General features: G+C 46.9%; 2 protein-coding genes across 3 annotated transcripts; one reads left to right on the top strand and one right to left on the bottom strand.

Annotated features, from left to right (window-relative positions):
- Window positions 1-36,791: 36,791 nt before the first annotated feature.
- On the bottom strand, window positions 36,792-172,510 carry LOC142303217 (histidine--tRNA ligase, cytoplasmic-like). Of its 2 annotated transcripts, none has more exons than XM_075344430.1 (14): window positions 172,419-172,510; window positions 170,669-170,858; window positions 166,984-167,073; window positions 157,716-157,835; window positions 113,627-113,722; window positions 109,703-109,822; window positions 103,005-103,112; window positions 97,194-97,292; window positions 66,207-66,300; window positions 62,293-62,420; window positions 61,953-62,201; window positions 58,218-58,322; window positions 50,365-50,511; window positions 36,792-38,789 (listed from the first exon to the last, which is right to left on the bottom strand). In XM_075344430.1, exons 2-14 carry the CDS (start codon window positions 170,780-170,782, stop codon window positions 38,736-38,738), a joined length of 1,524 nt encoding a protein of 507 aa, XP_075200545.1. In that variant the 5' UTR covers window positions 170,783-170,858; window positions 172,419-172,510; the 3' UTR covers window positions 36,792-38,735. The 2 variants fall into 2 exon arrangements, with proteins under 2 accessions (XP_075200545.1, XP_075200544.1); XM_075344429.1 differs by having other exon boundaries at window positions 36,792-36,967.
- A 485-nt stretch (window positions 172,511-172,995) lies between these two features.
- On the top strand, window positions 172,996-270,551 carry ZMAT2 (zinc finger matrin-type 2). The gene is made up of 6 exons (XM_075342251.1): window positions 172,996-173,045; window positions 176,846-176,939; window positions 180,262-180,388; window positions 230,692-230,765; window positions 262,143-262,288; window positions 270,307-270,551. Exons 1-6 carry the CDS (start codon window positions 173,028-173,030, stop codon window positions 270,448-270,450), a joined length of 603 nt encoding a protein of 200 aa, XP_075198366.1. The 5' UTR covers window positions 172,996-173,027; the 3' UTR covers window positions 270,451-270,551.
- The last annotated feature ends 7,550 nt before the right edge of the window (window positions 270,552-278,101 follow it).

The raw sequence follows: 278,101 nt of genomic DNA, 5'->3' as shown, positions 1-278,101 counted from the left end.
TATACCCGGTCCTCCTTATCCTCTATACCTGGTTCTCACCATCCTCTATACCTGGTCCTCCTCATCCTCTATACCTGGTCCTCCTCATCCTCTATACCTGGTTCTCACCATCCTCTATACCCGGTCCTCCTCATCCTCTATACCCGGTCCTCCTCATCCTCTATACCTGGTTCTCACCATCCTCTATACCCGGTCCTCCTTATCCTCTATACCTGGTCCTCCTCATCCTCTATACCTGGTTCTCACCATCCTCTATACCTGGTCCTCCTCATCCTCTATACCTGGTCCTCCTCATCCTCTATACCCGGTCCTCCTCATCCTCTATACCTGGTTCTCCCCATCCTCTATACCTGGTCCTCCTCATCCTCTATACCTGGTTCTCACCATCCTCTATACCCGGTCCTCCTTATCCTCTATACCTGGTTCTCCCCATCCTCTATACCCGGTCCTCCTCATCCTCCATACCTGGTTCTCCCCATCCTCTATACCCGGTCCTCCTCATCCTCTGTACCTGGTTCTCACCATCCTCTATACCCGGTCCTCCTCATCCTCTATACCCGGTCCTCCTCATCCTCTATACCTGGTTCTCACCATCCTCTATACCCGGTCCTCCTTATCCTCTATACCTGGTTCTCACCATCCTCTATACCTGGTCCTCCTCATCCTCTATACCTGGTCCTCCTCATCCTCTATACCTGGTTCTCACCATCCTCTATACCTGGTCCTCCTCATCCTCTATACCTGGTTCTCACCATCCTCTATACCCGGTCCTCCTCATCCTCTATACCTGGTTCTCACCATCCTCTATACTCGGTCCTCCTTATCCTCTATACCTGGTTCTCCTCATCCTCTATACCCGGTCCTCCTCATCCTCCATACCTGGTTCTCCCCATCCTCTATACCCGGTCCTCCTCATCCTCTATACCCGGTCCTCCTCATCCTCTACACCCGGTCCTCCTCATCCTCTATACCTGGTTCTCACCATCCTCTATACCCGGTCCTCCTCATCCTCTATACCCGGTCCTCCTCATCCTCTATACCCGGTCCTCCTCATCCTCTATACCCGGTCCTCCTCATCCTCTCTACCTGGTTCTCCCCATCCTCTATACCCGGTCTTCCTCATCCTCTATACCCGGTCCTTCCTCACCCACCATACCCGGTCCTCCCCATCCTCCATACCTGGTCCTCCCCATCCTCCATACCTGGACCTCTGCATCCTCTATACCCGGCCCTTCCTCATCCTCCATACCCAGTCCTTCCTCATCCTCTATACCCGGTCCGTCCTCATCCTCTATACCCAGTCCTTCCTCATCCTCTATACCCGATACTTGCTCATCTTCTATACCCAGTCTTTCCTCATCCTCTATACTCGGTTCTTCCGCATCCTCTATACCTGGTGCTCAGCATTCTCTATAACCAATCCTCCACATCCTCTATAGTATACTCATAGCTCCACATCCTCTATACCTGTTCCTTAGCATGCTCTATACCCGGTCCTCCTCATTCTGTATGACCAGTCCACCGCAATCTCTATACCCGGTCCTCCTCGTCCTTGATACCCGGTCTTCTTCATCCTCTATGTTCGGTCCTCCACATTCTCTATACCTGGTCCTCCTCACCCTCTATACCCGAACCTGCATATAAAACATTGCTGACACCTACATAAACATCCCACATTTCTCACATCAAGCCAATGAAAATGTGGAGTTGCCTATAGCAACCAGATTAAAAGGGGAGTACCACATTCAAGAAACTTGAAATATATTTGTAAGAAAACAAAGACAGATAGTATTCATTATTCATTCTCCGCCCCAAACCAGCGCCAGTTCCTTGCCTCGGCTTCGGTTTCCCTGGTTTGGCAGAAGGGGTATATCAAATCATTGCTGTAACCTATCAGTTAGCTCAGCTCATATAATAAGCTGTGCTGTGGTGATGGGCGTTGTAGTCATGACCACCGCTGAAGCCAATCACTGAGCTCAGCTCATATAATGTGCTGTGGTGATGAGCGTTGTAGTCATGACATGACCACTGCAGCCAATCATTGAGCTCAGCTCATATAATGTCGTTTGCTGTGCTGATGGGCATTGTAGTCATGACATCACCGCTGCAGCCATTCACTGAGCGCAGCTCACATAATGTGCGGTGCTGTGGTGATGGATGTTGTAGTCATGACATCACTGCTGAAACCAATCACTGAGCTCAGCACATATAATGTGATCTGCTGCGGTGATGGGTCTTGTAGTCATGACATCACATTATATGAGCTGAGTTCAGTGATTGGCTGCAGCAGTGATGTCATGACTACAACGCCCATCCCCGCAGCACATCACTGCTGCAGCCAATCACTGAACTCAGCTGATATAATGTGATCTGCTGCGGGGATGGGCGTTGTAGTCATGACATCACTGCTGCAGCCAATCACTGAACTCAGCTGATATAATGTGATCTGCTGCGGGGATGGGCGTTGTAGTCATGACATCACTGCTGCAGCCAATCACTGAACTCAGCTGATATAATGTGATCTGCTGCGGCGATGGGCGTTGTAGTCATGACATCACTGCTGCAGCCAATCACTGAACTCAGCTGATATAATGTGATCTGCTGCGGGGATGGGCGTTGTAGTCATGACATCACTGCTGCAGCCAATCACTGAACTCAGCTCATATAATGTGATCTGCTGCGGCAATGGGCATTGTAGTCATGACATCACTGCTGCAGCCAATCACTGAACTCAGCTGATATAATGTGATCTGCTGCGGCGATGGGCGTTGTAGTCATGACATCACTGCTGCAGCCAATCACTGAACTCAGCTGATATAATGTGATCTGCTGCGGCGATGGGCGTTGTAGTCATGACATCACTGCTGCAGCCAATCACTGAACTCAGCTGATATAATGTGATCTGCTGCGGGGATGGGCGTTGTAGTCATGACATCACTGCTGCAGCCAATCACTGAGCTCAGCACATATAATGTGATCTGCTGCGGTGATGAGTCTTGTAGTCATGACATCACATTATATGAGCTGAGTTCAGTGATTGGCTGCAGCAGTGATGTCATGACTACAACGTCCATCCCCGCAGCATATTACTGCTGCAGCCAATCAATGAACTCAGCTGATATAATGTGATCTGCTGCGGGGATAGGCGTTGTAGTTCCAGAGTATGGGGGATGCACGGGAGAAATCTTGTACACGATTGTGGGAAGAGGAAATAAGAGAGGAGCAGAGAAGGAGATCTTGTGAGGATCTAAGGTTGCGTGCAACCACTGAACTCAGCTCATATAATGTGATCTGCTGCGGTGATAGGCGTTGTAGTCATGACATCACTGCTGCAGCCAATCACTGAACTCAGCTGATGTAATGTGATCTGCTGCGGGGATAGGCGTTGTAGTCATGACATCACTGCTGCAGCCAATCACTGAACTCAGCTCATATAATGTGATCTGCTGCGGTGATAAGGCGTTGTAGTCATGACATCACTGCTGCAGCCAATCACTGAACTCAGCTCATATAATGTGATCTGCTGCGGTGATAGGCATTGTAGTCATGACATCACTGCTGCAGCCAATCACTGAACTCAGCTGATATAATGTGATCTGCTGCGGGGATAGGCGTTGTAGTCATGACATCACTGCTGCAGCCAATCACTGAACTCAGCTCATATAATGTGATCTGCTGCGGTGATAGGCGTTGTAGTCATGACATCACTGCTGCAGCCAATCACTGAACTCAGCTGATATAATGTGATCTGCTGCGGGGATAGGCGTTGTAGTCATGACATCACTGCTGCAACCAACACACAGATAAGAAAAGCAGTGGATAGTCAGTAGTTGCTCTGGGGAAGCACGCCATCAAAACTAAAAAAAAGTTTTGCGTTGTGGTGACATCTACCTGTAGCAGCAAATCAACACATTCATAAATTATATGTTACAGTTATTCAACCTTAAAGGGATTTTCCACTACTGGGCCACCCCAGCCTAATCATTTCAGGAGCCCCAATAAGATAAACCCGGTGTACGGTCTTCTCCCACATAACCCTCATTCCATAGATGTCAGTGACGCTGTGCATGGCCGTGAAGTGTCATTTTTGTTTTACGTGTGCCACTTTGCTTTCAAGTGCCACCTTTTTTTCACACTATACTAACCAACTTAAATGTATTTTATTGGGTTTTATGTGACACACACTAAGTAGTAAGTGGTATAATAGTGATAAACACCCGCATGCCGCCAATAACTATAATGAATAGTGTAAAACCGTATAAATAGAAGAAAAGCAGCACATGGACTTTACACACCTGTCAGAAAGTGTACAGAAAAATGGAGGCTGACTCCTCCGCTCAATGTTTTGTCTGTCCCTGTAGTCTGATATCCCTAAATAATGTCATGGATGACTAATTCTCCTGAAGTCACCAAATTAGTAAACGGAGTCCACAGGTGTGTAATTTATTGTCATGCTTATGCAAGGGACCTCCTGGCACAGCACAAAGGTTACAACGGTGGATGGAAACCAGGGTAGGAAGGCCCTTACGTTAGGCAGAGGGGATATGGCTCCCCACCTGACAGTATCCTGTGTCTGTACCCTGAGCTCCCTAACGTCCCTAAGGCTGCTTTCACACATCCGGTTTGAGCCGTGCGGCTCAAACCGGCTGTGAAACCCATGCAACGGATGCGGTGAAAACGCCGCATCCTTTGCATAAGGTTTTTACATGCGGCCCGTCCGGTTTTTGCCGCTTGCGGCATGCTACTGAGCATGCGCAGTGGCAAAAACCGCATGCGGCGGCCGGATGCGGTTTTTGCCGCATCCGGCATCCATAGGGATGCATTGAGAAAAGCGCCGCATCGGCTGGATGCGGCGCGATGCGTTTTTTTTGGACGCACAAAAAAACGTGCCAGGCAACGTTCCATCCGGCCGCCGAATTAGCTAAATCTGCCGCATGTGGCAAAAACCGGACCGAACGCAAGGCTATGCGGCACAGTGCGGCACTAATTAAAGTCTATGCAGGAAAAACGCAACCGGCAGCAAAAAAAAACAATTGCGTTTTTCCTGCAAAGTGCCGGATTGTGCCGCAGAGCAAAAACCGGAGGTGTGAAAGCAGCCTAAGCAAGCCCTTCCCCCTTCCACCATCATGTGCCTGGTCCCTCGCTGTCCTTCCACTCACCCTGGCTAGTGCAAAGGCCGGTGAGTGCACTAGACATTACCAGTGATGTAATACTAGATAGGGGCAGGAAGACAGATAGGGGAACATAGACAAAAAGGATATCCACAAACTTCCTCTATTGCAGTCAGCTACCAGGGCTGTTAGCTACAGAACTCCAGCAATAGAACTCTAGCAGGAGATCACCAGCAGCTCCTAGAGACTTACTTCCTCCCTCCACAGTGGCGAGTTCAGAATGCAATCTATAACCAGCATCATGTGATGGATCATGTGACTATTTAAAGAAGATGCGAGTAGTCACAATCGGGCTGCAACTAAAATGAACTAACCAGGAGCTACTAGCAAAGAAAATTTAATTAACCCTTGGTGCACCAAGAGAAAGCAAACACATTTATGATCACAGAGTAATTAAGGTCAATTCCAGAGCTGTCACAAGTCTGTAAAGGATGGGAGACACTCGTGACATTTATTCTCAGTATAACAGCTGTTCTGTGTAGGCCTCAGAGGTTTGAGAACATTGGGGATCATATAGCATCATGAAATCCAAGGAACACATCAGATAGGTCAGAGATAAAATTGTGCAGAAAAGTAAAGCTGGGCTAGGTTATAAAAAAAAAAAGTAGCCCATGCTCTAAACATCTCACAGAGCACTGTTCAATGCATCATTCAAAAATGGAAGGAGTCTGGCACAATTGCAAACCTACCAAGACATTGCTGTATACCTAAACTGACATCCCAAGCCTGGAGAGCACTATTTAGAGAAGTAGCAAGGTCGCCCATGGTCACTCTGGAGAAGAAGGGGGGTGGGGGGATCTGTCCATAGGGGGACTATTTGTTGTATGCTGCACAAATCTGCCTCTTATGGAAGAAAGACTTTTTTGAAAGCAAACTATAAGAGGTCCTGTTTGCCAAATGCAATATATTGACTAACACTGCACATCCCCCTGAATCACACATGGTGGTGGCAGCATCATCCTGTGTGGAGGCTTTTCTTCAGCAGGGACAGGGAAAGTTTGGAAGATCAATGGAGGTAAATACAGGGCAATACTGGAGTAAAACCTGTTAGAGGCTGCAACAGACGTGAGACCGAGGCCTAGGTTAACTTTCCTGCAGGACAATGGCCCTAAACATATTGTCAGAGCTACAATAGAATGGTTTTGATAAAAGCATATTCATGTGTGCGAATGACCCAGTCATTGTCCAGAACTAAATCTTATGGCGGATTTGCAATAAGATTTGAAAATTGTTATTTACATATGCCTCCATCCAACTTAACTGCACTACAGGTATTTTGCAAAGAAGAATATCAGAGTCAGGAAAGCGAGGCCGTGCCCTAAAGCCCCACTGGTATCTTTGCCCAACATTGATGAGCCTTTCAGGAGTGTGGCAGTGGATCAGGTCAGACCGCCGGCCATCCCCAGCAACTTTGGGAAACGCTTCATACTAACGGTAGTAGATTATGTCACCTGGTACAGTACCACGCAGCGGTAGCCTTGTCGTCCATTCAGGCCGACAAGGTGGCTTCCGCTTTGCTGGAGATATTCTCCTGAGTGGATTTTCCACAGAAAATGCTCACTGACAGGGGCACCCAATTCATGTCGCAGCTGATAGAACCCCTATGTAAGCAAATCCGGGTGAAACATCTGGTTGCCAACCAGTACGACGCACAGACTAATGGCCTGTGTGAGCCGTTCAATGGCACCCTAAAGCAGATGCGTAAGATGTTGGTCGAATCCCATGAGCGTGACTGGGATTGGTATTACCAAACCTGTTATTGGCCTATCGGGAGGTTTTACAGGCCTCAACAGGATTCACAACTTTTCAGCTCCTGTACGAAGCGGGGAACCCTGGGTCTTGGGAAAGAGGCTTGGGAAAGGGAATTTTTCAGCCCTGGAGTATCGGTCATTGAGTATGTCGTGCGCTTCCAGGGCAAAATGCAGGCCTTGACGCGGTGCACGACAATATGGCTCAAGGCCAGGCCGATCAGAAGCGTTGGTACGACCAGAATGCTTGTGAGAGGACCTACCAGGTGGGTCAAAAGGTGTAGGTACTGGTCCCCATACCACAAAATATGCTTCAGGCAGCCTGGGAAGGCCCATACCTCATATACCAGCAGCTCAACCCTGCAACGTACCTGGTCACCCCGGACCACACCCGTGGAGGGTGGAAGGCCTTCCACGTGAACATGAAGGCACATCATGAGTTGGCAACTTGTGCACTTCCCGTGTGCAACTTACTTGAAGAGGGAGAGGCGGAGACCCTCCTGGATTTGCTCGTCCAGGTCCAGCAGGGTGAGTCCATCGAGGATGTGGAGAGTGGCCACCTGCTCTTGGAGGACCAACGGTCTCAGCTGTGGGACACCCTCAACCCATTCCTGGAGTTGTTCAACAACTAGCCCGGAAAGACAGAGTCGGCTCTCCATAACGTGGACACAGGGGATCCATCAGCCCTAGGGCCTTTCCCGTAGTCCTTGTCCCAAGGAAGGACCTAACAACTCGGTTTTGCGTGGACTACAGGGGGCTCAACGCTGTCATGATTCCCCTGACCCATGAGGCTCGGGAACGCTCTGTCTTTAGCATCCCGTTTGGACTGTATGAGTCCATGGTAATGCCAATTGGAAATAAGAATGCCCCTGTCATTTTTTAGCGAATGGTCAATACCCTGCTCAAAGGACTTGAAGGACACGCCAACATGTACTTGGATGACTTTGCAGTCTTCAGTCCCATCTGGGAGGATCACCTGGAGCATTTATCACAGGTGATCAGACAAATCCGCCAGGCAGGTCTAACCATTAAGGTGGGGAAGTGGTAGCTGGTCATGAGTGAGGTCCTCTACCTTGTTTAGTAGACAGGGAGTATTACGATCTGGTAACCGTGGACGATCACAAAAAAATCACATTAATCAGGCAAAAAACAAAATCACAAGAATAGTTGGAAACTAAGCTGACTGCAATCCCCTATCTATCAGACAACAGTAGAAGTAGCAGTGGGATGTTCCTAACACACCTAGACACCTCGTCACTGCCTGAGAAACTTGCTACCCCTCAAAGATAGAAATGAGGAATCCTAACTTGCCTCGAAGCAGTCCCCAAAGAAATAGCAAGCCCCCAACATGCAACAACGGTGATGTAAGAAAACACAGTACACAGATAGAAAATATAGATTAGCAAAGGTGAGTCCCAACTTACTAGATACAACAGGACAGGACAGAACTGATTGTGGCCAGCAAAAAACCCTGCAAAAAATACCAAACTGCTAGTAGGAAAAAAATACTAAGACCATTCGGTCTTCCCCCGCTATATCAGGTACTCTTGTGCCAGACACTTTAAATAGAACTGCAGATATAATAGAAAGAAACAAAATCACAGAACAAACAATATTCTAAAGTGCAAATAATCCAAACATGAACAGGGAGCAAGCTCTCTTTCTTGCTGGAGGAGCTGCCCTGCTCACAAAAGCAGAAAAACAGATTCTGACATACATGAAACCAAACACAGAACCAAATGGAATAAGCAGAAACACCTTTAAGTGCATTTTCAGCAATTAAGCACAGAAAAAAGCAAACTTATCTGGAGTAGATTCAGGTACAGAATAAATGGGAGAAACTGAAGGGAAAAGTCACAGCCATCTTCAGAAGCAGCAGAAAAACAGCTACCACCAGTAGCCGCCAGGCGGCAACTGCTCTCCTAAATACATTAGGCTGATCTGCAATAGGACTTCCTGGATTCCCAATTACCTGCAACACCTGTTTGAGTCACAGATTCTGACTCATCTTCATTAGCATTCCTGGCCACCAGAGGGAGCTCCATACCAGCACCCACTCGGATGACATTCACAACAGGGGAGGCTCTGAAGTCAGAGCCCAGGAAAGTGGATGCCATCACATCCTGGCCCACCCCCAGGACCAAAAAGCAGGTGATGTCCTTCTTGGGGGCCGCCGGGTATTAAAGGAGGTTTGTTCCACACTATAGTAGCCTGGCAAAGCCCCTGACGGACCTCACCAACAAGAGGCTGCCCTCTGCACTCGATTGGACAATTGACTGCGATATAGCCTTCCAGGCACTCAAGACCGACCCTATCCAGCTTCACAGTACTACAGGCAGCCAACTTAACACAGCTATTTGTAGTACAAACTGACGCCAGTGACTTTGGCCTCGGTGCTTTACTCAGCCAGGTTGACGCTATGGGCCAGAAACACCCTTTCTTGTACCTGAGCAGAAAGCTGTTGCCGCGGGAGGTAGCCTACTCAAAATGGAAAAGGAATGCCTAGCCATAGTTTGGGCTCTGCAGCCTCTGCAACCCTACCTATACAGGCTCTACTTTATCATGGAGATGGACCACAATCCTCAGCTAGTTACACACCGTTTCTGGGACAAATGGTAGGTTGTTGCACTGGAGCCTTGTACTCCAGCAGCACTACTTAACCATTTGCCAAAAGAAGGGCAGTGACCACGGTAATGCTGGATGAGTTGTCCCAGCAAGACCCTCCTGGAGGTCGTGGATGGGCGCACAGGTGAACACAGGAATGTGCTGCCCCCTAGTGCACTCTAAAGAGGGGAGGTGTGAGGATTAGTATGTGGAATATGACTTTCATATGTCAGTCAGCTGTCACTGCTCATTTATACACCCCCTGCCATGCAGGAAGGAATTCCCCAGATCTTGTCACCAAATGGCCAGGTGACAAATCCAAACAACACTAAGAAAGTCAGAGCAGCCCCCTGCTGTTAAGAGTTTTCAGCCAGGAAGTTTTACAACCAGCTTCAAAACAATAAACCTAGACTTTGAGGCTCCTGTGTAAGAGTGACAATATTAGGGAGCGCTTTGCTCCCACATATAAGACAGGTATATATCCAGCTTCATGACGACAAGACTCACGTCACACAAATTTTCTATTTATAATGCGACCTGCGGATCAGTTCAAAATTAATAACTCACCAAGGGGAGCCCACAGACATCATGTTTCATAACTATGGATATATCAAATCATAACTATAAAAATTATTGTCATACTTTCTATGTGAGACGCTCAGAGGTGGAGATATGGGGAAAACTGCAAATTCATAACTTTCTGGAAACTAAAGGCACAGCTCATGTTCAGCCCAGTTTTAGGTCACAAGGTGGGATGAAACATGGGAGGTACGTTAGTTCACAAAAGTCAGATCGCACATTTTGTGAGTGTTCTTCTCTGAGAGGTCATGTGTGGTACACGTGTGAGTCGTCCCAGGAAAACAGTGTCTCCACAGCGCCTCCCCTGTGCCAACCAACAACAGGCCGATTCATAAGAAACAAGAAAAGGTAACTGATTTATCTGTATCTGCTTGCAGCAATAACTTATCTGTATTTCTGACGTAATATCTGTAAATCCCATTTTGTATATAGTGTGTTACTTATTGTACCCTTAAGGCGATTAAATATATAATTTAATCTTGGGCTAGATCTTTTATCTCGATTCCAGAATCCCATGTCTGTGAGTTCGGCTTAGTTTTACATGCTACCTAGGCTGGTTTCTGGCCCGATATAGTCCTGTTAAAGGACCAGGCCTATCTATATATATAATTGCCTTATTCTTCTGTTTGTCTGTCTGTCTGTCTTGCTCCAAAATTGTGTCCTTACGGTGACACAAAGCTGATTGGCCGCTGGGCTCGCCATGGCCCCGCCCCCCCGCACGGATTGGCTGCTCGCCCAGGCTCCGCCCGCACACGGATTGGCCGGCCGCTCGCCCAGGCTCCGCCCCCCCACGGATTGGCCTCTTGCCCCGGCACCCTGCAAGCATTGGCAACTCGGCCACGCCCCGCCCCCTCACGCAATGCACGCTCGCTCTGGCCCCGCCCCCCGCACGCATTCCCCGAACCGACACGGAGCCACGACTCCCAGGTGAGTACTGTAACCCCGGGAGCCCACATCAGCGTACGCCGCCAACCCAGCCGACACATACCCTCGCATTGCTGGGGTTGCCGTCGTATGCTGGTGTGGGCTCCCGTGCGAGCGGGGGACGGGATACGCTGGTAACCATGGTAGCATAGTTACCAGCGCATCAAGGTCCTGCAGCGGCGGAATATACACACGCACACACACACACACACACACACACACATCAGATCACACTCACTCTCACACACACATCACATCGCATCCACACACTCACAACATCCCGGGATATCACTTGCTTCTCGGCGGCGATACTGTGGAGTGACCTTCCAGGACCTGCCGGAGGATCACATGGCCAGAAGCATGTGGTATCTCCGGATGTTGTGAGTGTGAGCGCGTATGTGCGATATCGTCAGTGTGTGTGTGAGTGTATGCGATCGGATGTGTGTGAGTGTGTTCTGATGTGTGAGTGTGTGTGTGTGTGTGTGAATGTATGCGATCGGATCTGTGAGTGTCGGCAGAGGAGCACGGCGTGCTGGGGGAGGCTGGGAGGAGAGAGGCTGATGCTGGGGGAGGCTGGGAGGAGAGAGGCTGATGCTGGGGTCGGCTGATGCTAGGGTAGGCTGATGCTGGGGGAGGTTGGGAGGGTGTAGGCTGATGCTGGGGTAGGTTGATGCTGGTGTAGGCTGATGCTGGGGGAGGCTGGGAGGAGAGAGGCTGATGCTGGGGGAGGCTGGGAGGGGGAGGCTGATGCTGGGGGAGGCTGGGAGGAGGGAGGCTGGGAGTAGAGAGGCTGATCCTGGGGAAGGCTGGGAGGGGGAGGCTGATGCTGGGGGAGGCTGGGAGGAGAGAGGCTGATGCTGGAGGAGGCAGGGAGGAGAGAGGCTGATGCTGAGGGAGGCTGGGAGGAGAGAGGCTGATGCTGGGGGAGGCTGGGAGGAGAGAGGCTGATGCTGGGGGAGGCTGGGAGGCGAGAGGCTGATGCTGGGGGAGGCTGGGAGGGGGAGGCTGATGCTGGAGGAGGCTGGGAGGGGGAGGCTGATGCTGGGGGAGGCTGGGAGGGGGGAGGCTGAGAGAAGAGAGGCTGATGCTGGGGACAGAGAGGCTGATGCTGGGAGGAGAGAGGCTGATGCTGGGAGGAGAGAGGCTGATGCTGGGGGAGGCTGGGAGGAGAGAGGCTGATGCTGGGGGAGGCTGGGAGGGGGAGGCTGATGCTGGGGGAGGCTGGGAGGAGAGAGGCTGATGCTGGAGGAGGCTGGGAGGAGAGAGGCTGATGCTGAGGGAGGCTGGGAGGCGAGAGGCTGATGCTGGGGGAGGCTGGGAGGGGGAGGCTGATGCTGGGGGAGGCTGGGAGGGGGGAGGCTGAGAGAAGAGAGGCTGATGCTGGGGACAGAGAGTCTGATGCTGGGAGGAGAGAGGCTGATGCTGGGAGGAGAGAGGCTGATGCTGGGAGGAGAGAGGCTGATGCTGGGGGCGGAGAGGCTGATGCTGGTGCAGCATGGGCGATGGAGCATGATGGAGAGTGCGCAGCATGGGTGATGGAGCACGTTTGGGAGTGCGCAGCATGGCGGATGGAGCACGTTTGGGAGTGCGCAGCATGGCGGATGGACCACGTTTGGGAGTGCGCAGCATGGCGGATGGAGCACGTTTGGGAGTGCGCAGCATGGCGGATGGAGCATGTTTGGGAGTGCACAGCATGGCGGATGGAGCACGATGGGGGCTGCGCAGCATGGCGGATGGAGCACGATGGGGGGTGCGCAGCATGGGGGATGGAGCACGATAGGAGGTGCACACCTCCCCCCAACACACACACACACAACACACCACACACACACTGGGAACCACAAACACCGCCCTACACAGACACCCACACACACAGACAACGCTGCACACACACAACACCCAACACACAAACACCGCGGCATACATAAATATACGCACATACCACGCAACACACACACATTGCACAAAACATACCTCCCCCCAAAACACACCACACCCAACACAAACCGCGCAACACACACACAACGCTACAGACACACAGCGCTCCACAAACAACGCAACACACGCAACACACATACAACACCGCTCTCACCCCCCGCCACACCCAGACAACACCCAGAACATGTACAGCCCCTACACAAACACTGGCAACTACACACAACAACATATATATATATATATATATATATATATATATAAAAAAAAGAGGTAAGAGTCCCGGTGCACCACCTACTCCGCGTGTTACTACACGTTCAGCTACTTGAGCCCCGCTGAGCCATGAAGGGGATCATGGTGCAGACTTGCGGTGAAGACCAAGATAAATCCAAAAGAGAAAGAAAGTTGCACTCCAGATGATCACCATATCACTCCGTCTTTACTGCAGGGGAAACATGAGGGTACAAGCAGTGGGGAGGGTGAGACAAGCCATACAACGCCGGACGACGGCGTGCCATTTCGCTAGAACTTAGCTTCCACGGGTCCAGTGCAAACTGCCATGCAGCACCACCCTTTTAACACAAATGGTGCGGGTATTGCATTAGCAGAGTGATTTAAAATGCAAATGCAAGTATACAATTAGTAGCTGCAAAAAGCAGGTGAAGACTTCAAGGGTATTAACATATCACAGTCTAATACACATATCTCTCAAAATACAATAATATACAAAAGGCGGACAAAATCACAATCCCTACAAGAACAGAACAAAATTCTGATGTACAGTACAGCGAGCACAAAAACAGTAGAAATTATTTTAAATTGGTGAAAAAATTTTTTTCAGAGACAATGTATGCAATAATGTTAAAATGCAAAACAGTAGGTATTAATCAACGCCATGATCAGACAGTGCTAGCAAAGCAAGGGTGTCACAGTCAGGATGTCATATAGTCGACATGTCAAAAAAAAAAAAAAAAAAGTTTCTTTAAAGAAAAACTGACAAAGTCAATGACATATTTGGAGAATTCTACAAAAAAACTATATGAACAAGGGCCAGCAAATGACACAGAAGGAGGAAACTTCCTAAACAATCTGTCATTACCCACAATTACGGAGTCGGACAGGGAAATGTTAAATGCCCCAATAAACGAGGAGGAAGTGAGAACAGTTGTGAAAAACCTTAAAAATAACAAGGCCCCAGGCCCCGATGGAATGACGGGGGAATTTTATAAAATACTACAGGAAGATGTTATGCCCACTTTGGTAAAAGTTTTCAACTACACTCTCCAAAATAAAATTCTACTACAGTCTGGCCATATGGCGTATATAAAGGTAATACACAAACAAGGAAAAGACCCCTCGGACCCTTCATCATACAGACCCATATCGCTGATAAATCAAGACATTAAAATAATCTCTAAAATCCTGGCAGACAGGCTAGCATTGATCCTCCCATCGATAGTAGGACCACATCAAGTGGGGTTCGTTAAAAATAGGTTAGCAGTATTCAACATTCGCACAGTGTTGGCGGTACTAGATGGAACAAAAAGACCGGGCCTGATAAAGGGGACCCCTGCGTTATTGGCCTTAGACGCGGAAAAGGCCTTTGACAATGTAAATTGGCATTGGTTAGGGCTAGTATTAGATACATTTGGCATAATGGGTACTTTTCGGAACTATATGGAGGCACTTTACGCTACGCCTGAAGCTAGAATTTCCACAATGGGCTTTCTGTCAAAATCTTTTCAGCTACAGAAGGGGACCAGGCAGGGTGCCCCCTGTCCCCTCTTCTGTTTGACTTGGCCCTTGAACCATTAGCCCAATACTTAATAAAATCAGAAGATTTCTCAGGAATCAAGGTGGGGAATAGTGAGATAAAACTAACCTGCTTTGCAGACGATATGCTTTTTTTTGTCAGACCCAGACAACCATCTGAAGAAGGTAATAGACAAACTGACGTACTTTGGCTCCTTTTCAGGCTACAGGATAAATATCAGTAAAAGTCAGATTCTATATTTGACACCCCTGGGAAATAGGCAAGGTGAGGGAATAGAAGTAGCCATAGCCCCGCACTACATCACTTATTTAGGAATTAAAATAGGCAGAGACTCAATGTCATTATATAGACTTAACTATCCACACCTAATTGAAAAAATAACTAAAGAGCTAGACAGGTGAAAAAATCTTTCCCTGTCCCTGTTTGGCAGAGCACATCTGATAAAGATGATCAGCTTCTCCCGCTTGCTCTATCCTCTACAAACTATTCCCTTACTGCTGAAACACACCGATATCAACAAGTTGCAAAAAGCGTTTGTAAAATTTTTATGGCAGGGAAAGAGACCAAGAGTATCCTACTCAAAGCTGTGTCTACAGAAAAAAGACGGAGGGGTACAAATGCCCATGATTAGATTGTACAACTTAGCGGCACTTGCCAGACATATAAAAGACTGGATCAATGGGACAACCTTCTTTTCTAACGTTCAGCTGGAGAGGGAGCTAACAAGCCCTTTTAACTTGGTAGCGGTATTACATATGAAGCTAGATAAAATACCAACGTACGTGAAACAGAGCTGTTTAATAAAGGACACGGTGGGGGCCTGGAGAGCACTGAGAAAACAGTATAGACTCCCTTATTGTCTTTCAAAATTTACCCCGTTGTGGGAGGATCCAAATTTTATTCAAGGGTCTCAAAACAAATTATTTCAAGGATGGAAGCAGAGGGGGATACGGAGGTTGGGTGATTTACTGAAAACGGAGGAGGGGAGAGTCCTGAGCTGGGCGGAGGTATCGGAAAAATTTAACATGGAAAATCATCATTACCTACAATATTTACAAATAACAACACATTACACATCAGTGGTAAAAGAGGTTGGGAAGGCTGAGAAGAAGGGGAGTTTTGATGTATTGATTGGTCAGGGAGCGGAACATGAATCCCTTTCGATCATATACCAACGATTGAGAGATCAAGTACAGGGCCCCTGGAAAGAGCAAATATTTAAAACCTGGGAGACGGCTCTGGGCGATCCGGACATCTATGATAAAATTCTAAGGGGGTTGGAATCTGTTAAGAAAGTAATGATAAATGAACAATGGAGGGAGATGCAATTTAAGCTAGTACACAACGCAACATACGCCTTTAATATACCACATAGCAGCTCACCAGTGCATTTCTTGGACCATTGCCCTAAATGTGGACTCCATAAAGCAAAACTGTTTCACTGCATATGGGAATGCCCACAGGTGAGGGGGGTATGGGAGGAAGCGGCGGCGTACATATTGAGGATTTGGAAAGTAGTTATACCCGTCACCCCTCAGGCCTGTTTGTTTCACTGTATAGAAGCCCCTACAGAAACTGACAGAGCAAGTGCTCACATTCCAGGTGTAATACACATAGTATTGCTTGTAGTCAAGAAATGCCTACTTAGGAATTGGCTGATAAGACAGACACCGAGAAATACAGAAATAGTTGATACCCTAAAAACAATAATGATGTACGACAAACTGGATTCGGAGAAACATAAGGAGAAGTCCACTAAAAGATTCTTCAAAAAATGGAGAACATTTATTGAGCAAAGCTTCACACAGACGGAAATCACCCAGTTAATTAAAGCATTTGAACACACGTCTTGGTATTGTGTGGAAGACACTGCAGGGACACTAGGGACACTGAAGATGGGGAGCATCCAAAGGACCAACTGAAGGGAACAAATAGGTTAGGTTGTTAAGTTAGAGTAAATTATTGTTAAGATAATTCTATGGAGATGAAATTGTTGTGACAATGAAAAAGAAAATGATGTAACAGATGCATTGTACGATCCGGAGACATTTTATGGAATGTAACAACATGTTCTCTTGTTGATGATATGTGCTTGCTGACATCAAATAAAATATGTTTAAAAAAAAAAAAAAAAAAGAAAAACTGACAAGTCGTTTCTGTCATTCAAACCTAGCGGTACGGGGTTGTGTGAAAGCTGGGTGCCGCGTCAAAGTGTGTGTGTCCTGCTCTGTCTCCCTCCGCATGCCCATGGGTATAGGAGGTATCAGTGTTACATTGCGCCAAATAGATCTTATGTATCCCTTGGGGTGCGGAACGTTGCGTGTTGGCGGAAGTGACTAGGTCATATCGCGTTACCCCAATGTATTAGAGACGTCAGGGTGGGGCTGCGAGGTGCGGTTTCATTACAGATTGACAGGTCCACGACCTATTGGAGGGACATCTGAGTGACCACCCCCTGGCTCGGTTTATGACACTCCTCAATTGAGATGATGTAGAATCCTTCTTTAAGTGAAGCCGTTCAGTGATTCCCCAGCTGGCACTGAAGCTCTGAAGCTGTGAGTCATGTAACCCCGGTGACAGAAACAAGGCCCTTTTTTATATTAACTCTTCTTTATTTAACAAACAATAGGACCCATACGTCTGGCCTAATTAAGAACAGTTCACCCCATACAAGTGGCCAAATGCTGAGTGGTGAAAAAATGTGAAAAAGTTCACGAAGTATGAATGCTTTTTCAAGGCACTGTATAAAAGTATAATTATTATAGGGCCATTTATTCCATGGCATTTTACATGTGACAAAGGGGTATACATAATAAAAACAAGTACAATAATCATGAATTATTCAGGCACAGACAGGTACAGGAGGAGAGAGGATCCTGTCAGTGAAGGCTCACAGTCTACAGGGAATGGGTGAGGATACAGTAGGTGAAGGTAGAGCTGGTCGTGCAGCGGTATAGTACATTAAGAGATATTGCAGGTTGTTGGCTTGTCAAAAGAGGTGGGTTTTCAGGTTCCTTATGAAGGTTTCCTCCTGTAGGTGTTAGCCAAAAACAGTACAAAGATATATTTCTCCTGTAGGTGAGAATCGGATATGTTGGGGTAGAGAGTTCCAGAGTATGGTGGGATGCATGGGAGAAATCTTGTTTGCAATTGTGAGAAGAGGAGATAATAGGGGAGTAGAGAAGGAGATTTTGTGAGTGTTGGAGGTTGCATGCAGGTAAGTACCAGGAGAGTGGGTCACAGATGTACGGAGATGACTGGTTCAAAACCCTAATCATGACATACAAAGCCATGCACAACCTGAGTCTTTAGCTGGGTTTACACACTGCAACATCTCAAACGACATCGCTGTAATGTCACCGGTTTTGTGACGCAATAGCGATGTTGTTTGCGATGTTGCAGTGTGTGAAACCTATCAGCGACCTGGCCCCTGCTGTGAAGTTGCTGGAAGTTGCTGATCACTACAAGTCGTTCAGGACCATTCCTAGGTCCTTTGTTTCCCGCTGTGCAGCATGAGGTTTCAGTGTGTGAATCCTTTTCAGCGACTTTGTTAGCAACTTCCCTTTCAAAAGGCTGCTTATCAACGTCCCCAACAACCAGCTAGGTCGCTCTGCAGGTCCGGATCGCTGGTAAGTTGTTGGCCAGGTTTGCCGGTTTGAACGCTCACCAGATACTTAGCAGAGACTTAGGGAGGTCGCTATTGCGTCACCAAACCGGTGACGTTACAGCGATGTCCTTTGCGATGTTGCAGTGTGTAAACCCAGCTTTTGGGTAATGGGAAACTGGGAAATAGAGGGGGGAGAGGTGGATTAGTCAGGGGGCTGAATTGACAATAGATTGGAGGGGTAGATATGTGAACAGGAGAGGTTACTTTCAGAATACAGTGGGCCCGCAGATCAGGAACGAAATCAGACAATGTCGGGAAACTAGGTTTTTATGCTCAAATTGGAATGAGTAACACAAAATAACTCCCCGAGATCACAAAGAAAGCATAACATACATCAGGCCAGGAAAGACCGGGACTAATGTGCTGCCCTAACGAAATTCTCCAATGTATCTGGAAATATCTGAATAAATTTACCTACAGGCGCTCTGCCTAGTACAAGAGCACAATTACTAATCTATGTGCGCAGTATAGATCACTGGGTGTACGTGTACGGAAGAACGTGTCAATGGGTGAGCACAATGACTTACAAACTTAACTAGAATGGTAACCTCCCCTTCTGCTTACCGCACACAGCAACAGGCTACCTGGGTGCCAAGCTTTAACAGCAACTGCAGTTTTACATGTAAACAAATTCAGTCCTGTCTAAATGGCTGCCAGTTCAACCCATCTAAACTAGTTTGGAAGTATGCACACTTCCCGCCAAAAATATCTGAGTGCAGCTTGAGCTCAGGACGTACGGTTCCACTTGTCCTCTACAGGAATATTTGACCAAAGGGGATATTGGTAGATCCAAATGGGGTATCTGTATCTTCGGTAGTATCAAACGGACTATCTGTATCTTTGGTGGCCGACAACATCCAGAAGGTGTCACCACAGGAACGGGTTCAGCAAGGGATTTCATGCCGGCAACACCCAAGGATGTCTTCTGGAATTTAGCTTTCAGCAGGACACCAAATGCCTACTTTGTCGATGTGACACTAACACCTCTCACACGCGCAGCAGAAAGTCTCTATCAGATACAGTACTCTAGATAAACGGGCTGAGAGCAGTTCACCACATGTCTGCACTCTGTGAGCCTGATCCACACATTGTCCTGTACTTGACCACACAGATTTTGTTTGTCAAGTGTGCAAAGAAAACCCTCTAGTGGATCGTAGGAGACACAGCTTTACACTCTCACACAAAAGTTTAAGAAGGGAGCCCACAGAGCAGGAGGTTACAGTAGTCAAGGTGGGAGATGATGAGGGAATGCACTAGTGTTTTTGCAGAATCTTGATTAAGGAATGTATGGCTCAAGGAAATATTTCTGAGTTGGAGTCTGCAAGAGGTGGAAAGGGATTGGATATGTGGCTTGAAGGAGAGAGCAGAGTCAAGGGTTAGCCTGAAGCAGTGAGCTTGCAGGACTGGAGAAAGTGAGCAGCCATTGACTCTGATGGATAAGTCTGTTGGTGGGGTTTAGTGAGATGGGGAAAGATGATGAATTCTGTTTTATCCACATTAAGTTTTAGAAATCGAGCGAAAAGGATAAAATAGTAGACAGATATTGAGGGATTCTGTTTAGTAAGGAATTGTACCATTGGCGTCCCTACACTGTCCTGTGCCTCTTACCCATATGAGACGTTGGCTCACTCACCCTCATGGCCGCTCATCGGTGGTTGCTACAGTCCCAGTTCCTGCCATTGGCTCCTAGGACCTGCGCACGCTGTAGAGGCCTCCTGGGAGCACATTTAGGGTATGCACACTTTTTCTTAAAGGGCCAGCATACTCTAACCTGGAAGCGGCTCTCAGCATGCGGCTGAGAGGTACTACAGTGTGTCCACCCATATCCTGCCCCCTGCCAGTAACTTGAGAACGGCGGCAGCTATAGATATAGAAGTGGTGTCTAGGTATAGTAAAGTAGCCATGCGCTATGCAATTAAACCACCTATAGCGCCACCTGGTGGAACACAACGGGGTTAGCATTTTTATCTCGAAAACGGAACGAGATAGAGAAAAAAGTGAATTACAAAGTTGTAGGGCATCATCAATTCAATACAAATCAACACCTTTCATACAGAAATGCTATGATATGAAACCCATGACCACTCAAAACATTGAATGCTGGTCATGCATATGGCGCTCATTTAACTTTGATGCTCAAAGTGGCCACCATCAGCTGCAATGCACATCTGGACTCTGGACAGCATACTGCATCTTGCTGCACGTTGTGCAATATGGTAGGTGACACGCTTGCACAAGCATCTGTGATACGTCGTCGTAGGTCCTGCAATGTTGGTGGAGGGGTTGCATACACCTGCTGTTTGATGTGACCTCACAGAAAGAAGTCCAATGGGGTCAGGTCAGGTGAGCGTGGAGGCTACTCCACGCAGCCAGCATACCCAATGACTTGTAGGAAGTTCTCCATGAGGTATCACTTCACGTCCGCAGCCTTGTGAGTTTTACACATTGTAATCACAGCATTTCTGTATGCAAGGTGTCGATTCGTATTGAATTGATGATGCCCTTCAACTTTGTAACACTTTTTTCTGTATCTCGTTCCATTTTTGAACTAAAAAAAGCTAACTCCGTTGTTCTCCACCAGGTGGCGCTATAGGTGGTTTCATTGCGTAGCGCATGGCTACTTTACTATATAGACACCACTTCTATGCCTATAGCTGCCGCCATTCTCAAGTTAATGGCGGTGGACAAGATATGGGTGGACACACCATGTATTTAAGGCACCTTTCCCTTTTGGGAAGTGCCTGGGCAACTTTTAGGGACGCGTTGATCGTTGTCAGGTCCCTTGTGTAGCTGCTACAACCACTATATTGCTGTATGCTGTATCACTAATACCAGTATTTGATATAGCTGCTGCACCTATCTGTACCAGCTTTATCAGCCGTACCCACTGCTGCACCTATCTATACCATCTGTATCTGCTGAATCCGCTACTGCACCTATCAGTACCAGCTGTGCCTGCCATAGCTGCTGCTGCACCTAGTTACACCAGCTGTATCTGCTGCTGCATCTATCCATACTGGCTGTGCCTGCTGCATCAGCCATCCTGGCTGCATGTGCCTTTACAGAGATTGTCAGTATCTATACCCCTGGGGCTAGCTGTTCCAGCACCGAGTCTCCCTAAGTGGCACCTGGTTGCTACCGTCAGCCCAGTCCATCCTCACCATCAGAGGCTCTGGTGAAAACCCAGTGTGCACCTAAGTTATGCCACTTAGGTGTACTGTGTGCTGTGGACCAGAGGGTTTACTCCCCACTTGCACCCTTGAGCATTACAAGGAGATATTGGGTCATGAGAGGTACTGTAGATCAGCATAGAGATGGTACTGAAAGCTGTAGAACTCTATGAGCTGCCCCAGGCTGAAGATGTATATGTAAAAGTGGAGGGGTCCAAAAACGGAGCCTTGGGGGGCACCAACAGTTAGGGGCCACCAACAGTTAGGGGCAAGATGAGAACGTACTGTGAGAGATGGAGACCCTGAATGTCCTGTTGATTAGGTATAAAAGGTCCAAGGAAAGGGCCAAGTCTGTGATACCAAGGGATAGATCTACCTTATGCAAGAGTTTCCCACACACAGCAGGATGTCACAAATCACCTCACAGTATATCCCCACTGTCCCGCCACACAGTTTGATGCCTCCACAGCCCCCATAAAAAGTGGGATGGCCTAATAGTCCTCTCTATTACACAGAACATGCCCCCCCCCCCCACACACACACACACACACGCACACACGATGCCCTTACAGTTCTCTTCCTCAAGTTCTGATTGACAATGAAAAAGCAAAACAATAAATATTTCACTCCTCTTTCCCCAGTACTTTCCCGCTTCATAATAGCACCCCCTTAAACACTGTCCTTCTCCAAAATATCCCCCCAAACTGCCCATGCCCATAATAGTCCCCTGACACTGTTCTATTTGCATAAAGTCCAACTGCCCCTCGCTATACTGTGCCCCTTTTAACAATCCTCCCTCCCCCATATTGTGCCTAAAGGCCACATTACACACAGAGATAAATCTTTGGCAACTGTGGTTGCAGTGAAATTGAGGACAATCAGTGCCAGGTTTGTGGCTGTGTACAAATGGAACAATATGTCCATGATTTCACTGCAACCACAGATCTGCAAAAGATTTATCTCTGCGTGTAAAGTGGCCTTTAGAAGTAACGCTAATCCTCCTCCCTCTCCCACCCGTATAATTAGACATTTAATCTTCGACTTCTCCACTGAGAGCTTGTTGCATCCAGACATCCCAGATGCCTCTGCAGCGCCAGCAGCAGGGTGATGACGTGAGCAGCTTGCTGACCTCATCAGGCTGCTGCACATCAGGGTCGGGAATGAGAGTGCTCCTCTGCTCTGCACTTCTCTGCTGCAGTCTCGGTGGCACAGTATTCAAAAGACGCAAATACATTTGAATATAGGGAAGAGAGAGCGGCGCCTGCCGGACTGGTCTTCGGTCCGCAGCAAATCCTTTGGCAAGCCACATGTGGCACAAGGGCTGTGTGTTGTGCATCCTGGACTAAAACAATTTAGTGCCTCAAGATGGGTGTGAAAAGTGAAAAATCATCAGCTCACAGGTATAAGAGATTTCTCATGTAGTGTGGTGTGGTGCGTGTATTTCTATGCAGCTGACCCGCTCCTGTCCAGAGAGTGTGCGGCCGTGCTGGGTGATATGATGCGAGACTCGAATGAGTCACTCGCAAGTGCGACTCTGGCCTAATAGAGAGTGTTGAAATGGATAACAGAAAATCCAGCAGCCGTAAAAAATATAAGTGAATTAAAACATCACATTTAGTAGAAAAACATTAAAATCTAAGGTAAAATAAAAACATACAAAAGACATTGGGTCTACGTGTTTTGAGTGACAAGGTCTTAACATTGACCAAGATTAAGAGCTTATCGCCCGAAAAGTGTTGACCCCTGGATTTTAATATTTTTCAAATATTTTAATTTATTTAGAATTTTTGCGGCTGCTGGATTCCCCGTTATCTATTTCCAATTAAGATGGGTATCCACTGTAACCCGATCTTCTTACTCTATATGGAAATAAAGGCTGAATGAGCATGTTGATGAGAACAGTGACAATGGAGACATTTTATTCTTATGAGTGTGGAAGCTGTAAGTACTGAATTATACCAGTACTTTAAATGGAATATTTGCTCATTCCATGGGTTAAACAATTCTACTTCTGGAAGTCAATCAGCTGAACATGTTTCCTTTTATATGGAAGAGACAATTCAGTTCATTACTCTGCGGTGTCTCTTATCTGAGCTCATTTGTTACTATAAGTCAGTGTGACTTTTACTGCGGCTTTGACATTTGTTGCTGGGGTTATTTATGTTTTATAACAACAAAGACGTTTTTGGAAGATTAAAGAATCTGTTATCTATGGAATATAAGTTCTTTTAGTCAATAATTCATGAACAGAGTTCTTCCATCACACGGGATGTATTCCTCAATGTTTGGTAAATCTGGACTTATTTCCCTCAGTTCAACCCTCAAGTGTTATTCACAAGACGTAAAGGATGAACAGAATCAGAGGATAAAAGCAGTAAGAATCGCATAGTCCTATGGCAGGTACAATTCCTCATGGTTTCATAGAACAGGAATCATTCCAACAACTTTGCTTTTCAAAGTTAACCTACTTTAATGCTTGCAAAGTCCTAGATTTTTTACTTAGATGAGAGGCATCCACAGTACTCTTAACGTTTTACCTACCTGGTCCCAATTGATCTAGATCAGAGGTCCCCAACCTTTCTGACCTTGAGAACCACATTCAGCTCTGAGATAGGGTTGAGCCACATTCAGCTCTGAGACAGGGTTGAGCCACATTCAGCTCTGAGACAGGGTTGTGAGCCACATTCAGCTCTGAGATAGGTTGGTGAGCCACACTCAGCTCTGAGACCGGGTTTTGAGCCACATTTAGCTCCCACCTCTCACAGTAGTGACACCCAGAGCCTCTATTACCGGTATAATGACATCCAAAGCTTCCTCACAGAAATCACAATGCACTACACTAAAATCCAGGTGTTCCTACCTAATCCTCATTCAGATATGCTCTTCTGAGTGGGGCTTCTCACAAAAGTCATCCTTCTTGAGACCTGCTCTTCAAACCGGTTTGATAGACCTAGTGCTTATGCACAAATCTGGAAGACAGCCGCAAGCCACACATCAAGGGCCCACAAGCCACATCTGGCTCTTGAGCTACAGGTTGGGGACCCCTGATCTAGATGGACATCACATCTTGAATCCTGTAACCATTGTAAGCAGTTGACAGGTAGATTGCTGGATGGTGGGTTCGGGCAATTGAGGTTGCTCAGTGGTATGAATCCTGCAAGGATGTGTTTAATGGGTAACATTTAGTTGTCAAGTCTGTTATTTAGAAGGGTTTTAAGGTCTGGGATTTAGGAGTGATTGTTAAGACTGGATGGGATGGTCACTCTTGTACTCATATTTCTCAACTTTCAAAGAATACAAGGAGGAAACATTTTGGGCAGAGCCTTAACCACTATCCACTCTGATTTACCATTTCATTCTACCTTGCCAACATAAAGAAAATGTTACAAAGTGATGGACGACTCCTTTAAGGCTGCGTTCACACTACTGCTAAGCCCTTCTGTTGTCTTGTTCCATTATAGGAATAGACCTGTGGAAAACTTGCTGGGGAAGGATTCACTATTAGACACACACCAGCAGAAACAGACTGTTTTCGCTGACTATTTATTGTGAGCTCCATCAACTTCCTGCCAACATTCCCATACTATTTTACAGCATAGTCCATCCTCTCTGCCCTCAGGCAGTTTCCTCAGCTTTCCTCTCTGCCCTCAGGCCATCTCTCCAGCACTCCTCTCTGCCCTCAAGTAATCTCCTCAGCATACCCTTCTGCACTCAGGCCGTATTATCACTATTCCTCTGTGACCTCAGGCCATATCTTCAGCATTCCTTTGTTGCCTCAGGCCCTGTGCGCACTAGAAAATGGAATTTTCTTAAGAAAATTCCGGACCCTCTGACAGATTACCGCACCTGCGGTAAAAAGCCACAGCAAACTGCACCCGAAATCCGCATGTGGTTTTACAGCGGTTTGCTGCGGATTTGCTGCAGTATGTCCCTGCATTATTTTGATAGCACAGGGAGATGCTCACCTGTCCCCGCTCCTGCTGTTCGTGGTGCTGAAGTCTCCCGCCATGCGGTGTCCCGTGCGTCTGTTTCCAGCGCTCTACTTCCGGGTCGGTTGTGCAGTGCATAACTGCATATGCATGAGCCGCATGGAAGCAGGAGACCAGTGTCCGGAGGCAGCCTCGCTAAAGAAAGCGAGTATAAGATCAGCGGTGACTTCAGTCAGCTGATGCGCAGTGACAGCTGGAGTCCTCCACCTGTCACTGCAAAGCACATGAGTGAAGTCACCACTGATCCCACGCGGCTCACTTCACTTGCGGCCTGACCCTCACAGTGAGCAGTCGTGGTCTATGGCGCTTGCTGTGAGTGTCAGGTGTAGCAGAGCTGAAAGCGTCGTGGGACATCATGTGGATTACGTCGGACCTGGAGGGCTGTTATTGATGGGGTTAATAAAGTGGTGAAAGAGGGGGATTTTTTGTCTTTTATTTCAAATAAAGGATTTTTGGGGTGTGTGATTATTTACTTTCACTTACAGTTTAGTGATGAGGGGGTGTCTCATAGATGCCTGCCATTACTAAACTAGGACTTTAGTGGCAGCTATGGGCTTCTGCCATTAACTCCTTATTGCCCCGATTGCCACCGCATCAGGGCAATGGGAAGAGCTGGGAAAAGTCCAGGGACTGTCGCATCTAATAGATGCGGCAATTCTGGGCGGCTGCTGGCTGATATTTTTAGGCTGGGGGCTCCCTGAGCTTCTCTGTGCCCTCAGGCAATCTCCTCAGCATTCCTCTTTGTCCTCAGGTAGTCTCCTCTGTGTTTCTCTTTGTCCTCAGGTAGTCTCCTCTGTGTTCCTCTTTGTCCTTGAGTAGTCTCCTCAGTGTTCTCTGCCCTCAAGCAGTCTTCTCAGCACTAATTTCTGGCATATGGCCATTTCTCCAGCGTTTCTGTCTGCCTTAAGGCTATATGTGCACTAGAAAATTCTACACCCTCTAAAAGATTACTGCACTTGCGGCAAAAAAATGCAGCAAACTGCATCCAAAAACCGCGTGCGGTTTGTGTGCGGTTTTGCCGTGAATTTTCCACAGGTTGTTACCTGCGTTTTTTTAACCATTATCTATGGTAAAAACTGCAGGTATGGAAAAGAAGTGACATGCTCATTCACTTTTTGCTGCAGACATTCTGCAGCAAAACCTGTAGGGGAAAAACCGCAGTGTGCACACCTTTTTTTTTACCTCAGGTTTTGCTGGGGAATGCAGCAAAACCACAGCAAATCCGCAGCAAAAACTGCAGCGTGCGCACAGGGCCTAAGACTGTATCCTCACTGCGCCTCTCTGCCCACAGGTCATCTCCTTAGCAATCCCTTCTGCTCTCAGGCCGTATCCTCAGTGTTCCTCTGTGCCCTGAGGCCATATCTTCAGCATTTTACTCTGCCCTCAGGCTGAATCTTAAGGCTATGTGCCCACGGGAGCTTGCACCTGTGGATATATCCGCAGGTACGGCCGCAGGTTTCCCGCAGCTGCTCCCCGGAATCCGCAGCTATTTTTAGCTGTGGTAGTATATCGAAATAGCTGCGGTAAACCTGCGGATCACCTGCAGAAGTCCCTGCCCTATCTCCATAGCAGGTATTTCCTCAGAAAGAATTGACATGCGATTACGTGCGGCTGCGGAACATCCGCAGCATGTTCCGCAGCCGCACGTATCCTCAGCATGGACACAGCACTCCCCATGTCCCATAGGATAACATGGGGAGTGTCTGTACATGCTGAAACCTGCGGATTTATCTCGAAAATCCAGAAAATCCGCAGATAAATCTGCAGGTTTACTCTCCTGTGGGCACATAGCCTTAGTGCTACTCTCTGCCTCCAGACCATATCCTCAGCATTGTTCTCTGCTCTCTTGCCATCGACTCAGCGTTCCTCTATGCCCTCAAGCCATCTCCTCAACACTCCTCACTGCCCTGAGGCCATATCCTCAGTGTTCCTCTCTGCTGTCAGGCCGTATCTTCAGCGTTGCTCTCTTCTTTCCGGCCATATCATCAGGGCTCCTGTTTATTCTCAGACCATCCCCACAGAGTTGCTCTCTGCTTTTAGACTGTCCCTTCAGTGCTCCTTTCTGCCCTTCCACAAAAAGTATATATGTATTGATTTCAAAATATACTGTAAAAATGAAAAATAATAACTATATACCTAGTATATAGAGATGTACTATTACATAGGTCTGTACCTCTATGTATCATCTCTATGTACCGGTACAATGTGCCCATAAAGAAGAACATCAGTTACAGATACAAATCGAAAAACATTCTCTCATCATTGCCAGTGGAGCCTGTGGCTCACAGCTAAGTCTGCTGCCTCCCCTGCAGGAGATTGTGAGCGTGACATCCATAGAAGAAAAGCAGAGAATTACTGTGTATTAGTGATGAGCGAGCATGCTTGTAACTACTCGGTACTCGCACGAGTATCGCTGTACTCGGGCTGCTCGGCGGGGACCGAGTAATCTCGCGATACTCGTGCTGTACTCGTGGTCTTCATTTCTGCATGTTGGCGCTCTTTTGAGAGCCAGCCCTCATGCAGGGATTGGCTGGCAGACCACTGCAATGCCACAGCCCTGTTAGTTGTGGAATTGCAGTGATTGGCCGGCCTGCACAGCGTGACCGAGCCTTTATACCGGCCGGCGCGCTGTGCTCTGCTCACAGCTATCCAGACAGTGAGTGCAGGGAGAGTGTCGCTGATTCAGGGAAAGCTTTGCGGCCCTTTATAGCTTTTTCAGTTGCAGGGCTGCAAACAGTGTGACCAGAAGTCCTTCTCAGGACTATTCTAGTTGTATACAGGCAGGCAGGGTATAGCCAGGTCGGAGTACAGTAGCAGAGTCCTTCTCAGGACTATTGTTGCTATATACAGGCAGGGTATAGCCAGGTCTGAATACAGGCTAGTGACCAGAAGAGTCCTTGTCAGGACTATTGTACCAGTATACAGGCAGGCAGGCAGGCAGGGTATATATAGCCATTCCTAGTGGTGACCGTATACCAGCCTTCATCATATCTGGGGCTGGTGTACACAGTCTAAAACAGTCCAGATAGTGTCTGACTTGTCTGTAATTGTCGCTCCCCAAAAAAACCTGTTAGGTTCTTATTGCGTCCGTGCTTGGTTTTTAAAACCGCACGTGTGTGCCTGTCGGTGGCAGCGTACAGGTGCACTTGTGTGCAATTTCCACAAACTTTGATATAACGCACAAGTAGTGAATATACACGTCAGCACAGCATTGCAAAATGCGCAAGGGCATTGGCAAGGAACAAGGAAGTGGACGTGATGGTGGTGCAGGCAGAGGCCGAGGTCGTGGGCAAGCTCTAATTTCGCCACAACAAAATGCCACATCTAGTCGCTCGCACGTCCTGTCCCAAATTCTTGGGGACCGCAGCAGTACACCGCTCTTGAACCAAGACCAGTGTCAACAGGTTGTTAGTTGGATAGCAGATGATGCTTCCAGTCAGATTGGCACCACCACAAACACTCTGTCTTCCACACGGTCAAGTGTCAGTAGCCGTGATACTGCACCGCACATTTCTGAACCTGATCCGCCTTCCTACCACCAGGCTGAGTACACGTCCTCCTCGGACATTAATGATCCCACACTTGGACACTCGGAAGAGCTGTTCACGTTTCCATTCACACATTCTGGCCTCTCGCCAGCTCATATTGAAGTGGGTCATGAGGAGATCGTCTGTACAGATGGCCAAATATTTGAGCAGCCACGTTCTCACGAAGTTGGCAACGTGTCTCAACAAGTGGTGGACGATGATGAGACACAATTGTCAGGAAGTCAGGAGGAGGAGCAGGGTGCGGAAGAGGAAGACGACGTGGTGGATGATCCAGTAACTGACCCAACCTGGCAGGAGGATATGCAGAGCGAGGACAGCAGTGCACAGGGGGAGGGAGGCGTAGCATCACAACAGGCAGTAAGAAGCAGGGTGGTGGCCCCAGGCAGAAATCAGGCAACCGTTCCCCGGAACAACACGACGACACAAGGTGCCTGTACAAATGTTAGGTCTTCCCGAGTCTGGCAGTTTTTTAAGTTGGATCCAGATGATTCAAAAAAGGCCATTTGCAACACCTGCCGTGCCAGCATCAGCAGGGGTACCAAAACTAGCAGCCTGACCACCACCAGCATGATCAGGCACATGTCAGCCAAGCACCCGACTTTGTGGGAAGTACAACAGAGTCGAGGAGCAGTGCTTGCTGATGTCACTGCTACGTCTTCGCTGGTTGTGCATGCGAGCCAATCCCCTGTCCATGCTGCCTGCGAACAAGCCTCCTCCACTCCTGCACCTACAGTTGCCTATGCAGAAAGAACACCATCATCAAGCACGTCCTTGTCCCAGCGCAGCGTTCAGTTATCCATTCAGTCAACCTTTGAACGCAGGCGCAAATACACTGCCAACACCCCACATGCCACAGTTCTAAATGCTAACATTTCGCGACTGCTTGCGCTGGAAATGTTGCCTTTTAGGCTGGTGGAGACAGAAGCATTCCGTGACCTGATGGCGGCAGCTGTCCCACGTTACTCGGTCCCCAGCCGCCACTATTTCTCCCGGTGTGCCGTCCCCGCGTTGCATAACCACGTGTCACAAAACATCACACGTGCCCTGAACAACGCTGTTTCACCCAAGGTCCACCTAACCACAGACACGTGGACAAGTGCTTGTGGGCAAGGCCGCTACATCTCGTTGACGGCACACTGGGTTAATATTGTGGAAGCTGGGACCCAGTCTGAGCGAGGGACGGAACACGTCCTTCCCACACCAAGGTTTGCAGGCCCTACCTCAGTCAGTGTTTCACCCACACTCTACAGCTCTGGAATGTCATGCTCTTCAGCCTCCTCCTCCTCCTGCGCATCCTCATCCACTGTACCCTCCACACCAGTCACAAGCTGGAAGCACTGCAGCACTGCCTCGGCGAAGCGGCAACAGGCTGTGCTGAAGCTAATCTGCATAGGTGACAAACCCCACAATGCAGAAGAGCTGTGGACAGCTCTGAAACAGCAGGCAGATCACTGGCTCACACCTCTGAACCTAAAGCCAGGAAAGGTCGTGTGTGACAATGGCCGGAACCTGGTGGCGGCTTTGAGGCGAGGCCAGCTGACACATGTTCCATGCGTGGCCCATGTGCTCAACCTCGTGGTTCAGCGGTTTCTAAAGTCATACCCAGAGCTGTCTGATCTGCTGGTAAAAGTTCGCCGCCTGTCTGCACATTTTCGAAAGTCACCTACTGCTTCAGCCGGCCTTGCCGGCTTTCAGCGCAGTTTGCATCTTCCGGCTCACAGACTGGTGTGTGATGTCCCCACGCATTGGAATTCAACTCTGCACATGTTGGTCAGGATATGTGAGCAGAAGAGGGCAGTTGTTGAGTACCTGCATCACCTAAGCCGTCGGGAAATGGTTCAAATTCCACACATAACACCTGAGGAGTGGAGATGGATGTCAGACCTATGTACCATCCTCCAAAACTTTGAGGACTCCACCAAGATGGTGAGTGGTGATGACGCCATTATTAGCGTCACCATACCGCTACTCAGCCTTCTAAAACGGTCTCTGCTGAAAAACAAACATGATGCATTGCAGGCGGAGCGCGATGAGTTGCAGCAAGAAACAGTAGTGGGTGTGGGTGATAACACACAGCCCAGCCTCGTCTCATCACAACGTGCAGTGGAGGACTATGACGAGGAGGAGGATGAAGACATGGAGCAACTCTCCGGCCAAATTGAGGATATGACATGCACACCAGTCATATCCTCGGTTCAGCGTGGCTGGCCAGAGGACAGGGTAGATGAGGAGGAGGAGGAGGAGGAGGAGGAGGACAGCATGTTCAGTCATCTTGTTGGTCAGGCTACTGAAGTCCTGGCTGTTAAGAGTCTGGCGCACATGGCTGACTTTATGGTAAGCTGCCTGTCTCGTGACCCTCGCGTTAAGAACATCTTGGCCGACAATCATTACTGGTTGGTAACACTGTTAGACCCACGCTACAAGGAGAACTTTTTGTCTCTTATTTCCGTGGAGGAGAGGTCAACCAAAATGCAGCAGTTCCGGAAGGCCATAGTCACGGAAGTAGGCAAAGCATTCCCCTCACAAAACGCTAGCGGCATAGGTCATGAATCAGTGGACAACCGAGGCGTACAGCCGAGAGAGGCACAAGTCCAATCCGCCAGAGGTAGGGGAACAGTCTTTAAGATGTGGGACAGTTTTCTCAGCCCCTCACGTACCACAGCCCCTGAGGTGCGGGGTAGTGCCACAAGAAATCCTAAGTTTGCCCAGATGCTGAAGGAGTACCTTGCAGATCGAACAACTGTACTCCGACATTCCTCTGTGCCTTACAATTATTGGGTATCCAAGCTGGACACGTGGCATGAATTGGCTCTCTACGCCTTGGAAGTCCTGGCCTGCCCTGCTGCTAGCGTTTTGTCAGAGCGTGTTTTTAGTGCCGCAGGTGGAATCATTACAGATAAACGCACCCGCCTGTCAACTGAAAATGCTGACAGGCTGACTCTGATCAAGATGAACAAGGGTTGGATTGGGCCAGACTTCACCACACCACCAGCAAATGAGAGCGGAATTTAAAGTTTGCCATGTACCTCCACTCACCCATGGGTACACACTTCTGGACTTTGGATAATCGCTGGACTGCTCCTCCTTCTCCTCATGCGCCACCATGATGACCGTTACAAATTGCAATACTTAGGCCTTTGTTTCAGGTATACCCCCAGTGGTAAATTTTTTCGCCCATTCTTTGCAGAATGGACATTACAACGACAGGAGACCCGCTCCTTTGCAATGGGAACAATGTTTTGAGGCCCTCATGCACGTCTCTATCCAGGGACAACGTGGAGCCTCCCAATTTTTGGCTGCCCTGCCTAAGGGCTATACTATAATACACCCACTTCCTGACAATGGACACTTAATGTTTTGAGGCCCTCATGCACGTCTCTACCCAGGGACAACGTGGAGCCTCCCAATTTTTGGCTGCCCTGCCTAAGGGCTATACTATAATACACCCACTTCCTGACAATGGACACTTAATGTTTTGAGGCCCTCATGCACGTCTCTACCCAGGGACAACGTGGAGCCTCCCAATTTTTGGCTGCCCTGCCTAAGGGCTATACTATAATACACCCACTTCCTGACAATGGACACTTAATGTTTTGAGGCCCTCATGCACGTCTCTACCCAGGGACAACGTGGAGCCTCCCAATTTTTGGCTGCCCTGCCTAAGGGCTATACTACAATAGACCCACTTCCTTCCAATGGGCACTTCAGGTTTACAGGCCCTCATGCACGTCTCTACCCAGGGACAACGTGGAGCCTCCCAATTTTTGGCTGCCCTGCCAAAGGGCTATACTATAATACACCCACTTCCTTCCAATGGGCACTTCAGGTTTACAGGCCCTCATGCACGTCTCTATGCAGGGGCATTGGTGAACCTCACAATTTTGGACTGCCCTGGCAAAGGAAAATACTACAAAGACTCACTTCCTCAAAATGGGCACATTAGACTCAAGAGGCCTTCATGTACGTCTCTTCTCAGGGACATCGGAGTGCCACACAATGTTTTCACGTAAAATCTTTCATGTATTAATCTCAAAAAGTAACATACACCAGCTCTATCTCACTATTGGGTATGTGCCCTTAACATTTCTGCCATGAAAAATCATTTTGGGGTCATTTTGGAAGGTTTTCTGGTGAGTCCGTAAAAATGGCGTGAAACGCGGACAAAATTGTTCACAGCTGTGACTTTTGAGTGATAAATGCTTCAAGGGGTCTTCCCCATGCTGTTGCCATGTCATTTGAGCACTCTTCTGAGACTTTTGTGACATTTTTAGGGTTTCTACATGCTGCCGGTGGTCATTTCACAAAAATACTCGGGTCTCCCATAGGATAACATTGGGCTCGTTGCTCGGGCCGAGTACACGAGTATCTTGGGAGGCTCGGCCCGAGCTTCGAGCACCCGAGCTTTTTAGTACTCGCTCATCACTACTGTGTATATGTAATGTTGTACAGATGCCACTCCTCCCCCAAGGAGGAATGAAATAATCTGAGTAGCATCTGTATCTGCACAGCCAGAAGAGTAGGTGGCATCTGCTGTGCTCTCTGAAGTCAGGACAGTCCATGCAGCAAAGCAACGTGGGGACATTCCTCTGACCTTACAGGACATATCTCCCAATTTGGGACAGTCCTGCTGGATCTCTGAAGGTTGGGAGCCATGCTATAAGAATACTACACTGCAGGTTTTAGACTCGGGCTCCATGTGGTGTTCTAGAGATGATGAAAAATTATGACGTTGCCTGTCTGAGAGGGAGTGGAAAGCCGTGTATCCAGAGATGCTAAAAGGAGAATCCCCTGCTAGTCAACGACTTGCTTATTGTGACCTCAATGGGATGAGCGTCATCATGATACTCTGTGTTTAAAAACTGGATTATGTGAACTGCACCCAATAAGGATGTTGGATGGTTTCTTTTATGCTGCAGAAAAACATGACCTCTGTTGACCTTTATGTGCTGCTAGATAAGAAAGTTTTAGGTTTGCTGTTAATAAAGAGACCTGCAACTTCTAAATCTACATTTTTGCTTACTATTTGTTGCTAACCTTCCATACCAGGTAGGGGATTGTTTTCTGTATGGGTTTTTAGGTTTCCAGATGAGGCGATGACCAAAATGGCTGCAAGAGCAGACTTCTATTAGACCCCTCCTCAAGAGGGTTTATCCGCAACCATCCATAGCCACTCCATTCCATGACGTTACAATCTGCGCTCCTGCTGAGACATGTGAACAATGAGCAGGTACTGTGCACAGCTGATTCTAATGAACAGGACACCTGCACAATACCTGCCGATCGTACCCACTTTCGGCAACCGTGTGGATTGTAATGTTATCGACACTGCCTATTTCTGGTGCAGACGTGACACAGAATAACTTCTTCTTAGTCACGTGAGTGGGTTACAAGATACTTGCCTGAGAGAGGAGCCATGTGTGAACGCAAACCATATAATGAAGAGATACTGGTGCCCTGTCGGGTTAATAAAGGTTCTTTTATTTGCAGTCTTCAGAATTACAGCGATAGTGATACTAAGATTACAATTAATAAAAGGTATCCTTATTGACCCGCTGTGTTTCCACATCCATGGCAGCGCACCAGTATCTCTTCACTATATAGTTTATATTTGATCCTCTCAACTCCTGAAAGGGCATTTAAATTAGTGCTGCTCCAAGTTCCTTAACGAGTGTGTCCCTACCTCACATCACCATTTTGACGAGCCACCATAGCCTCATCTCTTTCTACATATGTGAACACGTGTCAGTTAGTTGAATTCAGGTATATTTAACACAATTTCATAGGCTAGAAAGAAGTTCTTGAGTTTAGCTGCTGTAAATAGTCTAGGACGTCAGCTGAGCTCCTGCCCCAGACGAACGTTGTGTAGTCAAAATGCACGTCAGGGTGGACGCTGTCATCTAGATGTATGGCTCAGTAATTGGTTTACTACTAGAGATGAGCGAACCTAAGGTTCGATGTTCATAACGAACATAGACTTTTCCCAGAGTTTGGGTGCTTTGCATATGCTAACCATTCACGCGAGCATCGCTGTGCTTGGGTACGCTCGGGTGTGACGCCTGCCTGGAGCCACAGACTCAGGATCGGTGAAACAGGTGGATAGAGGCAACCGCCCACAAAGCAGGAACCCGGAACCACCCACAACCCTTTAACCCCAGGAATTTCGAATTACGACAGGGCCCAGGTGATCGCTGCCCGTGGAAGACTGCAGTTCTGAGAAGAGTAGTAACCAGGCAGGGTCAAATCCAGAAGGTAGAACAGGGAATAAAATTGTCAGGTGAGAGAGTGGTCAGATATCAAGCTAAGGGTCAAAATCGGAGCTAGCAGCGGAGTACAGAAACGGCAGGCAGAAGAGTGATCAGGTAATCAACCTAAGGTCAATACACGGGAATACAAACAACAGCAAGGAACCAGAGACTAGCAGGGAACTACAGGACTATATCTGGCACCTGCTAGCAGAAGGGAGAAAGCATAAGAGGGGTGTGGTGCCTTCCCATTGGCCCCAGCTGAAAGGTAGTTACTCCAGCCGGAAGGCACACACCACCACAGTCAACCAGTAGTACTGCAGGTGCTGGTGAAACCCAGCTTAATAGATGAGCGGAGTCTGCGCCCAACAGAGCCACTGACTGCACCCCCGTCCCCAGCGCTGCCCACAGTTGTGACACGGCAGCGTCTGGTGATGGAAGCAGAAGTCAACTCCGGTGGAGACGTGACACTCGGTGCTCAGCCAAGTGCAAGCCGCTTGCAGTGGTTAATCGGCTCGTACTAGGGGTAACAACAGCATGATTGGATGTATTGTTCCCCTTCCCCCCCCCAAAAAAAAACAAAACAAAAACAAAACACCCACCCACAGAAGTGCTCTGGTTATGACTGGCTGTATGTGGGCAGAGACCCGAACTGCCCAATTAGTGACTTCCATTGGGGTTCAGGTCAAATCCTAGCTGAACTTTGTCTAAACTCCGGCCGAACTGAACTTCCACGGGTCTGCTCATCTCTATTTACTACCTATGTACAGTGGCATTTACGATTCAGGGCGCTCCTTTGCGCCGCAAACACATCAGGGCGCTATGTTTGGATATTTTTTAATTTAATGTGAAATAAAGCAAGAAAACTTTATTCTTGGATATGCCCATTTTTTCCTTCTTGACTGTGGCATTTACTATTGTTTTATACTATACTAAAGAACTAAGATTTCTGTCTGCACTTTACACATTATGGCTGTACTACCTTATAATGACCACTAGATGTCATGGCATTTCTTCTGCATGGGACGCTAATCTTGCATCACATCGGAAAATAAAGACAATAAGAGTTTTCTGAATTGGATATTGTCATATTTTACACTTTTTTCTTCTTTAATTTAGAATCACTACTTTGTTGCCATTGACTTTTTTAGTACCAAAAAACCAAAAGAGTCTGGATTCTGCATTTAAGCAAGAAAGAAGAAAGTAGCCTGAATTATTTTTATTATTTAGTTGCCTTGGGTTTTCACTGTAAAAATTGGCCTAAGAAAACTACAATTTTCTTCTACAAAATGTGACAGATCCTTCCTTCTTCAATGCTGAGAGAAGATCACAAACAGACACAGACTGTTCCGAGTACTCGTATATCTGCTCTGTAGAATTCATAGTAAACAATCCAAATAAAAATGATAGATAAAATAGGAAAACAAAAGAAACAATAAGTCTCATAATAAAGAATGTTTATATTCTTAAGGCTTCATTCACACTTGTGTGATACGTCTGTGATCGGACCAGTTTATTCCATAGACTTTCATTGATCCAGATAGACAGCAGTTTTAAAAATGGTTCCGTGTTTCCGGTCTGTGAGACTCCGAGTGCGTAATATTCTCATCCGTGTTCTAGAAGAGACTTTAATGTTACATTTTATGGGTACCATTGAATAAAACATAGGTTCATTATTGTCATTTCTTCACTTTTTGGGAGTAATTTGCTCCTTTTTATATTATGGTTTACTATTTGCTCTTTATTGACTATATATTTTGTTCCCCTTTTTAAGTTCGCTTTCTTGTCTTAAATTTTCCTTGGCCAGATGTTTAGACAAATTCATCAAATTTGGCTTTTACTAAATGTGCCACTTTTTTATGCATCTTATTCCAGTCCCTGCCTGGAGTAAAGTTTCTGCAGGAGTTTTCAATTTGCCATATTTTTCTAAGGCTGGTTTCAGACGTCTGTGTTTCAGGTACGTGTGACATCAGTGTTTAACACAGATGCCACACGTACCCATGTTATTATTTGCTGTTACTCACACGTCCGTGTTTTCACAAGAACCGTGTGACCTCTCATGACCCCGCACGCACACACGCAGACATATCCGTTTTTTCTCCGGCAGCACGGGTGTCACACGGATCGCACACTGATGTGATCTGTGTGACATCAGTGTGACACGTACCGGAGAAAACATGGTTCTTTTTAATAAAACTATTTTCTATGTTTACCTGTCTCCAGCTCTGCTGCCTCCCGCTCCTGAACCCCGCTCACTATACTCACTGAATATTCAGTGCCCTGTGGAGCTGGAAGCCGGAGCAGCGCTGGGGACTTCAGTGCGAGGGACTACATCGCTGGGTGATTATACAGCAGTGTGTGCGTGCGTGTGTGCGTAGTGAAAACCTGGAAGCCGGAGCATCACAGGGACAGCATTGGGGACTCATCACAGTTCCCAATGAACTCTGATGAACCCGTGAAGCTGTAGCGCGGGTGTGACGGGGGTCATCAGGATGTCATTAGAGTTCATTGGGAACTCCGATGACCTCCTGGATGTCACTGTGCTTGTAGAATACTCACCTGTCCCCATGATGCTGTCCTTGGTGGTGCTGTCACCAGCGCTGCTCCTACTTCCAGGTCCTGAGTGCGGTGAATAATCAATGAATTTAATGAGCGGTGGTCAGGAGCGGGAGGCAGCAGAGCCGGAGACTGCAGGTAAATATGGAAAATCTTTTTATTTCACAGACCCGTATTTTCTCCGGTACCTGTCACACATATGCAAACACGGATGTCACATATGTGACACATGTATGACACACATATGACACACGTGACACACATGTGACACACGTGTGAGCATAACCATGTGTGTGACTGGTACCTGATTAAACACGGACGTCTGAAACCGGCCTAATGTGAAGAATTTGTGACTTTCAGTGCCAAAAAAAATCACGAATACTGTCTACTGAGGTACAAAAAAGAGAATTTTACATTTTGTGCCAAATCATGAACCACATGCACCATTTTGAAGAATTTGGAGGAAAAAAAATGACAAGACAGAGAAAAAAAAAAAGAAAAAGAAAAATAGTGAACCGGGGTCATATACTTTGTATTTCAGAGTTCCATCAATGCTTCATCTGTTTTCAGCTTGTTAAGAGTTAGTGGATAAAAATGTTCTACCGGCTTCAGTGAAAAAACTGAAAAGAAAAAATGGAGAAAACCAGGATGAAAAAAAAAAAAAAAAAAAAAATCTATCAGTTATTCTCGGAATGTAACACTAAACCCATCGGTTGTGTTGTGAATGCAGTCTTATGCATGATCTCAATATATAGAGCGATTGCACATGTTGTCTTCATTATTTTATGACAAGGAGTCTCTTTATAAGCATCTTTGGATGAGTTATTGTTATCTAGTCCGTTTCTGGATTTCTTCTACTAAGTGTTCCCTCGCGATATTTACCTGTTAAAAAAAAATAAAAAAAAATGGTTAAAGTACTCAATTAGCAAACATGGTATGCTCACTAAACATGTGCACCGCATCATATTGTTTAAAGGGAACCTGTCACCAGATTTGTCACCTATAAAGGTGCAGCCACCACCAGTGAGCACTTATATACCGCATTCTAGAATACTGTATATAAGAGCCCAGGCCGCTCTGTATAACGTAAAAAACACCTTTTGTTATACTCCCCTGCAGAGTAGTCCGGTCCAATGGGCGTCGCTGGTCTCGGCCCGGCACTCCTCTCTGCTTGCGATCACCATCCTCTTACCTTGCTTTATGTGGATAATGTGCCCTAAGTCATCCACACAATGTCGTCCATGGGGCTCCTGCGCACTTCTCTCTGCCCTGCTGAGGGCAGATCAAAGTACTGTAATGTGCAGGTGCGTGGAAAGGCCCAATACCGTCGGCGCATGCGCACTACAATACTTTGATCTACTCTCAGCAGAGCAGAGAAAAGTGTGAATGCGCAGGAAAGCAATGGGCAACACTGTGTAGATGACGTAGGACATGTCATCCACATGAAGCAGGGAGAGAGGTTGGTCATCGCAAGCAGAGGGGAGGTGCCGGACCGAGACCAGCGCTGTCCATTGGAACGGATCGCCTCGCAGGAGATCCGTAAAAGCTCTTTTTTTTGCAGACCGGCTTGGCTTATATACAATATTCCAGAATGCTGTATTTAACTATACAAAAGCTTACTGGTGGTGGCCACAGTTTATATGGGAAAAAACTGGTGACAGGTTCCCTTTAAACTTGACTGCCCATTGGGAAGCCACACTTAAAGGGGAGGCACCTCGGAATGTTGCAGGGCTCCCTGACTCCGTTTCAAGAATGTTTGCAGTGGCAATAGAAACACTGCTGATGATGGGTATTTAGAATTGCAAAACTTTTATCATTGTTGTACATGAAGAAAATCGAATACTAAAAATCTAAGTGTTTCTATATGGACACTAAATTAAAGGGGTTAACAAGAACCAAATGGCCACTAAAGAAGCCCAACTGCTTAAACATCTGTAAATGTATACAGTATGTAGTGTAAGTGCAGTATTCTATTCCCCATTCGCTCTCTTGCCCGGTTTCCATTGCTGCGGTAATCTGGAAGTCACTTTTACAATTTATGTAGCTGGAGCATCAGATGAGGCCTCAAAGGTAATCTGTCAGCAGGTTTTTGCTGTGTAAACTGAAGACAGCATGCTGCTTGGATTAACACAGATAATTCAGGGATGCCAGTCTTGTCAAAGTCTGATCTGTTCTTTATTTGCTATGTTTGTTTAAGCAGCAGGACTTCTCATTGCTTGGTCAACAATGTCACACGTCGGGCAGTCCGGCACACCGCCTCACCCGATTGACACCTCACTGTTAATGTACAATCTCTATAGAGAGGCTGGTGTGGACGGGAAAAGCTCTCCCATGTCTGCTACATGGCTAAATCTAAAAATTCTGATTGTGTCAGAATGGCTGCGTCCAATAATCTAAGTTATACATCCTTGGATCTAGGATCTCTTTGCCTACAACATGCTGCTCTCAAATGATGTAGCAAAAACCTGCTGACAGATGCTCTTTAAGTAGCAAGAACAGATGTGGTATATTGAAAACTGCTTGAGAGTTAAAAATATACCTAAACTAGGGCAGCATCAAGTGTTAGGAATTAGTGTTCTAGTATAGTGGAATAATAATAATTTATTTAATTGTGCAAATGACTGAAATCATAATTTAGCAGCAATTTTCCAAGATCAACAAAAAATAGGTCAGTAAATGGCATAAAATACCAAAACAACTATTACTTATTATTATTTATTATAGCGCCATTTATTCCATGGCGCTTTACAAGTGAAAGAGGGTATACATACAACAATCATTAACAGTACAAAACAGACTGGTATAGGAGGAGAGAGGACCCTGCCCGCGAGGGCTCACAGTCTAAAGGGAATGGGTTATGGTACAATAGGTGTGGACAGAGCTGGTTGCGCAGTGGTCTACTGGACTGAGGGCTATTGTAGGTTGTAGGCTTGTTGGAAGAGATGGGTTTTGAGGTTCCTCCTGAAGCTTTCCACGGTAGGGGAGAGTCTGATGTGCTGAGGTAGAGCGTTCCAGTGTATGGGGGAGGCACAGGAGAAATCTTGTACGCGATTGTGGGAAGAGGAGATAAGAGAGGAGTAGAGAAGGAGATCTTGTGAGGATCTGAGGTTGCGTGCAGGTAGGTACCGGGAGACTAGGTCACAGATGTAAGGAGGAGACAGGTTGTGGATGGCTTTGTATGTCATGGTTTATGTTTTGAACTGGAGTCGTTGGGAAGCCAGTGAAGGGATTGGCAGAGTGGCGAGGCTGGGGAATAGCGAGGGGAGAGGTGGATTAAGCGGGCTGCAGAGTTTAGGATAGATTGGAGGGGTGCAAGAGTGTTGGAAGGGAGGCCATAGAACAGGAGGTTGCAGTAGTCGAGGCGGAAGATGATGAGGGTATGCACTAATGTTTTTGCCGATTCTTGGTTAAGGAAAGCACGGATCCGGGAGATATTTTTGAGTTGTAGTCTGCATGAGGTGAAGAGGGCTTGGATGTGTGGCTTGAAGGATAGCGCAGAGACGAGGGTTACTCCAAGGCAACGAGCTTGTGAGACTGGGGAGAGTGAGCAACCATCAAGTTTGATGGAAAGGCTTGTTGGAGGAGATGAGTGAGGAGGAGGAAAAACAATGAACTCTGTTTTGTCCATGTTAAGCTTTAGGAATCGCGCAGAAAAGAAGAATGAAATAGCAGACAGACATACTTATCAAACAAATTCCGCTAATTTGGGGCCGCGGCTCCCTGACTATATTTATTTTTATTTTTTTTAACTTTCCTTCCCCTCTAACCATATGACCATTTAATAACTGGCTCCCATTACTGCTGATGTCATATGGATCGTTGGTAATTTGTGGTGATGAAGCACTAGAGGATTTCTGAAGTGAGCAATGTCTGCTTTGTGATCTTATTCCATTTACAGTTTTTAGCCCATGGCTACTGCAGAAAAAGAGAATTTTGTTACTTACCGTAAATTCTTTTTCTTATAGTTCCGACATGGGAGACCCAGACCATGGGTGTATAGCTTCTGCCTCCGGAGGACACACAAAGTACTACACTAAAAGTGTAGCTCCTCCCTCCTAGCATATACACCCCCTGGTAGCCAGTCCTAGCCAGTTTAGTGCAAAAGCTGAAGGAGGACATCCACCCACAAGTAGAGACAGAGCAAAACCCGGAACAACCGGAACCTCTGTCTACAACAACAACAGCCGGTGAAAACACACGGAACAAGAAACCTGCCAACAGGCAATAGGGAGGGTGCTGGGTCTCCCATGTCGGAACTATAAGAAAAAGAATTTACGGTAAGTAACAAAATTCTCTTTTTCTTCATCGTTCCTTATGGGAGACCCAGACCATGGGACGTTCCAAAGCAGTCCATGGGTGGGAATAAACAGAAAAACTGAGAAGTAGGCGAAACGTAACTTCACAAATGGGCGACAGCCGCCTGAAGGATGCGTCTGCCCAAGCTCGCATCTGCCGAAGCATGAGCATGCACTTGGTAGTGCTTCGAAAAGGTATGCAGACTAATCCAAGTGGCAGTCTGACAGACCTGCTGAGCCGCAGCCTGGGCCTGAAAGCCTAAGAGGCACCGACAGCTCTGGTCAAGTGTGCCTTGATCCCCGGCGGGAGAGGCACTTGAGTACACTGGTAGGTATCGGAAATGGCCGACCTAATCCAACGAGCCAGGGTCGGCTTAGATGCCGAGAGGCCCTTACGCTGACCAGTGGTCAGCACAAAAGAGAGGTGCACCGCCTAAGAACAGCGGTGCGAGACACATAGATCCGGAGCGCCCGCACCAGATCCAGAGTATGCAACGCCTTTTCAAAGCGATGAACAGGAGCCGGACAAAAGGAAGGCAGGGAAAATGCCCCGGTTAAGGTGGAAGCAGCAACCACCTTAGGGAGAAAGTCCGGAGTCGGACGGAGAACCACCTTGTCTTGATGAAAAACCAAAAAAGGGGGTGACTCCAAAGAGAGTGCAGCCAAAACAGAGACTCTCTTGAGGGAAATTATGGCCACTAGAAAGACCACTTTCTGTGAAAGACGAAACAAAGAAACCTCCCTAAGAGGCTCAAAGGGGGGGTTTCCGGAAGCCGCGAGGACCGGATTAAGGTCCCAGGGCTCCAAAGGCCGCCGGTAAGGCGGAATGATGTGAGATGCGCCCTGCATGAAGGAGCGCACCTGAGCCAGCCGGGCGATACGCCGCTGGCACAACACTGACAGAGCCGAGACCTGTCCCTTAAGGGAATTGAGGGATAGTCCTAGGTGCAGACCGGACTGTAGAAGGGACAGGAGGGTCGGCAAGGCCAAAAAGGCCAAAGGATACTTCGGAGCTCGAGTCATAGTGGAGATGACTTCAGGAGGAATACGAGAAGTCGTCAAGATCCAGGACTCAAAAGCCACGCCGTCAATCTGAGAGCCGCAGGATTCTGGCGGAAAGACGGACCTCGTGAGAGAAGGTCTGGACAGTCCGGCAGATGCCATGGCACCGCTACGGACAGATGGAGCAGGTCAGGGTACCAAGCTTGCCTGGGCCAGTCTGGAGTATGAGAATTCCATTCTATGTCTGAACTGGGTGCAAAAACCTAAAAAAACATCACTATGGGGAGATAAGGTATGCACACCAGTGACTATGTAAGGGGAATACATGTAATAGCAAAAACTGCTGTGTGAATACTGACATGAAAAATTCAATAGCTATATGTAAGAATGAAATGTGAAAAATGGAACCTGCATTACTGCCATGAATATATGAATAAAGAGAAATTTAGCTACTGAATTGATCAATGCAATAGAGCCCCAACACTACGCCAAAGTATTTCTCTACGTTGGGGTCCCTAGCTTGTGTGTGTCCTCTCATGCAGTTAAAAAAACTTACCGTGTATGGGAAGCTGAGACCCAGGCTATATATACGATGTGGATTGGCAATAGGTGTGTATGGGGAGGGTTCACAAACGAAAAACTACTAACAAATAAGAAATAACGTTTGGAACTCCATTCTATGTCTGAACTGGGTGCAAAAACCTAAAAAAACATCACTATGGGGAGATAAGGTATGCACACCAGTGACTATGTAAGGGGAATACATGTAATAGCAGAAACTGCTGTGTGAATACTGACATGAAAAATTCAATAGCTATATGTAAGAATGAAATGTGAAAAATGGAACCTGCATTACTGCCATGAATATATGAATAAAGAGAAATTTAGCTACTGAATTGATCAATGCAATAGAGCCCCAACACTACGCCAAAGTATTTGGCAATAGGTGTCTATCTCCCCATAGTGATGTTTTTTTAGGTTTTTGCACCCAGTTCAGACATAGAATGGAGTTCCAAACGTTATTTCTTATTTGTTAGTAGTTTTTCGTTTGTGAACCCTCCCCATACACACCTATTGCCAATCCACATCGTATATATAGCCTGGGTCTCAGCTTCCCATACACGGTAAGTTTTTTAACTGCATGAGAGGACACACACAAGCTAGGGACCCCAACGTAGAGAAATACTTTGGCGTAGTGTTGGGGCTCTATTGCATTGATCAATTCAGTAGCTAAATTTCTCTTTATTCATATATTCATGGCAGTAATGCAGGTTCCATTTTTCACATTTCATTCTTACATATAGCTATTGAATTTTTCATGTCAGTATTCACACAGCAGTTTCTGCTATTACATGTATTCCCCTTACATAGTCACTGGTGTGCATACCTTATCTACCCATAGTGGAGTATGAGAATGACCCGACGGCCCTCCTTTCTGATCTTGCGCAGGACTCTGGGCAAGAGCTAAAGGGTGAAACACGTAAGACAGACGAAGCTGGGACCAAACTTGAACCAGTGCGTCTGCCGCAAAAACCTGAGGATCGTGGAGCCACGGTTTGACGGCTGAGATAATCTGCCTCACAGTTTTCCACGTCTGGGATGTGGGCTGCGAATATGGTGGACTAGGAGTCCTTCGTCCACTGAAGAATGCGTTGAGCCTCCAACATTGCCAGGCGGCTGAGTGTCCCGCCCTGGAAGTTGATGTAGGCAAACGCTGTCGCGTTGTCTGACTGGACTCGAATGTGCCTGGCCGCCAACAGATGGTGAAAGGCTTAGAGAGCTAGAAACACAGCTCTGATTTCCAGCACATTGATCCAGAGGGCTGATTCGGACAGAGTCCAAGTGCCCTGCGCTTCATGGTGGAGATATACTGCTCCCCAGCCGGATAGACTAGCATCCTGGTGAGGATCACCCGGGACGGGGCCAGGAAGGAGCGTCCCTGAGACAGAGGGGCCGAAGCCACCACTGAAACGAGCCCCTGGTCTGTGGCGAAGCCACCACCCCGTGGAAGGAGGAAGTCCGCTTGTTCCAACAGCGGAAAATATCCAGCCGCAGAGGACGCAGGTGGAACTGTGCAAGGGAATCGCTTCCATTGACGCCACCATCTGATCCAGCACCTGTATTAGGTGCCTGATGGAATGACGTCGACCGCCAGCGGAGGGACTGCTGTTTGACCAAGGGCAGCTTCACAAGTGCCGACAGAGTCTCGAATTGCGTCCCTGGGTACGTGAACTTCTGGGTCGAAGTCAGAGTGGGCTTGGACAGAATGACAAGCCACCCGAATTGGTTAGAGTGGCGAGAGTGAGCGAGGCACTCCGCTAACAGTCTGCACTGGATGAAGCCCAGACTAGAAGGCCGTCCAGGGCAAAAGGATCACTGCCAACCCCTAGAGGTGCAGGACCGCAATCACAGCTGCCCCGACCTTGAGAATACTCGAGGGGCCGTGGCTAACCCCAAGGGAAAAGCCACGAATTGGACCACTCCAATTGCAAAACGTAGCCAACGCTGGTGTGAAACTGCGATTGGCACATGCAGATAGGCATCTCTGATGTCGATGGATGCTAGGGAATCTCCTTGGGTCATTGATTGATCGCCGAGACTCCATGCGAAAATGCCGCACCTGAACATGCTTGAGAAGCTTGAGATCCAGGTCGGAAGGCACCGCCCTCTTCGGGGACTAGGAATAGATTTAAGCAGAAATCTCAGAACCGTTCCCAGTCGGGAACCGGTACAATTACTCCATTGGCCTGCAAGAATGCCACGGCCTGTGAGAAGGCGGCGGCCTTGGAGCAGCGGGGAGTTGACAGAAAAAATCTGTTTGGCGGGCTGGATAGAATTCTATCCTGTAGCCGTGGGAGATGGTATCCCGCACCCACTGATCGGAGACGTGTTAAAACCATACGTCGCCAAAGTGGGAGAGCCTGCCACCGACCAAGGACGTTACTGGCATGGCCAGATAGCCCGGAGGAGGCTGACTTAGTGGCAGCATCTCCTGCGGTTTCTGAAGACGCGGCTTCGTGCGCCATTTGGGTTTACGATCCTTGGCTGAGCTAGTGGACGAGGCCGAGGGCTTAGAGAACGATCAGATGGAGGAACGAAAAGAACGAAACCTCGACTGATTCCTGCCCTGGACAGGTTTCCTGGTTTAGGTTTGTGGCATGGAAGAACTCTTCCCGCCAAGAGCTTCCTTAATAATTTCATCCAGTTGTTCCCGAATAGTCTGGTCCCAACAAAAGGGAGCCCAGCAAGGAACTTCTTTAGAAGCATCTGCCTTCCACTTCCGAAGCCACAGGAGCCTGCGGATAGCGAGGAAATTAGCCGAGGCCACCGCAGTGCGGTGAGAGTCTCCAGCATGGCAGACATGGCATAGGATGAAAAGACTGAAGTCTGGAAGTTAAGGCAACCATTTCGGGCATAGAGTCCCTGTGAGGGAATGCATCTCCTCTAGAGAAGCAGAGATGGCTTTGAAAGCCCGCACTGCTGCAAAAGCTGAGGAGAACGAGGCTCCTGCCGCCTCCATACAGATTTGGCCAGAAGGACAACCTGGCGGACAGCAAAACCTTAAGTGAGGAGCCATCAGCCACTGATACAACGGTCCGGGCTGAGCCACCTTTGGTGAATGAGCCCACTCCTTGACCACCACTGGTGGAAAGGGAAAATTGTCATCAGAACCACGCTTTGGGAAGCGTTTGTCAGAGCAGACCCTGGGCTTGGTCACAGTGGGCTGAAAACTGGAGTGGTTAAGGAACACACTCCTTGTTCTCTTTAAGGTATACTGATGCCTTTCTGCCAGCGGGGGATGCTCCCCTGATACAGGCGGATGGAGGTCCAGTACAAGTATAATGGACGCAATCAAATCATTAGCATCTGCATCACCTTCGGACAGATCAATGGTACATGAAGTAGCGTCCGAGCCCCTAGTAAAGACATCCTCCTCGTCCAGTGAGTCAGCTCGTGAATCAGAGCTGCGGGACGGGGAAGGACAGGGGACCCTGCGTCTCCATTTTAGGAGGACGGGGTCTGAGACCAGAAGAAGAGTCCTCTGTGAGCTTTGCTGAGCGAGCCGTAGCAGCAGAAGCGCCCTGAGAAGGGGGCTAATGCATGCTCAGCAGAGTCCGGGACAGCTGTCCCCTGGAAAGAGCGGATTCTACCCAAACCGGGGGTTCAGCCACCGGAGCCGGAGCAGCTGGAGGGACCACTGATGAGCCTCCAGGCTGAGGGACCACTGTGTTTATGTGCTCGGTACAGGCCGTACGAGTCTACATGCAGTGCATATTAAGAACAGCCTTGCAGCCTTGCTCTGATGTGAGACATGCTGCAGAAGTGGGGGCTCTGTCCAGAATGACCCCCAGCAGAGTATATAAACAGATAATATAAGCAGCTGCACAACCGGAGGTTGTGGCTTGCCAGACCGTTTAACATACATTTCTGTGCCCTCCAGTCCCCCAGCCCAGGCCCCCATTTGTCACAATGTGGTATCTCTGTGCCTATGCAAACATTGAGAACGCTGAGAAAATGGCGACCGGAGCGAGGAGAGGGGGCGGGGCCTACTCTGAGAGCGGGCAAATGAGGTAGACAGGGGAGGGAATCTTTCCTCAGTGAGGAGTGTCCGTTCCCTGTGCTGAACAGCCGCTGGGCGGAGCCGCACTGTCCCTCTGCATGACTGACATGCAGGGGCAGTGAAAACCGAAACTAGGCCTCAGGCGAAGCCGGGGCCTAGATTTAAACATGCGGCCAGCGTGCAGGCACCATCGGCGCGGTTCTCCAGTGAAAACTGGAGAACCGGCCGGAAATGTTAACACAGTCATAAAACACACTCTCCCCAATAAATAAAGTACAAGGGACCCCTGGAAAGACCACTTTCTGTGGTAAAAACGTCTCAGTACTTAGCTTGTGAGACGCAGGTGCCAGGTCCCTGGGAGGTGAGCGCTCCGTCCGGCAGGATCCTGAAAGGGCTGCGGATGGAGACCGGTCTCCTGCAAAGCAGTGAGAACCGTGATGGCTCCCACTTCAAGCCAGAGCCCCAGGGGATGGTGAAGGAGCGCGGCATGTGAAGGCTCCAGCCTTGGAAAATCAACCTTAACAGCACCGCCGACACAGTGGGGTGAGAAGGGACATGCCGGGAGTCCAGACTGGACCCGCTTTTCTTCCAAATCTTTGAAATCCAAAAAATCAAAAATCAGAGAATGCATGTGTGTGTGTGACCTCCTGAACACAAAGCATTGAAACTGGCTAGGACTGGCTACCAGGGGGTGTATATGCTAGGAGGGAGGAGCTACAAGTTTGAGTGTAGTACTTTGTGTGTCCTCCGGAGGCAGAAGCTATACACCCATGGTCTGGGTCTCCCATAAGGAACGATGAAGAAAACAACAAACACTATAGTGATAGACCATGGGACTACTACGTAGATGTCACGAGCGTGTCACGGCCTGATATGATCTCAGAGAGATCTGGCATCAGAGGGTCACAGCGCATTGTGGACTGCAGATCCACTTTAGTGCCTGCTCGCCATTTACCCTGAGTTGGGGCATACTTAATTCCATCCGGTACTGAAGGAGTTAAGGTTCATTTCTATTCTGCAGTGATCTAACAGGTAATTGTATCTTCAGCTTTAGCCACTCCCTTCTGCTTTAAATATCCGCTCCTCACTCCCGGTTGAAGGAGCTCGTCGCTGAATAGCTGTGGTGTTGCGAAGTTCTTTACTGAAAAAACCTTGGAGTGCTTTTTGTTGTGTATTTCAACACCTGTTTGTCTTATCTACCTCGTGTTTTCTTATTTTAGTGGCTCACTAGCCCTCACTAGTCAAGGTGAGTTTAGGGCCAGCAAGGTGGGAAAGCACCAGTCTATGGACGTTAGGCAGTGCAGGGGTCAGCCTCAGGTGAGTGCTAGGAGGTGACCCGCTCCCCTCTCCCTAGCGCTAAGGGCCGATTATTGTATTGTTTTCCTGGTGTACCCTGTGTGTTGCGTCACTCTCTGGTGGTCCTCCCCTCTCCCATTGTGACATTACCCTGGTGTTCCCGCTATTTTGCGCCGCTCACCGGGAGTTCTCCCATGACCAGGTGTGATACCTGCAGTCACATTGTGACAGTAGATCTTGGAGAAGCCCTGGTTGGGTCCCTTTACCTTCATTACTGGATGATTTCTGATGGATGCCTTCACTGGAGCAACTGCACTGTTAGTGAGCATGGGGTCAAAAATGGTCCAAAAGTACATAAAAAAAAAAAGAAGTGGTGAGGGAAACACACCAGGCTATTGAGTCCTTTGTAGTCTACATTAAAGGGAACCTGTCACCACTTTTTCGGCCTATAAGCTGCGGCCACCACCACCGGGCTCTTATATACAGCATTCTAACATGCTATATATAAGAGCCCACGCCGTTGTGTAAAACAAAAAAAAAACACTTTATAATACTCACCTAACAGTTGCGCTGCGGTGGATTCTAGTCAGATGGGTGTCTCCGTTCTCTGGGGCCGGCGCCGCCTCTTTCAGCTATCTTCGTCCTCCTTCTGAAGCCTGTGTGCATGATGCGTCCTACGTCATACACACTCGCCGGTCACGCGCAGACGCACTACAATGCTTTGATCTGCCCTACTCAGGACCTCAATACCGGCCTGTGTGTATGACGTAGGACGCGTCATGCGCACAGGCTTCAGAAGGAGGAAGACCAAGATGGAAGGAAGGAGGAAGATCAAGATCTCCGGGACCGGCGCCACCCATCCGAATGTTGTGCACCGGAGTGACCTTCTAGGTGAGTATTAAAGTTTTTTTTATGTTCTACAGAGCGGCCTGGGCTCTTATATACAGCATGTTAGAATGCTGTATATAAAAGCCCAATGATGGTGCCTGCAGCTTATAGGCCCCAAAACTGGTGACAGGTTCCCTTTAAGTATTTCTTTCAGAATTTGGTCATGAAATGCAAACTGAAGTACTGTACAAAATCACTGAATATAGCAGATTCTGGCCGTCTCGGATCTGCTGCAAGAATAACCATTATTGTGAATTTCATTCATTACAACGCAGTGAGTGAAATCCGCACCTACATCCATTACAGATTTTGAGGCAGAATCAATGCGTACCTTTTACATCGCTGTATGTGAACACATTCTTAAGTAGCAAATATTCTGATAGACTATATTCCAGGATGCATGTGAAATATTTACCTCCTCTCGCATTGCAACATCTCTCAGCTTCACCACTCCTTCTCTAAGTTCTTGCTCCCCAATAATGGCCACCAGTGGGATGCCGGTCTTCTCGCAGTACTGCAGCTGGGCGAGTAACTTGGGGCTACTCCTGTGAATCATCTCTGCCTATATTGAGAAAATAGACATCACAACAGTGAAGAACCATCATTCGCAGCTCCACATTTATAGCATTATGCGTATAACTAAAGAAGGGAATTTTGTTTACTTACCGTAAATTCCTTTTCTTCTAGCTCCTATTGGGAGACCCAGACAATTGGGTGTATAGCTACTGCCTCCGGAGGCCACACAAAGTATTACACTTTAAAAAGTGTAACCCCTCCCCTCTGCCTATACACCCTCCCGTGCATCACGGGCCCATCAGTTTTGGTGCCAAAGCAGGAAGGAGGAACTTATAAATTGGTCTAAGGTAAATTCAATCCGAAGGATGTTCGGAGAACTGAAACCATGAACCAAAAGAACCCTTCAACATGAACAACATGTGTACACAAAAGAACAACAGCCCGAAGGGAACAGGGGCGGGTGCTGGGTCTCCCAATAGGAGCTAGAAGAAAAGGAATTTACGGTAAGTAAACAAAATTCCCTTCTTCTTTGTCGCTCCATTGGGAGACCCAGACAATTGGGATGTCCAAAAGCAGTCCCTGGGTGGGTAAAAGAATACCTCGATAAAAAGAGCCGAAAAAACGGCCCTCTCTTACAGGTGAGCAACCGCCTACTGAAGGACTCGCCTACCTAGGCTGGCATCTGCCACAGCATAGGCATGAACCTGATAGTGTTTCGTGAAAGTGTGCAGACTCGATCAGGTAGTGCTGACACACCTGCTGAGCCGTAGCCTGGTGACGCAATGCCCAGGATGCCTCTGCGGCTCTGGTAGAATGGGCTTTCAGCTCTAAAGGAATCGGAAGCCCAGAAGAACGGTAGGCTTCAAGGGTCAGTTCCTTGATCCACCGAGCCAAGGTTGACTTGAAAGCCTGCGACCCCTTACGCTGGCCAGTGACCAGGACAAAGAGCGCATCAGAACGGCGCGGGGGCGCAGTGTGCGAAAAGAAGAGCCGGAGTGCTCTCCCGAGATCTAACAAGTGCAATCCTTTTCACAATTGTGAACTGGATGGGAGCCAAAAGAAGGTAAGGAGATATCCTGATTGAGAAGAAAAGGAGGATACCACCTTAAGTAGGAATTCCGGGACCGGACGCAGAACCACTTCATCCTGGCGAAACACCAGGAAGGGGGCTTGCATGACAGCGCTGCTAGCTCAGACACTCTCTGAAGTGATGTGCCTGCCACTAGGAAGACCACCTTCTGCGAAAGGCGTGATAGAGATAACTCTGAGAACGCTAAGAGCCAGGACTCAATGGCCACCCAGTGAGGTTGAAGACCGCAGAATTCAGATGGAAAATGGCCCTTGAGACAGCAAGTCTGGTCGGTCCGGGAGTGCCCACGGTCGACCCACCGTGAGGTGCCACAGATCCAGGTATCACGACCTCCTCGGCCAGTCTGGAGCGACGAGGATGGCGCGGCGGCAGTCGGACCCGATCTTGAGTAACACTCTGGGCAGCAGCGCCAGAGGAGGAAATACATAAGGCAGTCGAAATTGCGACCAGACCTGACCTGATGCGTCCGCCGCCAGCGCTCTGTGCTGGTGGTTGATGTACGCGACCGCCGTGGCGTCGTCCGACTGTATCCGGATCTGCCTGCCGTCCAGCCACCGCTGGAACGACTTTAGGGCTAGCTACACTGCCCTTATCTCCAGAACATTGATCTGAAGGGAGGACTCTGTCAGAGTCCAGGTTCCCTGAGCCCTGTGGTGGAGGAAGACCGCTGTCCACCCTGACAAACTCTCGTCCGTCGTGACCATAGCCCAGGATGGGAGCAGGAAGGACTTTTCTTTCGACCAAGAAGTGGGAAGAAGCCACCACTCAGGAGAGGTTTTGTCTGCCAGTGAAAGAGAGACGTTCCTGTCTAGGGACGTCGACCTCCTGTCCCATTTGTGCCATTGGAGTGGACGCAGATGAAACTGCGCAAGGGGAACTGTCTCCATTGCTGCCACCATCTTCCCTAGGAAGCGCGTGAGGCGCCTCAAGGGGTGAGACTGGGCCCAAAGGAGAAAGTGCACCCCTGTCTGCAGCGAACGCAGTTTGTCCAGCGGAAGCTTCACTATCTCTGAGAGAGAATGAACTCCATCCCGAGGTAAGTCAGTGAATTGGGTCGGTGTCAATTTTTACTTTGGGAAATTGATGATCCACCCGAACCTCTGGAGAGTCTCCAAAACAATGTTCAGGCTGTGTTGACATGCCACCCGGGAGGGTGCCTTGACTTAGGAGATCGTCTAAGTAAGTCATCACCGAGTGTCCCTGAGAGTGTAGGCCCATCGCCACTGATGCCATGACCTTGGTGAAGACCCGTGGGACTGTCGCCAGGCCGAAAGGCAGAGTCACGAGCTGAAAGTGTTCGACCCGGATGGCGAAACACCGGGAGCGTTGATGCTCTGGTGTAATCGGCACATGGAGATAAGCATCCCTGATGTCGATTGATGCTAGGAAGACTCCCTGGGACATCGAAGCGATGACTGAGCGGAGAGATTCCATCCGAAACCGTCTGGTTCTCACGTGTCTGTTGAGCAGAATGAGGCCCGGAAACGGACCGGAATGATCCGTCCTTTTTTGGTACCCCGAACAAGTTGGAGTAAAGACCGCGACCACGTTCTTGAAGCGGAACGGGGATCACAACTCCATCTGCAGAGACGAGTCGGAGGACGAGAGCTGAGCTCTATCCTGTAACCGTGAGACGGAATGTCTCTCACCCATCGGTTTTTCATCCAATTGCACGCCAAACAAACGGTCGCCAGAAAATGGCAAACCGGTTAAGAACTTCTTGGAAGCAGAGTCTGCCTTCCATTCGCGTAGCCACATGGCCCTGCGGACTGCCACCGAATTGGCGGATGCTACCGCTGTACGGCTCGCAGAGTCCAGGACGGCGTTCATGGCGTAGGACGAAAAAGCCGACGCCTGAGAAGTCAAAGACACAACCTGCGGAGCAGAGGTACGTGCGACCGCATTAGTCTCAGACAGACAAGCTGATGATAGCTTGGAGTGCCCACTCGACTGCGAAGGCCGGAGCAAAAGACGCGCCTATGGCTTCATAGATGGATTTCATCATGAGCTCTATTTGCCTGTCAGTGGCATCCTTGAGCGATGAACCATCTGCCACTAATACTACGGATCTAGCCGCCAGTCTGGAGACTGGAGGATCCACCTTGGGACACTGAGCCCAACCCTTAACTACGTCAGGGGGGAAAGGGTAACGTGTGTCATTAAGGCGCTTAGTAAAGCGCTTGTCCGGAAATGCTCTGTGCTTCTGGACAGCATCTCTGAAGTTAGAGTGATCGAAAAACGCACTCCGTTTGGGAAACCTAAACTGGTGTTTCTCCTACTGTGAAGCCGACTCCTCTATAGGTGGAGTTGGGGGAGAAGGACTAGCACCTGGTTGATGGACGTTATAAGGTCATTTACTATGGCGTCCCCTTCAGGTGTATCCAGATTGAGAGCAACGTCAGGATCAGAGCCCTGAGCTGCGACCTCCGCTTCATCCTCCAGAGGGTCCTCATGCTGAGACCCCGAACCGCGTGATGCAGCCGGGGAAGGATCCCAGCAAACCCGCTTAGCCTGTCTGAGGCTGCGGTCCATGTCGGAGTTCTCACCGTGGGATCTGGGTGCCACCCCAGGAGCCCTTTGCTGTACCGACCGAGAGGGGCCTGGGGATGATGAACTCACAGTGCCCTGGCCCTGTGTTACCGGTCTGGACTGCCAAGCTTCTAGTATCTTAGCAGACCATCTGTCCATAGACTGAGCCATGGAATGTGAAGCGACTCAGAGAGTTTCTCAGTCAAAATTGTAAACTCTGTCCCTTCCATCTGTGCAGTGGAAACCGGCGGTACCACCTGAGCCGAGGGTCCCACCAGTGCCGGAAGCTCCGGCTGAGAGTGCCACAGGGGCCTAGCATTGTCACAATGAGGGTAGGTGGAACCTGCAGGTAACATAGCCGCACAAGAGGTACGGGTTGCAAAATAAGCCTGTGCCTTGGCACCCTTGCTTTCTGCGGACGACATGCTGTTGGCTCCTCTTAGAGATATAGCCAAAAGCAAATAATGCTGCCGAATAGAGAAAATGTATACAATATATATATATATATATATATTATATATATATATATACACACTACGGCACCCAAGGGGGTCCAGCACCTGACAACTGGTGTGGCTTACCAACCGCCCCAAGCGGTGGTGTGTCCACCAGATTCCCTGCCTGGGACTCCCAGAGCTGCAGAGCTCATTCTGAAATCCTCCACCGGCAGAAGTGATTATAACAATGGCTGCCAGCGTTCTGAGGGGAGGAGGGAGCCGTGGGAGTGCCTAATAAAGTGCGGGCATCTGGTGCCCCACAGTGCTCAGTGAGGGGGGAGTAGGATACCAAAGCATGCTCCAGCCCTCACTGCCGACGTCCAGTCGGCCGTCCCGCTCTTACCCCTGACTGGCAGGCCCGGGGGCGGGAGTACATGTACTAGGACGCAAAAGCCGGGGACTAAAGTTAAAAGCGCGGCCGGCCAACAGGCGCGGTCGGCGCGGTAGTCCCGGCTCACAAACCACACAGCAGCAGCCGCTGCGGCGTCTGTAACACAGGCGCTGCATGCACCGTCCCTAAGGGGACACAGAGTACCTCATGGATGCAGGGCCCTGTCCCTGATGATATCCAGCCTCCTGTCCGTCAGATTCCCCCAGGGGCTGCGGAGGGAGCCCGGTCCCAGTGACCGGCGACCGGTTAGGATCCCACTTCTCCCAGAACTGCGGAGCCCGTTCTGAAATCCCCCACCGGCAGAAATGATTATAACAATGGCTGCCAGCGTTCTGAGGGGAGGATGGAGCCGTGGGCGTGCCTAATAAAGTGCGGGAAACTGGTGCCCCACAGTGCTCAGTGAGGGGGGAGGAGGATACCAAAGCATGCTCCAGCCCTCACTGCCGACGTCCAGTCGGCCGTCCCGCCCTTACCCCTGACTGGCAGGCCCGGGAGTATTTGGTACTAGGCCGCAAAAGCCGGGGACTAAAGTTAAAAGCGCGGCCGGCAAACAGGCGCGGTCGGCGCGGTAGTCCTGGTCTCACAAACCACACAGGAGCCGCTGCGGCGTCTGTAACACAGGCGCTGCATGTACCGTCCCTAAGGGGACACAGAGTACCTTATGGATGCAGGGCCCTGTCCCTGATGATATCCAGTCTCCTGTCCGTCAGATTCCCCCAGGGGCTGCGGATGGAGCCCGGTCCCAGTGCCTGGATGACCGGTTAGGATCCCACTTCTCCCAGAGCCCCTAAGGGATGGGGAAGGAAAACGGCATGTGGGCTCCAGCCTCTGTACCCGCAATGGGTACCTCAACCTTAACAGCACCGCCGACTCAGTGGGGTGAGAAGGGAGCATGCCGGGGGCCCTGTGGGGGGCCCTCTTTTCTTCAATCCGATACAATCAGCAGCTGCTGCTGACTAAAATGTGGAGCTTGTGTGCATGTGTGCCTCCTTCAACACAAAGCATAAAACTGATGGGCCCGTGATGCACGGGAGGGTGTATAGGCAGAGGGGAGGGGTTACACTTTTTAAAGTGTAATACTTTGTGTGGCCTCCGGAGGCAGTAGCTATACACCCAATTGTCTGGGTCTCCCAATGGAGCGACAAAGAAAAATTAACAGTTATTCAACCCGGGTCATTTTCCGTTTTTTTTTGGGGGGGGGGGTTTCTCTCCCCGTCTTCCAATAGCCGTAACTTTTTTTCATTTTTCTGTCAATCTTGCCATATCAGGGCTTGCTTTTTGTGGGATGAGTTGTACTTTTAAATGAAACCATAAGTTTTACCATTTAGCGTACTGGAAAAAAAATGGGAAAAAAATTGCAATTGCACGATAATTTTTGGGATAGTTTATTCACAGTGTTAACTATATGGTAAAACTGATGAGTGGGTGTCATGCCTCAAGACAGTGCGAGTTCGTAGACAGCAAACATGTATAGGTTTGCTTTTATCTAAAGGGCTAAAAAAAAAAATCAGAACTTTGTACAAAAAAGTGGAGAACTTTTTGTGCCATTTTCCGCGACCCCCTAGAGTTCTCATTTTTCGGGATATGGGGCTCAGTAAAGGCTTATTTTTTGCATCTCGAGCTGAAGGTTTCAATGGTACCATCTCTGCGCAGATGCTACGTTTTGATCACCTGTTATTGCAATTTGGGACGACCAAAAAACGTAATTTTGTCATTTGGATTTTTTTTGCCGCTACGCTGTTTACCTATCAGATTAACCCTTTCACGACCGGCCGATTTTTCGCTTTCCGTTTTTTTTTTTCGCCATTCTTTTTCTGAGAGACGTAACTTTTTTATTTTTCAGTCAATATGGTCATGTGAGGGCTCATTTTTTGCGGAACGAGCTGTACTTTTAAATGAAACCATCAGTTTTACCATATTGTGTACTAGAAAATGGCAAAAAAATTCCAAATGCTGAAAAATTGCAAAAAAAGTGCGATAGCACTATGGTTTTTGAGATATTTTATTCACTGTGTTCACTATATGGTAAAACTGATGTGTGGGTGTGATGCCTCAGGTCAGTGCGAGTTCGTAGACACCAAACATGTATAGGTTTACTTTTATATAAGGGGTTAAAAAAAAATCGGAAGTTTGTCCGAAAAAAGTGGCGCACGTTTTACGCCATATTCCGTGACCCGTAGCGTTCTCATTTTTCGGGATCTTAGGCTCAATGACGGCTTATTTTTTGCGTCTCGAGCTGACGTTTTTAACGGTACCATTTTTGCGCAGATGCTACGTTTTGATCGCCTCTTATTGCATTTTGCGCAAAAGTTGTGGCGACAAAAAAACGTCGTTTTGGCGTTTGGAATTTTTTTGCCGCTACGCCGTTTACTGATCAGATTAATTGATTTTATATTTTGATAGATCGGGCGTTTCTGAACGCGGCGATACCAAATGTGTGTATATTTTTTATTTTTTTAACCCTTTAATTTTCAATGGGGCGAATGGGGGGTGATTTGAACTTTTAGGTTTTTTTGTTTTTTTTTAATTTTTTAAAACTTATTTTTTTACTTTTTTTTTTTATTTTACTAGTCCCCCTAGGGGGCTATTGCGATCAGCATTCCGATCGCTCTGCAGTATCTGCTGATCACAGCTGGAAGGCTGTAAACAGCAGATACGCTGTCTTTCTCTTTTGCTGTGCCCCGGGCACAGCGAAAGTGAAACCAATTCATGTGTAGTACAGGAGTCATCACATGACCCTGTACTACCATGACAACTATCGGGAGTCACGTGATCGCGTCACGTGACTTCCGGTTTCGGCGGTAAGTAAAACTTTACCGCGATTGCGCTTATAATGGCGCTGTCATGTATTGACAGCGCCATATAAGGGGTTAATCGGCACGAGCAGATAACGATTCTGCTCGTGCCTAGCAGGCACACATCTCAGCTGTGAAAATCAGCTGAGATGTGTGCCGATCGCGGCATGCTGCCGCCGGAGGACCGCGGGCAGTAAGATTATGTCATTTAGGACGTAATTTTACGGCCCGCGGTCGTTAAGGGGTTAATTGATTTTATATTTTGATAGATCGGGCATTTCTGAACACGGCAATAGCAAATATGTGTTTTTTTTAACCCTTTAATTTTCAATGGAAAGGATGGGGGAGTGATTTGAACTTTCAGTTTTTATAAAACTTTTTTTTTTTATTTAACTAGTCAGTACGCTTCAATTGTATGTGCACAGCAAACAGGACGCAGGATATACTTACTTTAATACCAGCGCTCCAGAGAGCAGTAATAAGTTTCATCCTCTCTTCTAGGAAATGCGGTTGTGCAGACGCCACCAGCACTTGAGTTTCCGTAGTTCGGATATTCTTTAAAGATTCATACAAAAAAGTTGTAGCATCAGTTGTGCAACTTTTAGAGATTAAAAGGGTTATTCCCATAATCACATTATTTTTCACAAACATAGTAAAAGCATAGTGCGCATGACCCAAACTCCGGGGTCATGCGCACTGAGCTGAAATCCAGCATCGGACAAGATGTCGGCCGAGAGGTGAGTAAGATCGTCCTGCGTATTCATTACCATGATAGCATCCCCATAGGGGCGTACTAACATGCTAATGGGGGCGACTGGCCAGGGAACCAACGCCCAGCGGACTAGGATCCTCGCTCATTAGCATATCATAAAGGATCATTAGAAATACTTTTCCTAAAGATCTCTTTATCTATGCTAGTGTACACAGGGACAGTTAGGCAGGGATTAGCAATATGCACCCAGAACTGCTCGGGGTTCTGGGTGCATATTGGACCTGACAGGTTCCCTTTAAAAGGAGTGTCTCAGCACAAAATGACTGTTGAAACCTATCACAGATGACAAAGCAGTTCTGTGCACCTTGCCACCCTCTTGTTTTTCATCCATCTCTACCTCCTGTAAAACCAAAGCAGTCAATCAAGGAAGAAGAGGTTGGGAATAGATGGCAAACAGGTATGAGAGTAGGTGCACTGAACTACTCTGCCACAAAAAGGATGCACTGTACCGGTCATCATGACATATAAGCTGGTGTAAATGGAGGCGGTCTATAGGATCTGAACCCCAACTATTCTAAAACTGGATGGGGTGCAGTTCCCTATAGAGTAGAAAGAGTGCTCATTATGCTTTACCACTATTTTCTCTGACATACGATAAAGGTTTACTCCCATCTCAACAATAAAGTCATGTCTGAAAGTGTTGGCACACTTGGAATTGTTCCATAAAATGAAGTATTTCTCCCAGAAAATTTTTGCTATTACACTTTTTGTTATACACATTTTATTTCCTTTGTATGTATTGGAACACCACAAAAAAACCCCAGGAAAACAACAGGCAAATTGGACATAATTTCACATAAATTTCCAAAAATGAGCCAGACAAAATTGTTGCCATCCGCCACTTAATATTTAGTTGCACATTCTTTGGAATAAATAACTGCAATTAATCGCTTACTATAACCATCAACAAACTTGCATTTCTGAACTGGAATTTTGGACCATTTGGACCACTCTTCTTTTGAAAACTGCTTAAGGTATGGAATATTTGAAGGAGTCTTCTCCCAAAAGAAATTTTAAGGGGTTCAATAAGATTTAGATCTGCACTCATTGCTGGCTACTTCAGCAATTTTTTTTCCATCCATTTCTGGGTGCTTCTTGAAATGTGTGGAGTCATTGTCCTGCTGAAAGAGCCATGACCTAGGATGGAAACCCAACTTTCTGGCACTGGGCACTACATTGTGACCCAAAACCCTTTGGTAATCTTAACATTTCATGATGGCTTGCACACAGTCAAGGCACCAAGTTCCAGAGGCAGCAAAACAACCCCAAAACATCTTTTGAACCTCCATCATATTTGACTGTAGGTACTGTTCTCTTTTCTTTGTAGGCCTCATTCCATTTTTGGTAAACAGTAGAATGATGTACTTTAACAAAAAGCTTGTTGTTGATCTCATCTGTCCACCAGATGCTTTTCCAGAAGGAATTTTTCTTACTCACATACATTTTAGCAAACTGCAGTCTATCATTTTCATGTTTTAGTGTCAGCAGTGGGGTCCTCATGAGTCTCCTGCCATAGTGTTTCATTTCATTCAAATGTTAACCTATAGATTGCGCTGACATTGATGCCCCCTGAGCCTGCAAGAAATCTTGAATTTCTTTGGAACTTGATTAAGCCTGCTAATCCAGCATCTGCAGTATCCTGCGTTTCAACCTTCCACCAATTTTTCTCAGCCGTACAGGAAAATTAGCTACAGTGCTATGGGTTGTAAATGTCTTGATTATGTTGCGCACATGGGCAAAAGAATATCAAGATCTCTGGAGATGGACTTCTAACCTTGAGATTGTTAATATTTTTTTAACAATTTTGGTTCTCAAGTCCTCAGACAGTTCTCTTCTCCACCTTCTGTTCTCCATGTTTAGTGTGGCACATACAGACTCACAGTGCAGAGATTGAGTTAACTTCTCCCCTTTTTATCTGGTTTCAGGTGTGATTTTCATGTTGCCCAATCCTGTTACTTGCCACAGGTGAGTTTGAATGAGTATTCCATGCTTAAAACAAAGCCGTTTACTCACTATTTTGGAGAGGTGCCAACAATTTCGTGTGGCTCATGAAATTATGTCCAATTTGCCTTTTTTCTGTTTTTTTTTTTTTTTTTTTTGTTCCAATACACAAAGGAAATAAACATGTGTATAACAAAACATGTGCAATTGCAATATTTTTCTGGGAATAATAGTTAATTTTAATAACAACAATAATCTTTATTTATATAGCGCCAACATATTCAGCAGAGCTTTACATATCAGTAATTTTCAGGAACAATTTCAAGGGTGCCAACACTTTCGGCCATGACTATACATGCATCAGCTACAGGCAGACCAATAGTAAATAGAGCTGCAGAATGCAAATTCCAAAACTCCGATAGAAATGAGGGTTACTCTTCCTTCAAGATTCTATCCCAATATGTAGTAGGTGTAATAATAATTAAAAATAATAATATTAGTAAATACCTCCAATTAGAAATTAGTATAGTTTTCATTCGCTATGTCACGTACCTCATGTTCAGGGCATGCAGGACCTTAGGTATCCATAGTAGAATAACCTTTATGGTGCACTTGAAATTATGGGTGCTCAAGAAGGGTTCAAACCCATCATTAGATACCGTGGTGATCACACATGTATATTTGTTTTCTTTTTCTGTATTTGTCTAATTTCAGTGTCTGATGAAGACCCAAATATAAGGGTCGAAACGTTACATTTTTTGGATGACCTGTATAATAAAGTCTTTATAATTATTTTGGCGTGCTAAGGTTTTTCCTGTTTCTTAGGTATCCATAGTTATAATCATGAGCAATTAACTAACCGTGACTATATGCGTGAGCGTAGCCATGGATAGCTAAGGCCCTACAATGCCCTGAACATGAGGGAAGTGAAATAGAAAATCAGAAGAACTATACTATAGTTCTACCTGGAGGTATTTGCTAATATTATTAAAATTACACATTCTACATGTTAGGATAGGATCTTAGAGATGGGGATACCCCTTTAAGTCTTAATTATTTCTAAGGAATTTATGGAAACCACACAACTTGGTCCAATTGGTAATTTTTGTTATCCCCGACCACGTGTGGCCAGTGCATAGACACAGTTATTCCAATATTGGGAGTAGCAGAGATGATAATAACCCAATAATATCCTTCAGAGGAAATAATGGTAAAGCAGAGCAAGCAGCGAGTAAGATTAACATATCTCCTCTCTAAATGCATTAGAGGTGTTGTCCGGGCAGACAGCAGTCATGGCTTATCTATCCGATAGGTCATCAATACCTAAATCGGTGGGACACCGGGTGTTGGACCCCACTGATCTGCATGCCTGGACAACTTGTTTAAGATCAGGATGCTATAGGTGGCTCTGATGGTCATCGGTTTGGCCAACATTCACGCAATCTATTACCTCTTCTGGCATTTCCGCTTACCTCTACTTTCTTCTCTGCTATGGACAGTATTCTCTCAATTCCAATGCTGATCCCCACACATGGTACTTTTCTGCCCTTGGCATCAAACATACCCACTAGGTCATCATAACGCCCCCCTGCAGCTATACTGCCCAAACCAGGTATACTGTCAGGGGTCAAGGTGTCTTTAGGGTCTTCAAGCAGTATGGCTTCATAAATCACCCCTGTATAGTAGTCCAAACCACGAGCCAAGCCCAGATCAAAAGAGACCTAGCAAGAAATTACAATAAACAGTCACTTATCTTATGGCTAAAGTCTCAGATTGGTAACTTTAATCAAAGGGTAACATATATTATCATACCCTGTCTGCCACTCCAAAGATTTCCAAGTAGCGGTGCAGCAGTTTAAGGTCACTCAGCGCTTCCATTGCAATCGTGTTTTGGGAAATCAATGGATCGTTTAATAGTTGTTCTAGTATTGCCAAGCCACCTAAGTAGAAACCAATGTATATTACATTATAGTATCTATACAGTGCTGTGCACATGGAGCATGACCAGTAATGTAGGTATAGAAGAAGCAGACAGCTGGAGAGGATTCCCCGGTGTCTGAGGGAGCCCAAAGGACTTATATGAAAAGATTGATGGTAGGTGAAGGAGCCCAGGTACAGATTTTACATTGGGGTCCATAAAACTATAAAGGACCTTTCAGAGATCAGCAGAAAATTCACTAAATGGTGGAAATGACATCAAATTACAAAAAGCACCTATACACACCTGATAAACCTGCTGACACTCCAGACCAGTGGTGCCAAACCATTCTTACCTTAAGAGCCACATTTAGCTTTGACAGATGGTGACAGATGCCACATCCGGTGACAGAGCCGTCCCGGTACTGACATCTAGTTCCCCCTCATCACCTCTCAGTTTTTGTACTCAAAGCCCCCATAATTAGGATAATGATAACTAAAGCTTTAGCCCAGAAAAAAGACAGAAAAATCTTTTGCTGCCTTACATTATGGGTAGCATACTTGTAACGCTCACGGCTGGTGTAAGGGCATCAAGCAGGGATAGTAGACCGACTAGTCCACAGGGGGGCCCCCAGGATTACCCTTTATTGAGAGGGGCTTAACTAAGTGCCTACCGCGACGTGGATGCCAGGTACCACTCCCAGAGCAGTGACCAGGACTGTGGCAGCTGACCCCCACGGCAGGAGAAGGACGCAGGTATAGCACAAGTGCAGGCAGGTACAGGTGAGATGACTGAGGCAGACAGTCCGGCGGGTACAGACTGTATGGTGGGCACGGCAGGGACAGACAGGGATTGGAAGGAAGGTACGGGTGACTTATACAGGGATAATGGGACCTGCCAACTACCTAGTAGATTGTTATCCAAACTAACTGAGACTGTAGCGCAGGCACCACCCTTAATGGGAAGGTGCCTTAAATACATAGTGCCTCTCAGCTACAGACGGAGAGGCATTTCCTGGAAATAGCACGCCGGCCCTTTGAGATGAGGGCCGGTGCGCGTACGTGCCCTAAGCACACTTCCTGGAGACCTGGGCTGCATGCTCAGGCCCTAGGGGGAGAAGGAAACAGAAGCACACGTGGACGAGTGTGGGGAAGGACGCGACCCAGCTGAGGCAGTAAGTCGGCGTTCTTGCAGGGACACTAGTGCTACAATACTTACATCCAGATGTTCCCACCTTACTCTGATTTGGTATTCTCACTTCAAGTGCTCTCACTACACTATGGCATCTAGCTTCAAACCCCCTCTCACTACCATCCTATCTAGAGCTCACCATGTTTATATCTCCACCCCCATGGCCAGTGTATGTGCATCCAGATCTGGATTCCTTTATGGGGTACATGAAAAGAGTCCCCATTAGGAGACCTGTTCTTCATATCTATAAGCTACACTCTGTACGCAATGCACCAAGCTGGCAGACAGCCGCGAACCACACATTATGGGCCCGCAAGCCACATGTGGTTTCTGAGTTACAGGTTGGGGACTCCTGCTCTTGACCCACTGATCTGTAGCTCCATGACAATCTTGTTTGCACTGTTTCAATGATAATGTCCTTGCCTATTTAGGTGACCACTTCAGCCGAGGACTGTGAAAAAGTATGAATGGTATGAGACTGCTTAGCACAATGACACGTGGAAAACAAGTAAACAGCCGGAGCGACCGGGAATTTATCAGATAGGTATAGGTTATTTTAGGCCATTTCCACCAGTTACGTTAAAGGGAACCGGTCAAGACGGTGTTGGTTACCTACAGATGTAGGGTTAATCTGCAGCTTAGCAGCGCTAGAAAGGTGAACGGCTCAAGGGAGAAAATGAATGGTATTCCTCTTAGGAGCTGCCAGCTTTTAGACATACAGGTGTGCCGGAGCAGTCATCACTCATGGAACTGTGAGTGGCAGCTATAATGCACACTGCTGATCAATTCATTCTTTATGGGACCACCAGAGGTAGCAGAGTGCCGAGACACAGTTATAAGAATGACTGGAAAAGAAGTGCGTATGATTGATCCTCCGTGCACACATTATTCTTCAGAGCCCCAGTTCTTTCTCAAGGACTGGTGGGTTTCCCAGTGTTGGAACCTCAGAGATCAGGAAGTTATCATCTATCCTTTGTTAAGGGGTTAACTTTCAAATTTGAGAACACCCCTTTAATTAGTCTCTGGGTCCGACACCCTGCACAATCAGCTGTTTTCGGTGCTGGTGTTGGCAGCAACTGGAAATGCTCAGTTCCGGAGCTGCCTTGTCAACTGATAATGGTGGTGGATGGGTACCGCACATCCGCCTACTATTTACTTCAATGTGAGCTGTATGTGCAGTACACAGCCATGGCTGCCTTCGGTTGACTGGGCAGCTCCGGAACGGAGCATTTCTGGCCGCCTGCTATTGGTGCCGGTACGAAGAACAAAGTATTGACGGGGTGCGGGGTGTCGTAACCCGGCTGATCAGACATTGATGTCCTATTCTAAGGATAGGCCATCAGTGTTAATGTAGTGGCCAATCACTTTAACCATCTACAGGCGTTATAAAAACAGTTAAAGGGGTTGGACAACCCCTTCTCATTCCCCTTGTTAGAAAGAAGCCTATACTTGCCAATAGTGCGGCCGCGGTTCCACCGATGTCTGAAGTCATATTCCTGGGGCCCACATGGCATTGTTATGACAAGCGAGCCCCGCGACCAATCAGTGCCGGCTTCCTTCACCCCGCCTTCGGACAACTGAGCAGGAAGTACAGCGCTCACATCCAGCTCAAAGACAAACACCGGGCGCTGATTAGTCATAACGATCAAGTATGCCCTGGGAACGCGACTTCAGATATCACTGGAACCGCGGCCGCACCGGAGGGGGAATAGGGTTATTTATTTTTACAGGGGCGAGCAAGAGGAATGAGTAAGGGTTGTCCAAGTAGTAGACATTCCCTTTAACACTAGAACTACTGGACTCGTGACACCTATATAGAAATACATGGTGCAAAGTAGTCAAAATGACTACCTCAGTAATTCTATAGTGTTAATGAAAAAGCAGTCGCACATACTACGCAATGCTTTATTTAACACTAGAAGTCCCAGAGAGGGGTCATTTAACATTTCTACCATTGGAACCCTATGGAGCTTGAAATTCTTGGGACTTCTAGTGTTAAACAGGGAACTTTGGATCCCCCATTTTCAGGATGAGCAGGGTGCGGATTGCCAGGAATTCTACATTCAGAGGACGCTTTGATAACAGGCACACATGGCTTATTTTGTTACTGCCCCTTTAAGTAGAAAACTCCAAAGACAGAAAAAAAAAACTAAAAAGCAAAATATATGAATAACTAATGAGCGTGTATTAGAAAGCGGCTGCATTATTTACAATGCATGTAAGTGAGGGCACACGGCAAGGCGAGGCCATCATAGGGAGATTCACACCAATGAGCCCATCCTTTGTGTGCATTCTGCATTCTGCGTGACTGTGTTTTGCTGGGATATAATGTATTTCCCTGCGACCAGGCTGAAGCATTTCCTTATTGGATCTATAATTTATGTCTGCCTCAATGTGCTGGGACTCCGCATTTTTCTGATGTATTTCCACAGGCATAACTACACTTTAATTAGCTTCCACCAGATAAGATCTTTCTGCCAGCTGGAGACTCAATTATTCTGTGTTGCAGCGTATGCAAAAAAAAAAAGAGGCGCTGAAGATACACAAAATGCCCTTTGCTCTTCGCGGCGTACCATTTATCGCGGGCACCTTTAAGAATAGCCCCCATGCTTCATACCGTTAAGTCTGATGTAGTCGCCCACTCGGTCTACGGTCTCTGGACTCAGAGCCTTCTCCTCAATCATCTCACTCCTGACCTTGTCCCAAGGAATCTGGAATAAATCTGAGATACATAAGTTACTTGTCCTCTCAATTGTAGGTGAAATCCATTCGACGATCAGGTAGGAAATGAATGGGAAGAGTCACCCAAAGCGCGTGACATCAGGCAGATATAAATAGAGGCTTACGGCTCCTGTATCCAGGCACTCGCCGCTTTCTGCAGCTCGGAAAAGTTGCCTGCCTTTTTGTAAATCAAGCCCAGACCTTACGTGCCAGCACAAGGCCAGACGGCTCGGTCATAGACGCATTCATCAAACAGGACAGACCGTTTTGTATCCTCGCATTCGTCCTCTTATGTCCTTAGACCTGTAATGTTATTGGTACTGCGATGATGTCCTTCCTCCTTGTCTTCATTTACGTATCTGATATTGACGTATAAGCCATTAGAGAATGTTTCCACTCAATAAAATTAGCAATGTTACCTGGAAACACGAGACTCTGCTGTACAGACTGAATATTCTTATCAAGGTCTAAGAGTAAAGTAATGGCAGCTCAGAATGAGTCAATAAGTCAATTGGCGCTTGTTTAACTCCTAAAAAGGAATCTGTCAACAGGTTGTAGCCCCAGAATCCAGAGATCTGTAACTTACTTGGCTTTTTGCTGTAGTTTTGATAACATCTGCTGATAAAACAGTGATTTTAACTAGAGAACTAGGAAACCTGTAGCCAGTTGGTCCTAAATATTGATGAGCTCTCTATAACCCCGCTCACACCACTGATTAGCAGTGTAGCGCCACCTTTCCTAGTGCGTTGGCACTCCACAGCGTCCTAGCGCCTTGTCCCTGTTCCCTCCTCTTTGATGCTTGGCCATCGTCTTCTTGTGTGGTCCTCGGCTCGCCCCCCATGTGGTCACCCATGTGTCACGTGGCCCTCTGCGTCCCTTCATTGCAGTCCACGTGTCGTGCGGTCCCCGACTCATCCTCCTGCAAATGCCCACACGTGTGTCGGTCCTCAGCTGCTGCCTGTGCTTGCTGCACGGGGATTCCTGGCCTCCAGCCTAAGTGGTTGCGCGCATGCTTCATGTCCTTTTGAGAGGAAGCATGCGTACCTTGCTAAAGTGTCCCCAGCCTATCACTGACAGGCACCACGAATGTAAGGCTCCTCCCTCCTGATGTGAGGCACCAGAGCAAAGGAATACTCACTGCTGGTGAGGGCGACGAGCCAGAGTAGACCCACTGGGCCACAGGGGAAACCCAGGCTTACCTTTTAGTGGGTGGGGATTGACTAAGGGCCTGCCACGAGGCAAAACATCAGCTGCCACAGTCTTTATTACTGCCCTGGGAGTGGCACCTGGCGTTCTGCCTTGGGACAGGTGCTTAATCAAGCCCCTCCCACTACAGGGTAAGCCAGCGTTTCCCCTGTGGTCCAGTAGGTCCACTCCCGCTTGCCGCCCTCATCAGCGTTAAGCGCTACAGGCAGCTTTCCAAATACACTGTGCATAGGCAGAAAGCTGCCACTCGGTGGTGTGGGGCGGGGCTATACAGAGCTTAGCATTCAGATAACTGGAAGATCTGCAGCAGAAAAAAAGCGATTTTATCTAAACTGCAGCACCCAGTAAAGTAAGTGACATTGCTGGAATAAGGGTCTCCGCCCCAACATCATGTTGCTCTCAGATGGTGTAGCAAAAACCCTGCGGCAAATTCCCTTTAATGATGCAGCCAATTTTAGTTTTTGCAGGATTCTTTTTGTTTTCTCCAAGAGCCATCACTTTTTTTTCCCCATCAAGAAAGCTATATATAAAAAGCAGATTTTTTGTGGGACAAATCTTGATTGACAAGATTCACACATTTATGTTTTAAATATTTTAAAAACGTATTTTTGTTTAAATTTTTTAGTCTCTTTATAGAATTTGAACCTGTGACTTAAAGCACCACTCCAATGTTTTTCTTATTCTACTGCTGGAGTGGTGCTTTAAATCTGAGACCCCTGCCCCGTTTCTTATACTCTCCCTCCAGAGGCTTCACCTTTTTGTCGCTCCAGTTCCACAGCGTCATCTGGTGTCTGTAACTTCCAACTGGCCGGAAATGATAAGTTACGTCATAAGCGCTCAATACAAGTCTATGAGAGCCAGAACGAGGCTCCCATAGACTTACCTTGAGTTGTGGCCTCTGGACCTGCTGACAGGTCACAAATCGCTGGAGCCCAAAGTTAGCTGCGGTGATAGAAGGTGAAGCTGCCGGAGGGCGAGTATGAAACAGAGGTCAGGATTTAAAGCACTACACCCTGTGAAGCCCAGTCTAAAGGCTGCTTTACATGGTACGACCGATTGTGTGATTTCACAATCGATCGTACCTGCCCCCGTCCTTTTTGCGTCACGGGCAAATCGCTGCCCGTGGCGCACAAAGTCGGTAACCCCCGTCACACGTACTTACCTCTCGTGCGACCACGCTGTGGGCGGCGAACGTCCACTTCCTGGAGTGGGAGGGACGTTCGGCGTCACAGCGACGTCAGACGGCCGCCGGCCAATAGAAGCGGAGGGGCGGAGATGAGCAGCATGTAAACATCCCGCCCACCTCCTTCCTTCCACATTATGCCGGCGGCTGACGCGGGAGGCAGGTTCATCGCTCCCGTGGTGTCACACGGAGTGACGTGTGATGCCACGGGAACGATGAACAACCGGCGCCCGATTTCAGAACCGATATTATGGAACCTAGTGACCAGTACACGACTCACGATTTGTGAGTGATACTGCGTCGCTAGGAGGTGTCATACAGGCCGGCATCGCCAGCGATGCCGGATGTGCGTCACAAAAACCGTGACCCCGACGATCTATCGCACGATAGATTGTCTGGTGTAAAGCAGCCTTGAGGCTGGGCTTCACAGGAATACCAAGTTTGTGACGACCGGAGGCTTTTGTATGCCCCTAGCTGCCATAACAACCTATAAGGATACCATAATCACACAAAGCGTTTATTTAATGGATGCCCCCATTGGAATTGCATAATTTAAATGCCAAAACCACTTATTGCCAGTGGCATTTAAAGTGGTTAGACTGCAGCAATTGGAAGGTGCTGGCTGTACGGCACACCCCTGAACCTGCTCCATTCACCCACATCATTATGTAATAGGACGTCATGGGGCAGGAAGGCACATTAGAACACCTTAATGCAAGCTGTATGCAGGCCCATAAAGCATATATATTATCTGTAGTATATCACATTTTCATCAAATGCACCAATGTGGTTTGCTCACCGGCCAATTGCTGTTAAGTTTACATAAGCGCTATGAATAAGCGCTCGTTCTACCAATTATAACCCTGTGTCCGAGGCGCTGCAGTAGCCCTTTGTTCATTCTACCATTTCCCAGCACGATCACTTTTCTGCGCAGAGATACAGCGGCCATTGTGATGAACCAATAGGTCTTGCAGGTGAAACAGCTGATTCCCTGCAAGATAAAGTGATTGTGCAGGAAAACATTACAAAGATCACAGCGGCACAGCACTGTAATAGTTAAAAGCTACAGCAGAACCACTACATGTGAACGCAGTCTTAAAGGGAATCTGTCAGGTGATTATCTAGTACAGTAATAGGGCTTAAGCAGCTCTAATGTGATCAATAAGTTTTATTGCTGAACCCTCTCCTGTTATCTTGTTGTAAGGTATGGAGAATTCAGTAGTAACTAGACAAGCAAATGTAAATAAAAAAAAAAGTGCATGCGCCCTGCTCTCTCCTCTCATCTCTCAGTGCTGGCATCATTGATAGTAAATCTGACCTGAATCTGTACTGCGTCCCCACCTATATTCCGGGGAGAAGGAGAGGAAAGAAACCGCATACAGAACAGGGGCACAGCTACTACAATAATAAGGGTTTATGAAGTAAAGTCTACTTTACACACTGCGATATCGGTCCCGATATCGCTAGTGTGGGTACCCGCCCCCATCTGTTGCACGACACGGGCAAATCGCTGCCCGTGCCGCACAACATCGCCCAGACCCATCACACATACTTACCTGCCCGGCGACGTCGCTGTGACCGGTGAACCGCCTCCTTTCTAAGGGGGCGGTCCGTGCGGCGTCACAGCGACGTCACTGAGCGGCCGCCCAATAGAAGCGGAGGGGCGGAGATGAGCGGGACGTAACATCCCGCCCACCTCCTTCCTTCCTCATAGCGGCCGGGAGGCAGGTAGGGGAGCTTCCTCGTTCCTGCGGCGTCACACATAGCGATGTGTGCTGCCGCAGGAGCGACAAACTACATCGTTACTGCTGCAGTAACGATAATCGAGAATGGACCCCCATTTCACCGATGAGCGATTTTGCACGTTTTTGCAACGATGCAAAATCGCTCATCGGTGTCACACGCAGCAACATCGCTAATGCGGCCGGATGTGCGTCACAAATTCCGTGACCCCAACGACTCCGCATTAGCGATGTCGTAGCGTGTAAAGCCCACTTAAGGCTTTATTCAAAACACACAAGGGTAAAAACATTTAAAAACATGAAGGACAACGCACTCTGAGCAGAGCTGAATCAGGGTATCCATGGTAATGGGAAACAGTAGAAAAAATGTACATACAAAACGTACTTATATATATGGATATACAATTGCACATATGCATACAATCATGCAAAATCCGTAAAATGTCACAATGTGTTCCTATGAGTCTAATACCATGAGGGGTAACATCAATATCCTGTGAAGGAGGGTCAAACATCACCAACACTGTTATATAGGTAATGTGAGTAGATCGCCAATAAACTCAATGCGTTAATGATAATACCATAAAGGGGAGCAGCAATATCCTGTGAAGGAGGGTCAAAACATCACCGACACTGTTATATAGGTAATGCGAGTAGATCACCAATAAACTCAATGCGTTAATGATAATACCATAAAGGGGAGCAGCAATATCCTGTGAAGGAGGGTCAAAACATCACCGACACGGTTATATAGGTAATGCGAGTAGGTCGCCAATAAACTCAAGGCAGTGTAACCGCACCAGTGTACATGAGGCTGAAGATTGAATGTACATGCCATGAGGCAAAGTCCATGGATAACGACGAATTTTTAATGAATCAAGTGTCATAAAAAGGAACGACAATGTCCTATGGCGGTGAGTCAATATATCACTAAGTAACACTATTGACTCACCGCCATAGGACGTTGCCGTTCCTTTTTATGACACTTGATTCATTAAAAATTCGTCGTTATCCATGGACTTTGCCTCATGGCATGTACATTCAATCTTCAGCCTCATGTACACTGGTGCGGTTACACTGCCTTGAGTTTATTGGCGATCTACTCGCATTACTTATATAACAGTGTCGGTGATGTTTTGACCCTCCTTCACAGGATATTGATGTTACCCCTTATGGTATTATCATTAACGCCTTGAGTTTATTGGCGATCTACTCGCATTACCTATATAACAGTGTCGGTGATGTTTTGACCCTCCTTCACAGGATATTGCTGCTCCCCTTTATGGTATTATCATTAACGCCTTGAGTTTATTGGTGATCTACTCGCATTACCTATATAACAGTGTTGGTGATGTTTGACCCTCCTTCACAGGATATTGATGTTACCCCTTATGGTATTATCATTAACGCCTTGAGTTTATTGGCGATCTACTCGCATTACCTATATAACAGTGTCGGTGATGTTTTGACCCTCCTTCACAGGATATTGCTGCTCCCCTTTATGGTATTATCATTAACGCCTTGAGTTTATTGGTGATCTACTCGCATTACCTATATAACAGTGTCGGTGATGTTTTGACCCTCCTTCACAGGATATTGCTGCTCCCCTTTATGGTATTATCATTAACGCCTTGAGTTTATTGGTGATCTACTCGCATTACCTATATAACAGTGTTGGTGATGTTTGACCCTCCTTCACAGGATATTGATGTTACCCCTTATGGTATTAGACTCATAGGAACACATTGTGACATTTTACGGATTTTGCATGATTGTATGCATATGTGCAATTGTATATCCATATATATAAGTACATTTTGTATGTACATTTTTTCTGTTTCCCATTACCATGGGTACCCTGATTCAGCTCTGCTCAGAGTGTGTTGTCCTTCATGGTTTTACCCTTGTGTGTTTTGAATAAAGCCTTGCTTCATAGACCCTTATTATTGTAGTAGGTGTGCCCCTGTTGTGTATGCGGTTTCTTTCCTCTCCTTCTCCCCGGTTTTACTTCATAACGCATAGGGAGCACCGGCTTTGATTATTATTGAGATCAGTGGTGCACTCCAATCTACCGTCCCCTCCCCACCCATATTCCCTCCCACCTCTCAGCAGTGATAGTGAATGCATGTTATAGTAGGTGGGGGAGCAGGACATATGCAAATTGTATTTACATACACTTGACTAGCACAAGACAATGAATTCTCAAGAGTGTACAGCAAGATAACAGGAGAAGCTACAGCAATAAAAGTTACTGATCCTAAAAGGTCTGCTTAAGCCCCATGTAAAGATAACATTAGTATTGTACTAGAAAATCACCTGACAGATTCCCTTTAAAGGGGTTTTTACACTTACAAAGTTCATATCAATCAATAGAGCTTGGAATTATAATAGATTCCTCAACCTGATGTGTTTAAAAATGTTCCTGTGCGGAGATAATCTTATATATGTGCCCCTGCTATGTACTGTGTAACGGCCGTGTCTGACCGTACAGGGACATGGTCTGATCATACCACATCTGCTGGGCAGGGGAGGAAGTAAAAAAAGTATACAGACAATTCACCACGGGATTGCAAATAATTCTTTGAGGTAAAATATTTTTTAAATATAGTCGGGGAAATGTTTAACCTCATAAAAAGAATCAGCTATGATCCCGTACTAGAATGTCTGTATACGTTTTTGAGTCCTCCCTGGCCCAGGAGCTGTGATATGATCAGACCATGTCCCTGTACGGTCAGACACATCCATTACACAGTACACAGCAGTGCACAAATATAATCTCAGTACAGCAACATTTTTTATAAACACATCCAATTGTGAAAATTATTATTTCAAGATCTATTGATTAACATTAACTTTATTTGTGGGAAAACCCCTTAAAAAAAAAAAATAAATCACAGATGGAGATTGCCACCCAGCTGTCCAAAAATATAGCATATACTTGTAGGGTTTATAGCTTTGGCGGTGTAAAGAGAGACAGTGAGACCCAGAGACGGATGGGAGCTGTTACAATCTACTTACGATGCTGCAACATACTTAAAGGGGTATTCCCATCACCAAGATCCTATCCTAATATGCAGTAGATGAAATAATAATACTAAGAATATTAGCAAATACCTCCAATTATAAATGTGGTATAGCTCTCCTGATTCACTATGTCGCGTACCTCATGTGCAGGGCATCGCAGGACCTTAGGTATCCATGGTTACAACCTCACATATAGTCACAGTTAGTTAGTTGCTCGTGCTTATAACCATGGATTCCGAAGGTCCTGCAATGCCCTGCACATGAGGTAAGTGACAGTGAATCAGGAGAATTATACTACATTTTTAATTGGAGATATTTGCTATTATTATTACTACACCTACTACATATTAGGAGAGGATCTTGCAGATAGGAATATACCTTTAAGCATTTTGCAGCATCGTCAGTAGATTATAACAACTCCCATCCGTCTCGGTCTCTCTTTAGACCGCAAAGGGGTCATAGAGTTATTTTACCATTATCCAGTGCAGTTGCAAAATTGGATTGATCTTTTATCTTGTGTTGCACCTGATAACGACGCCCATCGATGTCCTTAACACATTTCTAAATGCACTGCCTGCGGTGACTCCACCCGTCAGCCAAAATCTACAGCGGCCATAAACAACATACCGATGAAACAAAATTTACAGGGTCAACTTGGCCCCATATAAAAATGCATCTCCTACACGATAAAAGCAGATCTGTCACCACATTTGACAATTAAAACTGTATATATTAAATAGATTTCTTAGACTTGATGAGGCTGGAGTACTTATTATGAACAACAATATCAGAACGGGTTCATAATCATTAATGGAAACAGTCAGTGGGATTAACCAATGACCTTAACATTTAGGAAATTGTGTGTTCTCTAATTTTGATCTCCACTGTATATAGTAGACACGTTGGTGAAAGCTCGGGCTGGAGCTAAGTGTTCAAGAGGTAAATAAAACAACAGGATGGATTGCATATATCCAAGTGGCGGTTTATTTTTCTTCTTTCATGCAGGACATATATAATTATACCATGACATCTGCCATGTCGTCTTACTTCAGAGTAATCCACATTTTTATTAATATGTAAAATGAGCTGTTAAAGGGAATCTGTCAACAGTTTTTTGCTACTTCATATTCGAGCAGCAAAATATAGGCAAAGAGATACTGAATCCAACGATGTATCACTTAATTACTGGGTACATAAATCAGAATTTTTAGATTTAGCCATGTAGCAGAGCTGAGAGATCTGTCCCCGCCCACAGCAGGCTCTCTATAGAGATTGTACATTAACAGTGAGGTGTGTCGTACAGCCTGCACCTGACATTGTAGTCTGAGCAATGATAAATCCTGCAGCTTAAACAAACGTAGCACATAAACAATAGATTGGACCGTGATAAAACATGCATCCCTGAATTCTCTGTGTTAACGCTTGCAACATGCTAGCTTCAGCTTACATAGCAAAAACGTGCTGATAGATTGCCTTTAAGATCTATGGGCCGCATGGCCGGCATCATCACCCGGCACACCTGGGCAAGTGCCGGGGCCCACTCGCAGATGGCAAGGTGGAGTACCGCCAATGGCGACAGGCCACGTGGCCACTATGGAGCACATGAGTTAGAGAGGCCGGGTGCCAGCGCCAGGCGAGGGGCTCCCTCCCCCCACTGAGGATCGCACTTTAAATTGTATCGCCACCGCAGATGCCGATACAATTGAAAGCAATGATGATAGAGGGAGCGGCGCACTTCCTCTCTCATTCTCCTGCAGCGTCTGTCTGCGCTCTGCCTCTGACAGCTCAGTACAGAGGAGCGCGATGACGTCATTACTGTGCATGTCTGTGGGCTGAGCTGTCAGAGCGGCAGAACAGTGGACGGGCTGAGGCTGAGGAGACCGGAGCAGCGGGGAACGAGGAGAAGTGAGTATGTATAAATCACGGTGGCCAGACGACTATGGGGCTGCATTAAACGATATGGGGCTGCATATTGCTGCCACATGGGACTGCATAATACTATATGGAGGAATATGAGACTGTATTATATTATGTGGAGCAATCTGGGGTGCATTATATTATATGGCGGAATATTTGGTGCATTATTCTACAGTCAGGGCCAGAAATATTTGGACAGTGACACAAGTTTTGTTATTTTAGCTGTTTACAAATGTTCAGAAATACAATTATATATATAATATGGGCTGAAAGTGCACACTCCCAGCTGCAATATGAGAGTTTTCACATCCAAATCGGAGAAAGGGTTTAGGAATCATAGCTCTGTAATGCATAGCCTCCTCTTTTTCAAGGGACCAAAAGTAATTGGACAAGGGACTCTAAGGGCTGCAATTAACTCTGAAGGCGTCTCCCTCGTTAACCTGTAATCAATGAAGTAGTTAAAAGGTCTGGGGTTGATTACAGGTGTGTGGTTTTGCATTTGGAAGCTGTTGCTGTGACCAGACAACATGCGGTCTAAGGAACTCTCAATTGAGGTGAAGCAGAACATCCTGAGGCTGAAAAAAAAGAAAAAATCCATCAGAGAGATAGCACACATGCTTGGAGTAGCAAAATCAACAGTCTGGTACATTCTGAGAAAAAAAGAATTGACTGGTGAGCTTGGGAACTCAAAAAGGCCTGGGCGTCCACAGATGACAACAGTGGTGGATGATCGCCGCATACTTTCTTTGGTGAAGAAGAACCCGTTCACAACATCAACTGAAGTCCAGAACACTCTCAGTGAAGTAGGTGTATCTGTCTCTAAGTCAACAGTAAAGAGAAGACTCCATGAAAGTAAATACAAAGGGTTCACATCTAGATGCAAACCATTCATCAATTCCAAAAATAGACAGGCCAGAGTTAAATTTGCTGAAAAACACCTCATGAAGCCAGCTCAGTTCTGGAAAAGTTTTCATTGGCAGATGAGACCAAGATCAACCTGTACCAGAATGATGGGAAGAAAAAAGTTTGGAGAAGAAAGGGAACGGCACATGATCCAAGGCACACCACATCCTCTGTAAAACATGGTGGAGGCAACGTGATGGCATGGGCATGCATGGCTTTCAATGGCACTGGGTCACTTGTGTTTATTGATGACATAACAGCAGACAAGAGTAGCCGGATGAATTCTGAAGTGTACCGGGATATACTTTCAGCCCAGATTCAGCCAAAAGTTGATCGGACGGCGCTTCATAGTACAGATGGACAATGACCCCAAGCATACAGCCAAAGCTACCCAGGAGTTCATGAGTGCAAAAAAGTGGAACATTCTGCAATGGCCAAGTCAATCACCAGATCTTAACCCAATTGAGCATGCATTTCACTTGCTCAAATCCAGACTTAAGACGGAAAGACCCACAAACAAGCAAGACCTGAAGGCTGCGGCTGTAAAGGCCTGGCAAAGCATTAAGAAGGAGGAAACCCAGCGTTTGGTGATGTCCATGGGTTCCAGACTTAAGGCAGTGATTGCCTCCAAAGGATTCGCAACAAAATATTGAAAATAAAAATATTTTGTTTGGGTTTGGTTTATTTGTCCAATTACTTTTGACCTTCTAAAATGTGGAGTGTTTGTAAAGAAATGTGTACAATTCCTACAATTTCTATCAGATATTTTTGTTCAAACCTTCAAATTAAACGTTACAATCTGCACTTGAATTCTGTTGTAGAGGTTTCATTTCAAATCCAATGTGGTGGCATGCAGAGCCCAACTCGCGAAAATTGTGTCACTGTCCAAATATTTCTGGACCTAACTGTATATGGAGTACTATCGAAGCTGCAGAATACTATGACGGAATATGCTGGAGCATTATATGGAGTAATATGAGGCTGCATTAAATTTATGTGGAGCAATATGGGTGCATTATGTTATATGGAGGAATGTGGGGGCTGCATACTTCTATACCCCCCAGAGCTGTATATCCCCTCCTCCCCAGTGCTGTATACCCCCCCAGAGCTGTATGTTCCTTCCACCTTAGTGCTGTATACTCCCCCAGAGCTGTATGTCCCCCTCCACCCCAGTGCTGTATACCTCTCAGAGCTGTATCCCCCTCTCCTCAGTAATGTGTATGCCCCCCAGTAATGTGTATGTCCCCAGCCTCTCCGTGATGTATATACAGCAGTGTCAGTCTTCTCTGTGTGTGGCCACATGCCACATGCCCTGGAGGAGCTGGACGGGAGACAAGCGGGGAGGTGAGAAAGGCTGCTGCTGGCTTCCCCACATTAATAATATCTGTAATGTGTCTGTGTGTGTATGATGTGTATCTGTGTATGTCAGTGTATATGACTGTGCATATATTTGTCTGTTTACATTTATTTTTCTGAATTTCTCTTTAAACATGTATATGTACATATGCCTGTATGTCTATGTATCTGTATATGCATGTCTGTGTGTAGATGGGGCCCACTGAGACTCTTTCGCCCGGGGCCCACAAAAACCCGGAGACGGCCCTGATGGGCCAGGCACAGATCTCCCAGAGAATCTGCCTCCACAGCTTATTTTATTAACTGTAAGGGGGCGTTTCCAGTGTGAGACATGTAATGACCGACAGTCTGCTCTTCTATTCTTACACTGGTAAAGCTGCCTTTTATTTTTAATAATCTCTGGTGGCAGATTCTCAGGGAGATCTATGTCCGGCTCATAGCTCTTAACAGCTCATTTGTGTATAAGAAAAACATGGATTTCTCTGGAAATCCTTTTTTTTTTCTGACCTACATGCCCATCCTACTCACAGATTCCCTTTAAATAAAATGAGCTCTTTGAGTCTACATAATGTCATAAAATGCTTATTTTAATATTAGACAGAGAAGCATTCACAAAATGATTATACAGCTAACCCGATATGGATTTTCAAAGGCAATTCACCAGTTTCATCAGGTCTAAAACATCTATTTATTAATATGCCTTGTAAAATGGAGTAACAGATTCATTGTATGTACAGAACGAAAACTTTTAGAGGAAAGAAAAATACAGTATTAAATGAGCAGATGATTAATAATTCTCTATGATACATCCATAACCTCAATTGCTCCATTTACAGGAGGAAGCGATTAAAGTAATAACACTGGTAAGAGAGAAATAGTCATACAGGCACTACCAATAGAGCTTATATATGCCTCTAGACAAATTACACCAATAACACAGCTTTTTTACTGCTAAAGGAGCAGGTTTTGCTGCAGAAACCCCCCAGCAAAAATGCACTGTGTGAACATAGCCTATAGGGGAGTAAAATCTATATATATAATTGCCTTATTCTGTCTATCTGTCTGTCTGTCTGTCTGTCATGCTCCGAAATTGTGTCCTTACGGTGACACAAAGCTGATTGGCCGCTGGGCTCGCCATGGCCCCGCCCCCCCACACGGATTGGCCTCTCGCCCCGGCTCTCTGCAGGCCCCGCCCCCCTCACGCAATGCACGCTCGCTCTGGCCCAACTGACACGGAGCCGCGACTCCCAGGTGAGTACACACACACATCAGATCACACTCACTCTCACACACACCTCACACATCACAACATGCTGGGATATCTCTTGCTTCTACACCGGCTGCGTCAGGATCCCGGCAGCGCCAGACATAACCTTGCGATGCTGGGATCTTGACGGAGGCCGTGAAAGCTGGTAACCATTATACACATCGGGTAACTAAGGTCCCTTAGTTACCCGATGTGTATCATAGTTACCAGTGTACACCGGCTCACACTCACTCTCACACACACCTCACACACACATCACATCGCATCCACACATCAAGGTCCTGCAGCGGCGGAAAATACAGACACATAACAGCACACACACATAACAGCACACACATACACACACACAAATCAGATCACACTCACTCTCACACACACACATCACATCGCATCCACATACTCACAACATCCTGGGATATCGCTTGCTTCTCGGCGGCGGTACTGTGCTGTTAGCTTCCAGGACCTGCGGGAGGATCACATGGCCAGAAGCATGTGATACCTCCGGATGTTGTGAGTATAAGCGCGTATGTGCGATATCGTCAGTGTCTGTGTGTGTGAGTGGATGCGATCGGGTGTGTGTGAGTGGATGCGATCGGGTGTGTGTGAGTGGATGCGATCGGGTGTGTGTGAGTGGATGCGATCGGGTGTGTGTGAGTGGATGCGATCGGGTGTGTGTGAGTGGATGCGATCGGGTGTGTGAGTGTCGGCAGAGGAGCACGGCGTGCTGGAGGAGGCTGGGAGCAGAGAGGCTGATCATGGGGAAGGCTGGGAGGAGAGAGGCTGATGCTGGGGGAGGCTGGGAGGGGGAGGCTGGGACGAGGGAGGCTGATGCTGGTGGAGGCTGATGCTTGGGGAGGCTGATGCTGGGGGAGGCTGGAAGGAGAGAGGCTAATGCTGGTGGAGGCTAATGCTGGTGGAGGCTGATGCTTGGGGAGGCTGATGCTGGGGGAGACTGGGAGGGGAAGGCTAATGCTGAGGGAGGCTGGGAGGAAGGAGGCTGGGAGGAGAGAGGCTGATCCTGGGGAAGGCTGGGAACGGGAGGCTGGAAGGAGAGAGGCTGATGCTGGGGGAGGCTGGAAGGAGAGAGGCTGATGCTGGTGGAGGCTGATGCTTGGGGAGGCTGATGCTGGGGGAGACTGGGAGCGGAAGGCTGATGCTGAGGGAGGCTGGGAGGGGGAGGCTGGGAGGAAGGAGGCTGGGAGGAGAGAGGCTGATCCTGGGGAAGGCTGGGAAGGGGAGGCTTATGCTGGGGGAGGCTGGAAGGAGAGAGGCTGATGCTGGTGGAGGCTGATGCATGGGGAGGCTGATGCTGGGGGAGACTGGGAGCGGAGGGCTGATGCTGAGGGAGGCTGGGAGGGGGAGGCTGGGAGGAAGGAGGCTGGGAGGAAGGAGGCTGATCCTGGGGAAGGCTGGGAAGGGGAGGCTGATGCTGAGGGAAGCTGGAAGGAGAGAGGCTGATGCTGGGGGAGGCTGGAAGGAGAGAGGCTGAGGCTGGGAGGAGAGAGGCTGATGCTGGGGAAGGCTGATGCTGAGGGAGGCTGGGAGGGGAAAGCTGATGCTGGGGAAGGCTGGGAGGACGGAGGCTGGGAGGAGAGAGGCTGATCCTGGGGAAGGCTGGGAGAGGGAGGCTGATGCTGGAGGAGGCTGGAAGGAGAGAGGCTGATGCTGGAGGAGGCTGGAAGGAGAGAGGCTGATGCTGACGGAGGCTGATGCTGGGGGAGGCTGGAAGGAGAGAGGCTGATGCTGGTGGAGGCTGATGCTTGGGGAGGCTGGGAGAGGGAGGCTGACGCTGAGGGAGGCTGGGAGGAGGGAGGCTGGGAGAGGTAGGCTGAGAGAAGAGAGGCTGATGCACACACACACACACACACACGCGCGCACACACACACACGCGCGCACTGCACAACACACCACACACACACACACACTGGGAACCACAAACAGCTGCCCTACACAGACACCCACACACACAGACAACGCTGCACACACACAACACCCAACACACAAACACCGCGGCACACACAAATATACGCACATACCGCACAACACACACATTGCACAAAACATACCTCCCCCCAAAACACACCACACACACACAAACCGCGCAACACACACACACAACGCTACAGACACACAGCGCTCCACAAACAACGCAACACACGCAACACACATACAACACCGCTCTCACCCCCCGCCACACCCAGACAACACCCAGAACATGTACAGCGCCTACACAAACACTTGGTAACTACACACAACAACATCTCTATATATATATGTATATATATATATATATATATATATATATATATATATATATAACAAAAATCATACATGAACTACACAATACGTAAATTCTAGAATACCCGATGCGTAGAATCGGGCCACCTTCTAGTAAATAAATAACGGTTTGTAAACAGTAAACTTGTAATGCCAGACATGACCACCAGATGGCAATCTAACTGCTTGTAAAAATTCATATTTGTTGGTTTGGAGACTATTTCCTATATTTTTTTTTATGCATTATTTATACAGACTCTCCATGTTCTTCAGCCGGCCCTGTAGTGGTCTTATGTCCTCATGTTGTGTATAATGTCTGCACAGACTACTTTAGCAGCCTTAGTCAATCCGAACGGAGGGTTTATTCGTTTCCTAATACAGCCATGTTTATTACGCAGTTTCGAAAAAACTAAAAATAAAAAAATTATTGGAAAGTCAATAAAAGATTATGTTCTATAATATGTTATATTGATAACGCATCAATCATATGTTAAAGGGAATATGTCATCAGATTGTGTTGCTAGATCCTGATTCCAGTTATGTGTCACTTACTGGGCTGCTTAGTGTAGTTTCAGTAAAATCACCGTTTTAACCAGTAGGAGATTGTCACTAGAGGACTAGTTGTCTTGTGTCATGTAGTCCTCCTGCTCTATGTAACTACAGCCCCACCGATTGTACACAATGCATAGGCATAAAACTGATTTGATCAAAACAGCAGCAAGCAGTCCAGTAAGTGACATCGCTAGAATCAGGGTCACTGTCCCAACATCATGCTGATCTTGGATAACATACCAAAAACCTTGATAGATTCTCTTTTAATCCCCAGCTGATGCAACACTGATAATCCAAAAGTTCAAAAATGGTCTTTGTTTATGTGCCAGTAGTTGTGACAGTGGTGTCCCTGCACGATCCTGCCTATCCCCTGCAGCAAGGACACCAACTCACTCACCGCCGCGGCCGGTCTGCCCGCTCCCTTACTTTTGTGGCTCTCCACGTGTGCTCCTGCTGCCTCCTGCTCACAGGGCCTGCGTATGCCACACAGGTATCTCAGGAGTGCGTCACAGCACACGCGCATGTATGCCTTCCCTGTCTTTGAAGGGCATTATAACACAGAAGTGCCTCTCAGCCAATAGGTGAGAGGCACTAGTTATTTAAGGCATCTTCCCACTAGGGGAGGTGCCTGAGCAACATGGTAATTTAGGTTAGTGCTTGTCGATTTGCTAACGATCAGGTCCCAAATCTTCTGTCCCTGTCACCTCTACCCGCTTTTTCATACCCATACCTGCCATACCCTCAGTCTCTGCCGGCACCAGCCACTCTATATGTATCAGCTGTCTCAGCTGATGCTGGTGCATACACATTACAGTACCGTGTTCTGCCGCAGCAAGGCAGAGCGAAATACGCCTGGGTAGGAGAACAATTTGGGGACACTGTGGATGATGGATCTTATAAAGCAAGAAAGAGGATGGTGATTGTGACAAAAGTGAAGGTGCAGAAACAAGACCAGTGATGTCCATCAGACCGCACCATATGGGGGTATAATAAAAGGTATACAGAGGGGATTGGACACTTATATACAGCTTACTAAAAATAGCGTAAACGATAAAAGTGGTAGCCGTACTTTATATTGTAAAAACCTGGTGACGGGTTCACTTTAAACTAATATATAGATGTAGTCAGGGGCAAAATGAAAGCAGTCACAGAGATAGTGACTGCAGCTAGGCCCAGGGGTGCAGGGGGCCCGCTGGCACCAGCCCCTGCTTCAGCTGGATGTGCGTCCGAGGCCGCACATCCAGCTGAAATGCATCGCGGTGCAGAGACTCGTTGGGTCCCTGCACTGCGATACACGCTGCCGGCAAACGGTGGCCAGCTGGCAACTAACACCGGCGTCCCCGTGACTGAGGCAGAGCATGACAATAACGTCATGTGTTGCCATAGCATGGACGCCAAAGAAAGCTGCTGGCCGCTGCGGGCCGGCTATAGCGGAGGATGCCGTGCGACGTGGGAGCTGGGGAGGGAGAGTATAGTCTATACCAGGAGGGGGACAGGAGAGGAACATATATGCCAGGAGGGACACCGAATATACCAGAAGGGGTATAGGACAGGAACATATATACCAGGAGGGGGACACTATATACCAGGAGGGGCCTAGGAGAGGAACATATATACCAGGAGGGAGACAATATATACCAGGAGGGGCCTAGGAGAGGAACATATATACCAGGAGGGAGACAGTATATACCAGGAGGGGCCTAGGAGAGGAACATATATACCAGGAGGGAGACAGTATATACCAGGAGGGGCCTAGGAGAGGAACATATATACCAGGAGGGAGACAGTATATACCAGGAGGGGCCCAGAAGGTCGACAGTATATACAAGGAGGGGCACAGTACATACCAGGATGGGGTACATATACAAGCATGGGGGACATTTACTAGGATGGGGGACATACTTACTAGGAAGGAGCCCAGGATGGTGTCATTACAATATAATAGGAAGAGCAAGTCGTATGTCTTTATAGGATTTAGAACGCTAAATGTATACATACATATACATATTTCTGACCAATATACAGGGATGGGGTGGAACCATGTCCAAATTTTGCACCGGAGCCCATTGAACTCTAGTTATACCACTGAATGTAGTGTTCGCAGCCACACACAAAGCCCATTGTGCCATAGGGCTGGGAGATGAAGCTGATCCAGGGACGAGATGTGGTTCTTCTATGGATCAGTCTGAGGTCTTAATTTTTTTACTCTCTTCTAAGGCCTGGATAAAGATATTGAAACCTCTCCCTTAAATCACACCCTCCTCATAAGGCCCTCACCACTTTTGCATCACTATCGACGGCTCTTGGGTTGACATCTCTACACAGTGCCTGCGGTTCAGGGCGGCATCAATCACCCGACCCATTCCCCTTAACTTTTCTGTATGGGTGACGCCGCCCTGCCCATCACAGCATGATGGGAGTGGTAGTGTCGCAGCAGGATGGAAGTGGTAGTGTCGCAGTAGGATGGGAGTGATAGTGTCGCAGCAGGATGGGAGTGGTAGTGTCGCAGCAGGATGGGAGTGGTAGTGTCGCAGCAGGATGGGAGCGGTAGTGTCGCAGCAGGATGGGAGCGGTAGTGTCGCAGCAGGATGGGAGCGGTAGTGTCGCAGCAGAATGGGAGCGGTAGTGTCGCAGCAGGATGGGAGTGGTAGTGTCGCAGCAGGATGGGAGTGGTAGTGTCGCAGCAGGATGGGAGTGGTAGTGTCGCAGCAGGATGGGAGTGGTAGTGTCGCAGTAGGATGGGAGTGGTAGTGTCGCAGTAGGATGGGAGTGGTAGTGTCGCAGCAGGATCGGAGTGGTAGTGTCGCAGCAGGATCGGAGTGGTAGTGTCGCAGCAGGATGGGAGTGGTAGTGTCGCAGCAGGATGGGAGTGGTAGTGTCGCAGCAGGATGGGAGTGGTAGTGTCGCAGCAGGATGGGAGCGGTAGTGTCACAGCAGGATGGGAGTGCTAGTGTCGCAGCAGGATGGGAGTGGTAGTGTCACAGCAGGATGGGAGTGGTAGTGTCACAGCAGGATGGGAGTGGTAGTGTCGCAGCAGGATGGGAGCGGTAGTGTCGCAGCAGGATGGGAGCGGTAGTGTTGCAGCAGGATGGGAGCGGTAGTGTTGCAGCAGGATGGGAGCGGTAGTGTTGCAGCAGGATGGGAGCGGTAGTGTTGCAGCAGGATGGGAGCGGTAGTGTCGCAGCAGGATGGGAGCGGTAGTGTCGCAGCAGGATGGGAGTGGTAGTGTCGCAGCAGGATGGGAGTGGTAGTGTCGCAGTAGGATGGGAGTGGTAGTGTCGCAGTAGGATGGGAGTGGTAGTGTCGCAGCAGGATCGGAGTGGTAGTGTCGCAGCAGGATCGGAGTGGTAGTGTCGCAGCAGGATGGGAGTGGTAGTGTCGCAGCAGGATGGGAGTGGTAGTGTCGCAGCAGGATGGGAGCGGTAGTGTCACAGCAGGATGGGAGTGCTAGTGTCGCAGCAGGATGGGAGTGGTAGTGTCACAGCAGGATGGGAGTGGTAGTGTCACAGCAGGATGGGAGTGGTAGTGTCGCAGCAGGATGGGAGCGGTAGTGTCGCAGCAGGATGGGAGCGGTAGTGTTGCAGCAGGATGGGAGCGGTAGTGTTGCAGCAGGATGGGAGCGGTAGTGTTGCAGCAGGATGGGAGCGGTAGTGTTGCAGCAGGATGGGAGCGGTAGTGTCGCAGCAGGATGGGAGCGGTAGTGTCGCAGCAGGATGGGAGAGGTAGTGTCGCAGCAGGATGGGAGTGGTAGTGTCACAGCAGGATGGGAGTGGTAGTGTCGCAGCAGGATGGGAGCGGTAGTGTTGCAGCAGGATGGGAGCGGTAGTGTTGCAGCAGGATGGGAGCGGTAGTGTTGCAGCAGGATGGGAGCGGTAGTGTTGCAGCAGGATGGGAGCGGTAGTGTTGCAGCAGGATGGGAGCGGTAGTGTTGCAGCAGGATGGGAGCGGTAGTGTCGCAGCAGGATGGGAGTGGTAGTGTCGCAGCAGGAGACCCACAGCCTGGAGATCTCTGAAGGAGAAGCAGAAAGTTGTGCTATGAGTGATGCACACTTCCCAAAACTCATCTGTAATCCCGGGTTGCTGGGTTATTCATAAAACAGCAGATTCTTATGTCTCACCAGATAATATCACTTTCGGCTCTGCGATTCGGTGGGGCTGGTTCAGCGACCAGAAAAGCTTCTTATGACACTGATGTATCAGCTCACACAAAAACCCAGCAGCGGGTGTTATCTCGCGGGAGATTATATCAAGAGATTGATGAAGACGCTGCTTGGAGTGAGAAGGAAATCGGGGAGAGACTTTGCAGCACAGATCAATGTGTACTTTATCACAATGCGGTGATGGAATATTATGCATCTCTTGCATCATTACAAGCGCGTTCAATCATTACACACTTCAGCCCGGCCGTGCCGGAGATGAATATCTGCCCCACACAACTTCATCTATACCTGGTGGAAGTGACATTAATTTGTGGCATGCCTACTTTATACTGAGTAATAGTTATGCCTTCTAATGATGAATTTCTGATGGCTGTCCTGTTATCGGGAAAGGTCTCCGCAATCACCTGAGATGATTTATTTCGCTCTTCGGTGATACACTTTAGGGTACTGTGTCTGAGTATAAATATGAGGAGATGCGCACGGTACTATTGATTGGCCTCGGGCTTATAAAGGTTTTCTGCATATTCCTGTCCTCCTTCTTCTAAGCCCTCGCCGGCTTCATATTTCATAATTATTCATTTATCAAGGAGGACCACCAGTGAGTGTTAGGCCAGACGCCAAGCAAATGTGTGTATATTTTACTCATCTGTTTTTATTCTCTAGTATAGATTTTTTTATTCTGCTCTCTAAGGCCTCTTTCACACGTCCGTGTCTCCGGTACGTGTGTGGTCCTTTTCCTCACGTACGGGAGACATGGGCACAAGTAGACCCATTAAAATCAATGGGTCTGCGCTCACGTGCGTGTTTCATCATGGACCGTGTGTACGTGTGGAGCATACGTGTGTCCGTGTGCTCCACACGTAGACATGTCCGTTTTTCTCCGGCATCACGGGTGTCACACGGCCCGCATACGGACCACACGGAGGTGTTCCGTGTGACACGCGCCGGAGAAAATACACATATCTGAGAAAATAATAAAAAAAAAAAAAACAAAACCTTTACTCACCTTCTCCAGCCCTGCTGTCTCTGCCGCTGCTGTCACTTGCTTCCGACCGCTACTCATTATGCTCATTGCATATTCACTTCACTGCGGCTGGAAGCAGCAGCAGCGGGGAGTCAGCAGGACCGGAGACCGAAGATCAGCACCACGGACAGCGACGCCAGGGACAGGTGAGTAGAAAGTTCCCGTTCTCCGTATGTTTTCACGGATAACACATGAAGAACACATGTGTGCCATAACCACGGCTCACGGAGGGGCAAAACGCACCTTTGACACGTCCGTGAAAAACGTGCATGGTTTTTCACAGATGTGGGAAAGAGGCCTAAACATGATTATGGAAAACGGCCATGTGGCCTGAGGTTCTACTAAATGCACTCAGAAATATATTCTACTGCAGCTACTACATCAGTTTAGGGAACAGTGATGATTAGTGACTTCTATGGGAATGGTTTCTAGTTATGTGATGTCATGTGTGTAGAGGTCACTGTAGAGGCAGGAGTTGAGCTGTGACCAGCATAGCACACCGCCTTCTCCCACCACCGTAAATAGTGTGACTGTGTGCTCTAATTTAAGATGCTACCCCATATAAGTGAATGGAAGACAGCTTGAAGTCCCATCTACTGCCCCAATGCTACGGCACCTTTAAAGGGGTTGTCCGGCCTTGGGGTACAAGTCTGCAGTCACTCCATGTCACTGCAGACTTGTGAATCTTCACAGTGCCAAACCCGGAGCGGATTCTCAGGTGCTGGCACTCATATAAGCGCAAGTATGTGATTTGCATACTTACAACCACATTCCAACTAGACGTGTCTGTGTATTGAGAGAGGCCACACGTCTAGTTGGCATGTGACTGCATGTATGAAAATCAACAAAGAAGAGATGATCCAGTTTCCAAGTATACAGTGTGTCCACCCATATCCTGTCCACCGCCATTAACTTGAGAACGGCGGCAGCTATAGGAATAGAAGTGGTGTCTAGGTATAGTAAAGTAGCCATGCGCTACGCAATGAAACCACCTATAGCGCCACCTGGTGGAAAAACAACGGAGTTAGCATTTTTATCTCGAAAACGGAACGAGATAGAGAAAAAAATAGGAGTTAAAAAATTGTAGGGCATCATCAATTCAATATGAATTGACACCTTGCATAGAGTCATGGCCAAAAGTTTTGAGAATGCTACAAATATTAATTTTTACAAAGTCTACTGCTTAAGTTTTTCTAATGGCAATTTGCATATACTCCAGAATGTCATAAAGAGTGATCAGCTTAACAGCAATTACTTGCAAAGTCAATATTGGCTAAGAAAATGAACTTTAACCCCCAAAACACATTTCAACATCATTGCATTCCTGCCTTAAAAGGAGCAGCTAACATTGTTTTAGTGATTGTTCCATTAACACAGGTGTGGGTGTTGAGGACAGGGCTGGCGATCGATCAGTCATGATTAAGTAAGAATGACACCACTGGACACTTTAAAAGGAGGCTGGTGCTTGGTATCATTGTTTCTCTTCAGTTAACCATGGTTATCTCTAAAGAAACACGTGCAGCCATCATTGCTCTGCACAAAAATGGCCTAACAGGGAAGAGTATCGCAGCTGCAAAGATTGCACCTCAGTCATCAATCTATCGCATCATCAAGAACTTCAAGGAGAGAGCTTCCATTGTTGCCAAAAAGGCTCCGCCAGAACCGTATCTTAAAACTGTTTCAGCTGCGGGATCGGACTACCAGCAGTGCCGAGCTAGCTCAGCAATGGCAGCAGGCTGGTGTGAGTGCTTCTGCACGCACTGTGAGGCGGAGACTGCTTGAGCAAGGCCTGATTTCAAGGAGGGCAGCAAAGAAGCCACTTCTCTCCAGAAAAAACATCAGGGCCCGACTGATATTCTGCAAAAGGTACAGGGAGTGGACTGCCGAGGACTGGGGTAAAGTCATTTTCTCAGATGAGTCCCCTTTTCGATTGTTTTGGACATCTGGAAAACAGCTTATTAGGAGAAGAAGAGGTGAGCGCTACCACCAGTCTTGTCTCATGCCAACTGTTAAGCATCCTGAAACGATTCATGTGTGGGGTTGCTTCTCAGCCAAGGGAATCGGCTCACTCACAGTCTTGCCTAAAAACACAGCCATGAATAAAGAATGGTACCAGAATGTCCTCCAGGAGCAACTTCTCCCAACTGTCCAAGAGCAGTTTGGCACCCAACAATGCCTTTTCCAGCATGATGGAGCACCTTGCCATAAAGCAAAGGTGATCACTAAATGGCTCATGGAACAAAACAGAGATTTTGGGTCCATGGCCTGGAAACTCCCCAGATCTTAATCCCATTGAGAACTTGTGGGCAATCATCAAGAGACGGGTGGACAAACAAAAACCAACAAATTCTGGCAAAACGCAAGCATTGCTTATGCAAGAATGGACAGCTATCAGTCAGGATTTGATCCAGAAGTTGAGTGAGAGCATGCCAGGGAGAATTGCAGAGGTCCTGAAGAAGAAGGTTCAACACTGCAAATATTGACTTGCTGCATTAACTCATTCTAACTGTCAATAGAACCTTTTGGTCTCATAATATGATTGCAATTATATTTCTGTATGTGATGTAAACATCAGACAAACACAAATAAAAACCAGAGGGCAACAGATCATGTGAAAATATAATTTTGGTGTCATTCTCAAAACTTTTGGCCATGACTGTACAGAAATGCTATGTTAAGAACGTGTAAAACTCACAAGGCTGCGGTCGTGAAGCGATACCTCATGGAGACCTTCCTACAAGTCATTGGGTATGGTGGCTGCGTGCAGTGGACTCCACGCTCACCTGACCTGACCCAATTGGACTTCTTTCTGTGAGGTCACATCAAACAGCAGGTGTATGCGGCCCCTCCACCAACATTGCAGGACGACGACGACGTATTACAGATGCTTGTGCAAGCGTGTCACCTACCATATTGCACAACGTGCAGCAAGATACAGTATGCTGTCCAGAGTCCAGATGTGCATTGCAGCTGACGGTGGCCACTTTGAGCATCAACGGTAAATGAGCGCCATATGCGGGACCAGCATTCAATGTTTTTGGGGAGTCATGGGTTTCATATCATAGCATTTCTGTATGCAAGGTGTCGATTCGTATGATGCTCTACAACTTTGTAATTCACTGTTTTTCTCTATCTCGTTCCGTTTTCGAAATAAAAATGCTAACTCCATTGTTTTCCATCAGGTGGCGCTATAGGTGGTTTCATTGCATAGCGCATGGCTACTTTTCTATACCTAGACACCATATCTATGCCTATAACTGCTGCTATTCTCAAGTTAATGGCGGTGGACAGGATATGGGTGGACACTTTGTATATAAAAACAATGGTTTATACCAAGTATTTAAAATCAGTAATGGCACTTCAAATCAAATGCCACAGTGGCATGTTTAGGAGTGTTGTGTCCAAAAAGGTCTAAGAAAAATCAATGAACAAAACTGATCATTGATTTTTCTTAAAGATCTCTATGGCATTTGATTTGTGTATATACAGTTAGGTCCAGAAATATTTGGACAGTGACACAAGTTTTGTTATTTTAGCTGTTTACAAAAACATGTTCAGAAATACAATTATATATATAATATGGGCTGAAAGTGCACACTCCCAGCTGCAATATGAGAGTTTTCACATCCAAATCGGAGAAAGGGTTTAGGAATCATAGCTCTGTAATGCATAGCCTCCTCTTTTTCAAGGGACCAAAAGTAATTGGACAAGGGACTCTAAGGGCTGCAATTAACTCTGAAGGCGTCTCCCTCATTAACCTGTAATCAATGAAGTAGTTAAAAGGTCTGGGGTTGATTACAGGTGTGTGGTTTTGCATTTGGAAGTTGTTGCTGTGACCAGACAACATGCGGTCTAAGGAACTCTCAATTGAGGTGCAGCAGAACATCCTGAGGCTGAAAAAAAAGAAAAAATCCATCAGAGAGATAGCAGACATGCTTGGAGTAGCAAAATCAACAGTCGGGTACATTCTGAGAAAAAAGGAATTGACTGGTGAGCTTGGCAACTCAAAAAGGCCTGGGCGTCCACGAATGACAACAGTGGTGGATGATCGCCGCATACTTTCTTTGGTGAAGAAGAACCCGTTCACAACATCAACTGAAGTCCAGAACACTCTCAGTGAAGTAGGTGTATCTTTCTCTAAGTCAACAGTAAAGAGAAGACTCCATGAAAGTAAATACAAAGGGTTCACATCTAGATGCAAACCATTCATCAATTCCAAAAATAGACAGGCCAGAGTTAAATTTGCTGAAAAACACCTCATGAAGCCAGCTCAGTTCTGGAAAAGTATTCTATGGACAGATGAGACAAAGATCAACCTGTACCAGAATGATGGGAAGAAAAAAGTTTGGAGAAGAAAGGGAACGGCACATGATCCAAGGCACACCACATCCTCTGTAAAACATGGTGGAGGCAACGTGATGGCATGGGCATGCATGGCTTTCAATGGCACTGGGTCACTTGTGTTTATTGATGACATAACAGCAGACAAGAGTAGCCGGATGAATTCTGAAGTGTACCGGGATATACTTTCAGCCCAGATTCAGCCAAATGCCGCAAAGTTGATCGGACGGCGCTTCATAGTACAGATGGACAATGACCCCAAGCATACAGCCAAAGCTACCCAGGAGTTCATGAGTGCAAAAAAGTGGAACATTCTGCAATGGCCAAGTCAATCACCAGATCTTAACCCAATTGAGCATGCATTTCACTTGCTCAAATCCAGACTTAAGACGGAAAGACCCACAAACAAGCAAGACCTGAAGGCTGCAGCTGTAAAGGCCTGGCAAAGCATTAAGAAGGAGGAAACCCAGCGTTTGGTGATGTCCATGGGTTCCAGACTTAAGGCAGTGATTGCCTCCAAAGGATTCGCAACAAAATATTGAAAATAAAAATATTTTGTTTGGGTTTGGTTTATTTGTCCAATTACTTTTGACCTCCTAAAATGTGGAGTGTTTGTAAAGAAATGTGTACAATTCCTACAATTTCTATCAGATATTTTTGTTCAAACCTTCAAATTAAACGTTACAATCTGCACTTGAATTCTGTTGTAGAGGTTTCATTTCAAATCCAATGTGGTGGCATGCAGAGCCCAACTCGCGAAAATTGTGTCACTGTCCAAATACTTCTGGACCTAACTGTATATATATATATATATATATATATATATATATATATATATATATATATATATATATATATATATATATATATATATATATATATATATATATTTTATAGTGCTGGACAAAAGTATTGGCACCCCTGCAATTCTGTCAGATAATACTCAGTTTCTTCTTGAAAATTATTGCAATCACAAATTCTTTGGTATTATTATCTTCATTTATTTTGCTTGCAATGAAAAAACACAAAAGAGAATGAAACAAATGTCAAATCATTGATCATTTCACAAAAAACTGCAAAAATGGGCCAGACAAAAGTATTGATGACACCCTTAGCCTAATACTTGGTTGCACAACCTTTAGCCAAAATAACTGCGAACCACCGTTCCCGGTAACCATCAATGAGTTTCTTACAATGAGCTACTGGAATTTTAGACCATTTTTCTTTGGCAAACTGCTCCAGGTCCCTGAGATTTGAAGGGGGCCTTCTCCAAACTGCCATTTTGAGATCTCTCCACAGGTGTTCTATGGGGTTCAGGTCTGGACTCATTGCTGGCCACTTTAGTAGTCTCCAGTGCTTTCTATCAAACCCTTTTCTAGTGCTTTTTGAAGTGTGTTTTGGGTCATTGTCCTGCTGGAAGACCCATGACCTCTGAGGGAGACCCAGCTTTCTCACACTGGGCCCTACATTATGCTGCAAAATTTGTTGGTAGTCTTCACACTTCATAATGCCATGCACACGGTCAAGCAGTCCAGTGCCAGAGGCAGCAAAGCAACCCCAAAACATCAGGGAACCTCCGCCATGTTTGACTGTAGGGACAGTGTTCTTTTCTTTGAATGCCTCTTTTTTTTCCTCTAAATTCTATGTTGATGGTTTTTCCAAAAAGCTCTACTTTTGTCTCATCTGACCAGAGAACATTCTTCCAAAACGTTTTAGGCTTTCTCAGGTAAGTTTTGGCAAACTCCAGCCTGGCTTTATTATGTCTTGGGGTAAGAAGTGGGGTCTTCCTGGGTATCGTTTAAATTACAAGGACTTCATACTCAGGTTGAGTTGATATTCCTTTCCTTGTCCTATGTATGCAAATTCCATACTTGCAGTCACACGCCCACCAGATCCTGGTGCCAGCGAATCCTGACAGCATGCACATTGTACCCAACGTACGTACAACCCTAAAATAGGACATTTCACCAATTTTTTTAATGGTGAATTGGACACAATGTAATAGTAGCTGCAGAGAAGAATAAGGGCTGCTTTACATGCTGCGACATAGCTAGCATTTGCTGGCGATGTCGAGCGCGATAGCACCCGCCCCCGTCGTACGGTCGATATGTGGTGATCGCTGCCGTAGCGAACATTATCGCTACGGCAGCGTCACACGCACATACCTGCTCTGCAACATCGCTGCGACTGCCGAACAATCCCTCCCTCACCGCGACGTCACTGCAACGTCACTAGCCACACGGCCGGCCAATAGAAGCGGAGGGGCGGAGATGAGCGGGACGTAACATCCCGCCCACCTCCTTCCTTCCACATTGTCGGCGGCCACAGGTAAGGTGAGGTTCCTCGTTCTTGTGGTGTCACACATAGCGATGTGTGCTGCCGCAGGAACGACGAACAACATCGTACCTGCAGCAGTAACGATAATTGAGAATGGACCCCCATGTCACCGATTAGCGATTTTGAACGCTTTTGCAGCGATTCAAAATCGCTCATAGGTGTCACATGCAACAACATCGCTAACGCGGCCGGATGTGCGTCACAAATTCCGTGACCCCAACGACATCGCTTTAGTGATGTCGTAGCGTGTAAAGCGGCCTTAAGACATTTTCCTTTAATTTCATCTTTCTGTTGCGCAGATATTAGCAATCAAAGTATTTGGCACCTAATAAGTTAACTTTCGTTCAGTCTAAGTAGGTGTTATCAGATATTTTTCACAAGGAGTCTGCACCTTTTCTCCATGTATGATGCGGAGCAATCATAAGCCGGCAGCAGAAAAACAATGGGCCTCGACAATAACTTAGAGAAGATTTTTCACTGTGTGAGTTGTAAAGATACAGCACTGATCTCCTGGTCTAATCTCCTAGCTACAGCACACATCGGGTTAATTAACCCGATGTGTCCTGCAGCTACATGTGCACAGAGCAGGAGCCGGCACTGACAGTGAGAGCGGCGGAGGCTGGTAACAAAGGTAAATATCGGGTAACCAAGGACAGGGCTTCTTGGTTACCCGATGTTTACTGTGGTTACCAGCCTCCGCAGAAGCCGGCTGCCTGCTCACTGCACATTCAGTTGTTGCTGTCTCGCTGTCACACACAGCGATCTGTGCTTCACAGCGGGAGAGCAATAACTAAAAAATGGCCCAGGACATTCAGCAACAACCAGCAACCTCACAGCAGGGGCCAGGTTGTTGCTGGATGTCACACACAGCAACATCACTAGCAACATCGCTGCTACGTCACAAAAGTTGTTCGTTAGCAGCGATGTTGCTAGCGATGTTGCTTAGTGTGACGGGGCCTAAAGGTCCAGTCACACTAAGCAACTTACCAGCGATCCCAACAACGATAGGGATCGCTGGTAAGTTGCTAGGAGGTTGCTGGTGAGATGTCACACTGCGACGCTCCAGCGATCCCACCAGCAACCTGACCTGGCAGGGATCGCTGGAGCGTCGCTACACAAGTTGCTGGTGAGCTCACCAGCAACCAGTGACAAGCCCCCAGCGCCGCGTGGAAGATGCTGCTTGGTAACTAAGGTAAATATCGGGTAACCAACCCGATATTTACCTTGGTTACCACCGCACGGAGCTACACGTGCAGAGAGCAGGGAGCAGCGCACACTGAGCGCTGGCTCCTTGCTCTCCTAGTTACAGCACACATCGGGTTAATTACCAGATGTGTGCTGCAGCTAAATGTGCACAGAGCAGGGAGCAGCGCACAATGCTTAGCGCTGGCTCCTTGCTCTCCTAGTTACAGCACACATCGGGTTAATTAACCCGATGTGTGCTGCAGCTACATGTGCACAGAGCAGGAGCCGGCACTGACAGTGTGAGCGGAGGAGGCTGGTAACAAAGGTAAATATCGGGTAACCAAGGACAGGGCTTCTTGGTTACCCGATGTTTACATTGGTTACCAGCCTCCGCAGAAGCCGGCTCCTGCTGCCTGCACATTTAGTTGTTGCTGTCTCGCTGTCACACACAGCGATCTGTGCTTCACAGCGGGACAGCAACAACTAAAAAATGGCCCAGGACATTCAGCAACAACCAACGACCTCACAGCAGGGGCCAGGTTGTTGCTGGATGTCACACACAGCAACATCGCTAGCAACGTCACAAAAGTTGTTCGTTAGCAGCGATGTTGCTAGCGATGTTGCTTAGTGTGACGGGGCCTTTAACCTCCTGCATGATTAGGTAGTGCTTGAAGATTACAGGACAGATGACTTCCAGATAAGTTCTTCATGGAGAAAGGAGCAGTGCAGCTGACAAGTTCTTCTATCAGCTAACCTCCTCTCATTGCAGAGTCAGCTCTGCTCTACTGCACTTCCGTCCAACACGGTCTGTCTGAAACCTACTCAACGCTATGGTGGGGACAAGTTCTTATTTCTTTTGAGTGTTGCTGCCTTCTTATGATTGGTCAGCATCATACAAAGAGAAGAAGTACACAATTTAAGTGAAAACTATCTGATAACAAATAGTTAAGTCCAAATGGGAGTTGTCAGATAGTTTTCACTGGAAAACTGCACTACCTTAACCTGCAGGAGGTTAAACCAGGAGATCAGTGCGGTATCATTACATTTCACAACTGAAAAATCTTCTCTAAGTTATTGTCGAGAGCACTGTTTTTCTGCTACCCACTTATGATTGGTCCACATCATAGGTAGCGGCGGCGGTACTCACACAACCCGAACGGATGACAGGGGGAAAGTGCAGCACACAGCATACGTTGTGAGCTTCACAAAGATGGAGCAGATCTCTTCACTTTGCACAGGGAACTTGGCCAGGTCACAGCAGGAAGTAGACACAGTGCAGGAGATATTGTCGGAGAGTGACAACTGTTTTCTATGCACAGGGGCTGCCGTATTTGAGGTGTGTTGTTACTCACAGCAAATCCAAGATGGCAGCCCCCAGTGCTTCAGTAAAAGTACAAATAAAAACTAAATAAACAGTGAATTTAATTTTGCATAAAAATACTTACAATTTCATAATTGCTATTATGAATACAAAAATAAAAAAAGCGACACCTTACCTTTAACTAAAGTTAACTCATTAGGTGCCAAATACTTTGATTGTTAATATCATTACAACGGAGAAGCAGGGGGTGGGGGGGGGGAATAATTCAACTCTGCAGTCACTATCACATCATGAAAAATTTGGTAAAAAGTCCAGTTTCAAACAGCTGAGCATTGGGGTGCTGGGGAGGGAGCTCAGCGACCTGCCACAGATGATCCATCCTAAAGGCCGCTTTACATGCTGCGACATCGCTAGCGATGTAGTTAGTGATCGCACCTGCCCCCATCGTGCGTGCGTCACGGCAAATCGCTGCCCGTGGTGAACAATATCGCTAGTACGCGTCACACGCACATACCTTCATAAAGACGTCGCTGTGGCCGACGAACAAACTCTTTTTTAATGGGGCGGTTCGTGCGGCGTCACAGCGACAACACTCAGCCGGCCACCAATAGAAGCGGAGGGTCGGAGAGCAGCCGCATGAACGTCACTTCCACCTCGTTGCCGGAGGACGCAGCAACACTGTTGTTCGTCGTTCCCGGGGTGTCACACGTAGCGATGTGTGCTGCCTCAGGAACAACGAACAACCCGCGTCCAAAATGAGCAACGATATTTGGGAAAGGAACGACGTGTCAACAATCAACGATTTTTGCCGTTTTTCGGATTGTTAGCGGTCGCTCGTAGGTGTCACACGCAACAACGTCGCTAACGACGCCAGATGTGCGTCACGAATTCAGTGATCCCAGCGATATCTCGTTAGCGATGTCGTTCCGTGTAACGGGGCCTTTTGGAAATTATCAATTAAGAAAGTAGCATAAAACCATGTATTGAAAATAGATTAAAAAACATATATATGTTTAACGTATAAACCCAATTAACACTGTAGATCATTATCTAAATGATGGCTAGTATAATCTTTAGTAAACATTTACCTTTCCCAGCTTGTCGATGGAGGTACATACAGTCCTGAATTTGGCGTCCGTAACACCACATGATGTGAGAATCCCATAGAGAAGTCTTCTGTCATTCACCTTGTAGAACCCAGAACATCCATTATAAGTATGGTGGAATAAGTCACGTACAAGCAATAAATCAAAGCAGCTAATCAGCAAATAGATTTTCATTACCCCTATTTCTCAGATTTACACAAAAAAAAGAACACGTCCCCCGATCCAATAATATTTATTATGGGAAGGGCTCATCGGTTAAAGCCTCCATGTACAACCTTGGGAGAAGCTATAGGTCATTGCAATTAGTCAAATCGTAAATCTTAAGCAGTTCAGCGAGCCCCTGAGACATGTTAGCGGAGGTCACTAGTCAGCGGAGGTCATCAGCTCTGTAATATAATGCACTCTGGTTTTCCATTTTTTGGGGGGGCTAAAGTCTCGAATTTGGAGTCTATTTTTACAATGCTAAAGAGGTTTGTTCACTTTCTTCTTAAATTAGGTCCCTACGAGTCCACAGGTCGTGCCGTGTATCACACTCCAGCCTCGTTCGCTTCATGGCAGACTGCAACACCAGTCACAAGTTTTTAAAGAAAGCAGGAGAACGTATAGGAACTTATAGATTTGGGTTTGGCTTCTTATCCCTAGTCACGTGGAAAGGCCCTTTAAGGCTGCTTTCACACCTCCGGTTTTAGCAGAGCTGGCCAATCCGGCTCTAAAACCTATGCAACGGATGCGGCGACAATACCGCATCCTTTGCATACGTTTTTTTACATGCGGCCCGTCCGTTTTTTGCCGCTTGCGGCAGGCTACTGAGCATGCGCAATGGAAAAAAACGCATGCGGCGGCTGGATGCGGTTTTTGCCACAGGACCCTGTATGCGGCGTCTATAGGCATGCATTGCAAATCGCGCCGCATCGGCTGTATGCGGCGCGATGCGGTTTTTTTTTGCCGGACAAAAAAACGTGCCAGGCAACGTTCCATCCAGCCGCTGCATCGGCTAAATCTGCCGCATGTAGCAAAAACCGGACCGAACGCAAGCCCATGCGGCACAATACGGCACTAATGTAAGTCTATGCAAAAAAACCCGCAACTGGCAGCAAAAAAAACGTTTTCGGTTTTTCTGCAGAGCGCCGGATTGTGCCGCACAGGAAAAACCGGATGTGTGAAAGCAGCCTAACCCATTTTTCCTCCACTTGTTCAAAGAACCAAAATTTTATTACCCCTTCACCCCCAGGAAATTTCACATTTTTCGTTTTTTCCTCCCTTTCTTCCAAGAGCCATAATTGTTTTATTTTTCCATCAATATACACGTATGAAGGCTTGATTTTTGCGGGACAAGTTGTACTTTTGAATGACACCATTAATTCTGCCCCATATTGTACTGGAAACTAGAAAAAAAAAATTCCAAGTGCGGTGAAATTGCAAAAAAAAAAAAAAAAGTGCAATTCCATGACTTTTTTGGGATTTTTAATTTACCATGTTCACTATAAGGTAACACGGACCCAGCATTATAATTCTCGAGGTCGGTACGAGTTTGTAGATACCAAATATGTATAGTTTTACTTTTATCTAAGCGGTAAAAAAAAATTCAGAATTTTGAAAAAAGAAAAAAAAAATTGCGCTTTTGGCACCACTTTATGAGCCCAGTAGCGTTGTCATTTTTCAGGATCTGGAGCTCAGTGACGGCTTATTTTTTGTGTATTGCGCTGGAGTGTTTAATGATACAATTTTTGGGTTGATGCCCTGTTATTGCATTTTAATGGAATGAATGTTGCGGTGACAAAAAAACCACCAAACCACCATCATACTGGAGTTTTGATTTTTTTTTTTCTTGCTACGCCCTTTATCAGATTAATTTATTTTATATTTTGATAGAGTGGGCATTTCTAAACTTGGAGATACAAAATATGTTTTATTATTATGTTATTGTTAATGGGGCAAAAGGGGGGTGAGTAAAACTCTTAGTTTTGTGGGGGTTTTTTTCCGAATTTAAAAAAAAAAATATATATATATATATATTTTTTTTTTACACATTTTTATTGATTTTACTAGTCCCTCTATATCTGCACTGTCTGATCGCTTCTCCTCATCAGTGCGATGCTTCAGCATCCCTCTGATCAGCAGAGATGCTGTTGACGCTGTGAGTGCCAGCGCTGTGCCAACATTCACAGGAAAGACGTCATGACAGCGACAGGGGTCAATAGCTGACCCCCTGCTGCCATGCCAACCCATTGGTGCCTTGTGATCATATCACGGGGCCACTGATTGTGGCAGGGAACAGTACGATCCTCTCCACTGCATATTAGATTGCGCTGTAAAACTCTGAAGGGTTAAAAAATGTGCGTGGATCCACCCGCACCTGTTAGATGCATATGTCTGCTGATCAGATAAACAGATGTGTGGGAAAAATGCGGGCTCCCGCAGCAAGCCCACATTAAAGAAACTGACGTGGCCAAGGGAGGACGTATATATACGTCCTTAGTCGTGAACGGGTTAATTTTCAGTCCACATAGCCATTTGAGGGGTTGTTTTTTGCATGACGAGTTGTACTTTTGAATGACACCATTCATTTTATCATCGTGATGCACTGGAAGGTGCGAAAAAAATTCCAAGTGCGTTGAAATTGCAAAAAAAAGTGCAATCACACAATTTTTTTTTTAAATTTACCCCAGTCACTATATGGTAAAACTGATTAGGCAATATGATTCTCCAGGTCAGTGGGAGTACACAGGTACCAAAGATATATAGGTTGTTTTTTTTTTTTTTTTTTAAAGGGTTAAAAAAAAAAAAATTCCGAAATTCATAAGAACATTTTTTTTTTTGCTTGTGTCGCCATAATCCGTGACCCGCAACAGCTTTAATTTTCGGAATATAGGGCTGTGTGAGGTCTTATATTTTGCGGCCTGAGAAGACGTTTTTACTGATAGCATTTTGTTGTAGCTACAAGGTTTCTGATAGTTTCTTATTGCATTTTATTGCAATAAGAGGAAACAAAAAAAAAAATCCCCTAAATTGTCAGGTTTTTTTTTGTGTTTTTTCTCTGTTTAGCGATTGCATTAATTTATTTTAGATTTTTATACATTGGACATTTACAAATGCAGAGATCGCAAATGAGTATTTATTTTATATTGCATTATTTTTAATTGGGCAAAAGGGAGGTGATTTGAACCTGCGTTTTTATTATATTTTTTTAAACTTTTTTTTCTCACTTTTTATTGTATTTAATAATCTCCTTAGGGACTTGAAGATGCGATTGTCTGATCACCTTTGCTATACACAGCAGTGCATCAGCACTGCTATGTATAGCTAAAATCACCACCTCCTATGAATGGCTGGCATGCACAGGGGGATCATAATGACAGACACAGGGGTCATCAGCAGACCCGATTGTAATGACAAACCATCAGCGCCCCACGATCATGTCACAGGCACCCATGGGCAGGAGGAATGATGTGCTCCCTGTGCGTGTTAAATGCAACTATCCGAGAGCGTTATTGTCATTTACCAGGTTAAAAGCCACGGGCAGAGCTGCATTCCAATCGCAGCTGTTAGGGGCACATGATGGCGGATTAAATCAGCCGTTGTGTGCGGGAAATGACGTGAGCTCGGTATGTGAGCACACATCACAGACAGGGACATGACTTTTGATGTAATGTAGGTCAAAAGTCGTGATGGGGTCGATATTGACTTTTAGAATTGCTACATCCAAGAGGCGGCATTTGAGTTCCATCCTCTTCACCTCAGGAAAGGCCATTTGCTTATTGAGATGGATTCATGCTCCTCAAACCATAGTACACAGAAACAAGCAGCAGCACCAGCACACCTAAGCTGTGTAGATGTGAATCCTGCTCTAGGGTGAGGTAAGAGACTTGTTAGAAAGCTTAGCATGATTTTTCCGTGCCTGCCTGTTTTCTCACCCTGCTCCTTGCTCTTTCCCTCTCCATACACTACAATAGGCTGTGCTGGCAGCCCATCTTCTTTTGGAAAGATGGAGTTGATGTGTTTTTGTAGAGTGGATGACAAGTTCAGGAAGCAGGGAGGGGCAGAAGTGGCTCAAAAGTAGAGAAAAAAAAAGTAGCATTTTCTTACAAGATATACAGAAAACTTTTTTGGAAAGTAGAGTTCTCATTTCAGGTTTGAGTCAGACCTCATTTCAGCTTTATACTTGCCTGTAAACACGTATATGACAATAGAATCTATTTAGGAATAGGTTTGGGTGCTTTAAGGTTCTGATTACAAATGAATGCTGAAATTAATGTATACCAAATGATGTTTTTCAGCAGTCAACGGCAGATATATGCAGCTGTACATTTGGTGGTGCTGTTGAAACAGGATATTGCATTTACCCATTTAAAGGGAACCTGTCACCAGATTTGTCCCATATGAGCCACCACAGCTCAGAATACTCTATATAAGAGCCCAGGTCGCTCTGTAGAACATAAAAAAAATCTTATTATACTCACCTGCGGAGCGATCCGGTCTGATGGACGTCGCTGGTCGCAGTCCAGCGCCTCCTCTCTTCTCTACTGTACTGTGCAGGTGTGGGGAAAGTCAAATACCGCCCGAGCATGCGCACTACAATACTTTGCTCTGCCCCCTAGCAGGGCATATAGCAGCGCGCATGCGCAGGAGCACAATGTAGGCGCAGGATGCATCGTCCGCACGGAGCTGGGAAGAAGGACGGTGATTGCAATAAGAGAGGAGGCGTTGGACCGAGACCAACAACGCCCATCAGACTGGACCGCCCCCCGCAGGTGAGTATAATAAAAGAGGTTTGTTACGTTATACAGCGCGATCTGGGCTCTTGTATACAGTATTCTGGAATGCTGTATAGAAGAGCTCACTGGTGGTGCCCACAGCTTAAGGGGACTTTACATGCAGCAACATCACTAGCGATGTTGCTAGCGTTCACACCTACCCCCGTCATTTGTGCGTCACGGGCAAATCGCTGCCCATGGCGGACAAAATCGGTAGTGCGTGTCAAACGTACTTACCTTCCTAACAACATCGCTGTGGCCGGCCAACAACCTCTTTTCTAAGGGGGCGGTTCGTGCGGCGTCACAGTGAAGTCACACAGAAGGCCATCAATAGAAGTGGAGGGGCCGAGAGCAGCCGCATGAACGACACTCCCACCTCGTTGCCGGAGGACGCAGGAACACTGTTGTTCGTCGTTCCCGGGGTGTCACACGTAGCAATGTGTGCTGCCTCAGGAATGACGAACAACCTGCGTTCCAGAAAGTCAACGACATTTTGAAAATAAACGACGTGTCAACGATCAACAATGTGGTATTTTTGATCGTTAGCGGTAGCTTGTACGCGTCACACGTAACGAGGCCGGATGTGCGTCACAAATTACGTGACACCAGCGACATCTCGTTAGCGATGTCGTTGCGTGTAAAGCGGCCTTTATAAGGGAAAAACCTGGTGACAAGTTCCCTTTAAAAAATAGAGACCGGATTGTAAAATTATACTAAAAAAAAATATTTTAGAGCAAAAGATACCTTGTATCCAAAACTAAAAACATCTGTTCTGGCCAAATATGAATCAGTCCCGTGTCCATTAAAAGTCTATTAATGTGACACCGAAGTCGGGAGCATTATCAGAGGTGGTAATAATGGCTCTCGCAGAAGGTGCTGTGTCAGATCGCTCCAAGAAAATTCCATTTATTACCAATTACACATTCCCCAGAAAGAGCAGAGGATGCAAAAATCTACCAGCATGCACCGCACAAAAAACATATGTATTTAGCTCCATTCCATTAAGTGTGATTTTTATTTGTTTCAGATCAGCACTTACCTTAATGAGAAACCCTCCCAGTTCCAGCTCGCTGAGTATCTCATACATAATCTTCAGACACTCGGCGTCAGGGAGCAGAGGGTCGTAGTGTCCAGCAATGTCAAAATCCTGGCATGAATATGCATGGTAGGATCAATAGAGACAGGCCGAGCGATACATGATAGATGGGGTCAGATTTGAAATCTCATACATTTTAAAGTAGGTAGGAGTATTACAAACATGGCTTCTATAATGTCGGGTGCTTAGAAAGTATAATATGTACAAAGATCTATTCCCTTCTAAGGGGCCTATCTGCAGTCTATGGATGAAATCCACGCATGTCACTGACACTATGTATCCATCTTACATGGTTCTATCTGGTAAAGCAACAACCGCCCCATTGCAAGAATATCCATAACAACCTGTCAGTCTCAATGAAATATTAGATTGCCTTCTAATTAGGTTAACAAATGTGCAGAAATCATTCATTTAAAAGGGAATCTGTCAGCAGGTTATTCGCTACTCCATCTGAAAGCCCCTGATTCCAGTGATGTGTCCCTTACTGGGCTGAGTGCTGTAGTACTGAAAAAAATGATGGTTCATCTGCTGCAGATCTTCGTTGAATTCTGAACTCTGTATAACGCCGCTCGCATCAGTGATTGGAACCTTTCTGTGTACACTGTGCATAGGCAGAAACCTGCCAATCAGCGGTGAGAGCGGAGTTATACAGAGCTCATGTATATGTTTGACTATCCGGCAGCAGGTTTACTATTTACTGCTGATAAAACAGTGATTTTATCAAATCTAAAGCAGACAGATTAGTAGGAGACATCTCTGGAGTCAGGGTGTCTGCCCCTATATCATGCTGCTCATAGATTAGCATACAAAAACCTGGTGACAGATTCCCTTTAAAACAGGTCTGTCTCAAGATTTCACAATATAACAAATTATTTATTACATGGATTATTTTAGACCTAATGAGGCTGGTTTATTTGCTTTGAAAATCAGAATGGCTGAGTAATCCCGATTCTTAAGTGGAATTCAGCTATAGGATGAAATGTCTTATGAGTCCAAGTATATTCAGTCCCTGCCCACCCAGCCTGAGTGACAGCTGGAGATTGTACTGAACAGTGTGAGATCTCAGCAGCAGCAGGGAGGAGGGACACTGAGGAGCTGTCACATCAGGCTATGTGACAGGGATTGGAGTGTCAACTTTCAGAAAGGATTATAAAGCCATTGTCACAAAGTAAATACAGTATCCTTATCAGGCCTAGAGGTCTATTTAGTAATGTATACAGTTAGCATTGTGAATCCTACTGACAGATCGGCTATATTTCAGTTACTAAGATAATGCAATCACTTCCTCACAGATCGGTGCTTCCTTCCAGAACATGGCCACTGACGGAAGGACATATCACCAATCTCCCTAAATAGCACCGTACAGGCACATGTATTTGATGCCATACTGTGTACCTGGAGGCTACTAATGGACAGTTTTGGTCTCGTCTTTACACAGGTATTTCAAGAATCAAAAGTTATGGAGCATACGTATCACTGAGGTGCATAGCCTCTGTGATGTGAAATCTGGAGAGAACGCTCCAGCACTAATAGTGCTGAGAGGTTTATTTAAAGAACCCAGATATAGGAACGATTGGAAGAGCTGGGTGGGTCTGGTCATTCCTTATTTCCAATCCAGCTTTGCAGCTCATTTACAAGGCATCCAGGCTGCCTCAGAAGCTGTCTGATTGTATAGATGAAATCGCCTCTTGAACTTGAGTCTGAATGAAGAGGAGAAGACTTGTGATCTTGTGTACACCTGGGTGGTGATGACCTTTTGGGCGAGCCCATACTGCTGGATAGACCGTGTTATTTGTTATTCCATTGGATATATAGAAATCTTCCATTTTGCACCAAGCAACCTTGGCAGTAACTTGAGGTAGGCACAAGGTCACTTTTCCTCCCAAAAATTTGGGAGGACAATGAGGGGTGTGTCTTAAAATCTGAATGAAGCTTACCGGAAGGTGTTGGAGAGGGGTAACAGGTGGCAGGGGCAATGCTGCGGGTTGCAGCGGCTGTGCTGGGACTGCGGGCTTAAAATAATGGCGCCCAGAGTCGGCGAGTGCGCAGATGGAGCTCACGGCTCAAGATCTCATCTGCACATGCACCGCCTCCGGCCTACTGATCTCCCGCAGTGGACATAAGGAAAATGGTGCCCATAGGTGGCGCGTGCGCAGATGATATCTTGGATTATCATTGAGCCAGTAGCTCAATCTGCACATGCGCCCATTTCGTGCACCATTTCTTTGAAGCCCGCACCACTGATAGTTTCACTGCACCATCGCCCTACTCCAGCACCGCCCCTGCCACCTGTGACCCCGCTCCACCACCGCTGTCACCACAACTCCACCACCCAGTAAGACACCACTGTAGTATAAAATGAACCCTTTATTTTCACCTTTTTTCTCTAGATATTTGGGGTGCATCTTAGAAACCAAAAAGTATGATATTTACTTAGAAAATTGGTGACGTGTTCAATACTTATTTCACCCGCAGTATATTATAAATGAATGGAGTGGAGGTTAAGCTTGGCCACCTTCACTGGATTGTTGGGAGTCCAGTTGGTAAGTAATGCTGTACTCTATAACTTTCAATTCTGGAAAATCAACTTTAAGGTGTCAGTCAAAATAAATAAATGTACATGTAATGGTGTACTATAAGGAATCATCAGTATTCTCAACATTCCATCCATTTATCCCCCTTTCCAGTGTATATACAGTGCCTTGCGAAAGTATTCGGCCCCCTTCAATTTTTCAACCTTTTCCCACATTTCAGGCTTCAAACATAAAGATAAAAATGTAATGTTCTGCTGAAGAATCAACAACAAGTGGGACACAATTGTGAAGTTGAACAAAATTTATTGCTTATTTTAAACTTTTGTAAAAAAGAATAAACTGAAAATTGGGGCGTGCAATATTATTCATCCCCTTTACTTTCAGTGCAGCAAACTCACTCCAGAAGTTCATTGAGGATCTCTGAATGATTCAATGTTTTCCTAAATGACTGATGATGATAAATATAAGCCACCTGTGTGTAATCAAGTCTCCATATAAATGCCCCTACTCTGTGATAGTCTCAGTGTTCTGTTTAAAGCACAGAGAGCATCATGAAGACCAAGGAACACAACAGGCAGGTCCGTGATACTGTTGTGAAGAAGTTTAAAGCCGGATTTGGTTGCAAAAAGATTTCCACAACTTTAAACATCCCAAGAAGCACTGTGCAAGCATCATATTGAAATGGAAGGATTATCATACAAATCTACCAAGACCCGGCTGTCCCTCAAAAATTTCCTCTCAAACAAAGAGAAAACTGATCAGAGATGCAGCCAAGAGGCCCATGATCACTCTGGATGAACTGCAGAGATCTACAGCTGAGGTGGGAGAGTCTGTCCATAGGACAACAATCAGTCATTCACTACACAAATCTGGCCTTTATGGAAGAGTGGCAAGAAGAAAGCCATTTCTCAAAGATATCCATAAAAAGTGTCATTTAAAGTTTGCCACAAGCCCCCTGGGAGACACACCAAACATGTGGAAGAAGGTGCTCTGGTCAGATGAAACCAAAATCAAACTATTTGGGCACAATGCCAAAAGATATGTTTGGCGTAAAAACAACACAGCTCATCACCCTGAACACACCATCCCCACTGTCAAACATGGTGGTGGCAGTATCATGGTTTGGGCCTGCTTTTCTTCAGTAGGGACAGGGAAGATGGGTAAAATTGATGGGAAGATGGATGGAGCCAAATACAAGACCATTCTTGTAGAAAACCTGTTGGAGTCTGCAAAAGTCCTGAGACTGGGACGGAGATTTGTCTTTCAACAAGACAATGATCCCAAACATAAAGCAAAATCTACAATGGAATGGTTCACAAATAAATGTATCCAGGTGATAGAATGGCCAAGTCACAGTCCAGACCTGAATCCAATCGAGAATCTGTGGAAAGAGCTGAAAACTGCTGTTCACAAACACTGTCCATCCAACCTCACTCAGCTCCAGCTGAGGAAGAATGGGCAAGAATTTCAGACTCTCGGTGTGCAAAACGGATAGACACATACAACAAGCGACTTGCAGCTGTAATCGCATCAAAAGGTGGCGCTACAAAGTATTAACTTAAAGGGGCTGAATAATATTGCACGCCCCAATTTTCAGTTTATTATTTTTTATAAAAGTTTAAAATAAGCAATAAATTTCGTTCACCTTCACAATTGTGTCCCACTTGTTGTTTATTATTCACCATAACATTAACATGTTTATCTTTATGTTTGAAGCCTGAAATGTTGGAAAAGGTTGAAAAATTAAATGGGGCCGAATACTTTCGCAAGGCACTGTAGTTATCCCATTACATTGCTAATAAGACTATTCTAACAACAAAAATCACTACTATGTTGAGGTACTAATAAGTTATAATGGAATTTAATCTCTTGGTGAACCATGGTTTCAAATTTTCAATTCATAACTCAATAGTCATCATGAAAGCTTTATAATATATCTTATCAGAGAAATCTGCTATTTCATCTCCTGTACTGATCCTGCACGTTCTCATTACTGAGATTGGAAATGATGATATTTGGCGTTTTTAAAATTCTAAATTCTTGTGCACTTTCTCCTGAAATGACAGTTACTGTTCTCCATAGAACTTTATGAGCACCAACTATCATCTCCTATGACTGAAATGGGAAATTCTGCATTCACTAAAGACATATTTTACTTCAGAATTGAGAACTAGAGAATAAATCAGTGCAGGAGGAGAAAGAAGTGCATCTCTATAAGATACAGTATATAAAAAAAGTTAGTACACCCCTCACATTTGTAAATCTTTTATTATATCTTTTCATGGGACAACACTGAAGATATGACACTTTGATACAATGTAAAGTAGTCAGTGTACAGCTTGTATAACAGTGTTAATTTGGTGTCCTCTAAAGCCGGTTTCACAGATCCGGCATTTCGCCGCTTTGCCGGATCCGTCACACTCCAGTACAGTGCAATACAGTACAATGGCATCGTGGCAAGCTCCGGTCACATGCTCCGGTCACATGACAGCATGTGACTGGAGCTTGGCGCGATGCCATTGAACTGTATTGCACTGTACTGGAGTGTGACGGATCCGGCAAATCGGCAAAATGCCGGATGTGTGACACCGGCCTAAATAACTCAACACACAGCCATTAATATCTAAACCGCTGACAACAAAAGAAGTGCCCCCCAAAGTAAAAATGGCCATATTGTGCTTTTTCCCTCCCCGATGCATTGTGACCAACTAGTACTACAAGGTCTCAGGCGTGAATGGGGAGCAAGTGTGGTAAATATGGTGCTATCACTCTCACATTCTCTTATACTGGTCACTGGAAATTCAACATGGCACCTCATGGCAAAGAATTCCCTGAGGATCTGAAAAAATAAATTGTTGTTCTACATAAAGATGGCCTAGACCATAATAAGATTGCCAACACCCTGACACTGAGCTGCAGCACAGTGACCAAGACCATATAGCGGAGATTCCACTCAGAACAGGCCTCACCATTGTCGACCAAATATTGAGTGCATGTGCTCAGGAGGTTGTCTTCTCAAAATAGATGCAAGACTGCTGCCAGCATTGCGGCAGAGGTTAATGGGGTTGGGGGTGCGGTTGTTAGTGTTTAGACCGCACACTGCATGTAACTGGTCTGCATGACTGTCATCTCAGAAGGAAGCCTCTTCTAGAGATGCTGCACAAGTAAGCCTGCAAACAGTTTACTGAAGACAAGCAGGCTTAGGTCATTAATTACTGGAACCATGTTCTGTGATTTGATGAGACCAAGATAAACTTATTAGGTTCAGATTGTGTCAAGTGTGTGTGGTGCCAATCAAATGAGGAGTACAAAGACAAGTGTGTCTTACCTACAGTCAAGCATGGTGGTGGGAGTGTCATGGTTTGGGGCTGCATGAGTGCTGCCAGCTGTGAGGAGCTACAGTTCATTGAGGGAACCATGAATGCCAACATGTACTGTGACATACTGAAGCAGAGCATGAGCCCCTCCCTTCTGAAACTGGGCTCCAGGTCAGTATTCCAACTTGATAATGACCCCAAACACACTTCCAAGAGGACCACTGTCTTGCTAAAGAAACTGAGGGTAAAGGTGCTGGATTGGCCAAGCATGTCTCCAGACCTAAACCCTAATGAGTATCTGTGGGACCTCCTCCAACAGAAGGTGGAGGAGCGCAAGGTCTCTAACATCCACCAGCTCCATGATATCTTCATGGAGGATGGAAAAGCATTCTGGCGGTTCCTGTAAGGTTCTAATGATCTCCATGTCCAAAAACAGTAAGGCAGTGCTTGAAAGTAATGGTGAACACACAAAATATTGACTCTTTCGGCACAATTTGCCCTTTTCCACTTAGGGGTGTACTCACTTTTATTGTCAGCAGTTTAGGCATAAATGGCTGTGTGTTGTGTTATTAGAGGGCACCAAGCTGCACACTGACTACTGTACATTATATCACAGAGTGAGATCTTCAGTGTTGCCCCATGAAAAGATATAAATGTGAGGGGTGTACTCAATTATGTTATATACTGTATATTACACAGTTAAATTATATATTATAAAATATGACAGATACTCATTACTTTTTTATAGTTAAAAATAATGACTGGTGACATATATATGATATATACTTACACATTGATAAAACTCTCTGTAGCGCCCTCTGCCTGGATTGTCCCGTCTATAAACTTTCGAAATCTGGTAGCGTTTTATGTGACTAATTTTATTCATGGCCAAAAATCGTGCAAAAGGAACCTTGTGTGATAGGGTCAAGGCAATGACACGTCTATGGTTACAGCAGGAATCCACCAAAGCAGAGTTATTGGCACTAAATCACATACACACATCGTGGGGGGGGGGGGGCAATGCCATAGCTATGGATGACATGCTGAACATGTAAGGATTCCCCCCACCAATGCGAGCAATACAATAGTAAAGTTATAGGAAGTAATTGCTATGTAACAAATACTCCCAATTCATTTTCCACAATCTCATATGCATTAAAACTAGTGTGGCTTTATCCCTCTAATTGAATGCAACAGATACATATCATACCACAGGTCCTGCAAGAGACAGTGAATCGTTTGTATAATACTTATTCCCCCCCTGTTAGAATTAGCATAAGTATATAAACAATTCACTGTCTATTGCAGGACCTGTGGTGAGGTCATACCCATGTGACCAGAAGGGGCGGGGCCTTAGCCAACAAAGTTGGATACCAGGTCACATGGGTATGACCTCACCACAGGTCCTGCAATACACAGTGAATCGTTTGTATAATACTTATGCTAATTTTAACAGGGGGAGGGGGTAACTATGAATATATTATCTGATCCTCAGCTGCTGTCACTCAACAAGCAGCAAATTTTATAAACTTTACTTTTTTGGGTTTCAAAACCCAAACATCCAAGCTGACCACAACAGGTATGTATAGAATCAGCCTGATAGTGCCAGTATAGCACTGGCTTTAGCTTATATATGAAAATTCTGGTGATTGGTTCCCTTTAAAGGGAGTCTGTCAGCAGGGTTTTGCTATGTAGCCTGAAGACAGCATGCTGCAAGGGTTAACACAGAGAATTCAGGGATGCCCGTCTTGTCACAATCCAATCTGCTGTTTACTAGCCATGTTTGTTTAAGAGAAAAAGGAGCCAGCACGATCTGAAATTGGCATGCATCATATAAAAAGTGAAAATTCACAGATTTATTCCAACTGTACTATAATAAAAAAAAAAAAATAAATGATATTTTTAGCAAATAATTGATCAATTCTTTGAGCCACCCCTGCCAACGTCACGGCAAATCTCAATAGGGGGGTCCTACTCTATATTCTGTATTTCATGTGCCATGCGGCCTCCTAGATAAAGTTAAAAGCAGAACCATAATGGAGCACACATACCTGTAACCTGTATATAGCCGCTATCATGCTGCAAAAAAGGCAATTGTGGATAGAGACCAGCCCAGGTCCCAGCATGTGGAGCAAGCTCTGCACATACCAGGACTATATCAGAACTGACCCTCCCAGTGCCAGACAGCAACCATTGATAAAGGCGGACCAGATCCAAGAATGGTGCTTAATTAGCATTGCCTGTGGAAAGGGGTGAGGTAACTGAATCTGAACAGCTACCAACAGGAGGAATACATTGCAAACCAAAATCAGGCGTGCATGGTATGGTGATGGTCAGTCACCAGAAATTGTAGCATAACTACAGTCATAACAGAGAAAAAGGAGCCAGCACGATCTGAAATTGGCATGCATCATATAAAAAGTGAAAATTCACAGATTTATTCCAACTGTACTATAATAAAAAAATGAGATTTTTAGCAAATAATTGATCAATTTTTTGAGCCACCCCTGCCAACGTCACGGCAAATCTCAATAGGGGGGTCCTAGCTCTACACATACCAGGACTATATCAGAACTGACCCTCCCAGTGCCAGACTGCAACCATTGATAAAGGCGGACCAGATCCAAGAATGGATTATTATCGGTTATATATACAGGTTACAGGTATGTGTGCTCCATTATGGTTCTGCTTTTAACTTTATCTAGGAGGCTGCATGGCACATGAAATACATAATATAGTGTAGGACCCCCCTATTGAGATTTGCCGTGACGTTGGCAGGGGTGGCTCAAAGAATTGATCAATTATTTGCTAAAAATCTCATTTATATTACAGTACAGTTGGAATAAATCTGTGAATTTGCACTTTTTATATGATGCATGCCAATTTCAGATCGTGCTGGCTCCCCTCTCTCCATGTTTGTTTAAGCAGCGGTACCCTTATTGCTCGTACTACAATACTACAATGTCACGTGCTGGGCAGTCAGTCACGCACCCTCCTCTGATTGAAACTCACTGTCAATATACAATCTCTATAGAGAAGCTGGTATTGGCGGGGAAGTTCAGGTCTGCTACATGACTAAAGCTAAAAATTCTGATTGTGTCAGAAGAGCTGCACCCAGTAATCTAAGTGACACATTGTTGGATTTAGGATCTCTTTGCCTACACGATGCTGCTCCCAGATGAGATAGCAAAAACCTGCTGACAGATTCCTTTTAAGAATTTGAACATCTTTGGAGGCAATATAATATTAAATCATATTATATTAAGCAACTAAGTAATATATATATGCATATATATATATAATATATAAATAAAACTTAGTTACTTGTATTTCTGGCTAAAAATATTTTTTGCATTTTGGTTAAATAAAAAATTGCACCATTTGCGCTCTATAGCATCTGCGTTGCCCCGTCTATTGCCGACTGTTGCAGAATGAGTTAACTGAAAATCAGTCAGTGAGCTCCTTCTGAAAGGAGAGTTCATAAGTTTTGTCTTTGTTTTTCAGAACTCCTCAAAGCAGACTTCATGGAAGTTGTGGTTGGAAGTCAACAGGAACTAAGAAGAGGAAAGAAGACTTGGAAGATAATCTCTCCCATCAGAATAAGATCACTGATGGATTCTAAGTTACCTCTTTCTGCAGACAGCAACATCAAGTGCATAATTACATACATTTACATACACAACTTGCCTCCAAAAGGTGTTTATATACTTTAAACGAATCAGTTTATTGATCAGATAACACATTTAATAGACTCTGAATTTGCTTTTATTTATTAGGGTATTGAAACTTTGTGATGGGATATAGGTGGCTTATTGCCAAGATATGCCAACCCTTTTAGGCTCTTGGGAACCTAACCACTAGTGGGGCATGACAAATACAAAGAAAGTGGTGAAAGTAATACTGCACCCCTATCATTGCATCACTTTTAAATGATGCGAAAACCCCTTTAATGGGAATTCTGACAATTTAAACTGAATTGTCTGCCACCTTATGGGTACAGTGGAACCTTGGTTAATGAGGACAATCCATTCTGGGAGTGTGCTTGTAAACCAAGTTACTCGTCTAGCAAAGCAAGATTTCCCATAGGAGATAATTGAAACTCAGACAATTGGTTCCACAATTTGTTCAATGTCCCATCCTGGTCCCCTATTGTGCCATTCCACCCACACACACACACACACACACACACACACACACACACACACACACACACACACAATGTTCACCTTACGCTCCGTTTCATCAGAACCTCCTGGTTTTTGTAGTCCGCAGGTATGTGTATCCGGTAACCATCGCGATGATGCAGGAGCTTCCGCTGTCAGCTTCAACGTCATAGGCAAGAGCCACTTGCCTTTGATTGGTCAGTGCGCTGCCTTTGAGAAGTGCTGACGGCGGAAGCTCCTCCATTGTCGCAATGGTTACCGGATACACATACCTTCAAGAACCAGGAGGCCGCATAGGGAACGGAGGGTAAGGTGAGCATAATATGTGTTTGCGTGTGTTTGTACGGACTGCAAGAGCGGTTCAGAGCGCGGTGAAAGTATGAAACCGGAAGTGTGTGCGGTGAGTATTTGCTCATACAGCAAAGCTTGCTCGTAAACTGAGTTACAAATTTACAGCAAGCTTTGCTCATATAGCAAAATACTCGCACACCAAGTTACTCGTAAACTGAGGTTCCACTTTATTAGAAGCTTATAGCCATCTAAAAGGATACAGTCAGGTCATAGCGCAGGGACAGCTGCTCGCCTCCTTGGTCTTTCAGGTCATAGATAAGTTTGGAGTCTTCTCCGTACTTCCCAACGAGCGTTTCCTGAAACAGAATTGCCAAGACGTTTAATGACAGCCAGAAATCGATCATGAAATCTGCACCAAAAACACATGTAAAAAACGCATCAAACATGCATCACAAACGCACATATTTTATACTGCATTTTCCCTGCCAAGAGATCCAGGAATAATGCAGAAATTTCTGCACCAAATACTCAATGTGTGCACATGCCCTTAAGGGGTATGTGTCATGAAAAAAATTACTAATAAAAATATATGTCAGTGCCCAGTCGTTGCAGAAAACCCCCCACTAAATGTACAGAAAAAAAAGTGTGAAAAAAACCAAAACCTTGTATAATAATTACTAATACACAAAAAAAATTTTTTGTGACACATGCCCTTTAAAGATCACATTAAAGGGAACTTGTCACATGTAAAAACGCTAATAACCTGCGGATATGGAGTTACTCTGCAGGGTAATAGCATTCTGATATAATAGCCCGATGCCTGTACATTGAACTTCACTGCCTGGAGGAAATGAACTTTAATCCTCCCAGCAGTTTCAGACACGGGGCCGATGCAGGCACAGCTTGTGTCACCACTCTGTACATGGAGAGTGGCAGCTGTAACCACACTGACCGCACTGACTGACAGCTGCTCAGCATTAGCACCAGCTGTCAGTCAGTGCGGGGGACAGTTACAGCCACTGCGCTCCACACACGTTGCGGTGACTGAATCGGCGCTACCCCCGTGACTGAAACACTTCTGGGAGGAATAGAGTTAATTTCCTCCAGGCAGTGGGGTTCAATGTGCAGGCACCGGACAGGTTCCAAGTGCTATTACCCTGCAGATTAACCCCATATCTGCAGGTTAATAACGTTTAAACATCTGACAGGTTTCCATTACGCTGCAATACATAAATATCACTCATATCCACTATATGAGCAAAAGTAAAGGGATATGCAGATTATCTGTTCAGAGAGGAAGAGGACTTAAACTAGGGACGACATGACTTAGGATAAAAGGCAAACCAGAATCTCAATTTGCAGACCGTGTTTCGGGGTGTTGACCACTCCTCAGTGCAAAGCAAAAGATCTGGTTTGGCCAATAGGCCTCTGACTGGGATCCTAGGGGTAACGTTTCTCCTTGTGCAGAGTGCATATTTCTAAAGCGCTCACTTAATTCTAGTGTTGTCTTTAATAGGATGGCAGCACTGAAACAATTTAGTTCAAGACATTTCTTCCCTTCTAAATATTCCACTATCACTAATAAGGGATATTATTGAAAAGTGGAAGGAACTGCAGCAACTCAGCCACAAAATGGAGACCATGTAAAGCTACAGAGTGGTGAGAGGTGAGGAGCGTACTGCATATTAATTGCCAAACCTCCTCTAGCATTAATGTCAGCCCAAAAAGTGTGCACAGGGAGCTTCAAGGCAAGGGTATCCATCCATGGCTGAACAGACGCATGCAAGCCTTACGTCACCAAGCACAATACCAGGCGTTGGATGGAATAGTGTAAAGCAGCCAACACTGGACTCTGGAGCAGTGGGACTGTGGAGTGATGGATCACGCTTCTCTAGGTGGCATCTGATAAGACATATCTGGGATTAGTGAACGTCAGGAGAACGTTACTTGCCTGATTATATTGTGCCACCTGTAATGTTTGGGTAGTTGAGGGATTATGCTATGTTCTCCAGGGGTTGACCTAGCCTCCTTAGCTCCAGAAAAGGGAAATGTTAATGCCTCAATCATGTCAAGACATTTTGGACAATAGTTGCATCAAGCTTTGTGGGAAAAGATTGAAGGCCCTTTTTCTGTTCCCTATGACACAAAAAAAGATCTACCAAGGCATAGTTGAAGGAGTTTGGTGAAGAGGAACCTGACTCATCGTACAGAGACCTGATCTCAACCTCATCAAACACCTTCAACAAGAACTAGATGGAGATTGTGAGCCCGACCGTCTCCTCCAACATCGGTGTCTGACCTCACAAATCCTCATCTGGATTCCCACTGACACCTCCAAAATCTTGTAGAAGGCCTTCCCAAAAGAGGAGACCATTATATTTACAATATGGAGATCTACTACATATTATTGCCTGAGGATTTATAACGGGAGAACAGTAAAGCTCTTGCAGTGTAATGTGTAGGAGTCCCGATACTTTTGTAGTGTATGTTCTTGTGCTTGAGGGATATAAAGTGTCTGACGTCCGGGCGTATTTTGGAAAGTGATCATTGAAGAGTGTATAACTCCGGAGACTGTGATTCATTATTTATCAAGCTATCACATTAGGTACGTTGTGATCACGCGGTGCCCTTGGACTCATTCTGGATAATTATGTGTGTAATTTACTGTACTCGGTCTCTGGGGGCTGTGACTGGTGCTTTCGCTTGTAATACATTATTCATTCATCGCTTTTTTTGTTGACTACATGCTGACTTGTTGGCGTGTGCCAGATATTTATGCCTATCATTTTAAGGTTGGCCCAGTAACCCTCCAAAAGTAATTACACGGAAAAAATGTATGTTTAATTGCGCTGTAAACATGAGTGCTCCAGCAGATCTGCCGTCCACCACTTTCCTTGCCAGGCCATAGTTTACATCCGGACACTGCGGTGTAGGGCTCTGTTCACATCGGCATTCAGCAGTTCTATTAACAGAGTTTTCCCAAGATTTCTAAAAACTTCCCCAATGCTTTCACAATAGTCCTGAAAATTATTATTTAAAAAAAAAAATATTATAGTGAAAAACGCTATAGGAACTATTGCATATTTGCTGCATTTTTATAGTATTTTTTTTCATGCATTTTTACACAGGAGTGAATGCTATAGAGATGGCTAATAAAAACCTATTTGGCCTCAGTGTCAATATCAATGTCAAATGCCCCCTAGACGTCCCAGGGGCACACTCATATGGTAACCATTCTCCTGCATCAATTACAGGTGTATTAAACGTTTCATGATTAGGGATGATCGAATACTTCGATGATTCGGCTTCGCGAATATTTTCTGAATACCTCGCCGCTATTCGACTATTCGCAAACTATTCGGGCTTCCCATAGACTTACATTGCTTATCGAATAGCCGAATAGCGGCGAGGTATTCGGAAAATATTCGCGAAACCGAATATTTGAGGTATTCAATTATCCCTATTCATAATGCTTATGTGTGGTTATTAGTGATGGGTGGACCCGGACTGTAAAAGTCCAGATCCGCGTAGTTTCATAGGTACCTGGGTGCCGGACTTGGGATTCTGGGTCTTGATCCAGATCTAGCATTGGGTAAATTAAAGGGAACCTGTCACCAGTTTTGGGGCCTATAAGCTGCGACCACCACCAGTGGGCTCTTATATACAGCATGTTATGATACTGTATATAAGAGCCCAGGCCGCTGTGTAGAACGTAAAAATGACTTTATAATACTTACCTAAATGGTCGGGACGGTGAAGATGGTGTCTCCGTTCTTCGGGTGCGGCGCCTCCTCTTTCGGCCATCTTCGTCATTCTTCTGAAGCCGGAGTACATGACGCAGGACCTCAATGTCGGCGCGTGTGCATGACGTAGGACGCGTCATGCACCCAGGCTTCAGTAAAAGGAGGACAAAGATGCCCGAAAAAGGAGGTGCCGCACCCGGAGAACGGAGACACCCATCTGCACTGTACCGACCGTTTAGGTAAGTATTCTAAAGTCATTTTTACATTCTACACAGCGGCCTGGGCTCTTATATACAGTACTAGAAGGTGGCCCGATTCTACGCATCGGGTATTCTAGAATTTACGTATTGTGTAGTTCATGTATGATTTTTGTTATATATATATATATATATATATATATATATATATATATATATATATATATGTTGTTGTGTGTAGTTACCAAGTGTTTGTGTAGGGGCTGTACATGTTCTGGGTGTTGTCTGGGTGTGGCGGGGGGTGAGAGCGGTGTTGTTTGTGTGTTGCGTTGTTTGTGGAGCGCTGTGTGTCTGTAGCGTTGTGTGTGTGTTGCGCGGTTTGTGTGTGTGTGGTGTGTTTTGGGGGAGGTATGTTTTGAGCAATGTGTGTGTTGTGCGGTATGTGCGTATATTTGTGTGTGCAGCGTTGTCTGTGTGTGGGTGTCTGTGTAGGGCAGTTGTTTGTGGTTCCCAGTGTGTGTGTGTGGTGTGTTGTGCAGTGCGCGCGCGTGTGTGTGTGTGTTGGGGGGAGGTGTGCACTTCCCATCGTGAAGAAAGGAAGAAATTCCAGCAACTTCAGGAGAAAGTAGAATTTTCTTAAAAAACAGTTTCTTTATTGGTAATAAAAATATTAATATTCCATCCAAGCAAGACAAAAATAGAGAGGCAAGACAGAGGAGCTGTTTCCTACGCGTTTCAACCTGAATAGGTCTTAATCATGGAATGCGCAGAGGAAATCTCTAAGACAGTATTTAAAGTCTGTGCACAACAAGAACAGGTTGAATTAATTGGATTTGTTACCACCCAGCCCATTTAGTGTGGAGAGCACAGAGAAGAGAAAAAAAAAAAAAGTGAAAGAATAGAAACTGAGACACTGCACCAAAAAGTCAGCACAACAACAGAAAATAAAGGAAAAAACACCAAAAAATATATATACATAAACTGATTAAAAACAGAAGCAACCAGAGAGATCACATGATAAGAAATATATATATGCCCGGTATAATCTGTAGTGAAGGGGCTCTTTAGAGACAAGAAAGATTTTTTTCTCCTGACAGGGACAAAAGAAGGACGGGAAAAAAAAAAAAAAAAAAAAAACCCATGTTGTGCTGACTTTTTGGTGCAGTGTCTCAGTCTCTATTCTTTCACTTTTTTTTTTTTTTCTCTTCTCTGTGCTCTCCACACTAAATGGGCTGGGTGGTAACAAATCCAATTAATTCAACCTGTTCTTGTTGTGCACAGACTTTAAATACTGTCTTAGAGATTTCCTCTGCGCATTCCATGATTAAGACCTATTCAGGTTGAAACGCGTAGGAAACAGCTCCTCTGTCTTGCCTCTCTATTTTTGTCTTGCTTGGATGGAATATTAATATTTTTATTACCAATAAAGAAACTGTTTTTTAAGAAAATTCTACTTTCTCCTGAAGTTGCTGGAATTTCTTCCTTTCTTCATGTGTTCCCACCCAGGTCAGGGTGTTTCCGTGCACCGGAGGTAAGATTTGGGAGTGAAGAGGGGAGAGCTGAAGTTTCTTCGTTTTTGATATTGCCTTTGACCTTTTCGTGCTCCCCCTATTAACGTTACCTCTAACTGTTTTGGTTATTTAACCTGCTCATTTTCCACTCCTTATGGATCTACCTTTGCACAGGAGAACTAAATTCAATTCCATTTTTAATCCTCGCAATGGCACTACTTCTACAGAGGCTACTGTTAAAGATAATGAGGAGCTTTTCCAGCTACACAGACTTTTGGAAAAACACAAATCCAGAGAAGCCAGGTTATGGTGGGATTCCACATCATTACGCTCATATGTAGACAAGAATATGATACCTCGTGGCCTAAGGATCATTAAGTCTCCGACGTTTGCTACATTCTCTGAAAATTTCCTATCAGATTGGAATACTATTCTTTCTAAATGTTCCATCCAGTTAATGGAGCTTATTATTAAGCATGAGGAACAGGAATTAGAAGCGGTTAAAAAATCTATTTTGGAAACAGAGACTTTGTTGGACAAATTCAAGGACATTTCTGATTTTACCACACTTGATGACAACTTGGACAAACATCTGAATATTTTGGATGATAAAATCGCAGAAAGGAAAAAACGTAAATTTGACAGAGACACCATGGACTACCAGACTGACAAAATTTATACCTGGAGGAATCAACAGCACCAAAGTTCGATTTTAAGATCGCAATATAAAAATAAGAGGTTTTTTCAAAAAAACTACAACAGGAAAGTCAGTTTTGGTGACACCAGTATTTCCTCAGCTACTACGAGTTATTCAGTGGACATTTCTTCTGATTCTTCTTCGGAGGGAGTTGTAACATCCGCTACATCTGATAAAAGGTTTAAAAACAAGAAAAAACATTCTTCAAAAAACGCATCAGGAGAGGAGGTCGCAAACATCGGAAATACCAGATATCCGGACCGCAGGAAACGGAGATATTAACCTGTCCAGTTTGGAACCTCTCAGCCCAGATTCTCTCACAGCACCATTTATCAGTATTATCTAAAGGACTTAGTTTCTGTCCCACGAATAAATTCAATCTCTTCAACACGCTGCTGGACATTAACAAGTTGGCAAGAAATCTGACTTTGAAGTGCCATTTCACCGATAATGAAGATTCACAGGATGATTCCAGTCTTAATCTGGGTTCTGATATGTTTGATTCTAATGTGATTCCCAGGTTTTGTGAGTTGAAAAAACTTTCTGATTTGAGGCAGCTTGAATCAGAATCCAGAAATTATGATTTTCTTCCTGACAGGTTTATCACAAGCAATCCTTCTTTTTATCCTGTTCAGTCCAGACCATCTGTGTTAGATATTTTTCAGGAACACATTGAAGAGGATTTGGTTGCTCTTGACAGAATCACAGGTGTCAGAAACAACAATCTCAACCCCCAAGAGGTTTTGGCTTTACAAGATCTACAATCTAACACTGGTTTAATTATCAGGGAAGCCGATAAGGGGGGAGGGGTTGTTGTTTTGGATGCTCTTTTGTATTTCAAAATGAACCATGCCATTTTGTCTGATGATCATACGTATTTACATTTACAAGGGGACCCAACTAATTTCTTCAAGGTAAAGATGGATAAAATGCTTCAGGCTGGTTTGGAGGGGGGCATTTTTACACAAAAAATTTTTGATTATCTTACAGTGGATCATCCTGTGATTCCTGTGTACCATGCCCTCCCTAAACTACATAAAGGTGTTTTTCCCCCTCCATTTAGGCCCATTATATCCGGCATTGGTTCCCTTGGTGAAAAACTTGGTGCTTGGTTGGATCATTTTTTGCAGCCTTTAGTTAGAGAATTGCCAGGTTTTCTCAGAGACACTAAATCCCTTATCAATAATTTGAATTCTATATCCTGGCAAAGCAACTACATGTGGCTGACATGTGATATTGTCAGTCTTTATCCTTCCATTCCACATCATGTAGCTTCTGATTGTTTGCAGTTGTTTCTCAGAAAACACAGTTCATATCCCATTCACATACAAAATTTCATCATTACTGCAATCAACTTTTTATTAACGCACAATTATTTTTCTTTTGATGAAAAGTTTTTTCTGCAGAAATGTGGCGTTAGCATGGGAGGGAAATTCTCTCCCTCCCTTGCTAATATTGTTGTAGCCATTTTTGAGGAATTTTACATTTTCAATGATGATAATGAATTTTCAGATCATATAGTTTTTTACACACGTTACATAGATGATGTATTAATTATATGGAGAGGGGATGAGGTCACTGCACATTCTTTCATTAACCATCTCAACCAAAATTCTTTTAATCTTAAATTTACATTTCAAACAAATTCCACCAGCATTAATTATCTAGATGTCACTTTGATAGGGAAGGGCAGTGTAGTGGAGATCCTTCCTTACCATAAGGACACGGACTCCAACTCCATTTTAATGGCCAGTTCATGTCATTCTCCGCATGTCATTAAAAATATTCCGCTTGGTGAACTTATCAGGTTAAAGCGCAACTGTTCCTGTCCAGAGGCTCTACAAGTGGAAATGGACTGTGCTGTTACCAAGCTCAAACACAGGGGCTACCCGAAATGGTGTCTAGATCGGGCAAAAATTATAGTTAATGAAATAGATAGATCGGATTTATTTAGAGATAACAATAAAAATAAGAACAATTTTAGTAGGAATAATGGTGTGACGTTTACAACGAATTTTTCTCCCCAATTCCATGATATAGTAAAAATAGTACAAAAACATCTGCCTATTTTACTTAGTGATGATTTATTAAATCGGATTTTCACTAAAAATAAAATTAATTTTGTGGCCAGAAGAGCCCCTAATCTTGCCAATATTCTATCCCCCAGTTTGGTTGTAAGTAAAAAGGACAATGCCATCTCTAAAAATTGGTTATCCTGCACAGGTTTTTTTGGCTGTGGGCACAATTTTTGCATCTCGTGCAAACATGCAAAAAAATGCAAATCATTTACATCTAATTATACAGGACTTTCTTATAACATTAACAGCTTTATAAACTGCAATACCCCAAATGTGGTTTATTTGATTGAGTGTATTTCCTGTCACGTTCAATATGTTGGCTGCACGAGTTGTCCCCTCAAACAAAGAATACGCAGACACATGTCAGACACATTAAATACATCTGCGGTAAATGTGTCTGCTGTTTCCAGACACTTTGCCTCTGTTCACAATAGATGTCTAGACAATCTTGTTTTCACAGGCATTGAAAAAGTTTCCAGACCTAAAAGGGGTGGGGATCTTAGAAGAAAGATTCTTAATAGAGAATCTTTCTGGATCTTCAAATTGGGCACGAGAATGCCGCATGGTCTGAATATGAGGAGAGATCTTGTTATGCAGTATACTTGAATTCCAGAATTATTTGTTCTTTATAGGACATACCTTCTCAGTACCAATAACTATATCATATTATACTGTAGTAATTATTGGATATTTGATGGTTTAAGGTTATTCCTTTAGCATTTGAATTGAAATTTTCACTATATAGCAATTTGGACATTAATAAATGGTTTTTTTTTTTTTTTTTTTTTTTTCCCGTCCTTCTTTTGTCCCTGTCAGGAGAAAAAAATCTTTCTTGTCTCTAAAGAGCCCCTTCACTACAGATTATACCGGGCATATATATATTTCTTATCATGTGATCTCTCTGGTTGCTTCTGTTTTTAATCAGTTTATGTATATATATTTTTTGGTGTTTTTTCCTTTATTTTCTGTTGTTGTGCTGACTTTTTGGTGCAGTGTCTCAGTTTCTATTCTTTCACTTTTTTTTTTTTTTCTCTTCTCTGTGCTCTCCACACTAAATGGGCTGGGTGGTAACAAATCCAATTAATTCAACCTGTTCTTGTTGTGCACAGACTTTAAATACTGTCTTAGAGATTTCCTCTGCGCATTCCATGATTAAGACCTATTCAGGTTGAAACGCGTAGGAAACAGCTCCTCTGTCTTGCCTCTCTATTTTTGTCTTGCTTGGATGGAATATTAATATTTTTATTACCAATAAAGAAACTGTTTTTTAAGAAAATTCTACTTTCTCCTGAAGTTGCTGGAATTTCTTCCTTTCTTCATGTGTTCCCACCCAGGTCAGGGTGTTTCCGTGCACCGGAGGTAAGATTTGGGAGTGAAGAGGGGAGAGCTGAAGTTTCTTCGTTTTTGACACTTCCCATCGTGCTCCATCCCCCATGCAGCGCACTCCCCATCGTGCTCCATCCCCTATGCTGCGCACCCCCCATCGTGCGCCATCTCCCATCCTGCGCACTCGTAAACGTGCTCCATCCGCCATGCAGTGCACTCCCCATCGTGCTCCATCCCCCATGCTGCGCACTCCCAAACGTGCTCCATCCGCCATGCTGCGCACTCCCCATCGTGCTCCATCCCCCATGCTGCGCACTCCCAAACGTGCTCCATCCGCCATGCTGCGCACTCCGAAACGTGCTCCATCCGCCATGCTGCGCACTCCGAAACGTGCTCCATCCGCCATGCTGCGCACTCCCAAACGTGCTCCATCCGCCATACTCCGCACTCCCCATCGTGCTCCATCCGCCATGCAGCGCACTCCCCATCGTGCTCCATCCCCCATGCTGCGCACTCCCAAACGTGCTCCATCCGCCATGCTGCGCACTCCCCATCGTGCTCCATCTCCCATGCTGCGCACTCCCAAACGTGCTCCATCCGCCATACTGCGCACTCTCAAACGTGCTCCATCCGCCATGCTGCGCACTCCCAAACGTGCTCCATCCGCCATGCTGCGCACTCCCCATCGTGCTCCATCCCACATGCTGCGCACTCCCAAACGTGCTCCATCCCCTATGCTGCGCACCCCCCATCGTGCTCCATCTCCCATGCTGCGCACTCCCAAACGTGCTGCATCCGCCATGCCTCTCTCCTCCCAGCATCAGCCTCTCTGTCCCCAGCATCAGCCTCTCTGTCCCCAGCATCAGCCTCTCTGTCCCCAGCATCAGCCTCTCTGTCCCCAGCATCAGCCTCTCTGTCCCCAGCATCAGCCTCTCTGTCCCCAGCATCAGCCTCTCTGTCCCCAGCATCAGCCTCTGCATCCCAGCCTTCCCCAGGATCAGCCTCTCTCATCCCAGCATCAGCCTCTCTCATCCCAGCATCAGCCTCTCTCATCCCAGCATCAGCCTCTCTGTCCCCAGCATCAGCCTCTCTGTCCCCAGCATCAGCCTCTCTGTCCCCAGCATCAGCCTCTCTGTCCCCAGCATCAGCCTCTGTCCCCAGCATCAGCCTCTGTCCCCAGCATCAGCCTCTCTGTCCCCAGCATCAGCCTCTCCATCCCAGCCTTCCCCAGGATCAGCCTCTCTCATCCCAGCATCAGCCTCTCTCATCCCAGCATCAGCCTCTCTGTCCCCAGCATCAGCCTCTCTGTCCCCAGCATCAGCCTCTCTGTCCCCAGCATCAGCCTCTCTGTCCCCAGCATCAGCCTCTCTGTCCCCAGCATCAGCCTCTCTGTCCCCAGCATCAGCCTCTCTGTCCCCAGCATCAGCCTCTCCATCCCAGCCTTCCCCAGGATCAGCCTCTCTCATCCCAGCATCAGCCTCTCTGTCCCCAGCATCAGCCTCTCTGTCCCCAGCATCAGCCTCTCTGTCCCCAGCATCAGCCTCTCTGTCCCCAGCATCAGCCTCTGTCCCCAGCATCAGCCTCTCTGTCCCCAGCATCAGCTTCTCCATCCCAGCCTTCCCCAGGATCAGCCTCTCTCATCCCAGCATCAGCCTCTCTGTCCCCAGCATCAGCCTCTCTGTCCCCAGCATCAGCCTCTCTGTCCCCAGCATCAGCCTCTCTGTCCCCAGCATCAGCCTCCCCATCCCAGCCTTCCCCAGGATCAGCCTCTCTCCTCCCAGCCTCCTCCAGCACGCCATGCTCCTCTGCCGACACTCACAGATCCGATCGCATACACTCACACACACCGACACACACCTGATCGCATACACTCACACACACCGACACACACCCGATCGCATACACTCACACACACCGACACACACCCGATCGCATACACTCACACACACCAACACACACCCAATCGCATACACTCACACACACACACATTGACTATATTGCACATACGCGCTCATACTCACAACATCCGGAGATACCACATGCTTCTGGCCATGTGATCCTCCGGCAGGTCCTGGAAGGTCACAACAGCACAGTATCGAGGCCGAGAAGCAAGCGATATCGCCGGATGCTGTGAGTGTGTGGATGCGATGTGTGTGTGAGGTGTTTGTGAGAGTGAGTGTGATCTGATGTGTGTTTATGTGTATGTGTGTGTGCTGTTATGTGTGTGCGTGTGGATCTTCCGCCGCTGCAGGACCTTGATGTGCTGGTAACTATGCTAGGATGGTTACCAGCGCATCACGTCCCCCACTCGCACGGGAGCCCACACCAGCATACGGCGGCAAGGCCAGCAATGCGAGGGTAAGTGTCGGCTGGGTTGGCGGCGTACGCTGATGTGGGCTCCCGTTGGGGGGGGGGGGGGGGTCGTACAGTACTCACCTGGGAGCCGTGACCGTGTCAGTTCAGGGAATGCGCGGGGGGGGGGGGGGGGCAGAGCTAACGTCCATTGCGTGAGGGGGGCGGGGCGTGGCGTGGCCGAGTTGCCAATGCCTGCAGGGTGCCGGGGCGAGAGGCCAATCTGTGGGGGGGGCGGAGCCTGGGCGAGCGGCTGGCCAATCCGTGTGGGGGCGCAGCCTGGGCGAGCGGCCAATCGGTGTGGGGGGGGCGGGGCCATGGCGAGCCCAGCGGCCAATCAGCTTTGTGTCACCGTAAGGACACAATGTCACCGGAAGGACACAATTTTGAAGCATGACAGACAGACAGACAGACAGAATAAGGCAATTATATATATACTAGAAGGTGGCCCGATTCTACGCATCGGGTATTCTAGAATTTACGTATTGTGTAGTTCATGTATGATTTTTGTTATATATATGTGCGGTATGTGCGTATATTTGTGTGTGCAGCGTTGTCTGTGTGTGGGTGTCTGTGTAGGGCAGTTGTTTGTGGTTTCCAGTGTGTGTGTGTGGTGTGTTGTGCAGTGTGCGCGCGCGCGTGTGTGTGTGTTGGGGGGAGGTGTGCACTCTCCATCGTGCTCCATCCCCTATGCTGCGCACCCCCCATCGTGCTACATCTCCCATCCTGCGCACTCCCAAACGTGCTCCATCCGCCATGCTGCGCACTCCCAAACGTGCTCCATCCGCCATGCTGCGCACTCCCCATCGTGCTCCATTCCCCATGCTGCGCACTCCTCATCGTGCTCCATCCGCCACGCTGCGCACTCCCCATCGTGCTCCATCTCCCATGCTGCGCACTCCTAAACGTGCTCCATCCGCTATGCTGCGCACTCCCAAATGTGCTCCATCCACCATGCTGCGCACTCCCAAACGTGCTCCATCCGCCATACTCCACACTCCCCATCGTGCTCCATGCCCCATGCAGCGCACTCCCCATCGTGCTCTATCCCCTATGCTGCGCACCCCCCATCGTGCTCCATCATCTATGCTGCGCACTCCCAAACGTGCTCCATCCGCCATGCCGCGCACTCCCAAACGTGCTTCATCCGCCATGCTGGGCACTCCTCATCGTGCTCCATCCCCCATGCAGTGCACTCCCTATTGTGCTCCATCCCCTATGCTGCGCACCCCCCATCGTGCTCCATCTCCCATGCTGCGCACTCTCAAACGTGCTCCATCCGCCATGCTGCGCACTCCCAAACGTGGTCCATCCGCCATGCTGCGCACTCCCAAACATGCTCCATCCGCCATACTCCGCACTCGCCATCGTGCTGCATCCGCCATGCTGCGCACTCCCAAACGTGCTCCATCCGCCATGCTGCGCACTCCCAAACGTGCTCCATCCGCCATGCTGCGCACTCCCAAACGTACTGCATCCGCTATGCTGCGCACTCCCAAACGTGCTCCATCCGCCATGCTGCGCATTACCAAACGTGCTCCATCCGCCATGCTGCGCCAGCATCAGCCTCTGTACCCGCATCATCAGCCTCTCTGCCCGCAGCATCAGCTTCTCTCCTCCCAGCATCAGCGTCTCTGTCCCTAGCATCAGGCTCTCTCCTTCCAGCGTCCCTCAGCATCAGCCTCCCTTTCCCAGCCTTCCCAAGGATCAGCCTCTCTCCTCCCAGCCTCCTTCCTCCCAGCCTCCCTCTCCCAGCCTCCCTCAGCATCAGCTTTCCTGTCCCAGTCTCCCCCAGCATCAGCCTCCCCAAGCATCAGCCTCCACCAGCATCAGCCTCTGTTCTTCCAGCCTCCTCCAGCATCAGCTTCCCTAAGCATCAGCCTCCCTCGTCCCAGCCTCCCTCAGCATCAGCCTCTCTCCTTCCAGCCTTCCTCAGCATCAGCCTCCTGTCCCCAGCCTTCCCTAGGATCAGCCTCTCTCCTCCCAGCCTCCTTCTTCCCAGCTTTCCCATCCCAGCCTCCTTCAGCATCAGCATTTCCCTCTTCCCCATGATCAGCCTCTCTGCTCCCAGCCTCCTCCAGCACGCCCTGCTCCTCTGCCGACACTCACACACCCGATCGCATGCACTCACACACACACCCGATCGCATCCACTCACACACACACCCGATCGCATCCACTCACACACACACCCGATCGCATCCACTCACACACACACCCGATCGCATCCACTCACACACACACCCGATCGCATCCACTCACACACACACCCGATCGCATGCACTCACACACACACCCGATCGCATCCACTCACACACACACCCGATCGCATACACTCACACACACACCCGATCGCATCCACTCACACACACACCCGATCGCATCCACTCACACACACACCCGATCGCATCCACTCACACACACACCCGATCGCATCCACTCACACACACGCGATCGCATCCACTCACACACACCCGATCGCATCCACTCACACACACCCGATCGCATCCACTCACACACACCCGATCGCATCCACTCACACACACAGACACTGACGATATGGCACTTACGCGCTCATACTCACAACATCCGGGGATATCACATGCTTCTGGCCATGTGATCCTCCGTCAGGTCCTGGAAGATCACAACAGCACATTTTCGCCGCCGAGAAGCAAGCGATATCCCAGGATGTCGTGAGTATGTGGATGCGATGTGAGGTGTGTGTGAGGTGTGTATGAGAGTGAGTGTGAGTGTGATCTGATGTGTGTGTATGTTTGTGTGTGTGCGTGTGGACCTTCCGGCGCAGCAGGACCTTGATGGGCTTGTAACCATGCGAGCATGGTTACCAACGTATCCACACCACTCCCACCACTGCCGTGGGAGCGGGGGCCGGGGGAGGGGGAGGGAGTACAGTACTCACCTCCGTGACAGCGCTTGTAACCATGCGAGTATCCACACCACCCCTTTGGGAGCGGGGGCCGGGGGGGGGGGGGGTTTGGGGGGGGATAGGGAGTACCGTACTCACCTCCGTGACAGCCGTGTCAGTTAGAGAAATGCGCGGGGGGAGGGAGGGGGTGGGGCCAGAGCTAACGTGCATTGCGTGAGGGGGGCGGGGCGTGGCGTGGCTGAATTGCCAATGCCTGCAGGGTGCCGGGGCGAGAGGCCAATCTGTGGGGGGGGCGGAGCCTGGGCGAGCGGCTGGCCAATCCGTGTGGGGGCGCAGCCTGGGTGAGCGGCCAATCCGTGTGGGGGGGCGGGGCCATGGCGAGCCCAGCGGCCAATCAGCTTTGTGTCACCGTAAGGACACAATTTTGGAGCATGACAGACAGACAGACAGATAGACAGACAGACAGACAGACAGAATAAGGCAATTATATATATAGATAGATGTTACAATACTGTATAGAAGAGCCCAGTGGTGGTGGCCACAGCTTATAGTCATTAAATCTGGTGACAGGTTCCCTTTAAAAAAAAAAATAAATAAAGGTGAAATAAAGAAAATAAGAATGAAGCACTTTATACTCACGGATGCACCGGCATGGCTGTAACTGCTCCTTCATTCTCTTCTTCAGTTCCTGGGCCACTTATTATTGCTCATCTATATGCACTGCTTTCCCCGCCCACTGGTGGTCCTGGCGTCTGTGATTGGTTGCATAACAATCAAAATGACTGCTGGAACACCATTGTAAATGTGAACAGGGTGCTAGCCAAAAAATACATAATCTATATGAAGTGAAAGCTGCACACCAAATTCAGAGTAATATGAACAAGCATAACTGCTTTATGATACATAAAGAATGAAAAATACAACTAGCCATATGAAAAATGGAATTTTTTTTTTTTTTTGTGATATTGCATAACTGGTGAGGATTATTTTGAAAAAAAGAGCTAATTAGCTAATGTATTGATCAATTCATTACTGCCCCATTACCACTTCACGGTAATCTCTTATTTATGGGGTCCCTAACAAAATGTTACCTCTATATGCGGTTAAAACCTGCTTGTGTGCATGGGTACCTAAGCAAATGTTACCTCTATGTGCGGCTGAAACCTGCTGTGTATGGGAAGCAAGGGACCTGGCTATATAGGAAGTTGAATAATCGTGGCTAAAGGGCGGGACTGGGTTCTCAGACAGAAAAAAAACTGCATAACAATCACATTTTTGCTTCCCATACACAGCAGGTTTCAGCCGCACATATAGGTAACATTTGCTTAGGAACCCATGCACACAAGCAGGTTTTAACCGCATATAGAGGTAACATTTTGTTAGGGACCCCATAAATAAGAGATTACCGTGAAGTGGTCATGGGGCAGTAATGAATTGATCAATACATTAGCTAAATATGTCTTCTTTTCAAAATAATCCTTAGCAGTTATGCAATATCACCAAATTTTTTTTTTTCCATTTTTCATATGGCTAGTTGTATTTTTCATTCTTTATGTATCATAAAGCAGTTATGCTTGTTCATAATACTCTGAATTTGGTGTGCAGCTTTCACTTCATATAGATTGTGATTGGTTGCAGTCAGAGGCAATCCCCCATCCTGTGTGACAGCGTCTGACTACAAATAATCACAGGCTCAATCTATGGGTCAGTATAGTGGTATAAAAATAAATAAAATATTTAGCGTAGGGTTCCCCGGTATTATGATACCCAGCACAGGCTGCAGCCCCCAGCCGTGCGCTTATCTTGGATGTGGCTGTTTTGGTGTTTTTTTTTTTTTTTTCTTTCAGTTATTTAAATAAATCATTTAACATAAAAAAAATACTGTAATACTATTGTATGTTCTGAGGATTTCGATAGCGTTAGGGCAATGACCACCAGAGACGAGTTCTTGGTACAAGATGTTTATAACATGTAACCACGGTAGATACACAACGGAACAAACACAGTAGAACACACACACGAAATACCTTCCCGAAACGGAGCGAAGGGGATTCCCGGGGCCACGCACCGGACTCCCCCAGGGAGACCACCAGAGCGAACCCCTATACAGGGACTGTCCGGCAATCACCCCGGAAGGCCTAAATGCGCAGCAGCCAGGACACAAGGGGCAAGTGGTAAAAGTCCAGGAGTGTCCGTACGGAATGTTAGTCCAGAGTGGTTACGAACCAGAAGGAACCGGGCAGACGTGCTGATCAAAGACGGCAGATGGAGTCCGGGCACAGCTTGAAGAAACCGGGTATGATCCAGAGTCGGTCGGTAGTCTTTCAGGAAGATCCAAAAGGCAATCAGGAAGTAGAAGCAGCAAAGCAGGAGCACACAGCAAGCAGTATACTCAGGCACTGGACTGGGCTTAGAGGCGGCCTTTTAAGCAGCTGGACAGGAAGTAGGGCAACAGAACATTAAACTCCATGTTAACTGAGGGCAAGCTCTTTCAAAAGAGAACTGGAAAACCCGGAAACCTGACATTACTCCCCCCCCCAGAAACGGCCTCAGGACGGATCAGGGCCTGGTTTGTCCGGGTACCGTCGATGAAACTGAGCAATCTTCCGGGGTGCCCGAATGTTACCCACCGGTTCCCAGGAATCGTCCTCGGGGGCGTACCCCTGCCAACGTACCAGATACTGAAGCCGACGACGATGGAGCCGGGAGTCAATAATGTCCTCAACCACGAACTGCTCCTCGCCGTCGACCATCACAGGCGGAGGAGGAGGCACGACACGACCATGAAACGTATTAGGAGAAACGGGTTTGAGGAGAGAAACATGAAAGACCGGGTGTACCTTCAGATGGTGTGGTAACCGCAGCCGACAGGCCACAGGGCTCACGATCCCGGTGATCTTAAACGGACCGATGAATTTTTGTCCCAGCTTCTGCGAAGGAACACCCAATCTCAGGTTTTTGGTGGATAACCATACAGAGTCCCCTACCTTATACATGGGTGCCGGTCTCCGGTGAGTGTCAGCCGACCTCTTGTAACGCTCCTGAGCCGTAGCCACAGTGTCCTTTAGAACCTCCAGATTTTGTCGTAGCTCTGTCAATCTGTCCTCCACCGCAGGCACCGAAACCGTAACCGGTGACCTAGGCAAAATAGTCGGATGGTAACCCAAGTTAGCAAAAAAGGGCGTTACCTTAGTGGAACTGCTCTGAGTGTTGTTATACGAGAATTCCGCCAACGGAAGCATCTTCAACCAATCGTCCTGCAGATGGCTGACATAACATCGAAGGTATTGTTCCAGGGTTTGATTAGTCCGTTCGGTTTGCCCATTCGTCTGGGGATGGTATGCAGAAGACAAACAGACATCAATCTGGAGTGCCGTACAAAACCCCTTCCAGAACCTAGACGTGAACTGCACGCCCCGGTCAGAGATGATTTCGTCCGGTACCCCATGCAATCGGAATACGTTCTGGATAACCAAATCCACTGTCTCTGCGGCTGAGGGAAGACCGGTACACGGAATAAAGTGAGCCGCTTTTGTCAACCGATCCACCACCACTAAAATGGTATTGTGACCGCCGGAGACTGGCAACTCCACAATAAAATCCATTGAGATAGACCCCCAAGGGCGAGATGGCACGGGTAACGGTTGGAGGAGTCCCGTAGGAGCCACACGAGGGACCTTGCACCGGGCACAAACCACACATGAGTGGACATAGTCCTTTACATCCTTTAAACAGGTAGGCCACCAGAAAAAACGGCTTAGAAATTCCTGCGTCTTCTGTACCCCCCTATGACCAGCCAACACGGAGTCATGGACCAACTTGAGAACCCGAAGTCTTACGGCCTCCGGGACATAAATGCGTCGTTCTCTCAACCACACACCATTCCGAAGAACAAGAGTTACATCATTCGGAGGGGCAGCAAGAAATACGTCACCATCATAGGCCAGCTTGATGTCCTTCCACAAGTCCTGGTCCTGGATTACTCCAACGAAATTGGCATCTGATAACACGGTCTGAGACGGGGTTCCAGGCACGGAGTCCACGGCATGGATTCGGGACAAGGCATCGGCTTTCCCATTACGTGAACCTGGACGGTATGTAACGATAAAATTGAACTGGTTAAGGAACAAACTCCAACGGGCTTGCCGTGGAGACAGACACCTGGCAGACTTAAGAAATTCCAGATTACGATGATCTGTGAGTACTATCACTTGCTGCGCGGCTCCCTGTAAGTGGTGTCTCCATTCCTTGAAAGCTGAAATAATCGCTAACAATTCCTTGTCCGCAATGTCATAGTTCCTTTCTGCAGGGGACAACCGGCGGGAAAAGAAAGCACACGGATGCAAGAGACTCTTGTCCCCAGTCCTTTGAGAAAGGATGGCCCCTAATGCGTAGTCGGAAGCGTTGACTTCCACGATAAAGGGAAGGGCGGGATTCGGATGTACCAATATTGGCGCTGAGGTAAAACAAACCTTGAGACGATGGAATGCTTCCTGGGCCTGGGCGGACCACACAAACTTCTGTCCTTTCTTGGTCAACAGAGTGATGGGACGAACGATCTCTGAAAAATTACGGATAAAGCGTCGGTAAAAGTTGGCAAAACCGACAAAGCGTTGTACCTCTTTAATGTTTCCCGGTTCCGGCCACTCTAGAATTGCTTGTATCTTGCCAGACTCCATGTTCAGTCCCTGAGGAGAGATGACATAACCTAAGAATTGTATTTGTGAGGAATGGAATTCGCATTTCTCCAGTTTGATGTACAGGTGGTTTTCCCTCAGCCGGGTAAGTACGGTTTTGACGTGCTCCTGGTGTTCCTGTAGGGAATCAGAAAAGATTAAGATATCGTCCAGATAAATCACCATGAATTGATCCATGATATCCCTAAAAATATCATTAACTAGATGTTGGAAAGCCGCGGGAGCGTTACAAAGTCCAAAAGGCATCACTAGGTACTCAAAATGTCCATACCGACATCGGAACGCGGTCTTCCACTCGTCTCCGGGACGTATGCGAAGTAGATTATACGCCCCACGGAGATCCAATTTGGTGAATATTTTTGCCTGTTGGACCCTCTCCAATAGCTCAGGAATCAGCGGTAACGGATACCGGTTCCGGATGGTTATTTTATTCAGTTCCCGGTAGTCAATACAGGGTCTCAGAGTCCCCTCTTTCTTTTTCACGAAAAAGATGGGTGCCCCTGCTGGTGAGGTAGACGGGCGAATAAATCCCTTGGCTAGACTTTCATCAATGTACTCTTTTAATGCTTCTAGCTCAGGTGCCGCCAACGGGTAGACATGACCAAACGGAATCTCCGCCCCTGGGAGTAAGTCTATGGGGCAATCATACGGTCTATGCGGGGGAAGCCGATCGGCTTTTCTCTTGTCGCATATATCAACAAAGTCATTATAAACCGGTGGTAGAACAGGTACCTGTACAGTGCCCTCCGCAGTCGGTGTTACTGGAACCGGAACAGTTGGACTAATGGTCGGACTACTCTGCGGTGGGAAGGATATTTCCTTAGTCTCCCAATCGATGACTGGATTTGTAGACCGTAGCCACGGAATACCTAAAATAATCGGAAAATGAGGAGAAGAAATTATCATGAACACAAGGGTCTCCTGCTGACCTGGCTTCATCACGCATTCTAGCGGTACTGTTTCCCGATCAACTGGTCCAGAGATTAACGGAGATCCGTCTACCGTCTCCATGGTAACCGGTGAGGATCTTTGCTGAGTCCGGATACCGTGTTTCCTGGCAAAAGAGGAGTCCATGAAATTTCCCCCTGCCCCAGAATCTATCATTGCAGAGGTAGGTATTAGCTGTCCCTCCCACCGGATCTGAATGGGGAGCGAGCAATGGGTATATTTCCCTTCTGAGTCCTTCGGTGAGGTGGACATTACAGTCAAGGGAAATACCGCATCCAGGTGTCCACTTGCCTCAGAGATATCGGACTCTGCGTCCGTGTTGTCACACTCTGCCATGGCTGCCAATACCTTATTTGGGCGATTCGGACGTTTCGGGCAGTCAATCAAGAAATGGTCCGATTGACCGCAATAGAAACACAAACGCTCACGGAGCCGGTGTTCACGATGTTCGTTGGTCTCTCGCTTTTGCAGAGAGTCCACTTGCATAGGAACGTCCTCGGCCTCCCGTGGCGTCCTGAGAGCGGGTTCTCTGGAAGGAAACGCAAAGTTGTTTACACGGTTTACAGCTGCCCATTTTTCCTGTCTACGTTCCGTCAAGCGGGTATCAATACGCACACAGTGCTGGAGAAACATTTCAAAATCCCCTGGAGACTCGGAACGAGCTAACTCGTCCTTGATGGTACCGGACAAACCCTTTCTGAAGACAGACAATAATGCATTGTTTCCCCAGTCGGTGTCTACCACTAACCTCTTGAACTCAGTGGCGTATTCAACGACAGAACGCTTTCCCTGACGTAAGGAAAGGAGAGCCGATTCAGCGGTAGCACGGCGATTCGGATCATCAAACATTTGCGCCATTGCGGTCAGAAAGTCATCCAGGTGATTTAAACGGATGTCCCGATTCTCTATCATAGGATTAGCCCAAGCCAGTGCTCGTGAGGTTAATAACATGATTATACATAACACTTTGGACCGGTCAGAACGGTAATAATCAGCATGTACATCAAAAAATAGTATACATTGGTTAACAAATCCACGAAACTGACTACGATCACCATTGAAACGGAATGGGGGTAACCTAGGCATACCGGCAGCTGATACGGACGTAGTGGGGACGGCTTCCTGAGCCTCCACTCTGACTTGCAAATCCTGAATAGCCGGACCCAGTACCTGGTGATCATGGCCCAGCTGTGCCTCCACATCTCTAAGTTTAGTTTGTACAGCCTCCATCTCCTGCTGTAAGGAGTTAATCATGGAAAAAAGCTGATCTACTCGTGTCTCAGTCATTGCCCCAGCGAAATCCTCTTATGGCCTGAGTATAATGTAATACTATTGTATGTTCTGAGGATTTCGATAGCGTTAGGGCAATGACCACCAGAGACGAGTTCTTGGTACAAGATGTTTATAACATGTAACCACGGTAGATACACAACGGAACAAACACAGTAGAACACACACACGAAATACCCTCCCGAAACGGAGCGAAGGGGATTCCCGGGGCCACGCACCGGACTCCCCCAGGGAGACCACCAGAGCGAACCCCTATACAGGGACTGTCCGGCAATCACCCCGGAAGGCCTAAATGCGCAGCAGCCGGGACACAAGGGGCAAGTGGTAAAAGTCCAGGAGTGTCCGTACGGAATGTTAGTCCAGAGTGGTTACGAACCAGAAGGAACCGGGCAGACGTGCTGATCAAAGACGGCAGACGGAGTCCTGGCACAGCTTGAAGAAACCGGGTATGATCCAGAGTCGGTCGGTAGTCTTTCAGGAAGATCCAAAAGGCAATCAGGAAGTAGAAGCAGCAAAGCAGGAGCACACAGCAAGCTGTATACTCAGGCACTGGACTGGGCTTAGAGGCGGCCTTTTAAGCAGCTGGACAGGAAGTAGGGCAACAGAACATTAAACTCCATGTTAACTGAGGGCAAGCTCTTTCAAAAGAGAACTGGAAAACCCGGAAACCTGACAAATACATTTTAAAAAGTGTGCGGTCCCCCCCCCCCAATTTTGATACCCAGCCATGATAAAGCCCAACAGGTGGGGCTGGTAGTCTTAGGCTGGGTAGGCCCATGCTTATTGGGCCACTCCCAGCCTAGAAATAGCAGCCTGCAGCTGCCCAGAATTGTCACATCCATTAGAAGCGACACTTCCGGCAATTTATCTGGTTCTTTCTAATTGCCCTGGTGCTGTGGCAATTGGGGTAATAAGGGGTTAATAACAGCCCACAGCTGTGACTAAGCCCTAGATTAGTAATGGGGAGAGTCTATGAGACCCTATGGGGGGGGCACTTCTGACTGCAACCAATCACAGATGCCAGGATGGCTGGTGGTTGGGGAAAGCAGTGCATATAAATGCGTGATAATGAGCAGCCCAGGAAATGAGGAGAAGCCACGGGAGCAGTGTAGAGCTGTGCAGCAGCCTCAGTAAGTACAGCACGCTTGCTCCTATCCCTTCTACCACCATTGTTAATCGCCGCATTCTGGTCCCCACAGACTCATATGGGGAACGGAATCTGTCCGGAACCGGATTTTAAAAACCAGATCACCGGGATCCTTCGGTCCCAGTTATCTGCGAGTCCGCTCACCACTAATGGTTGTTGATTTTGCACCTCGGTCTGCTCATTTGTTTGCGTTAGCTTAGTTCCCACTTTGTGAAACTCCCATACCTTCATACCTTGGAATAATTATTTACAACCACCCCGTTTACTTTCTTTTGTCATATATATATATATATATATATATATATATATATATATATATATATATATATATATATATATATATATATATATATATATATATATATATATATATATATATATATATATATATATATATATATATATATATATATATATATATATATATGCGCATCACACTACTATCCATTATTTAAATGTTGCTTATACAACCAATGTGATGGTTTGACTCAGACAGCAATGTTTATATTTTGTGCCCTTGGACTGTTTTTTGCATCCAACACATATCCTTATTTTCTCTTTCTAAATGGTTTTCATCTGTATATCCCTTTGAATTGATGTACCAGTAAAAGGGATTTTTACATTACTCATTGGAAAAGAGTCTCTTTATTTCTGTCGGTTCTATAGAGACAGAAAAAAATAGACAGAGAGCGACAGACATAATAAAATTGCATCCTGTGGAGCTTATTTGACAGCTTTTCATGATTAAATGAATGAAAAAAGGTAAAGCAGACAGTATGTATTTTTTCTTGTTAATTACTGGGTTAGTAATGGGGCTGTCTGACATCTCTCCATTACTATCACCAGGGCTTGATGCAAGCTGACACTACACAGCTGACATCAACTACCATTACCGCGTTTGCTACTGCGGCAGAACAATCGGGAAGAGCCGAGGCAAAGTGTCAGACATCTTATCTGATGTGCCACTTCTGGGGTGGCTGTGGGGTGGTATTGTTAGGCTGGGAAGGGCAAAATAACCATGGACCTTCCCAGTCTGATGTCAGCCACCAGGTGTCTGCTTTACCTTTGCTGGTCTTCAAAAAGAATGGGGACCACATGTCATTTATTTAATTAATTAATTAATTTAATCATAAAAAGCTGTCCAATAAGGTCCACATGGTGCAATTTTATTATGTGTTTTAGGAGTTGTACAATTATATATATGTTATGGATGACAAGACAGTCATGTCGTTTCTGACAATAGAAGGTCACAGTGTTTGGCTGTGCAAAATGCTTCCTGACTTTTTATTGTTCCTGCTGTTCATATTCATTGAACTATGAAGCTTTCCTGCTGGGTTTTTATGTCTTCCCCTTTAGGACCCAGGGGAGCTAAACGTCTGTCTAGCTGCTGATTATCAGTATTCCCCTTGTGCTTAAAAGGGAACCTGTCACCACTTTTTTGGTGTATAAGCTGCGGCCACCACCACCGGGGTCTTATATATAGCATTCTAACATGCTGAATATAAGAGCCCAGGCCGCTGTGAGAACATAAAAAACACTTTATAATACTTACCTAACCGTCGTTCGGTTGGCCATATGGGCGTCTCCGTTGTCCGGTGCGGCCTCTTTTGGCCATCTTTGTTCTCCTTCTCTAACCGCGGTGCATGACGTGTCTGACGTCATACACACTCACCGGCATTCAGGTCCTGAGCAGGCGCACTTTGATCTGCCCTGCTGCAGATCAAAGTATTGTAGTATTGGCCTGCGCAGGACCGGCGAGTGTGTATGACTTAGATGCGTCATGCACAAAGGCTTCAGACGAAGGACGAAGATGGCCGAAAGAGGAGGCGCCAGCACTGGACAATGGAGACACCCATATGGCCAACCGCGCGACCGTTAGGTGAGTATTATAAAGTGTTTTTTATGTTCTCACAGCGGCCTGGGCTCTTATATACAGCATGTTAGAATGCCGTATATAAGAACCCGGTGGTGGTGGCCGCAGCTTATACGCCAAAAAAGTGGTGTCAGGTTCCCTTTAAATACTGTCCATCTTCTCTGGACTGGTGCTGGTGATATTATTCAGTTCATTCTCGCTCTGGATGCAAGCAGGTGGCTTGCACACATCTGTGGGATCCTCGCTGAAACTTCGCTGAACTTCTACTGGTGTCATCTGTGGATAAGTAGTTCATGCTTTTTCCCCCCCATGTGTCCTCCTTGTATCTTTCTTTAGTGTTTAGTGAGGTTGACAAAGAGCTCATCCCAACCGTTCCCCATTTAGGGTCCAGCACTAGGAATACCAAGAGGCAGGTATCCGGCTCGGGTGGAACCTATCTAGGATAGTGAGGGACCCCAAGGACCAGCAGTAGGTTTGTTCAGCGGTCAACATCTCCCCCTCTATAGACACAGGGTTTCCCTTCCCTTTTGCTGTTCACTTGGTACTTCCGCGTACCTAGTGTGACAATATACGTTTGTAGGTATCTCTATAGTATTTATCGGTGTCCAAAAAAGCTAGAAAAACGCGTGCAAAAGCGCAATAAGAAATTCATTGAAAACGCGTTTTTGCAGCAAAGAGATGCAGAAATGTCTGCATCTAAATACTCAATGTGTGCACATACCCTTACTCTGTCCTTTGTTCTCCCTCCTATGTGCACAGTAATTCTCCCCCATGTTCTTGACATGAGTATTTGTGCTCTCATCAGCCATCTCCTTGTCGCTACACATTTTGTAGTGGTGGGAGCGATGAACAAAGCGGCTCTCGGCCTTTCACTGCATGCAGTCCGAGTTACAGAAGTTAGTATGCATGTCCGATAGGAGACGAGAGACACAACGCTCAAGCATGCACGGCTCTACTACCTCGGTACTGCCCATAAACTGACATCAGCAGTGACAGATGTATGCTGGGCCCTGACCTTTATCCAACACTTATTTTATGTGGGATATCAACATAGCCGATGTCAGGAGCAGGTGCAGGAAACGGCAGAGGACAGAGACTGGTACCGTATTTTTCCCCTGAAAAATCACTCCAAATTCCTGGCCACTGGGTGTCTCCTTTCTATGTAGTGTTATCCATCAGTAGCAGTAGACACAGAAATGGATTACAAAAAGTGAGGGCGAGTCTTTGTAACTTTGCTCACGCTCTCCTGTCTGTTTAAATGGCATACGGACAGGAGACCATGAGCAAAGATACAAAGACTCACAGAAAGGCAGGTCATTTGATAATAGCAGTAGTTATACATGCTGGCAAAAAGGAGGAGGTTCCATCACCTATAGTGCTGGCAGAGTGCTTATAAGAAACGGGCAATTCAAGTAGAGAGGTCGATAAGTTACAGGGTCACAGTAATAGCAAAATAGTAATGGGACATTTTACACTGCTATGTTCAACAAAAGCAATTTTAACTTGTAGGGATGTGTTGTATAAAATGACGAGTACACCTAAATTTGATGGACAACGCTAAATAAATTAAAGAAGATATTGGTAACAATGTATCACCTATCCACCAGATCAGTGATTAGATTGCTTGGAAAGTATCCGAAGGAGGAGATCTGGACCAATCAGCAGAAGGAGGAACTTTTATCTTCCTTAGAATGAAGCAGTAGTGCAAATGCTCAACTGCATTTCCCTCATTCCCTATTGGGCTACTAATTGCTGCCCTCAGCTTTTTCTGGCAGCCCCATAGAGAATGACTGGGGTGGTGGTCAGGCATGCACTCTATTCTAATATGGGAAAATAAAAAAGTGTCCCATCATGGATAAAATTCACCATTCTGCTGATTACTGTGAGCCCCAGGTGCCAAGTATCCTGTGGATAAATGGTATTCTGGCTATCTGGTGAAATTAAGTTAAAAAGGGTGATCCAAAACCCATAGTGATTTTAATCTTAAATGTCTTAAATACCTAAAAGTCATTAAGTGGCAAAGTCTGCAGTCAAAGCCACAGGCTCTGCCCCCACCATGAAACAAAGCGTCATCAGTGAAGTACTTATCAGGGGCTGGGCTAGCCTCTGCTCTACTGAGCATGAGTCGGTTGTCAATTCTGACATAAGCTCATTAGGAGATCCTTTGTCAGTGTGCAGTATTCTTTCCAATGCACAGTGACAGTGCACTCCCTCACTGGCTGTAAAGAGAAGTGATGAGCCGGCAAGCAAGAGCACTGTCAATGTGCATTGTAAAGCGAGAACGCGGCGCGCAGAAACTAGGTCCATTCCTAAAACAGAGGTCACTACCATGGGTGAGGCTGGTTTATATTTGTGGTGTTTTCTCCTGATAATGCACACTAATTGTGCAGTCTTACTGGCTCATCATATCTCACTAGAGCGAACTGTCACTGTGCATTGAATATAATGTTGCACAGTGACAAGGGAGCTAGTACTGAGAATACGTCAGAATTGACAATCAACCTATGCAGAAACTAGCCAAGCCTGAAACGGATGTTACTGATGACGCTTAGTTTCAGGATGAGGACAAACCCGCAGCCTCTGCCCATGATGACATCTCCATTGAGTATCCCAGCATGCACTGACGATTCTCAAATGAAGTGTTATCAAAATGGAAGTAGGTAAAAAAATAAATAAATCAGTTAGAGAGAATAGTGAAAGAGCAATAGAGACCTTTTAATTAAAGTGTAATATAAAAGAGATCAGATGAATTATTACATTAAATAGACAATGTGATGGGGTCACTCGCTCAGCTTGTTTCTTGACGTAATAACAGCAACACTTTTAGTTAAAAAGTTCAGCATGTTTATTCAGCTACACATAAACCGCTCTCCAGGAACATAACACAAGCCTCTTCCGGCTTCAAAGAACATAAACACGGTATCACAGTCAGTTTCACTTGCGGTACGCCCGCACAGGTTGGGATACAACTTCGTCCTAGAAGCATCCCCATGGAGTTCTCAGCAGCCTCCACACACTGCCCTGATGTAACGTTTGCCCTTGACCACAGACTAAAGATGGCTGTCACGGACAGACTAGGGCTAGCCACCAAGTCGGCAGGACCTCAAGAACCCTGAAACCCTTTAACCCCTATATAGAGATTTGGAATTACACAAGGTCCAGGAGATTGTTGCCTATGGAAGGATGCAATCCAGGAAAGAGTGGTCGTCAGCCAGTGTCCAAACCAGGAGGCACAAAGAGGAACAAACTCGGGAGGCAGGAGTGTAGTCAGGAAATCAGGCAGAGGTCAAAACCAGAGATGGCAGTGAGGTACCAAAAGAGCAGGCAGGAGGGTAGTCAGGAAACAAGCAGAAGTTGCAGGAGAGGACTCTGGTGGGGACATGACACCTCATCAAGACAAACAAAATACTCTCTCTCTCTCTCAGAGGTTCCTTCTAGAGATATAATAACCTCCACACACTGACCATGTGTCAAACAAACAGACACAATGATAACGTATGAGACACACCCATGGGTGGAGATATGTGGAAAGGCAGACACGCCCTATTAAGTCTTGTAAAACTACAGGTACCAAAGCCACCATCTTACAACAGACATTTAGATTTAAAATCAATTTTAGTTTCGTACCACCCCTTTAAGGCTACTGTGATGTATTTCTCTTTTACTGATCAGGAAAGTTTAAGTTCCACTTTAAATAAGATTGCAACCACTGATCATAAGTGACAAGCAAGGTGGAAAGAATATCAGTCACCTGGGACTGTGTGGTGGCCCCTGTACATGCAGAAAGCACTGCCATATCAGTTGTACATAATGCACCATGTATGGCCTACTATAAGGAAATCTCAACTAAGGCCATAACTGTCTCTCCAGCACAACTTCAGTCTGTCCTAGCTGCCGCTTCAGGAGAGAATTTAATGACCCAACACCTTCAAATGGTGATGGCCCAGAGACCACGCAATCAATACTGCCCCCTCCTCGCTGCTGCTCAGACGGTCACTGCATGGTAATGCCTAATCACTTCCATTCCAAAGCTTCCCTGGTTCACGCTATCCATGCTGAATAACAAGTGAATTAATCGCTCGCTGATTCTCTAAACTCTCCCAGCAGGTGCTCGGTCATGGCTAGAAGATAAAATATTTATAAGGAAGTTTAAATAAGCAGAATAATAATGTGAGTATAATGTATTCCATCGAACAAAAATAATAAAAACAACTTATGAAAAATTATTTCAGATTAATTGCAATGCTAATCATTAAAGAGACGCCAACTGCCTAGGTCTTTGCTGCCGCTACCTACAAGAGGTAGCAGCCGATAAATATGTGCACGATGAAAGGTCCCCATACACATTAGATTAAACAGTCACGTTGGTCCATATTACCATGCCTCTGGTGCATGGTAGACATTTACTAAAGCGGGCTTTACACGCTACGACATCGCTAATGCGGAGTCATTGGGGTCACGGAATTCGTGACGCACATCCGGCCGCATTAGCGATGCCGTTGCGTGTGACATCGATTAGCGATTTTGCATCGTTGCAAAACAGTGCAAAATCGCTAATCGGCGACACGGGGGTCCATTCCCAATTATCGTTACTTCAGCAGTAACGAGGTTGTTCGTCGTTCCTGCGGCATCACACATCGCTGCGTGTGACGCCGCAGGAGCGAGGAAGCTCTCCCTACCTGTCTCCCGGCCGCTATGCGGAAGGAAGGAGGTGGGCGGGATGTTACGTCCCGCTCATCTCCGCCCCTCCGCTGCGATTGGGCGGCCGTTCAGTGACGTCGCTGTGACGCCGCACGGACCGCCCCCTTAGAAAGGAGGCGGTTCGCCGGTCACAGCGACGTCGCCGGACAGGTAAGTATGTGTGACGGCTCTGGGCGATGTTGTGCGGCACGGGCAGCGATATGCCCGTGTCGCGCAACAGATGGGGGCGGGTACGCACACTAGCGATATCGGGACCGATATCGCAGTGTGTAAAGTAGCCTTTAGAGTCAGGGCTGAAAGTGTTGGCACCCTAAAAAAATTGTCCCAGAAAATTATTGCAATTCCACATGTTTATTTCCTTTCTTTTTATTGGAACCAGACAGAAAAAAAATACAAAGAAAAAAGAAAAGGCAAATTGGACAGAATTTCATAAAAAATCAAACATGGGCTAGACAAAATTGTTGTCACCTTTCCAAAAGTGTGAGTAAACAATTTTGTTTCAAGGATGTGATGATCATTCAAACTCCCCTGTGGCAAGTAACGGGTGTGGGCAATATGAAAATCACACCTGCAACCAGATAAAAAGGGGAGAAGTTGACTCGGTCTTTGCATTGTGTGTCTGTGTGTGGCACACTAAGCATGGAGAGCAGAAAGAGGAGAAAGATAACTGTTTGAGGACTTGAAAAGCAAAATTGTTGAAAATTATCAAACAATCTCAGATCATAAGTCCATCTCCAGAGATCTTGATGTTTCTTTGAACATGGTGCGCAAAATAATGAAGTAGTTTACAACCCATGCCACTAGCTAATCTCCCTGGACAGCAGAAAAAAAAATTGCTGAAAGGTTTGCAAGATAGTCTGAATGGTGGATAAGCCGCCCCAATCAACTTCCAAAGAAATTTATGCTGTCCTGCAGGCTCAGGGTGCATCAGTGTAGTGTAGAGTGAACTATCCATCCACATTTAAAAGAAATGAAATGCTATGGCAGGAAACAGAGGAGCGCCCGCCATCCCTGACCCAGACGTGCAGTAGTGTGATGAGGTCAGCATGCTGCTGACGTCATCATGCTGCTTCTGGCACCACAGAGTCATATGATACGGCTGGCACTCCATAGAGGAGGCGACAATTCAATGTGTAATTATCAAAAGGAGAAGGATTAGGGTTACTGACAAGCCACAATATGGGGGAGGTGGGATTGTTAAAAAAGGCACAGTATAGCGAGGGACAGTAGGACTTTATGGACAGGAGCAGCGTGAGGGTAATATATATATAGGGGGAATTTGGGTAGGATATTTTAGGAAAAGACTTTTTTTGGGGTGGTGGGGAAATAGTATGGAAAGGCTCAGTGTGGAGGGCGACTTTATTGGGAGGAGTTGTGTGATAGGTGACATTATGGAGAGGTTCAGTGTGGTGGGGGGGAATATTATGGAGATGCTCAGTGTAGGGGGATATTATGGAAAGGTTCAGTGTGGGTGAGGATATTATGAATACACTCAATGTGGGGGGATATTATTGAACAACTCAGTGTGGAGGGACAGTTTGGAGAGATGCAGTGTGGAAGGAGGGAGCTAATATGGAGAGGGTCAGTGTGTGGGAGGATAGTATGAGAGGGGCTGTGTTGGGGAATATTATGGAGAAGGGCAGTGTGTAGGGGAAATTATGGAGAGTGTTATATTATGCAGAGGGGCAGTGTGGCAGGATATTTTGTACAGTAAGTATGGTGAGGGGCAATTATTTTTTCAGGGATGCAGTATGGAAGATACATATTTTTATGGAGCCGTATAATAATAGATTTATTTTTAAGGGCACAGTGTCGGGAAGTGCTGTTGAAAACGAAAAAACTGGAAGTCTGCAGAGACTAGCTCTGGGCATGAAATCTCATCATGGAGTCTTTACTACGAGGAGACAAAAAGGGACGGATACGATTTGAATCAGGCAAGATGTCATCTATAATGTACCTGGATGTAAATGTTTTGTAATACGGACAACGTCTCATCAGTACTGTGGTTCCTTTATGGTTCGCAGTTTGATGATGATGACGACTGATAACAACAACTCCCAGCATCTCATACTGAGCCCCTCCACTACTTCTCAGAACACAATTCTCCATCAGACACCATTGCACCCAAAAGCATCACAAAGATTGGCTGGTGACTGCCTCATGCAGCCGTATCTATCCCCATTTCTTTGAGATGGATGGACTGTTGTTGTAAATAAGCACCTATACCTTGTCACCCCCAGCTCACTCCATTCTAGATTGTAAGCTCTTACGAGCAGGGTTGTCTTTATTTTTGCTTTAATTATTGTATTTTCTTTAACTGTTACTTATGAATGTTTATATACAAACTTCTGAATTGTAAAGTGCTGCGGAATATGTTAGAGATATAGAAATAAAGATTATTATTATATCTCCTTACCATTGTTAAATACATATACGTATAATAATTAATAATTTTATTCATTTATATAGCGCTATTAATTCCACAGCGCTTTACATACATCAGGAACACTGTCCCCATTGGGGCTCACAATCTAAAGTCCCTATCTGTATGTCTTTGGAGTGTGGGAGGAAACCGGAGTACCCGGAGGAAACCCACGCAAACACGGGGAGAACATACAAACTCCTTGCAGATAGTGTCCTTGGTGGGATTTGAACCCAGGACCCCAGCGCTGCAAGGCTGCAGTGCTAACCACTGAGCCACCATGCCGCCCATAGGCGGTATACGGTATAGGCTGGTATAGGGCTGACATTACATTTGATCGCTACACTATGCTTGGTGTTGTATACATGTACTAAAAGTGGTGTTGAATGTACATTCATGTACTAACGATGGTTCTTGTGGCGCATTAATATACTTATGGTGGTTCTGATGCTGTATTCATGTACATATAGTAGATCTGGTGCTGCACTCATGTACCAACAATGGTTCTGGTGCTGCATTCATGTACTGATGGTGGTTCTGATGCTGCATTCATGTACTGATGGTGGTCCTAGTGCTGCATTCATGTACTGATGGTGGTTCTGGTGCTGCATTCATGTACTGATGGTGGTTCTGGATTCATGTACTGATGGTGGTTCTAGTGCTGCATTCATATACTAACTATGGTTCTGGTGCTGCATTCATGTACTTACGATGGTTCTGATGATATACTAATAGTGGTTCTGATTATGTATTCATGTAAAATACCCATTTACATTTTTTCTGGCTCTTGGAATTGATTCAGTATAGCAATGTGGCCCTTAGACCAAAAACTGTTGTGCACCCCAAATCTAAGTATATGGAGGCGATTTGGAGCTCTCTCTTTAAAAATAAATCAATAAAAAAATTGACTTTACCTGCCATAAAGATTTAAGACCGTTTATTGGTTTTCTGGATGGATAAAAATTAATATTCAGCAATCAGCATCTACCCTGGTAGTATATCATAAGGATAACAACAACAACGTTAGGAATTGCTGTCTGGATCCCCAGACAGCGCAAAAGTGAATAAGTGAAGAGAATAAGAGCATACTCAAAATGACTTTACTATACCATAAGATGTTAAAAAGGAACCTGTCACCAGGTTTTCCCAATATAAACTAGGGCCACCACCGTTACCACCTCTTTTACTGTAGTCAACAAACATTTACATAAATTATCCCAAAAAACGGATTTTTGTGTACTCACCGTAAAATCGTTTTCTCTTAGCCATCATTGGGGGACACAGGACCATGGGTGTTATGCTGCCTATCCATAGGAGAACACTAAGTAGATGCAAAAGCATAGCTCCTCCTCTGCAGTATACACCCCCTGGCCGGGCCAGGCAACCTCAGTTTTAGTACACAAGCAGTAGGAGAAAAAAAACAGTAAAAACTTCTCAACAGAGGAACATGAGAAAAGAAGAGTCATAACCAAATAAGGTACTGAGAGAAACAAGGCCCAATAGGGCAACAGGGTGGGTGCTGTGTCCCCCAATGATGGCTAAGAGAAAACAATTTTACGGTGAGTACACAAAAATCCGTTTTTCTCTGATGCCTCATTGGGGGACACAGGAGCATGGGACGTCCTAAAGCAGTCCATGGGTGGGAAACATAAAAGAAGACAACACAACCAAAGGACTAGGAACCAGTCCCAGACAGCCTGGAGCGCCTACTGAGAGACGTGCTCTACTGCCATTTGCAGAATTTTCCTACCCAGATTTGCCTCAGTTGAAACCTGGGTATGGACTCTGTAATGCTTTGAAAACGTATGTAGGCTAGACCAGGTCGCAGCCTTACACACCTGTTCCACTGAAGCCTGATGCAGAATGGCTCACGAAGCGTCAACTGCTCGCGTGGAATGAGCCCGCAGCCCACTAGGAATGGGTTGGAGTTGCAAGCGGTAGACTTCCTGGATCGCAGAGCGAATCCAGCGAGCCAGAGTCGCCTTTGAAGCTGCCTGTCCCTTCTTAGGCCCCTCAGGAATGACGAACAAAGAGTCCGCTTTCCTAAAGGGGGCTGTCCTGGATATGTAATATCTGAGAGCTCTGACGAGGTCTAACGAATGCAGAGACCTTTCCACCCTATGAACCGGGTGTGGACAAAAGGAAGGCAGAACCATGTCCTCATTCAAATGAAACGGGGTAAGAACCTTTGGAAGGAAATCCGGAAGGGGGCGCAGAACCACCTTGTCCTGGTGAAAGATCAGAAAAGGCTCACGACAAGAGAGTGCTGCTAGCTCCGAAACCCGTCTGATGGACGTAATTGCCACCAGCAATGTTACCTTCCAGGACAGAAGAGCAAGGGAGGATTCCTTGAGGGGTTCAAAGGGAGACCTCTGGAGACCGTCCAGAACAAGGTTGAGGTCCCATGGTTCCAGCGGCCGTTTGTACGGGTGAACTAGATGGGAAACAACCTGGATGAAGGTCTTGACTTGCGGTTTTTGAGCCAGGCGGCATTGGTAGAAGATTGAGAGCGCTGAGACCTGCCCTTTAAGGGAGAGCCAACCCCGCTTGCAAGCCAGACTGTAGAAAGTCGAGAATTCTGGGGATGGCCAGAGGCATAGGCTGGACATTCGTTTCCCTGCACCATGAAAGGAAGATTTTTCACTTACGGTGGCAAATGCGGGATGAAGCAGGCTTTCAGGCGCTGATCATGGTGGAAATAACCGCAGGGGAGAATCACGCTCTTGTTAATACCCAGGTCTCAATGGCCATGCTGTCAGCTTCAGGGCTCTGGAGTTCTGATGGGAAATGGGCCCTTGGGTCAGTAAGTCTGGGATGTCTGGAAGGTGCCACGGTGCGTCTGTGAGCATTTGTACTAATTCGGCGTACCAGGCGCGCCTGGGCCAGTCTGGTGCTATCAGTATCACCGGGACTCCCTCTGCCTTGATCTTCCTGATTACCCGCGGCAGCAGGGGTAGAGGTGGAAATATGTAAGGCAGGCGGAATTGGTGCCAGGAGCAGACTAGAGCATCCGCGCCGATGGACTGCGGGTCGCGTGACCTGGCTATGAACGCGGGTACCTTTGCATTCAACCTTGAGGCCATTAGGTCCACGTCTGGTGTGCCCCAGCGAGTGCAGATGTGTAGAAACATCTGGGTGGAGAGACCATTCTCCAGCGGCCAGGCCTTGGCGACTTAGAAAGTCTGCTGCCCAGTTCTCTACCCCCGGTATGTTGTGTACCGCTGATATCACTGATCCCGACGATTCGGCCCAGCTGAGGATCTTGTGGGCCTCGAGATAAGCCGCTTTGCTGTGGGTGCCCCCCTGCCGATTGATATAGGCTACAGATGTCGCATTGTCTGATTGGACTCGAATCTAACGACCCGCTAGCAGAGGGCAGAACGCTCTGAGCGCGAGGAAGATCGCGTGGAGTTCCAGGATGTTTATGGGTAGGAAAGACTCCTGGGGCGTCCAACGTCCTTGAGCAGTGTGGTGCCAGTACACTGCTCCCCAGCCTAGGAGGCTGGCGTCCGTGGTCAGGACCAGCCAGTTCACTGGGAGAAAAGATCTCCCCTTCGATAGGGATGAGGAAGGAAGCCACCAGCGGAGTGCGTACCTGACTGAAGGCGTCAGGTGAAGATGTCTGTCCAGGGAGAAGGGGCTCTTGTCCCAGGCCGCTAGAAGGGCTAGCTGCAGTGGGCGGAGGTGCAGTTGAGCAAAGGGTACTGCTTCCATAGCTGCCACCATCCTGCCGAGCACTTTCATGCTGAATCGAATGGAGCGAGACGGAGGACATAGAAGGCAGCGTACCGATCGTTGAAGAGCGATCGCCTTGTCCTGAGGGAGAAGGATCAAGCCCCGACGGGTGTCCAGGGACATGCCCAGGAAGGTGGATCGTGATGGGATCGGGGATGATTTGTCCAGATTCACTAGCCACCCTAAGCGGGATAGGGTGTCCACAGTGATCTGTACGCTGGTTGAGCAGTCGCGGAAGGAGGGGGCCTTGATGAGGAGGTTGTCCAAGTAAGGGAGAACGACTACTCCCCTGGCGTGAAGGACGCTCATGGCGGCCACCATGACTTTGGTGAAGACCCTTGGTGCGGTGGCAAGGCCGAAGGGTAGAGCTACGAATTGAAAGTGAGAGTCCTGAATTGCGAAGCAGAGGAACTTTTGGTGATCTGGGGTGATGGGTATGTGCAGGTACGCGTCCTTGATGTCTATGGAGGCGAGGAATTCCCCTTCGACCATGGATGCAATAATGGACTTTAGGGACTCCATTCTGAATCTCCGTACGTGCACATGTTTGTTTAGGTGTTTGAGGTCCAGGATGGGTCGAACTGACCCATCCTTTTTGGGGACCACAAATAGGTTGGAATAAAAACCCCCGAACTTCTCGTCATCTGGGACAGGTATTATCACTCCTGCTGTTTGGAGCGAGTGGATTGCTGAGAAAAAAGCTTTGTGTCGTTTTCGAGTCTTTGGGGGGTTTGAGAGAAAAAACAGACTCTGAGGTCGGGATCCGAAATTCTATGTGGTAACCGGAAGACACAAGGTCTCGCACCCATTTGTCGTCTGAGGCGGCAGCCCAGATGTGATGAAAGAGCCGCAGTCGACCTCCTACAATGAGTGTGTCTTCCGGGGCGCCGAAGGAGTCATGAGGGGGGGAAAACGTCATGGCCGAGTCTCCCTAGTCCTGAACTGTTTCGGTCTAGGCTGCCATGACGAAGTGCGTTTCGGGGAGAGCTGAGAAGGTCGGTCCCTGCGTAGTCCGCGGCTGGTGGCGGGGACAGCACGGGATGTCGACCAACCAAATGAGTTCCGAAAGGAGCGGAACGAGGACTGTTGACGTCTGGTGAAGGTGGGGGAGGGAGGTACTCTTTCCTCCCGTGGCGTCAGAAATGAGCTTGTCCAGACGTTCGCCAAACATTCGGTCTGGAAAAAAGGGAAGGCCCGTGAGAGACTTCTTGGAGGCTGAGTCCGCTCGCCATTGTCGGAGCCAGAGAGCTCTACGGATGGCTATGGTATTTGAGGCGGCAAATGCTGCGCAGGTAGCAGCGTCCATGGAGGCCTGCATGAGGTACTCCACTGCAGCAGCAATTTGAGCTGTTACCTCTGTGAAGGTATGAGTGAACTGGGATTCCTCAAGCGAAGTGTTAAGGGATTCTGCCCAGACCGAGATCGCCTTTGCGACCCACACAGCGGCAAAGGAGGGCGAGAGAGAGGACCCCGCAGCCTCAAAAGCAGAGCGGGCGAGGTGCTCCACCTGTCTGTCTGTCGGGTCCTTGATGGAGGAACCATCGGGTAAAGACAGGAGCGTCTTTGTGGTGGGGGAGTCGACCGAGGGCGGATCGTCCCAGCCCTTAGGGGCAGGTGAGGCAAAAGGGTACCGGGACACCATGAGTTTTCGGTTACCGAAGTGCCTGTCAGGCTTCTCCCTTTGCTTTGTGAGGATATCCTGAAACTCTGGGTGATCAGCGAAAACCTTTTGGGGTTTCCTTGCCCTCTTAAAGGAGACCGCATGGTCAGTGGTAGTGGATGGGGGAACCTCCACATGCAGAGTTTGGTTGATTGCTGCTATAAGGGAGTCTATTGCAGTTTGATCATCTGGGGAGGCTGAAACCAAGGAATCCTCTTTGTATAAACAACATTCTCCCTCCTCCAGCTCTTCAGAAACCGTGGAGCGTGTGGGAGAGCCTGCCCTGTGTGCTCCCGAGGGAGAGTCATGGGGGCCATGAGAGAGTGCTGGAGACACCCGGCCGTGTGCTCTTTTCCTGATCCCTGCAACCAGTGAAGCATGTGCCCGGATTACCTCAGAAGGATCCTCATAGGGGTATCCTCAGGCTGCGTTCCGTCCAGGGACCCAGAAGGGTGTGAAGGACAACATTGCATAGCCAGCACCAGGTTCTGTGACAGTTTCTCCATGGATTGGGACAGAAACTGTGCCCATTCCGGTGGGCTGGGAACCCTAGGCTCTGTGCTGACGGTGGCGGCGGTGGTGGCAGGGGGGTCTTAGGGGGCTATAGGGACACAGGACTCACAGAGAGAAGAGGTGTGTTTACATGGTAGCTCAGCGTGGCAGGCAGTGCAGGCTGAATAATAGACTATGTGGGCCTTAGCACCCTTAGTGCCCTTAGAATTCTGCATGTTCCTAATAGGAGTATACCAGGAGGGGGAGCAATGCTCAGCAGAGCTACAAGTGAAACAAGCACCTCACCAGAATCAGCCGATGGCCCTGTCCTCAGGAAGGATTAAGCTCTTCGCACGCTTTCCTGGGGGTGGGGGCTTATCGCGGCCGCGGGGGGGGGGGGGGGGCTTAGCGCTAAAAGAGCGCGAAGATGAAGTCAGTGTGCCCCCCTGCTGTGGGTAGTAAAAAAAACGGCAGGAAGGGAGCTTCTGATAGTTTTCCTCCCTCTCCCTCCAGTCAGCACACAGCTTGTCACTGGTGGTTATCAGCCAGCTTTTCTGCTAGAGCAAATAAACAGAGCAAATAAACAGCGTGAGTCCCTGAGCCCTGGGCTCTCCCCCTGCCACCAGGAAATTATCTGCAGGACTTTCTGGAACAGGAGTGACTTCCCCCCTCCTCCAGCCAGCAAGCTAGAGAAAAGTTAACACTGTGTGTTCAGGATCCTTGGGGCTCTCTTCCTTGCACTCAGCAAGGGACTTTCTCATAATAAATTCTGTAAATGTCCTGGGAGCCTTCCCTGCAGCGTCTTTTCTCCCTTTGTCTGCGAAACCAGTCAGGGGGGATCTCACCTTAAAACACTGCTTCAGTCCAGGCAGTGAAAATAGCAGAGTCAGCTTGCTGTGTCCGGTCACACCGGTGCCATATTCAACTCAGAGCATGCAAAGAGGGGCTGAGGAATTGGGCTATAGGGGCACAGGCCTCTACCCTGGGCTTTGGAAAATCGGTGTCTGTGGAACTCGTCGTCCAGCCCATGATCCAGCGTCGCAGGAGGGGGTACGTGGAGGCGACACTCCACGTTCCCGCCCGTTGATGGTAGTGGGAAATCGGTCCCAAAAGGAAACCGTCGCCCTCAAAAAAATAACAAACCTTGAAAGGAAGTGCCTCCTACAGACACTAAGCTAAAACTGAGGTTGCCTGGCCCGGCCAGGGGGTGTATACTGCAGAGGAGGAGCTATGCTTTTGCATCTACTTAGTGTCCTCCTATGGATAGGCAGCATAACACCCATGGTCCTGTGTCCCCCAATGAGGCGACAGAGAAAATACCTTTTATAATCCCCTCATGTGACGTGCTCTTGTCCCGAATAGTCTTGCTTGTCTTGTACCGTGCCTCCTATAGCCCCACAATCGCTGTTCTCCTTTCCTGCTTCACATGGCTGCAGCGTCCTATATCATCCATACAGCACCTCAATCTTGCTCCTGGGCTCTGCTCTGCAGAGATTTGGGACACTATGATGATTATACAAGATATTTTTTGGGAATTATTCCATAGATGCTTGAATATAAGAACTCTTGCTACAGACATTCCTCATCATTAGTAAGGGAATAAACCTGTCCAAAATGCGAAAATGCGTAGACCGATGGGTTGGTTACAAAATTTTGTTTTCAATCCCATTTTCATTTTAATGCTTGCAATAAAATATATGATATTTTATGGATTCCTTCCTTTGGCAGATGTTTTATTTTTCTTCTCACATTTTTTGGGATAGGCATAGGAGCTTGGGGGCTTATATACATGTTGCTAGACTACTATAAAAGAGGTGGTAAAAGTGGTGGCCTTAGTTTATATTGGGAAAACAAGGTATCAATTTCCCATTTAAGAAAATAGTGTTTCATCGCTTGGCTTTTCAATATTTCTTGAACAAAATTTTTTAGATAAAGATCCCTAGTGAACACACAACATACCGTATTTTTCGGACTATAAGGCGCACATTAAAGCCTATGATTTTCTCAGAAATCGAAAGTGCGCCTTATCGTCCAGCGTGCCTTGTATATGAATACAAGCGACCATTATGCCTCCTGTTAAGAGACATACTTACTCACCTAAACCGGTCGCTCCAGTGCTGGTTGATCAGATGGACTGCGCTGTTCTCCGGGACTGGCGCCTCCTCTTTCGGCCATCTTGCTCCTCTGTCTTCTGAGGCCTGTGTGCATGACGCGTCCACGTCATACACACTCGCCGGCACGGAGGTCCTGGCAGGCCCACTACAATACCGTACTTTGATCTGCCCTGAGTGGGGCAGATCAAAGTGCGCCTGAGCAGGACCTCAGTGCCGACAAGTGTGTATGACGTGGACGCGTATATTAAATTATATCAGAAGAATTTTTATTCGGCTACTATAAAATATTACGCGTTTCGGCTAAAAATCTTAAAAAAAAGATAGCCTTCTTCAGGTAAAATAACATGCCTGTTACCTGAAGAAGGCTATCGTTTTTTAAGATTTTTAGCCGAAATGCGTTGCAATATTTTATGTAATATTTTATAGTAGCCGAATAAAAATTTTTCTGACCTAATACATATGGGGATCAGCGCCACTTTTTTGGATTTGAAGGATTTTTCAAGCACTTCAATTTACTGGTTTCCTGTGGAGGTGATTTCACCGTGTATCAAATCCTAGTGAGCAGCAGATCAGCACAGAGATTGTGGAGATTGATCCTAAAGGGATCTATGGGTTTGACCTAACTTGAAACAAGGTGAGTGCAATTTATGCACATTTCTTAATCATTTTCTATGCTTTTGAACTACTACATTAGAGTGGCGCCGCGTGTGTCCCTTTTTTATTTTAAACCCGTCAAGGTTTACCCTCTTAATCACTGATCTTGGGGAGACCAGCCAGAGTCTCGACACAGAAACTAGCCAGATATCCCTCTGTGTTGAGACTCCTAACAAAGGCTCCACGGACTTTTTTGATTTGCATATTTCCCTGGGGCAACGCACCTAGGATTTCACTGTGTTGAGCGCCCTCGTTGGCTGCCGGCAGTGTTTTCTCTAGCTGGTCTCCCCGAGATCAGTGATTGTTATATACTGTGTAATGGCAGGAGCATGGTCTGATCATACCTCATCTCCTAGGGAAGGGAGGAAGCAAAGTAGTATACAGACAGGACAGCATGGGATCTCAGCCGCTACATCCTGTTAGGTAAAATTTTGTTTGTAAACATAAAGAGGATGTTTTACTGCACAGAAAGCAGCAGCTATGATCTTGTGCTGTAATGATGTGATATGTGCCAACCATGTTCATGCACGATCAGACACAACCATAACACACTTTGTGAGAATCACTGCAGTGAACTGAGATGACCTCATGTGGTCAGCCAAGGTCACTGCAGTGGGTCACACAGTAGTGTGTGAGCTGCAGCATGCAGTGTAAAGTGGTGACAGCATGAATTACCACAGGCCAGTGACTGCGGCTCTAGCGCCAAGTATTGCGAGAGCCCTCTTACGGTACTTGACGTGAGAACCGCAGGCAGTGAACTGAGTTAAACTCATGAGTTCACCAAAGTTCATTGCCGCAGGCTCTCGCGATACCTGGAGAGAAAACTGACCTGCAATAAACTCATGTTGTCACCACTCGTGCTTGCCCGCAGTGGCTCACATACCTCTATGTGATCTCCTGCAGTGACCTGAGCTGACCTCATGAGGTCATCTCAGTTCACTGCAGTGATTCTCACACAGCACAATATGTGAGCCTGCAGTGACTGATCTTCCTCCCAATGAGGAACACTCCGTTCTTCATTGGCTGTGACAGTGAGTCTTGGATCATCGTGGGACACCCTTTTGGATTACGCTAGACCTTGGATTAGGGTTTTTGCAGGAAAATAAATTGGTGAACGAGGGTGTATTTTGTCTTTATTTTCTTTAATCATTTTCTCTTTTTATGTCTTTCAGATTTGCTGTTGGGGAACATTGTGGGACATCGCTATGGATTACGGCAGATTTTTTAAATACACTTTTCTTAAATTGGTGAATGAGTGCTGTAGTCGGGGGGTGTTCAAATAAAATATTTTTCTTTATATTTCTACTAGATTAGTAATGTGGGTGTCTAATAGATGCACACCCATTACTAATACTAGATTATTATGCCAGCTGTCAATTCACAACTGGTATAAACCCCATCTATTACCCCGTTTGCCACCACATCAGGACAACAGTAAGAGCCGAGTACAATGCCACATTTTTCGCATCTAACAGATGTGCCACCTCTGGGGCGACTGCAGGCTGCTATTTTTAGGTTGAAAAGGGTCAAATAATCATGGCCCGTCCCACCCTAAAAAGATCAGCCCTCAGTTGTCTGCGGTCCCTTGGCTGTTTATGAAAATTAGGGGGAACCTCACGTCATTTCCCCACCCCAAAATTATTAACTCTGCTAAATAGCTGTACAAGCTAGATATCTATCAATCTATGTAGCATTTAGCTCATTTTTTGGCTTTGCACATCTTTTACACATAAAAAAAACCAATTTCAGTATCATGCATTTTTTTTTTTCCTTGGGAGAAACAGAGATTGAGAAGGGGCCGTTCGAGTAGTGGACAACGCCTTAAAAGGGAATCTGTCACCAGGTGTTTGCTCCCCCATCTGAGAGCAGCATAACGTAGAGACAGAGACCCCGATTCCAGTGATGTGTCACTTACTGAGCTGTCATTTTGATAAAATCACTGATTTCTCTGCTGCAGATCTAGCAGTTATACAGAGCTCATGAATATGCTGGACTACCTGCAGCACACCAAGTAGTCCTGTAATGATAATCTACTGATTAATCAGTGATTTTATAAAAACCACACTAAGCAGCCCAGTAAGTGAAACATCGCTGGAATCAGGGTCTCTGTCTCTACAGTATATTGCTCTGCAAAAACGGGTGACAGATTCCCTTTAAGTTGCACTTTGTTTCATTCATTTGCAGACCTCATGTATTTCAATTTGCAACATGCTCCATATTTCGCACTTCTTGTGTGTCTGTATCCCTCCCGGTAATACATGCTGGAAACGAGTTCCTGTAAGTGTTACCGTTTGTGCACACCACTGTTGAGTGTTATCCGTTAAACAAAACAGATCACATTCGGAGAAATGTTGTTCAATGGGTCAGTGCATACAAACAATTTCTTTCACTGACCAGTTTGCGAGAAATGGCCACCATTGTCTCTAACGCCCCCACATCCCCCCCTGCTTCTATATGCCCTGATTGTTTTAATAAATGAAGATTCGTATTTGGGAAGTGCGACCTTTTTCCTTCTTTTTTATTGAAGATTTCTTGATGTTTTTTTTTGGAGCTGCTGCACCGTTCTATATGGCCTGGTTTCCTTACTAGCTTTGTGCTGTGCCGCATGTTAGTGAGTTTGCAAGTGGAGCTGGGGGTGTGGAGTTTGGTGCCGGATACCTTTGGTTACATGTGAATAAAAGAAAAAGTATTTTTTTCATCTGTATTCTCTTCTGAATGGCATCTGTTTTAATACTTCAGCAGCTATTAACATTCACAAGACCAAATACAGTTTCCCATGTTATAAAAACGGCAAAGTAGCCATAAACGTCAAAGGTTCTATGGAAGATCAGCATGGGATCTGATTTATTTTGCATGCCTAAAGACTTGAGTAGGCGAGTCTCAAGCAAAATACAGAGAAGACTAGTGGAAAAAAATGTGAAAAATAATACAGTAATCTGAACAGCCCTATTGAATAACATTGGTCACTTAAAGGGAACCTGTCACCAATTTTTTGGCCTATAAGCTGCGGCCACCACCACCGGACTCTTATATACAGCTTGTTAGAATCCTGTATATAAGAGCCCAGGCCGCTGTGAGAACATAAAAAACACTTTATACTACTTACCTAACGGTTGCGCAGTGGGCCTAATGGGTATCTCTGTTGTCCGGTTCCTGGCGCCGCATCTTTTGGCCATCTTTGTTCTCCTTCTCTAGCCGCGGTGCATGAAGCGTCCAACGTCATCCACACTCGCCAGCATTCAGGTCCTGAGCCGGGCAGATCAAAGTATTGTAGTGCGCCTGCGCAGGACCGGCGAGTGTGTATGACGTAGACGCGTCATGCACACAGGCTTCAGAAAGACGACAAAGATGGCCGAAAGGGGAGGCGCCCGCACCGGAGAACGGAGACGCCCATTAGGCCCACCGCGCGACTGTTAGGTAAGTATTATAAAGTGTTTTTTAGGTTATACTCCAGGCCCGGGCTCTTATATACAGCATGTTAGAATGTTGTATATAAGAGCCCAGTGGTGGAGACCGCAGCTTATAGGTAAAAAAAAAAGTGCTGACAGGTTCCCTTTAATATCATGGACAAAAATACAATCTTCTGAACAAAGCTTAACACTGAGAAGGATGGGAATCAGTGTGTCAGCTCTCTGTAATAAGCTGCAGGACAGCCAGCTATGTGAAGGAGTTGTACAGATTTTTCAATAAAAAATATTTTTTTTCTGTTTATCAAGTTGCTTCATTTTGCTTTTAGGATGCGTCAATTATATTTTATTACTTAGATAGTTTTGTTCCTTCTGAATTTTGTAAACAAAAAAAGGAAAAGAAAAAAAAAAGAACTAACCTTCAGCTCAAACACAGGGGTGTCAATGCTCTCTGCTCCATGACGTTTAAAGCAATTCAGTACGACGCTGAACACCTTCTCCCGAATGGCCATTTTCTTAGGATCAATATCATGTGTGCCCTGTAATATCAGTGCAGATTAAATTAAAGATAAAGGCATTACAGATATACAGGACTGTGCAAACGTTTTACGCTGGTGTGGAAAAAATGCTGCAAAGGAAGAATACTTTAAAGCGATTTGTTGTTGTTTTTACAGCTGGAGAGGTGCTTTGAGTCTAAAGTCTCTTCCCTAGTCTCATTCTCAACTTGCAGAGGCCTTTTACCAATGCCGCTCCGGTCAGGTAGACTTACATTGAGTTATGGCCTCCGGCGCGCTCCATGAAACACTGGAGCAGCCGCAGGGCACAAACAGAGGGAAACTGACCGAAGCAGTGTCGATAGAAGAAGCACCTTTCTCCAGCAGAAAATGAAAAAAAAAAAACAAACAAGAAAGGCTGTAGTGATAATTTAAAAAGTATAAGTTTTAATAGTTTACAGTTTGGTCCGGAAATATTTGGGCTGTGACCCAGTCATCGTGATTTGGTTTCTGCATGGTCACTATTACCGTATTATTCAGTTCAGATTGAATCTAATATATAAAGCGGAGTGTGTGTGTGTGTGTATGTATGTCCGCTAAAGGAATCCACACCGTCACATTTACAATCACAAAATTTTGCACAGACACCTCGTGTGACTCAGGGAATGTCAGACTATGTTTTCACAAGAAAATGTAACCCCACGCATTCCAGTTACTCTCCAAAAAATCTGCCTCCATTAAAGTCAATGGAGCTGCGAGCCACAAGTTATTAATAGCAACTGTGAGTGGTTGCTATAGGAACAAAACAAATTGTTAGTATAAGAAGCTTATGTGTGAGGTAATAAGATGTCTGTGGGGAGATGGATAGAGAGACAGAAAGAGAGAGAGACAAACAGACAGGGAAAGAGACTGAGACAGACAGACAGTCAAAGAGACAGGGAAAGAGAATTAAAGAGACAGAGGCATCATAAACGGGGAGAGGAATACGGGTGTAAGCCGTGCTAAAACCACAGAATAGAGAAGATTTAAAATAAATCCCTTTATTTTCATAAGTCTACGCATTTCAGAGATAAACCCATCTCCTTCAGGACAAGGGAAATCATACAACGGTATCAGCCATGCAAGACTTATATATAGAAATCCACATCTGAAACATATGCATTTGACGCGTCATCAGCTCCAGTGACTCATGGCTATGACTCAGTGCCTCGTGGAACAGTGAAACAGTGAATAAAGTTGCAATGGAATAGGAAAAAAGGGAAAAAAAAGGGGGAGGGAAAACAAAAAAAAAAAAAGGGGGGGGGGGAGTAGATGTTTACATATGTGATTTGATGCAATGAAGTTCCTAGAGAATATAAAAAGGTAGATCAGACGTGAAATGTTTGTGTGAACATCATATTGTCTGAAGTGCAAAGTTTGTTTTTTTTATAAGAGTTTTTTAAGAAAGTTTTTTTATAAAAAAAAAAATTAAAAAAGAGAAAGAGGGGGCTCGAACTGAAAAATCATTGTGACCTGATGGGAGTGAAATTGTAGATTAGACCTCTGCCCTATAACTAGAAGCATTGGCAGTGACTGAAGCCTCCAGAGTTTGGGCATATTTCGCATTAAGTGACCAGGGTGAAATATTGTGCAGGTGGAGCAATTATAATTTATAATAAGAGTGAGAGCATATAAAAATTAGAAGGAATTAAAAAGAATAAAACATTTTCGTATGTCAGAGAAAAGGGCTGTTTTTTTATGATGGAGAATCTTAAAAACCCTATACCGGGTAAGACCCTATTTTTGCGCTTTTATTCCACAGTTTCATCACATTCTTAAAGAGACAGAGGCAGACAGGGAAAGAGACAGGGAAAGACAGACAGACAGTCAAAGAGACAGAGGCAGACAGAGACAGACAGACAGGGAAAGAGACAAGGAAAGAGACAGAGACAGACGGGGGAAAGAGACAGATAAACAGAGACTATCCCGGGAAACGCCCGGGTACTACAGCTAGTGTATTATAAAACTGGATTATAAGACGCACCCAAAATTTAGGAAAAAAAAAAAGTGTCTTATAATCTGGTAGCGTCTTACCAGGGAGAGGGTGGCAGCAGTGGTAGGGCGGGCTCACAGGAGGCAGGGGCAGTGGTGGAGCAGGGTGATGCTGCGGGGGCACGGAGGGTGTCCCAGATGCTCCCTGCAGGCACTATAAGGTAAGCAACATCCAGAAACTGTTGGGCTTCAAAGAAATGGCGCCCAGAGTCTGTGCGTGTGCAGATTGATCTATCGGCTCAATGTAAAGCCAAAATTCATCTGCGCACGCGCCACCTCTGGGCACCATTTTCCTTAAGTCCGCTGCTGGGAGATCAATGGGCAAGAGGCGGCGCGTGCGCAAATGAGATCTTGAGTAGAGCGCTCCATCTGCGCATGTGCCATCTCTGGGTGCCATTATTTGCAGCCCACAGCACAGCAGTCCACAGCGCCCGCAGCCCTAACACAGCCACCGCAGCATTGTCCCTGCCTACTGCTACCTCTCTCCACCACCTCCCAGTAAGCCACATTCAGAATATAAGACACACCCTTCATTTTCCTCCCTAATTTTGGGGTGGAAAAGTGCTTCTTATAATCCATATATACGGTATCTATTTAAAATTAAACAGCTGAGATGCAATTGAAGTGTAGGCTTTAAAGGTATTGAACAAAAATATCCTGCAAAACGTTTAGGCGTTGCAACCATTTTTCTACAAAGCCTCCTCATTTCAGGAGCTCAAAAGTAATTGGACAAATTTACTTTACCATAATTAAAATGTTTATTTTTTATACTTTGTAGAGAATCCTTCACAGTACAGATGGACAATGACCCAAAACATACTGAAAAAGTAACCCAGGAGATTTTTTTAAGGCACAAAAGTCCAAATATTTGAAGCACCATCCAATCCACCTTACAGCATTTGGTTGAATCCAAAAAGAAAAGTACAGCCCTGTACACTTCAGAATTCATCCGGCTGCTTCTGTCTTCAGTCACTTTATCAATAAACACTAAGGACCCAGGGTCATTGGAAGCCATGCATGCCCGGTCATCAAGCTGCCTCCACCATGTTTTACAGAAAGTGTGGTATCCATTGGATCATGAGCTGCTCCAAGCTCTCTCCATACTTTTTCTTCCCATCATTCTGGTACAGGTTGATTGTAGTTTCATCTGTCCATAGAATGCTTTTCCTGAACTAGTCTGGCTTCTTTAGACGTTTTTGGCAAAGTTTAATCTGGTTTTCTATTTTGATGCTGATTAATGGTTTGCCCCTTGAGGTGAACCCTCTGTATTTGCGCTTATGAAGTCTTCTCTTTATGGTACACTTAGATACTGAAACACCTACTTCCTGGAGAGTGTTCTGCACTTAGATGGACGATGTCAAGGTTTTTTTCTTCACCATGGAAAATATTTTGCAGTTATTAACCACTGATGTCTTCCACAGATTTCCAGGCCTTTCTAAGTTCCCAAGCTTACAGGTGTGCTTTTTTTCTCTTCAGACTGTACCAAACGGTTGATTTGGCCATTCCTAACATTTCTCTCTATGGTTTTCTTCTTTTTTCAGCCCACTGATGATCCATTTCTCTTCTATTAAGAACTCCTTTGATCACATATGGTAGGTTAAAGGGGGTGTTACACGCAGCGATATCGCTAGCGATTTTGCTGGTGAAAGCACCCGCCCCTGTCGTTTGTGCGTCACGGGCAAAATCGCTGCCCATGGCACACAATATCGTTCGGAGCTGTCACACGGGACTTACCTGCCTAGCGACAATGCTGTTGCCGGCGAACCGCCTCCTTTCTAAAGGGGCGGTTCGTGCGGCGTCACTGAGCGGCCGCCCAATAGAAGCGGAGGGGCGGAGATGAGCGGGACGTAACATCCCGCCCACCTCCTTCCTTCCGCATTGCCGGCGGCCGCAGGTAAGCTGCAGTTCGTCGTTCACGAGGTGTCACACGAAGTGATGTGTGCTGCCTCGGGAACGACGAACAACCTGCGTGCTCAACAATCAACGATTTTTTAAAAAGGAACGACGTGTCAACGATCAACGATAAGGTGAGTATTTTCCATTGTTAACGGTCGTTCGTGCATGTCACACGCAATGACTTCGCTAACGATGCCGGATGTGCTTCACGGAATCCGTGACCAGGGCGATATATCGTTAGATACGTCGCTGCGTGTGACGGGGCCTTTACAGCAACAGCTTCCCAAGGCAAATACTACACCTGGAATCAGCTCCAGACCTTTTACCAGTTTAATTAATGACAGATTGAGGGAATAGCTGATGCAGTCCATTACTGAGCTTTTAAGACAATTGTCAAATTACTTTTGGTCCCTTGAAAAAAAAGCATATTAAAAAGTTGTAATTCTTAAACCACTACTCCAGTTAGGATGTGAATACCCTCAAATTAAGCTGAGAGCCAGCACTTTAAGACTATATTGGTTATAACTATATTGAATGTGTTAAACTACTAAAATGCCAAAACTTGTCACTGTCCAAATATTTCTGGCCCTAAATATTTTTTTTATTAATTAATAAAATGCAATCTGAATGAACAAAAGAAAATTCTAAATCAAAATCAATATCTGGTGTGACCGCCATTGTCCTTCAAAATTGGATCAATTCTTCTAGGCATAATTGCAAATGTTTTGAAGAAAATCTGCAGGGAGGTTGTTCCAAACATCTTGCAGAACTAACCACATATCTTCTGTGATAGAAGGCATGCGTAAATCCTTCTATCACTATGTAATCCTAAAAAGACTCAAAATTGAGAACAGGGATCCTACAGAGCCAAATAATCACGTCCAGGACTTATTGTTCTTCTTTCAGGCCACAGGTCATACACTATAGAGCACTAACAACAAACGAGGTAGTTATACTGCATCAGAAAGGTGTCTCTCGCGTAATCATTTTAAAACAGACTGGGGTTTCATGATGTGCTATTCAAGCTCTTATAAGGAAGCACCAAGAAAAGGGCAATGTTGTCAACTGAATACGCAGTGGTCAGCCAAGGAAAGTTGCAGAAGTTGAAAAACATATCATGCTTACGTCCCTTCAAAATCGGAAGATGTCCGGCAGTGCCATCAGCTCAGAAATGGCAGCAGCCAGAGGGACACAGCTACATAACTCTACTGTTTAACGAAATATGGCCAGATGTCGTCTTAATAGAAGAAATTGTGGTTAAAAAGCCACACCTTCGATATGGATCAAAGCCAGTGACTAAACCATGTACAAAATCATAGGAAGTAGGTTGCACAAAGATATGGGCTGATTTCAAAATGTGAAATATTTGACTGTAACCAAAGGCAGCTTTGCCAAAGGGTTATAGATCGTACAAATGAGTGTCTACGGGATATAGTGAAGCACAGTGGAAGACGTTTGCAAATATCGGGCTACATTTCAGAAACTGGAGTGGGGTATTTGGTCAGGATTAATGGGGTCCTCAATGCCGAGACAAACAAGCAGATATTTATTCAACATGCAATTACATCAAAGAGGCATCTGATTGGCTTCAAATTTCTGCAGCAAGATAACAATCCCAAACAGAAAGGAAATATTATTTAAGGGAATCTGTCAGCAGGTTTTTGCAATCTCATCTGACAGCAGCATAATGTAGGAAAAGAGATCATGAATCCAATGATGTATCACTTAGATGACTGGATGCAGCATTTCTGACACAGTCAGAATTTGTAGATTTAGCCATGTAACAGAGATGAGATATCTGCTCCCACCCACACCAATCTCTCTATAGAGTTTGTACATTGAAAGTGAGGAGTCAATCACAGGAGTGGGCATGCCGGACTGCTCTGTGCAAGCAATGATAAATTATGCTTAAACATAGCAAATAACAACAGAATGGACCTTGAAAAGACAGGCATTGCTGAATTCCCTGGGCTAACCCTTGCAACATGCTGTCTTCAGCTTAGGCTAGGTTAACATTTCCGTTGTTTTGCATCGGTCATATGCGTTGCTTGACGCTTGTGACTGATGTGTTGTACAACGGATGACAAGAATTAGAATTCATTGTCGGACTCCGTTGTAAAAAAGAGAGCGATCAGCTGATCGTTCACAATAGCCGGCCGGCTTTTGAGAGCGAACAGATGATCTCCCGGTGGCCGGCTAATGAGAGCGATCAGCCGATCGCTCACAGCAGCCGGCTGCCGGGTGATCAGCCGATTGCTCACAGCAGCCGGCCGATCAGCCGATGGCTCACAGCAGCCGGCCGATCAGCCGATGGCTCACAGCAGCCGGCCGATCAGCCGATGGCTCACAGCAGCCGGTTGCCGGGTGATCAGCCGATCGCTCACAGCAGCCGGCCAATCAGCCGATGGCTCACAGCAGCCGGCCGCCGGGTGATCAGCCGATCGCTCACAGCAGCCGGCTGCCGGGTGATCAGCTGATCTTTTGGCCGCCAAGAATGTGTGCGGGGGGCGGAGTCGTGCGGGGCCATGGCGCTGAGGACGTCAGTGCCGGGGACTGCATGGCTGGGGACAGGTGAGTGTGTGTGTACACATGCCGAGTGCGGGGTGGGCGGAGCCGAGCGGGGAAGTGTCGGGCTCCCTGCACACGTAGCCAGGGTAAATATCGGGTACCTAAGCAAAGCACTTTCCTTGGTTACCCGATATTTACCTTGGTTACCAGCGTACATCGCTTAGCGCTGACTCCTTGCACACGTAGCCAGGGTAAATATCGGGTAACTAAGCAAAGCGCATTGCTTAGTAACCCGATGTGTACCATGGTTACGTGTGCAGGGAGTCAGAGAGAGCATGCGCAGCGAAATCCTACGGATTGCTCTGCTCAAAAAACGTTACAAGCTGCGTTCGTTCCGCCCGGCGGTCAGTCATTCCACGACTGATCAGTCGGGCGGAGGATGCAACGCAGAATCAGTCACAATCCGCCGCTCATACAAGTCTATGGGAACAACGGAATCCGCCAAACGGATTCCGTTGTTTACCAGAGCCGCGGATTGTGACTGATACAAATTGACGGAAATGTGAACCTAGCCTTACATAGCAAAAACCTGCGGACTGATTCTCTAAGAACGATCTTAAAACTTAAAAGAAAAGGAGTCCTATAAATGATAGCCCTCCACAGAGCCCTAATCTCAACATCATATTGTCTGTCTGGGATTACATGAAGAGATAGAATGACTTGCACAAGCCGACATCCACAGAATATGTGAGGTTAGTTCTCCAAGATGTTTGCTAAGTGCCATCAAAAACCGTGTACATTTTTCCACACCTGCCTTTGCACAGAATCATATATACATGAATACATACATGCACAGTTTGGCCATAACATTAAAAACAAAACGTTAAATATTCTTTAGGCCCTCCTTGTTCCACCAATGATTCTCATTGCTTACAGCAGAGCGGCACTGTGCATTTGAGGCACCCTCCCATTAGGGGAGGTGCCTGCGCAATGCCTTGAATTAGTCAAAGCTGAGAGGCATCTCCTGTAAATAGCGCGCCAGCCCTCTAAGAGGATGGTCCAGTGATCACAACCCCAATATCTCAATTTAAAGACTGCTGCATCCCTCTAAAAATTCACAATTTTTTTTACTTTTCATAATCAGTTCAATTTTTTTTTGGCCCATTTTGCCTGAGAACAAGCTGTGTAATAATTCTGCACACTTTAATAGAAAGTGTTTCTGTAGACTGCACCCTCATTACACAAATACATATCACCAGATCTGCTTCATCCAATGAAGGCCGCAGGTAACTTGACCTCAGGTTACTTTAGTGACCTCACCTGAGAAGGTCACTGAGTTCGTTGAGGTCCCCTGGGAGTCTGGTTATCTCCGGTCACAGGTGGAGTGCCGTGTGAACCTCCAGCTGTGGCCGCAGCTAACCTGAGTGATGTCACCGCTGATCAAGTGGCTCACTCAGTCTCTGTGTGAAGCTCACAGTGGGCAGTCATGTTCTATGATTGCATGCTGTTAGTTTGGATGTAGCAGAGCTAAAATCTTCGTGGGACCTCGTGTGGATTACTTCGGACCTACAGGGGTGTTTTTGGAGTTAATACAGTGTTGAAAGAGTGTGGGGGCTTTTTTGCTCTTTTATTTCAAATGAAGGGATTTTTTCACTGTTTGTGTTTATTTACTTTCACTTACAGATTAGTAATGGGGGGGGTCTCAGACACCTCGCATTACTAATCAAGGGCTTAAGGCAACTGTGAGATGCCATATACCTCTTATTACCCTGATTGCCAGCGAAATTGGGAAGAGCCGGGTAAAGTGCTGGGATTGTCGCAGTTAATGAATGTGGAAATCCTGGGCAACTGCAGGCAGATATTTTTAGGCTGGGGTGGCCCAATAAGCTTGGGTCTCCGCAGCCTGAGAATACCAGCCCCCAACCACCGGCTTTATCATGGCTAGGTATTAAAATTGGGGGGACCACATGCTGCTTTTTTGCTGCATTATTTTGATACACAGCCAAGATAAGCACACGGCTGGTGGCTGCAGGCTGTAGCCGTATGCTTCATCTGTGCTACGTAGCATAATATGGGGGGACCCTATGTCAATTTTTGTACATGTTTATTTTTACTGTACGATCTAGACCTGCAGACTGGGTCTGTAATTGGAAGCGTCAAACATGCTGTCACTCAGCATGAGGGTGTGTCTGACTGCAACCAATCACAGATGGCAGAGGGAGCAGTGAATATGTATGAGGCTAATGAGCAGCCCCAAAAGTGAATGAGAGGCCGTAGGAGCAGTTACAGTGGTGCCGGCGACTCAGTAAGTATAGCGCGCTCACTTTATTATTTTTTTCATTATTTTTGTTTATTTATTCTTTATTACCCGAGTAGCGGACCCGGCACCTGGTACCTTGGAACCCGCGGGGGTTGGACTGTCCGGATCCACCCATCACTATTTTTGACCCATTGAGTAAAAAAAACCAAAAAAAAACGCATGTGTATTTTGAATGCGTTTTTGCGTTTCAGGCTGCGTTTGTGTGATGCAGCGTTCGCACATAGCCTAAGTATTCAAGCGTATACAGCGCGGAGATGGAAAGTCTACATGGTGATGTGCTCACAATAGTCACTTGTTTAAAATTGCGCACACAGTGTAATTGCCCAATATTCTCCACCCACTGACAGGTGACAGTCATGAGACATATCTTGATTTTGATCGATATAGATTGATATAGAGATTCATATATTTCTACAGATATCTTAAAAATATAATTACTTTTGGAGTCTTGAGCACAAAGTTTTTCTTTTGAGCCACAAATGTTGTCGTTACGGTCAGATCCTGGTGTAGAAAGGCCTTTGTGGGGATCTGCAAATACAAACAGTCTTGTTAATCCTTGATGGTGGAAAAGCCATTCATGGATAATAGGGCGCATTCAGACAACAGTATATAATCGGACCGCAATGCTCGGCCTGGCCGTGTGTCTCCAGACCGGAGGGCGACAGCTGCATAGGAATATAGAGGGCTGTGACGCTCGGGTTGGGAGAGCCTCGGCCAGTCCAAGCATTGCGCTCTGATCTTGGATGGATTTATACGGTCGTTTGGATGCACCCCAATGTCAGATTATTGCCTAAATAGTAAAAGTGCATCATTTGCTAAACAATAGAGGGAGCTTCCTATGTAAGAAGCTTATTGAAGAAATTGTAGACACGGTTATTTTTAAAGGGACACACAAAAATGGCAACTATGTGTATGCTTTGATGCACATTGTGATCCGGTGTCTCACATCTAAGAGCAGCGAGATATAGGGACAGAGACCCCAATTCCAGCGATGCATCACTTACTTTACTGGGTGCTGCAGTTTTGATAAAATCACAGTTTCTCTGATGCAGATCTAGCAGAGCTATGAATGCTAAGCTGTATAATCCCGCCCACTCCACTGATTAAAGGGAAGCTGTCACCAGTTTTGGGGCCTATAAGCTGCGGCCACCACCATCGGGCTCTTATATACAGAATCCTAACATGCTGTATATAAGAGCCCAGGCCACTGTGTAGAACATAAAAATCACTTTATAATACTCACTTAACGGTTGCGCTACGGTGGAGTTGGGTCTTATGGGCGCCTCCTCTTTCAGCCATCTTTGTCCTCCTTCTGAAGCCTGTGTGCATGACGTGTGTACGTATTACACACTCGCCGGTCCCGAACAGGCGCACCACAATGCTTTGATCTGCCCTGCTCAGGGCATATCAAACTGCGCCTGCGTAGGACCTCAGTGCCGGCGCGTGTGTATGACATAGGACGCATCATGAACGCCGGCTTCAGAAAAAGGAAGACCAAGATGGCCGAAAGAGGAGGCGCCGGCACCGGAGAACGGAGACGCCCATCTGACTGGTGTGCACCGGAACGACCTTCTAGGTAAGTATTATAAAGTGTTTTTTATGTTCTCACAGCAGCCTGGGCTCTTATATACAGTATGTTAGAATGATGTATATAAGAGCCCACTCGTGGTGGCCGCAGCTCATAGGCCGAAAAACTGGTGACAGGTTCCTTTTAACAGCTCTCTGTGCACACTGTGCATAGGCAGAAGCTGACAATCAAAGGTGGGGGTATTGATGGATACATGACATCAGGACTGTAGTGATTATCTCTTGCTGAGAAACCTGTGAGGAAGCAACCATGTGACATCGCTGGAATCAGGAGCTCTACCCCTACAATATGCTGCTCTTAGAATAGGTGGCAAAAACCTGGAAACAGATGTTCTTTAATACATTTCTACAGTATATTTCCATAAATTGCTCATAGATTGCAAAGAGAACTACTTAGTAGCTAGCGCACTGACTTAGATGATCTGCACTTTATTTCCCTAGAGTAAAAAAGGGGACTTGCTGGTGCCTAACCCCAAAGTGGCGATTTTATTTGCAATCACCATATCTTTGGACGTCCTTTAAGAAAGGTTGAAGAAACCCACAAGACAAATGCATGTAATGGGTACCTGTTATAACAGTTGATTTAAGAATGTACGTCAGGAGACCGCTATTTCTCGGCATTATACGGCGTGGATCCTGCATTTCCCGCTCTACGGGCTCAATCTTGAATTTTCAGTCATCTCTGAGCCGGTGGGATGGAGACTAAACTGCTACGATGTCTCCCATATCCACTCAAGCGATTACTATGCGCTTGTCTCTTTAGCACATCCTTACAAGGAGCAGCTTGGAGGACATTATACAGCAGTACTGAGCAGTGTAGCTGTGAATCCAGCACTTAGGTTAAAAAATGGTAGAAAGCAGCTCTCCTTGCCTCAGGCCACGTTCACACATTCAGTATTTAATCAGTATTTTACCTCAGTATTTGTAGCCAAAACCAGGAGAGGAGCAATCAATGGAAAAGTATAATAGAAACATGTCACCACTTCTGTATTTTTCATCCACTTCTAATTTTGGCTACAAATACTGAGGTAAAAATCTCAAATACTTCAAGTGTGAACGTGTCCTCACACTCAGCTTTTCCCCTGTTCATAGGCTTCAATAGACCGCTCTAATCTAAGATAACAGTCCATTTTTTCTATGGTAGGATACATTTTAGCAGTTTTTTCAGAGTTAAAGGGGCTGTCCACTGCTAGGACAACCTCTTCTGCTTCCACATGTTTTGCACCAGGTAAAATAATAAAGCCTATACTCACTTCCCATATCGGAGACCTTCCAGTGGTGTCACGGCTCGCGGTGCCGGGGTTCACATAAGCCCCGCATCTGATCAGCGCTGGCTTCTCTCCCCACCTTCGGACCATATAAGTTATTCAACAGGAAATGCACACTTCAGCTGCACTTACTTCCTGTTGATTGTTCGTTTGGTCTGAAGGCAGGGAGACAGAAGCCAGTGCTGATTGGATACGGGCCTCGCGTGACATCACAACCTCTCATGAGCCCCGACACCATTGGAACGGCGCCGATACGGGAGGGGACTATAGTCTATTATTTTACCTGGGGAAAATGTGGAATCAGAAGGGGTTGTCCTAGTAGCGGATAGCCCTTTAAAGAGGTTGTCTGCTAGGTGTAAACATTGTTTTTTTTAAAAGGGCCCAGGGTGTTTCAAAAGTAACAATAAAATAATAATCACCTGCGGGACAGGGACTGTGTCACAGGTGTGTCACGGGTAACAGACAGTCCTGTGGTGTCCAACTATAGAAGGTCACAGTGTTTGGCTGTGTAAACTGCGTGTCTGACCTATCATTACTGCTCGGTTTTCATCCTTTTCCGTTTAAGACCCTGGGGCCTTGTTCAGCCTGTCAGCTGAGGTTCATCAGTACTTCTCTTGTCTTTATATAGCTTCACTTCCTATTACTCGGTGCTGGTGTTATTTGATACATCTTTATCAAGTGTTCAGTGCAAGCAGGCGGCTTGCATACATCAGGAGAATCTTGATTGTTGCAGTTCCTCTCCGAATCACTAGAGATAAGTTGTTTGTGGTTTTCCCTTGTTTGTTTTCCCTGTGTGTCCTTTAGTGCCTAGTGGGGTTGACGAAGAGCTCATCCCATCCGCTCCCTACCTAGGGCCCAGATCAGGGTCAGCCTAGGGCCAGGTATCCTGCTCGGTGCATAGGTGCGGAACCTGACTGGGGTGGTGAGGAAACCCAGCGCCCGGTGGTAGACTCAGTTAGGGGGTCACCATCTCCACGTTCCGTAGACACAGGATTCCCATCCCTACCTAGCGTGACAGACTGCTCTTCCATTCTGCTGATCATTGGCAGCCTTGACATTGCATCCGTTCTGGCAGATACACAGTTTCCTCCAGATGAAATATAAAGATTGCAGCTGATCAGTGCATACTGATTGGCTGCAGTGGTCATATAACAATGTGTTTATACCACGGATTTATGCAACTTCTATTGAAACGACAGGCACCGTTTCTGATTTACATTCACAAAAAAATATAAATAAATACAAATTGTAACACGATTGCCGCTTACCTGAGAGTTAGGAATACTGCTCAATGAACAAACTGAAAATTCAAAAACGGACGTACTCCGGGCAGCCACAATCCTCCGGCATGATGCTGAGAAACACTTTATAGCCGCCATCATTTACATTGATGATGAATCATTTATCTTTCAGATCAGGGTGTGTGACCCTTTAATATGTCACAACTTGAGCACAAATCTGGAAATAAAGAAATCACTGTATAAATGGGCAAAAACAATGACAATGTCTGCAACAGAAAGAAAATAATAAAGTCAAACATAAAGTGCACAGCCGCCGAAAACCTGTCGGGGCCCCAGTGTTAGGATCACACTAGTATTAGTTACTGATTTTTTTTTTCCCTTCCAAAAACAGGCAAAAACAGAATTCAATGGAAAGTTTTCCTATTAAATCTATTTGCCAAGCCTTCAAAGTTAAAAACCGAATCTGCTCATTTAATCTGCTTGGCGGTCAATGAGACATCAGCGCTGCAGCCAATCAGTGAGCTCAGCATCACAGAGAGGAGTGATCCACGAATACGAGCACTGATTGGCTGCAACGCTGATGTTGCATCGACCGCCAATCAGTGAGCTCAGCATCACAGAGAGGAGTGATCCACCAATACAGGCACTGATTGGTGGTCAATGCAACATCAGCACTGCAACCAATCAGTGAGCTCAGCATCACAGAGAGGAGTGATCCACTAATACAGGCATTGATTGGCAGTCAATGCAACATCAGCACTGCAACCAATCAGTGAGCTCAGCATCACAGAGAGGAGTGATCCACCAATACGGACACTGATTATTGGCGGTCGATGCAACATCAGCACTGCTAACAGTGAACTTAGCATTATGGGAGAGGAGTGATTCATCTACACCATGGGTCCCCAATTCCAGTCCTCAAGGGCCGCCAACAGTGCAGGTTTTCAGGATTTCCTTAGTATTGCACATGTGATAATTTAATCACCTGCACAGTTGATGATTCCAACACCCATGCAATGCTAAGGAAATCCTGAAAACATGCACTGTTGGCGGCCCTCGAGGACTGGAGTTGGGGAACCCTGATCTACACAAGCGGGCAGACCCATGGAGCACAATGATTGGCTGCAGCGCTGATGTTGCCTTAACTGCCAAACAACAAGCTCAGCATCAGAGAGGAGTGAGCTCATTGATTGGCTGCAGTGCCGTTGACGTGACGTCAGCGCTGCATTCAGTACCTGACACTGTCTACAGTAGCGGAGACTCAGAGCTGGACGACGAGATGAGGACAGTTTATTGCTTTTTTATAACACCGCAACAGTTGAGGAAGATTTTCTAAAAGTGGCCATCCCCTTTAATATCCAACGCGTTTCGAATGCTGGGTTCTTATTCATAGGTAATTGGATAATTACTTGCCGCATAAGCACTATATTGTAGTTATGTATTGCGAGTGCATTTTGTGCTTATGCTGTGATGCAAATCTCAGGTCTAATGATCCAAACCACCTGCATGATCTGGATCTATTAGTCTCGCGGTCGCAGTGGTATTTTTGGAGAACCATGCCGTATTGTTAGCCCGTCCTGATGGGATAGTTCTTATGTCCCCACAAACACCCCAGTGATACATTCTACAGTACCAAATAATAGTGTAATAATGGGAAAAAAATCCACCTGCAGCTCTAATTTCCCCACACTGTTACTACAACCATGCATGCAAGTGCAGATACAGAACGCATGCGCTGTAATCACTCTGCCCTGTGACCACCCTGTGTGCCGCTGACCTGGGAGTCATTGGTGCCCACAGACCAGCTCTGCAGAAGTCCTCAGCTCCTCTCTGCTCCTACAGTGCACATCCCACGTGACTCCGACACCTCCAGAGGTAGTGAGACTGCGACTTGTCTGCCCTTTCTCTCCACTCTATGGTATGTGACGTCATGGAGCAGCGCAGATACGGAAGTGCACTTTTTGTAGTGACGTCATATTCTGCACACAGCACTGTGAATATATTATACCCTCTCAGTGAAGCTATACAGTTACAGTAAATTTTAGAAACTACTACATATACAGATTTTAGAATTTGGCAAATGCCCACAACAAATATGGCGCCTGGTGTCTAACGTGATACCCGAAAGTGTCCCCAATGTTTTTGTTTACTGATATGTTATATCAGTTTTTATTTTCGATATAATATCATGATATAAACATGTCTACTAACAGTTTTATATCGTTTTGAGAAGAATATCAAGAGGCACAGAATCCGCCCCTGGTTATTCTGCTCTGACCAATCACTAGCGGGTGTGGGCGGGGCTGGAGCCGTGGTCATGGTGACTGTAGGAGCTATCATTCCCAGTGACGTCATTCAGCGCGACAGTCGGCTTCTCGGGTGCAAGATGGCGTCAGGAAGTGGGGTGAGTGATGAGTGGAGCGGCGGCGAGTTTGTCGTGTTTGTGGGCGCGGGGTCTCGCTGTGTTTTTCAGGAGGCCGGCTCTGTGTGGAGAGCGCAGATATCAGTTATCTGCCTTCTGTTACCGCAGGCGATCTGAACAATGACTTCCTGCTGGCGTCCTGTGGCTCCACAGCGGCTGTGGGACTACAAGTGCCAGAATGTTCTGCTGAGAAATGATCTGCTCATAAAACTATGAACAAACAGCTGCTTCTCCCACAAGTGACAGGTCCCAGTTACATGGAAGGTCCCAGTTGTCTGACTGGTTCCAGGTGCGTGGCGGGTCCCAGTTGTTTGGTTCCAGGTGCGCGGCGGGTCCCAGTTGTTTGGTTCCAGGTGCGCGGCGGGTCCCAGTTGTCTGACTGGTTCCAGGTGCGCGGCGGGTCCCAGTTGTCTGACTGGTTCCAGGTGCGTGGCGGGTCCCAGTTGTTTGGTTCCAGGTGCGCGGCGGGTCCCAGTTGTTTGGTTCCAGGTGCGCGGCGGGTTCCAGTTGCGCTGCGGGTCCCAGATGTCTGACTGGTTCCAGGTGCGCGGCGGGTCCCAGATGTCTGACTGGTTCCAGGTGCGCGGCGGGTCCCAGTTGTCTGACTGGTTCCAGTTGCGCTGCGGGTCCCAGATGTCTGACTGGTTCCAGGTGCGCGGCGGGTCCCAGATGTCTGACTGGTTCCAGGTGCGCGGCGGGTCCCAGTTGTCTGACTGGTTCCAGGTGCGCGGCGGGTCCCAGTTGTTTGGTTCCAGGTGCGCGGCGGGTTCCAGTTGCGCTGCGGGTCCCAGTTGTCTGACTGGTTCCAGGTGCGCGGCGGGTCCCAGATGTCTGACTGGTTCCAGGTGCGCGGCGGGTCCCAGATGTCTGACTGGTTCCAGGTGCGCGGCGGGTCCCAGATGTCTGACTGGTTCCAGGTGCGCGGCGGGTCCCAGTTGTCTGACTGGTTCCAGGTGCGCGGCGGGTCCCAGATGTCTGACTGGTTCCAGGTGCGCGGCGGGTCCCAGTTGTCTGACTGGTCCCAGGTGCGCGGCGGGTCCCAGTTGTCTGACTGGTCCCAGGTGCGCGGCGGGTCCCAGTTGTCTGACTGGTCCCAGGTGCGCGGCGGGTCCCAGTTGTCTGACTGGTCCCAGGTGCGCGGCGGGTCCCAGTTGTCTGACTGGTTCCAGGTGCGCGGCGGGTCCCAGATGTCTGACTGGTTCCAGGTGCGCGGCGGGTCCCAGTTGTCTGACTGGTCCCAGGTGCGCGGCGGGTCCCAGATGTCTGACTGGTTCCAGGTGCGCGGCGGGTCCCAGATGTCTGACTGGTTCCAGGTGCGCGGCGGGTCCCAGTTGTCTGACTGGTCCCAGGTGCGCGGCGGGTCCCAGTTGTCTGACTGGTCCCAGGTGCGCGGCGGGTCCCAGTTGTCTGACTGGTCCCAGGTGCGCGGCGGGTCCCAGTTGTCTGACTGGTCCCAGGTGCGCGGCGGGTCCCAGTTGTCTGACTGGTCCCAGGTGCGCGGCGGGTCCCAGTTGTCTGACTGGTCCCAGGTGCGTGGCGGGTCCCAGTTGTCTGACTGGTCCCAGGTGCGCGGCGGGTCCCAGTTGTCTGACTGGCCCCAGTTGCGCGGTGGCCCCTGTGTCTTGCTGTTTATAGACAGAGGCTACCGGCCAACTTTGGCTGCTTCGCAGTGAGGCGCTGGCATCTTGGAGCAATGTACGTGTATGGTACAGACTGCGCCCCATACTATACAAACAAGTTGTAAATAATCCATTGCAGTTGTGCTTTTCTTGCTTTTCGGGGGTCGCAGTATAACCCCATTCTCTTGCATTGTGCAGTGGTGCAGCAGAGACACATAGAGCCCTGTGCCCACCTGACTTGTGTGGCAGCCCAAAGCCACAGCAAAACTAAGTGTCTCCTGAAAAAGGGGCGCTGCTGTTTCCAGGCATGTGGACAGCTGTGTAGACTATAACAGGCATGTGTTCTATCCGTGAAAATCATGCCTAGATTATGTATGTGAAAAACTAATGTGTGAATGAGGCTTTATGCAGACTTTCAATTCCACAGTATGTCCATTCTTTATTTTTGGAATTCATCAGGAGTTTCACTCCTGCGATATTCATGATAAAGGGCTCAATGATTGCCCCCAAAGAAAATCCATTTAATGCTTTTACTGTGAAATTTGCAACGTACACTACCAAAAAAATGGACACATCCGCTCATGTAATGGTTTCCTTGTTCTTATTGGAATGTGCACATTATAGATTCAGACTGCAGGCAGCAAAACCATGAAGGGACACAGATTGAAGCAAGGAGTTAGAGAATCTGTCACCAGGTTTTTGTTAACCCATCTGAGAACAGCATGAGGTAGGGGCAGAGAGCCTGATTCCTGCGATGTATCAAAAAGTTTACTGGGTGCAGCAGTTTTGATAAAATCATTATTTTTCTGCTGTAGGTGTAGCAGAGCTTGGATTACTGTAACCCCACCCCCATCACTGATTGGCTGCTTTGTGGTAATCAGGGGTGGGGGCGGGGTTACACCAAGCAGCAGGACTAGGGGGCACGAGACAGCTAGTCATGTACTGATAAACTCCTGCTGATGAAACACTGATTTTATTGAACACATAACCCTGTGAGAGACATCCCAGGAATCGTGGTCTCTGCCTATCCATCACACGTTGCTCAGATTGGCAGTGTCTCTGTTCTTTCAGTGTGTTTACAGCATGAATGGGGTAAAAATCACATGAAAAACACGTGGAGCTCCGATGCAAGGGCCTTATGGGGCCCCTCTGCCACCGCTAGCTTGATCTTAAGAAGGCACTTGATAGAGGAGGCCGTCTGGTAGCTCCATTCTCATGATTTTATTATTTTTTTTTCCACCTATTAAAATATTAGTACTTATATGACAATGGGTGATGCAGTCCTCCTCCATATCTTTCCCTGGGTAGTTTCCTGACTGGAAGAGGGCAAGAAAAGTTGTGCAATTGTCTACCAGTAAAGTAGATGTGTCTGACTGTTTCGCCTTAAAGGAGTCATCGCCCCCCTCCCTTGTAAAATAAAGATATTCACTTCCTATACCGGCAATGCTCCATGTCGGCTCCGTGGCTCGCGAGACATTGTTAGTCCTACAGCCAATGAGCAGCTGTTATTGGGGCGGTGCACCCACACTTCTTCAATTTGCCTGAGGTTCATACTCTGTCATATGAACCTCAGACAAACGAAAGTAGTAAGAGTAAGGCCATGTGCCCATGGGAGAAAGTGACCGGATTTTGCTGTGGAAAACCCGCGGATTTTCTAGATTTTTCCAGATACATCCGCGGGTTTACACAAGTACAGACACTCCCCATGTTATCCTATGGGATTTGGGGAGTGCTGTATCAATGCTGCAGTATTTACGGCTGCGGAAAATGCTGCGGATGTCCCGCAGCCGCACGTAACGGCATGTCAATTATTCCTGCGGAGTTATCTGCGGAATTCCCGCTCCTCCACTATGGAGATACAGGGCGGGAAATCTGCAGCAATGGATAGCTGCGCATTCTGGGGAGTTGCTGCGTGAACCGGTGGAAATACCTGCAGAACAGTCCACAGGTATGTTCTCCCGTGGGCACATGGCCTAATAGTGGCCACTGATTAGCCGCAGGACTCGCACAGCCTTACATTGTCTCGCGAGCCACCAAGCCGAAATGTAACGGCACCGAAGCGGGAGGTGAGAATATGGAGTTTTTTATTTCAAAAGTTGTTATACAGGTAGTGAACAACCCCTTTAATTCTAAAGATGTTAACATATGTATCCTTCTTTTCAGTCCAAGAACACAGATTTCCGTCGAAAGTGGGATAAAGATGAATATGAGAAACTTGCACAGAAGCGAATTACAGAAGAGCGAGAGAAGAAAGATGGTTTGTGATATTCTATCATTACTGTTTGTGTAGTCACTGCGCTTTAAATGGAACCTGTCTCCAGTGTTTCGGCCTATAAGCTGCGCCCACCACCACCGGGCTCTTATATACAGCATTCTAACATGCTGTTTATTAGAGCCTAGGCCGGGGGTGTAACATAATAAACACTTTATAATACTTACCTAACGGTCGTGCTACAATGGAGTTGGGCAATATGGGCGTGTCCGGTGCCGGCGCCGCCTCTTTCGGCCATCTTCGTCCTCCTTCTGAAGCCTGTGTGCATGACGCGTCTACGTCATACACACTCGTCGGTCCCGCGCAGGCGCACTACAATACTTTGATCTGCCCTGCTCAGAGGAGATCAAAGTGCACCTACTCAGGACCTCAATACTGGCCTGTGTGTATGACATAGGACTCAGCATGCACACAGGCCTCTGAAGGAGGAAGACCAAGATGGCCGAAAGAGGAGGCGCCGGCACCGGAGAACGTCTGACTGTTGTGCACTGGAGCAACCTTCTAGGTGAGTATTATAAAGTTTTTTTTATGTTCTACACAGCGGCCTGGGCTCTTATTTACAGGATGTTAGAATGCTGTATATAAGAGCCCACTGGTGGTGGCCGCAGCTTATAGGCCGAAACACTGGTGACCGGTTCCATTTAAGCTTTTCTTGGTGCTGATTGACGGCTGATCCGTATCTGCCAGGATTGTACAGTTTCGACGCCAATGCCACTATTTATTTCTACTCTTCACAATTCCACAGCCCATCAGTCCGTGAGAGGACGGCAGAAAGAGCGCCCCTATTATGAGCTGTGATTTACGTTGCTGTATATGATGGAGGATAGAGACGCTAAACTCCATGATATACCAGTTTGTATAATTTTTGAGCCGAATAGTGCGGCATTCGGGTTACTTGTTACTTTGCGAGCTTTTCTCCATTGACTTGCATTGCACACACTACTTGGAACAAATGCGTGATTATTAGACAGTACTCGTTATGAGTATAGTGAGTATGAATAGTTAGCTACTCGCTCAACTCTAGCACCGAATGGAACGGTTTGGCCACACCAGCAGTGCACAGAGCACCTGTACTTGGTTTGACAGTAAGTTTGAACTAACAGACTCCCTTTTAAAGGGAACCTGTCACCAGTTTTTTGCCCTATAATCTGCGGCCACCACCACTGGGCTCTTATATACAGCATGTTAGAATACTGTATATAAGAGCCCAGGCCGCGGTGTACAACATAAAAAAAACACATTTTATAATACTCACCTAAACCAGTCGCTGCAGTGGATGGGGGTCAAATGGACGTTCTCGTCCACCGGTGGCAGCGCCGCCTCTTTCGGCCATCTTTGTTGCCGCCTCTGTCGTCCTTCTGAATCCGCGCTGCATGACGCGTCCGACGTCATGCACACTCGCTGGCATTCAGGTCCTGAACAGGGCGGAGTATTGTAGTGCGCATGCGCTGGACCGGCGAGTGTGTATGATGTAGACGCGTCATGCACACAGGCTTCAGAAGGAGGACGAAGACTCCCATCTGACTAGAATCCATTGTTAGGTAAGTATTATAAAGTGTTTTTATGTTCTACACAGTGGCGTGGGCTCTTATATACAGCATGTTAGAATGCTGTATATAAGAGCCTGGTGGTGGTGGCTGCAGCTTATAGGCCGAAAAACTGGTGACAGGTTCCCTTTAAGAGTCCTGCTTGAAAAAGTACTTGTATTGTTGTGTAGAAACAGCTGTCATTCATGCGTTAAAGGCAGAGTAAATCTGGACTCTTAAGGGTGCTTTACACCCTGCGACATCGCTACCGATATATCGTCGGGGTCACGGTGTTTGTGACGCACATCCGGCGTCGTTAGCAACATCGTAGCGTGTGACAGCTAGGAGCAACGAGCAACGATCAAAAAAACGGCAAAAATCGTTGATCATTGACACGTCACTCCTTTTACAAATGTCGTTGGTGGGGCATGTCGCTGGTTGTTCCTCGTTCCTGCGGCATCACACATCGCTATGTGTGACACCACAGGAACAACGACCATCTCCTTACCTGCGTCCACCGGCAATGAGGAAGGAAGGAGGTGGGCGGGATGTTAGGTCCCGCTCATCTCTGCCCCTCCTCTGCTATTGGGCAGCCACTTAGTGACGTCGCTGTGACACCGAACGCACCTCCCCCTCGGAGGGATTGTTCGGCGGTCACAGCGACGTCACTGACCAGGTATGTGCATGTGACGCTGTAGTAGCGATAATGTTCGCTACGTCAGCGATCACCACATGTCGCACGTACGACGGGGGCGGGTGCAATCGCTAGCGATGTCGCAGCGTGTAAAGCACCCTTTACTGTTCCTCTTAGGAGTCCTGGCAGGATTTTCCCCAGAAAGCCATATAAATCTATATATCGCACAGCTCGGCTTCTACCCCTCAGATAAGGACACTAAGCTCACCTGACAGGTCTGGCTCATATTAATTTAGTATAATGTCTTTGTAGCTGGGGACATCTGTTCCTATTTTGTGTTTTGAGATGTACACATTCCTGAGCTCTGTAGTGCACCCAGCTCTCGCGGGCTGGTCACATTCACATGTTTATGAAGCTAGTGTGAACATAGCCAGTCATTATAGCACTAGGCTACACAAGGTACAACGCTTCCTTCCATTTATAACATGAAACCATGTCACTGGCAGAGCAGCTTTAAACTGACTTATAGGTATATTTGGGGTCCAGAATCTTTGGTGGCAAGAAAAGGGCTACATCCAAGGTCCTGTACAGCAATGTGCGCACGTTGCGTACTGTCAGTGCAGAAATTTATGCAGCGATTTGAACAGCACACGTGCGCTTCAAATCGCTGCATAAACAGTCCGTAATGAAAAAAAAAAGCCGATTCCATGCGCTCTGAGTGCAGCCCCTCCCATAGACAGAGCAGGGACTGCTGGCAGAGTGCAGGAAAGAAGTGACATGTCACTTCTTAGAACACGCGCTTTGGGCTGCAGTCGAAGCGCTGCATTCTAATACGCCACGTGCGCACGTCTCCTGCATAATCTCCATAGATTGTGCTGGGGACGCAGGACGCATGCAGTTACGCAACGTGTGCACATAGCCTAAGGGTCAATGTAGCCCACAAGTGTGAACAGAGTCTTATATTTTACTACAGGTAACTTTGGAAGTTTCTGCTTGCTATGAGGGCCTTCTTCCGCGTCACTGAAATATTACAAAATGGCACCAAAATTGTAATTGTGGGCACCACATTTGGGCTTCTTTATGGATTTTCGAGGTGGACCGACTGGAATATTTTGTATATAACGACTCACAAATGCGTGTTTTGCAGGCAAACCCCTCCAGCCCCCCATCAAACGAGAGCTGCTCAGGCACAGGGATTACAAGGTGGACCTGGAGTCTAAATTGGGGAAGACCATTGTTATTACAAAGACCACGCCCCAGTCTGAGATGGGAGGGTAAGTGCACTGGACACTTTGTGTACTTATATGTGGTCTCTTGTGAATACATAATGCGATCATAACATGTACATCATATGGCGGCACCTGTGCTACTATTGCATTAGAAGACGTGCAGTGATGAAATAGGGTTTGGGAAAGTAACATATAACAAATGGAGCCTGAGCAGTTGCAGGCGCGTGTTTTAACGCTGAGAGTAGTAGTGAAATATGAATGGTATGGGACAGGGTTGTAGGATCTCGCCCGTATGTAAGTAGATGCTGTGAGACTGTGACCGGGGTTATCTATGACGGCCGGTATGTCTCGCCCCGGTTGTGCTCACTCCATGATAGAAAGTAAATCCACTCTAGGGTTAATGCTGTTTCCCTACAGGCTGAAGGAAGGGTTAAATGGAAACAGGAACAAGGGCAGGTGTGCCGGGTGTGAGGGAGTGAACACAACTCCCTGAGTTCTCTGCTGGAGAAGCACATGTATATAGTTGTGGACTTTTGTTTGGACATTAAAACCGTGTGCTGTGAACCTTAATGCCTGGATCCCGTGTCTTCTGCTGCGCAGCCGACCACGCTACCTCACATATGGTGGAGAATCGGCGGGCATGACAGCCGGTGAGGTGTAGCATCCATCCCTGGTGACCCAGCAGCACATGTCCTGGATTCGAGCGGCTATACTACAGCCCAAACCCGGTGACGCCATGGAGGACATACTAAGGCAGCAGCAACAGACTAATGCACAGCTACAAGAGGCTAATGCACAGCAGCAACAGACCAATGCACACCTGCTCCGGGCGTTGGAACGTCAGCAGCAATCCTTGCAAGCGCAGGACACAAGGCACCAAGAACAGATGGAGCAGGCCAATGCACGTCAGCAGCAATCCTTACAAGCGCAGGAAAAAAGGCACCAAGAACAGATGGTTCTCCTGGCCAAGTCGATCCGTGCCGGACCGGCAGCAACAACCCCGGGACCGGGTGACGACGGCAGCGTCCGGAAAGCGGTGAGACAAGCATTACAAAAGATGACCCCGGGGGATGATGTGGAAGCGTTCCTGGCGGTGTTTGAGCGGGTGGCCGAGCGGGAAAAGCTGCCGACCCCCCAGTGGGCTGAGGTATTGTCGCCCTATCTGACGGGGGAACCCCAAAAAGCGTACCTGGACCTCTGTACCGAGGACGCCATTGACTATGTGACCCTGAAAGCCGAAATACTGGCTCGGTTGGGGGTGAATACCTATGTACGGGCTCAGCGGGTAAATCAGTGGTTCTATGAGGAAGCCAAACCCGTACGCTCCCAGGCCTATGACTTGTTGCATCTTGTAAAAAAAAATGGTTGCAGCCTGACACTCTGAGCCCGGCGCAAATGGTGGAAAGGGTAGTAGTGGATCGTTTTGTGCGCACTTTACCCGTCACCGTTCAACGGTGGGTAGGACAGGGTGACCCGAGTACCCTGGACCAATTAGTGTCCCTGGTAGAGCGGCATGTGGCTACGCAGGACTTGATACGGGACACTGAGACTTTGCGTACCGCCCGTCGGTCCGGCCCCTCCAAGCCTAGGGCCAAGGACCCACCGCTGACACCGGTGCAGGAGTCCCCTACCGTCCCGTCTGAGGCCGCGGCCGCCATTCCTGAGGTCCGGAAGGTTCTGTACCCTAAACGACAACCCGTCAAGGGGGTTTCCGTCTCCATTAGATGTTGGCGGTGCCAGCGGGTGGGACATATGGAAGCCCAGTGTCCACTCACCACGGAGCCCATGGATTGTGGGGTTACCCGGCGGGGTTCAATGTATGCTCAGGTGGTGTATACCGCGGACCTGGTCTCCCCAGAGACGGAGCCCCACTTGTGCCAAATACAGGTGAATGGATGTCCGGTTACAGGATTGTTGGATTCCGGAAGCTTAGTGACCCTTGTGCGATCCACCTTGAGGGCCAAAGTAAAGGCCACAGGACGTACCGTGGGGGTGGTTTGCATACATGGGGACCGCCGAGACTATCCCATGGGGATTGTCACCATTACAGCACCTTGCGGTCAGGTGCAACATGAGGTGGGACTTCTTAACACTCTTCCCTATGACGTGATCCTAGGAAGGGATCTGCCCTATTTTTGGACTTTATGGAAGGGACCCCCTAAGTCTCCTCAGATATTGGTCAGTCCGGGACCTGAGCCCTACAATCCTGAATCCGGGACACCTGCCGTAGGGGTCCCCATGATAGGGACAGAATGTGAACCCGATAGGTCGCCCCTAGAGGTATTGGCAGGAGAGGCTGAGACGGACGAACCCATCCCGGAGTTGGAGGCGTCCCCGGATACGTTTGGGACTGCCCAACTCCAGGACCCTACGTTGATACATGCCCGGAGTCGGGTGACAGTAGTTGACGGGGTGGCACAGCTGCCCGGTGCCCAGGTAAGGTACCCCCATTTCGCTCTTAAGCAGGATTTACTCTACCGGGTAGATGAAATACGGGGCGTGGGGGTAGAGCAGTTGGTGGTGCCCCAGCCGCATCGTCGGTGGGTCCTCGACTTGGCTCATAAACACCTGATGAGTGGCCACCTAGGGGTCAAGAAAACGCAGGAGCGAATATTGCAAAGGTTCTATTGGCCCGGAGTCTTTGGGGAGGTAAAACGGTTCTGCGAAACCTGCCCGGAGTGTCAGCTTACCGCACCCCTGACCCATTTTCGCAGTCCGTTGGTACCGTTAACCATTATAGAAGTCCCTTTTGAACGGATAGGGATGGATCTGGTGGGGCCCCTCGTAAAGTCCGCTCGAGGGCACCAACACATCCTAGTGATCGTTGACTATGCCACCCGGTATCCCGAGGCGATACCTCTCAGACATACTGCAGCAAAGCTTATAGCTCGGGAGTTGTTTGCTGTGTTCTGCCGGGTGGGGTTGCCCAAGGAGATCCTTACGGATCAGGGGACCCCATTCATGTCTAAAGTGACCAAAGAGCTATGCCGGCTACTCCAGATCAAGCAGTTGCGTACGTCTGTGTATCATCCTCAAACGGACGGTTTAGTCGAGCGTTTCAATAAAACCCTGAAAACCATGCTCAAAAGGGTAATTTCAAAAGACGGGAAAGACTGGGATATGATGCTTCCCTATTTGATGTTTGCCATCCGTGAGGTGCCACAGGCATCCACGGGGTTTTCGCCTTTTGAATTATTATACGGGCGACATCCCCGGGGATTGTTGGACCTGGCAAAGGAAACATGGGAGCAAGAGCCCACCCCCCATAAAAGTGTGATTGAACACATTTTGGGTATGCAGAACCTCATAAGCGCGGTCATGCCAATTGTGAAGGAGCATTTACAGGAGGCTCAGGCCGCGCAAAGCGGCCGCTACAATAGACAAGCCACCGTGCGGACCTTTAAACCCGGGGATCGGGTGTTGGTATTAATCCCCACGGCGGAGAGTAAATTCCTGGCTCAGTGGCAAGGCCCCTACGAGATAAAGGAAAGAGTCGGGGTGGTCAACTATAAGGTATTGCAGCCCGGTAGGCGGAAACCTGAACAAATATACCATGTCAACCTATTAAAACCTTGGCAGGAACGGGAAAGCCTGATGGCTGTTTTTTCCCCATCTCCCTCCTCTTCGGGTCGTTCACCTCCGGCTCCAGCGACCTCCGGAGAGGACGAACCGGAAGTAAGGATTGGAGAAGCCCTCACCAAGACTCAGAGGCGAGAGGCCAGACGGTTGGTTCAGTAGAACCCCGATGTCTTCTCCGAGCTGCCCGGTAGGACAAGTCTGATACGACATGATATTGTCACCGAGCCCCACCTGAAGGTACGCCTGAAGTCATACCGGGTACCGGAGGCTCGACGACAAGCCATATCGGAGGAAGTAAAGACAATGTTACGCCTGGGGGTCATCGAAAAATCCCGAAGTGAATGGGCTAGTCCGATTGTCCTAATACCAAAACCCGATGGCTCCTTAAGGTTCTGCAATGACTTTAGGAGATTGAACGAAATATCCAAGTTCGATCTCTACCCCATGCCTAGGGTGGATGAGCTGATTGATAGGCTGGGACAGGCGCGGTATTTTACCACGCTCGACCTGACCAAGGGGTACTGGCAGGTGCCACTGACGGAGTCCGCCAAGGAGAAAACCGCTTTTGTTACGCCAGAGGGTCTCTTCCACTATGTTGTCTTGCCTTTTGGGTTACATGGCGCTCCGGCCACGTTCCAGAGGTTGATGGACTTAGTGCTGGAACCCCACCAGGCGTATGCATCAGCGTACCTTGATGACATCATTATTTACAGCTCCGATTGGCAGACCCACTTGGAACAGGTACAAGCGGTGGTGGACGCGCTTCGAACAGCCGGATTGACAGCCAATCCCAAGAAATGTGCGTTGGGACTCACGGAAGCCCGCTACTTGGGCTACGTGATAGGCCAAGGAGTGATTAAGCCCCAAATTAACAAGGTTGAGGCGATCCAGAAGTGGCCTAGACCCCTGACCACGAAGCAGGTTAGGGCCTTCCTGGGTATTGTGGGGTACTACAGGAGGTTTGTAAAGGATTTTGCGGGACTATCAGCCCCCTTGACGGACCTTCTCAAAGGCAAGAAGTCCGTCATGGTGCGCTGGACTCCGCAGGCCGAGGACTCCTTCCGGGCCCTGAAGGGGGTCCTGTGCGGACAGCCCGTTCTCGTACACCCTGGTTTCCGGAAGGAGTTCATAGTACAGACTGACGCCTCAGAGGTCGGCCTGGGGGCAGTGTTGTCTCAGGTGGTTCAGGGGGAGGAACACCCCGTCACCTTCTTAAGTAGGAAGCTCACCCCTCCCGAGCGGAATTATAGCGTAGTGGAGAAGGAGTGCCTGGCGATCAAGTGGGCCTTGGAGTCCCTACGCTATTACCTGCTGGGACGGCAGTTTCGCTTGGTGACGGATCACTCTCCACTGGTCTGGATGAGGTCCGCCAAGGAACGGAATGCCCGGGTTACCCGGTGGTTCCTTTCTCTGCAGAACTTCCGGTTTACGGTTGAACATCGGGCCGGTGGGTTGCAGGGCAACGCCGATGCCTTGTCCCGCGGCCCGTGTTTGATGGCGGGAGTTCAACCCCGCACGCTTGAACTGAGGGGGGGGGGTATGTGAGACTGTGACCGGGGTTATCTATGACGGCCGGTATGTCTCGCCCCGGTTGTGCTCACTCCATGATAGAAAGTAAATCCACTCTAGGGTTAATGCTGTTTCCCTACAGGCTGAAGGAAGGGTTAAATAGAATCAGGAACAAGGGCAGGTGTGCCGGGTGTGGGGGAGTGAACACAACTCCCTGAGTTCTCTGCTGGAGAAGCACATGTATATTGTTGTGGACTTTTGTTTGGACATAAAAACCGTGTGCTGTGAACCTTAATGCCTGGATCCCGTGTCTTCTGCTGCGCAGCCGACCACGCTACCTCACAATGCCTAAATGATCCGTAGAGAAATAGAGGTGCTTATTCACACTCGACTTTGAAATTCCAACGTCAAAAAGAAAAAGTCATGGAGTTTTAGAAAACACAAGATGGACAGATGCTAATGATGAGAAAATGGAAACAAAACATTCAAAGCCTCTCTATTAAAGGGAACCTGTCAGGTCCCATATACGTTCTAACCTACAAGCAGGGGGATGTGTGACCTAGTAACCCCTTCCTGTCCATCACTGTGTTGTAATATTGTGTAATATGATTGTACAAAAAACGTATTATAACTTATGTGTTCCCTATGTAAATGATCAGAGGGGCTAGTCCCATGGGCGTCACATCACCCCGTGGCCGTTGCATGCTTTCTGTGGAATCACACCTCTGTAGGCGTGATACCATGGATTTACATGAGCGACGTCACCATCAGCTCCTTTTATCCCGCGCATGCGCACTTACCATTCCCGCAGCCTTATCCGGTTACTTGCTTGTCAGCTTCAGACATCCACTGCGCATGCTCAGAAGACTCCTGCGCTTACCGACCATGCGCTGAGCACGTCTGAAGCCCAGAAGCAAGCACCCGGATAACAAGGCTGCGGGAATGGTAAGTGCGCATGCGCGGGATATAAGGAGCTGACGGTGAAGTTTTCCCCTGTACACGTGTTTTCCCCTGTATATTGGTGCCTGCTTATGATTGGTCAACATCATATAGGGGAAGAAGTACACGCCCCTAGAGATCTCTGGTATTGCCCAGTTTAACTATAACATAAAAGTCAATAAATATCTCCTCGCTACGGGTTCCTGTAGCCAATGTGTCTGCTGTAAAGCAGCTCTGGCAAGATGGATGTCTCCATAATCCAAAAATAAAAACATAGAATGAGAAAAAAAAAATTGAATAACAGCAAAATGGAGATAATACTTTGCACGACAACTATCCTGCGTTTTAGGGTATTCTTCTCCAATGCAGACCTATGTGGACTCTATGAATACAAGTGTGCTCCTTTTCTATTGGTAGAAAGGCTTCTGAGATCAGTACAGGTCACGCACAGCATGATTATTATTCAGAGGGAACAAGGGAACTCCTGAGCTGCTGTTTGTTAATCCCAGGAATCACAGCTTGCCTGGCGGTGTCAGCGTGGGAGGACAACAGAAGGGAAGTGCGAGTGTGCTGCACCGGGGATGCCCTGAAAGCTGCCATCTTAAGTTACACAATAGAAATGAGACAACTTAATGTACATGACTCCTTAGAAAAAGCGATGCGGTGGAGGATGCTTCTATTTACACTACTCACAAAAAGTTAGGGATATTTGGCTTTCATGTGAAATTTCTGATCTTAAAATGCCCTCTAACCTTCTCAGGAGGACTGACTTTGACCTTCTGTAATCTTTGGAACGCTCGTGTCCAACTGGTCAATGATTAAGTATTTTTTGCACAACTTTCTGATCAGAAAAAAAAATGTTGAAAAGAACTGAAAAACCTCAGTGGTTGATACCTTTTTAATGGCTAACTGAAAAGATGGTAATAATAGCAAGTTTCGAGACTACGCAGGTCTCTTCATCAGGCGTGGAAAGACACAAAATCTGAAGAGTCACAATGTCCTGTGGTGTATAAATTTGTGACTCTTCAGGTTTTGTGTTATACTGAGCCTGATGAAGAGACCTGAGTAGTCTGGAAAGCTTGCTATTATTATCATCTTTTCAGTCAGCCATTAAAAGGTATCAACCACTGATGGCTCTCAGTTTTTAAAGGGAACCTGTCAGGTCCCATATACGTTCTAAGGCTATGTGCGCACTAGACCGTTTTTCCCGCGGATTTACCCGCGGATTTGCCCCGGAAATTTCTTGAGAAATGTCTGCAATCTTTGTGCAGACATTTCCCATGAAATTCAATGAGAAAAAAAAATAGTTGTGCGCACTGTGCGGATTTTTCTCAAGAAAATTTCTTGAGAAAATTTTCTCGAGAAACTTTCTTGAGAAAATGTGCATGTCCATTAATTTCCGCAGGTACCTGCGGTATTCCGGGGGTATTCCGCAGGTAGCAATGATGTGCGGTATACCACCGGAATAGCCGCGATTTACCTGCGGTAATGCCCATCGCTGCCTGCGGTTTTGCAGGAAGCGATGTCATTATGCCAGGAAGAGGAAGCGGAGCAGAGTAAACACAGACGTCGCACTCCCTGGACGCTGCACAGAAAGCACTTCCGTGCGACCTCCAGGTGCCCGTGCAGTGTGTGTCCTGCTCCGGCCCCGCGGCTGCCTGCACTGCAGGGTGTCAGTGTCTGCCCGCAGTGTCAGCAGCCTGTCACGCGGCAGCGCAGGCAGACACTGACATCCTGCAGTGCTGGGAGCCGCGGGGATGACGATCGCTGCTGTCAGGAGGTGAGATCATTACCTGCTGTGACGATCTCCTGCCTCCTGACGTCACCGCGGTCACTGCTGTCTATGCCCGTCTCGCGAGCGGCCTGAGACTGTCACTAGCGGTGACGTCACGGGCTCTCGCGATAAGTCAGTGACAGCGCTGACGTCAGCAGTACAGGAGATGATCACAGAAGGTAATGATCTCATCTATGCTCCTGATGGCAGCGCTCGTCATCCCCTGCAGTGACCTGAGCTGACCTATTGATGTTAGCTCAGGTCACTGCATTGCTCTCCCAGCCAATGGGGAACATTCTGTTCTTCATTGACTGGGACAGCGACTATGGTATGGATCGCCGTGCCCCCCCCCCCTTATTGGATTACGCTGGACGTGGAATTGATTGTGCTCTTTTCAATAAATTGGTTAAAGAGGGAATGCTTTGGGGAGTGTTTTTTCAAATAAAACTTTTTTTGTTGTCTATTTTTTAATTATTACTGACTGGGTTGGTGATGTCGGGTATGTGATAGACGCCTGACCTCACCAACCCCAGGGCTTGATGCCAGGTGACATTACACATCTGGCATCAACCCCATATATTACCCCGTTTGCCAACGCACCAGGGCGCGGGATGAGCTGGGGCAAAGCGCCAGGATTGGCGCATCTAATGGATGCGCCACTTCTGGGGCGGCTGCGGCCTGCTATTTTTAGGCTGGGGAGTGTCCAATAACAGTGGACCTCCCTAGTCTGAGAATATCAGACCCCAGCTGTCCGCTTTACCTTGGCTGGTGATCCAATATGGGGGGGACCCCACGTTTTTTGTTTTAAATTATTTATATAATTTAAAATAACAGCGTGGGGTGCCCACTGTTTTGGATTATCAGCCAAGGTGAAGCTGCCAGCGGTGGTCTGCAGGCTGCAGCCGTCTGCTTTACCCTAGCTGGCTACAAAAAATGGGGGGACCTCACGTCATTTTTTTTTAATTATTTATTTATTTTATGGCTAAATACAAGGCTAAGCACCCTTTAGGCTACTTTCACACATCCGGCTTGAGCTCTGCGGCTCAATCCGGCTGTGCAAGCTATGCAACGGATGCGGTGAAAACACCGCATCCTTTGCATAAGTTTTTCCTGTGCGGCCAGTCCGGTTTTTGCCGCTTGCGGCATGCTACTGAGCATGCGCAGTGGCAAAAACCGCATGCGGCGGCCGGATGCGGTTATTGCCGCATCGCGCCGCATCCGGCCGCCATAGGCATGCATTGAAAAATGCGCCGCATCGGCCGAATGCGGCGCAATGCGGTTTTTTTTGCCGCACGAAAAAACATGCCAGGCAACGTTCCATCCGGCCGCCGCATCGGCTACATCTGCCGCATGCGGCAAAAACCGGACGGAACGCAAGGCCATGCGGCACAATGCGGCACTAATTAAAGTCTATGCAGGAAAATCGCAACCGGCAGCAAAAAAAACCGGTTGCGATTTTCATGCAAAGTGCCGGATTGTGCCGCATAGCAAAAACCGGAGGTGTGAAAGTAGCCTAAGTGCCACATGAAAGTCACTAAAGGGTGCCAGCTTAGAAAATGCAGGGAGGTGGAACATTATATAGGTTTTTCTCATCTATCTATCTATCTATCTATCTATCTATCCCTCTATTATCCTATCTATCTATCTATCCCTCTATCCCTCTATCCCTCTATCTATCTATCTATCTATCTATCTATCTATCTATCTATCTATCTATCTATCCCTCTATCTATCTATCTATCCATCTATCCCTCTATCTATCTATCCATCTATCCCTCTATCTATCTATCTATCTATTCATCTATCCATCTTTCCCTCTATCCATTATCTGTCTATCGATTATCTTTATTATTTATTGCAGGGACAAACCTGCGGTAAATCCGCGGTAAATCCGCGGCAAATCCGCGGCAAAAACGCATGCGGATTTGGTGCGGATTTTTTCCGCAGGTCCGGAAATCTTTCACTGGCAGAAGTTTCTCAAGAAATTTTCTTGAGAAACTTCACATTTCTAGTGCGCACATAGCCTTACCTACAAGCAGGGTATTGTGTGGCCTAGTAACCCCTTCCTGCCCATCCCTGTGTTGTATACTGTGTAATATGAATGTATAAAAATGTTTTATTACTTACATGTTCCCTATATAAATGATCAGAAGGTCTAGTCCCCTGGGCGTCGCATCGCCCTGTGGGCGTTTACATGGTTTCCGTGATATCGTGCCCCTCTGGGCTGGATACCATGGATTTACATGAGCAATGTCCCAGTCGCTCCTTGAGATCTCGCGCGTGCACACTTACCTTTCCCGCAGCCTTGTTATCCAGGTGCTCGCTTCTCGGCATCAGACGCACACTGCGCATGCTTAGAAGACTCCTGCGGTTCCAACCATGCGCAGTGCGCGTCTGAAGCCGACAAGCAAGCACCCGGATAACAAGGCTGCGGGAATGGTAAGCTTGCACACGCGCAAGATCTCAAGGAGCAACGGTAACGTTACTCATGTAAATCCAGAAAACCATGCAAACGCCCACAGGGCGATGAGACGACCATGGGGCTAGAACCACTGCTCATTTATATAGGGTACATGTAAGTAATAAAACATATTTTTATGCATTCATATTACACAATATTACAACACAAGGATGGGTAGGAAGGGGTTACTGGGCCACACATCTCTCTGCTTCTAGTTTTGAACGCATATGGGACCTGACAGGTTCCCTCTAAACATTTTTTTTTATATCTATTTGCTAACACGGTACAAAAATATATTTTACCTGTTCTCTAACAAGAAGCTTACTGGCAAAATACACAACAGGTGTTTGATCCATGAATCACCCAATAAATTTCAGGGTTTAATTAGAATCAGTATTAAACAGTCCTCCTCATCACGCTGTTCACATTTTAACATCATGAGGCCAAGATGACACCTAACAATTGATCAACAGTATGTAGCTATTGTGAGGCTTCAAGCAGGATGTTCTCAGACAGAAGTGGCCACTCGGCTTATAGTGTCATCAGAAGGTTGCAACAGAGATACAGAGAGACTGGAAGAGTCACAGAAAGACATGGAAGTGGACGTCCTTTGGCCACATTCCCCAACTGATGACCACTTAATTGTGAACAATGCCCTCCAGAATTGGATGATGAATGCCACACAACTGCAGATGCATATAAGGGAGATGAGAGGCACCCAAGTGTCATATTACACCATTCAAAACAATTTACATCAGCATGGTCTGCGTGCTAGATGACTTGCAAAAGGGTACCTGACCACACCATCGGGCACAGGCATCCCATACGCTGGATGAGGGACCATTGGGCCTCAGTGCTGTTCACTGATGAAAGTCGATTCATGTTGAGCAGAAATGATGACCACCAACGATGTTGGAGATGTCAAGGAGAGCGCTGTGCATCAGCCACTATTCTCACCAGACGAGCCTCTGGTGATGGTGGTATTAGTGTGGGCTGGTGTGTCTATTCACTACAGAATGGCCCTACACTTTGTGAATGGTACAGTGACAGCCCCTACTACTGAAATAGCCTCATTAATCTGGTCATTGTGCCTCTGCATGAACAACACAGGCATAATTTCATCTTTATGGACAACAATGCTCCAGATAATTGAGGTTGCATCATTAGGGAATGGCTGCTTGAGACTAGGGTCCCTCAAATGGAGCGGCTTTACGTTCTGCAGACCTGAATCCCATAGAAAACCTATGGATCAGCTGAGTCGCTTTGTGGAGGCCGAAATTCTGTACCCCAGAACCTCAATGACCTGAGAGTCGAATATCAGGAATAGTGGGAGGACATGACAATAACGCCACTTCTGACCAGCAGGAGACGTCACTGTCAGCTGTAACTGATCCCCCAAGGCCACATGACAAGTTGAGACGTTGACATTTTGGGGGTTATACCCACCACTATTGTTGGCTTTTGTTTCAATATATAGTTTGAGATGAAGTAACCACTATTTCATGCTTCTACCTAAATCCCCGACTTTCATGATAAAATATCACTGTAGCATGAACTTTTTACGTCTTACATAAATTTCACCTGGAAGCCAAATATCCCCAATGTTTTGTGAGTAGTGTATTTTTATAACTTATTTATACTCCCTCTATACTTACTAGCTCTGCCAAAGTGTACAGGACAATCTTAGGGAGGAAGGAAGGGTCTTCTGAAGGAGCTGGCATCCTTTTTGAGGGCCCTACATAGGTAGTCATCTCTCTTGTTCTGGCGCTCCTTAGTTCCTGGAGCTTGTAGATTGTGACACTCTGAAATGGTAGAAGGGCAGGAGCAAGGAGAAGTAGGTATCAGAACAAAATGTCTCAATAGGTGACTGTTGCACCAGGTGAGTATTAATCCTCCATATACGCCTAGTGTAAAGAATGGGTGTTAGACTGGCACACGTAAGGCTTGTTATGGGGTGATTCGTGATTTCTGCTGCCTTTCAAGGTCTTAGGCTATGTGCGCACTGGGAAATGGAATTTTCTTGAGAGAATTCCGCATGCTCTCAAAGATTACCGCACCCGCGGTAAAAAAACCACGGGAAACCGCACCCGAAAACCGCATGCGGTTTGCCGCGGTTTTACCGCGGTATTATTCGCGGTATTGCCGCGGTTTTGCCGCGTGAGGGTTGGGATGTGCTTCATTGCATTCAATGCAATAAAGCACATTGAAAAAAAAAAAAAGTCATTTACTTCTGAGATAGTAGATAGATAGATAGATAAAGAGACAGAAGAATAGATAGAGGGATAGATAGATGATAGATAGAGGACAGATCGCTGCATTTCCCACGGTCGGCAGTGAGTTCACATTACCGGCCGTGGGAAATGACCGGTAATTACCTCTGCTGTCTGCTGCATTCAGCCTGTGTCTGTGACAGTCGCGGCTGGATGTCAGCAGTGCAGGACGCCGGAGCCGGACCTGTGGATTATGCCGGAGCTGTGTGGATTACGTCGGAGCTTTGGTGCGGGAGGGGTTAATAAAATGGTGAACGAGGCTTGTTGGTTTTATTTAAAATAAAGGATTTTTCGGTGTCTGTGTTTTTTTTCACTTTACTTATGGGTTGATCATGTCAGCTGTCACATAGACACTGCCATGATCAAGCCTGGGGTTAATGGCGGTGATCCACATCACCTGGACATTATCCCAGCCCCTCTCCCTCCCCAGCCTGAGAATACCGGGCCGCCGCTGTGTGCTTACCTCGGCTGGAAGGTGAATATGCAGCGGAGCCCACGTTCTTTTTTTTCTATATTTCCGTTTTCTTTCTATGTGTGTTCTATGTGTCTGTGTCTATGTGTTCTATGTCTGTGATGTGTGTGTGTCTGTGATGTGTGTGTGTGTGTGTGTGTGTGTGTGTGTGTTTACTCTCTGCTCCGCTTCCTCTTCCTGTAATGACATCACTTCCCTGCAAAACCGCAAGCAAGTGATGTACATTACCGGAGGTACACCGCGAAATACCGCAGGGAATAACGCAGGAAAACGCAGTGAACCGCACAGAATTTGCTGCCTGCGTTATTCCCTGCGGGATTTCACGATTACATTGGAGTCAATGGAGTGACAGCGATGTGCGGAAAAGATGTGACATGCAATGGTTTTTGCTGCGGGAATCCCGCAGCAAAACATGCAGCTGTCAAATTCCGCCCAGTGCGCACAGGATTTTTTTTCTCCATAGGATTTGCTGGTGAATCACTGCAGAGATGTTATGAACATTTTCTGCAGCGAAACATGCAGCAAATCCGTGAAAAATCCGCGGCAAAATCCGGTAAGTGCGCACATAGCCTTAGTGTTACAGGTTGAACCGTAAGATTTTCCCTTTTCTTGAGCGCTCAGTGCCAGGTAGCCTTCATAATGTATCAGCTATCCAGTTACTGTGTTTTCACTTCTTTGTAATCTGCTCTGTGTATTAGGAGGGGACGCTGCCCTGGTATCTCTAAGAAGAGTTCTGCTCTGGGGTTTCTATTTTTTTTAGGGGGAGGGGGTCTGTGGTTTGGTATATAGCAGGGCTGTGGAGTCGGTAAGCCAAACCTTCGACTCCGACTCCTACATATACTGCTTATAGTTAGGTGAAAAATTTATTGTAGTACATGAACATGTGTACGTGAACATCAGACATTTAATAATTTTTATGATACAATAATCAATATATTTGGATAGAACATAAAATATATTTATTGGATCCAACTTTAGAACACAAACTGTAATAAATTGTAAATATGTAATACACTGTAATATACAGTAGATTACATATATATCGTGTGTGTATTTATCTTGTGTGTGTATGTATATATATATATAATAATTATTACATATTTACAATTTATTAGTTTTTTGTGTTCTAGAGTTGTATTCTAATAAGTGTATTTTATGTTCTATCGAAATATCTTGATTATTGTATCATAAAAATAATTAAATGTCTGATGTTCACATTGTACTACAATAAATGTTTCACTTAAATATAAGCAATATACTAAATGTTATTATTTAGTAAAATATTCAGCACATTCTGCATTGGACGCTGTCCCCAATTTATTATATATTTTAGGAGTCAGAGTCGGTGCATTTTATACCGACTCCGACTCCACCAAAATGAGCTCCGACTCCGACTCCACAGCCCTGGTATATAGACTGTATTCATTTTGGGGTGAGCTGTAGGACTGAGTCATGTAACTGCTTCAATACACAAACTAAGCCTTGCTTGGCTGGGCACTAACTAGACCTTGGCATCCCTGACTGTACAGATGGCATACTTCTAATCACCAAAAGTAAATCTCACAATGACCGGTTAGCTCACACCATTGGTAAATGAGATACTCGGGGCTGCCAGACCTCAGGATTGGTCTTCTCAGATGACTTCTGCCTCTGTAGGGTTACGCACTTGGAACTATAAAGCAAATTGATATAGTCACATATTTGTTAAAATCACAGCTCTTAAGTGTGTGATCAGGGATGGAACGATCATGGTCACAAGGGTCGCCATCACGACCGGACCCAGGGGTTCACCCGGCCCAAGGACCTCAGCCAGTGGTGCACCGCCAATGGAGGCCGCCTTTAGGGCCCGGTGCCAGCGCTGGCACCAGCACCCCTGCCGAGGATTGCATTTTCAATTGTATCGCCATCGAAATTTTGCACGGACCCGTTGAACTCTAGTTACGCCACTATGTGTGATCCTTGTAACTTACAGCATGTTTTATTTTGATCCAATTTTTGCAGATAGGAATTGTCAAGTAAAGTGTATAAGAATCTTTAAGACACGGATGCAAATGGAAACCTTCCGATTTGCCTTTGTTTTGCATAAGTTTCTCACAATTTTTTTCTTTGGCGCTCCATTGGGAGACCCAGACAATTGGGTGTATAGCTATGCCTCCGGAGGCCACACAAAGTATTACACTAAAAGTGTAAAGCCCCTCCCCTTCAGCCTATACACCCCCCGTGCTGCCACGGGCACCTCAGTTTTTATGCTTTGTGCGAAGGAGGCAGACATCCACGCATAGCTCCACAGCTTAGTCAGCAGCAGCTGCTGACTATGTCGGCGGTGTTGTTAAGGTTGAGGTATCCATTGCGGGTACGGAGGCTGGAGCCCACATGCTGTTTTCCTTCCCCATCCCCCTTAGGGCTCTGGGTGAAGTGGGATCCTATCGGTCTCCAGGCACATGAGACCGTGCTCCATCCACAGCTCCTGAGGACTCTGCTGGATAGGAGCCGAGTATCGTTCAGGGACATGGCCCTGCTACTTTGAGGTACTCTGTGTCCCCGTGGGGACCGCGCACAGCAACACTCCAGCATTGCTGGGTGTGCTAGTGCACCGGGGACCGCGGCGCTGACTGCGTTTGTGCCTTTACACACTGCAGCGTCGCTGAGTGTGTTAGTGTATGGGGACTGCCGCGCTGACCGCCGCTGCCATTGTTATCACTGCGGCGCGGCTGGGACTGTTAGTGCGCCGGGGACTTCCGCGCCGACCGCGCTTATACGGCGGCCGCGCTTATAACTTTAGTCCCCGGCTTTTGCGGCCTAGTCTCATTCTTTTCCCGCCCCCAGGCCTGCCAGTCAGGGGAAGGGCGGGACGCTGTAAAGGACGTCAGCAACTGAGGCTGGAGCATGCTTTGCATACTCCACCCCCCTCACTGTGCACAGTGGGGCACCAGATTCCCGCACTTTCTAGGGCACGCCCACGGCCCCCTCCTCTCCTCAGGACGCCGGCAGCCATTCCTGTCAGCTCTGCTAACGCTGGAGAAGGGAGACAAGCTCAGGGAGACCCAGGCAGGAATTCTGGTGACCACACAACCGCATTGCGCGGGCGGTAAGCAGCACCTGTGGTGCTGGCCCCACTGGTGCAGAAGTGTACTTATAGATTATATGATTATAGGCTATACTTTACGCTGTATGGTGCACGGTTGTTTTTGGCTATATACCCTCCTGTATTGCTCAGAGGAGACAACAGCATGTCGTCCACAAATAGCAAGGGTGCCAAAGCACAGACTTACTATGCTGCCTGTGCAGCATGTATGGCTATACTGCCGGCAGGTTCCACTGACCCTCATTGTGTGCAATGCTCGGCCCCTGTGGCACTTACTCAGCCGGAGCCTCTGCTAAGGGTGGCCCAGGGAGAACCACCTGTTAACACTGTCCAGGTGACAGGGACGGAGTTTGCAGTTTTTACTGAAAGACTTTCTGAGACTATGGCTAAGATATTAGAAGCCTTGCAGTCCAGGCCGGCATCTCAAGCCATGGGCACTGTGGAATCATTGCCCCCTGGTTCCCCTCAGTTGGAACAACAATGTTCTCCCGGGGTGTCTCATAGATCCCAGGGTGAGGTCTCTGACATGGAACGCAGTCCCAGACCGACTAAGCGAGCTCGCTATGAAATCCCCTCGACATCATCACATTGTTCAGGGTCTCAGCGAGAGGACTCTCTGTATGATGAAGCGGAGCTAGCTGATCAGGATTCTGATCCTGAAGCCGCTCTCAACCTTGATACTCCTGATGGGGACGCCATAGTGAATGATCTTATTGCGTCCATCAATCAAATGTTGGATATTTCTCCCTCAGCTCCTCCAGTGGAGGAGTCAGCTTCTCAGCAGGATAAATTCCGTTTCAGGTTTCCTAAGCGTACAATGAGTATGTTTCTGGACCACTCTGACTTCAGAGAGGCAGTCCAGAAACACCGAGCTTGTCCAGATAAGCGTTTTTCCAAGCGCCTTAAGGATACACGTTACCCCTTCCCCCCTGACGTGGTCAAGGGCTGGACTCCGTGTCCCAAGGTGGATCCTCCAATCTCCAGACTGGCGGCTAGATCCATAGTTGCAGTGGAAGATGGAGCTTCACTCAAGGATGCCACTGACAGACAGATGGAGCTCTGGTTGAAATCCATCTATGAAGCTATCGGCGCATCTTTTGCTCCAGCATTCGCAGCCGTATGGGCACTTCAAGCTATCTCAGCTGGTCAGGCGCAAATTGACGCACTCACACGTACGTCTGCGCCGCAGGTGGCGTCCATAACCTCTCAAACGTCGGCATTTGCGTCCTACGCTATTAATGCTGTCCTGGACTCTGCGAGCCGTACGGCGGTTGCAGCCGACAATTCGGTGGCAATACGCAGGGCCTTGTGGCTACGGGAATGGAAGGCAGATTCGGCTTCCAAAAAGTCCTTAACCGGTTTGCCATTTTCTGGCGACCGCTTGTTTGGTGAGAGATTGGATGAAATCATCAAACAATCCAAGGGAAAGGAAACATCCTTACCCCAGGCCAAACCAAAAACACCCCAACAGAGGAGGGGACAGTCGAGGTTTCGGTCCTTTCGGGGGGCGGGCAGGTCCCAATTTTCATCGTCCAAAAGGCCTCAGAAGGATCAGAGGAACTCCGACGCATGGCGGTCCAAATCACGCCCTAAAAAGACCGCCGGAGGTGCCGCTACCAAGGCGGCTTCCTCATGACTTACGGCCTCCTCACACCGCATCCTCGGTCGGTGGCAGGCTCTCCCGCTTTTGCGACACCTGGCTGCCACAAGTAAAAGACCGTTGGGTGAGAGACATTTTGTCTCACGGTTACAGGATAGAGTTCAGCTCTCGTCCTCCGACTCGATTCTTCAGAACATCTCCGCCTCCCGAGCGAGCCGAGGCTCTTCTGCAGGCGGTGGGCATTCTGAAGGCAGAAGGAGTGGTGGTCCCGGTTCCTCTTCAGCAACAGGGTCACGGTTTCTACTCCAACCTGTTTGTGGTTCCAAAGAAGGACGGGTCTTTCCGTCCTGTTTTGGATCTAAAACTGCTCAACAAACACGTAATGACCAGGCGGTTCCGGATGGAATCCCTCCGCTCCGTCATCGCCTCAATGTCCCAAGGAGATTTCCTAGCATCGATCGATATCAAAGATGCTTATCTCCACGTACCGATTGCTCCAGAGCATCAGCGCTTCCTGCGCTTCGCCATAGGAGACGAACACCTTCAGTTCGCGGCACTGCCGTTCGGCCTGGCGATAGCCCCAAGGGTTTTCACCAAGGTCATGGCTACAGTAGTTGCGGTCCTCCACTCTCAGGGTCACTCGGTGATACCTTACTTAGACGATCTGCTGGTCAAGGCACCCTCTCAAGAGGCATGCCAACACAGCCTCAACGTTACTCTGGAGACTCTCCAGAGTTTCGGGTGGATCATCAATTTTCCAAAGTCAAATCTGACACCGGTCCAATCGCTGACATATCTTGGCATGGAGTTTCATACTCTTCCAGCGATAGTGAAGCTTCCGCTGGACAAACAGCGTTCACTACAGACAGGGGTGCAATCTCTCCTTCAAGGTCGGTCACACCCCTTGAGGCGCCTCATGCACTTCCTGGGGAAGATGGTGGCAGCAATGGAGGCAGTTCCTTTCGCGCAGTTTCACCTGCGTCCTCTTCAATGGGACATCCTACGCAAATGGGACAGGATGCCGACGTCCCTAGACAGGAACGTCTCCCTCTCTCAGGCAACCAAAGCTTCCCTTCGGTGGTGGCTTCTTCCCACCTCGTTATCGAAGGGGAAATCCTTCCTACCCCCATCCTGGGCGGTGGTCACGACGGACGCGAGTCTGTCAGGGTGGGGAGCAGTTTTTCTCCACCACAGGGCTCAGGGTACGTGGACTCAGCAAGAGTCCTCACTTCAGATCAATGTTCTGGAGATCAGGGCAGTGTATCTTGCCCTAAAAGCGTTCCAGCAGTGGCTGGAAGACAAGCAGATCCGAATTCAGTCGGACAACTCCACAGCGGTGGCTTACATCAACCACCAAGGTGGAACACGCAGTCGGCAAGCCTTCCAAGAAGTCCGGCGGATTTTGATGTGGGTGGAAGCCACGGCCTCCACCATCTCCGCAGTTCACATCCCGGGCGTAGAAAACTGGGAAGCAGACTTTCTCAGTCGCCAGGGCATGGACGCAGGGGAATGGTCCCTTCACCCGGACGTGTTTCAGGAGATCTGTTGCCGCTGGGGGATGCCGGACGTCGACCTAATGGCGTCCCGGCACAACAACAAGGTCCCGGCATTCATGGCACGATCTCACGATCACAGAGCTCTGGCGGCAGACGCCTTAGTTCAGGATTGGTCGCAGTTTCAGCTTCCTTATGTGTTTCCCCCTCTGGCACTGTTGCCCAGAGTGTTACGCAAGATCAGGGCCGACTGCCGCCGCGCCATCCTCGTCGCTCCAGACTGGCCGAGGAGGTCGTGGTACCCGGATCTGTGGCATCTCACGGTCGGCCAACCGTGGGCACTGCCAGACCGACCAGACTTGCTGTCTCAAGGGCCGTTTTTCCATCTGAATTCTGCGGCCCTCAACCTGACTGTGTGGCCATTGAGTCCTGGATCTTAGCGTCTTCAGGATTATCTCAAGAGGTCATTGCCACCATGAGATAGGCTAGGAAACCAACGTCCGCCAAGATCTACCACAGGACGTGGAAAATATTCCTGTCGTGGTGCTCTGCTCAGGGTTTCTCTCCCTGGCCATTTGCCTTGCCCACTTTTCTGTCCTTTCTTCAATCCGGATTGGAAAAGGGTTTGTCGCTAGGCTCCCTTAAGGGACAAGTCTCTGCGCTCTCTGTGTTTTTTCAGAAGCGCCTGGCCAGACTCCCACAGGTACGCACGTTCCTGCAAGGGGTTTGTCACATCGTCCCTCCTTACAAGCGTCCGTTAGAACCCTGGGATCTGAACAGGGTGCTGATGGTTCTTCAGAAACCACCGTTCGAGCCAATGAGGGATATTTCGCTCGCACGCCTTTCGCAGAAAGTGGTTTTTCTAGTAGCAGTCACTTCACTTCGGAGAGTGTCTGAGCTAGCAGCGTTGTCATGCAAAGCTCCTTTCCTGGTGTTTCACCAGGACAAGGTGGTTCTGCGTCCGGTTCTGGAATTCCTCCCTAAGGTGGTATCCCCCTTTCATCTCAATCAGGATATCTCCTTACCTTCTTTTTGCCCTCATCCAGTTCACCAGTGTGAAAAGGATTTGCACTTGTTAGATCTGGTGAGAGCACTCAGAGTCTACATTTCTCGTACGGCGCCCCTGCGCCCCTGCGTCGCTCGGATGCACTCTTTGTCCTTGTCGCTGGCCAGCGTAAAGGGACACAAGCTTCCAAATCAACCCTGGCTCGGTGGATAAAGGAACCAATTCTCGAAGCTTATCGTTCCTCGGGGCTTCCGGTTCCCTCAGGGCTGAAGGCCCATTCTACCAGGGCCGTGGGAGCGTCCTGGGCCTTGCGACACCAGGCTACGGCTCAGCAGGTGTGTCAGGCAGCTACCTGGTCGAGCCTGCACACTTTCACGAAACACTATCAGGTGCATACCTATGCTTCGGCAGATGCCAGCCTAGGTAGGCAAGTCCTTCAGGCGGCGGTTGCCCACCTGTAGGACGGAGCCGTTACGGCTCTATTATGAGGTATTATTTACCCACCCAGGGACTGCTTTTGGACGTCCCAATTGTCTGGGTCTCCCAATGGAGCGCCAAAGAAGAAGGGAATTTTGTTTACTTACCGTAAATTCCTTTTCTTCTAGCTCCAATTGGGAGACCCAGCACCCGCCCCTGTTTTTGTGTACACATGTTGTTCACGTTGAATGGTTTCAGTTCTCCGATATTCCTTCGGATTGAATTTACTTTAAACCAGTTTATAATTTTTTCCTCCTTCTTGCTTTTGCACCAAAACTGAGGAGCCCGTGGCAGCACGGGGGGTGTATAGGCTGAAGGGGAGGGGCTTTACACTTTTAGTGTAATACTTTGTGTGGCCTCCGGAGGCATAGCTATACACCCAATTGTCTGGGTCTCCCAATTGGAGCTAGAAGAAAAGGAATTTACGGTAAGTAAACAAAATTCCCTTCTTTTAAAACAAATTCTGCAGCAAAAACCTGTAGGTAAAAAAACCCCCAGTGTGCGCACAGCATTTTTTTTTTCATTGGTTGTGCTGGGGAGGGACTGCAGAAATGTTATGAACATTTTTCTGCAGCAAAAACCGCGGCAAAAAACGCAGTGTGCGCACAGGGCGTAAGAATCCTGACTTGCTGTGCACATGCTGCTTCTTTTTTCCTTGCATAATAATAATAATCTTTATTTCTATAGCACCAACTTATTCTGCAGTGCTTTACAATTCAGGAGGATCATATACAAACAATAGTTATAGAAAATACAATATTTAGAGGGCAAAAAGACAACCCTGCTCGTCATGGCTTACAATCTGCAATGAGATGGGGGGAGTGGGGGGGCAGTGTACAAGTGCTTATTTACAATGACAATCCAGCCATCTCAAGGAAATGGGGCATAGATAATGGCTTCCTGGACCAGTTGGCCAGAGCCTTGAGATGCATTTGGGTGCTATGGAATTTGATGTGGGGTTGTGGAGGGACTATGTGAATTTAGTTCAGCTCGGGAGTGTGATAGACCGCCCTAAAAACATGCGTTTTTAGGGTGCGTCTGAAGCTGAGTAAGTTGTGATTCGTCCTAACTTCTTGGGGTAGAGTGTTCCAGAGGATTGGTGCAGCTTGGAAGAAGTCTTGCAGATTTTGGTGCTGAAAAAAGAAGCAGGATGTCAATTCTTATAGCATTTTTTTCCTGCGTTTGATATCCACTGCAGCGCTTGTTCTCGATCACTACAAAGAATTATGTCTGTCAGGGCTTCTCTCACAGCACTGACACTTCGCCTCACAGACCATGCATCTGGCATGGTCTGTGAGGCGTTCCGTAGCTCAGTGACCTGGGGTCATCATGGTGATGACCATGGGTTGCCATGGCAGCAATTGGGTCCTTGTGATTGCATTATAGGGACGCGATCGCCAGGGAGAAGTAAGCGATCTTCCTGCCTCCTGAGTACTGTGATCGCGTTGATGGCTGTATTCAAGGGTTTAAGATATCGGGAGCGCCGCTCCGGGCAGTTAGAGCTGGGTCCAGCTGTAGACCCGGCGGTGATCGCAGGAACCCCCGGCAATCGCCATGACTAAAAGAACTAATAGAAAAACGCTTAAAAAAAAATGTGCGTGGTTTTTTTTTTTTTTTTTTCTGCCTAAACATGTAGGTTTTAGGATGGAATATCTGCTACTGATTTTGTAGGATACAGACCATTGACCACTCTGCAATCTTTGGTCACTGGACGGGAGCCCTGAGAATCACCACTTTCCTTTTTGGCTTGCGGCTCCTCTTTTGATTGGCTGGCACGGGCGCAATGTCCTCTTTTTAGCATGACACACGTGACCTCGCACCCGGCCGTCTCGTCAAAAGAAACCTGTGGTGTCCGGAGGTAGGCGACGATTACTGAGCTCCTTTTCATCTGTCACAAACTAATGTCCTTGCCGATTGACTTGTCCTGCGAATTGATTTGCACCATCTTTACCAGCACCCCAAACCTACCTCTCACCCCATAAAATTCCATGCTCCAAAAAAGGAGCCAGTCGCAAAGTGTACCTTGCCAGGGATCTCCAGCTTTCCTAGACGCCTTACACCTGACCCAACTTTTTCTGGAGAAGTTATATATTTACTGGAACCCATGAGAGGCATATTGAGGAAATTTAGAAATCCCTGAACACTTATTGTGTCTCTCTCTTAAAAATATTTCTTCTGTAATGGGAAAAGAGGTGATTTGAGGTTTCATAGTTTTAGATTCTAATTAATGTTATAAAACTTTATTTAGTCCCCCACTAATTGATCACTTGAACAATTTTCTGCAAGCCATTTTTTGCAATGTATTGTCAAGGATTTTTAGGAGTGCAAACATGGGACCCTTCTGTAGGTCCAGGCTGCCATGATAGCCCAATTAGTATCACAGCTAACCGTCTCCAATTGCCTGCACCCAAAGAATCTGCCAAACACTTACTATGGATATAACTAAAGGTTATTCCCAAGCATTCAGCAGAATAGGGGATAGCTTGGTGATCAATGTGGGTCTTACTGCTTGGAGCCCAAACAATCCCGCCATCAGAGCTCTGAATCCCAAGAATGGGGCTCTGGAGCCTTGTCCTGAACGCAGTAGAGGTGCACAGACATGACCTACGCTTCATGCGTTGACTATGGGACTGCCGGACATGGCAAAGCACAGTATTTTGTCCCACAGACATTGAATTCTAATGTCCGGTCGATTCAGGATGGGGCTACAAAGCCCTGAGTCTTACCCAAGTTATCCCCTATCCTACTTACAGGGTTTTTTTGTTTTTTTTTTGGGCCATAACACTAAAGACCGCTTTACACACTGCGATATCGTTACCGATATCGCTAGCGTGCGTTCCCGCCCCTCGTCGGTTGTGCGTCAGGGGCAAATTGCTGCCCGTGGTGCACAACATCGTTAGTCCCCGTCACACGGACTTTCCTTCCCTGCGACGTCGCTGTTGCCGGTGATCCGCCTCCTTTCTAAGGGGACGGTTCGTTCGGCTTCACAGCGACGTCATTAAGCGTCCGCCCAATAGAAGCGGAGGGGCGGCCGTCCACCTCCTTCCTTCCGCATTGTGTGTGGCCGCAGGTACGTTGTGGGTCCTCGTCCCTGCGGTGTCACACATAGCGATGTGTGCTGCCGCAGGAACGACAAACAACATCACACCTGCAGCAGCAACGACATTTGGGAATAGAGCACAGTGTCCACGAGCAACGATATGGTGAGTATTATTGCTCGTTAACGGTCGGTCGTACGTTTCACACGCAACAACATTGCTAATGAGGACGGATGTGCGTCACGAATTCCGTGACCCCAACGACATCTCATTAGCGATGTCGTTGCGTGTAAAGCGGCCTTTAGTCAAATCTCTCATCTATGGGGAATTTCACCACTCTGATTAAACAAAGAGGGCAAGAAATAAAATAATAAAAAATGTATATTTGACTAATAAGGCTGATTAGCAAATTTAGTTTTAAGTCTGGTTTATTCATGAGGTGTAGCGATGTCCCCACCTCCCCCCACCCACTTTAAAGGGATTGATGGCCGTTAAAGGGAAACCGTCACCAGCTTTTTCCCTTATAAGCTGCGGCCACCACCAGTGAGCCCTTATATACAGCATTCTAGAATACTGTGTATAAGACCCCCTGAATGCTCTGTATAATGTAAAAACCACTTTTATAATTCTCACCTAGGGGGCAGTCTGGTCCGATGGGTGTTGCTGCTCCCAGTCCAGTGCCTCCTTCGTCTTGTGCAATCGCCGTCCTCCTTCCCAGCCCCTTGTGAATGCATCATTTGCCATTGTGCTTCTGTGTATGCACACTTTGATCTGTCCTGCTGAGGGCAGAGCAAAGTACTTTAACACTAGAAGTCCCAGAGATTTTGAGCTCCATAGGGTTCCAATTGTAGAATTGTTAAATGACCCCTCTCTGGGACTTCTAGTGTTAATGCACAGGCGCGAGGACTGCCCACAAGACTGTCAAAGACTGCCCGCGCATGCGCACTACAGTAATTGATGAACGTGCGACTGTGTAGGAGCGCAATGGAGGCCTCTGTGTGAATGACGCAGGGTGCATCATGCACACGGAGCTGGGCAGGAGGACGGCCATCGCACAAGATGGAGGAGGTGCCGGACCGAGACCAGTGACACCCATCGGACCAGAGTATAATAAAGGTGTTTTTACGATCTACAGAGAGGCCTGGGCTCTTATATACAGTATTCGAGAATGAAGTATATAAGAGCCCACTGGTGGTGGCTGCAGCTTATAGTCACCAAATCTGGTGACAGGTTCCCTTTAACTCTGCTCATGGGTACACCTCTATAACCTTTTTATGTGCCATTTTGGCTAGTGTTCAGGTGGACCTTATGTAAGATGGCAAGTCCCTTCAATCTGAACAGTTTTCTGTCGCTCGGATAGTTCTATATCCGCGCTGGCAGCCAAGTAGAGGGAGGTTTTAGTCTGGACCCAGCGCCCCATGGTAAACTGTAAGGTTACGAGACTCCTACGTATTTTTCCGTCTCTCTGAATGCAGTAAGTGAAGTGATGCCCCAGCCGGCATTGGTATAATACATTTACAGGAACATGTTGTGCTTAGTTTGTTAACCTCGTCGGAGGGCAGAGCGGGCTGGGATTTAGTAGAACAGATTGTATTTGTTAGCGGTGGGGTCAAGGAACATGAAACCACTTAGAAAACTGACAATGAAACACCATTACTGCGCTGGTTATCACATTTATTAGGAAACCGCATCCAACAACTGTTGTTTGTAATGTGTGCGGAGCCTGGGATCATGGCTTTGTGGCTTCTTACTTTATAAGATTGGGCACGAGCCGGCTCCTCATTAGTCAGCGTGTTTTCATTGACAGCTGTGGGTCAGTGGCCGTATCGGTGGGACAACCTAACGAGGAGACGGGCCTGTCGTCTCAGAACAAATCCTTCTTCTGATGAGGACCAGGTCATCATAGTCTGCAGCTCATAAGATCAGAGGGAAAAAGTCCTCCAGCGCAGTACACAAAGGTTAAAGGGGAGTTACTTGGAAATTAATGGGATCAACGAATAGTTCCCACAAGGTTCACCAGATAAATCGCTATTTCCCGCGTTGTGCCCCGGTAAGCATGACACATGACAGTGATACCTGATGCCAGTAATCGACATGTGACTGCTGCAGACAAACGGCGTCTTATGGCCATCACAATGAAGTGTTCAAGTCCTTTGTTTGATCAGTTTGAGGATCTTAGGGCTGGTTCACACTAAGCGACAGCGACAACAATTTTACCATTTTCTGTGACGTTACAGCGACCTTGTAAGTCGCTGTTATGATCGCTGCTTAGCTGTGAAACACAGCAACCGAAGCAGCGATCATAACCGCGAGAGCAGGGAGCCGCGCACACTGCTTAGCGCTGGCTCCTTGCTCTCCTAGCTACAGTACACATCGGGTTAATTAACCCGATATGTACTGCAGCTACATGTGCAGAGAGCAGGAGCCGGCAGCACTGGCAGCGTGAGAGCTGCGGAGGCTGGTAACTAAGGTAAATATCGGGTAACCACCTTGGTTACCCGATGTTTATCTTGGTTACAGCTTACCACAGATGCCGGCTCCTGCTTTCTGCTCGCTTCATTTCGTCGCTCTCTCGCTGTCACACACAGCGATCTGTGTGTCACAGCGGGAGAGCGGCTTTGAAGAAAACGAACCAGGGCTGTGTGTAACGAGCAGCGATCTCGCAGCAGGGGCCAGATCGCTGCTCAGTGTCACACACAGCGAGATCGCTAATGAGGTCACTGCTGCGTCACCAAAACCGTGCCGTAGCAGCGATTTCGGTAGCGATCTCGCTATGTGTGAAGCACCCCTTAGGCATCCCTGCCCTTCATCTATGTTTGGTTATGGCTTCTGCTGATCTAACAAAGAGGAAAAAAAGGTAAAACTAGTGATGTAGTTTTTGGCGCAACTACTGAAGATCGCCCCCTCTCCTATAGTTAGGGCTTTGGAGAAGGTTTCAATTTGGTGCATTTTTGCAATCTTAGAATAAATTTGTAGATTAGACTACTGTAGCCATGAAAGGGAATCTGTCACCAGGTTTTTGCTACCTCATCTGAGAGCAGCATGATGTAGGCAAAGAGACCCTGAATCAAACGATGTATGACTTAGATTACTGGGTGCAGCCGTTCTGACACAATCAAATATTTTAGATTTGGCATGTAGCATAGCTCTGAGAGCTGTCCCTGCCCACACCAGGCTATATGTACATTTCCAAAGACAGAAGGTGCTAATTACAGAAGGGGCAGAGTCTGACCTGAGCTCACATGGTGCTGGGTCTGACTAATGATAAAGCTAGGAAGCTTAAAGGGAACCTGTCAGGTCCAATATGCACCCAGAACCATGAGGAGTTCTGGGTGCATATTGCTAATTCCTACATAACCGTCCCTGTATACACTAGCATAGATATAGAGATCTTTAGAAAAAGTATTTCTAAAGATCTTTTACCGTATGCTAATTAGCGAGGGCATTACTTCCTTGGCCAGTCGCCCCTCATTAGCATCTTAGTATGCCCCTGTGGGTGTGCTATCATGCTAATGAATACACAGCGTCACAGGATAAACTCACCTCTCCGCTGCCAGCGCGTCCGACATGGGATTTCGGCTCAGTGCACATGACCCCGGAGTTTGGGTCATACGCACTATGAAGCCGGGTGTTATGCATCCTGGCTTCAAACTGAAGTAGTGCGAATGACCGAACCTCCGGGGTCATGCGCACTTAGCCGAAATCCAGCGATGCGGCGAAGAGGTGAGTGAGATCATCCTGTGACGACGCGTATTCATTAGCATGATAGCACACCCACAGGGGCGTACTCACATGCTAATGAGGGGCGACTGGCCGGGAACTAACGCCCTTGGGACTAGTCCCCTTGCTCATTAGCATACGGTAAAAGATCTTTAGAAATACTTTTTTCTAAAGATCTCTTTATGCTAATGTATACAGGGACGGTTAGGCAGGGATTAGCAATATGCACCCAGAATTGCTTGTGGTTCTAGGTGCATATTGCACCTGACAGGTTCCCTTTAGGCTAACATTGCAGGTAAACAAAAACACACTTTGTGGTAAGAGATGTAGGAGTGAATTATCTGCTTTAACTCCTACAGCATGCTGTCTTCAGATTACATACCAAAAACCTGTAGACAGAGTCCCTTTAACCTCTTAACGACCCATGACGTACTGGGTACGTCATGGATCGTGTGCCGTTAATCCCCGCCCCCTGCCGTGGGCAGGCGGTGGCGATCCGCGCACATATCAGCTGTTTTCAACAGCTGACGTGTGCCTGCTAGCCGCATGTGGAATCGCTTCCACCCGCGGCCATTAACCCCTTACATCTCGCTGCCAAAATCTGGCAGTGATATGTAAATGCACGCCGCCATGACAGTCACTTACACCGCCCCCACCGGAAGTCACGTGACATGATCACGTGACTTTCGGTGGTTGCCATGGTAGCACAGGGTCATGTGATGACACCTGAAGCTAACATGAGTCACTTCCTCTCAATGCCGGAATACAGCCGGCATTGAAAGTAAAGCACCAAATCTGCAGTTCTCGGCTCTGTAGCTGAGATCTGCAGATAGTGCAGACCGATCGGATTGCTGATCGCTATAGCCCCCTAGGGGGACTAGTAAAATATAAAAAAAAAAAGTAAAGAGAAAAGTTTTAAAAAATTAAAAAAAAAATAAAAAAACCTAAAAGTTCAAATCACCCCCCTTTCACCACATTGAAAATTAAATTATGTTTTTTGGTCGCCGCAGATTTTGCGCAAAATGCAATAACACGCGATCAAAACGTAGCATCTGCGCAAAAATGGTACTGTTAAAAACGTCAGCTCGAGACGCAAAAAATAAGCATTCACTGAGCCTCATCCTGAAAAATGAGAACGCTATGGGTTTTGGAAAATGGCGCAAAATGTGCGCCACTTTTTTTGGACAAGCTTGTAAATTTTTTTTTTAAACCCTTAGATACAAGTAAACCTATACATTTTTGGTGTCTACAAACTCGCACTGACCTCAGGCATCACATAGATAAATCAGTTTTACCATATAGTTAACACAGTGAATAAAACATCCCAAAATCTATTGTACGATCACACTTTTTTTGCAATTTTTCCGCACTTGGAATTTTTTTTGACGTTTTCCAGTACACCATATGGTAAAACTTATGGTTTCATTTAAAAGTACAACTCATCCCGCAAAAAACAAGCCCTCATATGGCAAGATTGACGGAAAAATAAAAAAGTTACGGCTCTCAGAAGAAGGGGAGCAAAAAACAAAAACGCAAAAACGGAAAGTGCCCGGGGGCTGAAGGGGTTAAGGACCACTCCAGTTCACTACGTTGGTGACACAGCAAGAAAGATTTATGATAGACTTCAATATAAAAAACAATAAACAAAATGGGACAGGATGCCGACGTCCCTAGACAGGAACGTCTCCCTCTCTCAGGCAACCAAAGCTTCCCTTCGGTGGTGGCTTCTTCCCACCTCGTTATCGAAGGGGAAATCCTTCCTACCCCCATCCTGGGCGGTGGTCACGACGGACGCGAGTCTGTCAGGGTGGGGAGCAGTTTTTCTCCACCACAGGGCTCAGGGTACGTGGACTCAGCAAGAGTCCTCACTTCAGATCAATGTTCTGGAGATCAGGGCAGTGTATCTTGCCCTAAAAGCGTTCCAGCAGTGGCTGGAAGACAAGCAGATCCGAATTCAGTCGGACAACTCCACAGCGGTGGCTTACATCAACCACCAAGGTGGAACACGCAGTCGGCAAGCCTTCCAAGAAGTCCGGCGGATTTTGATGTGGGTGGAAGCCACGGCCTCCACCATCTCCGCAGTTCACATCCCGGGCGTAGAAAACTGGGAAGCAGACTTTCTCAGTCGCCAGGGCATGGACGCAGGGGAATGGTCCCTTCACCCGGACGTGTTTCAGGAGATCTGTTGCCGCTGGGGGATGCCGGACGTCGACCTAATGGCGTCCCGGCACAACAACAAGGTCCCGGCATTCATGGCACGATCTCACGATCACAGAGCTCTGGCGGCAGACGCCTTAGTTCAGGATTGGTCGCAGTTTCAGCTTCCTTATGTGTTTCCCCCTCTGGCACTGTTGCCCAGAGTGTTACGCAAGATCAGGGCCGACTGCCGCCGCGCCATCCTCGTCGCTCCAGACTGGCCGAGGAGGTCGTGGTACCCGGATCTGTGGCATCTCACGGTCGGCCAACCGTGGGCACTGCCAGACCGACCAGACTTGCTGTCTCAAGGGCCGTTTTTCCATCTGAATTCTGCGGCCCTCAACCTGACTGTGTGGCCATTGAGTCCTGGATCTTAGCGTCTTCAGGATTATCTCAAGAGGTCATTGCCACCATGAGATAGGCTAGGAAACCAACGTCCGCCAAGATCTACCACAGGACGTGGAAAATATTCCTGTCGTGGTGCTCTGCTCAGGGTTTCTCTCCCTGGCCATTTGCCTTGCCCACTTTTCTGTCCTTTCTTCAATCCGGATTGGAAAAGGGTTTGTCGCTAGGCTCCCTTAAGGGACAAGTCTCTGCGCTCTCTGTGTTTTTTCAGAAGCGCCTGGCCAGACTCCCACAGGTACGCACGTTCCTGCAAGGGGTTTGTCACATCGTCCCTCCTTACAAGCGTCCGTTAGAACCCTGGGATCTGAACAGGGTGCTGATGGTTCTTCAGAAACCACCGTTCGAGCCAATGAGGGATATTTCGCTCGCACGCCTTTCGCAGAAAGTGGTTTTTCTAGTAGCAGTCACTTCACTTCGGAGAGTGTCTGAGCTAGCAGCGTTGTCATGCAAAGCTCCTTTCCTGGTGTTTCACCAGGACAAGGTGGTTCTGCGTCCGGTTCTGGAATTCCTCCCTAAGGTGGTATCCCCCTTTCATCTCAATCAGGATATCTCCTTACCTTCTTTTTGCCCTCATCCAGTTCACCAGTGTGAAAAGGATTTGCACTTGTTAGATCTGGTGAGAGCACTCAGAGTCTACATTTCTCGTACGGCGCCCCTGCGCCCCTGCGTCGCTCGGATGCACTCTTTGTCCTTGTCGCTGGCCAGCGTAAAGGGACACAAGCTTCCAAATCAACCCTGGCTCGGTGGATAAAGGAACCAATTCTCGAAGCTTATCGTTCCTCGGGGCTTCCGGTTCCCTCAGGGCTGAAGGCCCATTCTACCAGGGCCGTGGGAGCGTCCTGGGCCTTGCGACACCAGGCTACGGCTCAGCAGGTGTGTCAGGCAGCTACCTGGTCGAGCCTGCACACTTTCACGAAACACTATCAGGTGCATACCTATGCTTCGGCAGATGCCAGCCTAGGTAGGCAAGTCCTTCAGGCGGCGGTTGCCCACCTGTAGGACGGAGCCGTTACGGCTCTATTATGAGGTATTATTTACCCACCCAGGGACTGCTTTTGGACGTCCCAATTGTCTGGGTCTCCCAATGGAGCGCCAAAGAAGAAGGGAATTTTGTTTACTTACCGTAAATTCCTTTTCTTCTAGCTCCAATTGGGAGACCCAGCACCCGCCCCTGTTTTTGTGTACACATGTTGTTCACGTTGAATGGTTTCAGTTCTCCGATATTCCTTCGGATTGAATTTACTTTAAACCAGTTTATAATTTTTTCCTCCTTCTTGCTTTTGCACCAAAACTGAGGAGCCCGTGGCAGCACGGGGGGTGTATAGGCTGAAGGGGAGGGGCTTTACACTTTTAGTGTAATACTTTGTGTGGCCTCCGGAGGCATAGCTATACACCCAATTGTCTGGGTCTCCCAATTGGAGCTAGAAGAAAAGGAATTTACGGTAAGTAAACAAAATTCCCTTCTTTTAAAACAAATTCTGCAGCAAAAACCTGTAGGTAAAAAAACCCCCAGTGTGCGCACAGCATTTTTTTTTTCATTGGTTGTGCTGGGGAGGGACTGCAGAAATGTTATGAACATTTTTCTGCAGCAAAAACCGCGGCAAAAAACGCAGTGTGCGCACAGGGCGTAAGAATCCTGACTTGCTGTGCACATGCTGCTTCTTTTTTCCTTGCATAATAATAATAATCTTTATTTCTATAGCACCAACTTATTCTGCAGTGCTTTACAATTCAGGAGGATCATATACAAACAATAGTTATAGAAAATACAATATTTAGAGGGCAAAAAGACAACCCTGCTCGTCATGGCTTACAATCTGCAATGAGATGGGGGGAGTGGGGGGGCAGTGTACAAGTGCTTATTTACAATGACAATCCAGCCATCTCAAGGAAATGGGGCATAGATAATGGCTTCCTGGACCAGTTGGCCAGAGCCTTGAGATGCATTTGGGTGCTATGGAATTTGATGTGGGGTTGTGGAGGGACTATGTGAATTTAGTTCAGCTCGGGAGTGTGATAGACCGCCCTAAAAACATGCGTTTTTAGGGTGCGTCTGAAGCTGAGTAAGTTGTGATTCGTCCTAACTTCTTGGGGTAGAGTGTTCCAGAGGATTGGTGCAGCTTGGAAGAAGTCTTGCAGATTTTGGTGCTGAAAAAAGAAGCAGGATGTCAATTCTTATAGCATTTTTTTCCTGCGTTTGATATCCACTGCAGCGCTTGTTCTCGATCACTACAAAGAATTATGTCTGTCAGGGCTTCTCTCACAGCACTGACACTTCGCCTCACAGACCATGCATCTGGCATGGTCTGTGAGGCGTTCCGTAGCTCAGTGACCTGGGGTCATCATGGTGATGACCATGGGTTGCCATGGCAGCAATTGGGTCCTTGTGATTGCATTATAGGGACGCGATCGCCAGGGAGAAGTAAGCGATCTTCCTGCCTCCTGAGTACTGTGATCGCGTTGATGGCTGTATTCAAGGGTTTAAGATATCGGGAGCGCCGCTCCGGGCAGTTAGAGCTGGGTCCAGCTGTAGACCCGGCGGTGATCGCAGGAACCCCCGGCAATCGCCATGACTAAAAGAACTAATAGAAAAACGCTTAAAAAAAAATGTGCGTGGTTTTTTTTTTTTTTTTTTCTGCCTAAACATGTAGGTTTTAGGATGGAATATCTGCTACTGATTTTGTAGGATACAGACCATTGACCACTCTGCAATCTTTGGTCACTGGACGGGAGCCCTGAGAATCACCACTTTCCTTTTTGGCTTGCGGCTCCTCTTTTGATTGGCTGGCACGGGCGCAATGTCCTCTTTTTAGCATGACACACGTGACCTCGCACCCGGCCGTCTCGTCAAAAGAAACCTGTGGTGTCCGGAGGTAGGCGACGATTACTGAGCTCCTTTTCATCTGTCACAAACTAATGTCCTTGCCGATTGACTTGTCCTGCGAATTGATTTGCACCATCTTTACCAGCACCCCAAACCTACCTCTCACCCCATAAAATTCCATGCTCCAAAAAAGGAGCCAGTCGCAAAGTGTACCTTGCCAGGGATCTCCAGCTTTCCTAGACGCCTTACACCTGACCCAACTTTTTCTGGAGAAGTTATATATTTACTGGAACCCATGAGAGGCATATTGAGGAAATTTAGAAATCCCTGAACACTTATTGTGTCTCTCTCTTAAAAATATTTCTTCTGTAATGGGAAAAGAGGTGATTTGAGGTTTCATAGTTTTAGATTCTAATTAATGTTATAAAACTTTATTTAGTCCCCCACTAATTGATCACTTGAACAATTTTCTGCAAGCCATTTTTTGCAATGTATTGTCAAGGATTTTTAGGAGTGCAAACATGGGACCCTTCTGTAGGTCCAGGCTGCCATGATAGCCCAATTAGTATCACAGCTAACCGTCTCCAATTGCCTGCACCCAAAGAATCTGCCAAACACTTACTATGGATATAACTAAAGGTTATTCCCAAGCATTCAGCAGAATAGGGGATAGCTTGGTGATCAATGTGGGTCTTACTGCTTGGAGCCCAAACAATCCCGCCATCAGAGCTCTGAATCCCAAGAATGGGGCTCTGGAGCCTTGTCCTGAACGCAGTAGAGGTGCACAGACATGACCTACGCTTCATGCGTTGACTATGGGACTGCCGGACATGGCAAAGCACAGTATTTTGTCCCACAGACATTGAATTCTAATGTCCGGTCGATTCAGGATGGGGCTACAAAGCCCTGAGTCTTACCCAAGTTATCCCCTATCCTACTTACAGGGTTTTTTTGTTTTTTTTTTGGGCCATAACACTAAAGACCGCTTTACACACTGCGATATCGTTACCGATATCGCTAGCGTGCGTTCCCGCCCCTCGTCGGTTGTGCGTCAGGGGCAAATTGCTGCCCGTGGTGCACAACATCGTTAGTCCCCGTCACACGGACTTTCCTTCCCTGCGACGTCGCTGTTGCCGGTGATCCGCCTCCTTTCTAAGGGGACGGTTCGTTCGGCTTCACAGCGACGTCATTAAGCGTCCGCCCAATAGAAGCGGAGGGGCGGCCGTCCACCTCCTTCCTTCCGCATTGTGTGTGGCCGCAGGTACGTTGTGGGTCCTCGTCCCTGCGGTGTCACACATAGCGATGTGTGCTGCCGCAGGAACGACAAACAACATCACACCTGCAGCAGCAACGACATTTGGGAATAGAGCACAGTGTCCACGAGCAACGATATGGTGAGTATTATTGCTCGTTAACGGTCGGTCGTACGTTTCACACGCAACAACATTGCTAATGAGGACGGATGTGCGTCACGAATTCCGTGACCCCAACGACATCTCATTAGCGATGTCGTTGCGTGTAAAGCGGCCTTTAGTCAAATCTCTCATCTATGGGGAATTTCACCACTCTGATTAAACAAAGAGGGCAAGAAATAAAATAATAAAAAATGTATATTTGACTAATAAGGCTGATTAGCAAATTTAGTTTTAAGTCTGGTTTATTCATGAGGTGTAGCGATGTCCCCACCTCCCCCCACCCACTTTAAAGGGATTGATGGCCGTTAAAGGGAAACCGTCACCAGCTTTTTCCCTTATAAGCTGCGGCCACCACCAGTGAGCCCTTATATACAGCATTCTAGAATACTGTGTATAAGACCCCCTGAATGCTCTGTATAATGTAAAAACCACTTTTATAATTCTCACCTAGGGGGCAGTCTGGTCCGATGGGTGTTGCTGCTCCCAGTCCAGTGCCTCCTTCGTCTTGTGCAATCGCCGTCCTCCTTCCCAGCCCCTTGTGAATGCATCATTTGCCATTGTGCTTCTGTGTATGCACACTTTGATCTGTCCTGCTGAGGGCAGAGCAAAGTACTTTAACACTAGAAGTCCCAGAGATTTTGAGCTCCATAGGGTTCCAATTGTAGAATTGTTAAATGACCCCTCTCTGGGACTTCTAGTGTTAATGCACAGGCGCGAGGACTGCCCACAAGACTGTCAAAGACTGCCCGCGCATGCGCACTACAGTAATTGATGAACGTGCGACTGTGTAGGAGCGCAATGGAGGCCTCTGTGTGAATGACGCAGGGTGCATCATGCACACGGAGCTGGGCAGGAGGACGGCCATCGCACAAGATGGAGGAGGTGCCGGACCGAGACCAGTGACACCCATCGGACCAGAGTATAATAAAGGTGTTTTTACGATCTACAGAGAGGCCTGGGCTCTTATATACAGTATTCGAGAATGAAGTATATAAGAGCCCACTGGTGGTGGCTGCAGCTTATAGTCACCAAATCTGGTGACAGGTTCCCTTTAACTCTGCTCATGGGTACACCTCTATAACCTTTTTATGTGCCATTTTGGCTAGTGTTCAGGTGGACCTTATGTAAGATGGCAAGTCCCTTCAATCTGAACAGTTTTCTGTCGCTCGGATAGTTCTATATCCGCGCTGGCAGCCAAGTAGAGGGAGGTTTTAGTCTGGACCCAGCGCCCCATGGTAAACTGTAAGGTTACGAGACTCCTACGTATTTTTCCGTCTCTCTGAATGCAGTAAGTGAAGTGATGCCCCAGCCGGCATTGGTATAATACATTTACAGGAACATGTTGTGCTTAGTTTGTTAACCTCGTCGGAGGGCAGAGCGGGCTGGGATTTAGTAGAACAGATTGTATTTGTTAGCGGTGGGGTCAAGGAACATGAAACCACTTAGAAAACTGACAATGAAACACCATTACTGCGCTGGTTATCACATTTATTAGGAAACCGCATCCAACAACTGTTGTTTGTAATGTGTGCGGAGCCTGGGATCATGGCTTTGTGGCTTCTTACTTTATAAGATTGGGCACGAGCCGGCTCCTCATTAGTCAGCGTGTTTTCATTGACAGCTGTGGGTCAGTGGCCGTATCGGTGGGACAACCTAACGAGGAGACGGGCCTGTCGTCTCAGAACAAATCCTTCTTCTGATGAGGACCAGGTCATCATAGTCTGCAGCTCATAAGATCAGAGGGAAAAAGTCCTCCAGCGCAGTACACAAAGGTTAAAGGGGAGTTACTTGGAAATTAATGGGATCAACGAATAGTTCCCACAAGGTTCACCAGATAAATCGCTATTTCCCGCGTTGTGCCCCGGTAAGCATGACACATGACAGTGATACCTGATGCCAGTAATCGACATGTGACTGCTGCAGACAAACGGCGTCTTATGGCCATCACAATGAAGTGTTCAAGTCCTTTGTTTGATCAGTTTGAGGATCTTAGGGCTGGTTCACACTAAGCGACAGCGACAACAATTTTACCATTTTCTGTGACGTTACAGCGACCTTGTAAGTCGCTGTTATGATCGCTGCTTAGCTGTGAAACACAGCAACCGAAGCAGCGATCATAACCGCGAGAGCAGGGAGCCGCGCACACTGCTTAGCGCTGGCTCCTTGCTCTCCTAGCTACAGTACACATCGGGTTAATTAACCCGATATGTACTGCAGCTACATGTGCAGAGAGCAGGAGCCGGCAGCACTGGCAGCGTGAGAGCTGCGGAGGCTGGTAACTAAGGTAAATATCGGGTAACCACCTTGGTTACCCGATGTTTATCTTGGTTACAGCTTACCACAGATGCCGGCTCCTGCTTTCTGCTCGCTTCATTTCGTCGCTCTCTCGCTGTCACACACAGCGATCTGTGTGTCACAGCGGGGAGAGCGGCTTTGAAGAAAACGAACCAGGGCTGTGTGTAACGAGCAGCGATCTCGCAGCAGGGGCCAGATCGCTGCTCAGTGTCACACACAGCGAGATCGCTAATGAGGTCACTGCTGCGTCACCAAAACCGTGCCGTAGCAGCGATTTCGGTAGCGATCTCGCTATGTGTGAAGCACCCCTTAGGCATCCCTGCCCTTCATCTATGTTTGGTTATGGCTTCTGCTGATCTAACAAAGAGGAAAAAAAGGTAAAACTAGTGATGTAGTTTTTGGCGCAACTACTGAAGATCGCCCCCTCTCCTATAGTTAGGGCTTTGGAGAAGGTTTCAATTTGGTGCATTTTTGCAATCTTAGAATAAATTTGTAGATTAGACTACTGTAGCCATGAAAGGGAATCTGTCACCAGGTTTTTGCTACCTCATCTGAGAGCAGCATGATGTAGGCAAAGAGACCCTGAATCAAACGATGTATGACTTAGATTACTGGGTGCAGCCGTTCTGACACAATCAAATATTTTAGATTTGGCATGTAGCATAGCTCTGAGAGCTGTCCCTGCCCACACCAGGCTATATGTACATTTCCAAAGACAGAAGGTGCTAATTACAGAAGGGGCAGAGTCTGACCTGAGCTCACATGGTGCTGGGTCTGACTAATGATAAAGCTAGGAAGCTTAAAGGGAACCTGTCAGGTCCAATATGCACCCAGAACCATGAGGAGTTCTGGGTGCATATTGCTAATTCCTACATAACCGTCCCTGTATACACTAGCATAGATATAGAGATCTTTAGAAAAAGTATTTCTAAAGATCTTTTACCGTATGCTAATTAGCGAGGGCATTACTTCCTTGGCCAGTCGCCCCTCATTAGCATCTTAGTATGCCCCTGTGGGTGTGCTATCATGCTAATGAATACACAGCGTCACAGGATAAACTCACCTCTCCGCTGCCAGCGCGTCCGACATGGGATTTCGGCTCAGTGCACATGACCCCGGAGTTTGGGTCATACGCACTATGAAGCCGGGTGTTATGCATCCTGGCTTCAAACTGAAGTAGTGCGAATGACCGAACCTCCGGGGTCATGCGCACTTAGCCGAAATCCAGCGATGCGGCGAAGAGGTGAGTGAGATCATCCTGTGACGACGCGTATTCATTAGCATGATAGCACACCCACAGGGGCGTACTCACATGCTAATGAGGGGCGACTGGCCGGGAACTAACGCCCTTGGGACTAGTCCCCTTGCTCATTAGCATACGGTAAAAGATCTTTAGAAATACTTTTTTCTAAAGATCTCTTTATGCTAATGTATACAGGGACGGTTAGGCAGGGATTAGCAATATGCACCCAGAATTGCTTGTGGTTCTAGGTGCATATTGCACCTGACAGGTTCCCTTTAGGCTAACATTGCAGGTAAACAAAAACACACTTTGTGGTAAGAGATGTAGGAGTGAATTATCTGCTTTAACTCCTACAGCATGCTGTCTTCAGATTACATACCAAAAACCTGTAGACAGAGTCCCTTTAACCTCTTAACGACCCATGACGTACTGGGTACGTCATGGATCGTGTGCCGTTAATCCCCGCCCCCTGCCGTGGGCAGGCGGTGGCGATCCGCGCACATATCAGCTGTTTTCAACAGCTGACGTGTGCCTGCTAGCCGCATGTGGAATCGCTTCCACCCGCGGCCATTAACCCCTTACATCTCGCTGCCAAAATCTGGCAGTGATATGTAAATGCACGCCGCCATGACAGTCACTTACACCGCCCCCACCGGAAGTCACGTGACATGATCACGTGACTTTCGGTGGTTGCCATGGTAGCACAGGGTCATGTGATGACACCTGAAGCTAACATGAGTCACTTCCTCTCAATGCCGGAATACAGCCGGCATTGAAAGTAAAGCACCAAATCTGCAGTTCTCGGCTCTGTAGCTGAGATCTGCAGATAGTGCAGACCGATCGGATTGCTGATCGCTATAGCCCCCTAGGGGGACTAGTAAAATATAAAAAAAAAAAGTAAAGAGAAAAGTTTTAAAAAATTAAAAAAAAAATAAAAAAACCTAAAAGTTCAAATCACCCCCCTTTCACCACATTGAAAATTAAATTATGTTTTTTGGTCGCCGCAGATTTTGCGCAAAATGCAATAACACGCGATCAAAACGTAGCATCTGCGCAAAAATGGTACTGTTAAAAACGTCAGCTCGAGACGCAAAAAATAAGCATTCACTGAGCCTCATCCTGAAAAATGAGAACGCTATGGGTTTTGGAAAATGGCGCAAAATGTGCGCCACTTTTTTTGGACAAGCTTGTAAATTTTTTTTTTAAACCCTTAGATACAAGTAAACCTATACATTTTTGGTGTCTACAAACTCGCACTGACCTCAGGCATCACATAGATAAATCAGTTTTACCATATAGTTAACACAGTGAATAAAACATCCCAAAATCTATTGTACGATCACACTTTTTTTGCAATTTTTCCGCACTTGGAATTTTTTTTGACGTTTTCCAGTACACCATATGGTAAAACTTATGGTTTCATTTAAAAGTACAACTCATCCCGCAAAAAACAAGCCCTCATATGGCAAGATTGACGGAAAAATAAAAAAGTTACGGCTCTCAGAAGAAGGGGAGCAAAAAACAAAAACGCAAAAACGGAAAGTGCCCGGGGGCTGAAGGGGTTAAGGACCACTCCAGTTCACTACGTTGGTGACACAGCAAGAAAGATTTATGATAGACTTCAATATAAAAAACAATAAACAAAATTTTACCACCAGTCCACCATCATCTGACATTGGCGTTTAAAGCGCCCAGACTGATGGGCACACTGTTTTGTGGCCCACATTCCACGCAATTACGAGGTGCTGATAACATGGCTGCCAAGGTGTTACTCCCGTATCCAAGGGGACTGAAAAATTAATCATTAACGGCAGCGTTTAAGGGACTAACTGGAGGTATTGGTGGTAAAAGAAGGATGGCGGCTGTGTAACGTGGCTGGTAGCTACCATGTGGAACACTACATAGGACGTACTAATATGTCAGGAAGGGGTTAAACTTTATACTGACAACTTGGCATTACCATTTTGGGTTGTGTCCCTCCCTGTACAGTCTGATACCGGGAACACTTCTGGTCAATGTAATGGGGGTGGGGGGGGGGTTCTCTACAGTGGGAATATATCATCCAGTTTTTCCAGGTAGTTACCGTATTTTTCATTTTATAAGACGCATCGGATGATAAAACGCATCCCAAGTTTAGAGAGAGAAAAAGGTAAAAGAATTAAAAATGGGGTCTGTCTTATACTTCGGTGTTGTCTTACCGGAGGGGGGCAGCAGGGGTGGTGAAGCAGGGTCACAGGAGGCAGAGGTTGTGGTGGCGGCAGTCAGTAGTGTCAGCAGCAGTGGCGGGTCAGTGGTGGAGTAGTGGAGTAGGCCGATGCGGTGAGTGTCCCAGTCTGTCCGCGGTTCCGGTTCAAATGATGGCGCCTAGAGCGGCGCATGCGCAGATGGAGCTCTCATCCCAGGGCCCCATCTGCGCATGTGCTGACTCCTGGCGCCATCATTTGAAACTGGGACACCTGCCGCACAGCCACCTGCCGCACGCACAGAGTGGCAGCCAGCAGGCCACCCACCCGCCCGCAGCCACAGGCACCCGGCTGCCCACCCGCCCGCAGCCACAGGCACCCGGCTGCCCGCCCGCCCGCAGCCACAGGCACCCGGCTGCCCGCCCGCCCGCAGCCACAGGCACCCGGCTGCCCGCCCGCCCGCAGCCACAGGCACCCGGCTGCCCGCCCGCCCGCAGCCACAGGCACCCGGCTGCCCGCAGCCACAGGCACCCGGCTGCCCGCAGCCACAGGCACCCGGCTGCCCGCAGCCACAGGCACCCGGCTGCCCGCAGCCACAGGCACCCGGCCCGCCCGCCCGCAGCCACAGGCACCCGGCCCGCCCGCAGCCACAGGCACCCGGCTGCCCGCAGCCACAGGCACCCGGCTGCCCGCAGCCACAGGCACCCGGCTGCCCGCCCGCCCGCAGCCACAGGCACCCGGCTGCCCGCCCGCCCGCAGCCACAGGCACCCGGCTGCCCGCCCGCCCGCAGCCACAGGCACCCGGCTGCCCGCCCGCCCGCAGCCACAGGCACCCGGCTGCCCGCAGCCACAGGCACCCGGCTGCCCGCCCGCCCGCAGCCACAGGCACCCGGCTGCCCGCCCGCCCGCAGCCACAGGCACCCGGCTGCCCGCCCGCCCGCAGCCACAGGCACCCGGCTGCCCGCAGCCACAGGCACCCGGCTGCCCGCAGCCACAGGCACCCGGCTGCCCGCCCGCCCGCAGCCACAGGCACCCGGCTGCCCGCCCGCCCGCAGCCACAGGCACCCGGCTGCCCGCCCGCCCGCAGCCACAGGCACCCGGCTGCCCGCCCCGCCCGCAGCCACAGGCACCCGGCTGCCCGCAGCCACAGGCACCCGGCTGCCCGCCCGCCCGCAGCCACAGGCACCCGGCTGCCCGCCCGCCCGCAGCCACAGGCACCCGGCTGCCCGCCCGCCCGCAGCCACAGGCACCCGGCGGCCCGCCCGCCCGCAGCCACAGGCACCCGGCGGCCCGCCCGCCCGCAGGCACCCGGCGGCCCGCCCGCCCGCAGCCACAGGCACCCGGCCCGCCCGCCCGCAGCCACAGGCACCCGGCCCGCCCGCCCGCAGCCACAGGCACCCGGCCCGCCCGCCCGCAGCCACAGGAACCCGGCCCGCCCGCACACACAGCCTTCCCCCCCCCCCCCCCCCCGGTAAGCTATATTCGAATTTTAAGACGCACCCCTCATTTTCATCCCAAACTTTTGGGAGGAAAAGTGCGTCTTATAATCCAAAAAATACAGTACTCATTTCTTGGAGAAATAACAGAGGAACGGCACAACTCTGTTCTCACACTATGCCCAAGAATTTTCATGATCTGCTCAGTGGGGGGAGCTGACAGCCCCTCTGAATATGGAGGATGGTACACCAGTTAGGTTCGGGTCTACGTGATCAGCTTTTTTGTAGGGGGAGGGGTGCGTCTGATCTCTGAGGCTGCTTCTAGTCACATCTCATGTATTTATTTGGAGTTGTCCTTTTACTGTCTATCATCGGTGAAGACGACTCTGAAATGACAATCATCCCGGCCGTCACATCCTCCAAAAAGTAATATCCTGAGTCTCCAGCAAATACTTCATCCTCTTGGCCATATTTCTCATCTGGATGTGACAGCGGCAGCCGATCACCATGCCTGAACCTGCTTGGATCCCTGACTTATTGGCCGCCTTCCGCAGTAACTTTTCCTCCGGACCGGCCCAAATCCACGCGAGTCATAACTTCATTTAATTAAATGACTTCTTCATAAGATTAAGGAAGAACTAAATTCAGTGTCTGTGAACCCGTGATGAGAAGTTCTTAATGTGACGGAGCCGCCTCGGTGAGAAGTATTAGTAACTTATTAAAATTAAAGCTTTCGGAAATGAGGTTCTAATTAAAAAAGGGGAAAAGTTTTCCCTGTGCACTTTACCCTGCTGCCTGTCAGCTGCGGTACATGGCTCCAGCATGGAGAAATGCAAATGACCTTTATAATGCAAGTGATGGTCATTTTTTTTTTTTTTATATTATTGAGGATGACATAACAAGTAACCGCTTTAATTTCTATTTCATAAATCAATAGAACAGATTAAAATTTGCAACCTAATACAAGAAGGACGCATATTTCATTGATAAGATACATTACAGTAATTTATCAGAGAAATACGCGTCCTTCTTCTGGACAAACTAAAAAAAAAAGTCTGTATAATCTGTACTCGGTGAAGACTGAGCTTCCATTACTGACACAGGTGACAGTTGGTGCTTCCTAATATCTATGGAGGGGCCAGAGCTAAAAGCAAAAAGGGAATCCAGCTTTACAGGCGCAGACTTCTTTAAAGGGAACCTGTCACCAGGTTTTTCCCTATATGAGCTTCCACCCCAGTGAGCCGTTATATACAGCTTTCTAGAATACTGTATATGATAGCCCAGGCTGCGCAGTATAACGTAAATACACCTTTATTATACTCACCTAAGGGGCAGACTGGTCTGATGGGTGTCGCTGCTCTCGGTCCAGCGCCTCCTCCATCTTGTGTGATTGCCACCCTCCTGCCCACACTGCTTAGCCCCGTGTGGATGACATGTCCTGTGTCATTCACAGAGAGGCCTCCATTGTGCTCCTGTGCATGCACACTTTGATCTGCCTGGCTCAGGGTAGAGCAAAGTACTGTAGTGCGCATGCGCAGGTGGGCTTTGAACTTTTCTTGCGCCTGCGCATTACAGTACTTTGCTCTACCCTCAGCAGGTGAGATCAAAGTGCGCATGCGCAGGAGCACAATGGAGGCCTCTGTGTGAATGACTGAGGACGCATCATGGATACGAGGGTGAACAGGAGGACCACAATCGCACAAGATGGACTAGGCGCTGGGTCGCGACCAGCGACACCCATCAAACTGGACCGCCCCCTAGGTGAGTATTATAAAGGTGTTTTATATGTAATACAGTGCAAACTGGCCTCTTATATACAGCATTCTGAATGTTTTAGAAGGCAAAAAACCACACAATATAAATAGGAAAGGGGCAGCATGATACACCTTCCTACATGGCACACTCTAGACATATGAGGAAAAGGAGGACAAAACAGAGTGTATTGCAAAATTAACAATTTATTGGCACAGGACTGGCACAAGAAAGGATAAGCGGCGACATCAAAGACATGTGTGTGACAAAAATTGTATGGAAGATGTTACAACATACAAAATAACTCCAATGGGCCACCTCAATATAATGAATATTAAACAGACATGATTAGCTGTTAGAATGGCAACAACGGTTATATATATGTAACAGATACACATATGCAAGTACAAGCAGATGCAAAAAAACGGAGGAAAAAATTGTCATGAGCACAGGTTACGTGCCCCCCATTTAATCATGCATCAAACATAACCGAGGCCATAAGCATGATGCCCATAATATGTAGCATATGTGAGAATGGAAACACATGTGCACATGGAAAAATCGAAATAGGTGATGTAATAATACAATTACATAAGAGTCAAACCAAAGTCATGGGTTATAGATGATCCCCCTGATGAAATGATCACACTTACAGGATCGTGAAACGTATACGTCGGGGTGGGGGGCACGTAACCTGTGCTCATGACAATTTTTTCCTCCGTTTTTTTGCATCTGCTTGTACTTGCATATGTGTATCTGTTACATATATATAACCGTTGTTGCCATTCTAACAGCTAATCATGTCTGTTTAATATTCATTATATTGAGGTGGCCCATTGGAGTTATTTTGTATGTTGTAACATCTTCCATACAATTTTTGTCACACACATGTCTTTGATGTCGCCGCTTATCCTTTCTTGTGCCAGTCCTGTGCCAATAAATTGTTAATTTTGCAATACACTCTGTTTTGTCCTCCTTTTCCTCAGCATTCTGAATGTTGTATATAAGAGCTCACTGGTGGTGGCCGCAGCTCATAAGGGAAAAACCTGGTGACAGGTTCCCTTTTAAGTAGAAAATTTGATTCACATTAAAACCATTGCTTCCTTAGAGGATTCCTTTATTGTTCTAGCAATTGTTTTAATGTGACTCATATCTACTGAATAAGGAAGACTGCGCTCGTGAATCTGGATTCTCTCTTCATTTTCTATATTGCACGTTCTGGCAGAAACGTTTCCTTGCTTCAGACTGCAGCACCAGAAATCTTGTGACCTGGAATCTTTATTATACTAAAAGCAGACACAGACATCCTGCTGTGTATTTTTCTGAAACCAGTTAGTTCTCCATAGAACGTTATGAGCACCAGTTGCTATCTCATATATACTTTTCACTGAAGATACATTTTAGCTGTAAATTGAGAATTGAGAATGAATGATCAGTTCTGAAGGAGAAAGTACCGTGTTTTCCTGAAAAATAAGCCCTACCCCCAAAAAAAGCCCTAGCAGGAATTTTTGGCTTTTTGGAGAAAGGCTCAAATATAAGCCTTAGCTCAAAAATAAGCCCTAGTTGTGGTTCAGTAATGAAGTGTCCGTGCAGCTAAAAAAGTTAAAGATACTACAGGACACCTCATTGCATAAAGCAGACACCCTCAAAGAGAGAAGACACACCCCGCCGTCATACTTACCAGACCCTGAGCTCTGGAGCCAGTGGAACGCACTGAGGACTCTGCGGCGGGACGGCCCCGAGGACTCTGCGGCGGGACGGCCCCGAGGACTCTGCGGCGGGACGGCCCCGAGGCCTCTGCGGCGGGACGGCCCCGAGGCCTCTGCGGCGGGACGGCCCCGAGGCCTCTGCGGCGGGACGGCCCCGAGGCCTCTGCGGCGGGACGGCCCCGAGGCCTCTGCGGCGGGACGGCCCCGAGGCCTCTGCGGCGGGACGGCCCCGAGGGCCTGCGGTGGAATACGCACGCACACCTGGTGATGCCGTACTGCTCCGGGGGCAATATCACTGCAAAAATCTCTAGTCCTAGGAAACAATTTAGCTTTTTAACTTAGGATATAAACTGTTTCATAATCTATAGTTCTACTTCAGCCATTGCTTGAACAAGAAGGGCAGTTTTGGGGAAATTGGCTCCATGACTTTTCTCCCTGGCCACATTTTTAGATGCTCTTGGCCGCCCGGTCAGCAATCTGCAGCTGTTGCTCTGTTATTCCTTCTGCAAATTAATTATTATAATGACAACTGTTACTACTACCATGTCCTAGGTTGGTTTAAAAAAAAAGGGTACTCTATACTCTTAAGGCCCTATCACACACAGAGATAAATCTTTGGCAGATCTGTGGTTGCAGTGAAATTGTGGACAATCAGTGCCAGGTTTGTGGCTGTGTACAAATGGAACAATATGTCCATGATTTCACTGCAACCACAGATCTGCCAAAGATTTATCTCTGTGTGTGATAGGGCCTTTAGTGGAAAGGCACCAGTACACTGCCATCCTGTGTCATCAATGGAATCATGGCATCAACATCTGGCCGCTGCCACTCCATGGTCTCAGCTGTCAGATGACGCTGCCTGACAGATGCTGACACCATGAGACCAGCAACGTGGGGGAGGGGGGCTACCAAATGTGGGGGAGCAGCGGCAGTGTCTGCTAGGGTCTAGTTGTTTCTTATGTCAATGAGAGTCCATTAAGGTTTACTTTAAAAGTCGGGGATAACGCCTTTTGGCTTTGGCTACTCTGTGACTTCCCATTGCCAGCACCATAATCTGAGTTAACACTAAAACTACTGAGGTAGTCATTTTGACTGCTTTATACCATGTATTTCTATATACGTGTCACGAGTCCAGTAGTTCTAGTGTTAATGGGTTAATTGGGACCCAGAGGGCACTACAAAGTTAGAAACCAGATTGATTTGTGTAACTTGGTAATTTCTCTATTCCCTACAGGTCCCAGTGTGACCCCTAATCACTTACAGTACATTATGCTGTGATGTAGCGACTTGCACAGTAGCTGTGTAACCCCAGCCTTTATTGCCTCTTATGGTAATTCAGAGTGAATAGATGTACATCAGTGCGGCAGATCAGAGTGACTACCTGGATGGAGGCTAGATTACACATTTCTGGTTTAGGGGAGCCCAGGACAAGTGCACTGGGCCGTGTAATGGGGGAGCCCAGGACAAGTGCACTGGGCCGTGTAATGTGGGGAGCCCAGGACAAGTGCACTGGGCCGTGTAATGTGGGGAGCCCAGGACAAGTGCACTGGGCCATGTAATGTGGGGAGCCCAGGACAAGTGCACTGGGCCGTGTAATGTGGGGAGCCCAGGACAAGTGCACTGGGCCGTGTGATGGGGGATCCCAGGACAAGTGCACTGGGCCGTGTAATGGGGGATCCCAGGACAAGTGCACTGGGCCGTGTGATGGGGGAGCCCAGGACAAGTGCACTGGGCCGTGTAATGGGGGGAGCCCAGGACAAGTGCACTGGGCCGTGTAATGGGGGGAGCCCAGTACAAGTGCACTGGGCCGTGTAATGGGGGGAGCCCAGGACAAGTGCACTGGGCCGTGTAATGGGGGGATCCCAGGACAAGTGCACTGGGCCGTGTAATGGGGGGATCCCAGGACAAGTGCACTGGGCCGTGTAATGGGGGGAGCCCAGGACAAGTGCACTGGGCCGTGTAATGGGGGAGCCCAAGACGAGCCGTGTAATGGGGGAGCCCAGGACAAGTGCACTGGGCCGTGTAATGGGGGAGCCCAGGACAAGTGCACTGGGCCGTGTAGTGGGGGATACCAGGACAAGTGCACTGGGCCGTGTAATGGGGGGGGGGAGCCCAGGACAAGTGCACTGGGCCGTGTAATGGGGGGGGGAGCCCAGGACAAGTGCACTGGGCCGTGTAATGGGGGGAGCCCAGGACAAGTGCACTGGGCCGTTTAATGGGGGGAGCCCAGGACAAGTGCACTGGGCCGTGTAATGGGGGAGCCCAGGACAAGTGCACTGGGCCGTGTAATGGGGGAGCCCAAGACGAGCCGTGTAATGGGGGGGGAGCCCAGGACAAGTGCACTGGGCCGTGTAATGGGGGGGGGGAGCCCAGGACAAGTGCACTGGGCCGTGTAATGGGGGGGGGAGCCCAGGACAAGTGCACTGGGCCGTGTAATGGGGGGGGAGCCCAGGACAAGTGCACTGGGCCGTGTAATGGGGGGAGCCCATGACAAGTGCACTGGGCCGTTTAATGGGGGGAGCCCAGGACAAGTGCACTGGGCCGTGTAATGGGGGAGCCCAAGACGAGCCGTGTAATGGGGGAGCCCAGGACAAGTGCACTGGGCCGTGTAATGGGGGGGAGCCCAGGACAAGTGCACTGGGCCTTGTAATGGGGGGGAGCCCAGGACAAGTGCACTGGGCCTTGTAATGGGGGGGGAGCCCAGGACAAGTGCACTGGGCCTTGTAATGGGGGGGGAGCCCAGGACAAGTGCACTGGGCCTTGTAATGGGGGGGAGCCCAGGACAAGTGCACTGGGCCTTGTAATGGGGGGGGAGCCCAGGACAAGTGCACTGGGCCGTGTAATGGGTGGAGCCCAGGACGAGCCGTGTAATGGGGGAGCCCAGGACGAGCTGTGTAATGGGGCCGGTAGTAGCAGTTTCTCCCGGCCTTTACATACCGGTAAGTCTGATATCATGGGTGCTCTTTAGGAAAGTATGAGCACAGTTGGTGAGGCTGTGTGTGACTTTCTCACTTTGCGTTGGCTGTAGGTAAATGATCTGTTCTCGAGGTTGCTCAGATGTTCCTTATTTTGGTCGTGTTTTGGTGCTTTTCAGGGATGACGTTGCCTTTCTGCTCCAGACTGTGCCGCGCATACACTGCCTCGTATTTCCCTTTTCCAATAAAAAAATACTTGGCTCTCGTAGAGGCTGTTGACCCGCAGCTAATAAAAATCTATTGATTCACTTGAGAAGACACGGTTGTCCAAATATCAAACAAAAAGTAAATAGCATGTGTGGAGTGTGCGAGCCGCGGGTCTGGTATTTGCTGCATTGGAAAACATCATTTAGATTGTATCATAGTTATGGGACCGGGCGTTTTATTATTGAGCAAAATATCAGGTTGTGACCTCTTTACTCTTTACAAAGGTCTTTAGAGCACCGCTGCTTGTACAAGCCGGCACGTGTGGCCTCATCACAGCTGGACAGAAAGTGGTGGCCGGCAACTACTGAGACGCGAGGGGGTTTAGTATTGTCCATGAGTGTCGAATAAGGGGCCTTCATGGAGGCTACCTGGCTTCGTAAATAAGTCGTTAAATGGCCCTTGTCACTTGATGAGAAAACCAAAGTAATGAAAGAGGGCAACATAACTGTAGGGTCAGACTACACCCAGTGATGTTTTGTAGTCTGTTACCATGGAGACATATACATCTGCATATACTGTGTGTTTATATACACACACACACACACACACACACACACACACACACACACACACACACACACACTCCACTGTAATAAAGTTTTAGGCCGGTGTCCAAAGTAAGGAGACTTATAACCTAAAGATTCTATAAGATCATGGCGCAAACTATTTAACCCTTTGTTGAATGTATGTAAGTGTTTGCGCTATGGTCCACACTAGTCGGGAGAATTGATTGTAGGAATCCGGTCCGTCAGCCAGGTCAGTAATCTGTGACTGGTGGATGGGCGACCTGAGAATCCCATTTCTTCCTGGCAGTCTTTGATTGGCCAGGCTGGTGCGCCATCATCATGGTGGCTTGACATATACACAAAGTCCTGCTAGCTCTGCTACTCATAACAAAAGCGGGGAGAAGAGGAGAATCCCCCGTCCAGCGGCCACAGATTACTGACCTGACCGATGCACCGGAGTGGTGAGAACCGATACCTCTATCGCTAGCCTGCATATATAGAGGGGGCTCAAGAGATGACCCCATTCCACCTATGATAGATTCCAACTGTGTCCACAGCTGGCATCTGCCTTTTACAGCAGCGACCAGAACTAGCCACCTGGGCCTTGACGTTCAAGATAACCTTTCATTAGGTCAAAAGCGTCCAGTTTTTTTTTTTTTCTCTGATTTTATTCCTGTTTCTTCTCTGAGCATTCTGAGATCTAGAGACATTTGCTTTTTTAACAGTAATTTTTATGACCTTTACCAAGGGGGCGGTAATTATGCAGAACAGCCTAAAGATACCAGAGTCCTGTGAACCACGCCCCCTTGTAAATTAGCAATAATGGCCCTTATACCAGGAACTGTATGGTAGATTAAAAAAAAAAATTAATCAAAAGACATAATACTTTGGGGAAGCAGCAAGAATAAAAGATGAGCAACAAATGTTCACTACTGACCTGATGACAGTTTCTCGTTAAGATGTGGAATATATTAAATTAGAAACTTAACTCTGCTAAATATTTTCTGTTTAGATATAGTGAAATAATATAGACGACTACCTGAAATCAAAACCCTATGGAATTAAACAAGACTGTCCAAATCATAAGATTTAAAAAAAAATAATACTAACATATTTATTTATTTTATAAAATATATAATATATTTTATAACATATATATATATTATAATGTAAAATTAATAAAAAATATATATATATATATATATATATATATATATATATATATAATATATTTATAAAAAATTCCAGCCGCACACTGTGAAAAATCAAAATAAATTGTACCTTATAACATAAATGGAGGTATTTAGAATATTATAATGGTCATTGCAATACCAGCCCAGCGCCCCTTCATTCTGTTTTTTTTTTTCTATTATATAATAAAATATATAATTTAGAGAATATATATGATATTACGATATATATATATATATATATATATATATATATATATATATATATATATATATATATATATATATAATTTAGAGTATGTGTGTATGTATATATGTGTGTATGTATATATGTGTGTATGTATATATGTGTGTATATATATGTGTGTATATATATATATATATATATATGTATGTGTATATATATATATGTATATATATGTATATATATATATATATATATATATGTGTGTTATACTATTGGATTTTTAGTATATAAACTGATATAAAAGCCGTGACACTAGTGAACAGGATATATACACATTCTTCTTCTGTAGCACAATGACGCTGTGTTTTACTGCACTTACAATGATTTATTTTCTGCTTTCAGCTATTACTGCAATGTCTGTGACTGTGTAGTGAAAGATTCAATAAACTTCTTGGACCACATCAATGGCAAAAAACGTAAGTCAACCAACAACATTGTTTTTCATGTTTTAAAACCAGTGCTGTCTTTCACTCTGTAGTTACCCTTCTTGACCTGCAGGTGGCAGCAGAGTTCTCTTGCATCTACAAATGCCCAGTCAGCTGGAGAGCAGTGTGATGTTTAGATGCGTATCATCAGAACTAATCACTGTGCACATTAATTTTCGGCTTTTTTTATAAAAAAAAAAAAAAAAAAAAAAGCCTTTCAACCTGAATGCCATCACATAGTTTGTTGACGACAAGCTGCATTTCCTTGAATTTTGCACTACATCCTCTCGTTAGGATGTTTTGTGAGGTTGGTAAAGCTCCATGTGACAGACCATTAATTTAACCCCTTCCCATCATCTCGATAATTTTTTTTCTTTTTTTTTTTTAATGTGCTTCCTTTTTTTTCTCCCCTTCTTTCAATAGCTATAACATCTTAATTTATTAATCGATACAGTGATTTGAGATCTTGATTTTCTTTTGCTGGTAGAGTTGTTCTTTTGAATAACACCATTCATCGCATAAGCGATGTATTGAAGAGTAGGGAAAAAAATCCAAGTGTGTCTAAATTGTGAAAAAGCGCAATTCCGCATTTGTGTTTTTGGATTTGTTTTTACAGTATTACCTGGCGATATGATTCTCCAGGTCAGTACGATTACGATAACAAATATGCATAGTTTTTATTTTATTTAAGCTGTAAAAAAAAACACCCAAAATATTTGCTTGTCTTGCTATTTTCCATTCCATTTCCTTTTTCATTGATACTTTTTTGGATTAAATACGATGTTTTGATTGCCTATAAGTGCATTTTTTTTCAGGTGTGGCAGCAGTTAAAAAATCCAAATTTGGTGTTTTAAACTTTTTTTTCACATTGTCTTTTTCCGATCTGGTCAATTAATTTTATATTTTGATTGGACTTTTGCAAATATAGCATTACCACATATGTAATTTATTTCTTTTTTACCCAGCCATCTCTTTGACTGCTCGTAAAGTCTGGCCGTTATGTGCCCTAAGAACCCTCTTAGTATTAACTGTACTTGAGCTGTCACTCGGGCTTGCATCACAGATAACCACCTCTGTGATACATACCTCCCATCAACTACATGTCCGGCCACCATCTTAATTATTAGATATATATTATTTATTTTATTTTTGCCCCCTATGCAGCACTGTTAATGCCGTTGTCACAGATTGACAATGGCATTTAACCAGTTAACAGCCACGTTCAGAGCTCTACTCCACTAGCTGCTGTTAGAGGCATATGATAGCTGTATAACACAGCCATCATCTGCTGGCAAACATGCAGGTGCAGCTCCTAAGCCCATATCTGTTGGGAACACCGGACTGGGTTCCGGTTTGGGGCCCCCTCTTGTGGCCAGTGCTGCTAGTAGAGTTAGTCTGCTTAACAGAAGCCAGAAAGCTGATGATGATTGGAAATCAGGCTGCTCAGACTGGGCCTATATAACTGAGTAGTGTTCTCTTGGTCTGGGCCGGTGATCAATGTTGTCTCCTGTGGTGCTGTGGACATTCTGGAGTCTGCCCTATCTTCTGTTTCCACCTGAACTCCTTGCAGATAAGTTTTGTCTTTGTACCATTTGCTGGTTTGTTTCCACTTTCTTGTCGTTTTTTATTTTTGTGGTATTAAGGATTGTTTTCTGGTTTGTGTTTGTGTGGAGTTCTGGGTGGATTTGGAGGATTCCCTGCTGGGAATGACTGTGTACCCAGCTCCATATTCTGCAATGTATTTGTGTATTGTCATGACTGATATTTCAGTCCTTCCTCTATATTAGTGTTTTGCTTGGATCCCAGTTACACCAGAGTACTGATATAGTGGGGGAGAGATCGTGTGGTCTCAGTTTTTTTCATATTAGGTGTGTTGGTTTTTTGTTAGGTTTTTCACGGCTGTAGACAGTGCTCTTTTCTGTTTTTTCCTATATAGATAGTTTGGGCCTCATCTTTGCTGAATCTGTTCTCTACCTGTGTACTGTATTTCATCTTGTCTCATCGGCTTTACATGTTTGGGGGCTACCCATTATCTTTGCGGAACTGCTCCGAGGCAGATTAGCTTTCCTTCTTTTTCTCTCTTTAAGAACAAATAGCTCTCCGGCTGTGTCGAGGTGACCAGGTCATCGTAGGCTTGTCCCACGGCTACTTCTAGTTGTAAAATACAAAATTAGTTTTTTTCAACCAAATTACTGGTGTGTTGAATCCTTCATATAATCTGGAAACAGAGTCCGCAGAGAAAGAGCATGAGCCAGCCACAAAAAACAAAATAGAAAAAATCATCCAAAACTCCAGCGGACAATTTTCAAGACTCAGTTGATATTTTTAAAAAATTCTTGAGGTGAATAATTCTTGAATAATTCCATTAAAAAGAGATCCACACGTGGGGCAAATATCATATCAAATAGGTGTAGTAGTCTCTCGGACTACGCGTTTCGGCGTGTGTGCGCCTTTTACATGATCCCTAGACCAGTCTTGGAATTTGTCCGCTGGAGTTTTATGTGATTTTTTTTTTTTTTTCTATACTTCTAGTTGTGTTGTCAGTTACAGGTCTGCAGTCAGCTGAATTTCTAACCACTCTGGTGATTCTCTGGGTTTCCTAGTTTCTACCCCTTTGATCCTCCTCGATCACTGATCAAAGTCGGGGAGCTGAAATATGATATAGCTGCACGACATAGAATGGTGTTTGTCACCTGGTATCTGACTCACAATTCGCCGAGCGTCAAGACTACATCAGACGCAGTTCACACAGCAGAGTTGGCTGCACCACATAATGCTGCTTTTGAGTTGCACAGACAGGCTCTGGTGTAGACGTAGACCACCTGTCCTCTTGTTAGTAACCAGGCTTGCAGGAGTTCATTTCTGCTAGCCTGTGGATTATTGCTTGAGTGACATGTTGCAAGAGACCTATCACAGTTGTCTCCACCTTTTTTAAGATGGTGGAGCCTGTTCTCCCATGCCGATGATAGCTTTATGTGATTTTTCGTTTCCCCCCCCATCTGTTTGTGTGGGATTACTCAGTCCTATCCTTGCAACCTCCACATTCCTTGCTTATGTCCCCGCTCCTATTTCCCTGAATTGAGACGTCATCAGGAGGCGGTGATAGAAGCAATGTGAGTGACACCAACGCCGCCCCTAATGACTATTCATTTGACGGCGCTGATGTCACTCACCCTGCTTCTGCCACCACCCTCGAATGACGTCTCATTTCACTGAAAAAGGCAGCGGGAATAGACGGCAGCCATTGAAGCTGAAGTCATCTCCATCCCACCCACCTTGTGAAACAGGACGTCCTTAGGAGATGGAGGGGACAGGAGCCACCACGTGAAGACGTACTGTTTCAGGGGAAGTGTTAGAAGCTGCGGGAAAGTGACTTCAGGACCCTACTTCTGATACTCCTTTGAAACAAAACATTGCAGGAAGGAATGAAAATAGTGCCATATGTAGGACAATAATGGGGCGTTTTAGAATTCAGGCCTTGCCACTTTTGTAATTAGCTTTAAGAAAGTTCTTTATAAAGGGCCAATATAGGTCTCTGACAACTCCTTTTATGTGAAAAAAAAACCCAAAATAATAAAACGTGCAAAAAGGACTGATGCATCAAGCCTTTGACTTTGAGTTGTGCTTTTTTTGTGTTTTTAATAAAGCTGATGTCACGGGTAACACAGTTCTGTGGTGTCCGGCTATAGAAAGTCACAGCGTTTGGCTACGTAAACTGCTCCTTGACCTTCTATCATTCCTGCTTGGTTTTCATCCCTTTCCCTTTAGGACCCTGGGGCCTTGTTCAGGCTGTCAGCTGAGGTTCATCAGTACTTCACTTGTCTTTATATAGCTTCACTTCCCATTACTCGGTGCTGGTGATATTTGATACATCTTTATCAAGTGTTCAGTGCAAACAGGCGGCTTGCATACATCAGGAGAATCTTGGTGGTTGCAGTTTCTCTCTGAAACACGGTGTCCTTTTCGCCATTTGCTTGTTACTTCCTCGTCCCTAGCGTGACAGCTGAGCAAGTTGTCTGGCCATTTTTTTTCTTTACTCTTCGGAAAGTTGCTGTGCCCTCTTCCATATACCAGAGGGCATCACACAAATGCTTTAGCCTAAAAGGCTGTGGGAATAATCCCTTTAACAATAGCCCATGATAAGCTCTGTTCTCCATTGTCTTCCTCTATTAAATATACATTGGATTCTGTCTGAATATGTGAAGTAATTGATGATCACACGTATTATTTTTCTTGTACCATTGAAAAACTGAGAACAAAGGCGGAATGGGTTCCCAGACAGTTATAAATATGCGGCGGCGGGCCCACATGCACCACTAGATATACATACACTTGAAAGACGCAATTTCACAGTAAATGTTAGTATGCAGTGTATATTATTTGTGCTGCCATATGGTGCATATAAATAAATGCCACCATACACAGAAATAACACATGCATATAATATCTGCTTGAGTATTCTTATCATTTTGAATACATTTATTAAGCTTTCTTTTCCCCCTTACACCTTCAGTGCTTGATGACAAAATTCTGGCTGCTTGTCACTGCCCCCACTAGAGAGAGTTCATTGCAGATGGCTTTATAAAGCGCCTCGATGATGATGATGATGGGAATCTGTCAGCAGATTTTTGCTATGCAAATGACAGCAGCATGATATTGAGGCTGAGAGCCTGATTCAAGTGGTGTCACTTATTGGGCTGTGTGTTGATGTTTCAGTAAAATCAGTGTTTTATCAGCAGGAGATCACCACAACAGGATTAGCTTTCTTGTGCCTCCTAATCAACTGCTCTATAATCACGCCCCACCAGTGATTAGCAGCTTTCTGCCTATGTACAGCATTCACAGAAAGCTGCTAATCATTGGTGTTGCCAGTGTTTATCACTCCTAGATCTGCAGAAGGTAAAACAGTGATTTTATCGAAACTGCAGTAAGCAGCCCTGTAAGTGATACATCACTAGAATTGTAGAATTGGCGCCTGTCTCTACATTATGCTGCTCTCAGATTAAATAGCAAAAACCTTGTGACGGATTCCCTTTAATGGTCTGTGTGTGTGTGTGTGTGTGTGTGTGTGTGTGTGTGTGTGTATATATAGATAGATAGAGAGGGAGAGTCTGCACCCTCTAGCGGGAGCATGGGAAAAAAGAAGCTCTCCAAAAAAGGCATCTGAATGCGTACTCGTTAGACGATACTTAGCCTAACCTGACAATTTTGCCAAAATTGGCTAAAGATCTGACGCGTGTGAGGGCACTCATCCCAGAGAGGTCAGATTAGGGCACATGTTGCAACTTTGTAATCTATCTTATCAGACAAATCTGCTTCTTTCTTGGGGAGAATTGATCAGTCATTATCAAAAGTCTCAATTTTGAGGTGAAATCTGTATTCAGTGAAGACTTTCCCATTACTGAGAGAGGAGATGGCAGTTGGTGCTGATGAGATTCTATGTAGATAGAAGAGGGAGGAGGGGTGGAGCTCTGTCTCTGGCCCCTCCTCTGCCTCTGGCCCCTGCCCTCTGCCTCTGGCCCCTCCCCTGCCCTCTGCCTCTGGCCCCTCCCCTGCCCTCTGCCTCTGGCCCCTCCCCAACCCTCTGCCTCTGGCCCCTCCCCTGCCCTCTGCCTCTGGCCCCTCCCCTGCCCTCTGCCTCTGGCCCCTCCCCTGCCCTTTGCCTCTGGCCCCTTCCCTGCCCTCTGCCTCTGGCCCCTTCCCTGCCCTCTGCCTCTGGCCCCTTCCCTGCCCTCTGCCTCTGGCCCCTCCCCTGCCCTCTGCCTCTGGCCCCTCCCCTGCCCTCTGCCTCTGGCCCCTTCCCTGCCCTCTGCCTCTGGCCCCTTCCCTGCCCTCTGCCTCTGGCCCCTTCCCTGCCCTCTGCCTCTGGCCCCTTCCCTGCCCTCTGCCTCTGGCCCCTTCCCTGCCCTTTGCCTCTGGCCCCTTCCCTGCCCTCTGCCTTTTGGCTCTGCCCTGCACTCTGCCTTTTGGCCCTGCACTCTGCCTTTTGGCCCTGCACTCTGCCTTTTGGCCCTGCACTCTGCCTTTTGGCCCTGCACTCTGCCTTTTGGCCCTGCACTCTGCCTTTTGGCCCTGCACTCTGCCTTTTGGCCCTGCACTCTGCCTTTTGGCCCTGCACTCTGCCTTTTGGCCCTGCACTCTGCCTTTTGGCCCTGCACTCTGCCTTTTGGCCCTGCACTCTGCCTTTTGGCCCTGCACTCTGCCTTTTGGCCCTGCACTCTGCCTTTTGGCCCTGCACTCTGCCTTTTGGCCCTGCACTCTGCCTTTTGGCCCTGCACTCTGCCTTTTGGCCCTGCACTCTGCCTTTTGGCCCTGCACTCTGCCTTTTGGCCCTGCCCTGCCCTCTGCCTTTTGGCCCTGCCCTGCCCTCTGCCTTTGGCCCTGCCCTGCCCTCTGCCTTTGGCCCTGCCCTGCCCTCTGCCTTTGGCCCTGCCCTGCCCTCCCTCTGCCTCTGGTGCTCCCATCTGCCTCTAGCCCCGCTCTCTTCCTCTGGCCCCGCTCTCTTCCTCTGGCCCCGCTCTCTTCCTCTGGCCCCGCTCTCTTCCTCTGGCCCCGCTCTCTTCCTCTGGCCCCGCTCTCTTCCTCTGGCCCCGCTCTCTTCCTCTGGCCCCGCTCTCTTCCTCTGGCCCCGCTCTCTTCCTCTGGCCCCGCTCTCTTCCTCTGGCCCCGCTCTCTTCCTCTGGCCCCGCTCTCTTCCTCTGGCCCCGCTCTCTTCCTCTGGCCCCGCTCTCTTCCTCTGGCCCCGCTCTCTTCCTCTGGCCCCGCTCTCTTCCTCTGGCCCCGCTCTCTTCCTCTGGCCCCGCTCTCTTCCTCTGGCCCCGCTCTCTTCCTCTGGCCCCGCTCTCTTCCTCTGGCCCCGCTCTCTTGCCTCTGGCCCCTACCTCTGCCTCTAGCCCCGCTCTCTTGCCTCTGGCCCCGCTCTCTTGCCTCTGGCCCCGCTCTCTTGCCTCTGGCCCCGCTCTCTTGCCTCTGGCCCCGCTCTCTTGCCTCTGGCCCCTCCCTCTGCCTCTGGCCCCTCCCTCTGCCTCTAGCCCCTCCCTCTGCCTCTAGCCCCTCCCTCTGCCTCTAGCCCCTCCCTCTGCCTCTAGCCCCTCCCTCTGCCTCTAGCCCCTCCCTCTGCCTCTAGCCCCTCCCTCTGCCTCTGCTTCCAGTCCCTCCCTCTGTTTGTGCTTCCAGTCCCTCCCTCTGTTTGTGCTTCCTTCTGCCTCTAGCCCCTGCCCCTGCCTCTGGCACGGTCCTCTGCCTCTAGCCCCTGCCCCTGCCTCTGGCACGGTCCTCTGCCTCTAGCCCCTGCCTCTGGCACGGTCCTCTGCCTCTAGCCCCTGCCCCTGCCTCTGGCACGGTCCTCTGCCTCTAGCCCCTGCCTCTGGCACGGTCCTCTGCCTCTAGCCCCTGCCCCTGCCTCTGGCACAGTCCTCTGCCTCTAGCCCCTGCCTCTGGCACGGTCCTCTGCCTCTAGCCCCTGCCCCTGCCTCTGGCACGGTCCTCTGCCTCTAGCCCCTGCCCCTGCCTCTGGCACGGTCCTCTGCCTCTAGCCCCTGCCCCTGCCTCTGGCACGGTCCTCTGCCTCTAGCCCCTGCCCCTGCCTCTGGCACGGTCCTCTGCCTCTAGCCCCTGCCCCTGCCTCTGGCACGGTCCTCTGCCTCTAGCCCCTGCCTCTGGCACGGTCCTCTGCCTCTAGCCCCTGCCTCTGGCACAGTCCTCTGCCTAGCATAGTAATAATCTAGAGCCTCAGGGGGACGGAGCCTTTATTTTAATCTTCTGTTTTTAGTGTTTTTGTTTTGCCTTTTTTCTTTAAGACTAACTCTAAAGTGAGCAGACCTCACAGATCAATAGCTTTTTTTTTTTTGTATCCCTTTTGATTTAGCATTTTCCATGAAAGCCTGGAAAACCTCACATTTTATTTTCCTTTCCAATTCATGAATGCTAAATATAATTACGCCGTTGCTAAGTTTGTAGCGCACCACCCACTGCTGCAGCGGAGACATGATTTCTGTGTTTTGATGTAGACTGGGTAGAATGTAATCTTTTGACTCTCTCGAGCTGCAGTCAGTGACGGTAATAACAACAAATGAATTGCTTCCATTAAACATGTTGAATTTCTATTATGGTGTTTTGGCTCCGGGTTTCAGTTCAGTTAAATAGCTGGCTATAAATGTAGATTCACAGATCAGGTTCGTATCATTTTTTATCTAATACTGGGGTGTTGGTAACAGCTAAGTGTGTTATGCTATAACGAGAACAAGAATTCGAAAAGATAAAAAATGAAAGTTCCCCTGCTCATGGCGGCATCTGAAATACACACATGCAAGAAGCAAATATGTTACATAGGATGAAAACAGACCTAGGACCATTAAGATCAACCTTCCTCCGATACATTTTTGTCGCTAAATTATCTGCAACCGACAATGTTGTGTGTACTGAGGAAATCATCCAGCTCTGATATCAAAGCTGTTATAGTTAGTGTTCAGCGGATCCGAACTGTAAAAGTCCCGATCCGCGCGGTTTCAGCGTCCGATCCGGGTCCGACCTGGACTCGGGAATACGGCTGCACGATCCGGGTTCGGGATTTTTTTTTCTCTTCTCTTCCCCCTTCTCACTCTTCCCCCTTCTCACTCTCCCCACTCTCCCCCCCCACTCTTCCCCCCCCCTCTCCCCCCCCTCTCCCCCTCTCCCCTCTCTCTCCCTCTCTCTCCCTCTCTCCCCCTCTCTCCCCCCCCCTCTCTCCCCCCCCCTCTCTCCCCCCCCTCTCTCCCCCCCCCTCTCTCCCCCCCTCTCTCCCCCCCTCTCTCCCCCCCCCCTCTCTCCCCCCCTCTCTCCCCCCCTCTCTCCCCCCCCTCTCTCCCCCCCTCTCTCCCCCCCTCTCTCCCCCCCTCTCTCCCCCCCCTCTCCCCCCCTCTCTCCCCCCCCCCTCTCCCCCCCCTCTCCCCCCCCCTCTCCCCCCCTCTCCCCCCCCTCTCCCCCCCCTCTCTCTCCCCCCCCTCTCCCCCCCCTCTCTCTCCCCCCCTCTCTCTCCCCCCCCTCTCTCTCCCCCCCTCTCTCTCCCCCCTCTCTCTCCCCCCCTCTCTCCCCCCCTCTCTCTCCCCCCCTCTCTCTCCCCCCCTCTCTCTCCCCCCCCTCTCTCCCCCCCTCTCTCTCCCCCCCCCTCTCTCCCCCCCCCTCTCTCCCCCCCCCCCCTCTCTCCCCCCCCTCTCTCCCCCCCCTCTCTCCCCCCCCCTCTCTCCCCCCCCTCTCTCCCCCCCCCTCTCTCCCCCCCCTCTCTCCCCCCCCCTCTCTCCCCCCCCCCTCTCTCCCCCCCCCCTCTCTCCCCCCCCTCTTCCCCCCCTCTCCCTCCCCCTCTCCCTCCCCCTCTCCCTCCCCCTCTCTCCCCCCCCTCTCTCCCCCCCCTCTCTCCCCCCCCCCCTCTCTCCCCCCCCCCTCTCTCCCCCCCCCCTCTCCCCCCCCCTCTCTCCCTCCCCCTCTCTCCTCCCCCCTCTCCCTCCCCCTCTCCCTCCCCCTCTCCCTCCCCCTCTCTCCCCCCCCCCCCTCTCTCCCCCCCCCTCTCTCCCCCCCCTCTCTCCCCCCCCCTCTCTACCCCCCCCTCTCTACCCCCCCCCTCTCTACCCCCCCCCTCTCCCCCCTCTCTCTCCCCCCCCCTCTCTCTCCCCCCCCCTCTCTCTCCCCCCCCTCTGGGAGAGGGGGCAGGACAGAAAGGGTGGTTACAATTTTCTTTCGTTATAAACCTTAAAATTTTGGCTTTTGCAGCTGCTGCTCAGTCTTCTTATAACCAGAATACCCAAGTCCTTTCTCCTGTTCTGTACTCAAGTGTACTTCCATTTAATGTATACGCGGCTATAGGATTACTCTGTCCTAGGTGCTTTACTCTACATTTATAAACTTTATATCTCATTTGCCAAGTGTCTGCCCATTCTGACATTATATCCAGATCTTTTTGTAATTTTGTACTATCAATATCAGATTTTAAAATCCTACATAGTTTGGTGTCATCAGCAAAGACTGACACTGTACTATCAATCCCATCCACAAGGTCATTAATAAAGAGATTAAAAAGAATCGGTCCTAGCACAGATCCCTGCGGCACCCCACTGCTGACTATAGCCCATTTAGAGAATGTACCGTTTATGACTACTCTTTGTTTCCTATCTTTTAGCCAATTCCTTACCCAGTTCCATATAGCTTCCCCTAGTCCTTGCTTCTAGAGCTTTAGTATAAGGCTATTATGTGGTACAGTATCAAATGCCTTTGCAAAGTCCAAATAAATCACATCAGCTGCATTACCAATATTCAGGTTTGCACTTACCCCCTCATAGAACCCCAACAGGTTGGTTAGACACGATTTATCTTCCATGAATCCATGCTGGGTGTCAGTTATATTATCATTTTCTGTAATATATTTCTGCAGGTCCTCTCCTAGAATTCCGTCAAACTTTGCACACTGCTTAGGCCAGACTTACCAGACGTTAGTGCTGGATTCACCTTCTCACCTTTCTTTAACCCCATTACGACCGCGTTACGTTTTAAAACGGCACTAAAAAGGGTACTTATTCCTTTCTGCCGTTTTAAAACGGCGGTCGGAAAAAAGGGTCTAGCGCCCCCCAGAGTCAGAAAATTTCCGGGGTCTCAGCTGCCGGGGGTAGCTGAGACCCTGGAGATCATGATTCGGGCCGGTTTTTCCCGTCCCCAGTCACGTAATGACTGGTATACACCGTATACCGATCATCAAGTTATAGTAAATGACCGCTCCGGTAAAAAATGATTTATCTCCCATCTGGCATGATCAAACATGCCAGATGGGAGATAAATCTTTTTCCCGGTTCCCTCCGGTCCCCTCGGTATCCCCAAAGTGCCCCCCCCCGACCCCCAACCCCCTCCCGAAAATATAAGATAGCCGCGCGCACCGGCGAGCACAGCAGCGCGCCGGCCGCATTTACACTGTTCCTATGGTTTCTGTCGTATGTGCCATAACACATACGACAGAAACCTGCTCCCTAGGCCCTGCCGGGTAACCCCCTACCCCCCCCCCCTGTTGTTCCCCGGTATCATACATACCTGTCGGAGCGCTGATCCCCCGCGGCCCCCTCCTCCGGCTCCTTCTCAGCAGACTCCGGTCACATGTGCCGAGCAGCTGACAGCTTCCTGTGTTCAGGACGCTGGCTGCTGCTGCTGCACAGAGTCTGCAGCTGTGACACAGGGAGGGTTTGTGCAGATTCTTTGCACCCACTCTCCTCAAATGGAGGGTCTGCCCTCCTAGAAAATGGGGGATACGTTCCCTGAACGTGTCCCCCATATTCTAGAAGGTCCAGAGTTGACGTGGGACGTCCAAATGGATTATAGTGGATTTTTTTTTTTCTTTCAATAAATTGGTCAATCAGGGAATGTTTTGGGGAGTGTTTTTTCAAATAAATTTTTTTTTGTTGTCAGTTTTTTTTTTTATTACTGTCAATTAGTTATGTCGGGTATCTGATAGACGCCGTGACATAACTAATTGCTGGGCTTGATGCCAGGTGACATTACACACCTGGTATCAACCCCATTCATTACCCCGTTAGCCAACGCACCAGGGCGCGGGATGAGCTGGGGCGAAGCACCAGAATTGGCGCATCTAATGGATGCGCCACTTCTGGGGTGGCTGCGGCCTGCTCTTTTTAGGCTGGGAAGAGTCCAATAACCATGGCTCTTCCCATCCTGAAAATACCAGACCCCAGCTGTCAGCTTCACCTTGGCTGGTGATCTAATTTGGGGGGACCCCACGTTTGTTTTTTTTTTTTTTTTTAATTATTTATTTATAAATAATTAAAAAAAAAAAAAAAACAGCTTGGGGAGCCCTCCAAATTGATCACCAGACAAGATGAAGCTGTCAGCTGTGGTTTGCAGGCTACAGCTGTCTGCTTTACCCTAGCTGGCTATCAAAAATAGGGGGGACCCCACGTCATTTATTTTAATTATTATTTTTTTTTTTTTGGGCTAAATACAAGGCTAGGCATCCTTTAGTGTCACATGAAAGGCACTAAAGGGCGCCAGCTTAGAATATGCAGGGGGGTGGGATGTTATAAATGTTTGTCATCTATCCATTCATCCATTGTAGCATTTTAGGCTATGCGCCCACAATCAGGTTTTGCAGTGGTTTGGGCGCTGAGTGTTTTCTCTGCGTCCATAACGCTGCGTTGTGCAGTAGAAGCACAGTGGCAGGATTTTTAGAAATCCCGTGCCCACTGTGTTTCTTTTCTCCGCAGCATAAATCGACCTGTGGCGCAGCTTCCCGAGCCTCAGCATGTCAATTTATGCTGCGGAGATGAGTGTTCTTTGCAGGTAGCATAGAGCTAAAGTCCACAGCAGCCTGAACCCAAATCGTGGGCATGGGCAGCTGCGTTCTCCCGTGGACAACACTCACATTTCTGCAGGAGGCTGACACTGGTACTAGACGCCGTGTCGCTGGATCATGGCCACATAGCCTAAAGGCTACTTTACACGCTGCGATATCGGTCCCGATATCGCTAGTGTGGGTACCCGCCCCCATCTGTTGTGCGACACGGGCAAATCGCTACCCGTGCCGCACAACATCACGCAGACGCATCACACATACTTACCTGCCCGGCGACGTCGCTGTGACCGGCGAACCGCCTCCTTTCTAAGGGGGCGGTCCGTGTGGCGTCACAGTGACGTCACTGAGCGGCCGCCCAATAGAAGCGGAGGGGCGGAGATGAGTGGCCGGAACATCCCGCCCACCTCCTTCCTTCCTCATAGCGGCCGGGAGGCAGGTAAGGAGAGCTTCCTCGTTCCTGCGGCGTCACACATAGCGATGTGTGCTGCCACAGGAGCGACGAACTACATCGTTACTGCTGCAGTAACGATAATCGAGAATGGACCCCCATGTCACCGATGAGCGATTTTGCACGTTTTTGCAACGATGCAAAATCGCTCATCGGTGTCACACGCAGCAACATCGCTAATGCGGCCGGATGTGCGTCACCAATTCCGTGACCCTAACGACTCCGCATTAGCGATGTCGCAGCGTGTAAAGCCCCCTTAACAGTGAGAAATTTGTTGCTACAGCAACATTTTTGTGAAGTACCTGTGGATTCAAAATGTTTACTATACTCCTGAATAAAATCCTTGAGGGGTCCAGTTTCCAAAATGAGGTCACTTGTGTGGGGGGTTTCTGATGTATAGGTACCCAAGGGGCCCTGCTAATGTGACATGGTGCGCGCAATTTACTTCAACTTTTCCAAAATTCAAATGGTGCTCCTTCCATTCCAAGCCCTCCCATTTATCCAAACAAAGGTTTTTGGCCACATGTGGGGTATCCCTGCGCTCACAAGAAATTAGATAACAACCTGTGGGGTCCACGTTTTGTTGTTGCCTCTTGAAAAAGTGAAAAATGTGTCGCTAAATCAACATTTTTGTGAAAAAAATGAAAATTTCAATATGGCAACCTAAGCTTTTCAAATTCTGTGAAGTATTCGTGGATTCCAAATGCTCAATATACACCTAGATTAAAGCCTTGAGGGGTCTTATTTCCAGAATGGGGTCACTTGTGGGGGACCTCCACTGCTTAGGCACCTCAGGGGCTCTCCTAATGCAACATGGCGTCCGCTATTGATTCCAGCCAATTTTGCAGTCAAATTGCACTCCTTCTCTTCTGAGCCCTGTAGTGTGCCCAAACAGTTGATTTCCACCACATACAAGATATCAACAAACTCAGGAGAAATTGCGCAATAAATTTCATGGTGATTTTTTTTCCTGTTACCCTTGTGAAAAAAAAAAGCTACCTGGTTGAAGTAACAATTTTGTGGTAAAATTTTATTTTTTTTATTTTCATGGCTCAACGTTATAAACTTCTGTAAAGCACCTGGAGGTTCAGGGTACTCACCAAACATCAAGATAAATTCCTTGAGGGGCCTAGTTTCCAATATGGGGTCACTTGTGGTGTTTGTTTGCTGTTTACGTACCTTAGGGGTCCTCCAAATGTGACATGGTGCCCGCAATCTTTTTCAGCCAAATTTACTTTCCAAAATTCAAATATTGCTCCTTTCGTTCCAAGGCCTCCCATTTGTCCAAACAAAGGTTTCAGACCACATGTGAGGTATCACCGCGCTCATAAAAAAGATAAAAAAGTGGGTAACAAACATTGGGGTCAAATTTTTGGAATTACCTCTTGAAAAAGTGAAAAAATTGATGCTAAAGCAACATTTTTGAGAAAAAAATGAAAATTTTCAATGTGACAACGTAACGTTATCAAAATCTGTGAAGTACCTGTGGATCCAAAATGCTCACTATACCCCTAGATAGAAGCCTTAAGGGGTCTAGTTTCCAAAATGGTGTCACTTGTGAGGGGTTTCTTCTGTTTAGGTACCTTAGCGGACATGTAAATGCAACATGGTGCCCGCAATCTATTTCAGCCAAATTTGCTTTCCAAAATTCAAATATTGCTCCTTCTGTTCCGAGCCCTCCCATTTGTCCAAACAGAGGTTTCTGACCACATGCGGGGTATCGGCGCACTCATAAGAAAGTGGGTAACAAGTTTTGGGGTTCATTTTGTTGTGTTATTTCTAAAAGTGAATAAATTTGGGGTAGAGCAACATTTTAGGTAAAATTTTATTTTTTGCTTTTTTTCATTCCACTTTGCTTTAGTTCCTGTGAAGCACCTGAAGGGTTAATAAACTTCTTGGATATGGTTTTGAGTACTTTGAGGGGTGCAGTTTTGAGAATGGTGTCACTTTTAGGTATTTTCTGTCACTTAGGCCTCTCAAAGTCACTTCAAATGTGATGTGGTCCCTAAAAAAATGGTTTTGTGAATTTTGTTGAAAAAATGGGAAATTGCAGATGAACTTTGACCCCTTCTAACTTCCTAACCCCAAAACATTTTGTTTCAGAAATTGCGCTAATGTAAAGTAGACAAGTGGGAAATGTTATTTATTAACTGTTTTGTGTGACATAACTCTCTGGGTTAAGGGCATAAAAATTAAGTTTGAAAATTGCAAAATTTTCAAAATTTTCATCAAATTTCCGATTTTTTTCACAAATAAAAGCAAAAAATATCGTTCTAAATTTATAACTATCATGAAGTACAATATGTCACGAAAAAACAATGTCAGAATCACCGGGATCCGTTGAAGCGATCCAGAGTTATGACCTCATAAAGTGACACTGGTCAGAATTGCAAAAAATGGCCTGGGCATTAAGGACAAAACTGGCTTCGTCCTTAAGGGGTTAATATCAGTACCACATCAGCCATTGTCCAATCTTGAGGCACCATTGTTCTCTGCAGCTCATGCACAGACTCATGCTGCCAAGAGCGTTGTTTCTTTTTTTTTTTTTTTTTTTAAAGTAACCATTTCATCTGATAAATGAGTATTTTGGGCTCTTAAGGATGCTCGTTTCTAATAACCAGCCAGCGTACATACAGCCGAACTGCTTTTGCAACTGAAAATTTAGGAGATTGGGAAAAATTACCGCCCTGCGTTCTCTGAAGGATATGTACAGTACTGATTGCGTCAGGGTCATGCAATAAATACTGCATAATAACAAACAATGTGGACAAGGTTAGCGCAGGCTCAGCATTGGGCTCTGTTCACATGGAGTCTTTTTTTGCTGAGTTTTCAGAGCAGAAACGCCAGTGTTTTAGGAATTTCGAAGATATGGACCAGGATTTATAGTGTTTCTGCTCCAAAACTTATGAAAAAACTCTATGTAGACTAATAGGATTTATGTGCTTTTACTCTGCTTGCCTACTCATTGTTGTCCTACATTGTATGTGACCATCTCTGTACATACAAGTGCATCTCAGTAAATTAGAATATCATCAAAAAGTTAATTTATTTCAGTAATTCAATACAAAAAGGGAACCACATATATTATATAGGGTCATTACACACAGAATGATCTATTTCAAGTGTTTATTTCTGTTGATGTTGAAGATTATGGCTTACAATCAATGAAAACCCAAAAGTCGTTATCTCAGAAAATTAGAATAATTACAACGAAACACCTGCAAAGGCTTTCTAAGCATTTAAAATGGTACCTTAGTCTGGTTCAGTAGGCTACACAATCATGGAGAAGACTGCTGACTTGACAGACGTCCAGAAGGCAGACATTGACACACTCCACAAGGAGGGTAAGCCACAAAAGGTCATTGTTAAAGAAGCTGGCAGTTCACAAAGTGCTGTATCCCAAGCTTATTAATGGAAAGTTGAATGGAAGGAAATGGTGTGCTAGAAAAAGGTGCACAAGCAACCAGAAAAACCGCAGCCTTGATAGGATTTGTTAAGAAAAGGCCATTCAAAAATTTTGGGGAGATTCACAAGGAGAGGACTGCTGCTGGAGTCAGTGCTTCAAGAGTCACCACACACAGACGTTTCCAGGACATGGGATACAAGTGTCACATTCCTTGTGTCAAGCCACCTCATGACCAATAGACAACGCCAGAAGTGTCTTATCTGGGCAGCAGTTTTCCCCATGATTGTGTAGCCTACTGAACCAGACTAAGGGACCATTTTAAATGCCTACGAAGCGTTTGTAGGTGTGTTGTGGTAATTCTTCTAATTTTCTGAGATGACTTTTGGGTTTTCATTGTCTGTAAGCCATAATCCTCAACATTAACAGAAATAAACATGTGAAATAGATCCCTCTGTGTGTAATGACTCTATATAATGTGTCTCTCTTTTTGTATTGAATTACGGAAATAAATTAACTTTTTGATGATTTTCTAACTTATTGAGATGCACTTGTATTTAGGCTAAATTCTTACACCTGTGTTGTATTTTTTTTGACAAGCATCATACAGATGCAATACAGACAGCTTCTGTGCACTACCCGGTCATAGGGATGCATGAGTTTGGTCCGTGAATCGGACTAAATGAGAACGTCTTTGTTTTTACAGACCATCTTTCATGTAAAAGACCCTTAAGGCTGCTTTACACGCAGCGACATCGCTAGCAACAACCGTCGGTTGTGCGTCACAGGCAAATCCCTGCCTGTGGCGCACAATATCGTTAGTCCCCGTCACACGGACTTACCTGCCTAACAACGTTGCTGTGGCTGGCAAACAGCCTCTTTTCTAAGGGGGCGGTTCGTGCGGCGTCACAGCGACGTCACACGGCAGGCGTCCAATAGAAACAAAGGGGCGGAGAGCAGCCGAAGGAAAGACACACCCACTTTGTTGCCAGAGGACGCAGGTAAGGTGTTGTTCGTCGTTCCTGGGGTGTCACACGTAGCGATGTGTGCTGCCTCAGGAACGACGAACAACCTGCATCCAGCACGAGCAACGATATCTGGGATTAGAACGACGTGTCAACGATTAGGTGAGTATTTTTGATCGTTAGCGGTCGCTCGTAGGTGTCGCCCTCAACGACGTCGCTAACGAGGCCGGATGTGCGTCACGAATTCTGTGACCCCCAACGACATCTCGTTAGCGATGTCCTTGCCTGTAAAGCCCTCTTTAGAGTTAAAGGAGTCAATTAAAAAAAATATAAAAAATCACGTGTACACGGCACAATGTCTTTAATTCCACAAAGTAGAAATGTGTTTTGGCCTTAGCGTCTTTATCAGTCATTTGAGGATATTGATTTTCGGCGGCCGGTATTGCACTAATGAGGGTCTGTGTGGCCGGTCACTGCCGATGTCCTAGCCGCAGAAAATGGACATTTTGACATTTTCCCTGGACGGCTGCGCATTATTATAAATGTGCTGCTCTTTATCTGAAGGAGACAGGCATTGGTTGTTCGGAGACAGGCATTGGTTGTTCTCCGCAATCAATCTGGCGTTATTTAAGAATGTGTTTCTTCTCTAGTGTCTGCAGTCAATGTGTCAATCATTTCAATGATGTTTAAAGGTTCTGTCATATTGAGTCGCAGATACTGAAGTTCTCCAAAAAAAATCTTCTATTGGAGCCTCAGAGAGAATATATCACTCCCAGCGCTTCATTTAAAGAGATCCATAAACGAATACAATTTTTTTTTTTCCCCTTTAGTAACAATGGATTTATATAAAATGTTAGGATTTTCAGGATTTAATTATATTTCATGAGAAACTGTAGCAAAACGGTCAAAGCTGTATAATTGTTTTAAGTAAACTCTAAAGAGAACGTCGGCTTTCTTGACACATCTGTTTTAGTGGATGGTAAAGTAATAGTTCTTCTGGGGTCCCTCATAGAAATTTAGTCATAAATTGTCCTCTGGGCGTTACCGTTCCCGTAGGGTGCACCTTTACTAAATCTGGTACAGACGTGCCACCACAGGTAACCTTCAACTTTAATTTTATTCCAAAATTTTTAGGAGGAATAACACAAAGCACCGAATGTAGAATATTCAGCAGAAATGCCTTGTAATAGATACATTACCGATGAATAACAATCTACTTAAAACAGACAATGGAAGTATTGGAATAACGTCACACTATATTTATCGGCACCTACATTCCGAATGCCATGGAAACGTTCCTGGCTCCTATGTAAGTTTACCCATAAGCTCAATGATTGCTACCTTGACAAGCTTCAAAAGGAACCTGAAGACCCACCTCTTCCGACAAGCCTACAACCTGCCGTAACCCTCTGTATGATACAGCGCCGCACGACCAGCTCTACCCTCACCTACTGTATCCTCACCCATCCCTTGTAGACTGTGAGCCCTCGGGGGCAGGATACTCTTTCCTCCTGTACCTGTCTGTGCCTTGTATTGTTTGATTATTGTACTTGTCCCTATTTTGTATACCCCTTTCGCCATGGAATAAATGGCGCTATAATAATAATAAATAATAATGTGTCCTGAATACATTAGGTACATCTTAATGGCACAACAGGTGCATTTTAGTGATGAGCAATGAACTTGCATGTTCAGATGCTTGGTTCTCATTAAGAGCAGTTGGATGCTCGGATGTACGCGACTCGAGTACCCGGGTATAATGGAAGTCAATGGGTGGATTTGAGCATTTTTTTTTTTTGTGTGTGTGAAATCTTCTAGAAAAATGCTTGCGTTCCCATTGACTTCCATTATACTCAGGTGCTCAAGTCATTCCTATCCAACTACTCTAAACAAGTACCGAGCATGGTAGTGCTCCATCATCATTCCTATCCAACTACTCTAGAAGTACCGAGCACCCGAGAATGGTATTGCTCCATCATCATTCCTGTCCAACTACTCTAAACAAGTACCGAGCACCCACGCATGGTAGTGCTCCATCATCATTCCTATCCAATTACTCCTAAACAAGTACCGAGCACCCACGCATGGTAGTGCTCCATCATCATTCCTATCCAACTACTCTAAACAAGTACCGAGCACCCGCGCATGGTAATGCTCCATCATCATTAGCGGTTTTCCTTAAAAAAAACAAAAACAAACCAAACAGTCAATAATGGCAGCCTATAGTTTTTATTAGGTATATGTTGGGAAATTTTTCCTGAAATCCCTAAAAAACTTTAGAGGAGTTTTTCACCCCCCACCCCCATCAGCCTTTCATTGTTTTTCTACAAACAGGGCTCCATATGGTCTATAAATTAATCCCTTCAACCACCACCACCAAATCACCGATCCTGGAATATACAGATCTTCCATTTGTCTCTGACCTTCCCCCACCAATGGGAACAATCATGTGACTACTGTAGCCAATCGGTGGCTTCACTGATGAATAAGGTGACTCTGCTGCAGCGATCACGTCCATATGACAAAAACATCATAGGCTGCTTTCACACTACGTTTTTTTTAACATGCGTCATGAACATTTTTTTAACGCAAAAACGGATCCAGTGCAAATGCTTTTTCATTTCAATGCATTTGCAATGGACTCACGTCAACATGCGTTCACCTGCGTTTGCGTGCGTTATAGTGAGGATCCAGCGATTTGCAGTTTTTTTAACTTTTTTCAAAAACGCTACTTGTAGCGTTTTTGAGCTGCGTCCAAATACTGTTTTTCACTAGATCCTCACTATACTGCACGCAAACGCATGTGAACGCTGGCATGCTGATAGACAGGATCCTGCTTGCTCTACTGAGCATGCCCAGAAACCAGCCTGGCGTGATCAGTCTCTCTCCCCCTCCCTCTCTCCCCCTCCCTCTCTCCTTCTCCCTCTCTCCTTCTCCCTCTCTCCCCCTCCCTCTCTCCCCCTCCCTCTCTCCCCCTCCCTCTCTCCCCCTCCCTCTCTCCCCCTCCCTCTCTCCCCCTCCCTCTCTCCCCCTCCCTCTCTCCCCCTCCCTCTCTCCCCCTCCCTCTCTCCCCCTCCCTCTCTCCCCCTCCCCCTCTCCCCCTCCCCCGCCTGAGAGCAGCGGACGCTCGTAACTAAGGTAAATATCGGGTAATCAAGCACAGCGCCTCGCTTAGTTACCCGATTTTTACCTTGGTTACGTGTGCAGGGAGCAGGCAGCCCGGCTCCTAGTTGCTGTGGACGCTCGTAACCAAGGTAAATATCGGGTATCCAAGCAAAGCACTTCGCTTAGTTACTCAATGTTTACCTTGGTTACCAGCGTCTGCAGCTGTCAGATGCCGGCTCCCAGTCTATCACGTTCAGTTCCCCTCACTCCCGATCACATGACTTCAATGCCCGCCCATAAACTTCAAGTGACAGGATCCTGCAAAATAACACATGCGTTTGCATGCGTTTTTCTTTGTAAAAACAGGATCCACTTTTACAGCAAAAAAATGTTCACGACGCATGTTAAAGTAACGTAGTGTGAAAGCAGCCTTACATGGAAGCAGCATCATCATCAAAAATTGACACAAAGCTTCTAACTGCAATTATTTGTAAAGGCCCATTAACACTTGCCAACCAAACCAATTGGAGGTTATTTCACGGCCTGTTTAAAAAGGCTGGCAAAAAATAACGTAGGCCCAGAATGATCCTAATGCTGCCATAACCAATCTAATCACCTGATTAACCAAGTGTTTTGTTTGCTCAAACAGATTTTTGGATGAACAAGCATCATAGGCTTGTCTACCTCGGTCTTAAAGGGTTGTTCCACAATCAAAGTACATTTTAATCAGTAGATCTTGGAATTATAATAAGTTTCACAATTGTATATGTTTTAAGAAAAATGTTCCTGTGCTGAGATAATCTTATATATGTGCCCTGCTATGTACTGTGTAATGGCCGTGTCTGACCGTACAGGGACATGGTCTGATCATATCACATCTCCAGGGCCGAGAAGACGTAAAAAAAAAAGTATTCAGGCAGGAGAGCACAGGATCTAAGATTCTGCTTTCTTATACACGAGACTAGGTGGACATGTATCAGCTGTGGCGCATGAAATCCAGGATGGGCTCCAAACAACAATATAACCAGAAGGATCGGCACTCATTCTGCTTTCTGTGAGGTAAAACCTTTCCCTGTCTGTTTTTAAATAATGTTTCACCTCACAGAAAGCAGCAGCTGTGATCTTCTTTTGTAATGTCTGTATACTTCTTTGTTTCCTCCCCAGTCTGGGAGCTGTGGTATGATCAAACCATGTTCTTGTACGGTCAGACACGGCCATTACACAGTAAGTAGCAAGAGCACATATATAAGATTATCTCAGCACAGGAACATTTTTTTTAAACACATCAAATTGTGGAACTTATTATTTTTCCAAGATCTATTGATTCAAATGAACTTTGTGAGAAAAGCCTTTTAAGGCTTGATGTGTATCTTTGTTGGAGGCCCAAAAAAAAAAGCCTTAAGTATGAAAACTGAGGCAAACTGCAGTACCGCAGTGCTATGTGCAAATCTGATAGACTTCAGAGAAGCTGATTGCAAAATTGGTGAAATGTACTTTCTTTTCAGTATAAGCTGCTTGGATGATTTCTGGCTCGGCTTCATATGGGTAGTGGCCATTGAGTATAGCGTGGCCATAGTATCCATTGTTTTGGCTGCTTATCCCTCTCCCTATGCTTTATACTGCAGCTCATTCTTGTCAGATTGGCTTCTGTATACAGGCGTACGCTCACCTGGCATTATTAGTGTTTGTATACCCAAATCTGAGTTCCAATATATAACCACATCCTCCGAATCTGCTCCCTGTCGCAGGTGATATAGCTTGCATGTGGCAATCTACATTTACTTTATTTTCTTATATGAAATCGAATATATACAAATTGATCCTATGCCTTGGTATGAAATCAGTGACATAAGGAAATGCAGATGTCCCCCTGCACCTATGTGGGTGCCCTACTACGGCTCTGTACATATCGGTCCGCAGAGACCTGATTGCCCTAATATGACAGCTTTAAATGGATCTGTCACTGCAAATAAAATGGTAATTAATATCAAATGATAGAGCTCTGTTGAATATTATGGAATGTGATAGATCTGATCCAAGTAGCTGCTCTTTTGCCTAGCATGCATGACCTGCCCGATTGAAGGGATTCTTCTATCTGATCTGCAGTGTCACATTGATTATGTATGAGAGCAGGAGCTGCTATTGCACCCCGCTGGATTTTAATTCTGCATGAACTCCTGCTCCCTTCCTAGGGGTCTATGGCGGCTTGTTCGTCACAATTACTTTTAGAGAAATTGCACATATAATTAATAGTTTTCTTTTAAAGCCTGTTCTAGGAGGCCCCGTAGATTGCAGCCATTGTCGGCAACGATCACAATGTATTAAAAATGCATTAAATTCCATTCTGTTCATTACACCACGTATCCATGAAATATATTTATAATTGCGCCTCTTCCTTTAATGCTGTTCCCTTTGATCTTTATGGTTTACTAATAAAATATCGAGACCATAATGGGGATTTAACTGTCTAATTCTGCTAATCTAAGTCTGTTAGAAGGTCTCTGACAACCAGTACAAACTCTGTAAGTAGTGGTTGTCAGCAGTGGAAATCTCAGACATGGAGGACTAAAATCCAAAAAGCATTGCACCCAAGAGACTAGTCTCAAAGTTAAAGGGAACCTGTCACCAAAATTTTCGCTATTAAACTAAAAGAATCCCCTTCTGCAGCTCCTGGGCTGCATTCTAGAAAGGTTCATCTTGCTACTGGCCCCCTTTTCAGACCTAAATAACAACTTTATAAAATATTACCTTTTGCTATGGTAATGAGGTTTGCTGGCCCGGTGGGCGGGCTGTATTTCATCTGTTATCCCCCCTCCTGCCGCTGTTCACCGTCCCCCAGTGTTCATTTACATAGATGAGGCCGCCGCCCTCCTCTTCCGCAGTGCTCCGGGAGTCTCGCGCATGCGCAGTGGTACTATCACGGGACTGAGCAATGTTTTCAAAAAAAGGTAAACGGGGATGATAAAAATAAACAATGTCCAGCGCAAGTGCATAACGGTAGAGACAGAGGTAAAAGTGCGTGCACGAGATTATAGACGGGTACTTGGATGACGCTGGTGATGACATTCACAGCACCGCATAATCTTGCGCCTGCGCAATAACATCACCGGCGCTCACGTTTTGAAAGCAGTGCTCATTCCCGCGATAGTGCCACTGCGCATGCACGAGACCCCTGGAGCACTCTGGAAGATGAGGGCTGCGGCAGTCTCGTGCATGCGCAGTGGCACCGTCGCGGGACTGAGCACTGTTTTAAAATCGCGAGCGCTGGTGATGTTATTGCGCAGGCGCGAGATTATGGGCGGCGTTGTGAATGTCATCACCAGCGTCATCCAAGTACCCGCCCATAATCTGGCGCCTGCGCAATAACCTCACCAGCGCTTGCGTTTTGAAAACAGTGCTCAGTCCCGTGATAGTGCCACTGCGCATGCGCGAGACTCCTGGAGCACTGTGAAAGATGAGGGTGGTGGCCTCATCTATGTAAATGAACACTGGGGAACGGCGAACAGCGGCAGGAGGGGGGATAACAGACAAAATACAGCCCGCCCACCAGGCCATCAAAGCTCATCACCATAGCAAAAGGTAATATTTTATAAAGTTATTAAGGTCTGAAAGGAGAGCCAGTAGCAAGATGAACCTTTCTAGAATGCAGCCCAGGAGCTGCAGAAGGGGATTCTTTTAGTTTAATAGTGAAAATTCTGGTGACAGGTTCCTTTTAACGAGGATAGTCCTTACCCATATTTACAAATGGGTTCATCTCAATATGTGAAATTCAAGCTGGCCCTAGTAACGCTCAGCAATGCTTTTATACTTTGTCTCTATTGTGACACAATTCATAGGAGTTACCTGGCAGAATCTGGGATCTTGCAAGGATCCTTACTATGTCTTAAGTGGGTTATCTTGGACTTCAGAATGTATAGTCTTTCTTTGAATAGGTCATCTTTATTAGAGTAGTTGAGGTTTGACTCCCAGCCTCCTTACTGATCAAGAAGACTGTGATGCTTGCGGTCTGTGACTGACCAGAAGAATAGAGAATGGCCTGAAACAAGGAAAGGACCTGGCACTCGCGGGTGCACATTGGTCCCTTCAGTCAGCCGAAGAGTGGACTGTCAGTTAGGCTGGCCATACGCATTAGATGGCTGTTGGCAGAATGGCGCTGATCAGTAGGCTGCCCGCTATCTCAGTTGAGTGCTCCTGTGTTCTCTGAGAAAGGTGCCGACTGACACTTCAGCTGTTGGCATCTTCTCAGGGAGAACAATCTGATCAGCTGTTTGATATCGGACATGCACAATCAACATTCCTCCCGACCACAGCGGCGCCCTAGAGCCAATAGACCGTCAGTCAAACCTGTCAATATCAGCGAGTTCAGTTGACTTTAGTCTGATTTGTATGGGGGCCTTTAGATCCTCAGTAAACTGAGAACTATACCTATGCTAAAGATAAACCATCAATTATTTAGTCTTAGATGATTCAAAAAGGAATCTGCCACCAGATTATCCATATACCATCTTAGAGCATCCTGATATAGGGACAGAGACCCGATTCCAGTGCATCACTTAATGAGCTGCTTGCTGCAGTTTTGATAGTTGCTAGATCTGCAGCTGCTAAAACAGTTATCTGCTGAGTTCTGTATAACCCCGCCTACACCACTGATTACAACAATAAGGGTAAAAAAAGAGAAATGCGCGTTCGATGCTGTGCTAGAAACCACAGGAATCCAAGGAGGTATAATAAACTGCTTTTTCTTTATTTCTGCAGGTCATCACGTTTCAAAGACATATCCGGCTTCCTCATCAGGACAAAAAACCCCAAAAGGAACAATATTAATTTATGATATTGTTCCCTTTTTTTTTTTTTTTGTGCTGCTGAAGAAGACAGATATGTCTTTGAAACGCGATGACCTGCAGAAATAAAGAAAAAGGAATTTATTATACCTCCTTGGATTCCTGTGGTTTCTAGCGCAGCATGTCTCTTTCTACCCTTAGGCTATGTGCGCACGTTGCGTAAATTCATGCAGTTACGCTGCGCTTTGCAGCGCAGCGTAACTGCATGCGTCCTGCGTCCCCTGCACAGTCTATGGAGATTGTGCAGGGGCCGTGCGCACGTGGCGTCTCAGAGCGCAGCGCTTCGGCTACTGCCGAAGCGCTGCGCAAAAAGAAGTGACATGTCACTTCTTCCGTGCGCTTTGCCGGCAGCTCCTGCTCTGTCTATGGCAGGAGCTGCAGGCAGAGCGCACGTTCTCGCCGGCACCATGCGCTTCAGAACGGAGCTTTTCAGCTCCGCTCTGAAGCGCACCTTTTACGGTGCTGGGCTAGTACGCAACGTGCGCACATACCCTTATTGTTGTATTGCTTCCTTCGGGGCTGCTGCTGACCACCATTTAAATATGTGCTTTTAAGGAGTTGTGCCTGACACAACTTCAATAGGTGAGTGTGTTTTTTGCATTTCTAATCCCATACCAGGTAAGACCCTATGTGCGCTTTACTCTTCCACAGATAAATATTTCTACACCACTGATTGGCAGCTTTCTGTGTACATAGACAGTAAGCAGATAATCCGTGATGGAGACAGGTTTAAGCTAGGGTCACACGTAGCGACGCAGCAGCGATCACGTTGACGATCTGACCTTATCAGGATCGCTGCTGCGTCGTTACATGGTCGCTGGTGAGCTGTCAAACAGGCAAATCTCACCAGTGACCAGCCCCCAGCCAGCAGCGACGCATGGAAGCGATGCTGCGCTTGGTAACTAAGGTAAATATCGGGTAACCAAGGAAAGCACTTCTCTTGGTTACCCGATATTTACCTTGCTTACCAGCGCACACTGCTTAGCGCTGGCTCCCTGCACTCCTAGCCAGTGTACACATCGGGTTAATAAGCAAACCGCTTAGCTTATTTACCCGATGTGTACTCCGGCTACGAGTGCAGGGAGCAGGGAGCCGACACTGGCAGCGTGAGAGCGGCGGACGCTAGTAACCAAGGTAAATATCGGGTAACCAAGGAAAGGGCTTCCCTTGGTTACCCGATATTTACCTTGGTTACAGCTTACCGCAGGCTGCCAGAAGACGGCTCCCGTCTCCCTGCACATTCAGTTTGTCACAGCGATGTGTGCTTCACAGCGGGAGAGCAACGAGCAAAAGATGAACCAGGACATTCAGCAACGAGCGGCGACCTCACAGCAGGGGCCAGGTCGTTGCTGGATGTCACACACAGCGATGGTTGCTGCTACGTCACAGAAAATGGAGACTTAGCAGCAACGTCGCTGTCGTTGTGTGTGTGACATGTCCTTTACACTGAGAATCTTCTAGAGGTAGAGATAATCTCTTACTAATAAAACATTGATTGTATGTAAACTACCAGACACAACCCAATAAGTGAGACATCCCTGGAATCAGCGTCTCTGCATCTACAACATCCTGCTCTCAAGAGTAGGTAGCAGAAAACATGCTGACAGACTCCCTTTTAGCTGACCTTACCCGCAAGTCATATGCCTATTTTCTTTCCACAATACGGCCATTTTTGGTTTAGACTTAGGTGGTCTCTAAGAGCCAGTACTTGTCCGTCATGGCCTCATGGCATTGCACCCAGCCTGCAACCTCTGCTCTAAATTGATCTTCTCTGAGTGTCTAGCGCCCCAGAACAGTTGTCTGTAGATGATGTTTCTGGATAGGTCATGTTGCAAGTCTAAGGGTACTTTCACACTTGCGTTGTTTTCCTTCCGTTACAATCCGCCCTTTTGGAAAACAGGGGAATCCGCTAACGGATTCCGCTGTTTCCCATAGACTTGTATGGTTGACGGATTGTACCAAAAGGACCTGCGTTGCTTCCGCTGGGCGACGCTCCGTTGCTTCCACCCAGCGGGAGGAACGCAGCATGTAACGTTGTTTTGAGCAGCGGAATCCTCTGGATTTCACTGCGCATGCTTTTTTTTTTTTTTTTTTTTTTTTTTTATAATCACAAACTTTATTTTGGCTCGCGGTGGCCGAACGTTCAGCTGAGCGCCCGGCCGCCGGCAAGTGAAAGTGCTCAGCTGATCACCCGGCGGCCGGCTGCAGGGAGCGATCAGCTGATCGTTCACAATAGTCTGCCGCCGGTAAAACTGTAAAGAAAAGAAAAAAAAAATCAAAACTGATTCTGTTGTTTTGCAGCATCCGCTGCATCCGTTGTGCCACTATATGCAACACATCCGTTGCATCCGTCACACAACGCAATGCAACGGATACCGTTCAACGCAAGTGTGAAACTAGCCTAAGGCACAGAGTCGCTCAGTACAAGTGTCACCACCGTTCCCGACTCAGCAACTGGTGAATCCTCGCAGCGCAGTTTGTGTGCTTGGAGGATTCATAAGTCTGCAGTCACATAGTGTGACTGCAGACTTATCATTTTAGACCGAACAACCCCTTTAGGCTGGCGTACCATGTTTTTAATTATTTTTTTGCTGGTTTTTCTATCGTTCCCTTCCCACTACTTTAACTTCCCTTTTTTGCATTGTTTTCCCAAATAGTATTCAGGCCCCTCACCCCCATAACTGTTAAAATACCATTGAAAAGAAATTAAAGGGGTATTTCCATCTCCAAGATCCTATCCCAATATGTAGTAGGGGTAATATTAGCAAATAACTCTTAATTAGAATGTAGTATACTTCTCCTGATATAGTCATGTCTCATCTCTTGTGCAGGGCATTGCAGCTTAGGTTTCCATGGTTATGTCTTCTCATTTAGTGACAGTTAATTGCTCGTGGTCATAACCATAGAAACCTAAGCTGCTATGCCCTGCACATGAGGTAAGAGACATGGCTATATCAGGAGAAGTATACTGCATTTCTAATTGGAGGTATTTACTACTGCTGCTATTATTATTGTTATTATTATTATTGTTATTATTGTTGTTATTGTTGTTGTTGTTATTGTTGTTATTGTTGTTATTGTTGTTATTGTTGTTATTGTTGTTATTGTTGTTATTGTTGTTGTTGTTGTTATTTTTGTTGGTATTATTTTTTTATAATAATAATAATAAAAAAAATACCAATAACAAAAATAACAGCAACAACTATAATAATATTTACTACATTTTGGGGTAGGATCTTGTGGTCGGAAAACCGCGCGCTCGCTCTCTCTCTCACTCTCTCTCTCTTTGTCTGTCAATGTCAGTCTCTCTCTGTCTGTCTTTTGGTCTCTCTCTGTTGGTCTGTCCCTCTCACCCCTCCCTCTCTCATACTCACCAATCACTGACCGATCACCGTCGCGGCGCTGCACACCTGTCACACTGCGGCGGCTTCTCCAGCTTTTGAAAATGCCAGACGCTCATTATTCCATCTTGTATTCACTGCTCCCCCGCCCACCGGCGCCTATGATTGTTTGCATTCAGACGCGCCCCCATGCTGAGTGTTCAGCTGTCTCACTGCAACCAATCACAGCCGCCGGTGGACGGGTCTATGTAGTGCAGCAAAATAAATAAAAAAAAAAAAACAAAAAAAAAAACTGCATGCGGTACCCCCCAATTTTGATACCAGCCAAGATAAAGCCACACGGCTATTCTCAGGATGGGGAGCCCACCATTGTTATGGGGAGCCCCCAAGCCTAAAAATATCAGCCAGCAGCCGCCCGGAATTGCCGCATCGATTAGATGCGACAGTCCCGGGACTCTACCCGACTCATCCCGAATTGCCCTGGTGCTGTGGCAAACGGGGTAATAAGGAGTTAATGGCAGCAGCCCATAGCTGCCACTAAGTCCTAGGTTAATCATGGCAGGCGTCTCTCCGAGATATCTTCCATGATTAACCTGTAAGTTAAAGAAAATGAACACACACATCCAAAAAATCCTTTATTTGTAATGAGAGACAAAAAAAACACCCTCTTTCACCACTTTATTAAAATCCTCAAACACCCCTCCAGGTCCGGCATAATCCACACGAGGTCCCACGACGTATCCAGCTCTGCTACCTGAAGCTGACAGGAGCGGCCGTAGAACACCGCCGCTCCTGTCAGCTCCACGCAGATAACCTGAGTGACGGCACGCAGATAACCGCAGGTAACCTGAGTGACGGCACTGCTGATCGCATGGCTCACTTTAGTCACTCAGGAGATTTGCAGTCACCGGTGAGTCCTTCACCTGTGATCGCAAATCAAGCCGCGGCACACGCTCAGAGCCACGCGATCACAATGAAGTCGGGTGAAGTTCATCCGAGTTCATTCTGATCGCGCAGCACTGTCTCGCAGCCAGCCATGCTCTTTTTGACAGTGCGGTCCCACTCTGCTCTGCTGCACGTCTATGAGGATGCAGCAGAGCCGAGTGGGACCGCACTGACAAAAATGTGCGTTCTGGATGCTTTTCCCACTCTGTCTATGGCAGAGAGAACGCAGGAATTCTGCAGTAACAATGCGTCTCAGAACGCAGCTTTTCGGCTGCATTCTGCGACTCACATGCAGTGACTTATATGCTGCGGAATAGAACACAACGTGCGCACATAGCCTAACAAAAAAAAATAGGCGCACAGTGTTCTGGAACCCCATATGGAATGAATGGTGGTTGATTCTTCGCACTGTCTCTTTATCCTAATAATATTCCCCCATTCTACAGACTGGTGCGGGTCCCAGTGGTCAGACCCCTCTAAGGCCGCGCTCACATCAGCAGTATTTTGCCGCAGGGCCGGATCCGGTACAAAAGCGTTTCAGCTCAATTCACCTCCAATGGAGTTGCGGCGGATGTGGTACATGCACCACATGTGACCGCGATTCCATAGGCAATGAATGGAGCTGAAACGCATTTGTACCTGATCCGGCCCTGCAGCAAAATACTGCTGATGTGAGCGCGGACTAAGGGTGGCTTTACATGCTGCGATATCCAGCCTGATATTGCTAGCATGCGACCCACCCCCATCGTTTGTGCGAAACGGGCATATCGCTGCCCGTCGCGCACAAAATCTGGCACCCCCGTCACACATACTTACCTGCATAGCGATGTCGCTGTGACCGGCGTACCGCCTCCTTTCTAAGGGGGCGGTCCGTTCGGCGTCACAGCGACGTCACTAAGCGGCCGCCCAATGAAAGCAGAGGGGCGGAGATGAGCGGCCGTAACATCCTGCCCACCTCCTTCCTTCTGCATTCTGGCCGGAGGCAGGTAAGGAGATGTTCATCGTTCCTGCGGCGTCACATGTAGCGATGTGCACTGCCGCAGGAACGAGGAACAACTTCGCCCCTGCGACAGCAGCGATAACTGTCAGCGGACCCCCATGTCAATGAGGAGCGATTTTGGACGTTTTTGCAACAATCCAAAATCGCTCCTAGGAGTCACACGCTACGACATCGCTACAGCGGCCGGATGTGCGTCACAAAATCCGTGACCCCAACGAGATCGCTGTAGCGAAATCGTAGCGTGTAAAGCCCGCTTAAGTGGAACCAGTATTCTCCCCATGGGGATTTGCGAAATCATAGTCCATATGACTGAGCCGCCATTGGGATGAGTCCGCAGGGTGACCACCATCACAGCTTGCCTGTTGCCCACCAAGGTCCTAAATAATATAGCTTTTGAAAGCACCGTATGAAAAGTTAATGGCAGCCATATGGTGACATAGCACCTGAACAGCCTCCGTCTTCATCGTGTGGTGACCTGAGGCCTCGGTGGCTTTTTATTTTTGAAGTACTCAGCATTTTTACTGAGGGATTTCGCAGGGCTTGTCGTAAAGTGCTCCGATGGCTTTGACCTATCATTTTGATGTTGCTTTTCGCCATATGCAGTCAGGAAATATAAAGTGTATTGTAATCATTGAGTCCTAATTTGTCCCTGTGATTGCATTGTCTGAGTCACTATCTAATCATAGGAGATGGTTGTACTGTACCTGTAAAACGTCCGAACGGCCCATTTCTTAGGATTCATTTTGCATTGTGATGCCGGCAGAAGGGACTTGTGAAGGCTCAGGAGTTTTACTTTTTTTTTTTTTTTTTTTGCAAGTTCTTGCGTAAATCAGATCTGTCCATGCCATTAATTCTGCGGACTAGAGATGAATGGGATGCCCTTCAGCACAACAGCTCAGTGGAAAGTTGTAGTGCTGTGCTGGGCAGACACTTTCAGGATTTAAAGATCCTCAGACACCTAAACTGCTATTGATTTTACAATGACTTGTGCGTTTCAGATCAGCGGAACTTGGGGATGTCCATGCGAGTCGAACGCTCGACATTGGATCAAGTAAAAAAACGATTTGAAGTAAATAAGAAGAAAATGGAAGAAAAACAAAAGGATTACGACTTCGAGGAGAGAATGAAAGAGCTGCGGGAGGAGGTGAGCATTTACAACAAGGCTCGAAAGACCTGAAACTCTACTTAAAAGACCTTCATACCTAGAAAAGTAATCAATAGTGGCCCTCTGTTTTAGGGTCATGCAGAAATTCTACATTCTCCCAACTGGTTTGATCACCCCTCTTGAGATAGGATGTCAAGCAGGGGGTGGCGCTGCCTTCACTTGCCACAGCTTTTATCACCACCACCCCCTGATGACATCCTGAATCAATCACATTAAAGGGAACCTGTCACCAGTTTTATGGCCTATATGCTGCGGCCACCACAAGTGGGCTCTTATATACAGCATTCTAACATGCCGTATATAAGAGCGCAGGCTGCTGTGAGAACATACAAAACACTTTAGAATACTCACCTAAACCGGTCGCTGCAGTGCTGGTTGGCCCGGTGGGCAGCGCTGTTCTCTGGGACCGGCGCCTATTCTCTCCGCCATCTTACTCCTCCGTCTTCTGAAGCCTGTGTGCATGACGCATCCACGTCCTATACACTCACCGGCACTGAGGTCCTGCACAGTTGCTATTAATAGCCTGTAGCTCCCACCTCCATTCAGATTAACCCCTTCACGACCGGCCGATTTTTTTCGCTTTCCATTTTTTTTTTTTCCGCCAGAGACGTAACTTTTTTATTTTTCAATCAATATGGTCATGTGAGGGCTCATTTTTTGTGGAACGAGCTGTACTTTTAAATGAAACCATCAGTTTTACCATATAGTGTACTGGAAAACGGCAAAAAAAATTCCAAATGCAGAAAAATTGCAAAAAAGTGCGATAGCACTATTGTTTTTGAGATATTTTATTCACGGTGTTCACTATATGGTAAAACTGATGTGTGGGTGTGATGCCTCAGGTCAGTGCGAGTTTGTAGACACCAAACATGTGTAGGTTTACTTTTATATAAGGGGTTAAAAAAAAATCAGAAGTTTGTCCGAAAAAAGTGGCGCACGTTTTACGCCATATTCCGTGACCTGTAGCGTTCTCATTTTTCAGGATGAGGCTCAGTGACTGCTTATTTTTTGCGTCTCGAGCTGACGTTTTTAACAGTACCATTTTTGTGCAGATGCTACATTTTGATCGCCTCTTAATGCATTTTGCGCAAAAGTTGTGGCGACAAAAAAAAACGTCGTTTTGGCGTTTGGAATTTTTTTGCCGCTACGCCGTATACTGATCAGATTAATTGATTTTATTTTTTGATTGGGCATTTCTGAACGCGGCGGTACCAAATGTGTGTGTATTTTTTATTTTTTTAACCCTTTAATTTTCAATGGGGCGAATGGGGGGTGATTTGAACTTTTAGGGTTTTTTTTAATTTTTTAAAACTTTTTTTTTTTTTATTTTACTAGTCCTCCTAGAGGGTTATTGCGATCAACAGTCCGATCGCTCTGCACTATCTGCTGATCACAGCTACATAGCTGTAAACAGCAGATACACTCACTTTCTTTTTCACTGTGCCGCGGGCACAGCGAAAGTGAAAGCAATTCATGTGTAGTACAGGAGTCATCACATGACCCTGTGCTACCATGACAACTACCGGAAGTCACGTGATCGCGTCATGTGACTTCCGGTATCGGGCGGTAAGTAAAAGTTTACCGCGATCGCTTATAATGGCGCTATCACATATTGACAGCGCCATTTAAGGGGTTAAACCGCACGAGCAGATAACGATTCTGCTCGTGCCTAGCAGGCACACATCTCAGCTGTGAAAATCAGCTGAGATGTGTGCCGTGCGCGGCATGCTGCCGGCGGCAAACCGCGGGCAGTAACATTATGACCGCTAGGACGTAAGTTTACGGCCCGCGGTCGTTAAGGGGTTAATGGAGGCAGCATTTTGGAGACTAACTGTAACTTCTAGCAAAGCACGGGGGTTAAATTTTCCTGTCCAAACATAGTCTATGACGTTCCCTGAGTCACATGAGGCGTCTGTGCAAAATTTCGTGATTGTAAATGCGACGGTGCGGATTCCTTTAGCACACACACATACACTCAGCTTTATATATTAGATTTTATGTGTCAGACAGCCCCTTTAAATCCCTGTCTGGAAACCAGCAAAAGGGAAATCGTACCTTTCACAGTGGAACCTTGGTTTATGAGAACAAACTCTTCTAGCAAAGCAAAATGTCCCATAGGAAATAATGCAAGCTCAGACAATTGGTTCCACAACTTGTTCAATGTCCCATCCTGGTCCCCTATTGTGCCATTCCACACACGCACAAACACACACACACACACACACACACATATTATGCTCACCTTACCTTCCATTCCATCACCGGCCTCCTGGATCTTGTAGTTCGCCAGTACAGGATGTGAATCGGGTAACCATTGCGACCGATGCTGAAGCTTCCGCTGTCAGAGCGCTGACGTCAAACGTAGGAGCCGCTTGCCTCTGATTGGTCAGCACGCTGCCTTTGAGAAGCGGCTGGCAGTGAAAGTTCCTCCATCGTGACGATGGTTACCTGATACACATCCTGTACCGGAGAACTACAAGAACCGGGAGGCGGCGAGGGAACGGAAGATAAGGTGAGCAATAATATATGTGTGCGTGTGTTTATGTGGACTGCGAAAGCGGGTTACAGCGCGGTGAAAGTACGGAACCGGAAGTGTGTGCGGTGAGTATTTGCTCATACGGCAAAGCTTGCTTGTAAACGGAGTTACAAATTTACAGCAAGCTTTGCTCATATAGCGAATTACTCGCACACCAAGTTACTCGTAAACCGAGGTTCTACTGTATAGGGCACAAGAGCCCGATTCCTGCAATGTATCACTTACTACACAGCTTGTGGTAATTTGGATAGGATAACGGTTTTCTCTGTAGTAGATTTAGTAGTGGTCAGAATGCTGAGTTATGTATAAACCCCCAACACACCACTGATTGGCAGCTTCCTGTGCACACAGTGATTTGTCAACAAGCTGCCAATCAAGTGGTGGGGTGATTAGCTAGACTGATCTGCAGTGAGACTTAAGGCCCAGTCACACACAACGACTTACCAGCGATCCTGAAAACGATACCACCTGATAAGGATCGCTGGTAAGTCGCTGGTGAGATGTCACACAGTCAGACCTTACCAACGATGCAGTAACTATCAGCGACGTGTATAATGATCTTGGCGGGCGTTGGGACCGTGTTAGGGCACAAACACATCAGCGGTATACTGCCGGATCCGGCATAAGGGCAGGACAGTAAAATACAGTTCACAGACAGTGCGGCAAGCCCCGATCACATGCTGTCACATGCTCCGATCACATGACCGCATATGCCCGGAGCTTGCCAGTGAACATTATTGTACTGTACTGTCCTTGTGCCGGATCTGCGAGTGTGGCAGGAAAATGCTGATGTGAAACCAGCTTTAGGAGGTCGTTGGTAGGCGTCAAACACAGTGATGCATCCTGCCCAGCAGGAAACCGCCTTTGAAGAAAATGGTCCGAACCATTCAGCAACGACCGGCGACCTCACAGCAGGGGCCTGATCGCTGGTAGGTGTCACACACAACGAGATCGCTGACGAGATCGTTGCTGCGTCACAGAAACTGTGACTCCGCAACGATCTAGTTAGCGATCTCGTTGTGTGTGACGGGGCCTTTAAGGGTGCTTTACACGCTGCGACATCGCTAGCAATCTTATTAGCGATGTAACACACCAGATCGCACATACGATCTGCCGAGATCGCACATGTGACTGGCGCTACAAAAAATGACCTATGTGCGATCTCGGCAGATCGTATGTGCGATCTGGCGTGTTACATCGCTAAGGAGATCGCTAGCGATATTGCAGCGTGTAAAGCACCCTTTAGTCTTGTAGTGATAATCTCCTGCTGATAAAACATTGTATTGAAACTACAGTACCCAGCCTAATAAATGACACATTCTGGGAATTATGCTCTGCCGCTACATTATAATTCTGTCAAATTGAATAGCAAAAAGCTGCTGACAGATTCTTTTTAATTATATATAGAACAAAAGAATATGTGGTTTAACGGTGCAGATTGCTTAGAGTTGATGGACCTTTAGGCAGGTCATTCACCTTAGATAGCTATTGACCAAATGCACTTTTGGCTGATGGCTATTGATCCTCACCCTGGCCAAACATGAACACTGGACTCAGCCTGGAGCACTTGATATTTGTCTGGCTTATGTCCTATGAGAACAAAGGATTCATTCTACACGTCTTCAGGAGGACTAGCTCAATACAGTGGTATAAAAAGGTTCCTCGATATTGTAATTTCAGTATCAAAATATACTTTACTTTATGGTAAGGGGTAATCTCAAGTTTGGACGTTATTCCTCTACAAAGGATAGGGGATAACTTCCCAATCACTGAGTGTCCAACTGCTGGGACTCCCAGCGATCCCAAAAAACATGGTTGGCCGATCATAACATTGAATGGAGCAGCAGAGCGCATGACCGACCACTGTATTGGGCTTTTCAGAACTCTGGCTCTTGGGGTAGTTGGGGGTTCCTGTGGCCGTGGTCCTAGTGAATGGAAAGTTATTCCATATCTTGTGGATTAACTAAACTTTCATGTTTTTTTGTTTTTTTTTTCTTTGTCCTTATTCCTTTAGCTCAGCAGGACTCCAGTCTGGTCCTGAGACTCCAACCGATCCCTCATACCACTATGTACACACACTCCGCATACTTGCTGTGCAGTGGTATGATGAACGGGTAGAGATCTTGGGACCCGAGGCCCAAAGTACATGACATTTAATGGTCCCGAAATATGAAAAAAGAAATAAAATAAAGTTTAGTTACATTGTAAAGGGAACCTGTCACCAGATTTGTCCCTTTCTAGGCTGTGCGCACCACCAGTAAGCTCTTATATACAGCATTCTAGAATACTCTATATAAGAGCCCAGACTACTCTGTATAATATAAAAAAAACTATTTTCATTATACTGTCCTGCGGGGCTATCAGGTCCAATAGGCGTCGTTGGTCTCGGTCCGGCGCCTCCGCTCTTCCTTTTATCACCGTCCTCCTTCCAAGCTCCATGTGGATGACATGTCCTACGTCATCCACACAGAGGCCTCCTTTGCGCACGCACACTTTTCTCTGCCCTGCTGAGGACAGATCAAAGTACAGTGGAACCTCAGTTTACGAGTAACCCAGTTTGCGAGTATTCCGCTTAACGAGCAAAGCTTGCTGTAAATTTGTAACTCCGTTTACGAGCATGCTTTGCCGTACGAGCAAAATACTCACCGCACACACTTCCGGTTCCATACATCCACCGCGCTCTGACCCGCTCTTACAGTCCGCACAACCACGCACATATTATGCTCACCTTACCTTCCGTTCCATCGCCGGCCTCACGGTTCTTGTAGTTCGCCACTACAGGATGTGTATCGGGTAACCATCGCGACGAGGGAGGAACTTCCGCTGCCAGCCGCTACTCAAAGGCAGCGCTCTACCCAGTCAGAGACAAGCGACTCCTGCCTTTGACGTCAGCGCTATGACAGCGGAAGGTCCTCCCTCGTCGCGATGGTTACCCGATGCGCATCCTGTACCAGCGAACTACAAGATCCAGGAGGCCGGTGATGGAACGGAAGGTGAGGTGTGTGTGCGTGTGTGCGCGCGTGCGTGCGTGATGGCACAATAGGGGACCAGGATGGGACATTTAACAAGTTGTGGAGCAAATTGTCTGCATTGCAATGATTTCCTATGGGAAATATTGCTTTGCTAGACGAGTAACTTGGTTAACAAGCAGAGTCCCAAAACGGATTGTTCTCACTCTACTGTAATGCGCGGGAAAGGTCAAAGAGCACCTGAGCAAAACAATACTTTCCTCTGACCTCAGCAGGGCAGAGAAAAGTGTGCAGGGGCGCAATGGAGGCCTCTGTGTGGATGATGTAGGATGCGTCATCCACACGGAGCTGGGAAGGAGGACGGCGATGGGAGGAATAGAGAAGGTGCCAGATCAAGATCCTCGATGCCCATCGGACCGGACTACCCCTTACGTGAGTATAATAAAAGATGTTTAAATTATACAGGACAGCCTGGGCGCCTATATACAGTATTCTAGAATGCTTTATATATGATCCAAATTGGGAAAAAAACACCCTTTTTACATTTTTTTTATTACTATTTTATATTTATATATATATATATATATATATATATATATATATATATATATATATATATATAATATTACATTGCCTACAAGTAGTATTCAGCCCCCTGCAGATTTAGCAGGTTTACACATTCGGAATTAACTTGGCATTGTGACATTTGGACTGTAGATCAGCCTGGAAGTGTGAAATGCACTGCAGCAAAAAAGAATGTTATTTCTTTTTTTATTTTTTTTTATTTTTTTTAAATTTAGAAAAGTTTATTCAGAGGGTCATTTATTATTCAACCCCTCAATCCACCAGAATTCTGTTTGGTTCCCCTAAAGTATTAAGAAGTATTTCAGGCACAAAGAACAATGAGCTTCACATGTTTGGATTAATTATCTCTTTTTCCAGCCTTTTCTGACTAATTAAGACCCTCCCCAAACTTGTGAACAGCACTCATACTTGGTCAACATGGGAAAGACAAAGGAGCATTCCAAGGCCATCAAAGACAAGATCGTGGAGGGTCACAAGGCTGGCAAGGGGTACAAAACCCTTTCCAAGGAGTTGGGCCTACCTGTCTCCACTGTTGGGAGCATCATCCGGAAGTGGAAGGCTTATGGAACTACTGTTAGCCTTCCACGGCCTGGACAGCCTTTGAAAGTTTCCACCCGTGCCGAGGCCAGGCTTGTCCGAAGAGTCAAGGCTAACACTAGGACAACAAGGAAGGAGCTCCGGGAAGATCTCATGGCAGTGGGGACATTGGTTTCAGTCAATACCATAAGTAACGTACTCCACCGCAATGGTCTCTGTTCCAGACGAGCCCATAAGGTACCTTTACTTTCAAAGCGTCATGTCAAGGCTCGTCTACAGTTTGCTCATGATCACTTGGAGGACTCTGAGACAGACTGGTTCAAGGTTCTCTGGTCTGATGAGACCAAGATCGAGATCTTTGGTGCCAACCACACACGTGACGTTTGGAGACTGGATGGCACTGCATACGACCCCAAGAATACCATCCCTACAGTTAAGCATGGTGGTGGCAGCATCATGCTGTGGGGCTGTTTCTCAGCCAAGGGGCCTGGCCATCTGGTCCGCATCCATGGGAAGATGGATAGCACGGCCTACCTGGAGATTTTGGCCAAGAACCTGCGCTCCTCCATCAAGGATCTTAAGATGGGTCGTCATTTCATCTTCCAACAAGACAACGACCCAAAGCACACAGCCAAGAAAACCAAGGCCTGGTTAAAGAGGGAAAAAATCAAGGTGTTGCAGTGGCCTAGTCAGTCTCCTGACCTTAACCCAATTGAAAACTTGTGGAAGGAGCTCAAGATTAAAGTCCACATGAGACACCCAAAGAACCTAGATAACTTGGAGAAGATCTGCATGGAGGAGTGGGCCAAGATAACTCCAGAGACCTGTGCCGGCCTGATCAGGTCTTATAAAAGACGATTATTAGCTGTAATTGCAAACAAGGGTTATTCCACAAAATATTAAACCTAGGGGTTGATTAATAATTGACCCACACTTTTATGTTGAAAATTTATTAAAATTTAACTGAGCAACATAACTTGTTGGTTTGTAAGATTTATGCATCTGTTAATAAATCCTGCTCTTGTTGGAAGTTTGCAGGCTCTAACTTATTTGCATCTTATCAAACCTGCTAAATCTGCAGGGGGTTGAATACTACTTGTAGGCACTGTATATTTATATATAGATGTATATAATATATTTTAGCTTTCACACATCTGACTCTTTCCAGGGCAGTTTTTATGGTGACCACATGTGTGGAGTTCAATTGATGGCAGGGACATTTTTGATGAAATAAAACTAAACCTTTAGAATTGGATTTTCCAAAACCTTGTACTACTACTCTATCGACATACATTAAAATAGATGTGAAATTGCTTTTTTCCTATTACTTATAAAGTGATCTAACCTGTAACTCATTCTTTTAAATTCAGGAGGAAAAAGCACGAGCTTATAAAAAAGAAAAGCAAAGGGAGAGAAAGAGGAAGGCAGAGGAAGACTTGGGTTTTGAAGAAGATGATGAAATGGCTGCTGTCATGGGTTTCTCAGGGTTTGGCTCTTCCAAAAAGAGTCACTGATTTGAACTTAAAAGCAGCAGTCTCGTGTCACCCCCACCCCACTGTCTTTTTATATATAAGAAGAGCTTTCTTTTTTTTGTATATAAATAACCTTAATCTAATATGCCTCAGTCAGATCTGCTCGGTGCCGAGCCTTACCGGAGTCCTAACTATCTAGCAAATCGTTGTGCGAACCAAAACTGTGAATCGGCGCGCCACTTCTTATTTACTTACCAGCCACGTAATCAAGTCTTAATTATATGAGCTGATAATCCCACATATAAACTGCTATTTATATCTATCTGCCTCTGCACGGTGCAAGGGTTTTTAAGAAAAAAAGAAAAACCTTAACACTCTAGTTTATGTCCATATTTTGTATGGGTGTTGTCAGTCTTACCTCACCTCTGCATGGAGTCAATAAGATGTCCTGCCGTGAATACTGGAGTAATCATTTAAAGGGGTTGTCCACCACTAGGCTAACCCCTTCTGATTCCACTTGTTTCCTCCAGGTAAAGTAATAAAGCCTATACTCTCCTTCCTTATCGGCACCCGTTCAGTGGTGTGTGGCTCACGTGGGTTTGTGACGTCACGCAAGCTTTGCGTTCAATCAGTGCCGGCTTCCCCACCTTCGGACCAAACAAGTTAATCAACAGGAAGTGAGAGTTCACTTCCTGTTGATTGTTCGTTTGGTCCGAAGGCTGGGAAAAGGAAGCTGTCGGTGATTGGATGCGGGGCTCACGTGACTTCACAACCCCACTGTAATGGTGCCGGTACGGGAGGTGAGTATAGCCTTTATTATTTTACCTGGGGGAAATGTAGAATCATAAGGGGTCGTCCTAGTAGTGGACAACCCCTTTATTGGATAGTACTACCAATGTACCGAAATAGTCATATCACTAGTGACTGATCCTTGATATGTAAGAGTCTCAGTACCTTTTATCAATTGAGTGGTGGTCTTTGTTTGTATGTTCAATAATGGGGACGTGGCCCTCATGTACGGTAATTCTCCATAATTATGACCATGAGTTATGAGTGGCATCTTTAATGCCCATTTATTTGAAATAGATGATATCCTGGACTAGTTTATTTTCGAGGTGGGTGAGAGTCCCAACAGCCAGACCCGCACCAATCTTTATCTAGACGCTTCTGATCACACTTTTCTGTGCTTTATGTTGAGAGCATTTTCATCTCTAAAGGAAAAGGTGATAAGGTGTAAAATGGGTTTTCCCACTAGATTTTCTTTTGTAAATGTCGGGAATACTTTACAATTAAAAACCAACATTACCCGCCAGTATAAACCACCACTGTTCCAGATTTTTCTTATTTCCTTCTCTGGCACAGACCAAGTGCCATCTATTCTTGTGACAGATGCATCCAATCGTGATGCCTGTTTGTACATCATGAGACTAAGCTAGGTGATCGGTTGCAGCGGTCACTTGGGTAGATGGTACATAACCAACTGCAGAGTAGTAAACAGACTTGTCAAAATGATCGGAGCTGTGCGAGAACAAATTGATGGTTATTTTTTTATTTTATTTTTTTTAAACCTTTTACTATCTTTACAAAAGTTCTATATTTTCAGCTAAAATAAATGAAAATGCAAGACCACACAGATACAAAACGATTAAGTCATTTGATTATTGCAATTTATTAAAAAGCTTCTTTAGATTTATCACGTTCACATACAGTTTCATGTACTTTGGTTTAACAAACTCTACTAAAAAAAAGTCTGTTGCTTTAAAATATCGAGTTTAATGCCTAGTAAAAATGTCTGAGCTCCTCTGATTCTGCAGTTTTTCCCCATTTTGCTCTGCGCTCCTCCGTTGCAGATATAGTCACATTTATTGCTTTTGGAGCGCAGTATGTGAAATCTTTGCTTGCAGCTTCTTCAACGTTTTCTCAGAGTAAGTGTGCTTCTTACCCCTCCCTTTCATTGCCGAGCTGTGACTGTCAGGGAGGGAGGGTTGAAAGCGCCGCTATCTCTAGAGAGAACTGAAGAAATGGCCAATTGTTGTACAAGCAGAGATTTCACCTATTGCGCTCCAAAAGCAAGAAATGTAAATATCTCTGCAATGCAGTTTCAACATTCTAAATGGGGGAAAAATCATAAAATAATAAAAATCAAAGTAAATCCAGCTATATGCAAAAGTGTAAAATTCCATAGGCTCATACAACTCTTAAAGGGAATGCATCATCAAAAAGGATCTATTTATATCAGGTTTTTATGGTCATTTAAAAAAAGCAAAAAAATGTTTCTTCATGTTAGTGTTAAATTTTTTTTGTATATGTGTATATATATGTGTATATATATGTGTGTGTATATATGTATGTATGTATATATATATATATATATGTATGTATGTATGTATATATATATATATATATAAATATATATATATATATACACATATATACACATATATACACATATATACACATATATACACATATATATATATATATCATATGAAAAAGTTTTGGCACCCCTATTAATGTTAACCTTTTTTTTTTTTTATAACACTTTGGGTTTTTGCAACAGCTGTTTCAGTTTCATATATCTAATAACTGATTGAAATGAGGTTTATTGTACTAACGGAAAATGTGCAGTCCGCATTTAAACAAAATGGGCACCTCAACATAAAAGTGACATTAATATTTTGTAGATCCTCCTTTTGAAAAAATAACAGCCTCTAGTCGCTTCCTGTAGCTTTTAATGATTTCCTGGATTCTGGATGAAGGTATATTTGACCATTCCTGTTTACAAAACAATTCCAGTTCAGTTAAGTTTGATGGTCGCCGAGCATGGACAGCCCGCTTCAAATCATCCCACAGATTTTCAATGATATTCAGGTCTGGGGACTGGGATGGCCATTCCAGAACATTGTAATTGTTCCTCTGCATGAATGCCTGATTAGATTTGGAGCGGTGTTTTGGATCATTGTCTTGCTGAAATATCCATCCCCTGCGTACTTTCAACTTCGTCACTGATTCTTGCACATTATTGTCAAGAATCTGCTGATACTGAGTTGAATCCATGAGACCCTCAACTTTAACTAACAAGATTCCCGGTGCCGGCATTGGCCACACAGCCCCAAAGCATGATGGAACCTCCACCAAAATTTTACTGTGGGTAGCAAGTGCTTTTCTTGGAATGCCGTGTTTTTTTTGCTTCCATGCATAAACGCCTTTTTGTATGACCAAACAACTCAATCTTTGTTTCATCAGTCCACAGGACCTTCTTCCAAAATGTAACTGGCTTGTCCAAATGTGCTTTTGCATACCTCAGGCGACTCTGTTTGTGGCGTGCTTGCAGAAACGGCTTCTTTCGCATCACTCTCCCATACAGCTTATCCTTGTGCAACGTGCGCTGTATTGTTGACCGATGCACATTGACACCATCTGCAGCAAGATGATGCTGCAGGTCTTTGGAGGTGGTCTGTGGATTGTCCTTGACTGTTCTCACCATTCTTCTTCTCTGCCTTTCTGATATTTTTCTTGGCCTGCCACTTCTGGGCTTAACAAGAACTGTTCCTGTGTTCTTCCATTTCCTTACTATGTTCCTCACAGTGGAAACTGACAGTTTAAATCTCTGAGACAATTTTTTGTTTCCTTCCCCTGAACAACTATGTTGAATTATCTTTGTTTTCAGATCATTTGAGAGTTGTTTTGAGGAGCCCATGATGCCACTCTTCATAGGAGATTCAAATAGGAGAACAACTTGCAAGTGGCCACCTTAAATACCTTTTCTCATGATTGCATACACCTGCCTATGAAGTTCAAAGCTCAATGAGGTTACAAAACCAATTTAGTGCTTTAGTAAGTCAGTAAAAAGTAGTTAGGAGTGTTCAAATTAAGAAATTGATAAGGGTGCCCATACTTTTGCAGCGGTGAAATTTAGTTTAAATGCGGATTGCACATTTTCTGTTAGTACAATAAACCTCATTTCAATCCAGAAATATTACTCAGTCCATCAGTTATTAGATATATGAAACTGAAATAGCTGTTGCAAAAACCCAAATTGTTATAAAGAAAAAAGGTTAACATTAATAGGGGTGCCCAAACTTTTTCATATGACTGTGTATATATGTGTATGTATATATATATATATATATATATATATATATATATATATATATATATATATATATATATATATATATATATATATATATATATATATATATATATATATATATATATATATATGTGAGCAAGGATGGTTGACCTTAGGGAGATCAACATCCACCACTGCGGAGCGGAGACACCATCACGTGTTTCTCAACGCAGTGATTCTAGAGCAATGCCCCCTGGGAAATATTCAAAGCAAGAAGGCCTGCGGAGACACCATCACATGTTTCTCAACGCTGGCATGTATATATATATATATGTATGTATGTATATATATATATATATATATATTTATATATATATATATATATATATATAATATGTGTGTGTGTATATATAATATATACACACACACAAAAACTAAGAAAGCGCCAGTGTAAAATCTGCAACATATTTTAAAATTGTATTTAAATTTAATTAAATTTTAATAATTTTAATTTAATTTTTATATATATAGATATATATATATAATAATTTTAAAATATGTTGCAGATTTTACACTGGCCACTGGGGCGATTTTAACTTCCCCTTTATTACAGAAGACTTTCAGAAGTCTCATTGTCATTGGTGGCAGAAAACCTCTCTATACACCACTGATAACGTAGGATCCACCATTCACAATAGGTGAGGCCACAAGCCTCCCTGCACAGTAACCTTTTCACCCGCTCATTTGATGCTCCAATACAAAAGCTGGGGTCTGAGGCAATCTATTGCTACAAATGTTCATGAGCATTTCCAAGTATTAGTCTAGAACAGGCTCAGCGGCTAGTTTTAAAATCGCAAGATTTCATTTTTTTTTGTTTTTGTTGTTTTTTTTATGAAGAAATAAAAAAAAAAAATGTAAATGAACATAAAAACCTGATTTAAAAAAATAGATGAGTGTCTGACCAACTCCCTTGCGTTGGGATCTTCAAGGGGTTGTCCACTACCAGGACTAAAACCCCTTCTGATTCCACATTTCCCCCAGGTAAAATTATAAAGCCTTTTCTCCCCTCCCGTACAGGCGCCCTTCCTGCAGTGTCTGGGTTCGCGGTAAAATAATGAAACCTTTACTGCCCTGCCCGAGGTATCGGACTCACAACAGTACCAGGGCTCACATGGGGTTATGATGTCACACGAGCCCTGCATCTAATCAGCACCGGCTTCCTTTTCCCCGCCTTAGGATCAAATGAGCAGTCAACAGTAAGTGAGTGCAGCTCTCACTTCCTGTTTGTTGCTGATTGGATGCAGGGCTTGCGTGATGTCACAACAACGTAACTGCTGCTGGAAGGGTGTCGGTAAGACTGGTTTCACACATCTGTTTTTCTCCGTCAGGAACGATCCGGCGAAAAAAACGATGCGACGGATCCAGCGAAAAAGCGGACCTGTCGCATCAGTTTTTTTCCATGCGTTCTTTCTGTTTTTTGACGGATCTGTTGTGATACAGAGCATGCTCAGTTCAAAAAACCGGATCAGTCGTTGGATTCCGTCATATGCCGGATGATGACGGATCCAGCACCCATAGGCTTGCAGTATACAACATGCCGGACGGCGCCAGATGTGGATAACAGCGTAGTTAGTTTTTTTTGCCGGAGACCAAAAACGTTACATGCTGCATCCATTCCGGGAGCCGGACGTAGAAATTTCACCGGATCCGGTGCACGCCGCATGCACCGCACAATCCGGCGCTAATACAAGTCAATGGGGAATAAAACGGATCCGGCGCTGGATCAGTTTTATCCTTTTTTTGCTGGATTGTCCGGATTGTGCCTGACAGCAAAAACCGGATGAGTGAAAGCAGCCTAAGGGAGGTGAGTATAGGCTTTAGTATTTTACCTGGGGGAAACTTGCAGAATCAGAAGGAGTTGTCCTAGTAGTGGACAACCCCTTTAATATATTGAATTCAGGTATTTCATCAACCAAAAGCTCTGCTTAATATAAAGAAACTGTGTCATTGGTTACAAAAAGCCACTTTGTGTTTAGGGTAACCGAATAATGCCGGTGATACGGGCTGCTGTTCTCGCTGGCACATTTTCTCCAATACCAGCTGGTTAATGGTTTTGCAGGTTTCAAGATCTAAAGTCCAGTCAAAACCATTGAAGGGCTTAATAAGTGTATTTAAACTTTTATTATTTTTTTTTCTTTTTAATAAAACTTTATCATAAAACCCTGTTTTTGTTCTGGTTACCTCAACTTTGGTGTTAAGCACATATCTGGGACACAACTGGTACATTTTTATATTGTTTTTATGCCTTTTTATATGTAAAAATATCTTTTTCACTCTTTTATTCTTCTGGTGATTTTAAAATGAGAAGAAAGGCAAAACCAACCTTAAATTAGTTGGAAATGACCCGTGTCTTTGGCGTCCATGCCCCCACAAACACACTTTAAAATCAATTCATTGCCGCTGTCACGCCTGCTGAATTTCATTATTGCCATCTATTGTAAGGAGGCCAGAGCTGAGCATTTTTTTATGGGAAACAATTTTCCCTTCCCCCTGCCATGTAAATCTCCACCGCGGTCTATAATATTTGTCAGTGTTTGCTTCAATGGCCTTGCTCCGGGTACATTCTCTCTTGATAAACACTAATAAAATCGAGTCCCGACTATTTTGCTAATGAGCTATGATAGCAATTCGCCTATGACATAGGACAATAATTCTTTCCCTTCTGTGGAGTATGTCAGCATGAAGCACCTAGGCGGAAAATTAAATTTTTTTTTCCCCCTATTCTTTCTTTGCTAGTGTTTATAGTTTCTACAGTTTGAGACATTGTTAGGCGTCTAAATAGGACCCACGGCTCTGTAGTCGTAGATGATTTTTTGTGTGTGTGTGTTTTTATAGAGTTTTTGTATTGTTTTATATATAAGTTTTTGCAAATAAATTTTGAATCTGGAATTTTTATTTTAACAAACTGTTCATAAATGGATAGACCAAGGCTTTGCGGTAAGTTAAAGCAGTTGTTGGACAATGACCATTTGATGGAAGACTTTCTTAACTTGTCATCGAGGATCTGACAGTTTGAAGAAAGGGGAAGTATTACATAGTGCCTATGGAAGTCAATGGGTTTTCTCTGTGATACAAGACAGGAAAGTTACATGAGAATACGAGATGCTCTCCAATCTCGTTAAAGGGATCCTGTCACCAGGTGTTTCCCTTATGAGCTGCGGCCACCACCAGTGAGCCCTTATATACAGAATGCCAGGCAGCTCTGTAAAACGTAAAAAAACCTTTTATAATACTCACCTAGGGGGCAGTCTGGTCCGATGGGTGTCACTGCTCTCGATCCAGTGCCTGCTCAATCTTGCGCGAACACCGTCCGCTTTCTTCTGAGGCCCATGTGGATGACACGTCCTACGTCATCCATGCATGCCCAATTGCAGTACTGAGCAGGCACACTTTGATGCCTCACTGAGGGCAGATCAAAGTACTGTAAGGCTAGGTTCACACTTCCGTCAATTTGTATCAGTCACAATCCACGGCTCTGGTAAACAATGGAATCCGTTTGACGGAGACCGTTGTGTCCCATAGACTTGCATGAGCGGGGGATTGCGACTGATGCCCTTG

This window comes from Anomaloglossus baeobatrachus, chromosome 4 (genome assembly GCF_048569485.1).
Source record: "Anomaloglossus baeobatrachus isolate aAnoBae1 chromosome 4, aAnoBae1.hap1, whole genome shotgun sequence".
NCBI lineage: Eukaryota > Metazoa > Chordata > Amphibia > Anura > Aromobatidae > Anomaloglossus > Anomaloglossus baeobatrachus.
This window is presented reverse-complemented; position numbering and strand designations above follow the sequence as displayed.

Bases quoted from the DNA above. Each gene is read 5' to 3' on its own strand.
- LOC142303217 (XM_075344429.1), bottom strand. From the start codon at position 170,782: ATGATGGCGGCTATAAAGTGTTTCTCAGCATCATGCCGGAGGATTGTG. The intron at 167,074-170,668 runs GTAAGCGGCAAT...TTGTATTTGCAG, and splicing joins GCAGTATTCCTAACTCTCAG to ATCCCCACAAAGGCCTTTCT. The intron at 36,968-50,364 runs GTAAATATTTCA...AGTCTCTTCTAG, and splicing joins ATGTTGCAATGCGAGAGGAG to AACACGGATGAGAATATTAC.
- ZMAT2 (XM_075342251.1), top strand. The intron at 176,940-180,261 runs GTTTGTGATATT...CGTGTTTTGCAG, and splicing joins AGAGCGAGAGAAGAAAGATG to GCAAACCCCTCCAGCCCCCC. The intron at 262,289-270,306 runs GTGAGCATTTAC...TTTTAAATTCAG, and splicing joins TGAAAGAGCTGCGGGAGGAG to GAGGAAAAAGCACGAGCTTA.